General features: G+C 34.8%; 1 protein-coding gene and 1 long non-coding RNA gene across 7 annotated transcripts; both read left to right on the forward strand.

Annotated features, from left to right (window-relative positions):
- The first annotated feature begins 9,980 nt into the window (after window positions 1–9,980).
- Stxbp5 (syntaxin binding protein 5) lies at window positions 9,981–190,424 on the forward strand. Of its 6 annotated transcripts, none has more exons than XM_046427358.2 (28): window positions 9,981–10,380; window positions 11,663–11,760; window positions 49,689–49,770; window positions 54,030–54,130; window positions 64,704–64,838; window positions 66,377–66,440; window positions 67,954–68,037; window positions 74,909–75,032; window positions 86,800–86,878; window positions 112,587–112,741; window positions 113,463–113,535; window positions 116,380–116,527; window positions 116,782–116,849; window positions 117,125–117,165; window positions 118,183–118,403; window positions 118,883–119,061; window positions 125,947–126,072; window positions 127,818–127,969; window positions 137,591–137,656; window positions 142,104–142,163; window positions 142,265–142,312; window positions 154,377–154,427; window positions 157,664–157,903; window positions 161,271–161,640; window positions 161,939–162,104; window positions 178,808–178,919; window positions 188,005–188,225; window positions 189,797–190,424. In XM_046427358.2, the coding sequence occupies exons 1-28, from the start codon at window positions 10,234–10,236 to the stop codon at window positions 189,836–189,838; spliced, it is 3,453 nt and encodes a 1,150-aa protein (XP_046283314.1). In that variant the 5' UTR covers window positions 9,981–10,233; the 3' UTR covers window positions 189,839–190,424. The 6 variants fall into 6 exon arrangements, with proteins under 6 accessions (XP_046283314.1, XP_046283315.1, XP_058429596.1 ...); XM_046427359.2 differs by having other exon boundaries at window positions 137,594–137,656; XM_058573613.1 differs by lacking the exons at window positions 142,104–142,163; window positions 142,265–142,312 and adding an exon at window positions 129,176–129,259.
- LOC131423529 (uncharacterized) lies at window positions 105,955–107,696 on the forward strand. The gene is made up of 2 exons (XR_009225225.1): window positions 105,955–106,520; window positions 106,735–107,696. It is a non-coding gene; the product is annotated as an uncharacterized LOC131423529 (long non-coding RNA).
- Window positions 190,425–231,733: the final 41,309 nt, after the last annotated feature.

Consider the following 231,733-nt stretch of genomic DNA (forward strand, 5'->3'; position numbering starts at 1 on the left):
AGAACTTGGTAATGACTGAAAAATCTCTTAGATTTCCTGATGTAATGAAATTAATTTTCTGCATCAAGTTGAAAACAAAATAAAGGGTGTGTTTCAATTCAGAAATTAATTTTAGTATCTGAAAATAAAGTTTCACTTGTACATTGAACCATATGCCTGCTACTATAATAATAATGTCTCAAATGTGCTCTTTCGGGAATTTCTGTCCATCTCCCTAATGTGCTCCTGGATAATCATTTGGCTGCCACTAAAGCAGCAATCTGAGTTGTATGGCAGCCAAGAAAATCTCAGATCCTATGTTTGCTAATTGGACATAACAATTCATGCTCAGGGGCAGCAAGCAAAATGGACTTTAGTCTGCCAGAATTGTTTTGGCTTCCATTTTTTTTTTTTTTGCTTAGCCCCACTCCTCATTCCAAGTTCTCTGACCCTGAAAGCTACTTTCCTAGCTAGTAGCACTCAGATTCTTCACCCAGGCATAGGAAACACTCATTCTACTATATTCTGGAGATCAAGGAGGAGAGGGTTTGATGTTGAACAGAGCTGTATGCATAACTAAAACTTGATCACTTTAGAATTAATAAGAGAAAATAATAGAATTAATTCACAAGTGTGAGAAATAGAAAGTCCAGTGACCCATTTTCAGAATATAGTATTAGCCCTAAATGTAAAATTGGGATGTGAGTTCCAATAGTAGCCATTTTAACTATAGTCTTTCCCTTTGCCCTCCGATTTTAAAATTAGCCAATTGCATACTGAGCTCCTTCTATCGGAGCAAGGGGCATTGCTGAATTAGGGATAAAAATGGGCAGACTGCTTGACCAAGTGTGTTTGATTACCAGACTTTGTTCAGTAGCACACCCTCTGCAGAAGTAAAGTTGCCTTGAGGAGTATCTTTTGAGCATGTGCCTGATTTTTTGCAACACCTCAATATGTCTAATGCAAGGAATGGAAAGTCATAAACAGTAGACAATAATATTCTGATATATGATCTTTCCATTTGAAATATAAATTAGAGCTTAAAAATTAAATTATTGAAACAGATGTGTCAATGACACAACTCTAGGTTAAATTAATTAAAATTTAACAACCTTTAGCTCCTAAATTATTAAATGGAGTTATAAATGGTCACTTGTGAGTGATCTCTACAGTGGGTATTTGGACTTTTTAAAAATTTTTATTAGTTGTAGATGGCCATAACATCTTTATTTATTTTTATGTGGTGCTGAGGATCCAACCCAGTTCTTAACACATGCAAGGCAGGCACTCTACCATTGAGCTACAGCCCCAGCCCCGGGTATTTGGATTTTTAAAGGATGTTTGATGAAAAAAGGAAACAATTACATTGGACATTCAAATTATTCCTGATGATTTGCATTTTCCTCACTGTATAAAGTTTGAGCAGAGAAAATGACCATAAACAGGAAGTTACTTTAGTTCTTTAGAACTTTGAACATATCAAAGTTCTTTGATTTGAAGAGTACTTATATTACCCAAAAGAAAATTAGGGTTCAGAAACTAACAAAAACTTATGTTTCTATTATTTTTCAATAGGATTTTTTTTTTAAAAAATGGTATTTACTTCTTGACTTCATTTCTACAACAGGTCTGTTTTTTTCCCACTTTACAAAGAGATGTTTGTAAACTGAGTGGTTCAGTGACATGCTTAGAGGTTTTATCAGCTTATACTGGAAGCCAGAAGGAACTCCTGCATTCTAGCCCAGAGTCTATTAATTCATTCTATCTCAATCAACTGTTCTATGCCCCAGGGAAAGAGCAGAAAAGAAAACAAAGTCCCTTCACAAACATGTACAGTGTTTGAAGTGCCAGTTAGAGCTAAAGAGAAAAATAAGACAGGACAGAGGCACTGAGTGAGTACGGGAAGAACCTGTGTGTGACTTGAGGAAGAGGTAAAAATTATGCCAATCTTATGGGGAAAAAAATCAAAGAAGGCCACATTGATGAAGTAACATCTATGTCATCTTATTCTCTTATCAATTTGTAACAATTGGGCAGGGACATGAAGGAAAAGAAGAACTGGATCATGAAACTATCTCAGGGAAGAGAAGTAAAGGGCAGGGATTGGTGAAAACCAGCCTGCCACCTGTTCTTGTAAATGTTTACTGGAACACAATCATGCTCAGTTCACCCATTGCCTGGGGCTGCTTTTGCACCACATTGGCAGTGTTAAGGAGCAGACTGTCAGGATGTGTGTGACCCACAAAACTGAAAACATTTACTATCTGGCCCATTAAACAAAAAATCTGCTGACCCCTGGTTTATGCAAAGCCATAAGTCACAAGAGTGTTTGAAGTGTTCAAGGAGCAGCTGGAAGACAAGTGGGGCTGGGTTGAAGTAAATGAGGGAAGAGCAAGGGAGGTAAGACAGACAGGGGCAGGATCCTGTAGGGCCTTTATAAACCACCGTGAAGAACTTTGACCTTTACTTAGAGGGAGATAAGAAAACCCTGGAGGATGTTGACTACAGGAGTGACATAATGTGACTTATATTTTAAATTGGTCCCTTTGTTTATAATAAACTAGAGAGGGTTAGTTTGATATGAACTACAATAATACAGATGAAAAGTGATTCTGGTTTGGACTAAACAATGAAAGTGGAAGATGTGAGAATTTGTCAAGTTCTCAATCTATTGTAAAGAAAAAGTTGATAGGATTTGCCAGCGGACTTAATAGAGGGGTATGTGTGTGCATGAGAGATGTGGGTGGGGGAACAGGAGCAAGTGGTCAAAGTTCACTGGTGTGAGCCTGAACATCTGGGAGGTTACAATTGCTGTGAACAGATGTAAGAAAGGCCATGAGAGGTATAAGGTACCCTTGGCAGTTGGAAGTGAAGAATTTAAACATGAAATTTTATATGCCTTCTGAATATCCGAATGGAGACGTTAAAAAGGTTTTAAAAATGAGTTGGTCACTCAGTGGAGAGATTTGAAAGAGAGAAATAAATGTGTAAGTCATCCATGTTTAGATAATATTTGAGTCATGAGAACAGAATAAAATCACCTAAAGAAAGGCTATAGACATTAAAGAGATTGACTTGAATAGTTATTGCTTAATTTCAATATATATGACAGGTTTTGAGCTATGAACCTTATATTCTAATCTTAAAACACTTAGTGGGTATTTGCATCCCTATTTTTTGGTATTTGGGTGCTTTACCATTGTGCTACATTCCCAAACATATATATTTATTTATTTATATTTTGAGACAGTTCTTACTAGTTTACTGAGGATCTCACTAAGTTGTTATGGCTGGCCTCAGACTTGCAATCCTTCTGCCTCAGCCTCCTGAGTTGCTGGGATCATAGGAATATACCCCGTGCCCAGCTGTACTCCTATTTTTCACATGAAGAAATGATAACTTAAGGGTTAAGTGACCTGTCTGATTGTACTTTGCTAGGGACAGGAGTCAAGATGCCTGTCTCCTTATCTGAGCCCTCTGTTATTATATGACATAAGAAATGGAAATTTTAAAAAGTGGATACCAGATGGGCAGATATGAATAAAGAAGGAGTAGAATTACCCAAGTAGGTTGTCCATTGATACTAATATTGTCACCAGGTGGGTAGCTCTCCTCTAAGTTTCAACTACAGTGGGACATCTTTTTAAGGAAACCACTATATATTAAGCTATGATAATGCTCTCATGAAGCTTCCTTCTCAGTTTCCTGAATTTAACAAACTCTCTTATCATGAATAAGCAGAACATTTCTAGTTTCAGAACAGAATAAGAGGCAGTCACTTCCAAGGACAACATGCATCAATGATATGTACTGTATTTTAAGCAAAGTACATGTTACTATGTTTGGATGCTCTTATGGGGCACTGGACAGTCCTACATTAAATCAGGAAACTAACTTTATGACTGAAACTACACATTAATCATTTGAAACAGCACAGGGACAGCAGATGTTACTCATCAATAGCTGTGACCCATAGTGACACTAAAATCCTTACCAATGTTGCCTTTACTTTTACAAATATATTAGCTCCAAGCAAAAAAAAAAAAAGTTCTTTTTTTGGTTGACAGCTAGTCTCAAACTACTTTTTCACTGGCTTCTCAAAAGTGTAGTTATACCCAATCGCTATATAATAATGTGAAACAAAGAAAAGTCTAGTATCCTTCTTTTTTTTCCCTGAAGGCTAGGCTGAAAGGATCATTGCTTATTTTATCACTACAAAAATACAAGGAGGCTCAGAACTCCATGAATAGGAACTAACCCACATGAAAATGTGAAAACCTTCATGCACCTCAATTATGAAGCCATATCTTGAAGTTACACTCTCATTACAGTTATGAGGAAAGCAAAGAAGGGAAGTTGTACTTGGGGCTTGTTAAACAAGATCAAGTCTCGGGGGAAATATCTGGGTTGTTGTGCTAGTTTGAATGAAACCTAGAGGGAGTAGTTGGTGGCTTGGGATGAACATTAGGCAACCCAATGATTCCAGTGTTTGTCCTCCACCCTCCTCCACCCACCCATCCTTAGGTGCCACACCCATGGAATCTCATCCTCTGGGATGAAATACCATAATGAATGCACACTAATGGTTGAATGTTGTTTAGAGACTGTAAAGTGTTCAAGAGTAATAATTCTCATGAAATAAAAAGGTGACTTTGACATTGATTTTTTGCCTTTCCTTTTAGGAATTTTGTTTCCTTATCCCTATATTGCTCTTATTGAGTTTCAGTCCAATTGTATCATGTATCATGTTGGTATACTCACAACATTCAGCAAAGCCCCTGTCACACAGTAGGCACACATAAATTGCTTATGGAACAGAATGCAGAAAAAACATCAACACTAAGATTCAGATGCTAGATCCTAGAAATTGCACAAGCACCAAATGTATTCTTCTGTATCTCCCTTGCTTTATGGAATTTAGTGATTTCATGATCCCAGATATCCCAGGGGTTATTTTGCACTCTGAAATATTGATGGGTCAAACTGGAACTGAACTACTGAAGTGTAAGCAGATATTCCAATCAGAGATCTGTAGGTGCATTGTTGTTGGATGAACTGTGTAATGTTTGTGGAAACACTGTCAGGGAATCCATTCCAAGTTTAAAGCTAGGTGCCTGTTCCAGAGCTGAGGACTCCAGCCAATGTATCGAGACTATGCTTTTCCACCATCTGTATGAAACCTCTGAGAGGTAATTAGTGTTCTCAATGTTAGTACAATTCTCTGGGCTCTGATGGGTCCTTGGAGAGGCTTGTTCCTGCTCTCCTGATGTTAAGGCTTTTGTTTTGATCTTTTTGGATTTAATGTGGTAGTCTTAAGGGCTGACCAGAAAGTAAAGCAAGTTGGCATCTGAAAGTTCTATCAGGTGACTGAATATGTGACAACACTCTCTTCCCCAGAGCCTAAAAGAAAAGGATCTGTCACAGCAGCTGGTCTCAACTGACACTATCTCACTGTCAGGCCACTCTGAGGGGAAAAAGTGGTCAGTTTCTGTTGGTAAGCTCTCACTTCCTCACTGGCCTATTTTTTAGATAAAGGACACTACTTTGTATGCTGAATAGTGTTTAATTTAAAAAAAGGCGAGGGCTGGGCAACTCTCTCAGAACCACTTGACCTGTCCCAGGGAATTCTTTTGAGAAATACAAAAGTCTCCCCGACAGTTGTTCAAATTACCCTGATAATTACAATTTTATTTTATTTTTTAACTTTATGATGGTATGAAAGTGATAGGAACTCAGTAGAAGCCATTTTTGGAATTTTCAGTGTGGATCTGTTGCTCCAGGGCGGGGACCCCAGGTAGGTAGCTCTTCTCAGAGCCTGGGCCAGGACCTCCAGTACAGCTGCCAGTCAGCTGGGAGCAGCCCAGTCACCCAGACTGCGCACTGTTGCTAAAATGGGACGTTTGATGGGTTGGGGTGATAAACGCTTCTTCCATTTACACTATTTTCAATTCACGATAGTTTAATCCCACAGGACCCAATCATAAGTTGGGGAACTGCTATAGTATGAAAGATTTTTTTTCTGGTTGCTATTATTATTATTGCTTTTGGGGAGTGGGGTGGGCTATGGGATGAAGTGGAAGGAGGCAGCAAGGGTTGGGCTATGGAAGAAATGTGAACTTTTAAACTGTTATGCAAATTATTTCATTCACAATATATTAACTGAATAATTGCATCAAGTTCAATTTTAAAGGCTCTTGTAACAGAAAATCTAACCACATGGTAAATAAAAGTTTAGAAAAATGCTCAAAATGTTTACAACTCTATTTAAACCCTATAATACTTCATTGAAATTTAAAATGCTGACAACAAAGTTACTTATTAAATATTATTCTCACTGTAGAAATATCATTTAATGTGCATAGGTCAGAAGAGTGAAGGATCACTAACATCTGGTTGATCTGTTTTTCTAGAAAGGCCAGAGCTTGACAAAGATCACAATGTAGTAGATCCTGCTTGTTTTCCCAGACAAGGCTTGTTTATTTAGCTGATGTTTGTTGAGTCCACTAAAGTATAAAATGGTCAAGGGAAATTACCCAAGAGTCATAGATGTGAAAATTAAATTACAATACCACTCTCTGAAGTATTCAGGCCCAAACTGGGGGTATCATCTTTGCCGCTTTTCTTTCTCTGATAGCACTTCATGTTAACAAATCCTTTGGTTCTCCCATTAAAATGCAATCTAGAATATTACTGACTGCTTTACATCACTGCAACTTTTAACCATCCTAGTAAGACTACCTACCAACTCTTCCGTGGATTATTGCAAAAGCCTCTTGACTTTAGGTTATTAACAATAGAAGGTAACAAATGGCAGGTGAAAAATGGTGACAGTAACCCTACATTCTTTACTTCCAGGGGTAGGTTCAGTCTTAATTACTGTCAAGAATTTTTTATTGCAAAACCAGGAACCCACTTAAAGTAATTTACAAAAAAAAAAGAAAGAAAGAAAGAAAATATATCCAGATCACATATGGAACTGTTGAGTCAGGAATGGAGATGCTATTTTCCATTTCCCTGGAGTCATTCCCTGGTGGTCACTGCTATTTGTTCTCCGTGCATATGCTCCATCCTTCCATGTTCCATCTAAGATTGGGTACTCTTAGCTTGTGTACATGAAGCAAAACACGCCACCTACCCCTGACTCTACATGACTTCCTCCTAGTTGAGTTCAATTAGCAACCTTATAATTCAATTCCAAATACCCAGAAGAAGATGATCTCTGGGCTTTGTTTATTTCAGATGCCTGCCTCTCATGCTATAATTTGGAACCAGAATATAGCATCACCTGATTAAAACACAGTTGCCCAGGTGCATCAGTCCAGCAGGGTCTAAGGGAACAAAGCCTAGGATTTTTCCATTACACCACAATGCCTCTTGGCAAGAAGATATCATTTCTTCAAAGAGTTTTATAATCCAATGATGACAAGTTCCTCAACAGATGTATTTTAAACATAGGTGGAAAGGCAGATCATAAAATTCTGAGGAGATATGATCTCCCTGTTTTGCAGTTTTCCCATGGAGTATTTGTACTTTTTTTTTTTTAAGAGAGAGAGAGAGAGAGAGAGAGAGAGAGAGAATTTTTTAATATTTATTTTTTTTTAGTTTTCGGTGGACACAACATCTTTATTTTTTATTTTTTTATGTAGTGCTGAGGATCAAACCCAGCGCCCCACACATGCCAGGTGAGCGCGCTACAGCTTGAGCCACATCCCCAGCCCCAGTATTTGTACTTTTTTTAAAAAAAGTTCACCAGGTCATTTTGATGCTTCCTTCCCCTGTTGCCTTCCAATAGCAATTCTCTCTCCTGTTTTCCTGATCAACTCCTGCTTTTCTACCATAGGCTGGGTGTTCCCTTTGGAAACCTTCTCTGGCCAGCTAAATGGCCCTCTTCAGTCTTCCTGTCTGTAACTCCACTGCTTCACTAATCACGTTGTTTTAAAATTACTTATTTATGTCCCCTTGAGATTGTGGTGAGCCTGTTGTTAAGAGTTAGTATTGCATTTTTTATTTGTTTGTTGTACTTTAGAACCTAGCACAATGAGTCAAACTGGACAATATATGTTTAAGGAACGAGGAACTAAATTGATACACCAAAAGTTCAGAGCCACTTGGAAAGTTTTTGAAAGTCTTCACATTTGATTTATTGTTCTTTTCCCCCAGGGTGAATTAACTGCCTACTTCAATAAATATTAAATACAAAACAAAACAAAAAAAAAATTACAGGTTCCAAGCGGAAGGCGTGAGCCTTGGGATGTGGAAGCTTCCCCTGGAACTACATTTCCCGAAGTCCGTAAGCCCCAGTCCTGATTGGTTTGCTGACTGTTCTTGAGGCCGGTCACATCTGCCAATACTTGAGACGAGATTGTCCTCAACCGGCAGGAGGCGGCCAATCACAGGGAGAGGGCGGCTGCTTCTGATTTTGGTTTGGAACAAACCCTAGAATAGTTCTTCGGTAGCATTTTGCGGAGCGTAGGGGAGGTGAGGTGTCTTTAGCCCGGAGATTATCTTCCGCATCTCCACCATCCGAATCAGAACTCGTCTTTAATATTTCCTTCCTTCTTAATTTGTTGTCCACACCCCTCCTAATCCAGCACCTCTGCGTCCCAGCCACCTTTTCCTTGTTGAACGCACTTTGGGGGAAAATCTCTCCCCATCCCCCGCAAGAATCTCTCTTCACCTGTGCAAACTTGCGCCGGATATGTGTTTCTAAGCACCCAAGGGAGACTGGGGTCAAAAAGTCCATCTCCCTCTTGTGACCCGACCCTTCTGAAGAGCGAAGACTCAGATCGGATTGCAGGGCGGACCGAGGGTTCTGAACCCGAGTGGCAGCGTCGCGTTCACTGCTATGGGCGCTCCCGCCCCCATCCCCACACCCCCGGGTCCCCACGACTGAATCGGGGTGGTGTGTCACAGCGTGGCTAGAGCCCTTCCTCTTCGGCAGCCTATTCTGTCTAGCAATGACCTACCACTGCCAGAATCATCTTATCCACTCTAACAGCTTCGGGGAAGAGCCTGGGTTTCCGAACCCAACGGGTGTCTCTCCTTTCCTAGGACATTTCTAAGTCTGTCATTGCTTTGCCCCTGACATAATCGTTGCCTAGACGCCCCCTTTTAAAGAAACTCCAATCCAAGTCAATCCAGAACAAAGTCCACAATAAGGCAACAACAATAAAGAGTGCAGCCAGCCGCCGGGGGCGGGCACCCCGGGAAAGGGGGAAAGCACAACCCCGGGCTTCAGGACCGAATTTGAAGCCAAGGCTTCCTGCTGGTTTTTGGTCCTCAACGTTATTACTATGCCGGCTGCAGAAGAAGCAGCTGCATACTCTGGCAACACGACCGGGGAGGGAGAAATTCAACCAGCGTCTGGGATTTTCGCAGAGGATAATTTAAGCCCCAGTTTCTTGCCGCTGGGGGCCTGGGCACCAGCCGCGGGCGGGGAGCAGGCTGCGGCGCGCATGCGCACACCCCACAGCCCCAGCTCCGCGGAGGCCCAGCTGCTGCCACCGTCGCGGCGGGCGCTGTAACCGCGGCTGCCGCCGCTGCTTGGGCGGGCGTTGGTGCCTTGTGCCGAGGCGTCCAGTCAGGCCAGAGGGAGCGGCCGGGCGGGAAGAGCCGGCGGCGTTGGCGGCGGCGCCAGAGGAAGGCGGCCGGGCTCCTGAGGTGCGAGGGCGGGCCGGTCCGGCGGCGGTGGAGCGCGGCAGCCGCCCCGGGCGCCGTGCGTGCGATGCTGGGCGGGCTGCGGCGCTGAGCGGCGGGAGGCCGAGCGGCTTTTGCGGACCGCGGAAGAGCAGCAGGAGGACGCGCCGAGGGACCGGGGTCCGGGGCGGGCGAGGATCCGCGGGGTCGCGGGCCATGGACGTGGCGGCGGCGACGCGAGCGAGCCTGGGCGGCGGCGCGGCGCAGAGCCCGCCCGCGGCCAGGTGAGGCTGGGCTGAGCGGGCTCGGGCGCCCGACCTCCGCTGCTGCCGCCGGGCCGCGGAGCGAGGCGGCAGCGGCGGCGCCACATCAGCCGCGGCGGCCTCGGAGGAAGAGGGGTCGCCACCCGGTGTTGTTGTGACCGCCTCTCGCTCGTCGCCGCAGTATTTCCTGTTCGGATTATCTTTTGCTTCCCCCAGCTGCCTCCTCCTCCTCCTCCTCCGCTCACCCACTCCTCCGGGTCCTGGGTCGCTGCTGCCCTCGGCTTTGGCCCGTCACCCCAGCCCGGGGACCCCTGGTGCCTCCGCTCCTGGGCTGCGGGGGAGCCCAGCAGAGACCATGAGGAAATTCAAGAAGGTGCTGGACGGCCTGACCGCCGGCTCCTCCTCGGCCTCGCAGCAGCAGCAACAGCAGCAGCACCCGCCAGGGAACCGGGAGCCTGAGATCCAGGAAACGCTCCAGTCCGAGCACTTTCAGCTCTGTAAGGTGAGCAGAGCGCGCAACCCTGCTACGCCGTCATCGGAAAACTGGGGTCGTTTTAGGGGGCGATTCTGGATTTACACAGTATTGCAAGAGAAACGAGCACCAATAATAATTGTAGTTCTCATAAAGAGCTCGTTTCTCCCCTAGCAAACGTTTCCTTGGTAGGTTATTTTGAAGACTGATATCCTACTTTCCCTTGGTGTTTTTCTTTTCTAACAAGAAGCAATAATCATTTCAAGGCTCTTCAAACATATGATCTTCCCTTTAATTCATATCCTGACACTGCTAGCAATAATCTGGAAGCTTTTATATTATAACATTTTGATGAAATTCATCAATTTCTGGATTTTCTTTAAAAACAGTGTCTATCTAGTGAATATTGTTTATCAGAAAGTCAAACCTGTTCAACCAGGTCTTTGCTCATCACTTTTTTCTTACAACGTGTCTCAGTGGCCTACTGTATGAAATCGCATGGTTCTTTATCATTATGTTAGGTTTAAAAGTTAGTACTGAGATTTTTGCCTGCTAATGGCAAGATAATTGCTATAGCGTTTTGTAATTCAGAAAGAATGATGCAGCGAATTAATTCACCAGCTGTTCAGTGAGAAATACAAACGTGGTGTTTTGTTATTAATGTCAGCCTTCCTCATAAATATCCATGTGTTCATACGTCAGAGTTTCTTAAAAGTCTGTATACACATAACTTTTTGCCTTAATACTCTAAAATTATTATGGACTTGATAGTAAATTGCAAAAACATTTGTTGTATTCATATCCATTCTGTTACAATTGCAAAATGTTTGGTATGGCTTGATAATTGCTTTACCCAATACCTTGACCAAAATAATGAATTATATGACAACTTTTCCTTGAAGTACTTGCATTTAGCATTCAAGTAATGTTAAATGATGAGACAATTATTCTTGAAACAAAGCATGAGTCACATTTTAAAATCAATTAACAGAATTTTTGACTACTGAAAACGTTAGTAATTTGGTGTCAGACATAGTAGTATAGAACATTAATAGGAAATTTTTTTTCTGTAGAATGCCAGTAGTATGGAAAAGCAAAAACTGAAGTATTACTCTGCAATAAATTTTTGTTTATTTCAGGTTCTGTGTTAATAACTAACATAGAGTTCACTTTTTTTTTTTTTTAAAGTAGCACCTATGTGTGTATGTTTTGCATCAGGTATACTTCTAAATTCTAATGCCTGTATTGACATTTCTATTTTTAAATATCCTTTGCTACCTTGGTTGCTGTGATGACACTTGCCCAACCCTAGACTGTTCGCCATGGATTTCCCTATCAACCTTCAGCCCTGGCCTTTGATCCTGTACAGAAGATCCTGGCAGTGGGAACTCAGACTGGTGCTTTAAGGCTGTATCCTTTGTCTAATTTTTTTTTTTTTAATGGTTGCTTTGTGTTCAGCAGTCCTTTTGTGTTGCTAATTAGTTCCAAAACTTTAAAAATTTTCCTGGGTAATTCCAAAGACATAGTGTAATTGGGCATATATTTTGAGGAATTATGTGGTGTCGGCTTTTCCTTAGGGGAAAATATATAAATATATTTATGTGTGTATATACATATGTATATGTATACATATGTGTATATACTCATTCAGATTGTATGTTGATGAGGCAGTTCTCAGCTGTAAAATATGTATTGGAATAGAGGTCTAAAGATTTTTTTGTAATAACTATTTTCTTTGCAAGGAGCTAGAAATTTCTAAGGGGAAATATATTTGTTAATGCCTAGTAGTCTACTGAGTGGAGTTTGTTAAGGATGAGATTTAAAGACAATAGTATGGTGCTCATTTTATTTGATATTAAAAAATATACATGGTAAAGTTTGAAATTTTTGTTACTATTTATATGTATATTATGTAAATTTATTGTTCTATTGGATTAGAGGTTGGATTTGAATTTGTTTCCCATATGTCCATCTAGAAAATCATTAACAGAAGACAAATGTAGCAAATTAGTTTTCTATAAAAAATTATGAAGGGTTAATATTTCTAGAAGTTTTACAGCATTTTCTTGTAAGATACACAGGAATTGTACTCTCTTGATGATGTTTTCCCTTTTATAGTCTTCATTTTTTTTAAAAGCTGTTGGGATAAGAGTACATTAACATGTTGAATAAAATAATTATTTTTCCTGGATATGGTATAGTAATTTTGTGATAAGCAGTTTTTCAAATACTTCAAAAGATTTTTTTCCAAGATCACTTTTTTAGTCTGAACAATAGAAACTTTCTTACTTCCTCTTTTATACTGTTTAACTTTAAATATAATTTGTGTTTGCTTTTAATATGGCATTTAACCATACTCAACCTAAATATTCTTATTTTTAAACTAAAACATAACATTTTAAAAAGAAGCAGCTTTGTTTATTCATCTGTAGGATATCTGCTTCCTACATATTACTGAGGTAGTATGTTGTAATAGAAAAAAAAATCACAAGACATTACTATTGTCAAAAAAAAAAAAAAAAAGAAAAAGAAAAAGAAATGGGGCTATGGGAAGAATTTTACCTAATTACATTTCAGCTTTTTCAGAATTTGAGTTAAACAAATAGACTTATAATCTTTTAAAATATTTGAAAGAGGTACTGCATAGTGTCAGGATATGCCTCAAGTTTCATTTCTGATTTAGTATAGGATTTTCATAATGCTAATAAAAAATTTCAGATGGGTTTTTGAATTGTGCTACTAAGTGAAGTCCACAACACATAGTAAATACTAGTAGCACAATCATATATATATTTTAAATGGTAAAATCTGACCAGGCCCATCTGAAATCCATGAATATCTAGGACAGTATTATCTAAACTACTTTTGCCCAGATGTCTAAATAGTTGAGGCTAGAGTATTTGTTGACTTAAATTGTTTAGATATTTTTATTTCTGAATCCAATTATTAAGATTTTCTAATTTAGGATTTCTGTTTTAGTCTTGTGGAGATGGGAATAGTTAATTTTGTCAGCTTTCAATGAAACTCTGTAGTGTCAAGTCTAGGTAATTGTTCCAGAAGGACTTTTTGGAACTAAAAGCAGATTTTCCCTTTCCAACAAAAGAATTTCATTACTCAACTAAAATTAAAGTTAAATTAAATCTTTTATTTTGGGATTATTTTGTTTTTATTTTAAGTGAATTCAGTTTTTACTGTTTTCTGAGTGTGGTCTCAACAATTGCATAGCATATAATTTTTGTTCTTGTAATAGCCAATCTGGCCCTTTATAATTTAATTATAAGTTCAACAAACAAGGCTATTTTTACAAAACCAAGTATTTGTCTTAGCCAATATGTTTAACTCTAATACATTTGAACAATTAAAAAGTGGACACAAAGGTATAGTTAAAATGTTGGGCCTAGTGCTGATTGCCAGTTAAAAAGCAAGAATCGGGTGTCTAAAATTATCACTTGTATATGTCCTTTGGTGTCCATAATTTTTAAATATTATATGAGTAAAAGTGAGCCTGCAATTATAGTTTATAATTATACTCTAATTTGTTTCTTAGAACCCTTACTATATTTAGAATGAAGTCTAGAAAACTCTTCATCAAACCTGTCTCTGCTTTTCTTTTCTTTTCCTTTCTGTCTTTTCTTTACTTTTTTTTTTTAATGAGATTTGTATAAACATCCCAGAGTGATAAATTGGCTTGTCTACCAGCAATACCACATACTCATTCCTTCTGTTCAGTTTAAGTAACTAATGAGCTTATATAGAAAATGATTTTTTCTGTTTTGTCTCATTTTCTACATATGTGTTTTAAGATATGTTATTTTGTTTTGTTTTGTTTTTATTTTTGAAACTAGATACCTAAATTGGATACATTCTAATTTTGAAGCTCCATATAGGTTTAGCTTGCATATTTAAGTTCATTTATTGATATTGCCTTTGTATTTTTCCTATTGCAAATGATTTCTTTTGATATTTGTCTCCATTTTATTCTCATATTAGACTTTTGTAACAAGTCTAAAATGTACTTGCCCTAAAAAGTGTCTTAAGAAGAGAAATTCACTTATAAATAAAGTATTTTCCTAAACTTCACAGTAAAAAAGCATGAGATGTTTTTTGAAGTAGAACTGGTCAATTAGAAGTCTAATTTGACTGATAGTATATTTTCTTAAATGTTGGATGACTTACTAAGCTGATCTGCCTACTTTGATTTCAAAACAAAATAATAATAATAAAAAACCCAAACAAGTAGATGAAAAAGTTACCTCTAATTTTATAGCTAGGATTAGTGAAAATTTGAGTCCTCGGAGAATATCTTACCAGTGATGATGCAAAATGATTTGGTGTATTTACTGAGTTAATGTATAGCAGATGACTGATATTATAAAAATTCTTAATGCTCAACCTTCTTGGTTTCTAGAAAGATTATGAGATTACAGTGTATTTATTGATGAGATGGAGAAAAGCATAATTTTATAAATTTTGTATATAAAGTAATATGATAATGATGCTATTTAATTCTCTTAATTCTTTTTGCTATGAAGAAATACAGACAATTTTATTTTTTTGAGTAATCTAGGAATCAGAACTTGGGATAAAATAACTATTTTGCATATGGATAAGTAAAAGGAAAAATGGGTCATAATTGAAAAATGAAGGTATTTTAATGATATTGCCATTGTCTTCATCCAGTCTTTTGGTTTACTAGTATATTTTCATAACCCTAATATAATCATGAGCTACCCTGATTTTATTTTTAGGATAAATTTCATCTAAAAACAATGAGGGCATTCTATATGTTAAAATTTTAGGGACCAAGCTGGGTATGGTGGTGCATGCCTGTAGGAAGGCTGAGGCAGGAAGATCCCAAGTTCAAAGCCAGACTCAGTACAAAGCAAGGCACTAAGCAGCTCAATAAGACCCTGTCTCTAAATAAAATACAAAAAGTAGTACTGGGAGTGTATTCAGTGGCTGAGAGCTCCTGAGTTCAATCCCTGGTACCGTTAAAAAAAAAAAAAGAAAAAGAAATTTAGAGACCAAACAGAAAAATGGAATTTTAGATTGATTAAATTTGTGTAAAATTTGAGATTTAAAAAAATTATCAAAACTATTATCAAAGAACCTCCTTTATCTTTTTGATATGTGGAAAATACAGTGTAATAGGCAGTCTTTACTTTGAAGAGGCTTGATTCTCTTTTCAATTGCAGTGAAATGTTGCTGGATACATGTTTGCAAAGTGATTTTTTTTTTTTTAATCTTAGAGTTCTGTTTAACAAGCATTTATTTATTAATTGTCAAACAACATTAGTTTACAAATTGTGGCCTGAATTTTGGTTCTTTTCACTAGGAAATCTTGTGTCCTTGAATTAATTTTTTTCTTGCTATAAAAATGAACTTGCTATATTTGATGATTTATTAAAAAATTCTGATTTCAACTAACTATATATTGTTCTGGGGGAGTAATGCAAAAGAAATGAAGGTGTGAGCCTTACCCTCAAGAGGTTTCCCGTCTTAACCAGGGGAGAATTATCTAGGGGCTTACTGACATTACACAAATGTAGATTACTAGAATTTGTTGCATTTGATTAATATTTTTGCATGTAATTAAGGATTCAGAATGGCAGGGAATAAGCAGTAGGAGAATTATTTTAGGCAAGCAAACCGTTGGAAAAGAGAATCATCATAGTAGTTTGAAGGATTAAAAAAAACTGTTTGAAATAATGATCCTAATTAGGTTGGAGGAGAAATAAGCCAGTTGTCAAGGACCTTGAATGTTAACTTAAGGTATCTGCATGCTATTCAGTTAGGAATTGTAGTTATGTAAGGTGATTTAATAGGAAGAAAGATTTTTTTTTTCATAATTAATGGGGCAGTTGTGTCATAGATGAAAAGAATAGAGCAAGTAAAATCTCATAGGTAACTAACTACTAATTTTATATGTAATAAAAAGGACCCAGAACAAATGTGGAAGAATGGGAATTGGAGGACTTAATGACTCGTTGGTATAAAATCTTAGGGAGTGACTAAGGATAAGATTTTGCACATAAAGCATCAAAGCTATTATAAAACACAAATGGAAAACTTGGCAAAGAGGTGGCAGAGAAATGTTGTTTGAGATTATGTCATCTTTTGCTTTTGTTGCAATGCCATTTTGAAAAGGCAGCCTAGACTTCTTATTTTAGACAAGAATTTGATAATACTTTTATGATTGATTTCATTTTGGGCTTGTCCTTGGCAATTTCCTGAATTTCGTTATTAAATTTATATTAAAGTTACTATTAGCTTTTTGGCTTTGGCAATTAATTCTCTGTCAGTGTTTCTCAGTAGTAGTAGCATTTTGGGCAGTTTAATTCTGTGGAGTTTGTCCAGTATGTTACAGGATATTTAGTATTCCTGGCTCCCACCTATTATATGTCCCCGTTGCCTTCCATGCAATGTTGCAACCCCAAGGCTCCCACACACTTACAGGTGGGATTGGATGAGTCACTGCACTTAAGCCTAAGTTCTTCATTTATTTAAAAGTCGTAAATAACCCCTACCTCTCTTGTGAGACTATTGTCAGGGTTAAACATAATAAATATATGTGTGTAGCTTTTAAGACCATTCAGGGACATTTTGATGAATGTTCCATATATGATTGTTATTATTATGGAAATTTTTTTCTGTGGTTTTAACTTTCAGGTCCTTCGTTCATAGGTGCCAGATGCTGTTTAAGAAGGCCTCCACTTCATTTATTTTTGTAGCTGATGCAGTCTTTGAAGAAAAGATCTTGAAAATTACTGTTTTCTCTTTGAGTTTGCCTTTTAAATGGTCATGTTATTCTCAAAGACAAGTTTGCAAAATTGCTATTTAGATGTTGTAAGATAAAATATTTAAAGTTTCTTATACAGGGTATGAAATAAATTAATGACTAGTAAGATAGTATTAGATTACTTGCAGCTTATTTTATTGTATTTTTACACAACATAATTATACTACTGAAAAAAAGGTTAAAAAGAGTTACAATCACATGGAGTTCTAGCTGTAGAGGAGAAACAAGGAACTTCAAATACTTTTACTTCTCAACTCTTCTCCCTGAAAGAAAACTGCATAAAAGGAAGAATGAGTGCTAAATTAGCATTTTGTCATAAGTCAGCTTATTTCTATTGAGTATTCTGTTTTCCATTTGTTATTTACTATAATTCATTTGAAAATTATAATTTGGTTTTGCTATCCTAAAGAAAAAAAGTAAAGAAATATTGGAAGCATTACCTTATTATTAGATTTATGTTCTAATTTTCAGACTAACTTCTTTGTGAAGGACTTGAGAATTCTTTGACCTATGTCTATATAATCTTTTGATTGAATGTTCTGAATACCTGTAAAAAAGGAGGTAGTGTTGACTTCATCCCATTGTAACTCCTTACTTTCTATCTATTGACTGCTTGCTACTTGTTCAGTAGATGCACAAATGTAATCCTTTGTGTGCAAAAGAGATCAGGAAGGAGCATATGAATGAATAAAAACGGTCATTTTTCCTTGAAAGGGCAGCTCATATTGAGTACTAAGATGGTAGATTGTACCATTTTCTTTGTGTGATAGTCTCATTATGACATAAGAAATTGGGGCATTTTTTACTACCATTAACAAAGTTTACTTTCGTTTCTTGAGTGTTAATGACTGATATGTAAATTTAAAATGATTTTACTTAAAAATGATAAAGAATTTCAGATGGTCTTATTAACTTTTACATAAGATTTAGTATGGAAACTATCTTGAATTGCTGGTATTTGAGTGCTAATTTGGTAATTCTGTAGTACTTTAGAAGAGTAATAGCTGGGAATAAGTGGACTGTAGGGTTGAATATCACTAAATAAAAGATAATCTCTTGTTATTATGCCATTAATTTGGCTTCAAAGAGGCATGCTATTTACAAGAAGAAATTTAACACGTATAGGTTTTGATTTGTTTTATAATGTTTAAATGAGAATTTTCTGAATTGATTTGACATATATACTTAGTATTTGGCAATTGCAGATTAACAAAATAGTTTTTTGATGTTTAGAAACATAATAAAATGATATAAAGAGAGCATTTCATTATATATTTACTTTTTGACTTGAGTACCTTTTATTAAGATGGATTTTAAACATAGTCTAGAACTACCAACTTCTTGGAAAGCAAAACAAAGTGATTTAAAAGTTTATAAAATCATAATCCTAAAAGACTAAGAAAAGGTACTTGATACATATCTCTTCCCTTAGTCATGTGCAACATAAATTATTCTAAGAAGAAATTGATACTTTCTGATGTACTTAGACTTTTTCCTGTAAAGACATTCAGATTTCTGTTATATAATTATTTTGTAAGTTGAATTATTTTGTAAATTGAATCTGTTTCTTATTTTTATTTGCAGCAATAAAAGAAATTAGTGATCTTCCATATATCTAAGTTTTCATTTTTAGTGGTTTTGAATAATTTATACATATGGCTGTCATCCACTTTCAGATTTTGCAATTCCAGTTGCTTTACTATCTCATTCTTGTATTTCATTTTAAAAACTTTTTGGACACTAACTCTTTTTACCATGTAACTTTTCTTTTTTTTTGTGGCTATGGGTGGAAGGTAACTTGATAGAAGGAGGTAGGGAACAGAACTGTTGATAAGAGTTTACTGCTTAGTACTCCGTATTCCACAGTGAGCCTTGTGTTTAGTGATTCCTTAAGTCCAGAATACTCTTCCCCCTATTTAAATATTTTTTTTGTTTAAAGACTAGTGTCTCTGTGAGATATATATATATATATATATATATATATATAAAATTCATTCTGCCTCCAACCCATTTAACCATCTTTTTCTTAGTTCAGCATCTAAAAATCTAAATTTCTACATTACCATTTAATATGAGAGTAGTATCACCATATAGACATTAAGTGTGTAAAAATAGATGTCTTGAAAATTGCAGCTGTCGTATTGGGTGGTATTTTTCTTTAAAATAAACCATCAAGAACATTATTACATGTGAGAAGATGCAGTGCAGTCCTAAAATCGCAGATCAGCAAAGTTAGCCAGTATTCTCTGCTTTATCAGGAATCTAGAAGTTAGTATTCACTGTATGCATTATATAATCAAGAAAGAGAAACATACAGATCCTAATGGATCAACTTAATATGTGCTGTAATAAGGATTATATAGAAGATGAGTGTGTGTGTGTGTGCATGTGTGTGCGCGTGCACGCATGGGCACACAAAAGTAATGAATATCTAAACGTTTAGTTTAGGAATTAGTAAACATTTTCTGTAAATTTTAAATTATTGTATGCCTTGTGATCTCTGATACCTACTCTGTTCTGCTGAGATAGCACAAAAGCAACCACAGATAATATGTAAAGGAATGAGTAGGTGTGTTTCAATTAAACTTTATTTACTAAATTGGGCGATGAGCTAGATTTGGCCTATAGCCAAAGTGTGCTAAGCCTTTGCTTAAATAATAAAGGCTGCCTTTTTAAAGTGTATGCAAAGAGGACTGTTCTAGAAAGAATTACTATTGACATATTTATATATAAGTTTTATAAATTGCACTTGTTATGCCAATTAAAATTTAATGTTTTACCCAGAAAAAGCATTTTTAAAAATTATCAATAATTCTTAATGATGTGTCATAACTGTATATCCTAAATTATTTTCATAAATGTTTTTTATCCTCTGATTCTGTTGAATTATAACTAGTATAATAATAAAGGTACTTAATTAGGCATTCTTTGTGAGTAGTTCAGTAATCAGTTCTGTTGTTGAAGTCTTTATCTTGAGACCTTTACTTCATAATTTTAATTAAAATACTGCATTTGTAGCTTTTTCTTAGTGTTTTAATTAGTATCATATACATCTGTACAGATACATTTAGATTGATACCTTTAAAGAGAAAAGTGAGTAAAAGCAATTTACTTAAGTATTGTGATTTCTTAGAGGTGTAAAAACATTGAATGCATATCACTTTCATTTGTATAAGAGAACAACCTGAAAAATGAGTAATGTATTTAAAAAAAATCATAAGACTCCCAGAAGCACATTCAGGTGTTTGGTTACCTTCTTTAGAATCAGATATGGTACATACTTCTTTTGGAAAGGATATGTATGGTACTTTAATTGGAAAATGAAAATACACCTTCTTTTGGAAAAGTTTTTATAATTTTCCTCTGTTTGCATCGTTCTCCAGTAGCAGTAAATATATACTTTATTCAGTAAGTAAAATTACTTGCTTTATTTTCTTTAATCAGTATTAATCCTTGTGTATATACATGATGAATGTACATATATATTTGTCACATATATGACAAATAAAATGGTACCTGCTGAGCATATTTTTTTTATATTTACTACTGCTATGATTTTAGCATGAATGCTAGATTACTTTAAAATAGGGGTGAATGTAAAGATTTTTTAATAAAAATACCAGCAATTTTGATTTTATATACTAATCATTTGAAAAATAAGGTTTGCTCAATGAACGGCATTATTTGCAAAATGTATGGCTAGTCTTAGAAATTATATAGTTATTATTTTAAATACTAAGTTGTTAGTAATTGGAGATACTTTTATAATAGTTTTTGGTCTTGTTTCTCTTTTAGATAAGTGCAATCTAGCACTCTTGAAACTTTTCCCAGTGCGGTTGTCTGTTGAAGAGTGATTAATCCTACCCTTTCTTGAAAGTACATAATCTTTTCTTGTAATAGCAGTACCTCTGCTTTTTCATAGCAGTACTCTGCCAAAGGTGACAATAAATCTGGTAGCATCAGCTATTGCAGTACTTTCTGCTAAATTGCTTTCTTCTTGTGTATTTTTTTTTCATTTTTGTCTTTTGAAAAGGAGGAAAAGTGTTGAAACACATTTTTCCATCTATTCATGTTTGTGCTATATTTTTCATGAGTTATGTATTTTTTTAAAATTCACTTTGCCATATTGGAGAAAAGAATTTAGCCATTAGACTCCTGAGAATGGATACTAGGATAAATTATTTCTTTTTCTTATATATGAGAATGTATATTCCTTCCTGTTCATTTAACCCAGATCCCTATTATTTATGATGCATTTTATAGTAGACTGAGTTCATGTAAAAATTTAAAAGTATACATGATAATAAATATAATTCATTTTGACCTCTTCAGAGGCAATTCTAATTCCAAAACAGTGAATAATAAGAGTGAGTATATCCAACCACTCCAATTTGTTAATACATTGTTTTTAAAAGTTCTTACCAAAATTAATAATGGGAGAGATAACTGGAGGCCTATTTCAACCCATTTAATACTATAATAACAGTATAGATACTGTAGTTACTTTGTTTTGGTATTTGTTTGATTCACATTAAGAATCAAAGAAGAAAGATAACTAATTTTTTCAAATACCATTGGACAGTTACTGTAAAATGTTATAATTGCGTTTTGAGTTAAGGAGGTTTTAAATGTTGACTTTTCCTCTTTTATGATTATTTTTTAGCATTTGTTAATTTTTTGCTTAAGAAACAGTGCATTTTATAGCTTCCCTCGTAAGACAGAGCAGAATGTTAGAATTATGACTCAGCAGTAAAAATTAAGTATCCACCCTTATTATCATGAGGGCATGGCTATTTTCACTAATTTTTATTCCTAATATATTAATTTGTAGACTAGATATAGTGGCACATATAATTCCAGCAGCTTGAGAGGCTGAGACAGGAGGATCACAAGTTCAAAGCCAGCCTCAGTCACTTAGCAAGGCACTAAGCAACATAGTGAGACCTTAAAAAGGAATAGAGATATGGCTCAGTTGTTAAATGTCCCTGAGTTCAGTCCCTGGTACCAAAAAAATTAAAAAAGGAGTTGTAAATTGGCCATTTTTAAGAGCAGTTTTAAGCTTATAGTTCCCATGTATTCCCCATTCACATTCATTTCCTCTGGCATTATTAACATCTGCTACCGAAATAGCACATTTGTGATGGTGGAGGAACCTACATTGATATATTGTTTTTATCCAAAGTCCATAGTTTACATCAGGGTTAACTATTGATGTTATACATCTAAAGGGTTTTGAAAGATGTATGATATTTATTTATTAATGTTATATTCTCAAGAATAGTTTCAGTGCTCTAAAAATTCTCTGTGTACTACCCATTCATCTTATCGTTTCCACTAACTTTGGCAACCAGTGACCCTTTTACCGTCTTCATAGTTTAGCCATTTCTAGAATGTCATATAGTTGGAATCATACAGTATGTCCTTTTCAATTTGGCTTCTTTCACTTAGTAATATGTCTTTAAGTTTCTTCCATTTTCTATTCATAGCTTGATAGCTCATTGCTTTTTAACATTGAATAATATTACATTGCTTTGATGTGCCACTTTTAATTTATCCGTTTATTATTGGAAGGACATCTTGTTAGCTTCCATGTTTTGCAGTTATGAATAAAACTTCTGCTGTAAACATCCATGTCTGTGCAGGTTTTTATGTGAGTGTAATTTTTTTTTTTTTACTTTCTTTGGATAAATACCAAGAGCATGGTTAATGGTAAGAGTATGTGTGAGTTTTATAAGAAAACTCCTGAACTGTTTTCTAAAGTGACTGTCTGTGGTTTTATATGTTTATTTGCTACTTCTGTATCTTCTCTTTTTCTTTCCTCTTTCTTTCTATGCTGAGGATTGAAACTAGGACCTCATGCATACTAGGCAAGTGTTCTACCACTGAGCTACACCCGCAGCCCTTTATTTTGAGACAGATTCTTACTCATTTGCCTTCAAATTTATGTTCCTCTTGTCTCAGCCTCCTGAGGTTGCAGGCCTCAAGCAGATGGGGTTATAGACATCTGCCTGGCTACCTGTACATATCTTCTTAGGTGAGGTATCTCTGAAGGTCTTTGACCTATTTTTTTAAATTAAGTTGTTTTCTTATTGTTGAGTTCTAAAAATCTTTTGTATACTTTGTACAACGATTGTGTATTAGATATGTATTTTCATTTTCAATAATGCTTTTGGAGAGTGGAAGTTTTTAATTTTAATGAAGTTCATCTTATCACTTCTTTATTTTGTGTATTGAGTCTTTGGTGTCACATCTGAGAATTCATCACCAAACCCAAGGTCATCCAGATTTTCTGCTTTGTTATCTTCTAGGAGATTTTAGGTTTGCCTTTTACATCTAGGTCCATGATCCATTTTGAGTTAATTTTTGTGAGTGGTGAAAGATTTGTGTTTAGATTTATTTAGCATGTGTGTGTGTGTGTGTGTGTGTGTAGTTAGTTGTTCCAGCACAGTTGGTTTAAAAGAACATCTTTTCACCATTGTATTGCTTTACTACTTTCTCAAAGATTATTAGACTCTATTTATGTGGGTTTGTTCCAATTCATTTATCTATCTGCTCTTTCACCAATTCTACACCACCATGATTACTGTAGTGTTGTGCTAAGTCTTAAAGTTGAATAGTGTCAGTCCACTTTTGATCTTCTCATTTTTGGGTCTTTGGGCTCCCCATATAAGCTTTAGAATAAAGTTTCTCATCATTGAATGTTATTGGTTGATTTTTTTGTAAATGTTCTTTTAAAGTTGAGTTTTTCATCTTCCCCTGTATTCCTAGATTTCTAGAAGTTTTTTTTTTTTTTTTTTTTTTTTAAATGAGGGTTGGACTTTGTCAAATGGTTTTTCTTCATCTATTGATATAAGCATGTGAGTTTTGGTTTTGCAGTGCTGGGGATGGTACTAGGGCCCTCACACATGCTAAGCAAAAGCTCTACCACTGAGTTTCATTCCCAGCCCTTAAAAAAATTAATATATATTTTATTTCTGAGATATGGTCTTGCTAAGTTGCCCGGGTAGTCCTTTAACTTGAAATCTCCCTGTCTTAGTCTCCTGACGTGCATACCACTATACCTGGCTTGTGTTGAAACACAGTAGTTGACTTTTAAGTGTTAAACCAGTATTGCATACCTGGTATGGATCCCATTTGGTCGTGCTATGTGATTTCTTTTCATATATTGTGAGATACAGTTTGCTGAAATTTTGTTGATAATTTTTGCATTTGTGTTTATGAATGATATTGGTTTATAGTCTTTTTGTAATGTCTCTGTCTGGTTTTGGTATTAGATAGTCCGGCTGGCCTCATAAAATAAGTTCTGAAAGAAATTATAGACTTAAAATTCACCATTGAGCCCATCCCAAAGGCAATGTCATATTGTATGGGATAAAACTAAGAGCATTTACTGTAAAATCATAAAAAGAAAAGGATATCCACTGTTACTACTTCTATACTGCTTCAGAGGTATTGTGAGTACCAATTCTTCTCTCCCATTCCTTCTTTCATTGCTATCATTTATTTTACTTCTACATAAACATACATAGTGCATATATATATAAGCATATATTTAATTGTATTGCTATTATTATTTTGAACAAATTTCTTATCTGTTATATTGGTTAATAGTAAGAAATACCAGTTTTTATTTTGCCTCTACTCTTTCTCTGATGCTCTTCTTTTCTTTATTTGGATATGAACTTATGACCTATATGATTTTCTTTCTCTCTAAAGAACTTTAAAAAATATTTCTTGTAAGACAGTTCAGCAGATAACAAATTTCATTAATTTTTATTTGAGCAAGTCTTTATTACTACTTTACTTTTGAAGATTATTTTGTAGAGTACAGAGTGCCAGTTTGAAGAGTTTCTTTTCCCCCCCTCTCTACACTTTAAATATTCACTTCTCTGTCTTCTTGCTGACATGGTTTCTGAGAAGAAGTGAAAAGTCATTTTTATCTTTGCTCAATTATAGGTGAGATATTTTCCCCCTTGGGTTCTTTGAAGATTTCTTCTTTAGTTTTGAGTTTCTGTAGTTTGAAAATGAAATGTCTAGGTCTGCTCTCCCCTCTCCCCCACATTAATTCTACTTGGTGTTTTCTGAGGTTCTTGGATCTGTAATTTAGTGTCTGATGTTGAGAAAACTCTTATTTTTGCATCAAATATTTCTTCTTTTTTCTTTCTAGTAGTCCTATTGTATTTAAGTTATATTGTTTGTAGTTGTCTCACAGTTCTTGGATATTCTGTTAGGTTTTTTCTCTTTGTCTTTCAGTTTGGGTAAGTTCTGTTGATGTATCTTCAAGCTCAAGGATTGTTTCCTCAGCTGTATCCAGTCTACTGCTAAGAACATCAAAGACTACATGTAGTGTGTTTGATTGCTAGCATTTTCTATAATTTCCTTTTCTTTATTTCTTAGTATAGTAGTTATGCTTCTTTTTTTTAATAGTTTTTTTTTAGTTGTAGTTGGTCATAATACCTTTATTTTGTTTATTTATTTTTATGTGGTGCTGAGGATGGAACCCAGCACCTCACACATGCTAGGTGAGCGCTGTACCGCTGACTAAGCCACAACTTCAGCCCCTTATGTTTTTTTTTTTTTGTACTTATTTTTTTTTTAGCAGTTTTCCTTGAATTTGCAATATAAATTTATAACTTTTATTGGTGCATATGACTATATATAATAGTGACATTCTTTGTGACATATTTGTATATGCACATGACTTGATCAGTTGCATTCTCTAGTATCTCCTCTTTTCCTCTCATCCATCCTCACCTGATTCTCTTTCTCATCTCTGCTGGTCTTGTCTTTTCATGAAGTCCCTTTTAAAATATTTTTGTCTCTAGCCTCCACAAATGAGAGAGAACATAAGACCCTTGACTCTCTGATTCTAGCTTTTTTCACTCCTCATGATGCTTTCTAGTTCCATCCATTTTCCTGCAGACGATATAATTTTGTTCTTTATGATTGATTAAAACTCCATTGTGTATATATACCACATTTTCTTTATCCATTCTACTGATGAAGAATATCTTCTTGTTCCATAACTTGGTTCTTATGAATGTGCTGCTATAAACATGGGTTTGTATGTTTCACTATAGTGTGCTGACTTTAATTCTTTTAGAAAAATACTGGGGAATATTATAGTTGGGTCACATGGCAGTAACATTCCTCATCCTTTGAGGGACCGTAATTTTCGATCCCACCAGTATAAAGTGTTCCTTTTCCCCCACATTCTCTCAAACATTTATTATTTCTTATATTCTTGATGATTGCCATTCTAACTAGAATGGGATGAAATTTCAGTGCAGTTATGATTTGCATTTCCCTGTTTGCTAAAGATATTGAAAATTTTCTAATGTATTGGATATTTGAATTTCTTCTTTTGAGAAATGTTTATTCATTTGCCCATTTATAGATTGGGTTATTAGGTTTTTTTTTTTTTTTTTTTAGTTCTTAGTACATTCTGAATCTTAATCCTGTGTAGGGACAGTGGCTGATAAAGAAATTTTCCCATTCTGTAGGCTCTCTCTTCACACTCTTATTCCCTTTGCTATACAGAAGGTTTTTAACTTGATGTTATCCCATTTATTAATTCTTGAAATTATTTCCTGAGCTTTAGGACCCCTATTGAGGAAGCTGTTTCTTATGCCTATATGTTGAACTGTTTTCTTTGTGTTTCTTTATACTAGTAGCAGTTTTTTTGGTCTAGTTCCTAGGTCTTTAGTCCACTTCAAGTTGACTTTTGTAGAATGTGAGAGATAGGGATCTACTTGCATTTTTCTATATATAGATATCCAGTTTCCCAACACCATTCATTAAAAAGGCCATATTTACCCAACACATGTTTTTGGTGTCTTTGTCAAAGATTAGATGATTGTATATGTGTGGGTTTGTTTCTAATTTCTGTTCTATTCCATTGATATACGTGTCTGTTCTTATGCCCATACCATACTGTTTTTGTATAATTTGAAATTGGGTATTGTGATACCTCAAGCATTCCTCTTTATTTAATTATTTGTTTATTCTAATGTGTTATGTATGACAGCAGAATGCATTTCAAGTCATAGTACACATATAGAACACAATTTTTCATGTCTCTAGTTGTACACAAAGTAGAGTCACACCATTTGTGTCTTCATACATGTACTTTGGGTAATGATGTCCATCTCATTCCACCACCTTTCCTACCCCCATGCCTCCTCCCTTCCCCTCCTTCCCGTTGCCCTATCTAAAGTTCCTCCATTCCTCCCATGTTCCCCCCGTCATTCCCAATATGAGTCAGCAGCCTCATATCAGAGAACATTCGGCATTTGGTTTTTTGGGATTGGCTTACTTCACTTAGCATAATATTCTTCAACTTAATCCATTTACCTGCAAATACCATGATTTGTTCTCTTTTAGTGCTGAGTAATATTTCATTGTGTGTATATACCACATTTTCCCTATCCATCTACTGAAGGGCGTCTGGGTTGGTTCCACAATTTAGCTATTGTGAATTGTGCTGCTATAAATATTGATGTAGCTGAGTCCTGTAGTATGCTTTTTTAAAGTTCTTTGGGTATAAACTGAGGAGTGGGATAGCTGGGTCAAATGGTGGTTCCATTCTAAGTTTTCCAAGTAATCTCCATATAAGCATTACTCTTATTCAGAATTGATTTTACTATTCTGGTCTTTTATTGCATATGGATTTTAGGATGATCTTTTTTTAGTTCTGTGAAGAATAACGTTGGTATTTTGATGGGGATTGAATTGAATTGAGTCTGACTTTGGTAATAGGGCAGTTTTAACAACATTAATTCTATATGTTCATGAACATGGGAGTCTTTCTTTTTCTTTTATCACTTTTTCTTAATTTTCATTGTAGACATCTTTTAGTTAGATATATTCCTAGGTATTTTTTTTATTTGAGATATTGTGCTTTGAATTATTTTACTGATTTCTTTTTCAGCAGATTTGTTATCAGTATACAGAAAAGCTATTGATTTTGTATACTGCTACTTTAATAAGTTTATCAGCTAGAGTAGTCTTCTGATGGAAATCTTTTGGGTCTTCTAACTTTAGGGTTATGTCATCTGCAAACAGTGATAATTTGACTTCTTTTCCTGTTTGTATACAATTTATTTCCTACTCTTATTTGATTGCTCTGTTCAGAATTTGAAGTACTGTTTTAAATGTAGGTGGTAAGAGTGGATATCCTTATCTTGTGATTTTACAGAAAATGCTTTCAGTTTTTATTCACATTCAATATGGTGTTGGCTTTGAGTTTGTCATATATAGACTTTATGGTGGTAAGTTTCTTCTATCCCTAGTTCCTCTAGTATTTTTAACAGAAATGAGTGCTGAATTTTACCAGAGACTTTTCCTGCATCTATTGAGATGATCATGCCATTTTTATTCTTAATTCTATGTATGTGATGAAATATATTTATTAACTTATGAATGTTGAAACATTCTTGCCTCCCTTGAATAAAACCAATTTGATTGTTATATACAATTTTCTTAATGTGTTCTGAATATAGTTTGCTAATCTTTTATTAATGATTTTTGCATCTGTGGTCATCAAGTCCATTGGTCTTGTAGTTTTCTTTTCTTGATGCATCCTTATCTGGTTTTGGTATCAGAGTGAACTTGGCTTCATAGAATGCATTGGAAGTGTCTCCCTTTCCCCTTCTGTTTCATGAAATAATTTGAGGAGAATTGTTAGTATTTCTTTAAAGTTCTGGTAGAATTTATCTGAGAATCCATCTGGTCCTGTGCTTTTCTTTATTGAGAGACTTTTTATTACTCCTCTGATCTCATTGCTTCTTGTTGTTCTGTTTAGATTTTGTGTATCCTCTTGATTCAATTTTGACAGGTCTTATGTGTCTATAAATTTGTCTGTATCTTCTAGATTTTCCAATTTATTGGAATAAAATTTTCAAAACAACTCCTAGTTGATTCTTTGGATATTAGTCATGTCTGTTGTGATTTCTCCGTTTTTACCTATAATTATTATTAACTTGGATCTTTTCTCTGTTTCTTTTGGTTAGTCTTATGAGTTTTATTTATCTCTGTCTCTCTTTAAAAGGACCAACTCTTTGTCACTTCAATCCTTTGTAGTTTTTAATTCTCTACTAATTACCTTCATTTCATATCTTAATTATTTTCTTCCTCCTACTGGCTTTAAGTTTGTTTGTTCTTGTTTTTCTAGGAACTTGAGATGCACCATTAGGTTCATTTGAGATCTTTCTTTTGTTGTTGTTGTTATTGGGGGATGTTTTATAATTTTTAATGTGAGAACTCAATAGCTACAAATTTTCCTGTTAGAATTGTCTTCATAGTATCCAAGAGATTCTCATTTGATAGTGATAATTATAAAATTTCTCCCCTCATGTCTTCTGTAGTCTAGTCATTGTTCAAGAGTGTGTTGGTCTAACTCCATGTGCCAGTATAATTTCTGTAGTTATTTTGCTGGGATTTCTAATTTCATTCCATTATGAACTGATAAGATAAAATTATATTGATTTTTCTTAATTTGGTATGTGTGTATGAGTGTGTGTATATATTTGCTACAACTTGCATTGTGACCTACAGTATGCTCTGTTTTGGAGAAAATTTCATGAGCTTCTGAGATGAAAATACATTCAGCTATGGTTGGATGAAGTATTCTGTCCATGTCTGTTGGATCCAATTGACTTATGGCATTTTTTAGATTGGAACTAAGTATCTGTTGTTTTTGAATCTATATGACCTGTGTATTGGTGATAGAGAAGTATTGAAATCACCTAGTATTATTGTGTTGAAATCCTTCTGAACCTTTATGTTGAGTAGTGTTTGTTTTGTGGAATTAGGTGCACTTTTTTTTGAGGCATGTGTATTTAATATTCTTACATCTCCTTGTTTTATTCCCTTTACTAGTATGGAGTTACTTTCTCAGTCTTATTAGTTTTTTTGGCTATGCACTTTTCCTGTTCATTATTGGGCTCAGTTTGCACGGAATATCATTTTTAATTCTTTCACTTTCAGTCAGTGAATGTTTTTGCTTTTGAGGTTTGTCTTTTGCAAGCAATGTATACTTGGGCCATAGTTTTTAATCCAATGAGGTAGTCTGTTTTTTGACTGAAGAGTTGAGAACATTTACTTTCAGTGTTATTATAGAGCTTTATTTTTCCCTACAATTTTAATTCATTTGTAATGTTTATTTCTTTTTTTTATTGGTTGTTCAAAACATTACAAAGCTCTTGATATATCATATTTCATACATTAGATTCAAGTTGGTTATGAACTCCCAATTTTACCCCAAATACAGATTGCAGAATCACATCGGTTACACATCCACATTTTTACATAATGCCCTATTAGTAACTGTTGTATTCTGCTACCTTTCCTATCCTCTACTATCCCCCCTCCCCTCCCCTCCCATCTTCTCTCTCTACCCCATCTACTGTAATTCATTTGTCTCCTTGTTTATTTTCCCATTCCCCTCACAACCTCTTATATGTAATTTTGTATAACAATGAGGGTCTCCCTCCATTACCATGCAATTTCCCTTTTCTCTCCCTTTCCCTCCCACCTCATGTCTCTGTTTAATGTTAATCTTTTCTTCCTGCTCTTCCTCCCTGCTCTGTTCTTAGTTGCTCTCATTATATCAAAGAAGACATTTGGTATTTGTTTTTTAGGAATTGGCTAGCTTCACTAAGCATAATCTGCTCTAGTGCCATCCATTTCCCTGCAAATTCCATGATTTTGTCATTTTTTTGTGCTGCGTAATACTCCATGGTGTATAAATGCCACATTTTTTTATCCATTCATCTATTGAAGGGCATCTGGGTTGGTTCCACAGTCTAGCAATTGTGAATTGTGCTGCTATGAACATCGATGTGGCAGTATCCCTGTAGTACGCTCTTTTAAGGTCTTCAGGGAATAGTCCGAGAAGGGCAATAGCTGGGTCAAATGGTGGTTTCATTCCCAGCTTTCCCAGGAATCTCCATACTGCTTTCCAAATTGGCCGCACCAGTCTGCAGTCCCACCAGCAATGAACAAGAGTACCCTTTTCCCCACATCCTCTCCAGCACTTGTTGTTGTTTGACTTCATAATGGCTGCCAATCTTACTGGAGTGAGATGGTATCTTAGGGTGGTTTTGATTTGCATTTCTCTGACTGCTAGAGATGGTGAGCATTTTTTCATGTACTTTTTGATTGATTGTATGTCCTCCTCTGAGAAGTGTCTGTTCAGGTCCTTGGCCCATTTGTTGATTGGGTTATTTGTTCTCTTATTGTCTAATTTTTTGAGTTCTTTGTATACTCTGGATATTAGGGCTCTATCTGAAGTGTGAGGAGTAAAAATTTATTCCCATGATGTAGGCTCCCTATTTACCTCTCTTATTGTTTCTCTTGCTGAGAAAAAAACTTTTCAGTTTAAGTAAGTCCCATTTGTTGATTCTTGTTATTACCTCTTGTGCTATGGGTGTCCTATTAAGGAATTTGTAGCCCGATCCCACAATATGTAGATCGGAGCCAACTTTTTCTTCTATCAGACGCAGAGTCTCTGATCTGATATCTAGCTCCTTGATCCACTTGAATTAACTTTTGTGCATGGCGAGAGGAGGGGATTCAGTTTTATTTTGTTGCATATGGATTTCCAGTTTTCCCAACACCATTTGTTGAAGATGCTATCCTTCCTACATTGCATGCTTTTAGCTCCTTTATCAAATATAAGATAGTTGTAGCTTTGTGAATTAGTCTCTGTGTCCTCTATTCTGTACCATTGGTTCACCCGCCTGTTTTGGTACCAGTACCATGCTGTTTTTGTTACTATTGCTCTGTAATATAGTTTGAAATCTGGTATCGCTATACCGCCTGATTCACACTTCCTGCTTAGAATTGCTTTTGCTATTCTGGGTCTTTTTTTTTTTCCATATGAATTTCATGATTGCTTTCTCTATTTCTACAAGAAATGCCGTTGGGATTTTGATTGGCATTGCATTAAACCTATAGAGAACTTTTGGTAATATCGCCATTTTGATGATGTTAGTTCTGCCTATCCATGAAAAGGGTATATTTTTCCATCTTCTAAGATCTTCTACTTCTCTTTTTAGGGTTGTGTAGTTTTCATTGTATAAATCTTTCACCTCTTTTGTTAGGTTGATTCCCAAGTATTTTATTTTTTTTGAGGATATTGTGAATGGAGTGTTTTTCCTCATTTCCGTTTCAGAAGTTTTGTCACTGATATACAGAAATGCCTTTGATTTATGCGTGTTGATTTTATATCCTGCCACTTTGCTGAATTCATTTATTCGTTCTAGTAGTTTCTTTGTAGACCCTTTTGTGTCTGTTAGATATAGTATCATATCGTCTGCAAATAGTGATAATTTAAGTTCTTCTTTTCCTATTTTTATGCTTTAAATTTCTTTCGTCTAATTGCTCTGGCCAGTGTTTCAAGAACTATATTGAATAGAAGTGGTGATAGAGGGCATCCCTGTCTTGTTCCAGATTTTAGAGGGAATGCCTTCAATTTTTCTCCATTCAGAATGCTGCTAGCCTGAGGCTTAGCATAGATAGCTTTTACAATGTCTAGGTAAGTTCCTGTTATCCCTAGTTTTTCTAATGTTTTGAACATAAAGGGATGCTGTACTTTGTCGAATGCTTTTTCTGCGTCTATCGAGATGATCATATGGTTCTTATCTTTAAGTCTATTGATGTGGTGAATAACATTTATTGATTTCCGTATATTGAACCAGCCTTGCATCCCAGGGATGAATCCTACTTGATCATGGTGCACAATTTTTTTGATAAGTTTTTGTATCCGAGTGGCCAGAATTTTATTGAGGATTTTTGCATCTAGGTTCATTAGAGATATTGGTCTGTAGTGTTCTTTCTTTGAAGTGTCTTTGTCTGGTTTCGGAATCAGGGTGATGTTGGCCTCATAGAATGAATTTGGCAGAGCTCCCTCTTTTTCTATTTCCTGAAATAACTTGAAAAGTATTGGTATTAATTCTTCTTTAAAGGTTTTGTAAAACTCCGCTGTATACCCATCCGGTCCTGGGCTTTTCTTGGTTGGTAGTATTTTGATTGCTTCTTCTATTTCATCCATTGATATTGGTCTGTTTAAGTTGTGAGTATCCTCCTGACTCAGTCTGGGCAAATCATGTGACTTAAGAAATTTATCGATGTCTTCACTATCTTCTATTTTATTGGAATATAGGTTTTCAAAATAATTTCTAATTGTCTTCTGTATTTCTGTAGCATCTGTTGTGATATTGCCTTTTTCATCCCATATGTTAGTAATTTGAGTTCTCTCTCTTCTTCTCTTCGTTAGCATGGCTAAGGGTCTGTCGATCTTATTTATTTTTTCAAAGAACCAACTTTTAGTTTTGTTAATTTTTTCAATAGTTTCTTTTGTTTCAATTTCATTGATTTCCGCTCTGATTTTAATTATTTCTTGCCTTCTGCTACATTTGCTGTTGTTTTGCTCTTCCTTTTCTAGGGCTTTGAGATGAAGTGTGAGCTCATTTATTTGTTGGTTTTTCCTTTTTTTGAGGAATGACCTCCAAGCGATGAATTTCCCTCTTAAAACTGCTTTCATTGTGTCCCATAGATTCCGATATGTTGTGTCTGTATTTTCATTTATCTCTAAGAATTTTTTGATTTCTTCCTTTATGTCTTCTGTAACCCATTGATCATTCAGTAACATATTGTTCATTTTCCATGTGATGTAGGATTTTTCCTTCCTTCTTTTATCATTGATTTCCAGTTTCATTCCATTATGATCAGATAAAATGCATGGTATTATCTCCACCCCTGTATATTTACTGAGGGTTGCCCTATGGCATAATATATGGTCTATTTTTGAGGAGGATCCATGTGCTGCTGAGAAAAAAGTATATCCGCTTGATGATGGTTGATATATTCTATATATGTCAGTTAAGTCTAGGTTGTTGATTGTGATATTGAGTTCTATAGTTTCTTTATTCAGCTTTTGTTTGGAGGATCTGTCCAATTGTGAGAGAGGTGTGTTGAAGTCACCCATAATTATTGTGTTGTGGTCTATTTGATTCTTGAACTTGAGGAGAATTTGTTTTATGAACGTTGCAGCACCATTATTTGGTGCATAAATATTGATAATTGTTATGTCTTGTTGGTGAATGGTTCCTTTTAACAGTATATAATGTCCTTCCTTATCCCTTTTGATTAATTTAGTCTTGAAGTCAATTTTATTCGATATGAGGATGGCCACCCCTGCTTGCTTACGAGGACCGTGTGCGTGGTATATTTTTTCCCAACCTTTCACCTTCAGCCTGTGTATGTCTTTTCCAATCAGATGTGTCTCCTGGAGGCAGCATATTGTTGGATTTGTTTTTTTAATCCATGTTACCAGCCTATGTCGCTTTATTGGAGACTTTAAGCCATTAATGTTTAGAGTTACTATTGATATATGGTTTGTGCTTCCAGCCATGTTTGATTATTTATCTTCTTCTTTTTTTTTTTTTTTTTTAATTTAGTTTGTTTCTCCATGGTTAGCTTTCCCCCCGCCCTCTGTCTTTATAGAGGCACTTCCCACTGATGGTTTTGGTTATTGTTTTTCATTTCTTCCTCGTGTAGTGTTTTGCTCAAGATGCTTTGTAATGCTGGTTTTCTGGCTGCAAATTCTTTTAGCTTTTGTTTATCATGAAAGATTTTTATTTCGTTATCGTACCTGAAGCTTAATTTTGCTGGATACAGAATTCTTGGTTGGCATCCATTGTCTTTCAGTGTTTGAAATACGTTGTTCCAGGATCTTCTCGCTTTCAGCGTCTGTGATGAAAAATCCGTTGTTAACCTTATTGGTTTACCCCTGAATGTAATCTGCCTCCTTTCTCTTGTAGCTTTTAGTATTTTCTCTTTGTTCTCTATATTGGATATCTTCATAACAATGTGTCTTGGCGTTGGTCTACTGTGATTTTGTGTGCTCGTTGTCCTGTATGCATCTACAATTTGTATATCCGTTTCCTTTTTTATTTCTGGAAAGTTTTCTGTAATTATTTCTTTCAGCAGGTTACTCATTCCCTTGGTTTGAATCTCTGTACCTTCTTCTATCCCGATGACTCGTAGGTTTGGTTTCTTTATGTTATCCCATATCTCTTGGATGTTTTTCTCGTGGTTTTTAACCAGCCTTTCTGAGTTGGCTAGGCTCTTTTCAAGATGATATATTTTGTCTTCATTATCTGATGTTCTGGCTTCTACTTGCTCCACTCTGTTAGTGATACTCTCAATTGAGTTTTTAATTTGGTTTATTGTTTCCTTCATTTCTAGAATTATTGTTTGGTTTTTTTTATAATCTCAATCTCCTGATAAAGATGCTTAACTTCTTCTTTTATCTGTTTATGTAATTCATTTTCAAAGTGTTCTTTCACTGTTTGGATTTGCTGTCTCGTATCTTCTTTAAGGTTCCATTCCATCTGTCTAAGGTATTCCTTGAGTTCTTTATATGACCATTTTTCTGCTGACTCTAGGTCCTCCTGAATATTTAGGCTGTCCTTCATTGTTTGTACTCCTTTTCTTCCTTGCTTTTTTATGCTGCTCATGTTACTTCTTGTTCTGTTTGACTGCTGAGTTACTGTTTACTCTTATAAATTTATTTGATGCTTGGGAGGAAAGATATTAGAAGGGAAGGGAAGAAGTCACTAAAGAGAATGAGAGTAGGCAGGTAGAATTCAAGGAAGGGGGAATAAGAAAATTGAAAAGAAATGAAAAGACAAAAGAAAAAAATAGAAAAGAAAGAAAGAAAGAAAAAAATTTTTTTAAAAAATAATGATAATAAAAAAGATTAAAATTTAAAATAATAATAATAATAAAATAAAAAAATTCAAAACATTAAAAAAAGTTAAAGAACAACAACAACAAAAAAATGAAAATGAAAGAAAAGAAAAAAAAATAAATGCAGTCATAGAGTTCGATTAACTTCTCTTCCAGTAGGTGGAGCTGTGCCCACTGGGCCAAGCTTCTCCTCTCAATAGGTGGGAACCACTCACTGTGCAGCAGCTCTTCCTCCCAGACTGGGCGGGTCTCCAATCCTGAGTGCCCAGGGCCTTGTCTTGTGTTTCCTCAAGCCAGGCCCCGCTCACCTGTTAAGCTCACCACAATACTGGCTACACGCCAGGTCTGCTGCTCCTGGGAGCCCTGTTTTCATGAACGCCTGGGCACACTCTCCCTGTTTGCCTCCCTCAGACCCTAAGTTTGTATAGCTTGGGGCTGAGAACCCCCAGCGAATTTGCTTGCCCTCCGGTAGCCACGCCCCCGGTAGCTGGTGCAAGAGACCTCAGTTGTCAGCACTGGTGGGAGCGGTAGCCGGGAGTTCCGCGCCGCGAGTCCCGCGCCACTCCTGATTCCCTCGGTCTGGCTATCGCGCTCACAGGAGAGCTAGGAGGGGCCCTTACGGGAGAGCTGGGAGGGGCCCTTAAGGTTTCCCTGCTGTGTGGAGAGAGATGGCTAGGGGATTACACACCTGTCGCGCAGGTTTCAATGAAGTTATCTCCTCCGCCCATGAAGTCAGTTCTCTGCCATGGTGGTATCCCATGCAAATGGTGGCCTTTCGTTCCCTTTGCAGGGTGACCAATGCAACAGGTGGGTCCTGACTGTCTCTCCCAATCCCCGTTTCAATCCTGTGGCCACTGCCTATGAAGGCTCTGTTGGCTTTTACCTCTGTAAGTTCAGAAGGGCCAACCAGTTATTTCAGCGGGATCGTTAGTGCTGAGTCACGAGAAGCAGGCGAATCGGAGCTTGAATGCAGCCGATCCGGGCTCAGTGTGTGTTCTGAGGGGCCCAGACTGTTCGCCCCAGATCCACGTCAGCTTAGCATTGCCTAGTGATCCTGAGCAAACAGCATTTAGACAGTTTACGACTCCCTATGCCCGTGCAGCTGAAGAGGTCAGAGACTCGATCTCTCCGCGCCCGCCACCATGTTGGATCCTCACCCATTTGTAATGTTTAATCCAATCCTAATTCTCATTTTCTTAGCTACTTGTCTAATGAAATTCATTCATTCAGAAGCTTGAAAGTTTGTTTTTAAATTTTTGTGTGTGTAGTATTCCTTTGTGTATTTTTTGTAATGCTGGCTTAGTAGTCATGGATTCTTCTAGTTTATGCTTTTCTTAGAAGATTGTTATTTCTCCTTTGATTGTGAAGAATAGCTTTGCTAGCTGTAGCAATCTTGGTTGGCAATTATTTTCTTTCAGGGCTTGGAATACATTGTGCCAAGCCCTCCTGACTTTTAGAGTCTTCACTCAGAAATCATAAGTTATTCTGATTGTCATGCCTGTAAATGTGACCTGAAGCTTTCTCCTGAAGCTTTTCAAATTCCATTCATGTTCTGTATATTAGGCATTTTAATTATAATGTGTCATGGAAAAGTTCTTGTTTGATATTTCATATTTGGGGTTCTGAATGCCTCCTATATCTAGATGTCTGTGTCATTCACAAGGGTTTGAAAATGTTTTTGAAATTATTTCACTGAAATGATTATCCATGACCTTAGCTTGTGTCTTGGATCTCTCTTCAGTGCCAATGATTCTTGTGCTTGACCGCTTAATATTGTCCCAGATTTCTTGTATATTCTTATCATGGTAATTTAGTTCCTTTTCTTATTGTTGACTGAGTTTTCAAATTCATATACCTTGTCTTCAGTGCCTAAAATTCTGTCTTCCATGTGATCAAATCTTTTGGTGAGATTTTCAACTGAATTTTTCTTTATTTATTGAGTCTTTATTTTCAGGATTTCTGTTTGGTTCTTTTTTAGAATCTCTCTCTTTATTGAAATACTCTATCATATTCTTCATTTTCTCCCTTCGTTCATTCCTTAGATCTTCTTTTAGTTCATTAGTGATTTTTACCCATCAACTTTCTGAATTCTTTATCAGGTATTTCTGTTACATTCATGTCTATGGGGTCAGCTGTTGGAACATTGGGGATATCTTATTCCCTTTTTTCTCATGATGAACTTCTCTGATTTTGTCACAATGGCTGATATGATTGATTATCTCTTCTACTATTATACAAGGGACTTTTCAGTGAGCTGCTTTCTTTTTACCAAGTGTTCCAGGCTGAACATATATCAAAGTGCCAGTACTCTCATTCAACATAATCCTGCTGCTGTGTCCAGTTTAGAGCACCATTTTGAAAAAAGAGTCATAATCACCAGTAACTAGGACCATTTCAGAACAAAGCCATAAGCTAATAAAACCTTAGTGAAAATGTTCTCCACAGTTCACTAATCCAAGTAGAAGAGGAGAATAGTGTTCTAGAATAGATTCAGAAATTAAGTATTAAGACATTATTCATCTGGCATTTTAAGCAGGAATTTTAAAATGACTTTTAAAATCTTTGATCAACTGTTCTCTTACTTCTTAGATTCTGGACTGTGGAAAAGTAAATATTTGCTGCTTAGTTCCACTCCACCATCTAGAGACATGTCTCTTAGTTAATAATGAAATTCCACTTCTCTTTTTGATTCTTTCTTAGAATTTTTGTCTGTGCTTATATTGCTCATCTATTCTTTCTGTCTCTTGACTGTGTTTTTCTATAAAGAAGTCTTCACAAGTGTTTCTCAGTCCCTCCTCTTTATCCCACTTTAAATGGATTAGATAGAATGACATTTGAGGGGGCTGGAGTTGCATTCCTTCCTTCCACCTCAAAGACTTGGGCCAACTGGAATTGGGTATTTTTCTTCCTGCAGGTTTGTTAGGCTTAGGTAAAACCCCAGAGGGAGACTTGATAAAATTATGTCTTCTAATGCAGACCTATTCTATGCTATTCTATTCACTTTTCTCTTCTCCTATGCTAAAAGCAGGAGAGGATTTTTCTCCCGATATTCACTATGATAACTTGCTTTATCTCCTAGAGGTAAAACTCATAAAATTGTCTGGACTGGGAGAGCTGAGGCTGTAGATCAGTGGTAAAGTGCTTGCCTTGCATGTGTGAGGCACTGGGTTCAATCCTCAGCACCACATAAAAATAAATAAAGATACTATGTGTTCATCTACAACTGAATAAATATTTTTAAAAAAAACAGTGTATGGACTGGGTCCTTCTGGAGTTGTGATTTTTCAGCCATGTCTGCTCTGAGCCTCTAGCAATTTATCAATTACAGTGCTACTTTCCTTACCCTGGCACTGCTTTCCACAAAAATTTCTGCTTCTGGGTTTCTGCTTCCCGTAAATTGCGATTCTCTGTTAACCTGTTGGTTCTTCCAACTGTGATGAAGTGGTTTGTTTTGTGACCTCATTTTGCATATAGCTCTAAGAAGAGTTGTTGATTGTACAGTTTGTTCAGCTTTTTACTTCTTCTTAGGACAGTAATGGCTTCTAAGCTCCTTACCTGCTAGAAGTCTATGTTAATTTTTATTGGTGAAAAAATACATAATATGCAAATAATGTTTTTTTCTTTTTCTTCTTCTCTTTTGTGGTACTAGAGATTGAACCCAGTGGCACTCCACAGTGAGAAACATCCTTGGCCATTAAAAAATTTTTTTTTCTTTTTTAAATTTTGAGACAGTCTTATTAATTGCCTAGGTTGGCCTCAAACTGGTGATTCTCCTGCCTTGTCCTCTCTGGTAGCTAGAATAACAGGCCTGTGCCACCACTCTTGATATTATGGTTTAGAACTAAAAATGTCCCCCAAAGAGCTCATGCGTTAGGCAATGTAGCAGTGTTCAGAGGTGAAAAGTTTTGAGTTAGTAGAACTGTAACCTCATCAGTGGATTAATCCATTTGATGGATTAGTAATTTGAATGGACTACTCAGTGGTAACTGTAGGTAGGTGCAGTATGACAGGAGAAAGTAGGCCACTGGATGTGTGGCCTTCAACTATATCTGTCCATAGGTACTTCCTCTGTTTGTTTCCTGACTGACATGAACTAAACAGCTTTCTTCCATCATGCCCTTCCACCATTATATTTTACCTCATCTCAGTCCCATAGCAATGGAGTTGGCTGACTGTGGAATAAAACTCTGATGGAAACCATGAGCCCCAAATAAACTTTTCTGACTTTTAATTTGCCGTGGTTAGGTTTATGGTTACAGGATGAAAAGTTGACTGACATACCCACCTCAAGAAGAGGTTTTAAAACTGATGTTTTTCAAGTAGATGAAAGTATACAATAGGGGTATGATATCTAAATGTTATTTCACAAAGGCTTTGTGTGGCAAGTATTTCAATATAGAAAATGAAATGATCTTCACTTTATTAATCTTTGGCAAACACTAAACCATTGTTTTGAGCATGTTTCTGTTTTGGCAGTTAGTGGGAATCTATTAGAAATTTGAGAATTAAGAGTTTTAAGGAGATGTTAAGGAAATTCATGATTATTTTCTTTGAAGAAAGAAAATCAGAAATTTTATGCATCTCACAGGTGTGTGTGTGTATGTATATGTGTATTAAAGAATGGAGTGCCTCATACATTATAATCATTTGTGGAGCTGAAAGGAAAAACAATACAAAACTGCCAAACATGTAGTTGGATTTCTTCTGTAGAGATTCTGATTCATTGGGTCTGCATAGGGTATGATATCTGCAATTTTTTGTTTTTAAATCTCTATAAATACTTGTAATATAGAACCAGAGCTGAGTAATGCTGGTTTAAGTGTTTTAGTTTGGGTAGTATTATTCCTAGTGAGGCAATTGGTAGATATACATACATTCATTATTGTGTGTATAGAAAGGATGTTATTTGAAAGCAGTTACATCATCTTGAAACCTGTGGTGAGTGAGGAAATATGCTGATGATTTGCTTTGATTCTGTACTGCCTTTGGAGATAGAATTGTGAAACTGTGGTGTGTGGAATATTTGTAAAGAAACAGAGATCCAGGATTGTGTTTTGGTGTTTTCCCTTCCTAGCAATTTATCACTGGCCTGAGAACCAGGAGCAAATGACCATGTAGTCTTATTATGAGGTTGAAAAGTCTAGTCTTTATTTTTTTTATTTTTTATTAATTTTCAAAAATTGATATATGGCAGCAGAATGCTTTACAATTCATACAGCACATATAGAGCACAGTTTTTCATATCTCTGGTTGTATACAAAGTATATTCACACCAATTTGTGTCTTCATACATTTACTTGGATAATCATGACCATCACATTCCCCCATCATTTCTAACCTCCTGCCCCCTCTCTTCCCCTCACACCCCTCTGGCCTATCTAGAGTTCTTCTATTCCTCCATGCTCACCCTCCCTACCCCACTATGAATCAGCTCCCTTATGGGGGGATTGGCTAACTTCACTTAGCATTATCTTCCCAAATCCATCCATTTACCTGCAGATGCCATGATTTTATTCTCTTTTATTGCTGAGTAATATTTCATTGTGTATTTATGACACATTTTTTTTATCTATTCATCTATTGAAGGGCATCTAGGTTGGTTCCACAGTTTAGCTATTGTGAGTTGAGCTGCTATAAACATTGATGTGCCTGTGTCCCTGTAGTATACTGTTTTTAAGTCCTTTGGGTATAGGATGAGGAGAGGGACAGCTGGGTCAAATGGTGGTTTCATTCCCAATTTTCCAAGAAATCTCCATACTGCTTTCCATATTGGCTGCACCACTGTGCATTCCACCAGCAGGGTATGAGTGTACCTTTTCCTCCAAATCCTCGCCAATGCTTATTGTTGTTTGTATTCATAATAGCTGCCATTCTGACTGGAGTGAGATGAAATGTTAGTGTGGTTTTGATTTGCATTTCTCTAATTGCTAGTGATGTTGAACATTTTTTCATGTATTTCTTGATTGGTTGTACATCATCTTCTGAGAAGTGTCTCTTTATTGATCGGGTTATTTGGTTTTTTTGGTGTTTAGCTTTTTGGTTCTTTATATACCCTAGAGATTAGTGCTCTATCTGATGTGGGAGGGGTAAAAATTTGCTCCCAAGATGTAGGCTCTCTATTCACCTCACAGATTATTTCTTTGCTGAGAAGAAGCTTTTTAGTTTGAATCTATCTCATTTATTGATTCTTGATTTTAATTCATGTACCACAGGAGTCTTATTAAAGAAGTTGGGGTCTAATCCCACATGATGGAGATTAGGGCCTACTTTTTCTTCTCTTAGACACAGTGTCTCTGGTTTTATTCCTAGGTTCTTGATCCATTTTGAGTTGAGTTTTGTACATGGTGAGAGAGAGGGGTTTAATTCCATTTTGTTGCATATGGATTTCCAGTTTTCCCAGCACCATTTGTTGAAGAGGATATCTTTTCTCCAGTGCATGTTCTTGGCTCCTTTGTCTAATATAAGATAATTGTAATTCTGTGGGTTAGTCTCTGTGTCCTCTATACTGTTCCATTGGTCTACCAGTCTGTTTTGGTACCAATACCATGCTGTTTTTGTTACTGTTGCTCTGTAGTATAGTTTAAGTTCTGGTATAGTGATGACACCTGCTTTACTCTTCCTGCTAAGGATTGCTTTAGCTATTCTGTTATTTTTCCAGATGAATTTCATGACTGCTTTTTCTATTTCTAGAGCAATTAGATACATGGAAGAAATCAATTAGCACTATTTGCTGATAATATGATTCTATACCTGATGACCCAAAAACTTCCACCAGCAAACTTCTAGAACTAGTAAATGAATTCAGCAAAGTATCAGGATATAAAATCAACACCCATAAATCAAAGGCATTTTTATATATCAGTGAAAAATCCTCAGAAAGGGAATGGAGGAAAACTAGCCCATTTACAATACCTCAAAAAAAAGAAAGAAAGAAAAGAAAAAGAAAAGAAAAACCTTGGGAATCAACTTAACAAAAGAGGTGAAAATCTATACAATGAAAACTACAGATCCCTAAAGAAAGAAACAAAGACGACCTTAGAAGATGGAAAGATCTACCTTGCTCTTGGATAGGCAGAATTAATATTGTCAAAATGACAATACTACCGAAAGCACTGTACAGATTTAATGCAATTCCGATCAAAATCCCAATGGCATTCCTCATAGAAATAGAAAAGTCTAGTCTTAAATTTGTAGGTGATCATAATATTGATTAGATGAAGAAGGCAGATGTTACCAGTTGAGAAAACTATACCACATACAGATTGTTTTGTTTTTACATATCACTTTATGTCTTTTCATTTTTTTCTAGCTACCTGCTGTTTATTGTTTTATTTTTTTAACTGGTTATATTATTTTAATAAGATAATATATGATATATTACCCTTTTGTCAATTTTATTTATTTTTCATAACTGTGGAATTATAGATGAAGTCAAACTTTCAGATGCTAAGTGATTTATGTCCACACAAAATAAATGAGAACATTAGTCCTGTTCTAAAGGACATCATCCTCTTTTCACTTAACAAATGATTTTATAGTATTCTTTGATTATATTACAGTGATATTTCTATTTTTACTTTCTAATTTAAAAATAATCCCGTGGCTAAATTTAAGACTTATGCCATTAAAAGTAATATCTCTCTCTCTCTCTCTCTCTCTCTCTCTCTCTCTCTCTCTCTCTCCCCCTCTCCCCCTCTCCCCCTCTCCCCCTGTCTATATATATGTGTACACACACACACACACACACACACATATTTTTTTTTCACTGACCTTTTATTTACAGAGTAGTAAGGGTGTTCAGAGTAGCAACACCTTGAAGGCTTACTAGAATATTTAAACAGGCATAAAGCATCCTATTTGCTAAAAGTGTAAAAATGTACTGAAAGGAACAGTAACACAGGTAACTGTTGTTTCTGATGGATTAAAATTGTGCTCTTGGGTTTGTCCTCTGTTGTAACAGGAGGGAACAATTTGCCCTTAAAAATCCTTGGTTTCGAAACAGAATATCTTTTCTAAGTTACCCTCACAGAATAATACTGTAGAATAATTTATTACTCACTTGAGAGTTCATGGAAAGTATAGTCATCCTTATGCTTCAGACTTTACAGGGTAAAAATGTGTATTTTCAGAAACTGCATAGAAGTTCTCTGGTTGATTTTTATTTTAATATACTAGAATCTTCTCTTCCTAGGTTGAAAAAAATTGAATATGTCACTTCAGTAGAGATTAGGATAATGCCATTGCTTTCATTTCCTCTTTTTTAGTTGACAGGAACTGATGAAAAGATATTCTTGAATATCTTTAAATCTTTATAAATCTTAATAATTTACTAAGTATATACTATACCACTCTTGATATTATTACATTCTGCAGAAAAGTAGAGGTTGTCAAAATATGTATGTCATCCATTTTCATAACACATAGTGGTAGTGACAGCAGTGAAAATTTGCCCAGGAGCTGTACTTTCAGAACCTATTACTGCCTGGTCCCTTTGCCTGCTTCCTTTTAGTACTCTTTGATTCTACCTTGCTGACAGTACAGTATAAATCCCAGAAGCTAGGATGAGCAATAAGAGGAACTAGTACTATGACTGTAATAGCAATCCAACAAATGATTGGAAGGTAAAATGAATGGGCTAGAAAAATAGACTAGATAGAAGCATGTGTTTAGAAAAGATCATTCATTCATAAATATTTATTGAGTCTTTTCTAGGCTTTTGGGGTATAAAGAGAGCTCATTACCATGTTCCTATTACTTGAGATTGTCCTAGAAGCTCACTAGCCTATAGGCTGGATCTTAGTGGGTAAGCTATTCAGTCTTTCACCATTAAGTATGATGTTATCTTAGCTGTGACTTTTTCATAGATGTCCTTTGTTACATTGAAGAAGTTTTCTTCTATTCCTGGTTCTATTGAGTGGTTTATCATGAAAAATGATTGATTTTTGTCTATAAATTTTTATGCCCATTGAAATGACAATGTGATTTTTGTCCTTTATTCTACTAACATAGTATATTTCATTAATCCTGCAAGCTTTTTTCTCTCCCCCACCATCTCTCTCTCTAACGTATTGTATTATCTTTAGTAAGATGATGTTTGATATACTAAACTTTTTTTTATGCAGGGAATTGAATCCAGGACTTCATAAATACTAAGTATGTATTCCACCACTGAACTAAACCCAAGACTCCATTTGTTTGTTTGCTGCTTTATTGCTCTCACATGGCTCTAGTCTCTAAATATTTAGACATGAAGCATATGCAAGAAGGTAGTTTGGGGCTGGTGCTGTGGCTCATCGGTAGAGCACTCGTCTCCCATGTTTGAGGCCCTAGGTTTGATCCTCAGCACCACATAAATAAAATAAAGGTATTGTGTCCACCTACAAGTAAAAAAAAAAAAAAAGAAAGATGGTAGTTTCAAAATTAGAACTAAAATTGAAATATAGAATTTCATTTTACTTACCCTAATGGGACACATTGATTTGTTATTAAAATTAATATTTAATATTAGACCCTGAGCTAATATGAAAAATGAGTGTATTGTATTTTTTGATTGGAATATTGTGTACCATTCATATGAGCTTCACAGTATAATAATGAAATACATAAGCCGTTTACCTTAGAAAAAGTTTATTTAGCTCATGATTCTAAATTTTCCAGTCCAAGTTCAGATGGCCACATTTCCATGGGCCTCTCTGCTGGATGGCAATAGCAGGGAGTATGTGACTGATCAGACCTCTCATAAGCCAGAAAGCAAAAGAAAGACTGAGAGACAAAGGTCCCACTGTCCCTTTAAGGGCATGACCCCAGCTACCTAAGGATAACCACTTACTTGGTTTACTTGTTACTAAAAGTTACATTTGGTCCAACTTAGAACAATCTGAGTTTTTTAGCTACTCATATGTAAAATATGGATAATAAATCTCTTCTATGTTCATTCTCCCAGTTTTAAGACAACTTACAGTAAGGTAGGAAGTGACAAATTTACATGTGAAATTCAGCTCTTAACATACATTTTTGTATGATAAAGCTTGGTGATTTACACAGTATGTTCTGAAATTAGATTATCTGGGGTCAGTTATCTTAACTAACATACAAATTACCTTGGGCAGTTTACTTATTGTACCTGACTCTTCTTAATTATTAAAAACAACTTGTCACAGAAGTTCCGTTGGTAATACATCCATAGTTATTGACACCTAGCGAATGTTTCATAAATCTCAATGATGATAATGGATGATGGATATAAGAATATCCTAGTTCCTCCTTTATCACTCCCTTCCTAACCAGTCACCCAGCCAACATCATAACAGCAACAACAATAGTCAATTTAGGCAATTGGATACATGTTTGTTTTTAAATTGATGTATAGTTCTATAAGTAAACAAGCTTTTTGTTTCTGCTCATCAATGTTGTATACTTCTTCCTGATAGTTCCTACTTAATTTCTAGTTTCATTGTGCGTTTTACTTCTATAATTATTTCCCCCTATTGTTTATGTGTCTCAATTAACTAACCTTAACATTCAAAGTCTCTGCTCCCAGTATATTTTAACTTTGGCTTCTGCATCTCCTCTTCATAAGTGTGACTGTTATCAATGGTGCTTTTTTGGACAAGGACCATGAATGTAACTGTGCAAGAAGTATCTGCCATATGACATGGGTCAGATAAATTAACTGGTTCTTCCCAGAAACAAAGATGACTAACAAGATTAGGTAGATATCATAGCTCTGGATAGGCAAGCAGTAGAAAAATTGAGGACACAAAGTTATCTTACGATGATGGTACCATTTTGAAAAAATTATATTGGAATTCAGAGTTATAAGGTGAGACAGTGTACTAAGATAAGATTTATTGTTAGCTTTGCCTTATAGTTGATTCATACATGTATAAAAAGTATATATCAGAATAATATTTCTCCATTTAACAAATATATTTATACCATTACTCAATATGTACTCGTCTTTTGATTCATCTTCATTTTAATGTAAAAAATTTTGCTTTTTCATTTAATTGTAAAGAATGTAGCCATGATATATGGGAATAATATACCAAGCAGATCTTTTTTTATAGTTTTTGGCCATTTTCCAATAAGAATTTTAACTCTCAGTGATGTTAGTATTAGGAAGAACCACATGTACCAGAAGCAGTAATCACCATAGGTGTGAAAGGATGTGAATGTTTGTTTCTGTGGCATGCTGTTTGGTGATCTGATATTCAAAATTGACATTTTCTTATAATGGCACCTTCACTGTAAAATAACATTTAGTTTTAGGTTATATAAAGAACTTGTTATTTAATATTTGTTATTTCAATAAATAACAAATTAGTTTGCTATTAGATTAATGAGTCTCATCTTTACTTCACAGATTACAACGTTGAAAGTTACAATAATTCTCATTATATTACAGCAGATAATGGCAGAACTGGCATATGAACTGACTTGAAATTAGAGATCTTCCATTCTCACTGTGTCTCAGATGTTCCTGCGGCACCTAAAATAAATAAATAAGCAAATTAACTAAATAACTGACCTACCCACCCAGGCATCTTCTCTGGCTATACGTTTGCAGTGGTTCTAGAATTCTAACATGATAACAAGATTGTGAACTCTGTACTCTATAGTTTGTGTTTTTCCATGCTAAAATTTCCCATCATTACTGTAGATGATTGAGAAGGAATAACATTTTTTATGAATGCTGAACTTGAATTTCACAGCCAATATCTTTTAAGATATGTTTAAACAATTAAGCTAGAAATAATTTTTTTCCACTTATACAGGATGATTTTTTTCTATATTTTTATCGATGCACTATAGTTCTACATAATGGTGGGATTTATTGTTACATATTCATACATGCATTCAACATAACCACATAATACGGCCAATATCATCCCTGAGTATTTTCCCTTTCCTTACACTTCTCCTGCTCCATGATTCCTTTCCTCTACTCTACTGATCTCCCTTCAGTTTTTGTGAGATCCCTGCTCCACTTTTTTTTTTTCCTTTTCCTCTCTAGCTTTCACATATGCAAGAAACATATGGCACTTGAACACCTTAGTTTGGCTTATTTCCCTTTCTGTAAAGCTCTCAATTTCCGTCCATTTTCCTGCAAATGACACTTTCATTTTTCTTTATGACTAAAAAGAACATTGTGTATATATTCCACATTTTCTTTTATCTATTCATCCACTAATGGACACCAAGTCTGGATCCAAATAAACTGGAAATCTTAAATCTGGGTAGTTAGAGCTGTTTTATTCAAGAGAAACAACTCTGAATCCATACTCCAAGGAAAGGTCATGGGCTAACATCAGAAGATTAGTAAAGTGATATATATTTTGTGATAATATTAAGATGAATATATTTTTTATGATTCTCCATAGTAGCTCACAATTTTTACATTAGTTTTCCTGGTCTGCTCAGAAAAAATTTAACTAGATTCATGTAAAAAGAATTTTAAAATATAGTCATTGATGCAAAAATAATTTAGCTGAAAAGATTAGAATTAGTCTCACTGTAATGATCTGTCTTGTCACTTGAGAAAAGAAATGTGTGAACAGGCATGTAGACATTTCTCTTGACTTTTGATGTGATTTGCATAGTGCCAATACTAGCAATTTGAAATCTGGTTTCTGTAGTTGCATTTGTACTGGTGTGTCAAACACTATTACAATTATCAATACTGCTAATAACAGTAATTCTAGGTTTTGAGTATAAGCTAAGCATACTCAAATCAGTCTGTAAAGTTATGAAATAGAAGTTAATTGTATAAAATAGAAAAAAACCCTACTGAAAATAAATATTACCTAGGAAAATGTCTAGAAATTAAATGGGAGAAGCACAAATTGAACCTATGCTACAATTTAATTTTTTATTAAGCCCTAGCTTAATAAAATGTCTGTATTCCTGGATTTGAGTTTATAGAGAGAGTTATAATTTTATTAAATCCCACCAAAGTTTTTTATTTTGGTTACTATTAGTATTTATTAAGTAGTGAAAATTGGATTAGTGTATTAACATGTTAAAATGATCAAGATTATGAAGGTGAAATGTATTTAACTGCACACAGGGGATTCTATTGAGTGTACAGCCTTTTTTGTTCCATTTTAGTGATTAGCATACCTATTATGAATGTAGGGCTAGGGGTACATCTCAGTGGTAGAGTTTGTCCTTAACATGACAGTGACCCTAGGTTTGAGCTCCAGCACTGGGGGGAAAAAAGTGAACACCTTGGAACCATGTTGCATATTCACATTCCTTTTCTTTTACTTTGTAGTTGTGTGACTTGGGTCAAGTTATGTAATTTCTCTGTACTTCAGTTTCCTTATCATAGGGAATATTAATATATTCTTCCATGGGTTATGAGGATTAAAATATTTAATATTATGAAACATGTTTATAATAATGGGTGGCACATAAAAAATGTTATATAAATGTTTTCTGTTATATGAAAATTTTAAAAGGAAAAAAAAAGATTTTGGGCCAGAGTAAAATATTTTAACTATTTATTGTTTTTCCATATTGCTGAATTTAATACTTCATTTTTTTTCTAGAAGGATCTATTTTCTTATTTCTTTCAGAACTGTAATCTCTGAGACTTCTGATTATCGACAGAAACTAATTAATGTGTAGTAAACCTAACTCTAAATCTCCACCTCAGTAAGTGCCCTATATTATTAAATATCAGGTTATCAAAATACTTATTAGTTTGTTATAACTTATCAATTTCTCTAAAGAAAAAAGGCCACATATATCAAAAACTCCTTAATGGAATTTATGATAGCTTTGGTCGTCCGGGAGTAGAATGTTATTGCCAACATGACAGTGGAGCTGCTGTAATTCAGCTCCAGTTCCTGATTAATGAGGTCAGTGAATTATCTTAATCATTCCTTTTTATATTTGAAATTGAGCTACATCTGGTCTTTCAGTTTTTTTGTATGCATTCACATTTAAATATTTGAACAAAAATTAATTTATTGTGGGTTGGAGGTAACTGTAATTTAGTTTTAGTCATCATTGTGGAGAGTTGCATGATATATTTCTCAAAATAGAGTTGCAAACAGAATGGAATAAGGTTAAAAATTTTTTTGGTACTAGATGCTGCATTTAATTTTATTTCAGGGATATTTAAAGTTGTATAACAAAGTCTATATTAAAAATTAATAAAATAAGAATCCTGTTATAAGTAACAGAATTCCTTTAATGGATTACTTTGACCTTTTGTTTCTTTCTTTTCTTTTTTTTTTTTTTTTTTGTGGTGTTGGGGATTGAACCCAGAGCCTCGCACATGCTAGGCAGTGTTCTCCTGATCTGCATCCCCAGCCCTAATGAATTGCTTAGAAATACTACCAGGAAGAAGCCAATTTTCATTTTAAAGTGGATATTGCTTCAAGTTGTGCTGCTTATTTGTTGAAGTAATTGATAATCCCCTTCTTTTTGAATTTACTATATAGAAAGAGATAGAGTAAACAACATTTTATTAGCTCAGAAAACACTGTGCTTGCAGATTTTAGAACAACATGAGCAGCTCTGAGAATAGATCTTCACTGTAAGTGGCAACAGGCAAGGAAAGATGTTCGTAGAAGGAAAGAAGAGAAATTTCTCCGGAAAGGGCTCTGATGAACTCCTTAGATTTGAGGATAGTTTGTGAACATTGTTTTTCCCCCAAATCCTTAAGATACATTGAATAAATTTGTAATGTATAGGAAAATACATATCTAAACACCTCTGGATTTTGATGAATATTCATGTCAGAATTTAAGAAAGGTTTTCATGGAAGTAAAATTCTAAAGATGACAAAAAATTAAGTAAAACTATCATACTAATAATTTGTAATTGTGTAATTTTTTTAGGGTCTGAGTGTTATAGATAAGACAATGCTTTCTAGTAAAAGGAGAGTGTGTACTTTATGTATGTCAGATAGCTTTCCAATTGTCATATTATAGCAGTAGGACCTACATAAAAGAGTTACCCCTCAGAATTTAGAAGGTGGAAAGGCCTGGGAGATATGGTTTGAAGTATATCTTATTTTGACAGCTATTTTAATCATTCCGAATTGGATGAAAAACTCTTATTTTAAATGGGGAGACTTTAAGATTTCTCATAATAACATAAAGGATTGGGATTGCAAATCTTTTGAAATTAATATAAAAGGATCTAACTCTTCCTTGACTTACATAGCCCAATCTTAGAAACAGGTCAGGGGCAATGTGGGGTTTTAAGACATACACACTTACAAGGAGAAACCTGGGACTGGTTGGTACACCAAACTCTGATAGAAGAACAAAGACCCAGAGCTAGTATAGCAGATTTTTTATATAGGTTTTATCATCAAAAGGTTATTTGTGGGAATGTTTCTGCAAAGCAGACAGACTTGAATGTCGCGGCTCTTGTGGTTATCTTGTTATGCTCAGAATTCTCTTTCACTGATGACAGGTGTCTGAGCTCAAAGTTAAGACTGATGTAGTTCTGTGCCTTTGCACAGAGCTTCCTCAGGCAGGGCATCACTATAGCAACTAGGCAATCTTATCCTGCAACTTTGTGCAAAAATTCCCAGCACAAGCACAGCCATAGCCACAGCCACAAGGCAGTCAGAGACCATGATATAAGTCACCACTTTCTGCATCTCCCCCTTTTTTATTTTTTAAACGTAAACTATGCATGTCGACTCTGAAGTACTGGAACTAGAACTTGTCCGACAAGCTTGTAGCTGACCACGAGAAAACAACACAGAATAAAGAGCAAGGAAACAAGTCCTAAGAGATACCATGCAGTATGTTTTAGCATGTTTTAATAATTGAAACCATTCAAATCATCTAACAGCTTTTTGTGTAAAACTGGTGGAGGATAACACAGGAATCTTACTTTTTTGCATGACTTGGATGTAACGGTGTAGTTGTAAAAGATATAAATTCACATTGTTATGATTCCAAATTCACAATAGATGCATCTTTATCTTTTCCCAATCCCATTAGGAGATATAGTATGGAACAGATGTTAGTTACACAAATAAACTAATAAACGACACGGCATCATAATTGTTGTATGACCTTAAGACTTTGTATCTGACCAGGACTACTACAGTAGCCTCTAAGGCATTCACCTTAGCTTCAAGTTTATTATCAATTGTCTTTTGATCCTGGAGGTCTCTTGAAATATTTTGTGCCAAAGCATTGGTGATGGGGAGTGCTATCTACCCCATTTCCTTTTTTTTTTTAATTAAATATAATCTACTACTTGTCCTTTGTCTTGGTCTTATTCTTCCCTCTGAGTAAGGGAACCCTTACTGCTGTAAGCGGAAATGGGCAATGACATGTCTGGCTCTTTCAGGCTGAGAGGGGGCAACATGGGGCAAGCAGTTTGGGTTTCCCTTTTAGGAATGTTTTGGGTCAGTTGAAGGGTCTGTGGTAAAAGTCTGGTTTGGAAAGAACAGGTTGTAAAGTCATCTGGTAGGTGAGAAACACGAAGACATGAGCATTGGAATGAGATTAATACAAAATAAATGAATATGACCATGAAAATAAGGACTAGCATTTTTTTTTACAAGAGTAAAAACATTTTTAGTTTGTATAATAGCTATGAACCAAGAAACATAATTTTTGCAATTCCAGACCTTTACTTAGCTATATATTATATTTCCTCCTTATTTTAAAATCACAGTAATCCTTATAAAAATGCCTATTTCTTTAATTTACTTCAAATGAACTTGAGTGGTTATCCTAACATGGAATAAGGTGAGAGGCAGAGTTTTTTAACTCAAGTGAGGTGGCCTCTTGATAAATCTTAGGTAAGGTGTTTTATTTCTGAAACTGATCCTTATTTCTTCCTGAAATATTATTTTACAACATTTTCATATATCATTTCCTGGGCATATATGAATCAGTTAACATAATTTCACATTAAACTGAAACATGAATCAAACAGGCTAAGAGAGCTTTTAACCCCATTTGTGGAAAAGTGGCAAAATTTCTTCATATCCCATATTGTCAACCTTTAAATAAACCAGTCTCTCCTTATTGTCTTCCAAAAATGTATTAAAGTGCCCATCCCAAAGTAAAGAGTAACACAAAATTTTACAACTTATGACAGATTGTTTTTATCTAATTACAGAACATCAAATGACATAAATAAAAATTTAAGTTTGCAAAAGACCAGTGTTACAGACAACTTTAGATGTAGAACAACAGCATGGTAAAGTGTTCTCCTAAACCTTCTATTTAAAGACTTGTATTCTTGGGGGACATGAATACATCTAATATAAAAGAAACCAGTAGTAGCTTCACAATTACACCAGTCTACTTATATTAACCAAGTTTAACTTTTAAGAAAAATTTAGAATCCATAGTGTAGTATAATAACCTAAAGTGATAGTTGTTTGTAAGTAGAGTTATACAAACCTTAATCCCTTTAACATTTGTTACCCTAAATAATAAAACCCAACAAACAAGAAATTATCTTTTTTCCCATAAATTTTTTATTTATATATGACAGCAGAATGCATTACAATTCTTATTACACATATAGAGCACAATTTTTCATATTTGGTTGTATACAAAGTATATTCACAACAATTCGTGTCCTTATACATGTACTTTGGATAATAATGATAATGACATTCCACCATCATTTATAACCCCACGCCCCCTCCCTCCCTTTCCAGCAACTCTACCCTATCTAGAGTTTATCTATTCCTCCCATGTTCCCTTCTCCCTATCCCATTATGAATCAGCCTCTTTATATCAGAGAAAACATTTGACATTTTATATTATATTTTGCTGTTAGTCCAGAAAATATTTATTGTAGTCACCAACTAATTTATATTCCAATCTCTAATTTTAAATAGCTAAGTCTTAATCATGTATCCTACTACATACTACTACTACACTTTTGTTTCATAAGATATTAAGTTAAACTTGAAGTTATTGAGGTTCAATCATTAAATGACATCCACACACATGTATGTATACTCCAACATCTGCTGTTTAGAATTTGGTGAGGTAAATGTTTCTTAGAAGCAAATGTTTTGAAGTTTAAGAATGAGATATTTTTTAGAAAATGTTTGGTTGCATTAATGTTTATAAGATGTATTTATGTATAAAATATACCTTTTTTTTTTTTTTTTAAGGGAGCTCTTGTGAGTGTCTTGGCTGATGACACCTTACACTTATGGAATTTACGTCAGAAAAGGCCTGCCATACTACATTCACTTAAATTTTGTCGGGAAAGGTGAGTATACTCTCATTAAGTATATAGGACATTTGCTATTCTGTTTTGATGCATTTTCTTTGAATTTTACTTTTTGATCTTTTTTGTGATGAGCTTTATGAATAATCTAAAAACTAATTAATAAACTTAAAAGGATATACAATGAAAGAAAGATTGCTTCCTTTCCAGATCTGTCTTCCTTCCTAGAAACAAGCATATAAATTTCTTTTGTGTCCCTCTAAAAATACTTACTCTGTATAAAAACAAAAACCTGTCTGTGACTCTTTTTTTTTTTTCATGACAGAGAAGCCATTACAGTATTCCTTTAGCTTGTTTTGTTTATAACATTATCCAATAGATCCACTTATACTACCACATTTAAATCTTTTGTAGTCTGATTTTTAGTTGTCTGTTGACCTTTATTTTATTTTTGATTTATTTATATGTGGTGCTGAGAGTCAAACCCAGTGCCTCACACATGCCGTGCAAGCGCTCTACCCCTGAAACACAACCCCAACCCAATTTTGTAATCATTTTTTATAACTATGTACTATTCTGTTGTATAGATAATTTATTTATTCAGTTTTCATCAGTGGACATCAGATGATCATTTCCAGTTGAGTTTGCTTTATTTTGATATTATGTTAAACATATTTCTTTATTCATATGTACAAATATATCAGCTAAATTTTTAGAAGAATACGAGTTTGGTCAAAGAAATTTGTTCTAATATAACTTATGAACTTTGGGCATTGATTAAAGGACTTTTTTCATGAGCAAGCACACATGAAGACAACTTTGAGGCAGTGAAGCCAAAGTTCGGGTATTTGTGGTCAGATTTCGTTTCTGTTCTTACTAACAGTCAATGAAAGTGGTTGCATGTTTAAGCTCTTTATTGCTAGCATTCAAATGCAATCTGGGCCTACATGACAGCACACACTGGTTAATTCAATCAAATACCTATTCAATTTAAAAGGGAAAATAGTTAGATGGAAATACAGTAAAATGTGGAATTTCTAAAACATGTTTGGAGGACTTTCGATTAATCAATTTTATAGGTCAGATTTTATAGGTGTTCCCTGCCTCTTTATGCTTTTGGAAATTTAGGAAGTCAGGGAAATATGACCTATAAAATTATAAGTGATAAACCAAATGTATATCATCCTAATGTCTGATACAAATTGAATCCATTTACTGTTTTACAACTGCCAAAGATAACTTTTCCAACCAACTATCTTTCATCTTTCCAACTATATATTTTGAAATTTATAATATATGTATTAATGGCTACAATAATTGTCAATATGTTTCTAGTACTTTTCTGAAAAACTACACAAAAATAATAAAATGCTGTCCAGTGACAATAAGAACAAGACAATTTGACTTGTAAGTTTGTTAAAAGATGATGTAATCTAGCTTCTAATTTTTATAGATGAATATTGGATGAAATTGGATGATAGCATATATTCCATGGAGATTTTTAAAATTTAATATTTATATAATGTTCTCTACAGAATGTTTAAAATGAACTCTAAACAACATTAAATGATTAGATTTATTATGAGGGAAACTCAGAAAAATAAAATAAAAATAAAAGACTTTTTTCAACCCAGGTTTTTAAAGCATTGTTCCACATGTGTTCTTATAGAACTTTTAAAGTTTGCATTTTTTATACTTCATTGTAAATTCATATGGAACTTACTTTGGCATGAAATAGAGCAAGGATATAGTTCTTCCCCTTTAGCATATGAGACATAGTTTTTTAATGTGGTGGGTTTTTTATGTTTATGAATGTGATACTTATGTAGTTGTAGTTGGCATTAAAGGTATATTCTTTTTATCTTTTCCTTCCTGTTTTAAATTTTTTTCTTTGGTTAAGGATCAGACTATGTTCCTGGTTTGGTAAAATATAAGTTAGTCCATGAGGTCAATCTATGAATATGGGCTTCTGCCCCCATTGGCCCTGTAAATTAGGCAAGCTAAAGAGACTTCTGAGAATTGACCCAGTTCAGATTTTTCCAGTTAACACCAGAACATGTCTACATTATGTGGGGGTGGTGGTGGCAGGAGGTCAGGTCAGTAGCAGTTTGCTGTTGGTTTACATCTTGTTTTGTAAGATAAATCATCTGAGTTATTTGAATCATGTCTCTACTTGTAGGAGAAAGTCAAAAGGGAAAGGGAAGTATTAGAAGGAGAGAATGGTGTGGTATGGGAAGAAGAGCAAGCAAAAAATCAAGGTTCCGTTGTTTTCTACTCGCTGGGAGTCAGGCCAACTTCTCAAATTATGGGCAGAATCCGTTAATCTGTTTACCAGTGGTATCTCAGGGCAAGTTCTATACCAGCCTCAAATGGAGTGGAGCATGTGGGATGGGGTGGGGCATCTTGGTCCTAGTATACATCCTCTTGTCAATGTCATACTAACTGCTGGAAATGGAACCAGCTTCTAGCAGAGTAGTCACCTGGTATGGTTTTGCACCCTACCTCTAAGACATTCAGGTGCTATCTCAAGATACTTTTCATTGTCACAGTCTGGGAACAGGAAACTGATGCTGTTAGCATCTAGTGGGTAAAGACCAGGGATTCTGCTATACTTGCTGCACTGCCACGGATAGTGGCCACAACAAATAATTATTTGGTTCTAAATACAATTAGTATAAAAGTGATGTATTTGGTTAGTGTTGTGCTATAGAAGTTCTCTTAAGCTGTTGTTCATTGGAGAGATTCTACCAGGAGCTAGAATTGCAGCAAAAGAATATCTCTGATTCCTTGTTTATTAGAGACATGTCCATATTTCTCACTGGGCACAGGAATGGCACAGTATCTTGTCCAAGTTCATAAATATACTCACTGCAGGTTATCATGCTAAATATCAGGGGAAGGATCAAACCTCAAGGAGACCCACACTCAGGAGTTGATGATGGTCAGAAATTGAGTGCTTCTTACTAGTATACTACTTGTAAAGATGATCTGCAAGAAATTCCAATAAACAAGGATGGGGAATAGTAAGCCATTCTGTAGGGTGTCTGTAGGCATAGCTTAGCAAACAAAAGCTGCCTTTTCATGAAGTGCAGGAAAGTGGCTCTTGTTCTCAGTGGATGAAGCCCTATGGTGTCCACCACTTCCCTTTGGGGTTAAGTTGCTATTAGCCAGGGCAAAACTCTGTTGTGGTTTATAATGGTCCTAAAAGTTAGAAATGAAACGAGCTAATGAATTTCCCAATTTTGAGCCCTGTAATTTGGTCACTTAATTTGAACAGGAAGCTGGTTCCTGTTCAAAGTTCAGCTCCCCTTTGGTCTTCATGAAGGCAGTAGTAAACAAGAGACTGTAGGAGGAATAACTGATTTTTAAATAACTCCTCTGGGTGAAATTGTCTATAAGGCTACAAATTTGTATAGTAGTGGATGAACTTAAAATGCCAAGGAATGGGCCCTGGTACTTCATTGACAAACATTGTTAAATTTTCTCAAGATGATGATTTCTTCACATGGCTGAAAGAATAAAGTTAGTGTTCAGAGGAGTCTAGTTTTCCTCAATACTTGGCTGCAAGTGGGAAGGGGAAGGGTAGAAAAAGCTTTCCCTCAGCTCTTCAAACTTGTCTATAGTAGCAGTACTTATTTTGCCCCTTAGCCTGAGCTCTGTGGCATGCAGGGCTTTGAGTAATGCCCTGGTATCTATACTCTGATGGAAGCCTTGTGTCAGAGCAAGTGGAGAACAAGGGGAGAATCCTGTCACCCCTGCCCATCCTTCCTTTCTTCATTTGTGGGAATCCATTTTACTTTTTTATACCAGTGCTTTATATTCAGTATTTAGATTCTTTTTCAGTTAGGATATATTCTGTGCTGTGCTATGTCAATATCTCACAATCTCAGTGGTTTAATACAATGATTTATTTTGCTTACTCTTTATGTCCTTTCTGGCTTGCTGGAACACTGTTCTCATTGTTGTCTTTGCTCTGGAATCCTAGCTGAGGACAGCCAGTTTTTAACATGTTAAGAGTTACCATAGTAAAGGGGAAAAAAGAATGTGCTAAAGCACTAGTTTCTTCTTGGAGATGTTCATCTTTTCCTTTCTCATTTCAAGAAGCATATCACATGGCTATCCCTGATTTCAGCAATATCCACAGGAAAAGAGAAGACTAGATTATTGTTGAATGGTTATAATGACTATCACACTGCTTATTTTTGTCGTTGACATAGAAGCACAATAAAAATAACTTAGTTAATTTCCCCTCATTCCAGAATGGATTTGGGCTAACTAAGTTAAATTACTGTGTTTCATTCTTATGCCATTTTGCATAGTTACTTTTAATGGTAGATAAGGTAGAAAAAATCTTATTATAAAAGGTTATTTCATAAGATTCTGAATAATTGTTAACTTAAAATTGAGTGTTTTACTCATTGTCTTATTTTCATATGTAGTCAGATTTTATTTTGGTAGAAATATCTATAAATATAATAGAAATTATATGTAATTATTTAAATTTGGATTTTTTTGTCACAGGGATATTTTTGTTCCAGTTTTGATTTTTTTTAATTGTGGTAAAGTACACATCAAATTTACCATTCTAAGTTTTAAGCATATATTTCAGTAGTGTGAAGTATATTTACATTACTGTGCAATCCCATAATATGGATATATTTTGATAGATTTTATTTTTATGATGTTTAAGGAAAAATATAGGAATTGAAGTCTCAACTCTTGGTTGAACTATATTAACTTGAGTAAGTTAACTTTACTACTTTAAGTGATGGTTTCCAATTTGCAGAAAAATTTCCTCTAAGACTCAGAAGCTTTACCATTTTATTTCTCTTACCACATTAGGATAGTTTTATTTACGTCTTCCTATTTCTTCTGTAGGTAATGGAATGACTATTATGTACAGCTTGGTGCTGGCTGCTGAGCATATATTTGACACTATAAACAAGACAAATTTGGGTCTTGCCTTTGAAATCTTGGTCAAAACTAAGATATTTTGAGCTTCTTAACATGCCCAGTAAAATGACATTTGTTCAATTTGTTCATGCTAAATAAATGATCAATTTCAACTTTCTTAGAATGATTTGATTTGAGTAATAACACAGACTTATGAATGCCCTCCTCGGTTAACAGCCAACTAATTGTCCTTGATTAGCAGTCAGCTAATTCTATCACAGACTGGGAGGATTAAATAATAAATTTATTTCCCCACCATTCTAGAGGTACTAGATTTGTTTCTTCTGAGGCCTCTTGCCTTAGCTTATAGGCAGTCTTTCCCTGTCTCCTTATGTGGTCTTGTGTGTGTGTGTGTGTGTGTGTATCTTAGTCTTTTCTTTTTAGGAGAACACCAGTCATATTGGATTAGGGCTCACTTATATGACTTTATTTTACCTTAATTATCTCTTTATGGGTACTATCTCTAAATACGTAACATTCTCAATTACTGGGGATGGGACTTTAGTATTTGAATTTGTGTATATGCACAATTTAGTTCTGAAAGAAAAATAGGCTAAAACCAACCAGAATAAAAGATAGAAACATTTTTTTTTAAATCTGCCAACAGAAGAAAACATAAACATTTTGAAAGTTGATGAAAGGCACAAAAGTTTAAATTTCCTCAATTTTCATGTAATTTTTTGTGTTGATTGCCAGGCTCAGTTCCTATTAAGGATCCACTAGTCATATAATTTTTACTAAATGAACTTAATTTGCCAATATCTGTAGCATCTAAATCCTCATTGCCTGAAAAGGATGTCTTAGTGGAGAACTTTGGAGATCTGGCCTTTTTTGCCCCATCCCCTGCTATGGATCAAATTCTGCTCCCAAAAAGATATGTTGAAGTCTTAACCCCTGGTACTTGTGAACTCGACTTTGTTTGGAATTTAAGATCTTTTCAGATGTAATCACATTAATAAAAGGTTATTAGGGTGGGCACTAATCTGACTGTTCCCTTTTAACAAGAGATGAAGACACATACCATAAGCTGTGTACACAGAGAGAACATCCTATAACCTCAGAGGTAAAAGACTGGAGTAATGAATTTATAAACCAAGTGAGGACAGGGATAGTTGGCAATTTCAGAAGCTAGTAAACAGGCATGTAACAGATTCTCCACTAGAGCCTTCAGGTAGATCGTGGCTCTGCTGACACCCTGTCTTTGGACATCTAGCTTCTAGAACTGTGGGAGAATGAATTTCTGTTTTTATTTTTTTCCCCATTTCCGGTAATTAGTTTTAGGCAACTCTAGAAAACTAATATATCCTCTTCTCCCTGCTTGATCTTGGTCTACCTCATTATTATGCCTTGTTGGGTTTATATGTATATATAATTTTGGTTGAAACTGGGAATTTGATAAATAAAGTTACTTCTGGTAGTTGCAGAATCAGAATATGTTCCATTTGGCTTGCATTTTTTTTCCCCCTTTAAAGGACATTTAATTAGGAAGAAGACATGGATTGATATTACAACTCTCTGCTGGTCTTTTTTCATCACTATAAGTTAGTATGACCAATATTCTTAACCTTGTTAAATTTTTGCACAAGTTTTAAAATATCAATATAAAGCATTTTAAGATTGAGGACTAGGTTATACATGTAGACTTTCCTATTTAGTACTTGTTATTGTTTGATACTTACATCTCTTTATTATATAGTTCTTTATTGTTGATAATATCCTTTCACATAAAATTTATTCTCTGTGGTCATAAAAACTTTCCTACTGATATTTTATAGAATGATTTTTCCCTGTAAGTTTATTAAACACCCAAACAGCTAAGTCTTATACATTTCTAAAAGCTTTTTGTTAATAATACTCTGATTTACAGTTTATATATGACTCTTTCATTTGATGACAGATAATATATTTTAAGTTTAGAGAATAAATAAACATGCATGTATTCTAAAGAAAGGAAAATGCAATATTACATTAAGTATATTAATAATCAGGATTTTCTTATAATTGAAATATCAGTGAAGCATTCATGTTCAAAGTCTTTTTTGTTTGTTTTGGTACCAGAGATTGAACCCAGGGGTGCTTAGCAACTGAGCCACATCCCCAGTCTTTTTAAAATTTTTCATTTTGATACAGGGTTTCACAGCTTAGGGCATGCCAAAGTTGCTGAGTATTTGAACTTGTGTTCCTCCTGCCTTTGCCTCCTGACCTGCTGGAATTACAAGTGTGTACCACCACACCAGGCTCAGAGTTCTTTTAAGAAAATATAGCCATTTGACAAATGGAATAATCCATTCAGATACCAAACAACAGTGGGATAATTAGTTTTATAAGTTACTTTAGGAACTGGCTGAACTGCTTTGCATCAGATTTTTCTTAGTAGCATAAATAAATCAATGTAGAAAGAAAACTCATTGATCATTATTTTATTATAATATTGTATAAATACTGTATTTTGTATATTTATAAAGCTTGTAATTTACTCAGTATATTCATGAACAGGGCAAAACTAAGATAGCTATAAAAGAGAAGTTGGCCAAATACCAATCCTAAAAAACAAAACAAAACAGAACCTATAAAGGTCTTAAGAAGATTTTGATTTAATTCACTGCACACAGAAAAGCAAGCAGAAAACTAATCACAGTATTGGAACAAATTAAAGACCTAGAATTACAATTTCTGTGGTAATTATATCATATTGTCAAAATAATTTTCTTTGAAAGCAGTTTAATGGAAAGTTTACAAGCATTAGAAGTGAGAGTGATTTTGATGGATCAAAATTAAAGACTAGAACATAGGCATGGAGTGATACCGAGGGCTGTTAGGAAGACAGAGGGTTTACTATATTTGGTCTGATTCTAATCCAGAAAGAGAATTAGTTATTGATATGGAAATGTTGAATCATTTAAAGAATTGTGCATATAAAGAACCATTTATTCAGACAAAATTTAAAAAGGAGGAAAAAAAAAACCCTTTTGTTTAATATTCAGAGGAAAGACAGTTACAATTTGATGACCCTGAAACTGTAAAAGGAAAGCTATACCTCCCTAGAATAATTATCTATGATAACTAAGAAATTCAGACAAAGAGAAGGGCCAGGGACTGATCTAGTTGCACAAGCTCCTTAAAATGTATTAACAGTATAAAAAAATTATATGGAAAAGGAGATATGTAACCAAAGGTGAATATAATAACAATTTAATTCTATTCATGAATAGAATAAACTAAGTCCTATTAAAAAATAAATAAAAGAATGAATAAGTGAAAATACTTTCTTATGTTTGGGACAAAAAAGTGAAGTAGATTAATAATAGGTAGTGTTACAGCACATGCAATTCTTCTACCTGTACTAATGCATTATTAGCCCAGTCAAATTGTAACTTAGATTGCTGAAAGGACCGACTCCTGTACCATTATTGTCTGGCTTAGAAGAAATATAAATGGAAGTAGAGTTTCAAATTTGAAAATTTAAAAAAACATTATGTATTGGAAGCTAAATTAAGTTTAGTTCACCAAATGTTAGATACCTCCTGTATACTAGGGATTATGCTAAGTTTGGGATAAGAAAAATGATAAATGGCTTGAACAGTTTACATTAAATCAGAGTCCCAGACATACACAATATGAATGAATGCTATTTTAGAGGTTTATTGTAAAACATACAATTAAAAAATAATCAATGTTCTTTTTTCAGTTTCCTTTTTTACACAAAATTCAGTCTTCAGGAAGATACCAACTAAAACCACAACTACACATCAGAAGTGACTAAAATATTGGCTAGATTGTGTAATGCCAATGAATTTCTCATAACCTGCCGGTGAGAAATTTAAGTATTAAAATCACTCTGGAAAATTTTTTGGCAGTATTCACATATTCCATGACCCAATAATTCTACTCTTACACATATACCCAGGCAGAATTCTAAGGTGAGTCCCAAGGTACCTGTCTGTGGCATACACATACCTATTCCTCATAATTTAAACACTCATTCAGCTGGGTGAAAAAGCATTTTGCTGATAAGTTCCAAAATTAGTAAGCCTGATTTAATCAGGTAATCCTTCAAAACGTCCTGGATTCTTCTCAGTAAAAGTTTCAGAGGGTAAGAAGGATTCATTGGGTGCTAGATATTTTCTTGCTGGCCTTGAAGATAGAGAGGATCACATAGTAAGGAATACAAAATAACCTCTAGGAGGTGAGAATGTACTCCCTGGCAGCAAGAAGATGAAGTTTCAGTCCTATAAGTAAGAAGCTGGATTTTACTAGCAACCAGAATGAATTTAGGAGTAGATTCATTCTTTCTCAGCACTTCCACAGAGGGATACAGGAATACAACTTGGCTGTACTTGGATTTCAGCCTTGTAAGTCCCTGAGCAGAGAACCCTAGGCATGCAGTATCTGGACATCTGACTAACAGCAACTGTGGAATAATATACGAGTGTTGTTTTAAACCACTAATTTTGTGGTAATTTATTATAGAGCAGTAAAAAAGTAATACAAATTTGGTATCTAAAAATCACTGCAACACATAAGAATATGTCATGTCAAATGTTTTGTTAATTTCATTCTAATATGAACATCATAAAGTGTATTTAAATGAAGATGGCACTAGGCAGTAATCTTATGGAACTACTGTTATGTCTTTGTTCACTGACAACTTTGCCACCTTTGATAGAACTCAGAAAATAGACCACTTACCTAATACTTCCTGTCCCCCATTATTGTTTCAGATGTTAGACTAACTATCCAGTTAAACCTGTGTTTTAAAAGTTTAAGAATAACCATTAAAAGAACAGAAAATATAAAACATTAGAACCAACAGAGGAGGGGAAAAAAGAATGAAGAAAATGAATCAGTAATGGTTATCAAAACATAAATGATGAGAATAAAAAGATGGAAGAAATAAGGTCAACGATATCAGTAGTCAAGATCATTGTTAATATGCCAAATTTGTCTACTAAAATTTTGAGATTTTCGGATTGGACTCAATCTGAAAATCAGCAGAATGTAACCTTAAATTGTACTATATAAACTTAAAAGCATAATTACACAAAGGGAAATGGAAAGAAATAGAGGGTAAAATGCAGATCATGAAAAAAAATATATGTAAGGTTGGTATGGAGAAAATATTAGTTTCACTGAAGGATGAAAGAAATTCTAAACAAATGTAGAACTTCATAGGAAGGAATAAAAAAGCTTTAAATATCACTTCTACCCAAATCAATCTATAAATTCAGTAGAATTCCGATCATATATATGTTCTTCATAGTTTATCTTATCTAATTCATAGTATTACTATTCATGGTCTAACAGTGATTATTATCATTGTATATTATTGCGTATTATCATCATTGTTTATTTTCACCAGAGGTATTGGAATTAAAGCTTATAGGTTAAAGGTTACACAATGAGTGATGTAGCCAGATTTGAGACGTGCTAACTTCAAAACTCCTCTTTTTTTCAAACATTCCACGCTATCTGTTTAGTATATGACCTTGTGTAAGTTGATTTAACATTATTAAGTATTAATCACAATGAGTAGATATGTCTAATGGTTGTATATCATTTTTGCTTCCCTTGAATCGCTACATCATAATTAACTCGTTAATGCAGTCAGTAAAACTTGGCAGGCATTTTTCTTATTTCCTTTTACATATATTTTCTCTTGCAGGGTTACATTTTGCCATCTGCCTTTCCAGAGTAAGTGGCTCTATGTGGGTACTGAACGAGGTAATATACATATTGTCAATGTGGAGTCCTTCACACTCTCAGGCTACGTCATTATGTGGAATAAAGCCATTGAACTGTGAGTTTGAGCAAATGTTCAATATATAAAGTATCAGTATCCTATTCGATAATATCATTTTAAAATAGCCAATCAGTAAATCCATATGAAACTAAGTATGTGTCAGATGTCTTGATATCTAATTAGGATTTGTTAGTCTTTTGTAAATATTATCCTTTTGGCATGGCAGTTTATAAATTTAAATGCTTTATATGTTTAAATAGATTAATATACACCATTACATGTACATATATTCAAATATGTATAAACTGCAAAACAAGTTTAATGAGATTATCTTAATTATTAATAAGTTAAAGAACATGATTTTTTAAAATTCTTTAATCTTTTTAATTTTTCTTTTAAATGTTTGTCATGATTCACAGATAGGCTCACAGAATTTAGATGATCTTGATCTACAGTACTTCTTTGATATGATTTAATAATCAATAAGTATAATGCAGATATTTGCTGAAGTGAATGTATTACAGTTAATTATGAGATTAATTATACTTAATTTTGATTCAGTGATGATTTTTTTAAATTTACCAATATTAACAAAAACTTGTCCCTAAGGATCTTTCATGCTAACTTTTCACTCTTACAGATTTTTTTTGTGTCTTATCTTTCTACACATTTTTTTTTGTGTTGTTTGGATAGGCAAATAAATGTTTAAAGATATTAACAAGATGTTTTTTCAGTGTTTCCTTTTATTTTTAAACAAATACTCTTGTTTTGCATCCTACAATATTTGTCTTTTTGATACAAGGATAATTTTGTGACATGTCTCTAAATGTGTCTGGGTAGCTATAATAGTGTATTAAGACTGGCTTTCCCTCCTATGGCAGGAATGTCATTAGCATATATCAGTTTCTTGGTAAGATGGGTTTTTGAGTCTGTTTTTTGACTTGATCATGACATCTAGTGGGTAGGCCTTGTTTGGGCGTCTACAATTTCATAGACTTTCATAAAGTGGAGTGGTTTCTTAGCCTATAGAATTTATGAACAAGGGGTATACTTTTTCCTAATGTATCAGCATTTCAGGCATATTCTTATCTAGATGACTTCTTTTTCTCTGATAGGTGACATTACTTTGTCAATTTTTAAAAATGTAATAGAATTTTTCCTGTTCTGGTAAGAATTTTGGAACTTGGCAAGATGCCCAAATTGGAGAGTACTAGTAAAATAAAATATTAATGTTTTAAATGCTGTACTGTTTAAAAATATTAACTTTAAGGTTTCTATAAGGAAAATAGGTTTACTTTGCTGAAATCTTTGACTAAATTGAAAATTCTTTTCTACATAAAAAGTGTATTTAATTGTAAATTTAGTTGACATGTGTCAACTTGAATGTAACTTTTGGTGTATTTGCCCTGGTTCCTAATGTGATTCTTATTAAGAACTATATAGCTGTTATTGAATACTTTCTGAAATGCCTTCTTCTTTTATAAGTAATTATTTATTTATTTATTTATTTATTCTTGTAATGAATATGTATCCATTTTGAAATTTTTTAATTGAGAAACATATCTATCTTAACTTTTCTTTTTTTTTTTTCTTAGATCATCTAAATCTCACCCAGGGCCTGTTGTCCATATAAGTGATAATCCAATGGATGAGGGAAAGGTAGAATCTTATCTTAAAATTTTTGTTTTATTTAAATGCATGATTTTTGTGTTTTTAAACATGCAAACTATTCTAGGACCACATGCTGAAAAGTTGAGATTGCTAATAAAGATTGTATATTGTATGCACTTAACGGTTTGTTTTTCAAGTAATACAAGTAAAAGAATCAGAGTGATTTGTAATTTGAAAAAGCAAAGATACACTAAAGCATAAGTAAAATTTAATTATTAATTGCAAATAATAAGCGTAATTTAAATACTTTCAATGATTTCAGTAATTTAATAAATTTAAATTATTAATTTATATTTGGCTTAATCAAAATATTTTCCCTGATTTTCTGATAAATTGGACAAAAAGTTTGGTCTGGGGTTCCTTTTAACATTTTAGTTATGTAGTTTTTATAGTGCTTTTCATTTATTGCCTTATGTTAGAGTTATCTCTATATCTCATTTCCCTTAAATTTTCTTTATAATTCCAGTTACTAAGGGAGAGGCTTTTTGAAATGTTCTTTAAGTTTTGTATAATTTGAGATTTTTTGAAATGTTATTTAATTTTTAAGTGTGGTAAAGGATGAAGCTGAAAAGGTAAGAAATAGATATGCCATTACAGTACGTTGTGTTATAGAATTTGAACTTTACCTTAAAAATAATAATAAGGCCATTAAAAAGCTTTAAGTGGAAGCATACATAACCCTGTTGATTTGCATTTTTTAACTGTACTCTAGCTCCAATATGGAATGGGTTAAAATAGAGTCGAGGAGAACAGAAAGGATATCTGTATATCTTGAACCATGATGAAGATACTGGGGATGGAAGGACATAATTTAGGAAGATAAGAGAATGTAATCTTAAATTTACTTGTTTTTTTATTACATGTTGAGGGAGGAACTAGAGTTAAAGATGATCCTTGTGTTTCTGGCTGGAACATCTGAATAAATGTGGTGATAAGGAATAGTGAAAGAGACCTGACAACAGTGAATGCCAGAGAAACTGAGAAGAGAAGGATGTAATTAATTCATGTTGAATATGTTTACTTAGAGGTTCTAATAAAGATAAGCAATGATATCATCATTGGAAAGATGTACCTAAGTCTCATGAAGAGTTTCTAGGCTGTTTATGATTTAGAACTAATCAATATATTGATTTAGTGAGATTGCCTGAGAAAGTGCAGAATTTGAAAAGTTTATTATTTCTAAAGCACATACAAATGTTAATTTTTATTAGTAATTAACTTTAAGGTTAATTTATTAGTGAAAATGTGTGCATAGGATGTACTTTTTTCTTTTTCAAAATGTATGTTGAGTCCCTTATCAAAGGCATATAAATATGCAATTCAGTGTTCTTATTTGCCATCTATGTGATTAGTAACTGGCAGTGACAGCATTTAGTTATATTATAATTTATACTTGAAAGATATGAATGATAATAGTTACGTTTTATATAATAGAATATAATAAACATTTTATATAATAGAAAATCATCCCTAGATAAAGCGGCTTTTTCTTTTATTATAGCTTTTGATTGGCTTTGAATCTGGAACAGTAGTCTTATGGGACCTCAAATCAAAGAAAGCTGACTATAGATACACATATGATGAGGTAACAACATTACTTTTGCTAATAAAAGCTGTTTTCATTTCTCTAATTCAAAACACCTTCTCTAAGAACTTGTTGCTTTTAGTTTAGATAACCCATGTAATTGCACTAAAATGTAGGTTGTTCTCCCATTATTAATTTATTCAAATAATTCAAAAGATACAAAATTGTCCACTCCTCATATTTGGTGACCTAATTCCTTTACAGGTAGTTACCATGCTATCAATTTCTCATGTATTCTTCCTGAGAGTTTATGTATATTTAAAAGTAAATTCATAAATATGTTCTATTTTTTCTTTTGTATCGATAAGTGTTATATAGTTTGCTTGCTTTATAGTCCAAATAAGGCAAATAATAGATGCTCAAAAACTGAAGGATAAAAAACAGAATAAAGATTGTGATTGAATTATAAGCCTTTTAAATTAAGTCTTTTTTAATCTATAGGCCTTTTTACTCACTCCTCACCTTCTTTCCTTATGTGGCTCCTCCTTTTGGTCACTTATTTTTTGACAATTTAGTCTCCCAGATATTCTATTTTTCTGTTTGCATCCTCATTGTCTTTAACATCTTTTTTAAAAATATCTTTATTTTGTTTATTTTTTTTTATGTGGTGCTTAGCATTGAACCCTGTGCCTGTCTCACGTGTGACAGGCAACCGCTCTGCCACTGAGCCCCAACCCCAGCCCCAACATCCTTTTTTTTTTAAGACATTTTTTTCTTCCCCTCAAATTACCTATAAATTGGATGGCTTATGAGGCTTGATCAAATTCAGGTTCATTTTTCATTTTTAGCAAGACTGATGATGCTGATACTCTTCCATCAGCTGGATCCCCATCTGTTAGTGATATTGGCAGTCTGTGGTGCTAAAGACCTAGATCTTCTAATGCATAAGTGGTTGCAAATGCATTTCTTCTCTGTAGTAAAAGAGAAACTTCCTCTTATGCTGGTTGGTTCTATAATAATACTGTTTATATAGCAGAAGTAGAATAAATGCTGAATTCATAATCTTTATTTTGGTACATGTTAAGCATTCCTAATCTGAAAGTCCAAAATCTGAATTATTCCAAAATGCTTTTTGAGCACCATTCAAAATATTGAGTATTTGGGGGGTTGGGATTAAGGATATTTAGTAGGTGAAATCTATGCAAATATTCCAGAATCAAAAAAACTTTGAAATCTGAAACACTTCTGTTTCAGTCATTTCAAATAATCAACCTGTATTTGCTCCAAAGAGATTATTTTCTAGGAATCTCAGTGATAAAGCAGTTTAATTTTATTTCATTTTCACTGTGTGCTTAATGATTGAGCCATATAATGTATGTTAGTCCATTAAAGTTATTATTTATATTGCTTTTCAAATTGTGCCAGTGAACCTGTGTCTTGGTGATAACCATATATTCCCCTGGGTCTTGGTAATAATCCTATATTCTTGGATAGCTTCCTTGCTATCTAATTTTAAAAAGATTTTTACTGATCTTTTTTATCCTCAACCAAACTTAAAATAAGATTTTTTTTCTTTTCTTTCTTTCTTTTTTTTTTCTTTTCTTTTTCTTGGTACTGGGGATTGAACTCAGGGCACTCAACCACTAAATCATATCCCCAGTCCTATTTTTTTTTTTTTTTAATTGAGAGACAGGTTCTCATTGAGTTGCTTAGTGCTTTGCCATTGCTAAGGCTGGCTTTGAGCTTGTGATGCTCCTGTCTCAGCCTCCCAAGTTGCTGGGATTACAGGCATGCACCATTATGCCTAGCAAAGTAAGATATTTTGCCATGGAATTATGGCAGAGTTTTTTGTTTTTTGATTGTGTGTGTGTGTGTGTGTTTTGGTGTCAAACAGTAGCTGGCATCATGATTTGGATACTGGGATATTTATGGTTTTCCATTCCTGTGAATAAAGCTATTGCTAGGAAATGTGTAAGTGGTTTTATCTCTTTAAGATAAAATGTGAGTTACGCTTTCATACTGAAACATTGTTACTCAAGGACAGACTGAATTGGGTAATTACAGCAATACTTTGAATACTTTGTAAATGCTTGCATATTAAGCATAATATATCTGACCAAAAGTAATTTCCTTTTTAGTCATAACATCATACTGTTTGTTTCTCATGAATCAAGATCTTCAAATTAAAAATTTTTTTGAATAAAGTTTTTATTATTTCTCTAAAAGTTTCTTGTAGAATTGAAAGCATATTTTTTAAAACTTATTTATTTTTTATTAGTTCTAATCAATTATACATGATAGCAGAAAGCTTTGTGATTTATTGTACACAAATGGAGCAGAATTTTCCACTCCTCTGGTTGCACATGAAATAGAGTCACACCATTTGTGCAATCACATATGTACCTAGGGTAATGATGTCCATCACATTCCATCATAGTTCCTACCCCATGCCCTCCCCTTCCCTTGGCCCCATCCAAAGTTCTCCACCCATCTCATGCTTCCTAATGCCATTATGGATTAGCATCCATTTATCAGAGAAAACATATGGTCCCTAGTTTTGGGGATTGGCTTATTTTGCTTAGCATGATATTCTCCAGCTCCATCCACTTACCTGAAAATGCCATAATTTTATTCTCTGAAAACATATTTTTAAAACTGACTTTTTTGGTTTTGGATTTTATAAATTTAAATAGTAATCTTGTCTTAATCTATTATTGAGCCACGGGAATTAGATTTACCTTTTTATCTTAAGCAAAGAAACTGGACACTGTACGTGCAACCATAGTTTTCAGTAGTGTCACAGCAGGTAGTATATAGGACAGGATTCTGTAGACAAAGGAAATCAGCAAGGTACCAGACAGCAAAGAGATGTCTAGAGAGTTTTAGAAGTTGGCAGAAGGCTTGCCATACCTAATCTTCATTTTATTATTGATTAGTGCATAAGTGTAAGGTTTCGAAAAAATCCATTGGAAAGGAATATGTGGGTAAAATAAAAGTTTTCTTATGTTTTAAAATCTCTATAAGAAGTCATTATTATTCAAATTAAATATAATTACAATGCAGTATAGCTGGGCATAGTGGTATATGCCTGTTATGCCAGTGATGCAGGAGACTGACACAAGAGGATTACAGGTTCCAGGAAAACCTCAGCAATTTAGACCCTTTCTCAAAGTAAAAATAAAAAGGGTTGGGAATGAAGCTCACTGGTAGAACACTCTTGTATTCAGTCCTCAGTAACACACACACACACACACACACACACACACACACATATGCTAATGCATGATAAGAGTTTATGACATATGTAGAATTAAAACATGGACAATAGTGTGAAGGTCAAAAGACAATACTGTTGTAAGATTATTATACTGTATTTGACATAGTATAATATTGTATAATGGTTGACCAAGGCAAGTTAAACATATCCATTTTTAATCCTAAAGGAAATAACAAAAGCAGCAATACTAGCAACTCAAAAGCTAAGCTGAAGAGAAATGAAATTTTAAAAATATTCAAAGTAAGGCAAAAGAAGAGGGAAAATATTAAAAAAAATAGGTGATAAGAACAGTGAACAAATTGTAAGATGGTTGATTAAAGCCCAGCTATATCAGTTTTCATATTAATGGTTTAAATACCCCAATTAAAAGATAGATATTGTCTAGATTGCATAAGAAAAAGCAAGACTACATACTAACTATATACTCTATAAAAAATCCATTTTTAAAGACACGGGTGTTAGAAAGAAAGGAAGAAAAATTAATGTTAGCACAAATTTAAAAAAAAAAGGATGGAAGGGCTAATTATTAACAGACTAAGATAGAAACCTTCACTAAAATGGGCCATATTTAATGCCATAAAATCAAATATTAAATTATAGCAAATATTATTTTCTTGATAAGATTAAATTAGAAATTAATTATTAAAAGATATGGGAAAAATCTATAAGTACATGAAAGTGAAACAACATACTTCGAAATAACCTACAAGTCAAAGGAGAAAACTCAAGGGAAATTAGAAAGTACTTTGAACTGAAAAAAAAAAAAATGTTGAAGTCTGCGGATGCCACTGTAGAATTCAATGCATATATTAGAAAACCAGAAAGTTTTCTAATTCGTGACCTCAGTTTCTACCACAAGGAAAAAAAAAAAAAACCTAGAAGAAAAAGAGAAAATTTAATTCAAAGTAAGCCCTCAAAATTGAAATAATAAAGAGGAAAAAAATCAATGAAATAAAAAACAATAGAGAAAATTGAGTAAAAAGCTAAATATTTGTGAGAATCAATGAAATTGATAAACATGTAGTGAGAATAATGAGGAAAATAAAAAATACAGATTGCCCATACTAGACATAAGAAAGAAAATATCACTAATTTTTACAGAAATATAGAGGGACTCAAAAAAAATTCAGTCATGGGCTGGGGACATAGCTCAGTTGGTAGAGTGCTTGCCTCGCATGCACAAGGCACTGAATTCAAAAAAAGTAATAAAATCAATATCATTCATAAAATTAATCTTATATAACATTGAACAGAACATAAATATTGGGGAAGAGTTTAGAAAGTATTTTGTTAAAATTTAAAATTTTTGACAGTCAATAATAATGAACAATTCTATATATAATAATTTCTAAAATGTCTAAACTACCCCTGGAAACACCTGCACTGAAATTCAAATACAAAACATTTTAACATGAACCAAGAGCAATGATATAATAGCATGAACTTATGGAAGTAAAGTCAGTTGCTCAGTTTACTGAAGAACAGTTAAGAACTATTAAGAATGAAAAGGTATCCTCTTGAGATATAAAGTAATTTAAAGAGGATTTGGGGAAGTGATTTTTTAAAAAATTTACAAACTAATAATAATAATAATAAGAAGAAGAAGACAAAAATGGAAGGGTAGTCTGCTCTAGTTATATAAAAATAGTTTCCAGATAGAGGCTCAGTAGTGTAAAAGTTTCTGGCCAGAAGATGAGTTTCTTCAGATTAAAACTTGTCTCAGCAATTACTGTGAGAATTAGAGAATGTGTCTTGAAGTTCATTCTGAAATTTATTTATTACTTTTATTTTCAAATCTACATTTTGCTACTTTGTATTTTATTTACTTTAAAAAAATTATAATCTCTCAATGTAACTACTTTTTGCAATGGGATATTCATTGTAATAACTTATTTATATTTAGTGGTGATTTATTCTGAAAAACTATAGGAATACATTTTGTTTTCCTAAACTTGTCCATAGTATATATGTCATTGTCAGATATTCCTTAAGAAGTAAAATAATTGAGTAACAAAAACAGCATGGTATTGGCACCAAAACACACTGGTAGACCACTGGTACAGAATAGAGGACACAGAGTCTAACCCACAAAACTACAATTATCTTATATTAGACAAAGGTGCCAAGAACATGCACTGGAGAAAAGATAGCCTCTTCAACAAATGGTGCTGGGAAAACTGGAAATCCATATGCAACAAAATGGAATTAAACCCCTATCTCTCACCATGCACAAAACTCAACTCAAAATGGATCAAGGACTTAGGAATACAACCAGACACCCTGCATCTAACAAAAGAAAATGTAGACCCTAATCACCATTATGTGGAATTAGACCCCAACTTCCTTAATAAGACTCCTGTGGTGCAAGAATTAAAATCAAGAATCAATAAATGGAATGGACTCAGACTAAAAAACTTCTTCTCAGCAAAAGAAACAATCTGTGAGGTGAATAGAGAGCCTACATCTTGGGAGCAAATCTTTACCCTTCACACATCAGATAGAGCACTAATCTCTAGGATATATAAAGAACTCAAAAAGTTAAATACCACAAAAACAAATAACCCAATCAACAAATGGGCCAAAGACCCAAAGAGACACTTCTCAGAAGATGATGTACAATCAGTCAACAAATATATGAAAAAATGTTCATCATCACTAGCAGTTAAAGAAATGCAAAACAAAACCACTCTAAGATTTCATCTCACTCCAGTCAGAATGGCAGCTCTTATGAATACAAACAACAATAAGTGTTGGCGAGGATATGGGGAAAAAGGTACGCTCATACACTGCTGGTGGAATGCACAGTGGTGCAGCCAATATGGAAAGCAGTATGGAGATTCCTTGGAAAATTGGGAATGAAACCACCATTTGACCCAGCTGACCCTCTCCTCAGCTTGTACCCAAAAGGACTTAAAAACAGGGACACAGGCACATCAATGTTTATAGCAGCTCAACTCACAATAGCTAAACTGTGGAACCAACCTAGATACCCTTCAATAGATGAATGGATAAAAAAAAATGTGTCATATATACACAATGGAATATTACTCAGCAATAAAAGAGAATAAAATCATGGCATTTGCAGGTAAATAGATGGAGTTAGAGAAGATAATGCTAAGTGAAGTTAGCCATTCCCAAAAAATCAAATGCCAAATGTTCTCTTTGATATAAGGAGGCTAATTCATAGTGGCATATGGAGCGGCGGGAGATGGGAAGAATAGAAGAACTCTAGATAGGGCAGAGGGGTTGGAGGGGAAGGGAGGGGGCATGGGGTTATTAATGATGGTGGAATGTGATGATCATTATTATCCAAAGTACAGATATGAAGACACGACTTGGTGTAAATATGCTATGTATACAACCAGAGATATGAAAAATTGTACTATATATGTGTAATGAGAATTGTAATGCATTCTGCTGTCATATATAAATAAAAAAGGTAAAATAATTGAAAGGAATTAAAACATTGTCAATATGAAATAAAATCTCTGTGTGTTTCAAGAATGCTAAATTTTGGGAAAGTAAAGTTAACATTGATTTCAGCTTGGAAAATATAAAAAGAATTTAAAATAAAAAATCATTATAAAACTATTTATGATAGGTTTGATATTTAAATAATTTTGAAAAATGAAATTCTTTTTCCTTCTTCTTTAGGCTATTCACTCTGTTGCTTGGCATCATGAAGGAAAACAATTTATTTGCAGTCATTCAGATGGTACCTTGACCATCTGGAATGTGAGGTCCCCTGCTAAGCCTGTACAGACAATCACACCACATGGTAAGAATACCTTGATTTTAAATACTTCTTGAATTATAACATAAACTCTTTGTTTTTTGAGTTTGCTTTTGTGTTTGTTCAGTTTTTAATGAATATTGTATTTATTTAATATGATATTTCATCTTTTGAATATCATTTCTTTAGTAATCCAAAAAGCAAATGGTCTTTTGAGTGAGGTAGGACTCTAAGCTTTTGTCATCTTAAAGCTATCACTTGCAAGTTGTCAGTGTTATATGAAACAATGTGCTTGAAACAGGCGTACCTCTATAGGATGAATTTTATACATTAAACTTGGGATTTGAGTGTTCCCAATTTATCCCAGATTTAACGATTGACTGGGAAGACTCTCAGGACTCAGCATATAGTCATATTGCAATTGTGATTTATTACTGCAAAAGAACATAGAGCAAAATTGGCAAAGGGAAAAGGCACTTGTATAAAATATGGAGAAAAGTAAGTTCAATCTTCCAAGAGCCCTCTCCCCATGGAGTTATGTTGGACATACTTCATCATTCTAGCAGTGAGTTGTTGTTACCACATGTGAGAAATATTATCTATCAAATAAGCTCACCTGAGCCTGTGTGTTTTTATTGTTCGTCATATAGGCTTTAGCATGTACCAAAATTCCAGATTCCCAGAAGGAAAGTAGAGGTTCAGCATAAACTACTTTCTTTGTTCAACAGTGAGGCACAGTGATCCAACCTTATCAGTCAGATAATAATGGGAGCTGCCTCAAAAGGCAAAGTCCCAGACATCAACCAAAAGGTAAATTTGCAAGTAGATTTTTCTAGGGATAGCAGTCTCTGGCCTGCTATATTAACTTTTTTTTTCTGTATATATAGTATTTTAAAAACTGCTGTGAAAATTGTATTAGGTTATTTATTAAAGCTGAATTAAGAAGTCCTCTTTTAATTTTGAATCCATATTTTTTGGATCGATCTGAATTCTCCATCCCTAATCCAAGAGAATTCTTCCTGAGAAATTTAGAGAAATCACATTTAAAGAAACTATTATAAACTGATAATAATAAAAGATAATCTTTATAGCTATTGCTAATATTTCATTTCTTGCTTTAAATATAAATAATCACTTTCTAAATATTCTGAGTTATTGCTATATTGATATTAAAGAAACAATAAAATTAAAAAACAAGTTTTATCTGTCTGTGGCAGTATGGGTTTTTAGGCTTCTGTTCCTGTGAGAATAGCAATTCTTGACATCAAGATATACTTTACTATTGCTCTGTAATAAGAGTCCTCTGCTGGAAAAACACTTACTTTAAAAAATTTGCAGCAGGGCTATTTACAAGTGAATCTAGAATATATCCGTTATGATAGTAGATTTTAGTTTTTCTTAGTGTATTTTTCTTCTTTCTTTCATTAATGCCTAGGTTCCTAATCTTGTTGATACTCTTGAAAATTCCCGTAAGTCTTAGAATCCTCTAACCCCACTGGGAAATCTAGAAAATTTAGAAAACCCAAAAAGTAGAGATAAGGGCAGTTAGCTCAAACACCTTTCCTTTCAAATTCAGAAGAAAATACAACTAGTATCAAAGATAGTAGAAATATATAATGATGCTATTGCATCTTGAAGTTTATCTGTTTTTTCTTTTAAAGAATAGTACTAGGACTGGAGGTGTCGTTCAGAAGTAGAGCACTTAACCTAGCATTTGCAAACCCAAGGTTCAATCCCCAGCATTGCAATATTGCAATAAAAAGAAAGCGCTAAGTGCATTTTCTTTTTGAAACCATAGTTGCTATAGTGCCCAGTCACCCCTAATTATTCTATGGTGTGTGTGTGTGTGCGCGTGCATGCCCACACACACACATACACACAAACATATATATACATGTATATATATATATATATATTTTTTTTTTTTCCTAATAAAACTTTCTCCTCTCAACAAGTTTTGTCTTTTATCAGAAAATACTGCGTGTTAATTAGATTTGGTTGCAATGTTTCTTCAGTCTTTAAAATCTGGAACAGTTATTGAGCCCTTTTTTTTGTTTTTAACTTTCATATCAGGTAAATTATAAAAATTATTAAGCACTTATTTTGTACATAAATGTGCTTCAGTATTGCCTGATGTTTTCTCATGATTAGATTCAGGTTGCACTTTTTTAGCAGCATATCCTAGAGAGATTATAATGTATTATTATTTTTAATTTTTTATGATTTTTTTAGTATTTCTTACATGACAGTAGTGGAGTACATTACATTCATAATTTTTTTGCATTAAAATTCTTAATACACCTTTATACCACAGTTTATCAAATCTCTGTTTGTACATATGTTATGTTGACACCAAATTTACATCTTCATACATGAATTTGGTATAATGATGACCGTCTCCTTCCACTGTCCTTATTATTTTTACATCTTCTCAAGTAAAACCTTTTGTGCGTGTGCTCTTGGGAATGGAACACAGGGCCTACCTCATTCTAGCTAAGCACTTTACCACTGAGTTCCACCTCTAGCCCCCAAACTTATTTTTTCTTTCTCTCATATTGGCAGTATCTTTTGATTCCTTGATTAGGAATATGTGTGCTGTGTCTCTACTATAAACTTATTCTTTTTCCCTTTGAAATTAAGTATTTTTAATTTATATTATCAATAAGTATGTTGATATGAATTACTTTCTTTGAGATTATGTGCATACTGCTACTCATCAGACTTTTCCCTCTAATTTTGGTATCTATTGATGTTTCCTACCTCAATTATTACTCTAATATTGCCAAGTAATAACTTTTTTTAATCTAATCTTGTTTTTGTTTTTCATACTACGAACAGGTCTTTAAGAGCAAACTTTATAAATCATATAAATCAGTCTCTACAATGTTTGTAGTGTGTTAGAAAAGGATCATTAGCTAAAATTATTTTTAAACCAGTAAGATAAAGAATATTTGACTTACTATCTTTTCTCAGAATTAGAATCCAAACAAAATGTAAATATGGCTTTTGTTGTCCAATATAGTAGTCTAAATGTAGGTGGTCAGAATTTTATTTTATTTATTTATTTACTTATATAAAATAGTGTTTGATTTCTATGCATATTTCTGTTATGCTTTGTTTTTTTACAATGTTTCTGAAGTGACTATGCTCTATTCTGTTGGAAGAATGGCCTTTTAGTTGCATAGCCAAAGACTTTTAATATTTTCTGATTCCTTAAGGTGTTATATTATTTTGTCAAGTAATATTATTATTTTTTTAAAGTATTCGGTAAATATTTTGACAATGACCTTTTGAAATAGCCATAAGTTAGAAAGATAATGTCACAACTAAGGTGATTTTTTAAAAAAATTTATAAAAGCCAAACTACAATAAGGTATGAATTTGTCATACTGTTAAAATTGTTAACAAAATGTATTCACTCCCAGTTAATAGAATTTTTTGAGTTTAAAAGCTAAGGAAATTTTTATTTTATTATATTTTAAAATAATTTCTAAGTGTTAACAGCAAGACTGAGTATAATTGTAGTTTTTATTTTCTATGGAACAGACTTGATAAACTGGAGACCCTGAAGCAGGAATACCCAAATAGTAGTGTCTGGATTTTAGGTGTAACAGAGGCCTTTATGTGCTACACATAATTTGTACAAACTTTTATATGTACAAATTGGATTCAAAAATAGTTCTCCCTTTTCCTAGGGGAATGCAGTAAATGTACCATGGTGAATAAATATAACTTTTATAATCCCAAAAAGATAAAATAGTGTTATTTTATTTTATACAAATAATTCATACTTTTAAAATATGAATTCTAAGAGTTCTAATCTTTTTTATTACTTACTTATTAACTTATTGTTGGTGGTATATAACTTACTAAAGCAGTTTTGTGTTCACAACTGAGTTCCATGGCAAAGTCGTGTCCATTTTGATATAGTAAAGTACAGAGATATGATTTATATATCTTGTTGTGGTATGTGTATCTATTCTTTACATATGATATTTGTGATACATAATTTTCAGAATAACAACTATCTGTTGATGAATTGAAATTTAGTTCTTTTGGGGCTGGGGTTGTGGCTCAGTGGTAGAGCACTCACCTAGCATGTGAGAGGCACTGGGTTCAATCCTCAGTTCCACATAAAAATAAATAAATAAAATAAAGGTGAAAATATATATATATATATATATATATATATATATATATATATATATATATATATATTAACTTTAGTTAAAATATAGTTCTTTTTTTCTCATTGTTGTCTTCTATTATGGTCTCTTGATCTTAATTTTAGCCAAACAGCTATGGCAAATTACTTTGAATCTACTAGACTTTTAAAATTTTGTACATTTTTGGTGTTTTAAATTTAAACCTACCTAATAGTTATTCAAGTATCTTAGTCTTGGAAAACATTTATAGTATTACCTTGATAGTCAGGAACCAATTGAACTCCTACTAGTATTTTACTTTAATGTTTATTGTTACAGGGTTTCATACTTAAAATAGGTCAAGATAGCCTTGAAGAATGTGTTCACAAGATTTATTGTTACATTAGCCTAAAGGGATTTTAACTCCAAAAGACACATATGTGGTTATAGCCTTTTAGTTCCATAGTTTTTGGTTCTGTGAAGTTGGTTAATGTTTCTGAACCTCATTATTCTTATATATAAATAGAGATAATAATGAAAGTTAATATGGCCTCTTCACGTGGTTGTGAGAATTATATATGTTCATTCAATAAATATTTATTGGTTCCACTGTATAAGTACTATTTTAGGTATGAATCATATAAGCAATATGTAAGTAAAAGTACCTGGAAATTATTAGGTGCTATAAATGTGTGATTCTAGTAAATACAAATCTGGAAGGATAGATTAGTTTTCAAAAATATAGTTCACAAATACTGTTTATTTTTTTCTTATTGATGAGTTATTTGGTCTAAGAAGTATGTAATTGTCAAAGAAGTTTTAGAAATGCTAAATTAAATTTTTCTTCACTATAAAACACAATAGGTGATTTTTTGACTCCTTAAACAAAATGTGATAGCTCTCTTTAATCCAGTTTCCATGATATCAAAAAACATTTCCTTGGCAACTAGAAAACCTGAAACCTATTCTAACCTTGTTACATATGAAATACATTGTGGAGATAATTTCTATTCTCTGGGATTTAGTTTCATTATATGTTTAATGGCAGGATTGAACAAGATGAATTTTCTTTAACTTTTTTTTCTTAGTTGCTGATGGACCTTTGTTTTATTTATTTATGTATATGTGGTGCTGAATCCAGCCTTGCACATGCTAGGCAAGTGCTCTATCACTGAGCCACAACCCCAACCCCTGAATAAGATGAATTTTAAGGTTTAAAATTTTATGAATATGTAAAAAGTAAGCAGAAGTTAATTTATGTAGATTCTGCAAAGTCATTTCATCTTGATGAACTGTGGATTCTGTATTTCTGTAGGGGAAGTGAAAGGAAAGTGACCACAACACTCTGAGCAACCAAGAGATCTTTTTGCAGCAGTGCAACAGAGGAGAAAAGAGAGAAAGAGAGAGGGGGGTGGGGGAGGAGAGCATGCACTCAAGGGAGACCAAGAGATCAAGAGAGAGAGACAGAGCAAGAGAACAAGAGAGCAAGAGAGAGAGAGGCCCAGCAGGAGGGAGTTTTTATAGCCCAAATCTAATGGGGCCTCTGTGTCTGCAAGCAGCCTTGTTGGCACAAGGGGGGGTTGAGTGTTCAGCCTTGAGTGGGGGTTGAATGTTCAGCTTTGACTCAAACAGGTGATAAAGGACCAGACAGAGGGAGGTTTGAGTGCCTGAGCCATCCTGCAGCTAACATTTGTTCAGCCTGCCCTGCAGATAACATAGTTCAGCGTATTCTGCACCTAACAGGTAGACTCTGCTTTTTTCTTTTGGTCTGTTTTTCTCCTGTGACAGATAGGCTTTCGTTATTCATTATTTACGAGGAATAACTTGATGGCTCATATTCTTAACCTTGAAGTTGTGACCTTGTTATGTGTTTTGTTGGGCCAGTGCCCCACATGACAGCCCTGGGGATGATATGTAGCAGAATGAGATTTTCTGATTGTCAACTTTGCCAGAATCAGATGATTCCCTAAGGAAATGGAGATCCTAAGCAGTCAAAATCAATAGATGTCTAAAGTAGAAAATGACATTTTAAATTTAGTTTCTAGCGCTTATTCATCAGTACAATCAATCTACTTATCAACAAGTAAACCAAGATTGGGGAACTTTTATTCTATTAAGAGTCACTAAAGAAAAAATAGAATCAAAGTTTAAGAAAAATTCAAGTTAGGATGAAATATACACAGAATTCTGTTCATCTACTTTTAGGGTTCATCTGAAGCATAAAATAAATCCATACTTTAGTTCTTTATAGAATTTAAAATTTTCTCCAGAAAGGACTTACCACATTCCTTAGCATCCTTAAGTTAGGCTTTTATTTAAAGGCAAAGGATATAATATAGCAAGAGAAAAGAATGCAGATAAGCATTCTGAAACATCCCCTATAAGCATGCTCCCCATGGCACTTACTGACACACAACAGTTATGCTGAGTATCCAGGTACATCCACCAAAATCTGGCTTCTGGATAGTTCCAGGAGAAACTCAGTAAGGCCTTTTAATTGATACATCCAATTTGCCTGTCAGTGCCCTGAGGGTTAACAAGGAAGTTTTAGAACTTGAACACTTCATCAAAAATCCCACCATCCTTAAATCTTGGCTAAGAATCAAAAACCAGATATTCAGATATATCCAGTCCCCAGCTTTAAATCAACTCTGTCTCCATATATATTAAGAGAAGTTCACCCTTCTGTCCCTGTTCTCAGACTAATATTATTAACATCAACAGTGTGATTTTCTAGTTTGTCATTGTATTTTTTTGAAAATCATTATTCGATAGAAATGTAATGTGAACCACATAGATTAATTTTAATTTATTAGTAATCATATTAAAAACACTAAAATGAAAGTTAAAATTGATATTATTTATTTTAACTTTTATTTAACCCCCGTATGCAAAAGTATTATTTTGTCATGAAATCCAGCATACAAAATTGAGATATTTCACAGTGTTTTTTTGTATTAGGCCTTTGAAATATAGAATACATTCTACAGTCACAGCACATTTTGACTTGGACTAGCCATATTTCAAGTGCCCAACAACAGAATGTGACTGTTGGCTACCATTTTGGACAGCTGCTCTACACTGAAAAAGCAAAACTACAATATAACAACTGTGTCAGTTAGAAAATATCCTGTGTTCTAATTGGCAATATGAAAAACTTAGTAATTGTTTTTGTCATTGATCTTCATTCTTTTTTTTAAATCAATCTTTATTCATTTAAGAAACATTTTATTGAGTATCTCCTATGCATTAGAGATTAAATGCTGGGAGTAGATTGCCCTTAAAGAGTTCATAGTCAAGTGAATGAAAATGATCTATAAACTTATAACTATAACTATTGTGATAAGTGCTGATGAGGTTGTATACAATAAGATGTGAAAACAAAGAAATAGTGGTGTTGTTTTGGGTGAAGGGTATAGAAACAGTTCACAAATTCAGGACATAGGAGTGGGGTCTTAAGGAAAGGGGTTGGGGTGTTATTCGATAGAAAACAATAGGACAAGGTTGTTTTAGTGAAAAAATACATAGTCACAAAGATGTAATCATAAGCAGTGTTTTTGGAAAACTGTTAGGGTTTAAAATTTGTTTGAGTTAAAAGCAGGAAATGAAAAAAAATGTATAGAGGCAAGATTATACATCGAAGTATGCTAAAATGTTTGAACTTCATGATGGAAGCCTAGTAAATGAGTTTACAGTGAGGAATACACAATTAGCATCTTGGAAAATATCACTTTAATGGTAGTGCATCAGGTGACCTGAAGGCAGAAGAGGTTGCACAATAACTAAATGCTTACATTAATAAACAGTTAATACTGAAGATTTCAGTTGTGACAGAGGAAATGGGAAGAAATGGAAATTCATGACTGAAATTCTGGAATTAGTAGAGCTCAGACTAGTTCATGTGGCAGAATATCCATTGTGGTTGGTAAGTGGGCATAGGAAAAGGACATTTATAAAACGAAAAGAAATTGTATGTGGATGGCATAAAGGTTTATGTGATTTATTAAGTTAGATTTTATAATTAGTCAGATCTTTTCAGGGACTTGTTAAGGCAGTTCTCAGGTAGAAGAAACACCTTATTGCTCCGCTGGTGTACAGCACTTAAGTAAAATGACACCTGGTGAATGAAATCTGGTGATTTTCTAAATATTCTTCTATTTATCTATGACTTATAAAATCATATCTAATGCCTTATTACTTGGTTTACAAAATAGTTAGTGTGAGAATACAGATGAATAATTTAATCTTTCTGGACCAGGAGCAGTAATCAGTAACATGTTTTTTAAAACATCTTAGTTGGAAAAGTATCAGAATATGCCAATCTAAAATACTCACTGGTTTCCAAGCAATATTAGCAAAGAATGATAACTAGAAAAACAGCCAAATGTTTTTTAAATTTATGGAGATGATGAAATTACTAGAATTTTTAACTGGAGGAAAAAAGGTTAACTTTAAAGGAACAACAATAAAACTAGCTTTCAAATGTATTACAAGTCTAAATGCTAGAACACAAAGGATCAACATGAAGACTGAGCAAGAAAAAATAATTTTATACCTAGCCAGGTTTTATGCAAGGTATGCAAATACCGTCTTGCAAGAGTTCAATAAATATACCCTTTAATGACCTTCTTAAAAATTGTTCTAGCTACTAAAACACTGAATATTGAAATAAGTTAGTGACTTATTTATGAATAAAAACAAAATTTTATATAATATAATAATTTTGAAAACAAATGTAAAATTGGGTCTGTGATACCAAATAATAATAAGTGGTAATAAATAATGACAATTATTATTAATTTATTATTATTATTTAGGTACTAGGAATTTAACCTAGGGATACTTTAACACTGAGCTACATCCTTAGCTCTTTTTAATTTTTATTTAGAGATATCATCTTTGCTTAGGGTCTTACTATAAGTTGCTGGGGTGACCTTGAACTTTTGATCCTTCTGTCTCCACTTCCTGAGTCTTTGGAATTATAGACATGTGCCACTCACAGTGCCTGGGCTTATGAGTCCAAATTATACCAGTCTGACACTTCTATTAGAGCTTTGTAATTTTTTTTAGACTTTTATTTATACCTTTATTTTTTCTTATTTTTTTCTCCTACCTCAATAGTCAAGTTTTCCTTCTACATTCCTTTCCAGTCCTTACATCTTATCTACCACTAATCACTTCTTGGTTCTGAAAATTGAGCTTCCTCTTGGACATTCAGGGTCCACTGAACCATCATTTCTTCAGAAGGAAGGAAAGTGATGATCCTAGGATCTTAAATTAAGACAAGATTATATGTTTTACCAACAGATTATAGACATATTTATAAAAGCCATATAGTACAGCTAACATTTCCTAACAATGGGAAAACAATGAAGTCTCAATAAGTAGTGCTTGCAGGTACATAGTTATGTCAAAACTCATTATGTACTTAAATTTATGCATTTCCTTGTAGATGTATTAAAACTCAAAACTATTTTAGTTTTTCAGTCTCTTCACTTGTTGTAGGTTTATTCATATTGTCTATTTCTTTTTGAGTCAATTTTAATAATTTTGTCTTTCTACACATTTATTCATCTCCTCTAAGGCATCTCATTTGTTGACATGCAGTTGTTCATAGATTTCTTTACAGTTCTTTATCTGATCCTATGATTTGAGTTTTCTGCCTCTTTTTTTGGTCAGTGTAGCTAAAGGTTTTTTATTTCTTTTATTTTATTTCAAAGTAGTTCCTGATTTATCTTTTTCTTCTTCCTGTTTTTTTTTTTTGTTTGTTTGTTTGTTTGTTTTTCTTTTTGTGGTATTGTATTGGCCCAGGGTACTTTACCACTGAACTATTTTCCAGATCTTTTTTTTTTTTTTTTTTTAGTTGTAGTACTTTTATTGTATTTATTTTTATGTGGTGCTGAGAATCGAACCCAGTGCCTTGCACATGCTAGGTGAGTGCTCTACTGCTGAGCCACAACCCTAGCCCCTTCCCAACCCTTTTTATTTTGAGACAGGCCCTAACTTGCAGAGGCTGTCCTTAAATTTAGAGTCCTTCTGACTCAGCCTCTCAAGTTTCCAGGATTACTAACATATGTTATAGCACCTAGTATGATTTTTTCTTTTGATGTTTGTCTTTAGCCCATTGTTTATTTAGCAATATGTTGTTTACTTTTCACATATTTTTTAGAATCTCTATTATTTTTCCTGCTAATGATTTCTAATTTCATTCTGTTTTTGTTGAAGAACTTATTTTGTGTATGTTTATCTTTTAAATTTGATTGAGATTTATTTTATGGCCTAATATACAGTTCGTCCTGAAAATGTTTTGCATGTACTTGGGAAAATTATATTCTGTTTCTGTTAGGTGAAATGTTCTCTAAATGTTTGTTGGCTCTAAGTTGTTTTAAGTTGTTCAGATTTTGTTTCTTTGTTCATCTCCTGTTTGGTTGTCTATACACTATTGTAAGTAAGATGGTTGAGGTTTCCAACTATTATTATTATGTCTATTTTCCCTCTTATTTTTTAGGCATTTAATTTTCATATATTTTGATGCCATTATTTTTGGTGCATATTTGTTCATAATTGTTATATCTTTCTGGTATCTTGGCCCTTGGCAAAATATTCTCTTAGATTGTTGATGGAAGTATAAACAGGCACATTTCTGGAATACAGTTTTACCCAGATATCCTTTTTCTAGGAATTTATCCCAAGGAAATAATCATTAATTTATTTGCTCATTGAATGTTTATTGAGTACCCACTATATGTCAAAGGGTTTGTGCCACTAGAGACACAACAGGGAAAATATACACTAAAAATTTTTGCTTACCCAGAATTTACATTCTGGTTTGTTAGACAAACTACAACAACAAAAATAAATAAAAATAAAGGAGTGAAATATAAGGTATTTTAGAATAAGTGTTATAGAGGAAAAAATAAAAGTATGAAAGCAAATAAGAAGTGTTTGGGTAGGAGTATGTGTCAGAGATTCCCAAGGCAATTCCCATGTTTGGTGATTTGCCAAAAGTATAATAGTGTTGAGAGTAATTATTACTAAAAAAAGGGATAAAATAGATTTTTGTTTTATTTCTTTATTTTTTTGAGTTTTCTGTGGTTTCTACAATGAATATCTAGAAATAGATAACTAAAATCTCAAACATTTTGCAAATATCAAAAATCAAAATCAAAATTATTTTACAAAATTAGTTATTGACATTTTATAGAGCTTTGTGTGTTTTAGTAGCTTTTATACATTATAATGAATGGATTTTACTTAGGAGGATGAATATAAATGAATTTGTTAAAATAGGATTTAATTTTATAGCCTGTTACACCTGGATAAAAATGTGATATAGATTCATTTTTTAAAAATTTTGTATTCATTTAGCAAACTGAAGTTCTCTTTTGCTTATCTATAATGAAGAACATTGAGAAGACTATCATTTTTTCATAGTAGAATTTTATTACATAAATGTTATTTTACTTATTTTCAGCAGTGAATTTCAAACTGAATTTTGCCTGATCATTTAAAAGTATCGTATTTTATATTAAATATATCTTTCAAAATAATTTTGAAATGTTTCATGGTGAATTTCATTACATTTCACTTTCATTTCATAAATTGTCAATGCAAGAATTTAGAGTAATGTAGAATTTTAGAATTAAATGTAGGAAAATATATTTTAGGAAAACAGTTAAAGGATGGGAAGAAACCAGAACCATGCAAACCTATCCTCAAGGTGGAGTTCAAAACGACGAGATCTGGGTAAGATTTTACTTCATTACTAATATTCATTGTATCACTTAAATACCATAAAAGTCTATTTTGTCATTATTTTCAAAAGCTTTTTTGGAAGGGTCTAGCCCAGTCTTAGATTTTTATACCTTCTTTATTTAATAAAAGAATTAAAATTAATGACTGTAGGATAATATTCTTTGTGTTCTATATTTAGTAGTCTTACCATGTATCTTAGAAAATTTGAATTACTTTTCTTGTCCAATGTCATATATTCTCTTACATTATTCTTTGGAATAGTATTGTTTATTTGCCAGTAAAAATTGTGAAATAAGCAATGTGTAAAAAATACTCAAAATTTAACCTGTCTGTATTGTGTTAATTATGAAAGTTATGTAGTCTTCAGAAATTAAATCTAATAAGAATATTTGACAATTATGAAAATAAAGAGTTTAATATTAAAGGAAGTTTATCAGTTATATTTGTTGACACTATATGAGTTTGATATGAGAAGTAGGTGATTTTTATAATTTAAATACACAGAAATCTGTATCAAATATTATATTTAAAAATATAAAGGAAAAAAAATCTTCTAAAATCTATAGAATTCTATATCTTTAACTCCCAGAGGAATACTTTCATTTATGTTCTAGTGTGGTTTTATTTACTATATCTGTATAAGAGAGTAAATTTATTTATTATACTATAGGGGTTCTCAAATTATGGTCCCTGGACCAAGAGCATTAGCTGAGAAATTGTTAGAAATGCATATTTTCAGATTTCACACCTCTCCCCAACCTACTGAACAGAAACTGGAGCATGGAGGCAGGGGCAGCAATCCCTTTTAACTAGAGTTCTACTGCAGGACAACCTAGTGCCATTAACGTTTAGAACTGCTGGTGTATCTGGTGTATTTTTGGTTTATCCGTTTATAAAAACTGGTATTAGAATTGTCACATTCCTTTTTTTAATCTTTCCCCTTACTCTAATTCAACTTTGTTCTCTTCTCTTTTGAGAAAAGGACCTAGGCTAAACACACACACACATACACAGGGAAGATTGGGATTATGTTTTCGTTCATCCTCTCTGGCTATCCCCTGAGATCCAACATATATTCTATGTTCAGACAATAGATTGAATGAACTCTAAGAGACTTAGCACCTATTTAATTGCCTTTGGCATCTCTATTATGTGACATTTGGTATAGAATTATTTGTCTTCTTCGGCTTCAGTTTCCTCATTTATATCATACATGTATAATAGGTTTGTTGGTCAAAAGATGGTTGTGATGAATTAAATGAGATACCTATGTATGTAAAACATTTCATATATTGCCTGATATACAATAAATTCTTTAAATAGTTGAGAAACCACTTTTTATTAGGATACTTTCTGCCACCAGTTTATTTTTATTTGTCACGTGTATCTTACGACAAACAAAATATGAAAAGCATGGTAATAAAAAATAAATAAAAAGAAGAGGAAGGAGGAGGCAAACCAAAAAAAATCTATATTTGTGATGCATCAGAAAAACTAACAGTGTTTATTGTCTTCTGAATTCTTATTCATTCATTTTAACAAATATTGATTGACAGCAAAGATTTTTCCCTCTCTGCTCTACCTGTTCCAATCTCATTTCTGTATATTTACAAATTCTAGGTTTCTTCAGATGGCAGCAATCCTTTTCCTTTTATGGGATTAGAAGTGAAATTTTTTGAAAATGTTTTGTAGGCATTTGTACATATTAGATTAATGGGTTCACCCTCTTGTAATATCTTCTCCACTTTCTCAAGTTCTTTTTTTCACCTGGGATAAGAAATACAGTAAATTAAATTGTTTCTTCTTTTCTTTTACTACATCACCTTTTTCCTTGAAATAGTTTTCCAGATTCTAATGTTGAAATTGCAACTACTCTTTCTCAGCTAAAGCAGGATTACCCTTCATTAAGCCAGCTAGGCATCACTCTCACCTTTTTCTCCTATTCCTAGCAAGTGTCTTAGGCAAATGCTAACAAAATGTGTTCTATCAGTTTCTGTTGGCAAGTTACCAAATTTTATAAACTAGCCATCCTTAACACCTCACTTCCACATTTTCTTCTGTTTGCCTAGAAATCATTCTAGCAGGACGGGTTCTGTCTCCTCCTTTATAGCTCAGCATAAATGTTATTACCTTAAGGATATTTTGACCTCACTGCTAGACTAGGTCCTTTAGTATTGCATGCCTATCAAAGCATGCAATATTTTCTTTTCTAGAGCTTATACATATCATTAATAATGAAGTTATTTTTTGAGTATATGTCTGCCTCATTATAAATTGAGTTTGATAAAACTATAAGACTTACCCATCATCTCACCTCTAGTTGTCTAGGTTCTAACATAACATTGCCAAATTGGAAGAATTAGAATGTTAATTTAGGTAGGTTTATATAAAGTATAGTGGTGATGCGTTAGCTGTAAATGATAAATGCATTGACAGTGGTGAACTGTGACAGAAATAGAATCAAGATGTTATATAGCTTTTATTTTCTAATGAAGTCATTCAATAAAATATGCATTAGATCTAGAGAGACTAGATTTTCCCTTACATAGGGAATAGTGACAATATAATTAACAATGAGTTTAAAAGAAGTTTTATTTATGATATGGAACTAATTCTTTATGTGGCCAGGTCTTAACAAAAAATCAAATGTTAAGTCAATTCTGTTGAAGTCATTTCTTTGAGAAAGCAATGTGGCCTAAGTGTAGAATGCCTTGGTGAATAACCATCCATCAGCAGAGCTATGGAAAGTATGCTTTCTGAAGCCAGATCACCTGAGTCTGAGTACTGCCTCACTGTTCACATAGTGTGCAATATGGTACAAACCAACTTAAGCTTTCTGTGGCTGTTTCTGGAAAGTGGTAATAATAATACTAACCAACTCCTAGAATTGTCATGAAGTTTAGATAAAGGTATAAAACCGTCATAACATGCTCTTTACACATTAGTTGTCTCATGTATCAGATGTTTCAAAACAGCGTTTGATTACCTCTGACAAACATCTGAAATGCAGTTATTCTTTTATTTTGCTGACAAAAACAGAGGTACAAGTGCCAAGGTTGACTAGACTTCATAATAACTACAGAAATATATTATTCCCTAGATTGAGAACCATCTTAACTGAGAAACACTGATTTACTGCAGTGATTTACCAAAACAAAAAACAAAAAACAAAAAAAAACAGACATCAGATAATGGTGATCCATTAGTGTGTTGTGAGAATAATTTCATTGGTTATGACCATGAGTTTTTAATTGAGACAGTAAAATAAGAAGTAACAGTTTACTGCACATCAAGGGTAATTGTTCATGAAATTTTTGTGCAATTTTTATATCTGTATACTGGATTGTGAAATAAACTTCACTTCTTATTATAGGTCATAATGAAAATATTTGAAAGCCATGATTTACTAGAAATAATTGAGGTTTTGATATTTATTTTTATTTGTTCTTTTTAGCTATACATGACAGTAGAATCTATTTTGATATATTCTTTTTCTTTTTTTTTTTCAGTTATAGACAGACACAATGCCTTATTTTATTTGTTTGTTTTTATTTGGTGCCAAGGATCGAATCCAGTGCCTCACACTGCAAGGCAAATATTCCACCAACTGAGCCACAACCACAGCCCCTATTTTGATATATTTATATAAGCATGGAATGTATCTTATTCTAATTAAGATACCAGTCTTTGGATTTACAGGATGTTGAGATACACTGTGGTGTATTCATATGTGTAAGGAAGGACCTTATATATTACAGATAACACCTCAATAGGAAAGTTATGTCACATTCATTCCACTCTCTTTCCTATTCCTATCCTCCCCTTCCTTCCCTCTACTCCCCTTTGTCCAATCCATTGAATTTCCATTCTTCCTTTCATCCCTTGTTGTGGGCTACTATCCACATATCGGAGAGAACTTTTGATCTTTGGTGTTTGGAACTGGCTTATTTCACTTAGCATGAGAGTCTCCGGATCCATTCAGTTATTGGTGAATGTCATAAAGTCATATTTTATGGCTGAGTAATATTCCATTGTGTATATATACCACAATTTCTTTGTCCATTCATCTGTTGATGCACATCTAGGTTAGTTTCATAGCTTAGCTATTATGGATTGTGCTGCTACAAAGATTGATATAGTTGCATCACTGCAGTTTTCTGATTTTAACTCCTTTGGATGTATATTGCAGAGTAGGATAACTGGGTCAACTGGTGGTTCCATTTCTCATGTTTTGAGGAATCTCCTTACTGCTTTCCAGACTGCCCTAATTTGCAGTCCCACGAACAGTGTATGAGTGCACCCTTTTCCCCACCTCCTCACCAACATTTCATTGCTTGTATTCCTGATAATTGCCATTCTGACTGGAGTGAGATGAAATCTCAGTGTAGTTTTAATTTGCATTTCTCTAATTGATAAAAGATATTGAACATTTTTTCATATATTTGTTGACCTTTCATAGTTCTTCTTTTTTTTTTTTTTTAATTTTTTATTGTGGGTTGTTCAAAACATTACAAATTTCTTGACATATCATATTCCACACTTTGATTCTAGTGGGTTATGAACTCCCACCTTCACCCCATACACAGATTGCAGATTCACATCAGTTACACATCCATTGATTTACAAATTGCCATACTAGTGTCTGTTGTACTCCGCTGCCTTTCCCATCATCCACCCTCCCCCGTCCCCACCTCTCCCCTCCCCTCCCCTCCTCTCTCTCTACCCCCTCCACTGTATAACCCTGAGTGTCTCCTTCCATTACTGTGCAATTTACCTTCTCTCTCCCTTTCCCTCCCACCTCTCATCCCTGTTAAATGTTAATCTTCTTCTCCTGTTCTTCGTCCCTACTCTGTTCTTAGTTACTTTCCTTATATCAAAGAAGACATTTGGCATTTGTTTTTTAGGGATTGGCTAGCTTCACTTAGCATAATCTGCTCTAATGCCATCCATTTCCCTGTAAATTCTATGATTTTGTCATTTTTTAATGCGGAGTAATACTCCATTGTGTATAAATGCCACATTTTTTTTATCCATTCGTCTATTGAAGGGCATCTAGGTTGGTTCCACAGTCTTGCTATTGTGAACTGTGCTGCTATGAACATCGATGTAGCAGTGTCCCTGTAGCATGCTCTTTTTAGGTCTTTAGGGAATAGACCAAGAAGGGGAATAGCTGGGTCAAATGGTGGCTCCATTCCCAGCTTTCCAAGAAATCTCCATACTGCTTTCCAAATTGGCTGCACCAATCTGCAGTCCCACCAGCAATGTACAAGTGTACCCTTTTCCCCACATCCTCGCCAGCACTTGTTGTTGTTTGACTTCCTAATGGCTGCCAATCTTACTGGAGTGAGATGGTATCTTAGGGTGGTTTTGATTTGCATTTCTCTGACAGCTAGAGATGTTGAGCATTTTTTCATGTACTTGTTGATTGACTGTATGTCCTCCTTTGTGAAGTGTCTGTTCAGGTCCTTGGCCCATTTGTTGATTGGGTTGTTTGTTCTCTTATTGTCTAATTTTTTGAGTTCTTTGTATACTCTGGATATTAGGGCTCTATCTGAAGTGTGAGGAGTAAAGATTTGTTCCCAGGATGTAGGCTCCCTATTTACCTCTCTTATTGTTTCTTTTGCTGAGAAAAAACTTCTTAGTTTGAGTAAGTCCCATTTGTTGATTCTAGTTATTAACTTTTGTGCTATGGGTGTCCTATTGAGGAATTTGGAGCCCGACCCCACCGACTGTAGATCGTAGCCAACTTTTTCTTCTATCAGACGGCGCGTCTCTGATTTGATATCAAGTTCCTTGATCCATTTTGAATTCACTTTTGTGCATGGCGAGAGAAAGGGATTCAGTTTCATTTTGTTGCATATGGATTTCCAGTTTTCCCAGCACCATTTGTTGAAGATGCTATCCTTCCTCCATTGCATGCTTTTAGCCCCTTTATCAAATATAAGATAGTTGTAGTTTTGTGGATTGGTTTCTGTGTCCTCTATTCTGTACCATTGGTCCACACGCCTGTTTTGGTACCAGTACCATGCTGTTTTTGTTACTATTGCTCTGTAGTATAGTTTGAAGTCTGGTATCGCTATACCGCCTGATTCACACTTCTTGCTTAGCATTGTTTTTGCTATTCTGGGTCTTTTATTTTTCCATATGAATTTCATGATTGCTTTCTCTATTTCTACAAGAAATGCCATTGGGATTTTGATTGGCATTGCATTAAACCTATAGAGAACTTTTGGTAATATCGCCATTTTGATGATGTTAGTTCTGCCTATCCATGAACAGGGTATATTTTTCCATCTTCTAAGATCTTCTTCTATTTCTCTCTTTAGGGTTCTGTAGTTTTCATTGTATAAGTCTTTCACCTCTTTTGTTAGGTTGATTCCCAAGTATTTTATTTTTTTTGAAGATATTTTGAATGGAGTGGTTGTCCTCATTTCCATTTCAGAGGATTTGTCGCTGATATACAGGAATGCCTTTGATTTATGCGTGTTGATTTTAAATCCTGCCACTTTGCTGAATTCATTTATTAGCTCTAATAGTTTCTTTGTAGAGCCTTTTGGGTCTGCTAGATATAGAATCATATCATCTGCAAATAGTGATAATTTAATTTCTTCTTTTCCTATTTTTATGCCTTTAATTTCTTTCGTCTGTCTAATTGCTCTGGCCAGTGTTTCGAGAACTATGTTGAAGAGAAGTGGAGAGAGAGGCCATCCCTGTCTTGTTCCAGATTTTAGAGGGAATGCCTTCAGTTTTTCTCCATTCAGAATAATGCTAGCCTGAGGCTTAGCATAGATTGCTTTTACAATATTGAGGTATGTTCCTGTTATCCCTAGTTTTTCTAGAGTTTTGAACAAAAAGGGATGCTGTACTTTGTCGAATGCTTTTTCCGCATCTATCGAGATGATCATATGGTTCTTATTTTTAAGTCTATTGATGTGGTGAATAACATTTATTGATTTCCGTATATTGAACCAGCCTTGCATCCCAGGGATGAATCCTACTTGATCATGGTGTACAATTTTTTTGATATGTTTTTGTATCCGATTTGCCAGAATTTTATTGAGGATTTTTGCATCTAGGTTCATTAGAGATATTGGTCTGTAGTTTTCTTTCTTTGAAGTGTCTTTGTCTGGTTTAGGTATCAGGGTGATGTTGGCCTCATAGAATGAATTTGGAAGTTCTCCCTCCTTTTCTATTTCCTGAAGTAGCTTGAAAAGTATTGGTATTAGTTCTTCTTTAAAGGTTTTGTAAAATTCTGCTGTATACCCATCGGGACCTGGGCTTTTCTTAGTTGGTAGTCTTTTTATGGTTTCTTCTATCTCCTCAATTGATATTGGTCTGTTTAGGTTTTCTATATCCTCCTGACTCAATCTGGGCAGATCATATGACTTAAGAAATTTATCTATGCCTTCACTATCTTCTAATTTATTGGAGTATAAGGATTCAAAATAGTTTTTGATTATCTTCTGTATTTCTGAAGTGTCTGTTGTGATATTGCCTTTTTCATCCCGTATGCTAGTAATTTGAGTTCTCTCTCTTCTTCTCTTCACTAGCATCGCTAAGGGTCTGTCGATTTTGTTTATTTTTTCAAAGAACCAACTTTTAGTTTTGTCAATTTTTTCAATTGTTTCTTTTGTTTCGATTTCATTAATTTCAGCTCTGATTTTAATTATTTCTTGCCTTCTACTTCTTTTGCTGTTGTTTTGCTCTTCTTTTTCAAGGATTTTGAGATGAAGTATGAGATCATTTATTTGTTGGTTTTTTCTTTTTTTAAGGAATGAACTCCAAGCAATGAATTTTCCTCTTAGAACTGCTTTCAATGTGTCCCATAGATTCCGATATGTTGTGTCTGTGTTTTCATTTATCTCTAAGAATTTTTTAATTTCCTCCTTGATGTCTTCTATAACCCATTGATCATTCAGTAACCTATTGTTCATTCTCCAATTGATGTATGCTTTTTCCTTCCTTCTTTTATCGTTGATTTTCAGTTTCATTCCATTATGATCAGATAAGATGCATGGTATTATCTCTACTCCTTTATATTGTCTAAGAGTTGCCCTGTGACATAATATATGATCTATTTTTGAGAAGGATCCATGTGCTGCTGAGAAAAAAGTGTAACTGCTTGATGTTGGGTGGTATACTCTATATATGTCAATTAGGTCTAGGTTATTAATAGTGTTATTGAGTTCTATAGTTTCCTTATTCAACTTTTGTTTGGAAGATCTGTCCAGTGGCGAGAGAGGTGTGTTGAAGTCTCCCATGATTATGGTGTGGTGGTCTATTAGACTCTTGAACTTGAGAAGAGTTTGTTTGACGAACATAGCTGCACCATTGTTTGGGGCATAAATATTTATGATTGTTATGTCTTGTTGGTGTATGGTTCCCTTAAGCAGTATGTAGTGTCCCTCTTTATCTCTTTTGATTAACTTTGGCTTGAAATCTATTTTATTTGATATGAGTATGGACACGCCTGCTTGTTTCCGAAGTCCATATGAGTGATATGATTTTTCCCAACCTTTCACCTTCAGCCTATGTATGTCTTTTCCTATCAAATGCGTCTCCTGTAGGCAGCATATTGTTGGGTCTTGTTTTGTGATCCATTCTACTAGCCTGTGTCTCTTAATTGGTGAGTTTAAGCCATTAACATTTAGGGTTATTATTGAGATATGGGTTGTTCTTCCAGCCATATTTGTTTATTTCTGTTACTAAACATTGTTTGTTTTCCTCTTTGATTATTTCCCCCCCCCCTTTACTGTCCTACCTCCCACTGTTGGTTTTCATTGTTATTTTCCATTTCCTCTTCCTGTAATACTTTGGCGAGGATGTTTTGAAGAGATGGTTTTCTAGCTGCGAATTCTTTAAACTTTTGTTTATCGTGGAAGGTTTTAATTTCATTCTCCATCCTGAAGCTTAATTTCGCTGGATACACAATTCTTGGTTGGAACCCATTTTCTTTCAGTGTTTGAAATATGTTATTCCAGGATCTTCTAGCTTTCAGAGTCTGTGTTGAAAGATCAGCTGTTATCCTGATTGGCTTGCCCCTAAATGTAATCTGCTTCCTTTCTCTTGTAGCTTTTAAAATTCTCTCCTTATTCTGTATGTTGGGCATCTTCATTATAATGTGTCTAGGTGTGGATCTCTTATGATTTTGCACATTCGGCGTCCTGTAGGCTTCTAGGATTTGGATTCTGTCTCATTCTTCAAGTCTGGGAAGTTTTCTTGTATTATTTCATTGAATAGACTGCTCATTCCTTTGGTTTGGAGCTCTGTACCTTCCTGTATCCCAATGACTCTTAAGTTTGGTCTCTTAATGTTATCCCATATTTCTTGGATGTTCTGCTCATGGTTTCTTAACAGTCTTGCTGAGCTGTCTATGTTCTTTTCCAGTTGAAATACTTTGTCTTCATTGTCTGATGTTCTATCTTCTAAGTGTTCTACTCTGTTGGTAGTATTCTCCATTGAGTTTTTAAGTTGGTTTATTGCTTCCTGCATTTCTAGGATTTCTGATTGCTTGTTTTTTATAACCTCTATCTCCCTGTATAGTTGATCCTTTGCTTCCTGGATTTGTTTGCGTAATTCGTTGTCAAAGTGATCTTTCATTGTCTGATTTTGCTGTTTAATGTCTTCCTTGATACTCCAGATCATCTGAAGCATGTATATCCTGAATTCTTTATCTGACATTCCATCTGCTGCAGCTGTTACCTCTTCTAAAGTTGCGTTGACCTGCATTGCTTGTGGTCCTTTCTTTCCTTGTCTTTTCATACTGCTTGCGTATCTTTCCTGCAGGTGCGGGCGGCGGCTCTGCTCTCTCCTTATTCCAATTGGGGTGTCGTGGCTACCACGCCGGCAGGTCACTGGGCCTGTTCTGGGAGCTGGTGGCGGCTCTGTTCTGCCCCTACTCCAATTGGGGTGACGTGTCTGTCGTACCAGCAGGCCACTGGGCCTGTCCCGCTGGTCGGTCGCAGATCTGCCCACCTTTCGGGCACGGGTGGAGGCTCTGCTTTGCCCCTACTCCAATTGGGGTGTCGTGACTACCCCGCCTGCAGGACGCTGGGTCTGTTCCTGGCAAGGGAGGTGACTCTGCTCTGTCACTACTCCAATTAGGGTGGTGTTTGTACCACGCCGGCAGGCTCCTGGGCCTGATCCGCAGGTCTGTTGTAGGTCTGCCTACCTTGAAGGCGCGGGCGGCGGATCTGCCCTGCCCCTCCTACCACGCCTGCGGACCCCTGGGCCTGATCTGCAGGTTGATCACTGGTCTGCTCACCCTGCGGGCACGGGTGGCGGTTCCACTCCGCCCCCACTCCAATTGGGGTCACGTGACCACCACACCGGCAGGGCCTGATCCGGGCGTGGGAGAAGGATCTGCTCTGCCCCTACTCGAGTTGGGGTGACGTGTGTACCACACTGGCAGGCCACTGGGCCTGACCCGCCAGGCTGTCACAGGTCTGTTTACCTTGCAAGCGCGAAGGGCGGCTCTGCCCTGCCCCTCCTACCACGCCCATGTACTACTGGGTCGTGGGTCTGCCCACCTGGCGGGTGTGGGTGGCGGCTCCGCTCCGCCCCCTCTCCAATTGGGGTCACGCGGTCACCACGCTGGCGAGCTGCTGGGCCTGCTCCGGGGGCTGGCGGCGGCCCGGCTCCTTCCCTCTGGCTCGAGGACAAATTGAGGAGACTCGGGTGACTGAGCCTCACCCCCCTTACCAGGAGACCAACTGCTTATGTCACCGCATGTATTGATGAAGATCTCTCCTCCACCGCTTTCTGCTGACTTCAGATCTCTGCCATGTTGGTATCCTATGCGAATGGCAGCATTTCGTTCCCCTTGCCGGGCAACCCAAGCAATGGGTGAGTCCTGACCAGCCCTCAGCAGGACCCGGACCGAGACACAGTTTCCGCGGGCTCCTAGCCCCTGTCCAGGGAAGTTCCGGGAGCCGGAACTCGGCCGCTCCGTGCTCGGTGTAAGCTCCTATAAGTGTAAGCTCCAAGAAGCAGTCCCCGCGGGCTCAGTTCCGGGAGCTGGAATTCGGCTTCTTGGTGCTTGGTGTTTGCTCTGATAGTAGCAGGGTCCAAGAAGCAGCCTCCGCAGGCTCCGTAGCCCTGAGCCAGGGCGGTTCCGGGACGGTTCCGGGAGCCGGAACTCGGCCGCCCCGCGCTCCGTGTTCACTCCGATAAGATCAGATTTTAAGAAGCACCCAGGCGCTGAACCCTAGCAATCTGTCTGCGAGCCACAGGCGAATTCCAGCCTGAAATTACCTGTTCTATGGCTGAATGAGCTGCGGTCAGTCAAAAACAGGTGTGGTGACGTCAGTTTACCAACATGGTGGCTGCTGGACTCCTCTGTGGTCTGACCGGTGTGGAGAACCGAGATGGACCGCTTCCTTCCCCCGTCTCGAACCCAGAATTCAGCCCTGAGTGCGGTGCTTGCGCGTCTGGCAGAAGCTGCAGCGCTGTAACCCTGCGTCTCTATCCCAGCGCGCGCTGCAGACTCTAGCCGCGGGGCGATTTGCTGAATAAGCAGTGTTACCCTCCGTGCGACAAACCTCTCGCGTTTGAGTCCCCATAGCCGATCCTCATGCGATGGAAATCCTTCCTCCAGGTTCCGGCGCACCCCACTATTGCTGGAAATTCTTAACAAGATATCCTTTAGCCGTCCTGACTTGTCATACTCCCACACAGTGAAGCAGCACACGGGGGTAATGCACTCCCCTCGCCGCCATCTTCCCTCATAGTTCTTCTTTTGAGGAGTGTTGTTTAGTTACTTTGCCCATTTATTTATTGGGTTATTGGACTGTCAGACTTGATTCAAATCCAGTTCTGTCACTTATTAACTGTATTATCTTTAGCAAGTTGCTTTACTTCAGTGAACCTTTTTCTTTATGTGCACAGGAGTAAAAGAAATAATGTGTTTGGAACATGATAGGTATTTGATGAATTCTAATTCCTTCCCTTTCTTACCTCTTCGCTTTGTTTTCACTAGTGGACTACATAAGATGTTGTAGACAGGGCCACATTTTGAACAAGAAGCAAGTTGGTGGGTTCATATTGTCAAATGGATATTCAGATGAACTCCTCAGAGTTTTGTGCTACAGAGCATTAGAAGAGTTAGTTTCTCTTCAGATAGGACCTCCATTCAATCACTACCTTTAGGGAAAGCATCTTTGTCATAGAACCTTAAAGCTAATGTTATCACAGTTAAATATAACAATTTAGTCACTTGGAAAATTACAGTGAAGAAATTAACTTGCTCCCTTTTGTTATGGTACATGCTATGGCAAATATGCACTAAGGTCAACCTTTTATATTGTAGAGCCAAAAAAGGACGATTTTTAGGTTTTAAAGGCTATATGACCTTTGTTGGCAACTACTCAGCTGCTCAACTCCACCTTTCTAGAAAGACTCAGAGCAGCAATAGACTTAAAAAAATGAATGAAATGTAGTTGTGTTCCAATAAAACTATATTTATTGACACTGAAGTTTGAATTTTATGTATTTCATGTGTCGTGAAATATTCTTTTGTGTGCTTTATCCTCCAACTATTTGAAAATGTTGAAAATGTAGAAACCATTCTTGGTTTGCAAGCCATATGTAAATTGGTGGCCACTTGTAGTTTTGCTGACCTCAGACATATGTGCACATTGTTGCTACACATACATGCTTATGATATATTTAAATTTATGCACAAGAAACAGTACTTTGTTTTTTGTTTGTTTGTTTGCTTGTTTTCAGTTCCTTTTTTTCCCATATGGTACTTGTGTTTGCTTTCAAGTGGTTTGGAAAGTGAGATGGTTTCTTAAATTTTAGTTTTAATGGAAACCTAAATGTATAGGTGAGTTACCTATATAGAATGTGAAAAAACAGAGTATAATAAAAATCCAGTGTACATCGTTATTATTCTGATTCTGAAAATTTCTAAAAGTCTATTTTAGTATGATTCTGAAACAGTATCACTGAGTTTCTCTTACTGTTTGCAAGGCCTGATGCCAAGTTAGAGAATTTTGACACTCTGGAACCAAAAAGCAAAGTCCCTTGTACACAAATGTGCTTATTTCCCCAGAACACAGGCTTTCTTTTTTATATTTTTTTCCTTTTCAACTGGAGTTTGTTCTTTAATTACTATACCTTTTAACACTTAAGCTGCATTTAACTGTGGGTCAGTTACTGTTCTAAGTGCTTTACACATGCTGATTCCTTGAATTCTAGCAATAGCTCTGTGAAGCAGATAATACCAGTATCCTTCTCTTAAAGATGAGAAAACTGAAGCAGAGAGCGTAAGTAATTTGCCAAACATTATACAGCAAACAAATGGCACAACTTGACTTATAAGACTGTATTCTTACTCATACTGTACTTCTTTTTTAAAATCCATTAAGTCCCAAGTTTTGACTTCTGTGAATATAATAAATATTCAAATATTATTTCAAAAATTATTGTAAGTGGTGCATTTGTTGCTCAAGTTAAGTTTTTGTAGATGTTAAACATCTGGGACAATGCTCTGTGTTCACATTAACCATTATTCTACAAAATCATACTCCTCCCCACAGACACACTTAAATTGCCTGCTAAAACTGCAGATGGTGGAATTGTTCACTTCATTTACAGAAGTATTGACTATTAAGAACAGTGTACTGGGGCTACAGATTTGGTAATACAGATTCGTTTATATTTTCTTTCTTTTATTATCCATGGAGTCTCTGCTCTGTGTTACCAATGCTTTGCATGAACATTTGTTCTATAGTTACTCTCTGTCCTCCATCCCAATTCTTGCTGAGCCATAGCAACAAGGAGATAAACTCATTTTGATGGCATGCTCATTTCCAGAAACAAAAGTAGATCCCTCTTGCAATTTTATGCCCTTAATGGAGACAAAAATCACCTCCTATATCTTGAACTGAAGCCTCTTATGTAAAAGGTTTAGCTTTCTTTCTTTGTAGAAAATGGAACCAAAAAGCAAAAGTCCCTTGTACACAAAGGTGCTTATACACAAAGGTACTGTATGCCAGGCATTCTGCTGTATGTTGAGTGCATTATCTTTCATAAACCGTATAACAGCACTGTTAAATGGTACTTTCATCATCTCCATTTAGGGATATGTATACTGAGTTTAGAGAGGTGAAGTAACTTGAACTAAAAAGTGCTAAGGCTGGAGTTTGAGTCCAGATTGACTCAGAGGTAGCATGGGTTAGGGATTGAATCATCCTAATGACTGACAAGTCATTCAGTTTGTCAAATCCTGGATTGTCTTTTAAATTTGTTACTCTATCAGATCATCATCCTAAATTTAATTATAGTCATACTAAATACAGCTAATCACATAATGTGAACTGAAAATGAGAGATCTTTCTTTGCCTCTAACATGTCAGGTAACGTCATGTAACTAGTTCAGTTACTCAGGGTTTGAGAGTTTCTTGTCACTTCAGGCCATACATTTAAGTTTATGATATGATAACCTTTGCAGTCATTGCATTTAGTCTTATGCTTATTTGGGTCCATCCAAACTAGGATGGACTGATTAGGTAGAGCTCTCACTATCCAATCATTTTATGTCAGAACATTCCTGCTTTAGCACAGTAACTTTTGGGGGACACCTTATATCCAAACCAAAATAACCTCTTTGAATCTTTAAACTTTTCATATTTGAAATGCCTCCTTAGTTAACCTTCCCACCTGTTTCTTCTCACTTTTACTGTGTCAACTAAAAGGTTTTGATCTTAAGTTGGTTGATTTTTATCATTTTCTTCAGGGATTGACATACTATAATCCATTCCAGATTTCCCTATAACATCTTCATTCTTTCAAAACAAGGACATTTTATTCCAGCATTACTTCCCAAACATCATACCTAACTAGGAGAAGTTTCATGTACTTTCTTGCTTTTCTGGAGGGAGTGGGGGGGATACTGGGGATTGAACTTAGAGGCATTCAACCACTGAGCCACATCCCCAGTTCTATTTTGTATTTAATTTAGAGACAGGGTCTCACTGAGTTGCTTAGCATCTTGCCATTACTGAGGATAGCTTTGAACTGTGATCCTCCTTTCTCAGCCTCCTGAGTCACTGGGTTACAGGTATGTACCACCGCGCTCAGCTGCTTTCTTACTTTTAAGATACCATTCGACTTACATTTCCTTGGCACAATTGTGAAGTCCTCTCTCTGCACCATATAATAAAGTAGAAAATAGCTTTGCATGTAGTAAATGGTCAAATGAAGAGAACAGGCCACCTCATAGAGTGATATTCAGAACTTCTGCTACTTTTTCTTAATCATTTTTGTTTTTAGGGGAACTCTTATAATTTTTTGGTGTAATCCCACATCACTAGAAAACTGTATCTAATAGATTGTTAGATATAATACCTTGTGTAGAAGTTATATAAGTGTATGCCCAAGATCAGATTTTTAAAAATTTTTTATTCTAATTTGTTATATATGACAGAATGCATTACAATTCATATTATACATATAGAGCACAATTTTTCATATCCCTGGTTGTATACAAAGTATATTCACTCCATTCATGTCTTCATACGTGTACTTAGGGTAATGATGTCCATCTCATTCCACTATCTTTTTTACCCCTTGCCCCCTCCCTCCCCTTTGCCCTATCTAGAGTTCATCTAATCTTCCCATGCTCCTCCTCCCAACCCCAGTATGAATCAGTCTCCTTATATCAGAGAAAACATTCAGCATTTGGTTTTTTGGGATTGGCTAACTTCACTTAGCATTATATTCTCCATCTCTATCCATTTACCTGCAAATGTCATCATTTTATTCTCTTTTATTGATGAGTAATATTCCATTGTGTATATATACACCACATTTTCTTTACCTATTCATCTAGTGAAGGGCATCTAGATTTGTTCTACAGTTTAGCTATTATTAATTGTGCTTCAATAAACATTGATGTGGCTGTGTCCCTGTACTTTGCTGTTTTTAAGTCCTTTGTTTATAGACCAAGGAGTGTGATAGCAGGATCAAATGGTAGTTCCATTCCCAATTTTCCAAGGAATCTCCATACTGCTTTCTATATTGGCTGTATCATTTTGCAGTGCCACCAGCAATGTGTGAGCGTGCCTTTTTCCCCACATCCTAGCTAACACCTTTGTTGTTTGTCTTCATAATACCTGCCATTCTGACTGGAGATGAAATCTTAGAGTAGTTTTGATTTGCATTTCTCTGATTGCCAGAGATGTTGAACATTTTTTTAATATATTTGTTGACTGACAGTATGTCACCTTCTGAGAAGTATCTGTTCAGTTCCTTGGTCCCTTGTTGATTGGGTTATTTGTTTTATTGGTGTTTAGCTTTTTGAGTTCTTTATATCCTGGAGATTAGTGCTGTATCTGATGTGCATGTGGTAAAATTTTGCTCCCAAGCTTTAGGCTCTCTATTCACCTCACTGATTATTTCTTTTGCTGAGAAGAAGCTTTTTAGTTTGAATCCATCCCATTTATTAATTTTTGCTTTTAATTCTTGCACTATAGGAGTCTTACTAAGGAAGTGGGGGCCTAATGTGATATGATGGGGATTTGGGCCTACATTTTCTTCTATTAGACCCAGGGTCTCTAGTTTAATTCCTAGGTCCTTGATCCACTTTAAGTTTTGTGCATGGTTAGAGACAGGGGTTTAATCTCAAAGATTAGATTTTTTACTTCTAACAATTTCACGTGCTAAGATCCCACCTGTATTTTTTAAGGTGTTTCCTATATTGCCTTTTTAAGGATAAAGGAATTTTATCTTTACTATTGTTATGGTTTAGATGTGAGGTGTCCCACAAAAGCTCATGTGTGAGACAATGCAAGAAGGTTCAGAGAAGAAATGATATGGTTATGAGAGCCTCCACCCGATCAGTGAATTAATCACCTGAGAGGATTAATTGAACATAACTGAAGGCAGGCAGGGTGTGGCTGGAGGAGGTGGGATATTGGAGGTGTGGCTTTGGGGTGTGTATTTGTATCTGGGGAGTGAAGTCTCTGCTTCCTGATCATCTTGTGAGCCACTTCTCTCCACCACACTATTCCACCATGTTGTTCAGCCTCACTTCAGCTCCAAAGAATGGAGCTGGCTGTCCATGGCCTGAGACCTCTGAAACTGTGAGCATGCAAATAAACTTTTCCTCCCCTAAAATTGCTCTTGTTGAGTCTTTCAGTCACAACAGTGGAAAAGCTGACTAAAACAACTATTAAATTAAAACTGCTCTTATGTATTTAAATAAATCTAATCATATACAAGTCTATTTGGATATCTTAAATACTACAACTACATTGTGTACTCCAAAATGACTGCTCTTCCTGGAAAGTCAGCATGGTGTGAAAATACAGGTTCAAGTTCACTTTGTATCTGCATGCAAAGCAGCAGTGCTTCATAGGAACTTTACAAATTTACTTTTTGCAGGCAAACACTCAGCTCAGCATTTATGTTTTCGTATATTACCCACACATTTGTTTATGCCTCTGTGTCTAGAAACTACTAATTAATTTAACATAATAGAATAGTGGTTAATAGTCACTTGGTAATAATTCTTTTATTTCTGAAATCCTAAAATAGAATTAACCCCTTCTACAGTTGTCCAATTTGTAAATTTATCAAAAGAGACAGCTTTACTTAAGCATAATTTTTATTTTCAAAATTGTCATTTTTTTCATAAGTTCTTCAAATGTCTTTTGCTTATGTTACCTCTGTTTATTCATCCTACTTTTCCTAGTACTGAATTTCATTCTGAGCTTTCCTATAATCTTTTCTTTTAGAGCTGTGCCTTCATGATCTGTATTGATTCTCTAGCATATTGTTAAAACTCTATTGTTCAAAGAACAGTTTTCCCTTCATTATTCATCTTATTCACATATTTTCCATCTTTCTCCAAAAAAGTGTTCCCTTTTGGTCTGTACATAGACTGAATAACTTAGTAAATACTCACTAATTGTCCTTTACTTTTACCTGACTGTGGTATATGTTAATATAAGTTTATATGATTTAGATTGTGTCTTTCTAGAGGCAGAGATCAAATCCATATAAAACAGTGTCTACACTAAATGATTTTGGAAACTGTATTCTTATAAATGAGCTCCGAAATTATATTCGTAACACTGTGAAGACCATATATATAGTCCATTTAATCAGAAAAAAATTTTATATGACAAAGACTACATTACAGCTTTTACTTTTATGTTTCCTAAACAGTACCTAATTGTTAACACAATTAAACTATTGATACAAAAAGAACCCAAAGTAATGGACTGATATTAATTAATGTTGTATTCCTATGAATTAGAAGATACGAATGACTCACTGAATTAGTATCTCCAAAGGATACATTGTATTATATGATGTGAATATTAATTCAAGTTGCTAATAATGCAATCAGTGTTATTAAAAGTTTTTAAAAGTATTGGGAGGCTGACACACTCAATAAGTTTTCCACAATTCTTATTTTTATTTGAAAGCCTAGATTTTATCACTAGAAACAAATGTCAGTTTGGGGGTTTATTTTTAATGACAGACTCAACTTATTCATTTTTGAGAAAATGTCAGTTACCCACGCCTAAATAATGACTGTCTAACAAATCATTTTTTTTCAAGGAAAAATAATAGTAGTTAGTTCATTGGATTCAGCCAAATCATTGCACAAGTGCCATTCTCTAAATATGTTTAACTGCATATACAAAAGTGTAGTCACACTAATCAGTGGCATTTTAAAGTGTTTATTAAGGGGAGCCTCTTTAATCTGTGGCAGTGCAGAATACAATGCCTAGTTTAGTTAGGTACCTCTGCTTTGATTCTTGTTGACATGCCAGTATTTTTTATCTACCTTCTATTACTTTTGGCCATAATTACCGGTCAAGAAATGTCTTACTCTTGTAATGAAAATGTTTTGACCTCACAGACTTCTGGGAAATATCCTGGCAATCTGTAGAGATCTCATGGACCTTTTAAGCATTGCTGTAGCATACTGCAGAGCAATAAGAGGCTATGCAAAATTAAATATATTGAGATTCCAATATTTTTATTCCTAAAAGGATATGAATTAGGGCCCATTGCTATTAACAATTTAATTTAGCACAATAGAAATTATATTGACAAAACATTTAATATAAGATTATATTAAAATTTTAACATTTTATTCAAATGCTATATATGTTAATCCATTCTACCAAAGTTATTTTAATATTACTTTAAAATTAGTCTTTAAATGAATAGGAACTTGCCTAAACATATCAGGTTCCTTTTTTTTTTCCCCCAAAACCAAAATTCTTTTATCTGTGTTATTGAAAGAATATTAGGGTTGATAACTAGGAAACATGCTTTGAAAATATAGCTACAGTATTCTACATGAACTTCCTAAAATTGATAGAGGTGCAGAGCTGAACTAGAAAGATACTGAAATATCATCATCACACAAGTACAATATTAGGTACTTTTTTGAAAATGTATTTTGTACTGAGCACTCTAATAAATATAGCATTTAATCTTCACAGTCTTTGAAGTGCTTATCAGTTAAGAGAAAGCTGATGGACTGACCATTAAAACAAGTTGTTCAGCTAGGCCTGGTGGTGCACACCTGTAATCCCAGCTGCTCGGGAGACTGAGGCAGGAAGATTGCAAGTTCAAAGCCAGCCTCAGAATCTTAGTGAGGCCCTAAGTAAGTCATTGAGACTCTGTCTCTAAATAAAATAAAAAAAGGGTTTGGGGATGTGGCTCAGTGGTTGAGCGCCCCGATTCACTCCCCAGTATTGGGGGGAGGGGAAATAAGACACAAAGTAATAGAGTTGGGATTTGAACACAGTTGTATTCTCCATGCCACACTCCATTTTCATAATGGTTTCTTCTGCTAACCTGTTATTGCCCCCTTTCAGCTCAAAACAGACCTTGAAGAATACTTGTCATAACTAAGCAGTACTCTATTTTTGTCAAAGAATTGTCCTTGGGACCAGCCTACCGACCCAGGTGTTCCCAGCTAAAAAGGTATATTAAAAAGATATATAGTTTCAGAGTGAACTCCACAGAGCATGAAGGGACTATGGGGCCTTACAGTAAGATCCTCAGTAACATTTTAATCACCCATACCCCTTCATAGGGATGGTTAAATCAGGTCATATTAGATTATTAGAAAGCTTAGTTTTTGTATCCTAGACTAGTGGTGCTCGAAGTGTGGCCTTTGAACAGCTCCTATCTTCTAACTGGTCTGAGATAAAATACATATAGAAATCAAGATTGAAAGTGTAGAAACTTGCATGTTGTGTAAAATTGTTGCAACATTTACGTGTACATTCAGTTTGTGTGTGTGTGTGTGTTTGTATTTATTTGTTTTACAAAGGCATTGATTTGTGATGAACTGAAAATTTTAAGTAGTTCTTGACTATAGAGTTTGCAAAGTCATGTTCAAAAGTATAACATTACATGATTAGGAGAGTATTTTTAATTCATCTCCTGATGTTTTAAATTTTATTTTATTCTTCTTGGCTCTTAGAATCAGTGTTTTTTTAAGTCTGTTTTTTTTTATTATTGCATTTTGATTTGATAACTCAAAGCCTAGTAAAAAGAATGTATTAATATTTTTTAGTATGCTTCACAAGTTTGGTTTTTATTTAGACCATGTGTGTTAGTCAGTTTTCCATCACTGTAACATCATACTTGAGTTATTGGCTCATGTTTTTGGAGGTTTCAGTCTGGTCAATTGGCATGTTGGGCCTGTGGTAAAATAGCACATCATGGTGGAAGTGTATGGCAGAGGAAACTGCGCACCCAATGGCAGCCTGGAAGCAGAGAGAGAGAGAGAGAGAGAGAGAGAGAGAGAGAGAGAGAGAGAGATACCAAGTTCAAATATTCCCTTTAAAGGCAAGCCCCCTGTAGCCTCACTTCTTCCCAGTAGGCCCCACCTCTTAAAAACTCTACCACCTCCCTATAATGCCTCCCTATAAGGCTTGGGAACCAAGCCTTTCAACACTCTTTGGAGTCACTTATCTAAACCATAGCATCATGTCTGTACATGAGTCTACTACATATGATTAGCTTAATCTAAATTTTTAGTTTTTGTGAAAAAATAGACAATTTAATACTGAATACAAGGGCATGGATCTCCATTAGAACATTCAAATTAAATGTTGATAATTTTCATTAGAAATTTGAAGTAATGAGACTCTTAAAATTTGATATAGAACTTAAAAAATAAAGTGGTTACTCATTTAATAAATATGTGTGTCTTTGGGTATTGTGATAAGCACTGGGATTAGAGTGGTAAAGTTTAGGTATTAGTTACCAGTTAGCTTACAAGAGCTAAGGTTCATAAAATTGCACTCATTCAACATATAAATATTTCTCTGAAAGAGAATTGTATCTTTCCGTCTGAAAGAAATTGTTGAAGATTTGGAAGAGTAGTAATGTAAACAATGAGTGATGTAGACAGTGGCATATGATATTAACAACTTAGAGCTTAATCTCTAACTTTTAATATACATAGAGATAGTGAATAATACATGTAGGGATAGTGATTATACAGAGTATAAAAACTACCTTGGACAGTATTTCTCAAATCTAGCACTATGTTGGAATCACCTGAGATTCTGGGCCCCAGGTTGAAGTATTTCTAGTTCACTAAGTCTAATGGTGCTATGACCAGCTCAGCTATAGGATTAGTGGTATTTCAGATGTGTGTGTGACAAACATTCTACTATTTTGGCCACCTAGCCAGAGCTACAAAGGTAAAATCTACAAAAGGAAAGTAGATAAAACAATGGCAATTCATTGGGTAAATACAGAGAAGAGTTTGGTGGAAGGTGCTTAGAAACATGGAGGAGTAGACTCCCTCCTCAGTGTGGGTTGATTAGGTTAGGCTTTTGTGAGGAAATATTGATTAAACTGATTTTTAAGGAGGAATAGGGATTAATCGAATATAAAACAAGGAAAATGCTAATTGAACATTTTATCCAAATGCTATATAAAGGCCAGAACTAAGGTCATTGTGGAGATGGGAAGGAGGAGATCAACTCTGGAGATCCTAATTGATAGAGTAAATGGAATGTATTTATAAGATCTGGAGTCCATCATTCATTACCCATGTGTGCCTTGCTCACTGCTGCAGTCACACTAGTCTTTTAGTACCTCAGATACACCCTGCTTATTCCTGACTTGGGGTCTTTGCAGCAGCCGCTCTTTTTGCTTTGTACCTTCTTCTACCTCCCAACCCAAGCTCTTTGGCTGCCTTCTGTTCATTTGTCACTAGCTCACCAGTCATCACTTAAAGGGCCTCTTCTGATCTCATGGTTTTACTCTGATTTCTCTGGCTCTACCCTTGCATTCAGCCTACCACTGTCCTTGTTTTATTTTCTTTGAAATACTTATCACAGTATGCTGATGTCTGCCTGGACTAGACATGAGAGCACTTGTTTATTCCCAGGAACACAGGCACTCAAGAAATATTGAGTGAATGCATAAACACTATTATGGAATTGGATTAGGTGTATTACTTATGAATGATTTTTTGGATTGAGATGGTTTCTTTAGGCAAGGAACACTCATAGAGAAACCCAGCTTCAACCAAAATGATTCTCAAGGCCAGACTAAGGTTAACCAGAAGCTAAAAGCATTTGTATTCCATGAAATGCCTAGCCTCTTTAAAAAAACAGCTGGAATTACAAAACTTTCAAAGTGACATCTTTCCAACCTAGATGTCTTCCAAAATAAGAGTCTTAGTTAACATCCAATATTATGAAAAAGGATTCTACACCTAAAGTAATAGAATAAAAATTACATTACATCTATACCTTCTTATAACCTCAAAAGGCTTACCTTTTAAATACATCCTACTGTCATGTATATCTAAAAACAACAAATTTTTTTTTTAAAAAGGCTTTCCTTTTTATTTTAAAAAAGAACATCAAATATTCTCCAAGTTTACTCTTCAAGTTTGGGTCATTATAATGAAAAAAAATGATGTATGGGTTTTGTACATTGGGTAGCTATTTCTTCAATCAGACATACAATTTTAAAGAAACAGCACTTAGCAAAAGTTTAAAAATAGTAAAAACAGGGTATTTATTGCTGGGTTTGGCAAATTTATTCAAAAGAAAATTACCTTGGTAACACGTCAGTTGACATCCTTAGTCTATATCTTTTATTCATCTACATTTAGAAAAAAAATATAGGCAGCTTGCAGAACCATAGGGGAAAAAAATAATTCACCTTCTGAGGATAAACCTAACTAATTGCCATAGCACTATTTAAGAATGTATAAAGTGGTCACTTAACCCAGTTTGATCTCCATGAGTGCTTTTTGGACATTTTATATAATTCAGTTGATATCCCTATGTTCATAGTTCTGGTAATAATAATACTGGTTTACTTTTCATTGGTGAAATAAAATTTTTAAAATGGATAATTGTGTTTTTATATTTCACATAAAATACCTGACCCAGGCATCCCAATCTGTAAAAGTTTAACAAACATTAGTTCCCTGTTGAACTCCTCACCTTTTTCATGGTATTTTTATGTTGTTGTATATTGCTATTTGAAGGTATAGAAAAACTATATTCTTTTTGTTCATTATATGTGAAAAAAAGTGGAATGAAATTAAATATACATTCCTAATCATAGTCTTTATAATCGCAGTATGCTGAGAGGTTGAAACACTAAATATATAGATTTGGTTTTATTGAGAATGAAATGTAATGTTACTTCAACTTAGCTGACAAAATAAGAATACCAAAATTAATTTAGGGTTGAAAAATCTAAATGATAATACACTAAAGAATGATTAGTGAAACACACATTTCTGTTCATTCGTTTGAGAAAATAATCTAATTAGTACCTAGTATGTAGCAGGCACTGTTTTGGATACAGTAATGAACAATACACATAAAAACCCCTGCCTCGTGGAGGACACATTTTGATGAGAAAAACACTAAGCTAAATAGATAAATTAGTTCTTAGTGATAAATATTGTGGAAGAAATAAAGCCAGATGTATGAATTGTCAAGATCATTGTACGGTCAGTGTAGCTAATAAAAAAAAAAAAAAGAAAAAAAAAGCTAGGATGGAATGTAGGATGACAGTGTAGAATGACAGTGTTGCTTAAAAAACTGTGATATCACAAAAATTATGTTTTATATTTTTAAAAAGATTAAATTGCTAACTATAATAATCATTTCAGTTCTTCATCTTAAAATTTATATTTGCTTATAAAATACACATCTGTATAACTGTGAATTGATTTTACTGAAGTTTATTCTTATTTTAGATAAAAATAAACATGATTTAAAATTTTTTTCCCCTACACACCATGAAGGAAAATTTTCACAGTGGATGACTGTGATATTGACAATAATAAAGATAACTCTTACATGGGTTAGTGTGGGCCAAGCACTGTTCAGTTTAAGAATCACCTGAAGTTACTTATCTCTGTCTCCATTTTATACGTGTGGACACTAGATGCAAAGAACTTAACAAGCTGTCCAAGTTCACATAGAAAGTAGCTAGAGATGAGATTTAAATTAAGATGGTTTCTAGTTTCAGCACCTTAACATTATTATACACCGTTTTTGTTTTTTTTTTTTCCGGTTTTAATATCTTTTTTTTCATATGGTGGTGAGGATTGAACCCAGTGCCTCACATGTGCGAGACAAGCACTCTACCCTGAGCTACAGTCTTGGCCCACCATTATTATACACTTTTTTTTTTTTAATGTAAGGACTTTAAAAATTCAGTGAATGGGAAAGAAAAGGATAATATGAAAAATAGGCTAGGAGGAAGATTAACTTACTGGCCTTAGTGTAAGCATGAGCAATTTAAGAAGTCATAAACAGGAGATTTAAGAAAATCATCCATAGGCTGGATGCCGTGGTGCACACCTATAATCCCAAAGATTTAGGAGGCTGAGGCAGGAGGATTGCAAATTCAAAGCCAACCTTAGCAGTTTAACAAGGACCTAAGCAACTTAGAGAGACCTCATCTCAAAAATAAAAAGACCCGGAAATGTGGCTCAGTGGTTAAGTGTCCCTGGTTCAATCCCTGGTAACACCCCCCACCCCCCAAAAAAAGTCATTTAGTTTTAGTAATTACTAGCAGAGAGACAGAAAAGGAAAATTATAGATTTGTAAGGCTAATTAGACATAGCAAACTGGCAACTGATAGGATGAGTAATGGAAGCTAAGATTTGAAAGTATATCTGCCAAGGTTCCAGAAGAAAATTAAGACCTACAGGAAATTGAGTGACTCTTCTCAGTTCTCAGGGGTGTTTTGTAGCTAGTGATTTGATACATCTTTGAAAAGTAGATTTGTTGTCAAGGCAGTAAGATTCTCTTGTTAAGTAGACTTTGTTAGGGCTAGAAATAAAAGTATTATACTCAAAAGATTTGCCTGAAACCCAGAGGAAATTTTATGACAGTTTTGTATAGGGGATTTAAAAAAAAAAAAAAAAAAATATATATATATATATATATATATATATATATATATATATATATGTCACCCAGAGGAGGTTAGAAGAGTCAAATGTGGTCAGTGTTCAATTTTTATTGTAGTTTAATTTTCAGGAATTTACCTGGGCCTTAAACCTAGTCTAATTAAAACCACCACATGACTATTCAGTTTTATGACAAATAAAAGTTGTAGAATTTGAGATTTTTATATTTCACTAAATAAAATTTATGATGCAGCAAGAAAATAGTCCCCACCATGCTATTTGTAATTCTAACTATTATTTTATTTCCAGGGAGCCTTTTATTATTTTATCAGGAGGTTTGTCATATGATACTGTAGGAAGAAGACCTTGCTTAACAGTAATGCATGGGAAAAGTACTGCTGTGCTGGAGATGGACTATCCAATTGTTGACTTCCTGACACTCTGTGAAACACCATACCCAAATGGTAAACTTTGCATCATTAAAACTCATTACCCATGAATATTAATACTGAAAACAAAGACTTCTGTGTTGTTAAGTAGTTTCCTTATCCTATTTTGCTTAATTTTTTTCTGAGAAACAGATGCTGCCTTCATTACCTTGCAAATATTATTTCAGCAGTTTGTTTTAACAAACCTTATCAGCTCAGTATTATACATTAGTAAGGGCCTTTGAAAGTTACACTATCCATATTAAGAAACATTTTAAAATTCTGTAGAATATTAGTGTGTTGGATTAGTCAGAGTTCTTCAGAGAAGTAGAACCAATAGGAGATAAATAGAATTGTTCTTGTGGGTATTCATATTTAAATTTTGGTTTTATTGTCCATCCCTGGAAGTTGCTGTGAGCTTCTTGTTTTATTCATTTTAAAAGGGTGAAAGAATTTTCAAGTGTCTTTGGTGGTGTTGGGATTGAGCCCAGTGCCTGGCACATGCTAGACAAGGGGATTACCATTGGTCTATACTCTCAGCTCACAAAAGTGAAAGAATTTTGAATGGATTATTAAATAGATTTATCTCATCTAAAATATAAAATATAAGCTTTAAATTACATGCAATATCATATAATCAGAATATTAAAAAGTAAGAAACAATATAAAACACAAAAATAAGTAAATGCTTATTATCTAATTTGCTGTCCTCTTGTATATTTAAAACTTTTGTTCATGCATTGTTTTCCTATTCCAGATTTTCAAGAACCGTATGCTGTTGTTGTTCTTCTAGAAAAGGATTTAGTACTTATAGACCTTGCACAAAACGGGTAAGACAATTGTGTGAGCATTTCCATCAGTATGTGGTCAACAAAAGGTTGCTTTTATCGTAGGATTAGCTATTTTATTTCTTCAAAAACTCTACATTTCTCTCTATAACGTTGATCTGTATAAAAGTCCAGACTCACCTTTCTAATTGCCCTGCCAAATTTCTCTATTATATTTAATCTCATAGAATTTTCATTTCTTAATTCCAAAGTTTATTGGATTTCTTACATTTCATATGTTTCACTTCTTCAACCTGAAGTAACACAAAATTAACTTGCCCAAAATTGATTCCATCACAATTTATATATAGATAAATAATCTCTTTTAGTCTCCCTATCTCTGTTTCTCTCTGTTGCAATTGTGGGACATACCATTGTCAGATCCTTTCCAGCCTGTTCTCTTACTATCCTCAACACAGTTGCTTTATTTCTGGGGAAAACTGAGCTCTGTGTTAGATATATATCATACTTCACATCTTCTCTTATGTAACTCCCTGTAATGGACTGCTCCTCCTGTTCCACTGAACTTTCAAAATCAGCCGCCTTTTCTTTTTAAATATATTTCTATCCTCTCCTTACTAGATATATCATATCTGATCTTTAAGTCCCCCATCACAGTTTCTTTTTGACTTATTCTGGCATTTGCTGTGTTCTATTTTTTCATCTTAGATGGTCGTTTGTTTATTTTGGAAGCACATTGTATTATTTACTACTGCCTCTAAAGAAAGTATCATTAAGCATGGTTTTTTATTGAGTTTACTCATTGAATGTTTCAGTGTTTCTCTATCGAGGGTGAATTTGCTCCCCAGGAAATATTTAGCAATGTCTGTGGAGGCACTATTATTAGAAGGTGAGGTGCTACTGGTATATGGTGGGTAGAAGACAGGGATGCTGCAAAACATCCACAATACACAGGATAGTTTCCCACAATAAAGAATTACCTAGTCTAAAATGTGAATAGTATCGAGATTGGGAAGCCCTGAAATAGATGAACAGTATTATTTATCTGATTTTGTAGGAAGTTCTAATTTTACTTCAGCTTATTTCCTGCTACTTATAATAAATAGTAAGGTAACAATCATAAAGTACTTTTTTCTTTTTTGAAATAATAAGACCATTTGAAAACATTTTTTTTCCACATGACATTCCTAGAATAACTTCTTTTAATGTTGTTATAAAACATGGACCTGTGGCTCAGCTGAATAGCCAAGGCAATTTTTTCATATGTGTCACTCAGAATAGCAGGCATGAGTTTATGAAAAAGATAGGAAAAGGAGAAAGTGGAGTGAGTGGGTCCTCTCAGAGAGGAGGATGGCATGCCCTCCTGTCCTCTGGATTTATTGGGGGTTCCAAGGAAATTTCCAGAAAGTCATACCCAGGTTCACCTCTTGACTTTTGACTGGTAGCAAGATGTCATTTCTGCAGGATAACTGGAGCTCACTTTGGCCCATGCTGATCAGTTCTAATCGGATATTATGGTTAAGGGGAATTGAATTATCCTTTTCTCCCAGAGTTCTGGCATTTGGACTGTGAATCACAAAAGTCTCCCACTTCAGGGCAACTTGTGTTCTTTTGATCAGTATTTTGGGGCCTGAGTTCCTCCTGCAGAAAACAGGTTTTTTACTGAGGAATGTAACATATCCTATTGAATTAAGCCAGACAGGGCTGCAGGCAAATTATTTTTATTAAAAAAAAAAGGAAGTGTGTCAGGGTAAACAAGGTGAACCCAATTTATTGAATTATTCCCTTAACCTTATGTCCCCACTGCTTACAACTGCTGTTTCATATCAATATGATTTTCTTTTATTTTCCCTTCTTAGGTAACTTTTTAAAATAATTGAGACTTTGTACAGGTGATCTCTAATGGAATATAGTAAAGTCAAAGAAAATATTATGCAAGTAACCTGTGATGAGACATCTTATTTAGCAAAAGTACCAACTAAATGTATAGAAGAGTCTTGAGCTAAAGAAAGACCTGTGTTGTAAAGAGATGAAAGTTGCTTGACTGCACATTTTTGTTTGTGTTTTGTCTTCTTGCTGGGGGAGGGTTCATTTTGTAGTCTATAAAGGAATTTTCTGAAAATTCCTGTTTTAAAAACTTATTGTCAAGGATAGGCTGACTAGTAGCCTACTATTTACAAATCATTTTTTACATTTTAGATATTTTATCCAACTTCTGTTTTTTCCATATGTTTTTAAGTAACTCAATCTAAGGAATGTCTGTGTATGTTTTTACTTTCATGATTTTTAAAAGCATTTTTTTTTTTTGCTTCTTTGGTAAAATAATTTCATATATAGAAAGCATTTAAGATGGAATTATGTTTTAGTTTGTCACTGAAACAAGATAACATTCTGGATTTAATTTTGGACTAAGGATCACACTGATGGAGAGATTAAGAATTGAAAATTTATATTGGCTTTGCTGATGTAAGGATGAGATATCTGTTATGAAAGCCATATTGCTTAATGATTAAAGGTGCAATTTAAATTCTGCTTCAAATACTAATTGGCATGCCTTTGACACATTACTGTGTCTCAGGTTTTGTTCTTCAGAAAAATGTCTATATCCTAAGTTTGTACAAGAAGGAAATGAGACATATGTATATATAGCACCTAATATAGTGTATTACAAATGGTAATTACAAATAGCTGCAACTGTAACCTTTCTTTATGGTTATTTTTTAGCATCTTCTAACTATACAAAACCTCAACTTTTACATATTTGAATGAATAAAAATCAACTGAATCTCTACTAAAATGTATATTTTTAAAAATTCTCATTGTTGTGTTAATCATACATTAAAATTTATTAAATTAATATATTTTTTCTTTTTCCTGTTGTTAAAGATATCCTATATTTGAAAATCCCTACCCTTTGAGTATACATGAGTCTCCTGTTACATGTTGTGAATACTTTGCTGATTGTCCTGTGGACCTTATTCCTGCACTTTATTCTGTTGGAGCTAGACAGAAACGTCAAGGTTACAGCAAAAAGGTATTTAACATGAGTTTCATTATTTAATGTTCATTTTATATTTTTAAATTAATCACCTTGCAGTATTTGGTAACATTGGTATCCTTTCTGTAGAAGATCATTTTTGGAAGCAAAATATGTTTAGTGTTTTCATATATGCATTGTATAAGAAGATATATATAACATAATACATAGTATATATGTATGCAAACACACATATATGAAGATATGCAGTGTACTTGCAAGTTACTTTACACAGTGATCTTTGTTTGTAGGAATGGCCCATCAATGGAGGTAATTGGGGATTGGGTGCTCAGAGTTACCCAGAAATAATTATTACAGGGTAAGTAAAAATCTGTTTTCACCAGGTAAATCAATAATATCTAAATATAATTAAGACTACATGAATTTTAATTTATTGGGCAGGTAGAGCTTTACTTTATGTTATAACATAATAAAAAAATAAATTCTTAATCCAGAATCTACAAATTTACCCTGATTTTTTACCTTTTACTCACTCTGGTGCCTATATTATTAAAATAAAAACTTATAAATAAGAAGAAAAATATAACTTTTTGTTTTTCTTCATCACATTCTTGACTCATTTGCTTTTCATAGGCATGCTGATGGGTCAGTTAAGTTCTGGGATGCTTCTGCAAGTAAGTATTTTGAATGTTTATTATTGGCTATGTTATACCATCATTGCTTTTGTTCATACTATTTTATAATAATTGCATAATCAACATTTAATTTGAAATTTGTAGGCTATAACTTAAACTTACTGACTTATCAAGTATATGAATTTAGAATTTTTAAGAGTAAACATTTTAGTCATATTAGTAAATCAAGAATAATTCTTGATAGTTTTTTTTTTTCTTCAAAATATCTTCAAACCTTCTCTTACTAAATCAGAAATAGAAAAAATAGTAATATATTCCAAATAAGCAGATAATTTTAAAGCAGGTTTGATGGCTGATCCTAAATTTATAGTATAAAAAAATCTGTGTTGTCTTTGTGAAATATATCTAATGGTGGAAAAGTAGAAAAAAAGAAAAAAATGCCTTTAATGATTAATGTTTGCAAAATATACATGGCAAACATTCATGGGAATCCAGTTAATGCAGAGTTTCTTATATTTCATTATGTATGAGTGCCTGATAATACTGGTACCTTCTCTATAGAAAATATATAGCTATATAAAAAAATCATTTTAGGAAGCAGTATATGTTCTGTGTTATTTTCTTTGTGTTTATACATTTCTCCCAAAATATCTTTGTCACTCATTTTTCTCAGGTTAACTAAATCCCTATGATGGCAGATTAATTGATTGATTGATATATTTAGTTGTAAGTGGACACAATACCTTTAATTTATTTATTTTTATTTGGTGCTAAGGATCAAACCCATTGCCTCCATGTGCTAAGCAGGTGCTCTACCACTAAGCCACAACCCCAGCTGGATTTATTTTTTTTAATGAATACCATGAGTACGCCTTTTTTCATTCAGTGAGCAAATATGTACAGTGTCTAAATGTATGATAGACTACTATAATGTAGAGTGAAAAATGGAAAGTATGAGGTGGCAAGTACAAGCTATTTTCCTTACATAATATGATTAATTAAATGTTATATTTGATTATTTTGTGTTACAATGACTGTGTATTACCTTTTTTCTAGTAACTCTACAAGTATTATATAAACTAAAAACATCTAAAGTATTTGAAAAGTCAAGAAATAAAGATGACAGACCAAATACAGACATTGTAGATGAAGATCCATATGCCATTCAGATCATCTCCTGGTGCCCAGAAAGTAGAATGCTGTGCATAGCTGGAGTTTCAGCTCATGTCATTATTTATAGATTCAGCAAACAGGAAGTGATTACAGAAGTTATTCCGGTAATAGTTTATTAATTATTTTCAGTGTCAGGTGTCCAGTATTTTTAAAGTTGTGAATGATTTAGAAGATTCTGTGCAGGCTTGTAAAGAACCTGTGAAAACACCTCAGTGTTTGCATTGTCATCTCTGTGAAAAATACCATTTTCTTTGTGTATCTTTTAACTGAATACATAAACCCTTAAGTGCATTGTATGTTTCATTTAAGGAAAGCTATTATTAATATGATGTACTCTAATTTGATAATAACAGAGTTGTCATAAATTCTAAAATCATAACATATGTGTTTTTGTGTGTGCTCCCCACATATACACATTTAAAAAAAACTGAATCATAAATCTTTTCCTTTATCTTTGGACATCCTGCTAAACTTCTGCCTTTAAAAATATTCTTTGCATTCAATTTTAGGTGTGGTTGTACAAATTGTAATAAAATGAATATCAGTTATTAAGAGTAGGTAAACTGCCTTTCTTTTACAACAGATGCTTGAAGTTCGGTTGTTATATGAGATAAATGATGTGGAATCTCCAGAAAGTGAGCAGCCACCACCTTTGTCAACACCTGTAGGAGGTTCCAATCCTCAGCCCATTCCTCCACAGTCTCATCCATCTACCAGCAGCAGTTCATCTGATGGACTTCGTGATAATGTACCTTGTTTAAAGTAAGTTATAAAAACAATTGTAGAATTGTTTTGCATGTTCTTTTAATTTAGATAAATTGTAAGCATTAGAACTGCAGTAACATTGTCCTGTGGTAGAGTAAAATGGCAAGAGAATGACTTTTCCTGTGTTTTGCTTCTCCTCCTCCTCCACCTCCTCCTCCCCCTCCTCCTCCCCCTCCTCCTCCTCCTCCTCTTCCTTTTTCTTCTTCTCCCCCTCCTCCCCCTCCTCCTCCTCCTCCTCCTTCTCCTCCTCCACCTTTTCCTTCTTCTCCTCCTCCTCTTCCTTCTTCTCCTCCTCCTCCTTCTCCTCCTACTCCTCCTCCTCCTTCTCCTCCTCCTCCTCTTCCTTCTCCTCCTCCTCCTCCTCCTCCTTCTCCTCCTCCTCCTGCTAATTTTCTCTTCCTTCTTTCTGGTACATAGGCTCAGACTCCTTTTAGCTACAGTTTCGTGTAAGTTTAGCTAGTGTGAGACTTGGAATACACAATTCTACATTTTTCCTTTTTGTTATGTAATCACTACTGATTTAAACTTAAATTTGTATAAGTTCCATTAATGCCCCTTCTTTTAATATTGATGTTTTTCTCCAATTCTTTGCTAAATATAATTTTTATAAGCATATAAAGTTCTACTTGCATTTTGAACATTTTGTGACATATTTCTGTATTTCCTTAGCAGTTTTACTAACTACAGAGCTAATGATTTAACATAACATTTCCATATAAGTGTGCATTATCTACAAAATTAGAATACTAAAATTTGTACTTTATATTTTCTTATGTCTCTGTTTAAGTCTGCTGTCCATCACAATGACAAAATGTGAGATAATCAACTTAAAAGAAGGAAAGATTTATTTTGACTCTTGATTTCAGTCTATAGTTGCTTGGTCCTATAACTTTGGACCTCTGGTGAGGCAGAACATCATGGCAGGAACATAAGATAGAAAAAAGTTGTTCGCCTAATGGTGGCCAGGAAGCAAAAAAAGAGAGAGAGAGGAAAGAGTCTATGGTCCAGATATGCCCTTCAGAGGCACACCTCAACCTTGTTCAGCTAGACCCACACTTCCTAAAGTTTCCCACGTTCTGATAGCACCATAAGCTGAGGAATAAGACTTCAGCATATTTAGGGGGACATTTAAGATCCAAACCACCATAACCTCCAAATGTCTGTAAGCTTGTAGCTACAGGTCCAGGAGCCTGAACACACCAAATCATTTTCCATTCTGCAGAATGAGCACCATCAATGCATTGTTTCTCCATGATGAGATAGGTCAGAGGAAATAGGACTGACAAGACAAGCAGTACTATTAGATCAGTGTTACAAGATCCCTTACCTTGGCATCCTAATAAAAGTTAAAAAACAGTGGGTGAATCTTTATCTTATGTTCTTGTATTTTTCCAGTTTTTTTTAACTGACTTAAACAACAAGGAGAACAGTTAAAGTAGCAACCAAGAGCAATTGTTACAGTCCCTAGCCCACAAACCAAATCTGCAGTATCCAAATCAATGTAAAGATAATAATCAACTTAGTTCTGGAATTAATGGGTTTCTGTTACTGTTCATGGACCTAAAACTGTGGTATGACCATCTTTATTTTTTGAGAGGACATTTAATAGCTGTGATGAAAAGTGTTGCACAAACTATTAACTTTCTGTAATGATTTAGTAGAGTATCAATGTAGGAATGCCTTTAAGCTGGTTATTTCAAGGAAGCCTTGATAGTCACAAAGTATCATTTGCCAATCCATTAATATTTGGGAGGAGAAAAGAGTCTTTTTTTGTTATTTGCATTAACTGTTAACTTTTATATATGGATATACTTTGCCTGTCCTGGGAATGAATATACACACAATTATATAAAAACATTTTTCTTACTCCTAAAAAATTAATGTGACTATAATTTGAATTGGATTCTCCTTTTGAATATGATTATGGACTCTTAGTGCTTTTTTATGGACAGTTTGTTTTAACTTACTGAATTTGGTTAACTCCCTGTGACTTCATCACAGCTGGCTGGAGAGAGCTTCTTTCAAGTTTGTGTCTGAGTCTTCACACCACCTCAGCACTTGTGTGACCATCTGTGATTTCTGTCAAAAATATAGATAATCTAGGCATTTCTCAACATCTTTCTGCGCTCACACATGTGATCATCTTTAGGAAGCCCTGGATCCTTTTTGTAGAGAATAGAATAAAAGAATAAAATATGATTTCTAGAAATGTGTGCAACATTATGTATGACAAGCAGTGTATTATAATGTCCACTCAGTGACAAGAACTAGAAAGAATTTTTTTTAAAAAAGTAAAGCCTTTATAGTTTTCATTGGATGTTTGCATTACTCTGTAATGTAACCAGTGACTTTTTAACTTTGTCCCCAAGTCACTTTTCTAAAATTGATTAACCTGAAATTATTTCTTTATTTTACTTATTTACAAAAATAAGTTCAAAATGAATGTTGAAATTACCAACTGATAAAACTACTACACACATAGTAAAATATAGTATTATGTTTTTCTCTTAGACCTTCAAGCACATTTCTCAAATAATATGTAGTCTAATTACTTAGGTTTTAGTCCTTGTGATAATTTTTTCTTCTATTGTAGTTATTATACATTGTATGTAGTTCAATTATTTAAGTTTGTTTGTATTTTTGAGACTATTAATGTTTTAATTAAGAGTTCTTTTTGGAAGCAGCATTTGATATTAGATAAGAGTATCTTGAGATGAATGGAATGTCAAGCAACCAGTTTAAACTTTAAAAATAGATATAAGACAGTCAAAGTATAATTATTCATAATTCCTTATAGGAGTCTTACAATAATATTATTCTTTCCTAATCTATATTATTTAGCACATTAAAAAATAAAATATTTTCAGGTGGTGACTAAAAATATCACCTTAATTATTAATGAAGTAAATGATTACAGTTAGCACAAGACCCTGGTAAGCTTCCTGACTTCACCTGACCTACATACTGAAGCAGCCTTGTCTTCCCAGTCACTGCAGCCTTACACACACTGCCTTTGTAGAATCAACAGGAAAAAAATGCAGCCCCGGGGCAGACTTGCTCCCAAGTGGACAAGGTGCAAGGGTGAAAAAGTGGGCCTCATTAATTTTTTTTCTTATTTTACAGATTCATAATGCATTCCACCTCGCCAAGGGTAGAGTTAAAGACTGGGTAGAGAGGAATCTAGGAGTCCCACTGACACTCAAGAAAAAAATGCTAGCAGATGTAGAGAAGCATTGCTACTGATTTGACTCCATGTGTGTTTGTATCTAAGCTTTCTACATCTGATTTTTTTTGATAGTTAAATGAGTAAAAATTCTTATTGATTTAATATATGATGTTATTTATTTATATATCAAGCCATCAATTTTAATTATAATACTTAATATTCTAATAACCTGAATTTTTAAAACAGCAATTTAAATACATCAAAATGAAGCACATCATAAAGTAATGACTGTGCTTATACAGTTAGGTTATTTAAGTCCCTTATTTTGAATTTTCACTAGAACTTCAGAGTAACAATGTATGGGAACATCATAATCATTTGGACTGCATAACTCTATGTATTTTTTTAAAAATTATTTCCCAGTCTGGATAATAATTCAGGTATTCATTAACTTTATATCGTTTTAATCTGAAGTCCTAGAGGCATTCTGGATTCTCCTTTTGAATATGATTATGGACTCTTAGTGCTTTTTTATGGGCAGTTTGTTTTAACTTACTGAATTTGGTTAACTTCCTCTGACTTCGTCACAGCTGGCTGGAGGGAGCTTCTTTCAAGTTTGTGTCTGAGTCTTCACAACACCACCTCAGCACTTGTTTGTTATATTTCCAGAAGTTAGAAATATAACAAAAATTGTTGTTAAAATATTGCCAGGTACAGTGGCACATATCTGTAATCCCACCAGCTCCGGAGGCTAAGGCAAGAGGATCTCGAGTTCAAAGCCAACCTCAGCAACAGCAATGTACTAAGAAACTTAGTGAGACCCTATCTCTAAATAAAATACAAAATTGGGCTAGGGATGTGACTCAGTGGTTGAGTGCCCCTAAGTTCAATCCCAGTACCCTCTCATAAATAAATAAATATATATATATATATATATATATATATATATATATATATAAAATATAATACTGAGGTCTTATATAAAATGCCTTTACATAATTGGTATTTTTTAGGAAACATTTTTATTAGTATATTCTTAATCATACTGAATAATGGTTTTTGTTACATTGTTTTCATAAATGCAAATAACATTCTTTGATCATATTTACCTCTCATTGCCGTCTCCTCCCTCTGATCACCTTTCTGGTTATACTAGCTTCCCTGATACATTGATGTTATCTATTTTTTCCTTTAGATTCCAAATATGAGGGGAAGAATAAAAAAAAAAATTGCCTCTAGTCTGGCTTATTTCAGTTAGCATTGTAATCTCCAGTTCCATCCATTTTCCTGCAAATGACATAGTTTTGTTCTTCAACATTTTAAAAGTCATTATTTGTTACTTTTGCCAATAACATTTAGTTTGTATTTAGGTATTTTATGTTTTCATTTAGGTATTTTATGTGTCATTTTACAATGAGCATTTTGAAACTGTGAGATCTCAACACCATTTTAACATTTTAAATATATTTGTACAAATAATAGAGGATTTTTTAATAAAGGTTCAACAGCTTGTCTTTTACAAGTAAACAAATATACTAATAATGTTAAAATTATAACTCGCCTGTGCACCATCGTAGACATCAAATATAACAATCAATTTTCTATTTTAAAAATATATTATGACGTTTCTAATAAGGGGGAGGATTTTGCATCAGTTTTGAATTCTTTTTTTTTTTTTAAGAACTTTTTGTTTCTCTTAACTAAAATGAAAATTCTGTGAGTTATGTGTCCTCATCACTTAAAAGTCTTAAATGTGCCTTTACATGCATTTCAAAAATTAATCCTAGAAGGCCTGTTTCTGCTCATGAGAACCTAATCTGAGGTGTGCAGTTTATCTGCTGGAATGGAAGCACTTTTCAAGTTTATCTTCTATTCCTAGTTCATTTAAGGAAAAACCAGCCCACTCCAACTCTGTGTCTGTGGCTATATCAAAGCTGTCTCTGAGTAGAGAGGAAATGCCTCAGTTATTACTTCTCACTTGAGAGCAACAGCTGTAGCTAATCAGTGGCTATTTCTCTGAAAAGAATTAGAAATTCCATATAAACCAGAGTATAGTTCTTACTGCATTGCTAGCAAACCTTGCACAACAAAAAAGTGACTGTAGCTCAGTTCATCTTAGAGTACCATCAACAATTCACATTTTCCCTGAAGTCTGGACAGCCTATCTTAGCTAATAAACGTCATCAGAAGATGAGGTTTCAAAGTATGTTTTTCAATTCCACCTGAAGTTTGCTGATACAGGTATGACAGGTGTTGTGTCAAAATATTTAGTCCTCAAAAAGTCTCATGTTCTTAACAACCTTTTCTTCACATGCTTATCACAAAAGTTTAACCAACATAAGTTTAACATGAACTTATTATTGGTGAGATTTGGGAATACATTTAGTGGCCTGCTGAATGTTTCACTTGTAAGGTTCCTACCTTCGCCTCAAACTTAAAAACTCCATAGTACCCTAAAACTACCTTTTCATCTTGATATCTGTATTTATTTATTTTTGATCATAGAATCATTGACTTCTTTTCCTCTTTTGCCCTTCCTCTAATCAGTCTTCAGTTCATTCATGTGTTCAGTAAATATTAAATACTTCTTTTGTACCAGAGTATTAAAAATAGCTGCAAGTTTTCTGTTTTCCTGAAACTTAAAAACCTTGTTCTTATTTAAAAGTATATTTCAGCTATCTTTTTTAGAATTGTTTCACATCAGAAAAATCAGTTTCCTAATTAGTATCTCTGTTCCACTCCACCGTGCATATGTCTAACAGTTTAATCTTCCTGAAATATTTTATAAGCTAACATTGGCTTTTAACTCTTTAGTAATGAAAATACTTTATGTAATTTGACCTTCCACAAAATGCTTTTATAAGCACTCAGTTTCTTTAGACCATGATTATGTAGTACTCTTCGCACTTTCTAGATGAGAAGCAGCTGATAAGTTTAAGAGCCAGGACTCAAAACTTTTCAACAACATCAAACCTTTACCACTTACGACCCTCTGAAGTCTAACCCTTATCTCTCTTACAGTACTGTTTTCTAAATTACTGCACACATCTACCAGTGTGACCAAATTTACACTTATTAATCTTTAAATATGAGTTTTGTCGTTCTTTATCTTGTAGGCATATGCTTTGCAAGAATAATATTAGCACTAATCAGCAAAATCTGTGCAATCAGAAAGTACTATCACCTCACAGTCAAAGAATTTGGGGGTTTTTTTGTAGTAAAAATATTCACACAAATAAATAGATGACATTTGCTTTTAACTTGTTCTTATATGTTTTTGCCAGTTTTCATTTAGGGAAAACATTTAAGTTTTAGGTCGGCCTTTTGAATTTATAGTTTTTCCCTATTAACTTCTGCATTGCCGCTTCTCCTCATCCATGTCCCCACCCTTCCTTGAAACTCTTCTCTCCCTCCCTCTCTTTCCTGCCTCCCCCTCCTTTTCTCTCTTTCGCCTTGATCCCTGCCATCCTCCCTAACTTTATGTGTGGAGTTTACATATAATTTCTAATTTTTGTTATTTATGTACATGTTTAGTCTCTCCAACTGGATTAAATGCTTCTATAGGACAGGAGTCTCATTTTTACATTTAAAAATTAGTATAGTTTCATATGTAGTTGTTTTTGTATGACTATTTATATATGGCTTTAGAATTATGTAGGGTAGTAAGTTAATTGAAAATGTGCTTAAAAGATAATATGTTTTCCCTTTTTTTCCAGAGTTAAAAACTCACCACTTAAACAGTCACCAGGTTATCAGACAGAACTAGTTATTCAGTTGGTATGGGTGGGTGGAGAACCACCACAACAAATAACCAGCCTGGCAGTCAATTCTTCCTATGGACTGTAAGTATAAGATATGCTTTTCTCAGTCTTTCCATAGTACTCCATACACCATTTTATTTTTAAAAATAGAAAGGGCTATCTTTGTTTTATTGTCACTTAAAATGTTGTTATATAACTTTAATTTCAAACTAAGCTTAATGTTTATTTGGAGCATAATTTTGTTCTGGATAATTTACCCTGGGTATATATACACTGCTTCCTATATAAAGTAAATATCTCATGGACCAATGAATTATTTGAGATATAGCTTTAAGGTCAATAAATCATCTCCTTTATATGCTCCTAAAAATAATAATTTTATGAACTGACAAAATTGTGTTATAAACTGATTTTATAAATATTAACCATAGCTATGTCATTTGCTCTTTCTACTTCCAAAATTAAGTTTCATAAATTCAAAAGGCATTGGAATAGCTTAATAAATTGTTCATCTATACTACACATGTGTTTGTTTTATTTACCAATTCATGCTTTCAAGTATTAATTAGTGTGAATTATTATATGTAATTTTTATTACAATATGCTAGGTTTATAAAGCATATGTTATTTTTCATTTGTTTCAAAACACTGTAGTATAAGAAACTTGTAACTAACTATTCAGTCCCAAAACTGTTTATCACATGCAGGTTACTGTCTTTTTCCTATGTGTATCCCTAGGGTCTTATTCATCTTTTTTGATCTTAGTAGCTACCACCATCTTTTCTATTTCTTATAATTGTACATTCAACTAAATTAGCTATAGTCTGAGTTAGTATTCTGTGGTATCTTGTATTTGTTGCCATAAATGTAAGAGCACAAACCTCCTTCTTTTAAATCTTTATTGCCCACAACCAAAGAGTGAACAAACAAGGAATAAAAAAAGAATAGCAAGTTTCAAAGGAAGTTGCAAATTGATTGATTACACATCTCCCTGCACTAATAGTTATGTTTTGTTTGGCACTTTCTGTGTATTTTTAAATTTTGAATTAGTTGCCAAGCCTGTATAATTTGTAAATCCATATTTAAAACTTCAACTGAGAAGTCTAATTATCTGGCCACTGTGTACACTCACGCACAACATTAGTCAATTGACTCAAGTTGGAGTTTTTTTTTCTTTAGGTGCATCATATAGTCTTCAGTCACCATGGATTTACCCATCCTCTTATGCTACTTATGTAACTATGACAGCTTTCAACTTCTGACTTAAGATATCTTAAAAAAAATAATGATCCTTTATACATAGTTGATTGGTTTGTAGTTATTGACATAATTGAGAAAGCATTTTGAACACCCTGAGAGGGAGTCTTCTAAGACTTAATGCTATTTGTTTTTTATTCTTGACTACAGAGAATTACCAAAACTTTTTACCCACTGTGAAGTCCCCTGCTTTCCTAGGAGAAGGAGATGTCTCCTCTAAGGGCTTCAGAATACTCTCAAGGCAAAAAAAAAAAAAATAGGTGTTAACATTGCCTCATATGGGAAGTTTGTATCTCTGAATAAATTTCAACTCTTGTGCCAGATATTTTTCATAAATGATGTTGATAATTGATCTAATGATATTGGATGATGAATGTCTACAGAAGATATGAACAATTTCAAGAGAAGGCACATGTAACCTGTATTTCTATACCCACAGCTTTCTTTTGTTTCAAAGAAGAATTTTCTGAAAGACCCATTATTCTTCCTTCTTCAGCCTTATAGACCACAGTACGTTTTATTGTAAGTAATTTTTTGTGCTAAAATGTTTACTCTTTTTCTATTTCCAGGGTGGTTTTTGGCAACTGTAATGGCATTGCTATGATTGACTACCTCCAGAAAGCAGTACTGCTCAATCTGGGCACCATAGAATTATATGGCTCTAATGATCCTTATCGGAGAGAACCTCGATCTCCTCGTAAATCTCGACAACCTTCAGGAGGTAAAAGAAAAAAAGAAAAAAGTCCTAGCTTTAGGATTTGTGTAAATGTTGGCTTACTTTTGTAAATAGAACCACTTCTCTGAGGTATGTAGTTTATCTGATTTAGATTATCTGTATAAAAAGACATCAGTGCTACTTTTGTTTTGTATTGTCATTAGGTTTTGCTTTTGCTTTTAATGTGCTAGGATTTTATTTATTTATTTATTTTATTTAATGTTGCAAAAGAATTACCGACTTCTTCCACTAGATTATAATAACAGAAATATTTGTCTCATTATTGTAGGAAAAAAATTAATTTTGAAATTTTGTCCCTTTTGTTGTTTGGTCTCTGTTTGAGTAGTAATTTATTGTTTTACTTATTTAATTGAAAGGAATCCTTTTCATGTGAAAAAAAAAAAATAGATGGATTCAAAAGTGATTTGAATTCTAAAAAACAGAAAATTCTCAAATAATCTTGATTTAGTACAAGTCCAGATTTGTTTAGAATTCTTTATAGCATTTTTTTGTGCTTTGTAGATTTTTGACACTAATGTCTCATAGAACATATGTATAGTTAACTAGTCAGTATTTCTTGCTTTTTTTAACTTCATAACACACAGTAAATGGCATTCAATATATGGTACACAGGATATACTGTTGAGACTTTCAGCAATAATTGGCCTGTGGGCTTCAGATTATTCTAGGCCTGTCTACAAGACCAGGGATTGAGAAGAATTCTTTTTGAGGCATGTTTACTCATTTGCAGAATACCTCTATGCATTGGAGTACAATTTGAGAAATTCTGGTCTTTACTTCCTAACTCAATCTTGAATTCAAATTCTCCCTGAGCTAGTGGTATAACTCCAGGTAGAACACTTGCCTAGGCTTAATCTCCATCAACATAAAAATTTAAAAATAAAATAATAAATAAAGCTCTCCCTGATTTTTTTTATTTGTTCTCATTACATGATTCAGCTAAAATTGCCAATTTTACTGTGTATAAAAAAGGGGCAGAGGTGAGGGATATAGACTTTCTATCATTTTAGCTTGATGGTTGAATTTCTCTTTTTAAGTTTTGTGTTTTGTTTTTTTTTTTTTATTCCACGTTTCTGAGTGCAATCATTTTGTCATGTAAAATCTTCAGCAGAGATTGCTGTTTAAACCATGCCATTCTAGTATCTCTGTCTCCTTTTTTTTCCCCCTTCCCTTTTTTCTTGCTTCATTAAGGTATGCTGATTGTGACTTCTTGCATGTGCGGTGTTTCTAGCTTATATTCTGAGTCTGTGAAAAAGCTCCGTTCTTCTTTTTTAAGTAAGTTATTTGTCTTGGCATGTCTGTTCTTTGTAAAATCGTTTTTGTTTGTTTTAAATTCATTTATTTTTAAGAGTCTCTTAAAACATTTTTTATCAAAAGCACTGTATTTATTACTTAGTTCACTTCAATAAAATATGAAAACAGCTATTTAAATGCTATGTTTAAATCCAATGGACAAAACAGAGAAAATAATATTAAATGTTACAAGGTTAGAACATTGCCATCACAGAAGTTTTTCTGGAAGATAAAAACTTTAATTTATAAATTATAATTCTTTAATTTATAAATTATAATTCTTTATAAATCTCAGATAAAAATTTTACTAGTCCTAAAATTAATTTCTTTTGTTCTTTAGACCCTATAGTAGTTTAGATAAAATTACTGATAATTAACCCTAAATTGATTTAAGAATAACACTTTCACCCTGCAATTAAATATTGTTAAATTTTACAACATTCTGCTTTATTCTCTAGTAAACTCCATAATATTACTTATTATTTGCTTTATTTCAAATTCAATTTGGTGTTAGGAATAGGAAAACTATTTGAGTTTTTCCTTATTAATTTTAAGACATTTACCCATTTTTATTGTACCCCATTTTATCCATAATTAGGGTTTTTTAATAAAGACTTAAAGAATTATTTCAAAATAAGATTTAAATAACATTATAAGATATTTGTACCCCTAATTCCAAAAGGTTTTTATTTATTTTTCAAATAAAGTTAACTATAGAGTAATTTGTACTAATATTCTTTGCACTGATATTAGAAAAATAACATTCTTATTAAATGTAGCTTAATATTTCTTGAGGTTTAGCCAAAGTGGCATCAAATTGTTTTTCAATCTATTTTTTTTAATTTTGTGATAGTCATTTATTTATTTTTGGCACTGGGATTGAACCCAGGGACACTTTACCACTGAACCCATCCCCAACCCTTATAATTTTTTAAATTTTATTTTAAAACAGAATCTCTTATTATTTGCAGAGGCTGGCCTTTAACTTGCAATCTTCTGGCTCACTCTTCCAGGTAGTTAGGATTACAAGCACCACAGCTACCCTTCAATCTATTTTTAATAGATCTGGTTGAAGACACTTTTTGTTGCTAATATGTACTGCTGTATTTTCATTAGGAATCTAGTGTCAGTGAATTTATTTTATAAGACAAAACATTACTACTTAAGTTTGAATGTGTTATAGCTATAATACAATACAGTTGAACTACTGACTAAAATATCAACTGTGTTTTCATGGTAGAAATTATAAAACAGACATAGGAAAAATTTATATATTTCAGTTACTTATATGTCTGCTAAAATTCTGATTCTACTAAAACTGGAAAATAGGTTTATATTTGTCTTCTTTAATTGCTCACTTTACCATTCAGAAACTGAAGGACACTAGGGAAATTTTCCTTCTGAATATGTTTCTTTAGTCCAAATCAAATCTATTTAATAAGGTGGAAGTGATAGACACTTGGGGAGAAGTGTTTGGTCTTACTCTCTGAAGTCAATTATCTTAGAAACAAAAATCTGTATCTGTATTTTGCAAATAACTTTTTCAAAATCTGTAGGTAGAAGTCTCTAAAACTAAAGGGTTTTTGTTGTTTTGTTTTTGTTAGTTGCAATTATTTTCAAGTCTTCAGTATTTTTAATAAGATAGAATAGGAGAAATAGCTATAGTGCCCAGTACTACTGCTTAAAAATTCTCTCTCTCTCTCTCTCTCTCTCTCTCTCTCTCTCTCTCTCTCTCTCTCTGTGTGTGTGTGTGTGTATGTGTGTGTTTGTATGAGAGAGAGAGAGAATGAAAAAATACACAGTGGTCCCACTTATCTGCCAATGACACATTCCAAAATCCCTGAAGGATACCTCAAACCATGGGTTGTTCATCTGTGATGAAGTTCAATTTAGAAATTAGGCATGGAAAGAGATTATCAATAACTAATACTTAAAGAAATGACTCTAACAATATACTGGATTGTTATGTGTATATGCTTTCGTTCAAAATACCTTATTGTATTTTCTCATCCTTTTTCTTGTGATAATATATACTTAAACACTTTGTGGCTTTTCTTTGGCAAATTGGAATCACTATTCTTGCAAATTATTTGGCCACAAGTATAGTGACACTGAGGTAGCAAATATGATAGCAGAGAGAGCTGTGAAGTGACTGACTAGCAGATAGCATATATATTATTCTGGCATAATGATTCACAAAAATCTGGGCAGGACAGTGTAATATTTCATTATGCTCCTCTAACAGCACCTCTTTTAAAATTTATGAGGTATTTTAGAATTTTTCATGTAATTTTTCAGATTTCAATTGACCACAAGTAACTGATACCCTAGAAAGTGGGTAAAGAGGGACTTCTGTTATGTGTATGTATACATGAAATAAGGGACACATCCAATAATGTATAAAATATTGGACAGATTAGTAAGTTTTGTCTCAAATTATAAGACTGATTTCCAAATAATGGGAAATATAACAAAACATTGTTCAAATAAAAACATGGTGATGGAAAGATTAGAACTATGATTTAGGGATGACTTTAAATGGTGATTAAAAAAAATGAACTGGCCATAATTTTCCTGTGTTCATATATGAATACCTCACCAGTGAATCTCCACATCATGTACAACCCAAGAATGGGATCCTAATTAGAATAAATTATACTCCATGTATATATAATATGTCAAAAAATATATTCTACTGTCATGTATATCTAAAAAGAACAAATAAAATGATAAATAAGAACTGAAGTAAACTTAAAAAAAAAAGGTTGAACTAAATAACTTTGTTTCACAGCTCCCTGCTAAAATAAATTATACTTTTTTGAAAATATGAACACTAACAGAAATTAAAGCCTAATCTACTTTATGTAAGTAAGACAGACTAAGCAATACTAAAAGGATATCAAGGAAAATCATGAATTTGAAATATACCCTCAACTGTGTATATTTTTATAAATCAGTTAATTTGATTTACAAATATATCAGAATGCTAGCATAAGCTGCTATGTAACTGACACCTTGTATACATATTAAAAGTAGAGGTGATCAATAAAAATCAGCAGACATTCACTAAAAGTAAGTTGTAGCAAAATCACTTTTTTTTAAATCTGGTAAATTACATTAATGGCTATGGCAGCTTGTCGACATAATAGTTCCTGAAGTTAAGTATTTGATAAGAAATTCTGTGATACGTTTATGAATCAAACAGGTGGTAAATACCTTGTACACAATTCCAAGACTGATTATACCATGAGTCAGCAAAATACTATCTGCAGGACAAATCTGACACACTGCCTGAGATTTTAAATATAGTTTTATTGGAACAGAGCCATGTTAATTTATGTGTTATCTGTGGCTATTTGGGCTACAGCATTAGAGCTGAGTAGTTTCAATAGAGATTTTAGATTGAAAAGCCTAAACTATTTACTGTCTGCATATTTATAGAAAATGCTTGCCATCGCCCTCAGGTTAAATAATCTACTGGGTCAGTTTGTGGTCTAACATTAACTTTGTTGTGTGTGTGTGTGTGTGTGTGTGTGTGTGTGTCTCAGATAATAAATACATTATGTTGAATAATACTTGATAATTGAATTTTATAAATAGTAAGTCAAGGTTCCTATCTGAACATTTGAAAGAGATGTGCTTACTACTATTTAAAGGGTAACTCTTGAATTTGATGGCAGAATGGATTCAAAAAGTTATTTATAGGTAGAAACAGTAAACTTAAACCAAAGAAATGAAATTTATCAGTAAATAAATATTAAGAACATTGTGTAATATATTAAAATTGATTGTATATGTACAGAACAGAGAAAACTAGCTGAAGGATAAATAGTTGAAGATTTTTTTTTAGTTTAGTTAGGCAAAGCTGAATGTAAATCTGAGTCCTCGTTTTAAGTGTAAGATACTAGAAAAGATACTTCTGAGGCTCTGTGTCCTCAGTTGTAAAATAGAGATGAATCACTGTCTTATAAATTTAATATAATGAAGTGGCATAGATCATGTATCTAATCTTGTGACTGTAACATTGTTCACGCTCAAGTGGTTGTTTTACATCTACTGAATACAACTTAATGTGTGCCAATGTGACAAAACTACTGAATACACTAAAATGAGACTGTAGAATATTTAAAATTAATACTTCGAGTCTTAGTATCTAAGTTTTCATCCCTATGTTAGATACCTTAAACACTCAGTGCTTCAGCTTTTTCTTATGTAAAATGAGGGTAACACTCTCTTCCTTATTGATTTCTGGAAGGGTTAAATGAGTTAAGAACTTAGAAAAGAATCTGCCATGTAGTAAGTGATCAGCCAGTGCTGGATATGAACAGCTAGCTAAGGGGGCTGCTGTACATTTTGAAAACTACTAGTAGGAATGTTTGTTAAAAGCATCCTGTCAGTAACAGAGTAGTTGATTTAAATTATATACTGTGAAATTCTTTTACATGTATTCACTCAATTATTTAATGACATTTGAGTACCTACCATGTACCATGCACCATTATAGAAAATAAAACAAACAAAATCCTCTGTCCTCGAGGAACTCGCATCCTAGTGAAAAATGCAGCAATAAGAAGATAAGTAGTATGTAGTAGGTTACATAATAATGCCAAGGGGAAAATAAATAAAGGAATGGAGATTTGAAATAGATGAGGGTATTAAATTTAAGATGAGTTACTGGGTAACTTTGGAATGAAGATTTAAAATGTACAGCAAATAGAAATTGCTCTGAAGTTGTATATATGTGGAATTCAAAGGACAATGTGGACTTGGTATGTAGAAGTAGAGAGAGTAAGAGTGATGGGAAAGTAGGTGAAGGGGGACAGAAAATAACATCAGAGAAATAAGAGGATATCATACACCATGGGATTGTTTACATAAACTGGCCATATACAGTTGGACTTTGACTTTTATTCTTAGTGAGATAGAAGGCATTGAATGGGGTTTTTAACTGATTTAATGGTCATTGTAATACATTTTATATTTAAATTAAGTCTGAGTTTTATCTGGTTACCTCAGATTAAAAATTCCTTTATTTATTACAATGACCATTAAATACAGCTTCCTAAATGTTTCTTCTTGGATGATTTTAAGAATGATAACCATATCATATGGTACATTTTGTAGTATTTCATATGATTTATATAGTACATATAGTGTATTATTGACAAAAATTTTCTGTATTATTTTTGAATATTAATTCCTAGGTACATTGTAGTCACTACAGAGTATATTATCACTACTGTTTAGATACCTGCTATCTTAAGTGTTCTTTCAAAAAAAAGATTAGATAAGCAAACTATTTTATCAAATATTAAGTGAAATCTATTACATGTTGTGGGAGGCCGGCTAGCATGTGACCCTGTTTATCTCCTCTTCTGATTGGTGTGGCATCCTCCCTCACTCTGTGATCTGGTTGCCTATTTAACCCAGACAGTAGCCCAATCTTTAGGTTCCAGCAACTGTGTCTTCGTGCATGGGCGTGCCTTCCCCATGAGTTGAGCTATGCTCACCTGATCCTTTGTAATATTACCCCTTGCCCTGTTTAGGATAGAATTTTCCATGGAAACACCCTTTGTGTGTCCCCTTCTCTTCCTCTGCACTTGGGTGTGACCTTCCTAGATGTCAGTCACCCTGCTGACAGCAGACATCATGAAGCTAGACTCAGCCCCTTGAAACTTGATCCCTTGCCTCATTTGAATGGTTTCTCCTCAATAAAAAGGGTCAGCTCATGCGGGCTGTCTCTTTCTGCGGACACTTAAGGTCAGAGGAGCCATCACAGGAACTCCAAAGAAAAAGGTATTTCCGTTCTCTCCTGTGGTTATTTCGTGCACCCCAGTTCCCCTGGAGTGACCCCTGAGTGTTTTAGTCGTGAGGATCCTGGCAACATGTATCATTTTAAAACTGTAAGAACTAGGGTTTCCCCCCCCCCCAAAAAAAAATAAAACTATTAGTTTGAAAAGACTGTTTTTAAAAAAGAAAAAAAAAATGTACTACCGATTCATTGATTCTCATTCCAGAACTTGAGTACCTAATGAAAACAAATAATATATAATTCAGACTGGAAAACACTTGTTATAAACCCAATTCAGAACTTGGTATTCTATGAAAATGTTGCCCTAAACATTTTTTTAAGAGACCATAGAGATTATAACCTCACGTCTTTTACCAAAGTAATGTGAAATATACGAGTTATACATATCCATGGGTTGATGTGACACCCAACTTCTGTGGCCTAATGAAGCCCCTTTTCTCTTGCCCAGCTCCTCCAAACTCCTGATATGTTTTCATATATAAGTAATTTTTAAACGATTTGCTGGAATTTTTTTTCATTTCAGTCATGAGACAAGTTCGTACTTCTTTTTTATCTTGTATTTTACCATACCTTTTAGTTCTTATCTTTTTTATTATTATTTTTATTTATATATGACAGTGGAATGCATTACAGTTCTTATTATACATATAGAGCACAATTTTTCATATCTCTGGTTATATACAAAGTATGTTCACACCAATTCGTGTCTTCATACATGTTCTTTGGATAATAATGTCCATCACATTCCACCATCATTTCTAACCCCCTGCCCCCTCTCTTCCCGTCTAACCCCTCTGCCCTATGTAGAGTTTGTCTATTCTTCCCATGCTCCTTCTCCCTACCCCACTATGAATCAGCCTCCTTATATCAAAGAAAACATTTGGCATTTGGTTTTTTGGGTTTGGCTAACTTCACTTAGCATTATCTTCTCTAACTCCATCCATTTACCTGCAAATGCCATGATTTTATTCTCTTTTATTGCCGAGTAATATTCCATTGTGTATTTATTCCACATTTTTGTTATCCATTCATCTATTGAAGGGCATCTAGGTTGGTTCCACAGTTTAGCTATTGTGAATTGTGCTGCTATAATCATCGATGTGGCTGTGTCCCTGTAGTATGCTGTTTTTAATCCTTTGGGTATAGACCAAGGAAGATAGCTGGGTCAAATGGTGGTTCCATATCCAATTTCCAAGAAATCTCCATACTGCTTTCCATATTGGTTGTACCAATTTGCAGTCCCACCAGCAGTGTATGAGTGTACCTTTTTCCACACATCCTCACCAGCACTATTGTTGTCTTCATAATAGCTGCCGTTCTGACTGGAGTAAAATGAAATCTTAAAGTAGTTTTGATTTGCATTTGTCTAATTGCTAGTGATGATGAACATTTTTTCATTTACAATAGCCTCAACAAAAAATACTTGGGAATCCACTTAATGAAAGAGGTGAAGATCTATATAACAAAAATTACAGAACCCTAAAATAAAGAAATCTAAGAGACCTTAGAAGATGGAAAGATCTACCTTGCTCTTGGATAGGCAGATTAATATAATCAAAATGACCATACTTCCAAAAGTACTATACAGATTTAATGCAATTCCGATCAAAATCCCAATCACATTTCTCATAGAAGTAGAAAAAGCAATCATGAAATTCATCTGGAAAACTAAGAGACCTAGAATAGCTAAAGCAAACCTTATCAGGAAGAGTGAAGCAGGCAGCATGAGTATACTCGACCTTAAACTATACTACAGAGCAATAGTAACAAAAATGGTATGGTATTGGTACCAAAATAGACCGGTAGACTAAGGGTACAGAATAGTTCTTGTCTATAGCATAAAATACCTTGCTAAACTTTCTACTAAGAATTTAAGCCATTCTATAAAATAGATGACCTGTAAAGTTTATATATATCTGAAAAGAAAGTATTTTGTTAAAGGTTTTTAAAAGCTGATGTTACAGTTTTTAAGAGATTTTCTCTTCAAGATAAGTAATGTGCAATATTTTTAATATAGCAAATTTAGAGATATATTTTCTTATCATTCAGAAATATTTAAATAAAGTGTTTAAGATATACCTAGTGGAAACCATATTTAGGTTTGAGGGTCCTTACGATGTAAAAATTATCAAACTTATTTGATATGTATATATTCTCCCTTGAGGAATTAAAAAAGAATTATATTATATGCTCCCACATCTCAGATTTTAAAGAAAGCCTTGCATTATGTCTACTGTCCTTTAAGAATATCAGATTATCTCAATTGGAAACTCTGTTTACAAAAAAAAAACTATATTTTTATTTGTTTAATTGAAGGCTATTATATTATTTTGAGATAAGTTATATCAAAATGTTTCTATCTGAAACTTTATAAGCATAGTATCACTACTGATAATCTGTTAATCGTACTACCAAGTTCTTTTCAATAGATAGTGAAATCTATCCTATAAATAGATGACAAACCTACTTATATAAATTTGTGGTGTGATTTCTTTTTTTAGCAGGTCTATGTGATATTAATGAAGGGATTGTAGTCCCAGAGGATCGCTGCAAATCTCCAACTTCTGGTAATTTGTCTTTTTATTGTATTAATAATTATGATTTTATATAAAGTAAGACAATATATCAGTGTATTGTTTTATAGATAAATATTTAAAAATATACCTAAAAGATACTAGTCATGTATTCTAAAAATCATAACTATTCTTTGCATTCTGATTAAGTAAAAAGAAATACAAATACTACCATATAATATCCATAGTTTTTACCTTCTATTATACTTTTAGAGAAAGATAAGATATATATATTTGGTGCCTCTAGGCACTTTTGGCATTATTTTGAAGAACAGAGAATAATCAATGAAAAATTAATAATGTAATATGCTTCTCTGGATTCCTTGAATAATATCCATTTAAATGTAATGAAAAGTGTTGTTGTTTTTGTTGTTGTTGTTGGGTGTGCGTGTTTTGCTTTTTGTTTTTCTTGTTTTTGCAGTGCTGAGGATCAAACCCAAGGTCTTGTACATGCTAGACAAGCACTCTGTCAATTGAGCTACATGCCCATTCCTAAATATTATCAAAGACTTTTGATACTTAAAATTAGTGATGACTGTGAATGATTAGAATAATTGTAAACTAGATTTGATTTTGTTTTTGACCAACGTAACTTCTGAACTATTTACAGTTTTATTAAAGCAGTTCACATTTCTTATCTACAAATGGGTCTTTATGTGACCTTTGTGTATATTAATATTTCTAAGGAACATTATTTTTAGTATATTTTGAGGTCCCTTAAGATTAAAGATATCTTGAATTTGTTATTTTATTTTAGTGTATTGAAACTGCTAATCTTTGATAAAGTTGACTTCTTAATTTTAACTGCTCAGTGATTTAATTATTCTGGGTGGAAATTTTCATTGGTGTTCTACTGGAAAGATTGATCTTAATATAAGTAACTGTTTTCAGACAAGTTTTTATCCTTCTGTAACTGGTTCTATTACATTGGATATAATTGTAAGAATGGGAAATATTGAGAAGGATATCTTACTTTACTCCCCCACATTTCAGTTTAGCTCTTTATTAGATCTAAGACTGTAAAAACTTTATTTCATTTTTATAATTACATTTTCCTGATTTTGCACAAGTTGATCATTTATTTTTTAAAATTAAAATGTGTTCATACATTTTTATTCCTTAAACTGTGTATTTATATTTACTCATTAAACTGATAAAACATATACATCCGTAGGAATCACATTGGTACCCAATATTAAGTCTTAACCTTAGTAGAATAAAGTTAAGATGAATACTATGAAGTGGGTAATTGTTTCTATCTCATAGAGTTTTTTTTTTTAATTTGGAAATTAGAAGTATAATATTTTCATCACTGCTCTTCTTCATTCAACTACATGCAGCATAGTTCTAATTTTCTCACCTTCTCCAAAGCCTGTGTAAATACCATTGTCACAATATTAAAGATATAAATCAAAAGTGGATAATTTGGATATGTAACATATAAATAATGTGTTACATTTAAATATATTAAACAATCATCAAAATTGTGTGGTCAAAATTCAGCTCAAATAAATTAATATTCCTTTTTGTCCTAAGCCACACTTTCAAACAGTAGGTACATCTAGCAGTCTAGAATAACCAAACAAGGAATAATTATAGATTAATGTGTAAGGAAATTTAAGTATATAAATGTAAAAAGTGCATAAAAGTAAAAAGTCTCTAACTTCTCTTTTCCTCTAACCAGAGAAATTCAAACGTGGTTTGGTCCATGTGAAAAGACTATAATTTTAACATGTAGAAATTCATATGACCTTAAATATTTAAATATTGTGTAGTTTGAAATGCAACCTTAAAAAATCATTGATAAGTAATGAATGCTTACCCTTAGATATAGAAGCCTTAATTTATTTATTTTAATCTTTGGTTGTGTTCTAAAATATATAAGAATGGATTATATTCATTCCTACATATAAGGAAAGATTGGTTTTCAAAAAGTTAATCTTTCATCGGCAGTAATTGAGCCTGAAACATGTTTCAGATATCAGTTATAGAATTCTATACAATAGAATAGAAACCAGAATGAGATTCGGCCAAGCCATTTTTTTGACACTATATTTTCCCTTGTTACAGACTATCTCTACTGGCCCATGAGGTCAATCAAAAGAGCTACTAGAATGTCATGGTATTAGAAACATGAAAATTAAGCTGGGCATGGTCAGCAAATTGGGAGGCAAAGGCAAGAGGATCCCAAGTTCAGGGCTAGCCTCAGCAACTTAATGAGATTCTGTCTCTAGAAAAAAATAAATTAAAAGGGCTGGGATGTGGCTCAGTGGTAAAAATTCCCTAGGTTCAATCCCTCATACTGAAAACGGAAAAAAAAACAATACTGAGCTGAAAATTAGAAATTAAATTACCAGTCTCAAATACTTTTCACAGTGAGATAAGATATAAATGAATAAAATAGTTAAATGATGTTTTATAAATTGTTAAAACCAATATTAATTTTAAGGTATTTATAGAAAAGGAAGAAATGTATAAAAGGTTTGTAAGTTAAAATAAGTCTTTCATAAATACTCAGAGAAGGACGAGTATGGTGGAAATGTAGAGTAGCCATAGTGCATTTTATCAAAAACAATGGGTTTACTTAAAATTAAATCATATAAATGAAGAAAGACATTTTTAAGGCTTTTAAATCCCATAATCAGGGTTTGTGATTTTAAGTGTTTAGTTAATCAGTATGAAAACTCTCTTCATAACATCATGAGAAAGTATAAGTAAAAAATATAGTTTACTTTTTCATTTTTAAAAAATAAACAGTGGTCTCTCTGAAATAGAAAATTAATTCTGCTTAAGAAACATATACACCCTGAGCAAATAAAGGTAATGGACTTAATTTGTTCTTTATTTCAAAGAATTCAGATTGTTTCACTTAGCACGTTAGTATTGATAGATTTTTTTTCTTTGAAATGTATTAACCTGTGTGTAGATGTTAACGTGTGCAGGGGAATGTGTGTGTGTGTGTGTGTGTGTGTGTATACATAAATCACATTATCTTTTTTTTTTTTTAATGTTAGGTTATTTTCAACTGAAGGGCCACATGTACCATGATATGAAATGGTGCCTTGAGAAGTTTTTGTGTGCCACAGAAAAAACAAGCTGTAGATATTGTTGTGTGTTTGTATTTAATTATAATAAATTTGTTCAAGTAGGATATAGTGAATACCATTTTGGAACTTTAATAAGCTATCATAGGGTTATGACATTCAGTAGTAGGCATTTTTACTTAAGGAAAAAATTAAATCTGCTTGTCTTATTTATATTTCAAGCCTATGTTGCCTGTTTATGTTTTTAAAAATCAAACATTTTAATTATCATATATAGTTGTTATCCTGCTATTACATGTGAATTATTTGTATCAAATAAAACTAGTATTAATAGTACATTGTTTGTAAATTCATGTTGCTATTTGGTATAAGAGATAAGAGATGACAATATTATTTTAAAATATAAGTAATATACCATGACACTTATACGCTTTAAATATGAATGATATGTATGTGAAAAACAGCTATTCCTATTTCTGTTCCTAACAATGACACTGAGCTCAATGTTACTTGTGGTATTTTTTTATAAGGAATATACGAGGATTTAGAAATGCTATTTACCAAAAATAATGTTTACAACTCTTATAGAAGTCATTGGGTCCTGCCAGTATTAGCAGGTTTACATGGGCAGAGAATGTCAAGGATATTTGCCACCTGGCCAAAGGAGGGAAGTATGTTTTGGAAAAGAGGAATGGCAGATGTCAAATTTTGGCCTAATTCATTACGATTCACAACTTTTACTGGGAATGATTTTAAGCCACAGAAGGATACCTATATATTTACCTTTAATTGTTTTCCATTCATTCAGCAAATATTTACTTAGAGATACCTAATTGAAAAACACTCCATTGATGACAAAGGGGTTGCAAAAGTGAGTCAGATATGGGCCTTGTTTTTAAAACTTCACTTCAGTGAAGGTCTTATGTTTGTAAATTTAAAATATAAGATGTTAAATGATTAATATCATATAAAAATGTGTAGATAAAGAATTATGGGAATTCAGAAAAGGGAAAGTGATTTAAAACTGGGGAAATTGTGAAAATTTTAATTGGTGAGGTATCATTTGAGATGTGCCTATTAAAAAATACGTCTGTAAAAGTGATACTTTCTTTATATATTCTTTAAAATCAAGATTTTTGCCAAATTGTTGTTACTGAATGAAAAATGATTATAGAGTTAATATTTACATATACACGGCCTACCATGAAACATTTTGCACTACTGATTGCTGTAGTGTATTATCAGACTAGTTAACTGTATAAATGTCCTCCTTCTGTGATAATGGACATAAAAGCTTGTTTTAGAGATGGCTAGGTTTTTTCATTTGTGCTTTTCTCTTGTGCAACTCAGTGTTTGTGACTATGTGCCTGTTCCTTCCATTGTCTTTATTTGTGTAGGTTCTTCATCACCACACAATTCAGATGAAGAACAAAAAATGAATAATTTTATAGAAAAGGGTATAGTATCTTTATTTTAAGTCTTTTCTTTTACTTAAGTTTAATTCATTTAGTTTAATTTGAGTAGATTTTGACATTTTATATCAAAATATTATTTTCAGTGAAGACCAAAAGCAGAAAGTTTTCCAAGATGGTAGCCAGTGATATAGGTAGGAAATAGAAATTTCTATTTTGTTTCTAATCCTTGCTATATGCAATGCTAACCCAGCAGCTGAAAATTATCCAATACATTGCATTTTGTATATATTAATTGTTATTCCTATTCAAAATAATAATCTCTTGGGCTGTGTGTCTTCTAAACTCATTTGGGCAATAATTATTTTTAAAAAATCAGTTAAATTGGGGCTACAGTTCTTTCTCTCACAGTGTGAATTATTCTGATAATTTTTATTTTTGCTTTATTTTAAAATAAAGCAGGGTTCAATTTATGCCATAAGTAGCATGATTTTATACTCTTGAGTTAAGTTTTGAAGTAGTTTTTCCTCATGGTTTCATTGGTATTTTGTTCTGCCTTTATAACATCTCCCTCACATTTTCAAGTCCCTAAATTTCAAGGAAATTGTTTCTAAAGATTGACTCTTTTAGCCTATAATCTTAAATGAGAATTTTCTAGTGCCCCTCTACCCTTCCCCCACTACAAGTAAAAGTATTTGTATTACCCCTTTTGATTGTTTTTGTAGATATACTTTGAAATAAATTACTCAGTCTAAAGTTCTCAAAATTTTCAACTGAGGGGAAAAAATATACCATGAAATTTAGGAGGACATAGTAAAATTAGAGGTTTTTGGTCACAAAAATTTTAATGTTTTCTGGAGAGTTTTAAAGTCCTCAAAAACAGTTGTAGAAATAGGTCATAAATTTGATCTTTGATTTTAAATAAAGGTATTATACAATTATTATATATTTTCCCCCACCAAGATCTCTACTAATATTCTTTGGATTTAGTTAAATTAGAGGAATTTCTAGGCAGCTGTAATAGCTTTGCTTTTCCTCAACTGATAATGTTTACTACATGTTTAAATTTTAAAAATTCTTAGAGATAACACCCATGTTATCTGCATGTTATAAATTGAACCCTGTTTAGTCATAGTAACGGTGGCTGACTATTAGCCCTCTGGTCATTTTCTAAATAAGGTGGTTTATTCTTGGGCAAAGGGGAATAAATTATTTACCTCTTCGTACTTTTCATGAATCTGTTGGTAATAGATAATTCACTTTAATTATGTGCTAGCACTGTTGCATAATACCTTTTAACAGATTTCCTTTTTAGGAAATTCTATCTTAAGAATGCATTAGAGGATGTTTTATTATTACATAATGTAAAAATTTAAAAAGGTTTTTCTAGAGACATTTTACTAAATAATTTTTAGAATTAAATTACCTATGGATTTTATCTTACATGAATGGAACTTTGGTGCATAATTGAATTTGTTCAGTTTCTCTGTCTGGTTTTTAGTTCTGGAGGTTATATTTACTTTTTTTTAAGTATATAAACCAGATTCCCATTTTTTCCTGTGTTTTAACTTGGAATATTTGAGTTTTGCCTATTTGAAAGACTTCAGTAACAAATTTGTTACAGCTGAGAACATTAAGGGAAGAATAGTTTTTTGATAGCATTCTTGGTTTCTTTTCACATTATTTGTGAGTTTTCTTTTTATCATGCAGGTTTCTGTAACTATACGTTTTGGGAAACATGTTACCTTATTTCAAAATTAGGTTAGTGAACAGGTATGCTAACAATGCTATATCCCTAATTTTATATAATTTTATTTGTTTTCAGTTGGAATCTTTAAGGTTTTTTTTTAAATCTCATAAGTTGGTATTTAATAGGAAAGCTGATACCTCAAATTTTTCTTTTTTTGAATCAATGCTGTTTCTACTTTTTTGTAATAAGAATTAGCATAAAATATGCTGTTGAAACATGGTTGGGGAAACATTGGAAGAAAATTCATAGCTATTCTGAGGCCCTGTCTCAAGACTGGAATTTTCTTTGTGATACTATGTTGTCAAAAGTACTATGAATGCTTGAACATTCTGAACTCCCTATTTCTCCATCACCCAGTCCCATATTTGCTAAAAAGTACCCTGAACCTCATAAAAGTATCCCCTCTCTCTACCTCAATATGCAAACACTTAACTTATAGTTTTACTATTTAGTAATTATACAATGACTTCATAAAGGAGAGCATAAGAATTAGACCTAAAAATGCCAAATTGAACATTGGTAAAAAGAGCCACCTTGTATGGCTTTGTCCCTTATTTTCAGCTGTTCTTTGAAAGTAACTGTCACTGGTACCAGAGAGAGAGATTTTGTGTGTGGCATTAGTGGTGCAGAATGCCATTACACTTCCATAGTTTAACTCAGGTTGGATATTCAGCTCCTTCTCTTTTCCCACTGCCAGTGGATAGATGAGGAAAATAGTTTTTTGTTTTTGTTTTATGTACCTAGTCATTGTAATTTTTTCTGGCATTGTACCAGCCCTTTTAAAATAATATTTATCATTTAAGCACTCAGTAATTTCAGCGAGCAATTTATTGTTACTTTCTTATTTTACAAACAAAGGAACTAAATATACGTTATGTGTCTATTTGACAGCTGGGAAATGACAAAGCAGAATTTACACCTAAGCAGTCTAACTCCCTAGACTGTCCTCTTCAACAGTCCCTTATAGTACCTGTTAATATAATTTAAGGCTCCAAGAATTCAAAAATAAATCTATTATGTGTTTCATAATTAGATAACCTGGTATGGCCCTGCTCTGTCTACATGGTAAGCTGGAGAAAAGATGGTTCATAGTAAGTTCTTTGCTAGCATCAGATCTTGGATCCACTTCGGTATCCATTACCCATTCATAATATACAATGCTTAGAAGTTTGCCTTCCTCAGAAGACCAAACTTAAGACAGATAACTAGAGAAAACTGTGAAATACCCTAACCCATCTACCCAAGGCCTGGCAATCATAGATTGTTTTCTGATTGATGCTAAATTAGGTGAATGAGTCTGACAATGACTTCCTTTTGCTAGCTTGAGGAGAGCAGCCTATAAAGGGATAATAAATTTAGTCCTTTGAGTTTTATAGCAAAAGCATAGATGATAATATAATTATATCATCAACAAGAAAAGTTACATAGATAGTAATTTATTTTGCCTATTTATACCTTACAATTAATTTTTGTTAGTAAAATCTAAATTACCACTATGGTTAGCGATTTCCATAAATCACTGAAAAAGTAAAACTGCTTATGAATTTTTACCTGTTCTTTTGTATCTTATAAAAAGTGAAAGTGAAATTCTGCAAAGCTTTTTATTTTGTTAATATCAAAATAGTTCTAAATTGTTTACTTTTATTAAAAAAATTAATCAAATTTTTCGTGATGTTGTTATGAATAAAATATGGTCTAGATTTTAGCATCATTTGGTACATTTGAAATACATGATTAATTTTCTGAATATTACTAACTCTATTTTATTATAATTTGTTTCATGTTGAAAGCAGATTTCTAGTTGAATTCCATAGTCTTATAATCTGGCCCATGTTCCTTTTATTACTAATTTTCATGTAGAAGGAATGATTACTGAATCACCTGATTACATGATGCTATGAGGGGGAAAATAATACTAGAAAGTAATAAATAAGGATTCCAAATTATAATGACTTAAGTTTTAAGCCAAAACAAATAGATATAATAGCTCCATTTAATGGGCGCCTCCAAAGTTCTAGACTCTGTACTAGATAATTTTTCATACTTGTTAATACAGGGATGATTATACCCACAAGGCCCCTTTATCTCTCCAATTCTGAGAGCATAATTATTTAGGTAATGATTAATTTCGTAGCAAAAACTAAAGTAATATTTTAAGTCAGTTTAAATGAAGGTATTGTTCCTTAGTCTGAATGTTGTTAGTTCTCTTTACATGAGCCTCTATGATGTTTTTTTTAAATTAAAGTGTTCTAATTCAGCTAACACCTTTTTTTTATTAGTTTACTCTCAATCACTAACTTATTAAATCACAGTTTTAAAGCATTTCTAATCCCTTTAATTTTCAAGAAAGCAAACTGAGTCTGAGAGAAATGAAGTGGCATATCCAAAATAATTTTGATATGTAATTTTGATATTACTTCTGGTAATGACCTACCTACTCAGAACTCCATTGTGAGTACTTTAACTCTTGTTCTATGAGAGCATGTCCCTTCAGTCATATTTCATACTGCATACTCAAGCCTCTGGTTTTTGTTTCTTATATAGTCACTTTTCTGGCACTCTCTTCCTAATTTTTTTTATATTTATAAGTTGAAAAATAAACTCAGAGCGACCCATTTAGAATGTATTGGTACATTAATTACTATTTTAGATTATCCAATTAATTCATCATAAAACTCAGAATAGTGCTGATATTTTAACATTATATTTCCCAGTATTATACCAAAATGTGGCTGCCAAATTTATAGAAATTCACCTTTATATTCAGTCCACAAAATAGCTATTAAAAGAATAGAAGCTCATCGTGAAAGAGAAAATGAATAAAGTGTGCAGTGATACTGTTTTTACAGGTAACTTTAATACTTCTGAATTTGAAAGAAAATTATTACCCTTAATTGGTCAAGAAATACATTTTGTAGGCAGGTCTTTAATAAAAGTATCATACAAATCAAAGTTCCTCTAATGACTCCTTTTTCTTTTTCAGGATGACTAAAATCTGAAGAGTATTGGCATATTTGTATTCAGATTTTAATTATTTCTGAACATATTTTCTGTTAAATTTCTTAATAAATTATGCTCAATTCTTTTTGTTTCATATTATGATATTTACTATGTATGCACTTATCTGTAGATCTATCTTACATGATAAGAATGTACAGTTACCTTTCTACAACTTATTTACTGTTTGCTTTCTAACAAAATTAATGAATTAATATTAGTGATAAAATAAATTTTTATCTGCTATCATTTAGCCAAACTATAAATGTGGCAGTTTATTTTCTGTCATTATTTTGTTACTGTTTTAGGACTACCATTGCAAAATCCCACAGACTGGGTGACTTAAACACCAGAAATTTATTTTCTCACAGTTTGGGGAGCTAGAAGTCCAAGATCAAGGTATCATCAGGCTTGGTTTCTCCTGAGACATTTCTCCTTAACTTATAGTCAGCAGCCTTCTCATTGTATTCTCACGTGGTGCCTGTGCCCCTGGTGTCTGTTATATACCCGGATTTCCTTTCTTAAGGACATTCATCAAATTGGATTAGGGCTCAATTTAGCAATTTTATTTTAACTTGATGACATCTTTACAGACCCAGCCTCTAAATACAGTCACATTCTGAGGGATCAGGAGAGCTTCTACATAAGAATTTGAGGGGGATACAATTCAGCCCTTATACTTGGAATGTTAGTACTTAATATATTAAAGAGTTACATAATATTTTTTATTCTGTAGAACATTCTCTGTGAGGTGTTACAAAGAGATTAAATATGGTATACAGTAGATATTAAATTATAGGAAAGAAATTGACAAAGCTCCAGGAGTACAAGAATGAAAAGTAATGTTAATAGCTTATTTTTTACCAAACAGGTATTGTTACCTCTTTAAATTTTTTTCTCCTTTTCATAAAGTGTATATGTCTTTCAGTATTTCTGAAAAATCATCTTTTTGATTAGCAAACTTCTATTTAATTTGTACTTATTTTTCTTTATTTCATGTATGAAGAAAGGTAGCTTCTTTCCATAGACATAAAGGTGTCAGTGACCATTTTTCTTCATTTATTTATTCATTTATTCCTTGCAGTGTTTATGGAACATACATAAAGTGCTAGGCATGTACATAGGTGCAACGTTTTGCAATGAATTCTATTTCTGAACTCATTGAATTTATCTTCTATTATGGGAAATAGACACTGATATTATTAGTTCTATTATCTATTAAAATAATGTGAGGCAAGTGGTAAGATGACTTCTACCTCTTGATGTCCTTTTCCCACACAACTCCCTTGCCATCCTACAAGCTTATTTTTAGGCCTTTTGATATCCTGATTGTTTAATTGGATACATATGCACCACAGCATTATCCCTTTGAAAAGAATATCATTGGATCTCTGCTTTGGTGAAAAGAGTGATGTTATTTTATTCTAATAAGTAAATATCTCATATCAAAAGTCAGTTTGCTTTTTTGATAGCTTCATCATTCTGTCAAAATAATCTCTCTCTTTTTACCTTTTGTAGTTGTTAAGCTATGTACCATTTTAAAAAGTAGAAGTTTTTCTTTATTTTGAGAAATCTTTAGAAAAATAAAATGTGGACACAATGAATAGAAAAACAAGGAAAATTATGAAATATCTGTTAAATTTCAAAGAAACAATGAGAATCACCACAACTAAGAAAGCTTACAAAGATTTCCCTAATTGCAAAGGACAAGAAGCATCAACTATAATGATACTGTCATTTATAGTATAATCAGTCAAGCAGTCCCCTTGCCTGGGGATTTGCTTCTTTTGGATATTATATATCATACATCTTTCTTTTTTTTATGGGTTGGATATGGTTTCAGTATGTCCCCAAATGGTTCATGTGTTGGAAATTTGGTCCCCAGTGTGGCAGTGTTCAACAGTTTGGGACCTTTAAATGGTAAAAGTAATGCAAAGTAAAAAAGAAATTTCAAAGCATTGTTAGGGATCTCCCTCCAAAGAGACCAAAATGGTTTGTTGGGACCATAGGTAGTTCCCTCAAAATTGGGTTGTTAACAAAAATGTGAGAAGGACCTGTGAATCTCTTGAATCACCATGTGATCATTCTCTCACATCTGCTACAAAGACCCTCACTAGAGGCCAAATCAATGAATCTGCCTCATCTTGGATTTTCAGCTTTCAAAAATGTGAGCTAACTAAACCACTTTACTTTATAAAGTACCCAGGCTCTGGTATTGTATTATTACAACAAAAAAGCTGATGGATGCGGTATTGAAACTTGCATTACAGTCATGATATTGTTTGTGATCAAATATAACTTTATAATTTCTGATGTAAAAATGCAACTCTTTACTCAACCAAACAACTTGATCTTCTCATTCAGGTTTATAAGAAAAGTCAGAGAGTCAAAGTAACAACTGCTTAAACATATCTCTTGACATCAATTTTCTTCTGGTTGAAGAACTTCTTTGCTGTGATTCCCATTGTTTCTATGGATAAAAACTTAGAAAAAGGACTAGTTTATATTTTCCTGTGAAAAAGAATTTCAAAGCAAGGAAGATACTGAGGTTCAGGGGTGAGAGTTGAAGAATATACCGTGGAAGGAAAGAAAAACAGATAACTTGTCTTCTAAGAATTCATTTAAATCTTAAGCATTTAATTTGAAAGTTGCAGTGGAACATGAGCAGTTTCAAAGCATGTACAGAAGTTTCTTGACAAATGAAGTGAAATCAGCTGTCAGGGTAACTGGATTGGCATATGTTCCTGAGCATCATAAAACTGAATGAAGTCTGCAACTTCCTCATCATGACATTATACCCAAGTGTGGGAATGAGCCATGAAGGCTGACCAGAAGAGGATCTATCTTTTATGGATTTGCTATCAGGAAGGTTGACCAAACAGCCTTGAAAATAAGTATATTCCCCAGAAGTCACAAAAATTGAAAGATGCAAACTTTTAGCCTGAAGTTCAATTTAGTCCTTAAGTTTAGAAAAGCTTTTCTACAGAAAACAGCCAAAAACTGATCAAAATATATGAATCTGTCATTTTCAAATATTGAAAAACAGGCATTCTAGAACATTATCCTTAAGAAAAAAAGAGAAGTAAGCACCACAGTCTTCCCAGCTGTCTGGCACAGAACATCTGCTATTGCAGAACAGGGTGCATAGAGCCAAGGTAGAGTTGAAATTTGACCAGCTAAGGAGGCAGATTGGCTATTCTAGGCTACTGTTGTGACTAGAATTTGTAGGGCAGATAAAACAGGAACAGTTCAGATGAGAATTTTTAGAAATCTGTGTACCAGATTCTGGGAAATGTAAATGTGTGTTTGGAAAGTACTGATTTAAGCCAGTGATCTTAAGTCTTCATCATAAGAAGAAAATTAAACTCCAAGTTAGTAAAAGAAATGAAGCTGTTTCTTCAAATATTTATTAGTGGTCATCTGTATCTATACAGAGGCAGATATCAGAAGATTGCTCAGCTGATTCAGATGATTCTTTCTTCTCGTTGGGATGTTGGGTGTTATTTTGTGTGTTCTTCTGCATTGCTAGAATCTTTATAATGAGAATTATTTTTATAAAATCTTTTAAAATCTAGTTTTAATGTTAATAATGCCATGTCTAGCTTACAGCTACTGCCTGGGGTTTTTCACACTAAGTACTTGTGAGATGAAGGAAAAATAAGAACATTCAGTTTAAGTTAAAAAATCACATATGGGTAGGTGATAATACTACAGCAGATCCATTCACAATAAGACTGTGTTAGATACTGCACAGTTCTGCCTGTCAATTAGCAAGCATTTAGTTAAATGCCTTATCACTCAAGGAAAACCTTTACAAACACATTTATAGCAGAAGTTTTAACTCCAGGAATTTAAATTCCCTCCCATTCTGTCTCCCCTTCCTTCATGTCTTCCTTCCTCCTATTTCCTTATCTCCTTCATCCCTCAAGGCATCCATGCAAAATAGGGAAGTTATATTCAGAGGTAGGGAATAATCATTCTGGCTTCATATTTTTCACCTACACTCCTTCATATGTATGTGTATGTGTGTTGTAGAACAAGCTGAACTGATTTATGGTGGGAAAAAGTGTTTATTTTGAAGGGCAAGAGTAGGGATTAAGAGGGAAGCACCATGTATGACTTTGGAGATGATGGTCATGCCCTAAGAATTTGAATTATACAGGTATATACATTGTCAAAACAGTGAACATACTTTAAGATACATAATTTATATAAATTTTACCTCAAAACAAAAATGTTGTCAACAAAAAAAATGTTTAGAAAAATACTGTCAACAAGAATCTTTTTAATGCAAAAGAACGGAGTGCATTTTTTCACCATTAGCATAGACTATCTGAACATAGTGTAAAAGTAGTGTGTATACTGTGAAGTGTTTTTTGCTTGTTTGTTTATTTGTTTGTTTTTTGACCATTAATTCTATCAGAGTCTAGCTAGCTCACAGTCTCAGATAAATGTTTCAGGCTAAGATTAAAAGATTAATGCACTGTACCTTGTGCTTGCCTCAGTGAGTAGTACTTACTATACTCCTTTGAAGTTGTCTCTTCTAATTGACTCAGCCCCTGGTGAGGAAGAAGCATATCCCTACCCTCTGTCACATTGTTTTCCTGGAACAATAAATATTGAATAAGTGAATTAATAATGGGACTGTCTTAGTCCACATCTTGATATAACAAAGATTGTTCTCAACTCATCAAAACAATTCAATTTTTAAATTATTACTTGATAGCTGGAATTAACACAGACTAACAAAGATGAATTCTCTAATGTATTTTTACCATTTCAAGTTCTATATTCAGGGAAATTGCTTAAATTTATATCCAAATAGTAATGTGGCTTAAATTTCTGTCATTTGAGCACTGCTTGAGTTAGTGGCTGGGTTGTGGATCTGTAATTGCAAAGTACTTCAGGAGGAAATAATGAATATGCTACATGATTAAAAGTTGTTTGTGACATTCATAATAAAATATATTCTAAAATTCTCTTAGTGTGGTTTTAACTTCTCAGTATCTAAGTGAAATGTTGAAATGAGAGCACCTATTATTTAAAGATGATTATTTGTATTCAGTATGTTTATACAATAAAGAAATTAAGTATACTGCTAGGCACAATTTTAATCTGTTGGGAGGCATCCATGTAAAGTTTCTAGTAGAAATCCTAACAAAGGTCAAAAGTATATACTTATAAAATTCAATTTTTTTGAATTTTTTTTTTTGGTCAGGAATCTGTCTGGTTAATGAAAACATCAACAGAAACATTTCTAATGGTGAAATATTCACTTAACATATTCTAATATATTTAAAGAGGGATAAACTTGTTACTCATAAATTACCCAGGTTAAATCACTTGGCTATGTTTAGCCATATATCAAATTTAGTTTTTGAAATTTGAAAGGTTGAACTCAGAGTGATACATTTCATTCTGTACTTTTTGTCCTAAAGGTTTTGTTTTGGTTTGGTTTTTTTCCCCCGTTTTTTTGTTATCTTTACTTTGAGCATTACCATAGAATTAAAATGAAGGGATACTAGTTTATTTGCAAGCACAGTAATAGCTTATTTTTATAGTGTTTTGCAGTTTATGAAAAATCCATACTCATTTTATTAATAATATATAATAACTAACATTTATTAAATCATTCTGTGTGCCAGATATTATGTTCAGTTGCTTACATCATGTCATATAATTCTCACACTATCCTCATTTTATAGAAGAGGAAATTCGAGGTTTAGAGAAACAAAGTAATTGGTCTAGTGCTACAGACCTAGTTATTGGTTGAATTGGATTTGAACTCAGCCAGCTGATTCCAAACCCAGTTCTAACTACCACACTTCCACATTTTTATAAGATAGATATTAAAACTTGTACAAGAAATGTTTTTCTTGGCTCACTGTATGTACATTACTGGACTTCTGGAATTTGTCTTGGTTCCTAGCCTGAAGTTGCTTATAGTCTAGGAACTTGGCCTCTCAAACCATAGAAATGCCTCTCAACCCCAAATCCAGAAGTTCAGAATCAGAATGTGCATATCAGGAAGATTCCTAAGTGGTGGATATGCACATTCAACTCTGAAAGGCTCAGAACAGTTTACACAGGTGGCATCATATCATTTGATTCTAAAATCTTTGTGCCAGATTGATTTTCTACTTCAGCTGCCCTACACATTGTATAGATAATAACACTCTATGTATATTGGACCTGTTATATTTGATAGAAACCTCTGAATTCTTTCAGTGTTCAATATTACCTTTTTGAGAACTGTTGTAGGGTGTTTCTCTTTAAAATTATATTGTATATCAAATACAATTTGAAATAACATCAAATATTTTAAATTATATTGTATGTCAAGATGTGAGATTAATTAACCATAGATTTTATTTGGCTATTATAACTTTATATTACATCTTTTCTTAGCTGAAATGTACTAAGTTGTTGAAAATGGCATGACTGATGAATAAGTTTGACCCATTGTTGTTTGTTAAAGGATACTAACTAGATTATGAAATTTAGAAGTAAAAAGGTGATGTCACACCCCACCCCATTCCTTTCCAGTCTGCCTAATGCCGCTTTCCTAACATTGGATTTGTCATTTTTTTAGATGTGGAAGTTATGTACTATGACTGGATTTCTCTTTGTTTACATGGCGCCCTTATGGACTAGCAGGGTCTGTGCTTTAAATATCTCCTAACAGTCCAAAGTTTAACCCAATATGTGCATTCATGTATTAACAAACACATGCTTTTTCAAAATTTCACATAGGGAGCACTATTTTGTTACGCATGCACTACCACTAACATGATAGATATAATGTTGGACAACTCCTAACTTTTAAACTCCTTCCCAGATTAAGATAATAACTGATTTTGAGGATGGAAAGTGAATTCCAGTAAGTTTATGCATTAACTTTTAGTTTTTATCTTACTACATAAAAATACCTGTAGTTTACATTTAATAACATTACTTGGGTTTTTTTTTTGGGGGGGGGGTTTCGCTGAAATATGAATGGAAGTATTTATTTATATCAAGTAATATTGAATCGTATTTTAAGATATAATCAAACTTTGATTTGATTGTCCTATATTCCAGAAATTAACTTAAAAAAAATGAGCTCAATAGCTGTGAAGATGAGGAACTGAAAAGATTTTCTGTTACCAAAGATTTGTCTTATGCTTCTATTGTCCTTATCTGCAACATCTTCCTTCTGAGAAATGACTTTTCTACTCTTAGAAAAGTCTGACCTATTCCCATAAACCTAAGTAATAACTGAATGTTAAAATTTAAAAGGATTCCTTGAAGTAAGACTTTCAAGGACACAAATGTATTATGTCAAGTAAGTACAAACTTTTAAAAGTTGAAAGTAAGATTTACTTTCCACTCCTAATATTATTAATCTTATTTTAATTATTGTAGCATCTAGACTTAATAACAAAAGTATTCACTTCTGTCTTGAAAATCAGTTGGCATTAATTAAAGAACAAATATTTTTCAGATTTTTTAAAGTGCATTTTATTTTTCAGCAAAGATGTCAAGGAAGTTAAGCTTACCTACTGACCTGAAACCTGATTTAGGTAAGTAAAATAAATATCTGAAGAAATTGAACTCTCTATTATAGAAAAAGGGAAGAGAAGATTTAAAACTATGATTGAGATTTTTCAATGGAAATAAAGTTTATAATGGCTATTTGAGAATTAAGCATCTTTTGGAACAGTCTTCAGAAAACTCTGCAAATTATAACACAATTATAGTACAAATTCAAGCTAATCTGGATAGTGTATTTCCTCATTCCCTCATACTTTGTATTAAAGAGAAAAAAACTAAAACAATAGTGTGCAATTTCAGGTTAATTTTTATTAAACATAATTATATTCTATTTGCCTTTATTGCATATGGCATTGTTTTGATTCGGGAATATGAATTTTTGTTGCATACAGCTCTCTGTTGGGAGGAGACAGTGATATATACAAGTAGAATGTTCTCAGTGTCTGGGAGGTAGCATGAAAGCAAAGATTTTGTGACATCACTTCTATTAGCTAGAACTGGATAGAGGTATTAATGATAAATTTAATCTGATTTTAGATATGCCAGAAAGATCATATTTGTGTACTTTTCTGGCATCTGAAGACTGAACTTAGCTGCTCAAAAATAACTGTAACCTTTGAGTTAAGATGATATTGGTGATAAAACTGTGCATAGTTGTCTAATAGAACATTTTAGACTTGAACAGGGGCACAGATCCTGATTCAACCATTTACTAGCTTTGTCATCATGGGCAAGCCATTTAACTTCTGTGTGCTTTACTTGTTTGTTAAATTGTGATGATAATACTTTTCAAGTATTATGACAGTAACTGACATGTTAAGCTGTACTTAATTTTAACATTTTTCATTTCTGTTCTGCTTACTTAAATTATTAAAATTAAGCATGCTATTCTATTTGTTTAGCTTCCCAATTGCTGAAATTGAAATCACAGACTCACAATACCTAACTTAATAGGAGAAAGTGGAAGTTGTAATTCATGAACTACTAAAAATTATGATGTGTTTTTGAACAGTTTTAGGTAGAAAATTAAATAACCAACTGATACCTACCAGGTGTAAATCTTATTCCTAGTCATTACATCCTCTCATATTGACTTAGCCTTAGTTTCTTTGGTAATTAATTGTGTAGATAACTCATGTAATAAAAGTATAATTATAGTTTATGATGTTATGTAGTCAAATTAATCCTTTAAATTCAAACACTATTCCTTTGGCCTATGAGTTAACATTTAAAGTTTAGGTTTTGTAAATTGCCTGTGTGATTTTAGTAAATATCAGTAAGAGTTTTTTCACAGATTAGTTTACATTGAAATTAATATTATCAGATTTTCTTGTATCATTATTTTCCATTGTTATCACTAGGTCACAGCTAAAACTATGTATCTAGTTACCTTTTATGTGTATGCTTTATTTAAGTACAAATATATTTATCATTAGAAAATAAACAAAATTTATATCATTATACTAAATCATAAGTAAATAAATATTTGGAATCAATATATGGCAAACTCATTTGATAATGAGCTATTTATTTATGGAGAGTTGTTTCATTAGATAGTTTATCAATTGTATGTTTGTATTTCAAAATACTTGAGGCTGGGTATTTTATAAAGAGGTTTATTTAGCTCAAGTTTCAGAGATTCAAGAGCATGGTACCAGTATCTTCTTGGCTCTGGTGTGGGCCTTCTGGTTATATCACAACATGTTAGATGGCATCATGGTAGAAGTGTGTGTGTGGAAAGAGAGATCATATGGTAAAGCAGGAAGCCAGACAGATTTGATGCAATACTTGTTCTTTTTGTTGTTGTTTTCTTTTTAGCTATACATGAATGCATTTTGACATATTATACATACATGGATTATAACTTCCCATTCTTGTGGTTGTGCATGATGTGGAGTTACACTGGTTGTGTATTCATATAAAAGCATTGGAAAGTTATGTCTGATTCATTCTACTATCTTTCCTATTTCAATCCTCCCTCCCTTCCCTCATTCCCCTTTGTCTAATCCAATGAACTTCTATTCTTTCCTCTCTCTGCCCCCTTATTGTGTGTAATGGGCCACAAATCAGAGAGAACATTGTACCCTTGTTTTGGGGGGGGACTGGCTTATTTGACTTAGGATGATAGTCTCCAGTTTCATCCATTTACTGGCAAAATCCATAATTTCTTTCTTCTTTATGGCTGAGTAATATTTCATTGTGTGTGTGTGTGTGTGTGTGTACACATCACATTTTATTTAACAATTCATCTTTTGAAGGGCACCTAGGTTGGTTCCAAAGCTTAGCTATTATGAATTGAGCTACTATAAACATTGATGTAGCTGTCACTATCATATGCTGATTTTAAGTCCTTTGGGTATATACCCAGAGTGGGATAACTGGGTCAAATGATGGTTCCATTTCAAGTTTTCTGAGAAATCTCCATACAGCTTTCCAGAGTTGTTGCACCAATTTATAATCCCACCAGCAATGTATGAGTGTGCCTTTTTTCCCCACATCCTCACCAACATTTGTTGTTATTTATATTCTTGATAATCGCCATTCTGAGTGGAGTGAGATTGAATCTCATTGTAGGCTTTAGATTGGCCACAGAGAAAGGAACTGAAATTGAGGGAAGATTTATTTGTATAATTTTCAAATATTCCTGTCATTACAGATAAAACTAAGTAAAAGGAATATGCCTGATATTAAGTATATTTCAGATATCAGTTATGCATTTTGAAGAAAAATGCCTTAGATGAATGTTGATTACAGTTTATATGGCTTTCAAGAAAAATGGAAGCTAAATTTTTATTTATTAAAAGCACTCATATGGTGAGACTAAAAAAACATAATAGGCTCACCTCAGGGTACTTCTAAATATATTTTTCTAATATCTAGAAAATTGAAAAGACCTTCACTTTTCTGGTTCTACCAAATCATGAATTGTTAACAAAGGAAGAAACAGCATCTTGAGAACAGAAGGGGGTAAGAACTAAGCTTATAAAAGCAACCAGCGTGCCAGACATCACATTCAGAAATTCACTGGGATTCACCCAGCTCAGTTCTGAAAACTGTGGATTTACTTATTTATATTTTACATTTACACAAAAGGGAAATTTTACAAACATAAAAAGTAAATTATTTTCCTTTTGGTTTAAAGGAAATAATAGTAAATATGCCATAGTTTTGGTTTTTTGAAGGTTTAACTATTTGACCAAATTTATAACAGAAAAGTGTGATATTTTATAATAAGCAATCGCAACAATATTTTAAATCATTTCAGATGTAAAAGATAATTCCTTCAGCAGATCACGGAGTTCAAGTGTCACAAGCATAGACAAAGAATCCCGAGAAGCAATCTCTGCTCTTCATTTCTGTGAAACTTTTACTCGAAAGGCGGACTCGTCCCCTTCCCCAAGTCTGTGGGTTGGAACAACACTAGGAACAGTGCTTGTCATTGCACTGAACCTTCCCCCAGGAGCAGAGCAAAGACTTCTTCAGCCCGTGATTGTTTCTCCAAGTGGTATGTATGTTTTTAAGCTGCACTTAGAATTATAGTATAAGTATGATTTGCTATGATTTAATTAGAGCTTTTGCCCTACCTTATTGAATTGGTCTAAGAATTCTAAAATGTAAAGTAAATGAGGAGAGTGATAGTTTTATGTTTTTAATGAAGGAATACATGGAACAAGATTTCAAATACCAATGGAACAAGATTTCAAATACCATTATATAGCTGTTCTACATTTTTTAAAATTCTACAGCCATGTATTAAGTACATAATAAAATGAAAAAAAAATTGTCATTACAGTAAGATATTCCTAAAGCCTTAAAATTTTATTCTACAGGCAAAAGGTACTATGTATTTGGAGAAGAAAACTGAACTTGGCTGTTTTTAATCTCTAAACATGAAATCTGAACTATGGCTTATTTTAAGTGCTTCTGCTTAGGAGAACAGGAGTACCATTAATAGGAGTGTCATGAGAAGAATGTAGTGGTTTGTTTAATGATGTCATTTGATTTTACATAGTGAGACACAATGGGAAGAAAGTCCAGTAAACATAGAAGTGTATTTCCAAGAGAAGCGAGGACAGGAGTTGAGACAGGTGTGGGACTGGCCACAGGGAAAGTAGCTACAAATTAGAAAAATATTCTTCAAAGAATTAGGAAAAAGTGACTTAATAACAGACTTTTTTTTAAAAAAATTGATCTTTGTATATTAAAAATTAGTTTTGGGTTTTATCAAATATGTCTATAGTTTATTATATCTAGAAATAACTGAGAAATCTGGTTTCTCTATTCATTTAATGATCACCCTAATAGAGACTACCATGACTTGCTGGTTTATGTATCTCATTTCTATAGCAGATTTTATAGTTCTTGGAATTTAGAATTAAAATGTAATTATTATTTTAATCTTCATCCAAACTGTATTTACACTGAATAAGTAATTTGATTTATTTATTCAATAAATATTTGAATATATAATGTACACATACTTGTAGATTGAAGAAAACAGTTTAGATAATATTGGCATTTCTACTAATCACTAGTAAATGACAAATATTTATGTAAGAACAAAAAAGTCTTGAAAGATGGAAATCAAAATGTTGACAGGAATTAACTGGTTCATCGAACTTAGGATAATTTTTACTTTTCTCTTTTTACTAATTTGTAGTTAATAAATTTTCTACAACAAACATATATCTGTTTCTGTTTCCAGTAAGCAAAAATGAAGGAGAAGGATTCAACATAGATCATTTACTATTAACTACACAAAAGTATTCAAAATATTCCCCGAATTGCAATAAAATCAAATTATTTATAAAGTTTCTTTGATACAAAATAATATGCATTTGCAAAAATAAAACTAAAAGTTTCTTTTTTTATATTTTTTATGTTTTTATTAGTGTGTTATAATTATACATAATAGTGGGGTTGGTTGTCACATATTTCTGTATGAACATAACATAATTTGCTCCCATTCATTCTCCATTACTTCCCTTTTGCTTTATTTTTAGTGATGCCGTTTTCAAAATATATTAGTGATGCTTATATCATCTGTATTAGAACTGTGAAAGAGCTATTTTTTAAGCAGATGGGTTTCCGTGATTATGAATCTAAATTATCTACTTTGCCCCTTTTTTTTCTTTTCTTTAAGAGGAAAGTCCATTACTCTGCTGTGAAATGTGCTAAACTCTCACCAACTATAGGACCATTCAAATGTTATTTAGGGCCATTTCTGGAAGATCTACGTACTAGAACCATGTGTGTGCTAAAAACAGCTCCCAAATTAACATGGATAATTCACCTAACCTCATTAAGGCTTTAAAGCTGGAAGAACTCTTGGGGTGAACAAGAGTAAAATAAGAGGTCTTGTGGGGGTGGGGAGTTAGCTTTAGAATATGCTTTTAGGTAATAGTGATTAAAGCTATAAGAGTATAACTGCTGTTTCTCATATTTTTCTACCAACCTATTTAAAATAACCAGCTAAATTATCTACTTATCAAACCTAGACTGGAAGCTGTATTTACTAGATATAGCAAATAAAAATATAGAATGCCCAAATTTTAATTCCAAAAACAAATACCTTTTTAATATAAGTACATCCTGTATTTAGAAAGATACCTAGTATTAGGAACATACTTTATTAAAGTTTTTATTTATCTGAAATTCAAGTTTAACTTCCTGCTGGCAGCCCTACTGTAGAGCAAACATATATTTGTAAAAAAAAAAAGAAAGAAAAAATATATTTTCTCCTAAGAAAAAATTTGAGAGAACCTCTCATTTTCTTTTATTCTTAGTCTCTTTCTCTTAAAATTGGTAGAAAATAATATATGGGAAAAAATTTTGCAGACTAGAAAATATTATGTTAATATAAAGTAATGATATATGAAAATCATTTTTTAAAAGTTAGAAAAATTAAATCAGTTCTACATCCTCCATCTATTGGACTTTTATGTTCATTTAATGTACTTAGAAATGAGCATAAAGCACATGTGTACATTTTTCAGGAGGATGCCACTAATTAAAGCAAATCAGTCAGTGTAACCCCAAAATCAAGACTATAAACTGACAAAAATAAAACTTTGAATGTATCTGATACTTACTGGTGAATAACTTAAAAAGGTATTATGATTTATATATAATGTTTAGAAATATATGGAATAATCATTTTCATTATTATTAGAAATGAAAGGGAAACCACATGTATACTTTTAAATTTTCTAGTAGCCACTTTAAAAAAAACTAAAAAAACAGGTAAAATTAATTTTAGTAACATTTATAAAGCCCAGTGTATCAAAAATACCATCATTTCAGCATATAATCTATATTTTTAAATTATTGAAATATTTTCTATTTTTTTTCTTTTGGTACTAAAGTCGTCGTGTCTAGCATCTGTTTTATTCTCATTGCACAGCACAATTATCTACCACAGTTTCGATAGTTCCAGTGTTCTGAAGCCATATGTGGCTAGTAGCTGCCATACTGACAACGTAGCTCTAGAAGCCATATGCTATCAATATGTTCTCATATGCATTGGTAGTGCACTTACCTGAGTATAAAAAGGAGACCATAGTTCCAGATACTCAGCATACCATTGTTTATTAATCTATAGGTTAGACATATGTTTACAAAGTCTATCATGTTTAATTGTAAATTATCAGCAGCATTTATCTATCTGGGATATGTAGTATTGATATCTTTTTCCAAACTAACAAGTTCAAGCATAAATATAATGCTTGAAATTTGTATCCTATCAGTGACCCAGTGCATAATTTTAATGTAACATTCATTCAGCATACTCTTGAATGTCTACTTGGTGTCAGAGTTAGAATAAGCATATTTAATAAAATATTTCAATTATTTACTAAACTTATTAATTTTAGGTACTATATTGAGACTTAAAGGTGCAGTCCTGCGAATGGCATTTCTGGATACCACAGGCTGCTTATTGCCACCTGCATATGAACCCTGGAAAGAACATAATGTTCCTGAAGAAAAGGATGAAAAAGAAAAATTGAAAAAACGGCGACCTGTCTCAGTATCTCCCTCCTCTTCTCAGGAAATTAGTGAAAACCAATATGCAGTGATATGTTCTGAAAAGCAAGCAAAAGTAATCTCACTGCCAACCCAGAACTGTGCTTATAAGCAAAACATTACAGAAACCTCCTTTGTGCTTCGTGGAGATATTGTAGCATTGAATAACAGCATCTGCCTTGCATGTTTCTGTGCTAATGGCCATATTATGACTTTCAGGTAAGAAAGAGTTTTTAAAGACACATACAGTATTTCTTTCCCCAAATCATGTTTCAGAATTATATTTAGTTTAAAAGAAATGCTTTTTTATTTATAGTCTCATACACTGTCACTATTTTCTTTCGGTTAATAGTGAACCAAGTATAGGAGGAAAACAGATCATTCTTTATTCCCACTAAGGGTTATAAACTAAATCGTAAGATTTTACAAGTCCCTGCCATTTTTAACTTCTGTATTGCTCTTTTCACGACTTAAAACCTGCCGTATTTATTGTTAATAAGTTTTTAATTTTTTCAAGTTTGCCAAGTTTAAGGCCTCTGTTGGATGTGTATTACTTGCCTCTCACCAATATGCGGATAGCCAGAACATTTTGCTTCACCAACAATGGACAAGCATTATATCTTGTTTCACCTACAGAAATTCAGAGACTTACATATAGTCAAGAGACCTGTGAAAATCTTCAGGTAAATAATAAAAATTTTACTGTGATTTCTTCAGAGGTAAATTATTCTGTAAAGGCCCTTATGCTGTCTGTTCCTTTCTCTCATGGGAGTGTACAAATGAGCCTACTTGAGAAAGTTCAAAACCTTTTTATTAGACTTTCAGAGCACTACTTTGAAACACCTATGATAAAAGCATCTTTATACAGAGAATTCATCTTATTGATCCATATTTATCTTTTCAGGGATAGAAAAGAAATATGAAAAACTATATATATTTTATACCCATTGCCCACATGCACATATATCCTTTTTAAACAAGTAGTTCAGTGTGAAAATAATTATATATTTTAGGGCAAATTGTGTGATTCCTTTTTATATATTCTGTATACAGAAGGATATTTATACCTAAAAGAAAAGTATCCGTTTTTCTCTGAGTGATTTCACTGATCTCTTTATGAGAGGCTGTGAACAAATGCATTAAATAAGAAACTGTTTTGGGGGGTTTTTTTAGTATCAGTGTACCTTGTTAGCTTGCATATGTATTAGAAATAATTATTATAGTTCCATGTTCTAAAACAAAAGTCTTGAAATATTGAGTTAAAATATTTCTTGATATTTGAAATTTAGGGGAAACTACTATCTAATAGGACTTTATATAAATGCCTTTGTAATTAGCTGAATTTTACTCAAAAGGAAATTTGAGTTTGCTACTTACTATTTTTAGAATATGACTGAATTCAAGTTCACCCTTGAATATTAAATAAGTTATATGATTTAAAATATGTATTTAATGTCTTTGAGCTTCATCTTTAAAATTAGGATAAAAATAATATGTATCCAAGACAGTAGGTATGGATTATAGGAGATAATACACATAAAATACTTATCATACAGCCTGGTATAGAGTGTGCTTAATAAATGTTATATGATGTTTTTTTTTTTCAGTATGTTTTGCTTATTGAGAACTTTATACTGAATGATATTATTGTAAACCTTGAGAGTAAAAGAAAATTATAGCTTACATTTTAGATTTAAATTCCCATTTACATTGGGTAGAAGTTGTTTTTCAAAGATTCCTAAGCTTTGAAGTAAAATTTTGCTTTTAATGAGAAGGGTAAACACTCAAGATTTTCCTTTTAGTGTTTTCTTTCACCAGTAAAACATTATTGTATTAAGAAGTAATACAAACAATTGAGTACATTCTCAATTCATTTCAATCTGAGTTGTGGTATGAACTATACAAAATTCTAAACTTATTACTTTTCTGAGATAATTTATTTTCTCTTTTAGTCAGTTTTTTGTTTGTTTGTTTGTTTGTTTTTAATGAAAGTTAGTAGCAGCCATAGTAAACTTATGTGTTTAAGGAAATTATTTTAGGACTCTCTTCAAGGAATTTACAATAGAATTTTTGGATAATATTAACATTTTATTTACTTCTGAATTTTCTTTTTTTTTTTTTTTTTTTTTTAAATATTTATTTATTTTTTTAGTTTTCAGTGGACACAACATCCTTGTTTGTATGTGGTGCTGAGGATCGAACCCGGGCCGCACGCATGCCAGGCGAGCGTGCTACCGCTTGAGCCACATCCCCAGCCCTACTTCTGAATTTTCAATAAGACTTGTTAAATGAAAACTTCTATGAATTTTATAAACACTATTTATTGGTTTCCTGAATGTCCTTTTATATTGTACATTCGTTTTACTTTACCCAAAAAGCATAAAAATAAATGCAGATGTTTGCCAATATTAATGGAGTTTCCTGCCTAGAGAGAGTAAACAGCCTTACTGAAACAATCTTGCCTGACACAATTCATGAAATGATAGTTTTCAACATCCTAGACATCTGGCAAGGAAGAAAAACAGTTCCTGAAAGACAGGAAACAAAGGTAGTATCCCTTTGTGTTAGTGCCTTCATGGAGTTTCTGGGACATGGCATGGAGAAAAGGTATTGAGGCAAAGCCTGACAGACTTCCCAATTTAAGGAGGCAGAACTAAGAGTTTGGGAATACCAAATAAGTTAGAGTGGAAAGAGCTGAAGACAGAGAGAACCCTGGAGATCTTCAGGGAGTGCTTTGGAGTCCTCCAGGAGTATTCAGTAGAGTACTGTTCAGTCACTGTACATGTGACTGAATTCTCTGACCTGGAAAAAACCACCTGAAAGGAATAAAGGATTAGCAGAAACCATGCCTGATCCCAGGTCCAGGAACAGGGCTTATTACCAATAGCCAGACTGGAAAAACTTACATGGGTATGTTATTTTCCTGAGTGCTTATTAACAAATTGCCACAAACTTAGTAGCCAAAAACAGTGGAAATTTATTTACTCACAAGTCTGGCCAGAAGTACGGTCAATTTCTCTGAGCCAAAGTCAAGGTGCTGGCAGGGCCTTACTACCTCCAGAGCCTCTAGAGGAAAATCCATCCCTGGCTTCTTATAGCTTCTATTAGCTACGGCTGTTCCTTGATTTATGGCCACATCTTTCCAATCTCTGCTTCTATTCACTCTGCCTTCTTTTTTCTGTGTGTGTCACAGTTTTCTCTGTGTTTCCCTCTTAAAATGATACTTGTAATTGGATTTGCAACCCATCCAGATAATCAAGGATAAATTCCCCAGGACAAGACTTTATCATATCTGTACAGACCCTTTTTCTGTACAAGGTAACACTTCTGGTTTCTAGGGATTAGAACCTGATATCTTTGAGTAGCCATTATTCATCCAGTGTTCCAGATCTGCCTAATAAATCATAAAAAGCAAGACCCAAAAGACTCAAAATTACTCCTAATATACCAGAGGGAAGCAGAAGAAAACTTAAGAGGAAAGCAAAAATATCCAGTACCCAACAAGGTAAAAAATCTCAAGATCTCTGATCCAGTTAGATTACCAAGTCTGCAAGGAGATAGAAAAACATGACTCACATGAGGACATTCACCGATATTCATCATAGACATAGATGTTAGAATCAGCACAGAAGAATGTTAAAACATGTATTTATAACTGTCTAGATATTTTTAAAACTTAGAAACATGGACGATACAAAAGACCAATGTCAAACTTCTGGAAATGAGAAACCAGTATTTGAGAGGAAAAATATGGCAAATGGCATTAACAGCAGATTAAACATGGCAGAAAAAATATTGGTGAACATCAAAGCACAATAATAAAAAAAATAACTTGAGTATTTAAACATGGGGCAAATTTATAGCACTAAAAGGCCTACTTAATAAAAGGAGATCTCAAAGCAGTGACCTCAGTTTCCACTTTAAGAAACTGAAAAATCAAGAACTTAAGTACATAGATTAAAATAATATCCAATTGGAAATCAGTGAAACAGAAAATAGGAACAAAATTATCACTGAAATCATGATCTTTGAGAAGAACAACACAACAAAATTGATCTCAAGTGGGACTGATTACAAAGAAAATTTACTTATCAATAGTGGGAATAAGAAAAGTTTTATTACTATGTAGTCTATGAATATTACCTGAGTAATGAAATATGATGAACAACTTTATGTCAATACATTCAAAAACTTTGAGAAATGGACAAATTCCTTAAGACACAAATTATCAAAGTTCACTCAAGAAAAAATAATCTAATTAATACTGTATTTGTCAACTAAAGAAATAGAGATTAGTAACCTTGGACCAGGAAAATTCTAGGCCTACCTAAATAGCTTCACTGTTGAGCTCTTTCAACATTTCAGGAAGAAATAATGCCATTTCTACATAACTTCCAAAAATTAGTTTAACACCAAATCTAGACAAGGTCATAACAAGAACACTACACTTAAATCAATATTTCTCACAGATATCAATGTGAAATTCTAAAAATGTTAGCAAATTCAACAATATTTCTTTTTTTTTTTAATTTTTTATTGTTGGCTGCTCAAAACATTACATAGTTCTTGATATATCATATTTCACAATTTGATTCAAGTGGGTTATGAGCTCCCATTTTTACCCCATGTACAGATTGCAGAATCACATCAGTTACACATCCATTGATTTACATATTGCCATACTAGTGTCTGTTGTATTCTGCTGCCTTTCCTATCCTCTACTATCCCCCCTCCCCTCCCCTCCCCTCCCCTCCCCTCCCTTCCCCTCCCCTCTTCTCTCTCTGCTCCCTCTACTGACATTCGTTTGTCCCCCTTATATTATTTTTCCCCTTCCCCTCACTTCCTCTTGTATGTACTTTTGTATAACTCTGAGGGTCTCCTTCCATTTCCATGCATTTCCCCTTCTCTCTCCCTTTCCCTCCCACCTCTCATCCCTGTTTAATGTTAATCTTCTTCTCATGCTCTTTGACCCTACTCTGTTCTTAGTTACTCTCCTTATATCAAAGAAGACATTTGGCATTTGTTTTTTAGGGATTGGCTAGCTTCACTTAGCATAATCTGCTCTAATGCCATCCATTTCCCTGTAAATTCTATGATTTTGTCATTTTTTAATGCAGAGTAATACTCCATTGTGTATAAATGCCACATTTTTTTTATCCATTCATCCATTGAAGGGCATCTAGGTTGGTTCCACAGTCTTGCTATTGTGAACTGTGCTGCTATGAACATCGATGTAGCAGTGTCCCTGTAGCATGCTCTTTTTAGGTCTTTAGGGAATAGACCGAGAAGGGGAATAGCTGGGTCAAATGGTGGCTCCATTCCCAGCTTTCCAAGAAATCTCCATACTGCTTTCCAAATTGGCTGCACCAATTTGCAGTCCCACCAGCAATGTACAAGTGTACCCTTTTCCCCACATCCTCGCCAGCATTTGTTGTTGTTTGACTTCATAATGGCTGCCAATCTAACTGGAGTGAGATGGTATCTTAGGGTGGTTTTGATTTGCATTTCTCTGACAGCTAGAGATGGTGAGCATTTTTTCATGTACTTGTTGATTGATTGTATGTCCTCCTCTGAGAAGTGTCTGTTCAGGTCCTTGGCCCATTTGTTGATTGGGTTGTTTGTTCTCTTATTGTCTAATTTTTTGAGTTCTTTGTATACTCTGGATATTAGGGCTCTATCTGAAGTGTGAGGAGTAAAGATTTGTTCCCAGGATGTAGGCTCTCTATTTACCTCTCTTATTGTATCTTTTGCTGAGAAAAACCTTTTTAGTTTGAGTAAGTCCCATTTGTTGATTCTAGTTATTAACTTTTGTGCTATGGGTGTCCTATTGAGGAATTTGGAGCCCGACCCCACAGTATGTAGATCGTAGCCAACTTTTTCTTCTATCAGACGGCGTGTCTCTGATTTGATATCAAGCTCCTTGATCCATTTTGAATTAACTTTTGTGCATGGCGAGAGAAAGGGATTCAGTTTCATTTTGTTGCATATGGATTTCCAGTTTTCCCAGCACCATTTGTTGAAGATGCTATCCTTCCTCCATTGCATGCTTTTAGCCCCTTTATCAAATATAAGGTAGTTGTAGTTTTGTGGATTGGTTTCTGTGTCCTCTATTCTGCACCATTGGTCCACCCGCCTGTTTTGGTACCAGTACCATGCTGTTTTTGTTACTATTGCTCTGTAGTATAGTTTGAAGTCTGGTATCGCTATACCGCCTGTTTCACACTTCCTGCTTAGCATTGTTTTTGCTATTCTGGGTCTTTTGTTTTTCTATATGAATTTCATGATTGCTTTCTCTATTTCTACCAGAAATGCCGTTGGGATTTTGATTGGCATTGCATTAAACCTATAGAGAACTTTTGGTAATATCGCCATTTTGATGATGTTAGTTCTGCCTATCCATGAAAAGGGTATATTTTTCCATCTTCTAAGATCTTCTTCTATTTTTCTCTTTAGGGTTCTGTAGTTTTCATTGTATAAGTCTTTCACCTCTTTTGTTAGGTTGATTCCCAAGTATTTTATTTTTTTTGAAGATATTTTGAATGGAGTGGTTGTCCTCATTTCCATTTCAGAGGATTTGTCGCTGATATACAGGAATGCCTTTGATTTATGCGTGTTGATTTTATATCCTGCCACTTTGCTGAATTCATTTATTAGCTCTAATAGTTTCTTTGTAGAACCTTTTGGGTCTGCTAGGTATAGAATCATGTCATCTGCAAATAGTGATAATTTAAGTTCTTCTTTTCCTATTTTGATGCCTTTAATTTCTTCCGTCTGTCTAATTGCTCTGGCCAGTGTTTCGAGAACTATGTTGAACAGAAGTGGTGAGAGAGGGCATCCCTGTCTTGTTCCAGATTTTAGAGGGAATGCCTTCAATTTTTCTCCATTCAGAATGATGCTAGCCTGAGGCTTAGCATAGATTGCTTTTACAATATTGAGGTATGTTCCTGTTATCCCTAGTTTTTCTAGAGTTTTGAACATAAAGGGATGCTGTACTTTGTCGAATGCTTTTTCCGCATCTATCGAGATGATCATATGATTCTTATTTTTAAGTCTATTGATGTGGTGAATAACATTTATTGATTTCCGTATATTGAACCAGCCTTGCATCCCAGGGATGAATCCTACTTGATCATGGTGCACAATTTTTTTGATAAGTTTTTGTATCCGAGTGGCCAGAATTTTATTGAGGATTTTTGCATCTAGGTTCATTAGAGATATTGGTCTGTAGTTTTCTTTCTTTGAAGTGTCTTTGTCTGGTTTAGGTATCAGGGTGATGTTGGCCTCGTAGAATGAATTTGGAAGTTCTCCCTCTTTTTCTATTTCCCGAAGTAGCTTGAAAAGTATTGGTATTAGTTCCTCTTTAAAGGTTTTGTAAAACTCTGCTGTATACCCATCCGGTCCTGGGCTTTTCTTAGTTGGTAGTCTTTTGATGGTTTCTTCTATTTCCTCAATTGATATTGGTCTGTTTAGGTTGTCTATATCCTCCTGACTCAATCTGGGCAGATCATATGACTTAAGAAATTTATCGATGCCTTCACTATCTTCTAATTTATTGGAGTATAAGGATTCAAAATAGTTTTTGATTATCTTCTGTATTTCTGAAGTGTCTGTTGTGATATTGCCTCTTTCATCCCGTATGTTAGTAATTTGAGTTCTCTCTCTTCTTCTCTTCGATAGCATGGCTAAGGGTCTGTCGATTTTGTTTATTTTTTCAAAGAACCAACTTTTAGTTTTGTCAATTTTTTCAATTGTTTCTTTTGTTTCGATTTCATTAATTTCAGCTCTGATTTTAATTATTTCTTGCCTTCTACTTCTTTTGCTGTTGTTTTGCTCTTCTTTTTCTAGGATTTTGAGATGAAGTATGAGATCATTTATTTGTTGGTTTTTTCTTTTTTTAAGGAATGAACTCCAAGCAATGAATTTTCCTCTTAGAACTGCTTTCAGTGTGTCCCTTAGATTCCAATATGTTGTGTCTGTGTTTTCATTAATCTCTAAGAATTTTTTAATTTCCTCCTTGATGTCTTCTATAACCCATTGATCATTCAGTAACCTATTGTTCATTCTCCAAGTGATGTATTCTTTTCCCTTCCTTCTTTTATCGTTGATTTTCAGTTCCATTCCATTATGATCAGATAGGATGCATGGTATTATCTCTACTCCTTTATATTGTCTAAGAGTTTCCCTGTGACATAATATATGATCTATTTTTGAGAAGGATCCATGTGCTGCTGAGAAAAAAGTGTAACTGCTTGATGTTGGGTGGTATATTCTATATATGTCAATTAAGTCTAGGTTATTAATTGTGTTATTGAGTTCTATAGTTTCCTTATTCAACTTTTGTTTGGAAGATCTGTCCAGTGGTGATAGAGGTGTGTTGAAGTCTCCCATGATTATTGTATGGTGGTCAATTAGACTCTTGAACTTGAGAAGAGTTTGTTTGATGAACATAGCTGCACCATTGTTTGGGGCATATATATTTATGATTGTTATGTCTTGTTGATGTATGGTTCCCTTGAGCAGTATGTAGTGTCCCTCTTTATCCCTTTTGATTAACTTTGGCTTGAAATCTATTTTATTTGATATGAGTATGGATACTCCTGCTTGTTTCCGAAGTCCATATGAGTGATATGATTTTTCCCAACCTTTCAGCCTATGTATGTCTTTTCCTATCAAATGTGTCTCCTGTAGGCAGCATATTGTTGGGTCTTGTTTTGTGATCCATTCTACTAGCCTGTGTCTCTTGATTGGTGAGTTTAAGCCATTAACATTTAGGGTTATTATTGAGATATGGGTTGTTCTTCCAGCCATATTTGTTTATTTATGTTACTAAACATGGTTTGTTTTCCTCTTTGATTATTTTCCCCCCCTTTAGTGTCCTACCTCCCACTGTTGGTTTTCATTGTTATTTTCCATTTCCTCTTCCTGTAATGTTTTGCCAAGGATGTTTTGAAGAGATGGTTTTCTAGCTGCAAATTCTTTTAACTTTTGTTTATCGTGGAAGGTTTTAATTTCATCTTCCATCCTGAAGCTTAATTTCGCTGGAAACACAATTCTTGGTTGGAACCCATTTTCTTTCAGTGTTTGAAATATGTTATTCCAGGATCTTCTAGCTTTCAGAGTCTGTGTTGAAAGATAAGCTGTTGTCCTGATTGGCTTACCCCTAAATGTGATCTGCTTCCTTTCTCTTGTAGCTTTTAAAATTCTCTCCTTATTCTGTATGTTGGGCATCTTCATTATAATGTGTCTAGGTGTGGGTCTCTTATGATTTTGCACATTCGGCGTCCTGTAGGCTTCTAGGATTTGGGGTTCTGTCTCATTCTTCAAGTCTGGGAAGTTTTCTCGTATTATTTCATTGAATAGATTGCTCATTCCTTTGGTTTGAAACTCTGTCCCTTCCTGTATCCCAATGACTCTTAAATTTGGTCTCTTGATGTTATCCCATATTTCTTGGATGTTCTGCTCATGGTTTCTTAACAGTCTTGCTGAGCTGTCTATGTTCTTTTCAAGTTGAAATACTTTATCTTCATTGTCTGATGTTCTGTCTTCTAAGTGTTCTACTCTGCTGGTAGTATTCTCAATTGAGTTTTTAAGTTGGCTTATTGCTTCCTGCATTTCTAGGATTTCTGTTTGTTTGTTTTTTATAACCTCTATTTCCCTGTATAGTTGATCTTTTGCTTCTTGGATTTGTTTATGTAATTCATTGTTGAAGTGATCTTTCATTGTCTGATTTTGCTGTCTGATGTCTTCCTTGAGACTCCAGATCATCTGAAGCATGTATATCCTGAATTCTTTATCTGACATTCCATCTGCTGCAGCTATTACCTCTTCTAACGTTGAGTTGACCTGCAATGCTTGTGGTCCTTTCTTTCCTTGTCTCTTCATACTGTTCGCGTTCCTTTCTACTTGGTGAAACTGTTGTGCTATTGAATTTTCCCCCTATATATTTATATTGCTCTTGTATAGTTGCAAACTCTCCCTCGCAGGCGCGGGCAGCGGCTCTGTCCCTCTGCGGGCCGCTAGGCTTGTTCTGTCGGTGGTCACAGTTCTGTCTACTTTGCAGGCGCAGGCAGTGGCACTGCCCCTCTGCAGGCCTCTGGGGCTGTACTGCCAGTGGGTCGCAGGTCCGCCTACCTTGCAGGCGCCGGGGGGGGGGGGCGGCTCTACCCTTCCTCAGGCCACTGGGCCTGTTCTGTGTCTCGGTTGCAGGTCTGGCCTGTTCTGATGATGGTCACAGTTCCGTCTACCTTGCAGGCCCGGGGGGGAGGGGGCGGCTCTGCCTCTGAGCAGGCCGCTGCTCCTCTTCTGCCGGTGGGTCGCAGGCCCGCCTACCTTGCAGGAGTGATTGGAAGCTCTGTCCCGCCGCGGGCCACTGGGCCTTTTCTGTCGGTGGTCACAGTTCCCCTACCTGGCAGGCGCGGGGGGTGTGGGGCGGCTCTGCCCCTCACCAGGCCGCTGGGCCTGCTCTGTGCATGGTCACAGTTCCCTCTACTTTGCCGGCACAGGGGGAGGGGGCGGCTCAGCCTCTCAGCAGGCCACTGCTCCTCTTCTGCCGGTGCGTCGCAGGCCCGCCTACCTTGCAGGAGTGATTGGAAGCTCTGTCCCGCCGCGGGCCACTGAGCCTTTTCTGTCGGTGGTCACCGTTCCACCTACCTGGGAGGCGCGGGGGTGGGGGGCGGCTCTGCCTGCTCTGTGCGTGGTCACAGTTCCCTCTGCCTTGCCGGTGCAGGGGGAGGGGGCGGCTCTGCCTCTCAGCAGGCCGCTGCTCCTCTTCTGCTGGTGGGTCGCAGGCCCGCCTACCTTGCAGGAGTGATTGGAAGCTCTGTCCCGCCGCGGGCCACTGGGCCTTTTCTGTCCGTGGTCACAGTTCCACCTACCTGGCAGGCGCGGGGGGAGGGGGGCAGCTCTGCCCCTCAGCAGGCCGCTGGGCCTGCTCTGTGCGTGGTCACAGTTCCCTCTACCTTGCCGGTGCAGGGGGAGGGGGCGGCTCAGCCTCTCAGCAGGCCGCTGCTCCTCTTCTGCTGGAGGGTCGCAGGCCCGCCTACCTTGCAGGAGTGATTGGAAGCTCTGTCCCGCCGCGGGCCACTGGGCCTTTTCTGTCCGTGGTCACAGTTCCCCTACCTGGCAGGCGCGGGGGGTGGGGGGCGGCTCTGCCCCTCAGCAGGCCGCTGGGCCTGCTCTGTGTGTGGTCACAGTTCCCTCTACCTTGCCGGTGCAGGGGGAGGGGGCAGCTCTGCCTCTCAGCAGGCCGCTGGTCCTCTTCTGCCGTTGGGTCGCAGGCCCGCCTACCTTGCAGGAGTGATTGGAAACTCTGTCCCGCCGCGGGCCACTGGGCCTTTTCTGTCGGTGGTCACCGTTCCACCTACCTGGCAGGCGCGGGGGGTGGGGGGGCGGCTCTGCCCCTCAGCAGGCCGCTGGGCCTGCTCTGTGCGTGGTCACAGTTCCCTCCAACAATGTTTCAAAAAGAAAATACATTACGAGCCAGTGAGGGTTTTTCCAGGAAAACAGCTGATTTAACATTCACAAATTCACCAATGTAATTCATCATATCAAAAAGTTAAAAAGAAAGAAAGAAAGAAAGAAAGCAATTGAAATAACCCAGCATTCAATCCTGACAAAAATCTCAGCATCCATGGAATAAAAAGAGATTTTGAGAACATCTAAGAAAAACCCACATCCAACATAATACTTAGTGATGAACTAAAATTACAAGGGGATGTTCACTCTCAGCACTGATATTCAATATTATATTTAAGGTTCTAATCTGAACATTTGGGCAAGTAACAGAAGGCAGGGTGTGAGGGTTGGAATATCCCCATTGGAAAGAAAAAGTGTAACTGTCTTTACTGATAGATGATGTGATCATCTAATTAAAAAATCTATTAAGATCTACCCAGAAAGCTGCTAGAATTGATAACTGAGTTTTACAGGAGTGCACAATGTGAGATCAGTTATATAAAAATGGTTTTATTTCTGTGTACTAGTAGTGAATATTTGAACATTATTGCTTAAAAGGCAATATTACTTTCAGTAACTACAAAAATGTGAAATGCTTAGAGATAAATTCAACACATAATGTGAAAGACCTCCAGCTAAACTACAAATATTAATGAAAGAAAAATTTTAAAAACGTAATGGAAATATGCACCTCATTCATGGATTCTGACTCATGAACTCAATAAGAGGTTGATTCTTCTAGAATTGATCTATATTTTCAAGACAATCCAATCAGAATCCTAGTTGGATTTTTTTGTAAGAAATTTAAAAGTTTAACCTGAAATTCATATGTAAATGCAAGAGAAAAATAGGCAAGATAACTCAAAAAAGAAAAAATTGAATAGCTAATAACAGCCTTATTTTAAGAATTATTATAAAGCTGCAGTAATCCAAAGAACATGATATGGGCATCAAGATAGACATATTAGGTCAAAGGATCAGAATGGACTATCCAGATATAAGCCTGTGTATGTGTGTGTATACTATATGGTCAACTAATTTTTGAAAAAGGCAGTGCAGTGGAAAAAGATTGCCTCTTCAATAAATGATTCTGAAACTATTGAATACTGAAATGCAAAAACAAAAATGAGCTTTCATTCATATCTCATACTATACACAAAAAATTTGCTCAAATGGGCTGTGGACCTACATGTATACCCCCAAATTATAAAATTTCTACAAGAAACACAAGAGAAAATATTTGTTACCTTGGTTTAGGCAAATATTTCTTAGCTACAACACCAAAAGCACTGTCTATAAATGAACAATTGGATAAATTCAACAAACTTTAAAATGCCTACTCTTCAGAAGACCCTTAGTTGAAATTAAAAGACAAGCCACAGACTACAATTTGGTTAAGCACGTATCTAGTAAAATCTTATATCTAGAATAGATAAGGTACTAAATCTAATCTCAACTGACAGCAAAGAAACAACCCAATTAAAAATATGGTCAAATTATTCAAAAAAACGTTTCACCACAAAAAAGATGCTCAGCATCATTCATCATTAGGGAACTGCAAATTATAATTCCATAGAAACACCATTAAATACTTGTTAAAAATGGTAAAATTTAAAAGAGTACCATGTCAAGTTTTAGGCAAAGATACAGAGGATATAGAATTCTCATACAGTAGTGGTAGAAATATAATACAGAACAACGACTTTGAAAAGTTGAACAATTTCTTAAAATGTTAAATTTTTGTAAACCAGACACCCAGTCATTCTAATCCTAGTTGTTCAGGGTTTGTTTGTTTGTATGTTTTCTAAACTGTTGATATAATCAACATTTATGAATCTCAGAATAATTATGCTGAGTGAAAGAAGCAAAGTAAAAGGGTACATATTGTGTGTAAAACTCAAGAAAATGCAAATATATTGTGAAGAAAGCAGGTCAGCAGTTACTTGAGGATAGAAAATAGAGATGTGAGAAGAGTTTTCAAAAAGGACCATAAGTAAATTTGGATGTGGCAGATATATTCATAATCTTGATTATAGTAGTGATTTCATGGGCATATACATAAGGTGGCTTTCCAAATTGTGCACTTTAAATATGTACAATTTTGTACTTCAATTTTGCTTCAAAAAACTCTAAAAAATAATAAATTGAGGAATTTTTATTATCATTGAAAGGCAGTTAGCCAAAATACATGTTTATAGACTGAAATGCTTTAGTTTCTTTATGTAGCATTATTTTAATCATACTCTAAAGCAAAAACACAAAGCAGCTTACAATCTTATTTTTCCAAAGAGACTATTTTGATTCCTTAAATAAAACTTACCATAATCATAGAGATAAAGGGCTGGGGTTGTGGCTCAGTGGTAGAGTGCTTTTGTTGCACACGTGAGGCCCTGGGTTTGATCCTCAGCACTGTATTTAAAAAACAAACAAACAAACAAAAACATAGAAGTAAAACATAATTTAATTAAACAAGTAGTAAGTAACTTAGTAAGTACCTCAAGATAATGTTTATAAGTAAAACCTCAAGTACTCACTATAAAAAACTGATTCCAGTTGAACTATTAACTTTTCTTAAACGTATGATACTTTTGGAATGAAGTATATAGCTGCACTTATCTCTGGCATTCTTATTTTTTAGATTCAATAGTCTTACAACATAGGTTTTTCTTAAAATTATTAAAATTGATGTTATTTAGTGTATTAGAAAAAAGTGTACAATGATACTCAAAGCCCAAACTTTGATTCATTTATGAAATTAATCCTAAATTTTACTACCCAAGCTTGTTAGCTCACATATAAGAGAGGTAAGTTCCAAGAGTGAAAAATCAGATAAGTGTATTTGTTTCTGTGTATTTACATTTTAGATTAGTTTAAAAGTCCTAGATGTAGTTTACTATGCATAGACTTGGAAGATAGCCAAAGAAAATACAAGTTTATTTTAGATTTTACCAACATTTACTACTCATTAATAATTCTAAATAATAAAATTAATCACAGTTAAAAATCTTTATTTAAGTACATGGAAAACGCATATTATTTAGTGTTTTCCCCAAATTCATACACTATGGATAATGTAGCCTCATACATTTAATTTCAAACTTCATTTAAAGATATCTGATTTTAATGTTAACCTATTGAAAAATGACATGTATATTTTCTAAAAATTTATTTCTTACAAAAAAGAAATTCTTTCTGTAAAAAAGGATATTTTTGTATTTATGTCATTAATATCTGTTTTGGGCATCTATGTGTTTATTATCTTTAATCCTATTAATATTTCTGAGTGACAGGTATCATTTCCCTTTTGAAAATCAAAGAAACCTTTGTCTAAGAGACTGATTTTCCTAAGTTTCCTCTGCTAATAAAAGGCAAAGAATCCAACTCACATCTGTTTTCAAAGTTTATGTTCATTCTACATGGAATACAGTGACTCTCTACAATTGTAATTTTTTTCCCTTGTATTTCCTACTCTACATTTATATAATTGCAAGCTCATTAAATACAAAATAAGTTAGGAAATATAAGTCATAATTTTAAAGTAAGGTTAAATAAATGTAAGCACATTTATATTTATAAATATCATATTTATATTTATAAATATCACATTTATATTTATAAATATCATATTACTCTTGGTTTAACATGTTAGACTCTCAAATAATAGTTGTATTGCCATTATTGTTGCTATAGTTATATCAGCACAATAGAATTAAATAATTTTTAAGACCAATAAAATCTGTAAAAGGATCTATCAAAAGTATAAATATAAATTAGGATCTGTAAAATACAATTTAAGAAGGTTGGAAATATGCCTAAAATTAATTTTATGTTGATAGAGTCTAACATAATTCCATGTGATAATAGGTTCAATATATCTGTGGTAGTTTTAACAAGTTTGAATTATTAAATTTATGATGTTTTTATTCCAATTCTGCTGTACTTTAAAAATCCAAAGGAAACAATTATTTTTTCCTTTTCGGATTTGGATTTTTTTTAGATATACATGACAGTAGAATATATTGACATATTATACAAACATGGAATGTATCTTATTCTAATTAGGATCCCATTCTTATGGTTGTACCTGATGTGGTCATGTATTCATATATGAACATAGGAAAATTATATCCAGTTGATTCTCCTGTCTTTCCTATTCGCATCGCCCCTCCATTCCCTTCATTCCCCTTAGGATAATCCAATAAATTTCTATTCTACCCACCCCTACTTTATTGTGTGTTACCATCCGCATATCAGAGAAAACATTTTGACTTTGGTTTTGGAGAGTTGGCTTTTTTGAATTAGCATAATTGTATCCAGTTTCATCCATTTATTGGCAAATACCATTATTTCATTCTACTTTATGGCTGAGTAATACTACATTGTGTACATATCCCACATTTTTTTTATCTGTTCATCTGTTGAAGGGCACCTAGGATGGTTGCCCTTCCATAGCTTAGATGATGTGAGTTGAGCTGCGTCTAATTAGTATGCTAATTTTAAGTCCCTTGGGTATATACTGAGGAGTGGAATAATTGGGTCAATTATTGGGTCAAACAGTGGTTTCATTCCAAGTTTTCTGAGGGATCTCCATATTGCTTCCCAGGGTGGTTGCACCAATTTGCAGTCCCACCAGCAATGTATGAGGGTACCTTTTTCCCCACATCCTCATCGACATTTATTGTTACTTGTATTTTTTATAATTTCCATCCTGACTAGAGTAAGATTGAATCTCAGTGTGGTTTTAATTTGCATTTCTCTAATTGCTACACATAGTGAGCATTTTTTCATATATTTTTTGACTGTATTTCTTCTTCTGTGAAATGTCTGTTCAGTTCCAAAGGAAACAAAATTAAAATGGAAGGCCTTAAGTCCACTTAACTATTATAAATGAAACTTGTGCCATGTAGTATTAATAATTATCTCTTCCTATTTGCCATCTGGCTTGAGAGACAACATTAACATGAATATGTCTGAAAGTAAAACTTTTGTACATCCTATTTTAGCCTAGCCCTAAGGAAGTAACCATGAAAATTCATACTTTTACTCCAACTATAATGTAATACTAGAGTACAGCAAAACTCCTACCTGGAGCCATTGTGTGTGTACTTGGCCTTTATATAGTAACTGCTTCTCTTTAATAGAGAAAAATATAATCCCAAAACTCAATATATTTTTAATTTACTTTTATAGCTGCCTTATAAATAATGTTGTACCATCCATTTCTAATAGAAGCTCTTCTTCCTTCTTCATGTATTCTCAGCAAAATCAGTAGCATGTCAGCAATCTTTCCTTTCTCTAAACTGGCTTTTACCATTAATGTTCCCTGAAGAATATTGACAGTAATTTCAGGAAAATCTGACAATGTAAAAGGAACCCTTCTCATGTCCCTAACAGAATTGTATACAATTCCAGTTATATATTAGCATAATTATTTTCCTGTATTTGTTCATGAAAAAGGAAACTGATATATAAAAGTTACTGATTTTCTAACTCAGCTCAAGGTTGTAATTCTAATTCTATATTTTGTTATTATTACACTGAAATTCTTGACCTGCTAGTAGAAAGTATAATTCTTTCTAATGTAAGAAAGCCAAATTATAAATTCTCGATCTCGATAAGAATTACATGAAAATTTTGTCTTGAAGATTAAAATCTCCATTCAGTATAAGCAGAAATATCATCTTTGCCTGAAGGGCAAATAAGGTAATCCAGTAAAAGGAGCAAATAGCAGTTAGTCTTAGTAAATTGAATCTTAGAAACTTACTGTTGAATAATTCAGTATGTACTTTGGTTGTTCGAAATATTCTGCTTAATTGTTTGTGAATCTCAAAAGTTAATGTTCTAAAGTTACATTGGAGAGTTTACAGTGATGCTTTTAATACAGTTTAGTTTCCCTGAAGCTTTAACAATTACATTTGTTTTGATTTTAAAGGAGATGTTGGGTGAACTCTTCACTCCTGTAGAAACACCTGAAGCACCAAACAGGGGATTCTTTAAAGGCTTGTTTGGAGGTGGTGCACAGTCCCTTGATAGAGAAGAACTATGTAAGTTGATTTATTTAATTTGGATGATATATCTTCATAGTACAGAAACATTCAAGTCATGTATTTTTTTACATGTGTAAAATTATGTTCACTCTTTCCCGCTTTGTCAGAATAATATATTCATATTTTTAAAGAGTAAATAAAATTATTTATTTATTTTATGTCCCAAATCAAGAAAATATGTTTCTCAGGGAACCAAAATCAGAATAGTTTCAAGTGGCTAAAAAGAAGTATTCACAAATTGCATGAATAATTTAAAGAGTATTTATTTATACTAAATGTGATCATCATTATTTTATTTCTGTGATTGCCTTTAGTTCATAACTGTGTCAGTCAGATTTTCATGTCTGTGTAAAATACCTGAGAAAAGCAACTTAAAAGGAGGAAAGAGATTTCTTTTATAAAAGCTCACAGTTTCAGAGGTTTCAGTCTATAGTCGGTTATTTGGAGCCTGTGGTAAGGTTAAGAACATCATGGTAGAGAGTGTGTGATATTGCAGAGCTCCTCACTGCATACAGCAGCTAACCAGAGAGAGAGGAGGGGCCAGGATCCCAATTTCCCGTTCAAAGGCACATCCCCAGTAATCCAACTTCCCTTCACTGTGATCTACCTCCTGAAGGTTCCACCAGCTCCTAACTGTGGCATGAGCTGGAACCAAACTTTTAACACAGGAGCCATTGGGGGACACTTAAGATCCAGACTATAACAGCCAACCTCTGACTTCCAAAGACTTATATCTACCTCACAATGCAAAATGCTTTCAGTTCCCAAATTATCAACTATTCTGCATTACTCAAAACTCTAAGTCCAAAGTCTCCTCTGAGACTCAAGGGAAATTCTTAGCTATGAGCCCCTGTATAAATCAAAAAGAAAGTTACATATTTCCAAGATGCAACGACACAAGGGAAACAGTCCCATTTCAAAAGAAAAGAATAGAAAAATAGTAAGAATGGGACCAAAGCAAGACCAAAATCCAGCATGCAAAGCATAGCTCCATGTCTGGCATGCCATGGTGGCATGATGTGAGCTCTTAAAATGCTTGGGCAGCCCTGCTCCTATAGCCTTGCTGGCTGTAGCCACAAAGCCTTTCTCTTTTGCTGGCTCTACTTGCCTGTAGCTTCCCTCATTGGGTATTCCACCATTCCTAGCTTCTGTCACTTCCTTGGATCTCCATTGCAGCTTCAGCTTCTCTCTCACAGATTCACTCATTGCCCTGTCAAGGTATGCTTTCAGAAACTTATAACTGCCACACACACTGCCCGATTGCCCAGGGTTTAGTTTGGTTTAGTTTTTTGTTTGTTTGTGTGGGTTTGTTTTTGTGGGTTTGTTTTTTCTTTGTATGTTTTTTTTTTTTTTTTCTTAATCTCAGTAGAAACCTCCATGACTCCATAACTCTTGGATTCTACATGTCTGCAAAACAAGCATCAGTGGACAGTGCCAGGGTACGCCAGCAACTGGAGCAGAATCCAGGCCTATATGGACCAAGTCTACATTGGTCTCTGAGTCCCTAGACAGCTGAACACAGACAAAAAAATTCACTAAGTGGTCTTGTGCTAGCAAATCTTATGCCCTCAGAGCTGTTTTCTCAAACAAAAGCCTTTGAACCTACAGTGAGTAGGGTCTTGCTTGTTCCTGAATTGCCTTCAAGGCATCTTTCCTTTTGTCTCAATGCACAGTACTTGGCTTCCTTTTAAAGTTTCTAATCTTTAATACCCTCACCTTCCTTGACCTTAAATTTAAACATATATTCTGGCCAAACTGCAAATTTTTTAATGCTTTTTCTTGTGCCCTGTGCTCCCAATTGTAATGTAAATTTGTCTAAAAGCAGCCAACATTATCTATGGCACTGACTGAATGCTGTGCTGCCTTGAAATTTTCTCTACCAGATTAAATAGTCTGTCGCCTTTAAACTCAGCCTCACTAGACTCAAGGCATGGACAAAATGTAGGGGAAAAAAAATTGCCAAAATATAACACAAGTGGCCTCTAATCCAATTCCCAAGAGTGTCCTCATTTCTATCACACACCTCATCAGTACGGCCTTTACTCTCTGCATTTCTGTCAGCATTCTGTTCTACCTAGGCCCCACCAATATCATCCATTAAGCTCCACTTCCAGCATTATAGACTTTCTCTAGCCCACTTCTTCAAACTTTTCCAAATTCTAGCAGGAAGTATAGTACCCATGAGAAAGCATGAGAATCCAGAGTGCTGAACCTATCCGGGAATACTCTGCTTATTTGAAATAGGAAGCTGAGATACGTAACTGTGTTAGGGCTTGCAGGATAGTCTCCCAGGCTGGCAAGGACAGGAACCCTGAAATAACTCTTCCTCTTTGCAAGGATCCCAAAGGGCTACAATTTAAGAGTAAGGGTGAATTGGGAACAAACTAGCCTTTGTCTACACAAACTTCAGCACAGCTTCAAATTATTTGAGTGACTTGGAAAACTTTAAGTGTTCATTAAGATTTTCCCAGACTGCTGGATTCCTCAGAACCTAGAAAATGGGTGAGGAAGGTGGGATGAGTTTCTTTGAAAGAGGTAACATATTCTAAATCTTTAAATATAGGTTTTTAAGTATATAGTCATATAGTCATAGATAACCAGGAACATTGAAAAGTAAAACAGAAAAAGCAGAATTAGGATTGTAGCACTTAAAATACTGAAATTTGCAGACACAAACTATGCAGTAATTATTCATGCATGTTGAATATCCCTTAACCGAAATGCTTGGTAGCAGAAGTGTTTCAATCCTTAGAATTTTGGAGTCTTTGAATTTTTGCATAGACTTTTACCAGTTTCAATCTGAAAATATGGAATGCTACAAAATCTGAAATTTTTTGAGCATCATGTTAGCTCTCAAAAAGTTTTGGATTCTGGACAGTTGGATTAGGGTTGGTCAACTTATATCATGTTCATGATGATAAATAAAAATTTCATAGATAGGGAAAAAAAACTAAAATGAAGTACTGGAACTAAAGATGAAAAAAACAAAATGGTGATCACTGAATAGGCATAAGTTGCAAATTAGACAACTTATGAAGAGAGAATTCATAACTTAAAGAAGAAACCATCCAAAATGTGTCACAAAAAAAACAAAAACATGTAGAGTATAGAGGAGAGCCCCCAAAATAGAACTTGCAGTGAGTAAATCTAATACATATTTAAACCTCAAGAAGGAAATATAAAAAGAATCAATATGTAAAGACATGTCTAAATTTTTTTTAAATTGAGAAATGATGCTGATGCACAAATTTAAGAGGTCTAATGAATTTCAGTTGTTTTTTATAAACTCATCAACTAGATAGACTTATATAATACATTAAACATAAGAAGAAAAATCTTTAAACTGGATAGAGAAAAATGATGTGTCTTTTAACATGTTATAGACTGATACATGACTTAACAGATAATAAGGTGCTCTTTTATATGTTGATAGAAGATAATATTTAATCTATGATTCTATACACAAAGAAAATAGCCTTCAAGAATGAGACATTTTTAGGCAAATGAACAAGAAGTAAGACTTGCCACCACATGCAAGGGAATTCTAAAAGGTGTGCTTGAGATAAAAAGAAAATTATTCTCATTGGAATGTCATAGGTGTAGAAAATAATGATTTGGGGAAAATTGATGTATAAGAATATAAGTATAATTAGTAATTATAATTTCTAGAGTAACTTCTAAAATCTAGACTAATGGCCTATAGCTTCCAGGTGAATAGTAGGAAAAACCACAGTTTTTCCAAAAGAAAGCAAGAAAGGAAAGAACACAAAACAAGTGGGATAAGTACAAAGCACATAAAGGATGACAGATTTAACTTAAATGAAAATAATGGTAGCAAATATAGGTAAAATAAATGTTTCATTTAAAAGACAAGGAAAATTTTTTAAATGAAAGAAATATTCATTGCATGTAAAAAACACCTTTAAAACCTAAGGATACAAAGGTTGAAACTTTAAAAGATGGAAAAGCCTCAGTACAAATGAAGAGCCAGCTTGGTATAAGTCTATTAATGTCACAAAAACTAGACATTAAAACAGTATTTGAATACAACTAATATTTTCTCTTTAAAGTCAAGAAAAACAAATATTGAGATGACTATTAGAAAAGACAATTTCCCAATCAATCAGTATACCCATTGACTGATTTAACAGGCAGACAAAAACCATTTTGCATTTGGTATTTATACAAAGTAGCACTTACGAGTAAAATTCGTATCCCTAAGTATATACTAAGTATTAGAAAAAGAAAACATTAAAGTGATTAAACTGAGCATCCATCTCAAAAAGTTAGAAAAATAGAAAGGTAAAGTAAAAAAGATTAAGGTTATCAATGAAATGGTAAATAAATACACAGCAAAAATATATATGTACCAAAACAGTCTTAGTTTGGGATGCTATAACAAAATATTATAGACCAGATGGCTTATAAACAATAGAAATTTATTTCTCATAGTCCTGAAGGTTAGAAATCTAAGAGCAGATTTTCAGTAGAGTCAAGTTCTTGGTGAGAGTCTGTTATGGTTTAGATATTAGGTATCCCTAAAAGGCCATTTGTGAGATGTTGCAAAAAAGTTTAAAGGTGAAATAACTGGGTTAAGAAAGGTTTGACCTAATCAGTTGTTTAATTCTCTAATGGGGATCGGCTGGGTGGTAACTGTAGGCAAATAGGATATGGCTGGAAGAGGTAGGTCATGGGGGTTGCATGCCTTTGGAGTACACATTTTGTTCCTGGTGATGGGAGCTCGCTCTCTCTGCTTCCTGGGTGCAACATCCTGACCTACTTTTCTCTGCCATACTCTTCTACCAGGTTGTTCTGCCTCACCTTAGTCCCCAAGAAATGGAGTTGGCTTTCTAAGGACTGAGACCTCTGACAACATGAGCACCAAATAAACTTCATCCTCTAAAATTGTTCTTGTCACTTCTTTTGATCACAGCAATGAAAAGGCTGACTAAAATAGAGTCCTCTTGGTGGTTTTCAGATAGCCATCTTCTTTCAGTATCCTCACATGGGAGAAAAGAGGCAAGTTAGCTCTCTGGCCCTTATAAGGCCCTAATCCCATTCATGAGACCTCCACTCTCATAACCTAATTACCTCTGAAAAGCCCCATGCCCAACATCACATTGGCGATTAAATATCAACATAGGCACTTTGGAGGCACACACCACTTAGTCTATAACAAAAGCTAAAAATGTTGATTCTTCTGGTGAAACCAAGCAAGAATAAAGAAAGGAAAAGTGATCACTGTAGGGATGGAGAAAACAGCTATCACTGAAGTTATTATTACCATTTTCAAATGAAATTGACCAAATTATACTATGTGCATATATGAATATATCACAGTGAACTCCACTTTTATGTATAACTATAATGCACCGATTAAAAGAAATAATAAATAGAGGGAAGAACAGTATAGTAGAGTAGAGGAAGGAAGATCAGGGGAAGAGAAGGGAAAATAAACAAAAAGTACTGGGGATTGAATCGGAGCAAATTATATTATATGCATTTATGAATATTTCAAAATGAACTCCACTATAATATATAACTACAATGCATTAAAAATATTTTAAGTAAAAATTTAAAATGAGGAAATGAAACATAATTTTATTTAAAAATTTTTTAAATATTTGGTGAAGTAAATAAATTCCTAAAAAAAAAAAAAAAAACAAGATGGACAAAAAAACAATAAAAAAATAGCAATATACTTATTTGATATTGAAACTGTTATTTCAGACTTCCACAAGTAAACTCTGGGTACAAACTGGGCTCCATTAGTAAATTTTATCAAATATTTAGGGGAAAAAACCTACTTCCACACTGTCTTTTTCAAACAGATCAAAAAAGAATGTACACTTATCAACTCATTTTAACACGACCCTTCTAGTAAAAACCTAAACACTCTGAGAAAGGAACAAATAAAGGCAACTGTCACCTTTGGATATATATATATAAAATTCAAAATTTCATATTAATATAACAAATCCAATATTAACCAATGAGGATAATATATCAAGCACAAGAATTCAAAGTTGATTTGTCCTTTTAAAAAGAAAAGATCAATCAGTAATTTACCACATTAAGGACAATTAGGCAAGAAAATGAAGTGTGGAAGGCATGCATACTGGAAAAAGTAAAACTCTTTATTTGCAAATAGAGTCTTGCATGAAGTAGATCCTAAGAAATCCACCAAAAAAATTACAGCTATCAAAAAAGTCCAGCAAGATTAAAAGATATAAGATCTGTATAAAACAACTGCATTTCTATATGCTAGCAACAAATAATCAAAGAAATTAAGAAAATAATTCTGTTTGCAATATAAACCCCTTGAAAATAATTTAACAAAAGGAGTAAAAGACATGTACACTGAAAACTTCGAAATATAAAGAAAGTTAGACATAAATAAATGAACTAGCATCTCATGTTCATGGATTGGAAGACTTAAGACTATTAAGATATCAGTACTGCCCAAATTGATCTATACACTTAACAATACCCATTCAAATCACACTGAGTTTTTGCATAAAGCAAGATATTCCTAAGACTCATTAAAATGCAAGGAATACAGGGACTGGGGTTGTGGCTCAGTGGTAGAGCAAACGCCTCTCATGTGTGAGACCCTTGGTTCAATCCTCAGCACCACATAAAAATAAATAAACAAAATATATTGTGCCCATGTATAACTAAAAAATTTTTTTTAAAAAATACAAGGAATACAGATAGCCATACAAAAACTAATATCCCCCAAAAAAGAAGACTAAGGTGAGGTAGAGCAACATGGTAGAACAGTATGGCAGAGAAAAGTAGGTCATATTGTAACTTGATGTTTTAACCTCAAAGGTTAAAACATCAAGTTACAATATGACCCAACAGTTCTACTTCTGGGCACATACCAAGAGGATTTACACATTCTGATTTCAAAATTTACCACAAAGATTTAGTCATCAATATAGAGGGATACTGGCATAAAGATAGATATATATGGGCTGGGGATGTGGCTCAAGCGGTAGCGTACTCGCCTGGCATGCACGGGGCGCTGGGTTCGATCCTCAGCACCACATAAAAATAAAATAAAGATGTTGTGTCCACCAAAAACTAAAAAAAATAAATATTAAAAGATAGATATATAGATCGTGGACTAGAATTGAGAGTCCAGAAGTAAACCTGTAATATTTATAGTCAATTGGTTTTCTGCAAGGATGTCAAGAAAATTCAAATGATATTGGAACAAATGGATATCCACATACAAAAATAAATAAATAAATGAAGTTGGACCCAATTTCACAGCATATAAAAAATAAACTCAAAAAGGGTAAAAGACCTCAGTCTAAGCTAAAATACAAAACCCTCAGAAGGAAACATAGGTAAAAATTTTTGTGATCTTTGATTAGGCAGTGGTTTCTCAGATATGATACCTAAATCACAAGCAGCCAAAGAATAAAGTAGATAAATTAGAATTTGTCAAAATTTTAAACAGTGCTTCAAAACAATATATCAAGAAAACAGTGAAAAGATAGTCCAAAGAAAGTTAAATATTTGCAAGTAGTATATCTGCTATCTGATAAGATCTAGTATCCAGAATATATAAAGAACACTTACAACTCAATAATAAAAAGACAAATAGCCCAATTTCAAAATGGGGAAAATATGGAATAGATATTTCTCCCAAGAAAATGTACAGCTGATCAATTAGCAGAGGAAAAGATGCCCAGTATCATTTGTTATTTGAGAAATCCAAATCAAACCACAATGAAATATCACTTCATACTTACAAGGTTGGCTCTCAAAGACATACGTACAGATGTTAGCAAGGATATGGAGAACATGAAATGCTTGTACATTGCAGATAGGTATGAGAAATGGTCCATGTTCTTCAGAAAATTGTCTTACAGTTCCCTCAAAGGTTAAAACATCAAGTTACAATATGACCCAACATTTCTACTTCTGGGCACATACCCAAGAGAATTATAAACATTCACACAAAAGTTTCTGTAAATGTTCATGATAGCATTATTCATAATAACCAAAAAGTGGAAACAGCCCAAATGTCTATTAATTAATGGATGGATATTCAAAATGTATACATACAATAATATGTTCTTCATACATAAAGGGAAAAAAGTACTGTTATATGCTACAACATAGATGAACCTTAACGTTATTCTCAGTGAAATAAACTAGCCATGAAAGGTTACATACTGTATGAATCCATCACATGAAATGTTCAGCATAGGCAAATGTATAGAGACAAGACTATATTAGTAATTGACAAGGACTGGAAGAAGAGTGCAAAGTGACTACTAACAGGTGTGGGGGCTTCTTTGGGAGTGATGAAAGGCTCTGAAATTAGATAGAAGTGATGGTTGTACAGCCTTGTGAATAAACTAAAAACCACTGAATTGTTAACCTTTAAAGGTAAACTGAAAGAAGAGGGAATGAATCTGGAATAACTCTTGTAAGAATTTAAGACTTTAATAGGTATTAGATATTCAGGGTCTGGATTCTGAAGGGAAGAGAAACAATGATCCTTTGAAGGAAAAAATTGATCTGTTTTGTAAAGACAGAGTAAATGGAGATAACAAATGTATGATATCTACAAATTTTGGAGACTAAAATAGAATACTGATTAAATTCATTTTTCTTCTGAGACTAAACATAGTCTTTAGGAATTATGGGGTAAAACTAAATCAAATTTGTATATTTAAATCTATACATTTGAATGTAAAATCTTTAAGTTAATAATCTCTAATTTTCTGAACTCTTAAGAATAATATTTGATTGTATAAATTGGTGTCAGTATGCTTACTACTCGTTTCAACAGATAATTACCACCCTTTTTTTGCACAAGTCATGCTGTATGAACTAATATATCAATATGGGTATTTATTAATGTGCCTAGTATTTTGCATGTTTGGAAGAAGTATCTAGAACTGATTTAATACATTATAATAAAAGAAAAACATTAATGATAGTTATATATATAAATATTCCAGTTATATTGTCATTCAAATGAAAATTTGTGGTAGGATTTTATTAATAGAAATCTTCAGCTTTTGAATTAACTCTTTCATTTATCAAATCCTTTTAGTTGGAGAGTCATCCTCAGGAAAAGCTTCACGGAGTCTTGCACAGCATATCCCTGGCCCTGGTGGCATTGAAGGTGTGAAAGGGGCAGCCTCTGGAGTTGTTGGTGAATTGGCACGAGCCAGGTTGGCACTGGATGAAAGAGGGCAGAAGCTTGGTGACTTAGAAGAAAGAACAGCAGCTATGTTATCAAGTGCAGATTCATTTTCTAAACATGCTCATGAGGTATGTCTGTCCAACATATATTTCAACAAACCCTAGACAAAGCAAGTATGAACATTATTATATTTATATAGCTGTGTATTTCTGTATACATGAATTTGCTTATATCCTTTGTACAAGCACAAATCCCTGATTTTTGCCACCAGAGGGAACCTTTACAAGAATATGTCTCAGTAACCTTTGATTTCTTACTGAAGTTTATAAATTTGGAAGATCTGCTCACCTTCAGGATCTATAAACAATGCCAACATCTTTGCAACTATTTCTTAGCAAATGCATAACAATGCTAATTTTCCTTAATACCTCAGAGTATACTCTCACCTTGTCCTAGAGAAGGAAATAATTCGCCTCATTGATTCTGCCTGGTAAATCTAAATAATTAAAATGGATAACATTTTGATGCAAATAAACAATACTAAGTTTATCTTGAAACCAATTAATATGGAAGGGTAACCAGATTCATTTTGCATTGAACTCATTTTGAAGTACTTTTAAGTCATGGTAGAGCTCAGAAACAGATGCTAAAAAGTAGGGGATCTCAAAATGACCTCTGATAAACATGTTTTTGTGGACTAACATAGTGCTTCTTAAAAACTGAACTTAAAATAAGACTTTATGTAAAATACACATTTTTTTTTCACTTTTGCACTTCTGCCGTTCCATGCTTTGACATGGGGTACTTCCCCATATTTAATTCTTAGATTGTCCCTTGATATTTTGAGTTTGTTGTCTGAAGGAACCATATCAAAATTATTTTTTTTACTTGTGCACCTAAATCTTTAATAATAACTCTCCCTTAAATGTTTCAACCAAAAGTCATCTCCTCTTTGCTCAAGAGAGCTGAAATCTAGAATGCATGAAAGAGGTAACATGACCTGGGAAATACTTGTTCAGGACCTCAAACAGATTGAGAGGTCCTTTGTGGGAGTACTTGTACATGTGCCCACATGCATCACAGATGTAGGTTAGTAGCCTTCAATCCAGGACTAGATTTTTGTTGTCAGAGCTCTACCATCTAACTGAATGATCCCTAAGGCACATAGCATTTTTGATGATTTCATAATATATCCACACTCTAAATAGTTAGCAAAAAGCTCAAATTCATAGCTTTTTTCTTCTGCTAGATGTTCTTCAGTCATATTAAGAGTCTAAGGAAGATAGTACATTGAGGTGGTTACAGTCATGGCTTCTTGAATCAGACAGCCTGAACTCAAATCCCAGGTTCACCATTATGTTGACATGAGTAGCCCCTAGAAGCCTCAGGTTCTTCATTTATTAAGTGAGAAGAAAAGTAATTTGTAGTTTTATTAGCTTAGTCACCAAATTAGGGTCACCTCTCTTAAGAAATTTGAGGACCTTCCCAGCTAGTTCTTAATGGTTGTAGTCACTTTTTTCCTCTAAATAGAACAGTTCTTAACACTTTCAATGAAATGATTTGAAGTAAGCAATATAGTAACACTAGAGAATGTTTCAGAATAACACAATGTTTTTGAAAAATATAGAAACCAGTTATAAATACCATTGTTCTGGCATTTTAAAAATGTTTCTCTCCCCCCCACTTTCTTCCTCTTTAGATGATGTTGAAATACAAAGATAAAAAGTGGTACCAGTTCTGACACCCAGAATCCAATTAAGTCCAACTTCAGCCAGAAGGAAAAAAATTTCCTTTTTTATTTCACTGATTTAAGAAAGTTAACATTCAACGGATGTTCATCGCTGAATACTTTCTAGCACAATCATGCACTGTTTTACCTCAGTCAATTGGCATTAACTGAGGGGCGTTCACACACACACTCAAAATGGAATATATGGTGTGTGCAGGCTGTGAGTTTACAATTTGGATACTAACCAGGTCACGTGTGACAGATGAAGAAACAAAAGGGGAAGCTGAGGAGACATGGCAGGGACTATTCCTTGGATCATTCCTGTATTAAACTTTTATATGCCAAAAGATTTCATGCTGTTGTGTCTGCCATCAGTGTTTGACCTGTTTTGGGGAGAGGCAATAAGTCCAAAGTTCTGAAGCTGAAGTAGTTTGTGTCATCGGACTGGATTATAAACAGTTGTATTGGACTTTCCCTCCCTTAAATTGACTGGTCATCAGTATCATTAGTGAAAAAGAAACAAAACTATTTCCCTTTCTTTAGACTAAGCTGAATGGTGGGCTTTAAATAATAAAATCATACACATAGTTGACTTGTGTATGGGCTACTCTTGGATTCTTGTTATTATATACTTGTGTTTAGTTCATATTTTGTCAAAAGCAAAACAAGGTGATACATCACTTTTCATTGAAAAGAGAAGTGTAGAGCATGACTGAATTGCTCATCATTCTGGGAGTTTCCATGTAGTGGCTATGCAGTGTGGAAAGTGAGAAAAACCTCCATTGTGGGGAGGAGAATACTTCAATGTCCTTTGTCCTAGTTCTCATTAATTCAGCTAAAGGTGGATCTGACCAAAGTAGTTACTGGTTAAATTTGTAGAAAAGTTGAAATTGGCTAAGTTTTTAATTTTGCTTGAATTTTTATAAAATGTTTAACCAAATGTACCTTTGCATTATTTAATTAAAATTGCTTTAAAAAAAAAAGTTTCATTATTTCAGTAAAATGCTCAGCTCCCCTTTTAAAATGCCCTTTATTTGCTAACAGTTCCAATACACTCAGGTGATGAGCCAATTAAATCTTAATGCACATGCTATCGCATGGAAAACTATAAGCATCTGTTGTCAATAAGTATCTATATAAGAGTCTAGTCTGATGACCTACAAAATATTTGCTGTATAAATATAATAAAAAATCTGTACATATCCTTTCAAGGTTTTAAAAAGCCAAAGAAAAGGAAAATACTTACACTTTGGTAACAAAATTATTTCTGTAATGGAATACAATGCAAATTAAGATAGCTGTGGACAATGAATGACTGGTTCATAGAATAGCATTACAGACAGGAAAGTAATCACTCCATAGATCTGGAATCAAGCAATCTAATAATACAGGCTAATCTGAGATCATAATTGATTATTGTTAGAGCAGCAAAGGAAGATCAAAATAGAAGCATTAAAATTAATGTTAATGAAATTTTAATATTGTCTTCTATAAAAATTGTTTTAAGTAATTTTATTTTTCATTAAGATATTATCTGAGCACAAATTGACTGCAAACATGATTGTTTTTCTATTCCATATGATCATTAAAGCTATATGTAGAACATTTTTTTCATGCACTCTGTTATGCATATATTCTTCCTTACTCTTTTCACTAAGAAAACTTTTGTTTACATTTTATAATGTGCACTGCAGGATGTAAAAGTTTACATCAAAGTTTACTTTAAATATTATTGGGTAGGACCTAAATATATGTGATATGTGATACAGATGATAAATCAAGTCAAAAGAAATATTTTTAAAATACAGTCATTTTCAAAAGTTTTTGGATTTGTAGAAAGTACTGATGAATAACGTACTTCTGTTTAGTTCGTATCAGCTGTGTTTGAACATTGAGCAGTTTACAAATTACTTATTTGTATATTATCTAATAGTAGATTCATTGTTCCATGATATGTCACAGGAAATATTAGATTATTTTTATAGGTATAGTTTGGTGGTGAATGCCATCAGTAAAATCAGCAGTAATAGATTTAAGAAAGTTAAGAAGTATTAAGTAAATTAATATATTGATTGATTGTCCATCCATTTGGAAGGTCATGTTAGCTTTATTTATTTTATTTGCTGTGCTATTTTTTGTTATTTTAATATCAACTTTATTTTTACTGTCATTTTTCTTGTATATAAAATGAACCAAACTTGTAATTATTTCCAAATTAGAAAAGTAGATAGACTAACCTGAGATGGATTTTATAAGAAAATCTTAAATCAGTGTTTTGAGTTTTTTATTTTATTTTTAAAATTAATCTACAAATCATGTGCAACAAACTAGAGACTCACTTAGCATTAAAAAGCTTAAACTACTTTTTTAGCATAGGAAATAAACTTCTGAGTTAACACTTGATTCAGTCTGTAGATAAGAGTCTGTATTAATAACTAACCCAGGGAATTATTGTAATTTGAGAGATATTTTTTTAATGCAAAAAGTAGTAGTCACCAGCAAGCCAGGATTTCAGGAAAACTAACCAAAATAGAAAAAAGAAAGAAAAAGAAAAGAATAAAATTTAAAAAAGGAGGTCAAAATAGAAAATATCAGAAAGATTAAAGATTTTTGTGTGCTTTATCCATGTCAGTGTTTTTTGTTGCATTTTGTTGCACTAAAATCATTGAAGTATTCATCAGTTAGCCTTTGTCAGTAGAAAGTGGTTTCCCCTTTATGTGTGCCACATACCCAGTTTGTTTCACTTTGCAAAACTAAAATCCATATACATTGCTTAGAAAGTTATTTAAAATCTTATACTCTTAACAAATTGGAATTTTGCATTAATACCTTTGGTTTGCATTTCAATCATATGAAGTGTTTCCAAAAACGTATTATAAATTCAAATAAGCTAATTACTAACTTCTTAATTTTTTAATTTTTTATGGATGTGAAACAATGCTGCTGTTTGTTATTGTGTGTAAATATGTTACAATTTAATTCAGCATAATACTTTAAAGAAAGAAACATTTATTTTACTTACAACTTCTTGTAGGTTCTTCTGAAGTTATTTCATGTAGAGATATGTGTCTTAAACAAGTCTGAAAGTGTTATATACTTTTAGGTTACAGGTGATACTGCAGAAACAGCTGAGGAAAGGAATATGTGGAAGACACCACAGAGTTCAGAGTTTTAACTTGAGTTCTATTTTCTAGAGTTTTACCTTGAGTTTTATATTCCATATATGTTTTGCTTGAGGCATTTATCATGTGACAATGGAAAAGCTATATCCAAAGGTAAATTTTTTGTGGCAAAGATTTATTTTACATTTTAACTTTGGAGATTTTGTTTATTTGTTTCTGCAAAATAAAGAGCACTGAACTTTAAACTTGAATTTTTCTGCACTTTTTTAGGTAAGGAAAACTTTTATTATCATTTAATCCATTTCTCAGTTTAAATCAAGTGATACATTGTATTAAAAAATACCAAAATCATGAATATGCTGCTAGATTTACCTTAAACAAACTGATCAGTTTTAAAACCTTATTTAATAGGGTTTTATATAGTTAAAGATAAAAAGAAGTAAAATTATTTCCTATTTGTTTCAGTGTTCTTGGTCTTAAATGATTCCAACACTTTCAGATTTGTTTTACAATCATACAGTAACATGTTATATTTATACATACTGCTAGAGAATATACTTTTGGTTTTAAAATGAAATTTTTATAAATGTACTCTTTAATTTTAAAAACGGTGAACTTGTTAAGTTTTAAGTCAAAGTACTTAAAAAGTATGTATATTATCCATACAAAAAGTTATGTTTTACGCTTATAATAAGAAATATTGATATCTCATATCGAGATACAATTAATTTTAAAAATCATACATCATTTAAAGTCTTCACATGTCAGGAAAGATATTATTGGTATAGTTAAAAATACAAAACAAAAAATCTATTGAGCATTTTCAAATGTTATTTTTATTTTGGGGGAAAATGCCCACAACAGTAATTTCAAGGTCTTTCTCAATAGCTACAGCTTGCTGTTGGATGCCTACTTTACCTATTGTTTTAAAATATAACTATAGATATATATATATATATATTTAAAATAGTTTTCCAGGTATTTTCTTCTACCTTTTTTAAAAATAAATTTCCAAAAAATGAAAACAGAGTTTATGTATTTTTGTCAATGAAGGTTTTTATTTTGTAGTTTATAGAATTTATTCCTTATCAGTTTGATACTTGATCAATATTCCTAGGCTTTTTAACTGCTATATCTTAAATGTTCTTTTTTTCTTTTCTTTTCTTTTCTTTTTCCTCTTAGGGTGTTCTCTTTGATTGAAGTTTATGCCCACAAAAAGTAGTTGTTTTTTGTTTTTTTTCATTTAAAAATGAATGTGAAGATATGTTTACAGTTTTTGTTAATTGCTCTTCTCATCATTCTGATCAATTTCTTGTAAAGTGCTATAGGAATTATTTTTCCTGTGAATATTAATGATTTAATGATCTTACTGCTGCCTCAGAAATTCCAAAGGTTCTGTGGACAGAAAATGGTTGTTACAACCAAAACCAAAAGAAAACTAACTAACCTTTCTCAGCTGAATTAAATGATTTTCATAACTTCCCAATTATTAGGGTTCTGACATTGCTTCCTTTAGTCACTAATACAGTCTTAAATTTTATTAGTCATAATTCATTTATAAATTGAATACACGACTACTTGTAAGTGCTCTTTTTTTATTTTTTCTCTTTACATGAAGGAAAAAAAAAAAAAACATGAATGTCAGTTTTGCCAGTACTTTGCAATGAGGCTTACAGTTTAATTTGAAATTTTATAGTGTGTGTAAATACATCAGTATTACTTTATTGTAGGTCGTTTGAGGCATTTAAAAAGGGAGGTACATTAATGGCAATGGAATTATATTTATTTTAATTTGTTTTTTTAAAATACTTTGCTATTTTGTGTTGTTCAACTGAAAACAATGTAAGGAGTTGAAACGGACTCAATATATCAGTGGAAAGCAATGCAAAGAAGATAAATCATGTTTTAATTTCTTTCATTTATTTTTTTGTAAATAAACAGTACTGTGATACTTTAGGTGTGACCTCTGCTCAACATGGTAGTTAGAAGCAGAAAACCTTTTGCTTTCTAAGTTATACTATGGGTTCATTGTAAATGCATTGCCAAAAGACAATATAAGAGAGAGCAAGATTTAGTTTCTAACATTGTCCACGTCAAGGGCAAGCATGCTTGGTATAGAGCTCTAGCTTGTATATCTTAAGCTGTACATGCAGGTGTTTTTCAGTTGCTACACTTTTTTTTTTCTTTTTTAATCTTGCTCAGTCCCAGTAACTATCTCAAAGGTAATTGCTGGAATATGCATTTGAAACAAGTTTTTTAAAAAATCTGTGTACTGTATCATTAAAAAAAAAAAACTGCAAACACTAAAAAATGTGTTAAAACTTTGTAGTTATTTTGCATTTCTGTACTTTATCAGCAAAAAAAACTGTCATTACATCAAAACTTTAAAATTAGGTATTGAAATATTTTTGTAAATAAATACCATTAAGCTGGTATTTTAAAAAAAATGTATTATAAATTGTTTCTGGAAAATGTTCATATATATGTATGTCTCTTTATGCTGAAGGGCTCTGATAGGGCAAAATAAAATATTCTAACCTCTCATGAAACAAACAAGCCCTTTTTCTGGGAAATTTGTTTTAATATTTTTCTGCATTGTGGAATTAACCCATCAGTTTAAATTAATAAAATAGTAACACAGATTTCCACCTCTCTGAAGGGAAAATCAAGTTAAACAGGTAATTTAAGCAGGCCAGCTATATTTTTCGTAACTGTCTAAATCTTTTGGTTTAAGTCACCTCCCTCTGAGGTGGGTGGAAAGGACAAGGATGGAATAGGAGTCAAAGGACACAGGAACTAGATCTAGATGTGTGCTTCTTGGCCTTCAGTGTGTACATGTTTCACCTGGGGATCTTGTTAAAATGCAAATTTGGATTAAGTCTTTGGAATTTCCCTTGAGTAGCAAGGCTATAACTTCCATAATTGGCATTTTGCTAGGTGATATATTGGTATCAGTGTTCAACTTCTTGTACCAAAAACGAATACCAGGAATGAATCTAGAATAACGTAACTGAAAGAAAATCAAGCTATTTATTTGTTGTCGTTTCCATTGCATTTTAGAATAAAGTATATGCTAGTTTTCTTATTTGACTTTGAATGTGTGTGTATATATATAATTTATATATTTTATCATTGTAATAATAATTATGATACATACATGCACACATACATTCCTACTGTGGTGCTTATCTGTACCACATGGTGGCAGTAATGTCTCACCATAGGAGCCATTAACAAAACCACTACAGGCTTTACAAAGGTTAATTTTCATAATGGATACGTTTTATGTAGAAAATTATTAAACAATCAGATATGAAATGATATCTTCTATTTTTATACAGTAATGTAAATCAATTGATAGCATGATCTGGTTTATTATCAAAAGAAATATTTGTATTTTTCCAGAAATATATAGGCATAAAGTGATAAAATTTTGAAAACTAAAGATTGTTTTACTGTCTGGTTATGCCTTTTTTAAAGTTATCATTACTTTGAGTGTGTCCTGTGTAAATAGTACAGAGTCCTCCAGTGCTTTAGAAATATACTTGTCATTCTCTTCATAGACTTTTATAGGAAAATCCTGATTTTCCTCCATTACTTTAAGATAATGTTTGCACTTTCCTACTTTTTTCAGTTTTTATACAAAAGTATTTTGTCAAAGTTACCTTAATGAAAGTTTGCAAAATGTTTATTGTTTAGACTAAAACATCCAATCACTTTTTTTCAAATTTTGTTCCTCTTTTTAACATCAATACCCAACTATGTGTTCTAATCACTGAAAATGTATGGAAACTTTCTAATCATTGGTTTTAGTCACTTATATTTGGTACTATTTAAAAAAAAATCCCATAGCTTTTTTTATAAATAACTACTTTCAAAAGCAACATAGAAGATGCACATTTAATAAACACAAAGTTTTATACAAGATGGAATGAATATGCATTACTAGCAAAGGAAAGAAGTCTAAGAACTTAATCTAAATATCAAGCTGCAGTTATTATTAACGAATGTTCTTGTTCTCCCAAACAGGAGACCACCCCCTGCCTTGAGCATCTCTCTGACAGCTCTTCTCTTAATCTCTTCCCCATGTCCCTCTTAGTTCTCTCCATTCAGTTCTGTCCCTGTCCCCATGCCTCACTGCAAGTCTCTTTACTCTTCTGTTTTATTTTAACCAAGCATTTTCTGCTCACTGAGGGAGGGGGAAAAGTGAATTCTTATGTTTTCTCCCCTAAATATTGGGTGGATTTGTAAACAATTTTTATAAACACAATAATGCCATCCCTACTCCTGGGTAACCCTTGATGTTCAAAATCTCAGCAAAAACAATTTAGCACACTGAAGAACTGTGGCAGCAGTGATTTTAAAACATAGGAGCTCCGGAAAGGTGTGATGAGAAAGTGTAACCCTCCATGATCCTTTAACAATGATGTGACTACAGATGCCATTAGACTAAGCCATGGTTCTCAAGCTCCAGCCTCAAAATCTCCTGTAAACAATTCTTATTAAATGTGCATTGCTGGACTATGCCCTCAGCGTGTCTGGTACAGTGAGCCTGGAGGGTGCTGAAGGGTTTTATTGAGTTCCAAGGTAGTTCTGACTCTGCTAATCCAAGGACTATTGTGATTTAGAGCCCCACCCAAGGAACAATTCCCTCTCTCACATAGATCTTTTGGATGTTTCCTTTACTGTTCTGGAGCATCATAGGTAAAATGTTTACCAGTACATCTAATTTTTAAAAATCAGTGTCTGAACTAATATGCCAGATATATGAAATGAATGCAATTGATAATGTTTAAAGTATTTCAACATGTAAACGCTGAGATTACACACTAGAAGAACAAAAACAAGTCTCCACAAATTTCCAGAGCATTCCTTTTAGGGCAACCCCTTCTGATCTATCTTCCCTTTCAGCACTCATCCCTGCACCCCATGCCCTCTGACATTTGAACCATTGGGCCAGAAGGTAACACCTGCAGTAGGACCCAACCTTTTTTGGACCTGTTCCCATTCAAAGGGATTCTTACAAACATGCTCATAAATGCTGTGCCCTCATATATACCTGAAAGTGTAGAAGTTTAGACTATATAAATGTTAGTTTGGATTTTGAGTGCATTTTGCATTAATTCCTCTTAAAAATTCGTATTCTCTTTTTAACTCATGTCTTCTAATTAACTAGTGGATGCAGGAGCCCAGACTTATCTTTGTAAATCTATGTCTAAATCAATACATGACGATATACCAGACTATTCCTCCTAACAAAAACTCCTCTTATTGAATAACTTGTCAGGCGCAGTGGCACACACCTGTAATCCCAGCTGCTTGGGAGGCTGAGACAGGAGGATTGCAAATTCAAAACCAGCCTCAGCAACAGTGAGGGGCTAAGCAACTCAGTGAGACCCTGTCTCTAAATAAAGTACAAAATAGGGTTAGGGATGTGGCTCAGTGGTTGAGTATCCCTCAGTTCAATCTCCAGTCCAAAAAAAAAAAAAAAGAAAGAATGAATAGAACAACCAATTCATTCAATGAAAATTACATAGATTCTCATAGATAATAAAAAAAATTTATTATACAATCTTGCTAACAGTGTACTAGAAACTTCCATATTTTCCTGAATGTTGGTTAGTAGGCAAAATCAATTCACCTAGAGTTTCATTTAAGTGCATTAAAAGTGGGCATTGTATAGAGCTCATTTCAGATGCCAGCCTTATGTGCTCAGGCTGTGTGACAAGACCAGTATGCTGCCCCTAAATTTACCTGAAATGCTAATGACTTTTTCTAAGTCATCAAACTCTATTTTACTGAGTCTTTACCCCGCTCACATGGTACTTGTATGGATATAAATAATCTCTGAAAATCATTAGAAAAGCAATTAGCATACAAACACAAGGCCTTATGATCTTAAAAATATTAGTCCCTTGGAAAGTCTGTGAATCAGAAATACATTTGAATATAGAAATAGTCACAATCAGCAAATCAGTATTATTGATAATTATTGACAATCCTATTATCAGAATTAAAATCATTGATATATATTGTCTTAATTAGTGAAGATAATGAATTAAAATGTGTCTGAATTTAATAAGCACCTTTGATTCCAACTGAATTTCATCTCTGTTGTTTTTTACTCCAGGGAACCAATTCAGCTTGCATTTACTGCTGACTATCATTAGGATGTAAGATCTTATTAAAATCATTATATGATTGCCTTTCAGAATAGAACTGTAACCAAATCCTAGTGGCTGGAAATTCAAGTTGCTGGGGTTTTGTTTGTTTGTTTGTGTTTTTTTGTTAAATAAATACATTCAAATTCATAAATGTTAATTTTTATCTCTGGTATAAATAGTAAATACTCTTCATTGTTTGGGCATAGCATAGTTAACATTTTTCACAGATCATATAAATTTCATATAAATTTTCTATAAAAATAAAAATTATCTAAACTTAGAAATTAGGATTTCCTCTTCTTCCATGGAGTCTCTAAAAGACTTTGTTTTTATTTAGCAGGAAAAAGAGAACTTGGCGTCAGGTCAAGACCCAAAGCTCTTAGTGCTACTTTCCAACAGTGTGACCTGAAGTTACTAAATCTTTGTAAGTAGTACTTGTTTCCCTCAAATGTCACATGGGAATAAAAACAGTGCCAACTTTTTAAGTTTGTTGAAGGACTCCATGTAAGAGTATGAGTAACAGAATAGCCAAGGAGCCTCTGCCCTCCTGTCAAAGACAGAGGATTGTATTCAAGTCTGGGTTCTAAAGTGAAACCTGTGATTCCCTGTTCCACCATATATATGGCCATGAGCAAGTTACTAAACTTTATGCCTGTGTTTTCTAATTGGTAAAACATTTAGTAGTGATTATTGTTTATGTCAAATGCTCAGTATCTGATGCATGGAGCATTTTCATAAAGTAAGATTCTACTGATAGACACACCCTTATGATACCGCTAACAAGGAAAAACAATGGTAATTATAAGATACACCTAAATCTTCAAAATGTTAAACTATGAAAATGGGCATGTAAAAATGAATAGAGCAGTAAGCACTCAATAAATGGTTTAGTGCTATTTGGAATACTAGAAAATAATACTCTGTCCCTCTATTTGTAATCATATGCAGTTCTAGATTCTGCTCTCCAAGGGGAGCAAAACAGAAAGACTCAAATTTTCTCTTTAAAGTAGTTTCCTAGGCACAGGTCTGTTTTTTTGTTTTGTTTTTTTCCTTGTGATGCTACTGAAGCTAGGACTCAAAGGCTTCATCTCGGGTAAGGTAGGAGGTTTCATAAAATAATACCAGTGAAAAACAATTTTCAAAGAATTGTATTCTTTATTCAGTTCTCTCAGAAGATGTTAAAAGGAATCCAACTAACAACTCGGGAAACAGTTCTCACAACCCCTCTCCTATTGTTAATCATCAAATACTGGAGTATTAGCTGGAGACTTTCAAGTGCCAAAACCCTTAGAGAGCTCTCTCCCACTCCTCCCTTAGCCTGGGGCTCCCAGATGGGCTTTAAGAAAGATGCAGGCTCTCTCCTGCATTAGATAAGGTGCTGCCTTTGTCACTTTGGGCTTGTAGGCACTTGGCAGAGCTTTCTGGGACCCTCTGCTGAGTTGTGCTATCACAATGTGGGGACCTGTCTGCATTCCAGAGGGGAGTGGAGCTTCAGACCCTCAAGCTTCTCATCAACATTTCTCTGCCCTCCTTGGAACTAATTCTTGAAGCTTCGCAGTCTGAGAACCCTGTCCTCTTTTTCCAACCCAGTCTGCACCCAGTCTGGTTGGACAGGAGAAAATCATCCACATGCCTCCTATGTAGGCTATGTTTAAACCCAAGCTGCCATTCACTAGGAAACCCTTTGTATCTCAAAGCTATTGTCTGTAGCGTGAATTTAAAACTCCATTTTGAGGACTGGGCTTGTAGCTCAGTGGTAGAATAGTTGCCTAACATAGCTAGTGCCCTAGATCCAATCCCCAGCATCATTAAATAAATAAATAAGATTCCATTTGGAAATCCAATTGCCAGATTATCTTTATTCAAGAAGTGTTTGTTGGACATCAAGATGTGTCTCTCTGTTTTAAATATAGGAAATAGAAAAGTGAACAAGATCAAGACCCTTCCCTGGAACTCATATTCAGGGACAGGGATGTTTTTCTGTACATTTCTTCAGTAATAATACTAACTTGAGGATAAAGATGGTGAAGTGCCCAAGCTACCTGAGCAAGGGGAAACAAAGATATTTTTGTGTTGGGTGAAGAATTGCACCATGTAAAACATAAAATATTGTCCCATCAGAAGTATTGATTAAACGCCCAGTCTTCTTTCTTCCTCAACACCCATCTCTCATCATTTCCCCCTCATGAATGGGTCTCTCTCTCTCTCTTTTTTTTTCCTTTGCTGCTCAGAGCCTGCCTCTTCTCCTGTATCTTCTGGTATAATTCTAGCTGATACTCCCATCTGCTTGACTTTTTCAGTCCACCCCCATTGCAAGGCATTCTCCCATCCCAGCTCCAATTAAGCTGTTTGTTTCCCATGTACAATTTCAAGGTCCAATAGTGAAGTTCAGTGCTTTACTTTGCACCACAGTTGCTTAACTGTCACCTTCTGTATCTATTATATTGATGTTATATGCCATTCGATGTTGATCTCTTACAATTAGATCCTCCCCTAATAACATATGCTGTCAATCTTCTGTGTTTTTGTTCATACCTGGAATATATTATTCTTAGCCTAGAAAAATCTCATTAATTCTTTATGGTCAAGGTACAAGGTCATTTACTCTTAAGAGCCTTCCATGCCCCAAAGGAATAATGAATTGCTCTCTCCCCTTTGCTATACCAACCATTTCTTCATACTGCTTCTATAGTCCTTATCACAATAAGGCCTAACTTGTGATTCATGCACTCATCTCCTCGATGGACTCAATCTCCTTGAGAAAAGCAACTGCCTTACCTGTCTTTTTAGTACCAGCCCCAGCATCATACCTGTCAGGCAGGAGGTGTTCTTTATACTTGTTAATAAATTTACAAAATTCAAGAGCTTTCCTATATTTTTTCCATATTTACACACATGAATAAGCTTTCATAACACCTACATGCACATATATCTTTATTCATATTTTACTATCTTTCAACCTGACATGTGTTTTGAAATTTCTCCATAAACATAAAATTATCTTTTATTTTAGACTGGCTAATAGTCCATTTGAAGACTCTCGTAGTTCTGACAGTCTTTTTTTTAAAACTTTTTTTTTAGTTGTTGATAGACCTTTATTTTATTTATTTACATGTGGTGTTGAGACTTGAACCCAGTGCCTCACACATGCTAGGCAAGTGCGCTACCCCTGAGCCACAGCCCCAGTCCAGTTCTGACAGTCTTTTTCAGAGTCTTGTTCTGTTTTATGATCAGAGTCTTGTTTTGTTTTATGATTGTTAGTTAATTTCTCAGACAGGAACATTTCTAGATGAGAAACTTAAAGATAGATAATCTGAAGGAGAATCATCTTAGTCTTTTGTCTTCCCCCACCCATTAGACTGTGGACCAGTATCCGATGAAAAGGCCTGAGATCCTCATTTGAAACTATATTATAAGGAAAAATAGAAAATATAATAATGTAACTAATAAGAATCAGATTTTAGGCACTGGGTTAAAAATATAAATAGGTCTGGTCATGCGCAGTGGCACATGCCTATAATCCCAGCAGCTTGGGAGGCTGAGACAGGAGGATCGCGAGTTTGAAGCCAGCCTCAGCAATTTAGCGAGGCATTAAGCAACTCAGTGAGACCCTGTCTCTAAATAAAATAGAAAATAGGGCTGAGGATGTGGCTCAGTGGTTGAGTGCCCCTGAGTTCAACTCCCAGTACCGTGTGTGTGTGTGTGTGTGTGTGTGTGTGTGTGTATCTTGTCTTTAACAATCTATAACTTCCCAAGCAACGTAACTCGGGTGTGTTTGCTGGGTTGATGGAGGGAATAACATAAGGTAAATTTGGCTGACTAGAAGAATTTTTCATAATCCTAGGTGCCTAGAAATTTAGTTTGTCACAGGTTCCTAAGAAAATTATGCTTTATCTGTACATGAAAGATTGAGCCTTTTATTTGTGATTACACTTGATACTAAGCTAATTTTTTTAACAGTGCCATTACAAAGGATGCAAGAGGGAAAAAATCACTGTGCACCACATAAGCATAGAATTCAAAGCCACAGAGTTGGAAAACACCCATATCAAGAGAACACATAAAGCAATGTGCTCAACTCGGAGGTAGATATTGGCAGAACTGAGGTTAGAGTTGCTTAGTGTAAATCCAAATTCCACAAAGAGCTACACCAACATGCACCCATGGAGGCAGCATGCCTTGCTTTATCAGCACCGGGTGCTTGCTGAGAGCCATAGCCAAGTAGGAATGACGCATGGCAATTTCCTTGTCAACCTACCCAATGTTGCTTAGAGGGAGGACTCTCCATTGTGGAAATGGGCTTGCCTTGGACCCAGGTCATTTGCAGTGACATTGCATGAATGTTTGAGAAAGGTGACCCTGCTCAAGGACCAGGGTGGATCCGGGTTTAGGGCGGTTCCAGGTTTAGGGTGGATCCTGCTGGGAATAGGGCGTATCCTGCTGCCTCAGGTGCCCGCTCCTTGAGTTCCCGTTGAGTTCTCACGGGGTTCTGAAGTATTTGGCATGCAGAGCCTGGTGGAGGAAAAATTTTCCCAGAATGTGCGTGTAGAGTGCCAGTGACAGTTCGGGAATAAAGAGTTGCTGTTTGAATCTACAAGGCGATGTGGTGGCTCAGTTATTTTGTGCCCAGCCAGACTGCGGCAGGTGCTGAACACTGTCACGTGTCCTTCAAAGTTGCCTGGGCCCTACCCACAAGTGCCTCTTCCTGCCCCAGTCCCCCTTTCTTCCAACCACCCAAAATTCCTTTCCCTTTCAAAACTGGACAGGCTGCTCTCTTTTCACCAGAAACCCCCTTTCTTCCTCATCTCTTAGATCCCTGAGAAGCCTCTCCGAATTTCAGTGTCTGAACATCCCATCGTAAAGTGACCTCACCCTCTTCCCACCCAAATCAAGTCATCTTGGATTGCAGAAACTTTTATTCAAGTTCTTCAAACACGTATCACAATCAAAATCAAAAGCATCATCTTTATTCATTGGCTAGTTTATCTGTCCATTGTAGGAGAACCTGCATCCGCTGACAGCAGGAGTCTTAAATATGTTGTTCCCCTGCTCTGTTCCTAAACCCAGTGGGAGCCAGAATCACAGGCAATTAATCATTAGTTATTGAATGAACCCAGGTCTCCTGAGACTTGGGCCAGTTTAGTTGGAATAGAGGAAACAGCATTAGCCATACAGTGAGACGGAGGTTGGCGTTTTAGCAAGTCACAAATAATATGACCCTTAATGCCCTCATTTCTGGAACAGGGCAGATGATGCCTCTTATGGAGCTGTTGAGAAGAAAGAGTAAATAATGCATGTTAAAGTACTTTATAACTAGAAGCCTCTCCCTCCACAAATAAGTGACCCTGAGAAAACTAGTATCTGTGTCTCATTTTCTCATCTATGAAATTATAGAGTTGAATTAATAGCCCTAATTGATCTTATAAAATTTTAAATTCTATCATATTTGTTGGAGAAAGCTGAAAGACTCTCCCTTTTATGTGTCACCATAAGCAGTATCTACTTTCCTTATTAGACACTCTTATTGGTACTTCTGGTAAATTCCTATTTTGAATTAGAAATTATGCGTTCATTAATGTGGTAACAATGCCTTCAATGAATAGGAAAGAGACTAAAATGTATCTTAAACTATATTCAAAATATTTACAACTGGTAGGGGAGGGTCATCATCCTGTCACAACAGACCCAATCAGATAAAAAACCACTCATCACAAAGAGCTGCTCCAAGATGCACCCAAGTAAGCAGCCCACCCTGCTTCATCCATGCAGGGCACCAGGCACTGTCACAAATCCTTCACTGTTGCAGTGACAGAGGACCTCCATTGTCCCTTTCCCCCAGTGAACAGGAATCCAGAACTCCAGGAATTCTAGGGTTCATCTTCCCACCCGTGCCTTGGGATGCCCTGACGTCGCTTGTTTGTCCACGGATCAGCCCCTTCTTTGCTGGCTACTTCCCACACCACCTGTTCTCCAGGGCCTTAGGCATTCAAATTCTGGCCCTAGAGACAGCATTTGCCATGTGTAGTTCCAGCCAGCCGCGCTGGATGGCTGTGCATGCAGGAGACCACCTCCAGAGTCGAGTTTTGCTGTCAGGGGGAGAGGAAAGTTCTGCTCCTGATGTCCCCTCAGGCCTGGGCAGGTTTCTGCCAAGCAGCCTCTATGTGTCCAGGAATGACACGAGTCACTCCTCCCCATGTCTGGCTTACCTGCACTTCTTAAATCCCCAGGGCTACAAGTGCCATTGTCTATAGTGATCCCTGTGGGTGGTGCCTGCTCTCCGGCTTCCCTGAGTCCTGATGAGAATATGCAGGTGGGTAGGTCCAGGGAGATTCTAGGATCAAACTCGCATTTGTCAGAAATCTTATGTCCTCTTCAGTTGAAGGGAGGTTCAATGCTGCCTTTTGAGTGCGGCGATTGCACCTCGCTTCTCTTGCCATTACGTGAATGGGGTGCAGGGAGGGCAGCTGGGCAATGCCACCTCTTGGCCTCTTTCTAGAGGGCTGGTGCAGCTCATCCCACTGTGGAAACTGCTTGTTTTCAAAGTCGAGGTCAAAGGCAAACTTTCACCCTTTTTCCCTCTCTCCGCTCTCATGCTGTCTCTAGCCCCTCATTTCCTCGTCCCCTCACTTTCTAGTCCTTAGGTTAATTCCCAGAATGATGGAAATGGGAATTCCTTTTCCTTCAGGGAAAAACTCCCAAATAACAGGGGTGGACTCTTGCCCCAGTGGTCACAGGAATCCAGAATAGCCTCCCTCTTTTTTAATTTCTTGAGGGCTAAGCTGTAAGATGTTTTACCCAATGGCATAATTATAGAAGCAAGAGTAAATCTCTGTGGAACGGAGTACACAGAAGCCTTAGAAAACAAAAGGAAAAAATAAGGAAATGTTAATCGAGAGTGATCATGAAAAGTGGATATGTTTATTCATTCTTTACAGAGTGCTGAACTGCCCTGAAAATGCCTTTCCAAACTACGCCCACGCTCAGAAACACTGTCTCCTAAATCGTGAGGGTCTGAACAAGAGTCAGTTCGGATTATGGTCAAGAAGGGTGATGAGCCTAGGAAACAGCCACGGTAAACAGGGCGCAGTGATGTGTAGGAAAACCAAGACAGGGGACACAGAGGTGAGGAGCAGGCTCGTGGCCAAAAGAAAAGATGACGCTAGGTCTGTGGGGCGCTGTGGCCCTACAGGACAGGGACACGCTGGCACTAAGGTGCAGGCATTTGTACACGAGAATATTCTGGACTCCTGTCACTCTTGCTTGTGCTGCTTCTCTCTCACTATGGCTTTGTTTTATTTTCTCTCCCCATTGAAGATATTCTGGGTGGGAGCTGAGTTTTGTTTCATTTTAGCCATTTTTTTTTTGTTCTTACTTAAATGCTTATAAATTTTCAAGCCACCAGGTGAAGATGCCTAAAGAAAAGAGGACACACAGATCAGAAGATACGGTGCACGGCATGTCAACCTTGATGTAAAGGATGGCAGCGCTCAGTGCTTCCCCAAAGAGCCATGTTGAAACGCAATCCTGACTCTGGACTTTTTACATATCACGGCAATATCATTATTTATACTCATGAGCCTGAGCGTAAAATATATACGAGGCAATATACCTTCAACAGAAGCAAAGAAAGATCTCTGTGGGCTCTCTCTTTACATTCTTGTTTCCTTTGCTCTGAAGCTTTTCAGTTTGATGTCAAACTTTTGGCTGGTTCCTAATCTTATCTGACTACCTGTGGTGACTCTAAGAATTCTGTCTGCTCTCTGCCTTTGCAGAGCCTGTGGCTACCTTAACCTTAACCTTGTAGAGTCATATATATGTACACACACACACACACACACACATAATCATGTAAAGTATGATGTATAGTTTGAGTGTTATAGATGTCAGAAATTAAGACTAGAATAAAAGAACCTGTGATTACACAGCTTATAACTACCAGGCAACCCACAGGTATTCAGCAAACTACCACTGATGAAATTGGTGTCGCCTGTGAGTTTACTGTTATTTCAATATTTCTGACATTGTGGAAAGACACAAACATGCCTACTCTATGTGAATGGCATGTTTCTCTCTTGATGGCTGCTTTTTTATTTTGTTGATAATTTCCTGAGAATAGAAGTTTTTTTTTTTTTAAAGAGAGAGAGAGAGAAAGAGAGAGAGAGAGAATTTTTAAATATTTATTTTTCAGTTTTCGGTGGACACAACATCTTTATTTTATTTTTGTGTGGTGCTGAGGATCGAACCCAGCGCCCCATGCATGCCAGGCGAGCGCGTTACCGCTTGAGCCACATCCCCAGCCCAAGAATAGAAGATTTTAGCTGAATATAGGCTGACTTGTCTATTTTTGCTCTTGGTGCCTATACTTTCTGTATCATATAAAAAAAAAAATCATTGGCAAAAATGTCAAGAAAGTTTTTCCAAATGTTTTCTTCTAAAAGTTTTATAGTTTCAGATCTTATGTTTAAGTTTCTAATCAACTTTGATTTGATTTTTGTATATGCATCAAGATAAGGTTCAGTTTCATTCTTTGGCATTTGGATATTCATTGTTTCCCCAGTACCATTTATTGAACAGATTGTCTTCTCATCCTGTGTGTGTGTGTGTGTGTGTGTGTGTTCTTTGCAAACTATTCACTAAAACTTGCCTCCAGCTATTTTGGAAATTCTAGGTGTCTGTAAAATCCACTCTTTCTCTCCCCAATTATCCTTTGAAGTATGCAATCAAATCTCAAAAACAAGTCATGTAGCTTCCTTTAGAGTACCCACCAATTTTTGTTTTTCCCCCTGTCAATTTGATGACCTGTGAAACTGTCCCAAAAAAATGCACTGCAGGCCTCCTCCTGAGGCCAAAGCTTGGCGGTGACCTGTGCAGTCTCCCCAGTGCTGGCCCGCCTGGGGCCTGGGTAGAGGCGGGGCTGCTTCTCTAGCCCCCTCCATGCTGATAGGAGCCAAAAGCAGCCTGTGCTCAAAGCCTCAGGGAATCTTTGGGACAGTGGCTCCTTTCCTTTCTATTTCCAACACTGAAATGCAGGTTCCAGCACTGTCCTTGGGGGCTTTGATGAAGTAATTCTCTGAGTTAGACATCTCACTGGGCTCTTCCCTCTTCTCTTATCAGCCCCCAGTTCCCTTGTTCCAATGAAACCTTTTTTCCTGTTATTCACTTACCCCAGAATTCCATATTCAAACCTTTGCCATGAGGCTTGTGCTTCATTAAGAAACTATAACTCCATAAGTGCAAAAGTGCTAGGCTCTCAGTGGGCTCTGAAACCCAGAATGGAAGTGGGGTATCCTGGCTGCCTCCCACGGCTTCCAGGAGATGGGCAGTGCCATGCTGTTTAGACAGGTGTATTATCTTCTCCTTAAGTGGTTTTTGCATTAAAAGCAGATAATTGTAAGAGCTATCATCCCAACAAGCATTCCTCAGGGGAGTCCACCAGGGACACTCTGGATTACCCAAATACTGGGGCTAGATCATAGTCCTCATTCCAGAAGTCATTTTCCCAAGGACTGATGGAGAACTGTCTCCCCTCAGAAGACTCCTGTCACAACATCTCCTTGTACAGGCAATGCTTGGAGTTCAGAGCCGGGGGCTGTGGGGCTTTGCAGGTCTGCTCTGCTTCATGCATTACACCTGTAGGCTGGCAGTTCAGGCTCAATGAAGTCCACACTCCTCTCTTGGATTCCAAAATTACTCTCATGGGGTTCTGATGGGGCAAAAATCCAAGAGCTAGTAGTGATCAGGATAATCTCTTATTTGTTTTAAGATAAATTAGATGACATGTTCTAATCCTGATACTCAAATCCATTATCCACAAGTTTGCTTACATTTACGGAACATCATGGATTCAGCTCACTATTAACAATTGCCTTGGAACCCACGTGGTATCCCTTTGTCATTCCCTCATCTGACTTTGGAGCCCTGCATCTCCCACCCCCAGTCCCTGTAGCACTAGGGATTAAAATCAGAGGCATTCTACCACTGAGCTACACCCCCAGCCCATTTTTTTGTTTGTTTGTTTTGAGACAGGATCTTGCTAGGTTGCTGATGTTGGCCTTCAATTTTCCATCCTCCTGCCTCAGCCTCCAGTATCCTTGAGTTTGCAGGTGTGCCCAACAAGCCCTGTATCTTCCAACACATTTTGAAATTTTGCTCTCAGCTGTGGTAATTCTCCCGTCCTGCAGGGGTCACTCTGACTTTGCACCCTAGTCTGTGTCCTGATCTGACCTCTCTTTCTCGCATGGGTCACTCACTCCAACTTTATTACCTGCTTCAATTTCACTTTCCCAAATGAATTGCCACCATTTGAAATATATGAGTATGTTTAGCTTCCTCTGCACAATTACCTCTTCAATGCCTCTCCCTTCATGCTTCCCTGGGCCTATTACTCATCCTCCTACCTCCGTCCTGGCAGCAGCTCTGAGAGTTCTAACTTTCTCGTTTCCAGCCCACTGGGATCAACATTCTTTTTTTTCCTAAGATTATTCCTTCTGTACGGCTTTCCCTTTATTTTGATCTTCAGACTTCCATACTCACAAGACAAAAGGCAACAATTTCACCTTTGTTATGTGCCAGGTACTGTCCAACATCCTCATTTCACATGCTTATTATTTTACAGGACAGAAATCATTGAGTGGATAGGGAGGCAGCAGGATTAGGGAGAAAGGTTTAATGACGTGGCCTGTGTTGCATGGCTGCTAAGGGACAGGATTTAGATTTAAAAAATAGATCTAGATGCTTCCCAAACTCTAGTGGTTTTTCCATTGCACAACACTGCCTCCCAAACATCACTTATGTGAACAAAAGTGAAATTGGTGTGGCAGTATCCAGACTCTGGTGCATCTGAGTGTTATTTAAATCCTTTTGGAGACTTGCTACGGCCTTCTGGGCTTCAGGGAGGTGATCCTTTAGCAAACAATCTCTTGCCATCCAGAACTCTAGAAATGAAAAGAACCTGAGACCATTCAGACTCACTGTGTGCCAGGAATTCAGAAGCCCAGGTGGCTGGCAGGAGACTGGCTATCCTGAGAAGGGCAGGAGCCTTTTGAGAGCCTGGGAGGTCTCTGCTCAGCAGGAGAGCTTTTCACCCAATGTCCTACATCTTGAGCTAAAGTCCCTGGAGTAGAGATGAGCCAATAGTCCACCTTCTGAAAACGCTCTCAGGACTAACACATCCCTCCAGTCATCCCCTTCAACTGTTACCACACGACATCCAAGCTGGGTTTCCATTATCATGGTGATTCGATCCCCTCATTCCTCCATAGACACCTCACCCTAGGCACACCACCTTCTCAATCTCTCCCTCTGTGTCTCAGAAAACTCACAATCACGAGCACATTTCCCTATTCCTTGAATGGCTCACTTCCTTCACTTGGTCACTCTGTGTCCTGACGACACTTCTTGCTGTGACCATCTTCTACTTTCCCCCGTAGTGCCTATAGCAGGGATCAGAAAAGGAGCAGGCATCTGCTCAACCCTCCTTACTTCCTTGAAGAACCAAAGTCACAATCGGAAGAGAGCTCCCTCAGCTCCCCACCATCAGGTGGAGCTCCACATCCAGCTGCCCTCTGCCATGCCTTCTCTGGCAGCAGGAGACTGAGTCCCCTCCCCTTGTGCCTCCTCAACGGCTTTGTCCCCAACCTCCCCCTCTCCAATCTGCATCAGTTCATCCCTCTCTTCTGGATCCGTATCCTCAGCACACAGAGGAATTCACAGTCTTGTGCATTTAAAACAAACACCTCCTTGACCCCAGCCCACGCCTCTCCAGAAACACAACCATGTCAGAGCAAGATGACTGGAGCCCTGGGGACTCAGGAGCTCTACAGCATTGCTCCCTTAACTTGTCCAAAGCTCACTTCCACTCTCCTAACACTGCTCTAGTTTGGGAGCATCATCACTGATGACTTCTGTGTGGTCACATCCAGCAGAGGCCCACTGCTCTCAGTGACCTTCAAGGTACTTTCTCCTCTTGGCTCTGAAACATTGCCCTCTTCTGGGTTTCTTTTTTTTTTTTTTTGTGTGTGTGTGTGTGTGTGTGTCCTTTTATTAGCTCATTTTCCAGTCTATTTACACTCCCGGTCTTGGGAATCTCTTTAGGTCCATAATTTTGAGGACCATGAGCCCAAAGTTTACCTCTTCAGCTAAGAGCTCTCCCTGAATGACAGGATCCCAGTTGGAAGAGTCCATTTGATTATATATATATATATATATATATATATATATATATATATATATATATATAAACCTAACAAAACTTTAAAAATAAAGTCAGGTGTTTATTGTGGAGGTGACCTCATCCTCGATACAAAACTATCACAAAAGACTATACCAGAAACACACATTGCAGAAGACCACTGCATCCTTACACAAAAGTACACCTGTGAGGAGGTCTCCTGGCGGCTGCCACCAGTGTTAGACAGGTGCGGCCCTTGTTATTAATCCTTGTGTCCAAGAATACATGTTTCAAAATGACTTACATAACCCTTTGATTTTTACCTTTGAAAACCTCTGTCTTCCTTTGTCTCTTTACATGACAACATCACAAAGTCAACATATTCCAAACAGTTTTGACGCTTTGGAAACGAGGAGTGGTGGTTGCATAACATCTTGGTTGGACCTACTATAAAGGTCATTAAGTTGTCTCTTTTAAAACAGTTCATTTCATGTTATGTGCATATGACTTTGATAAGGAAAAAAAAAACAATTTTAAACCCAGAACTCCCTTTTCTGCCCCAAACTTGCCCTCCCCTCACTCTGTATTCCTCATCTTAATAATACAAACATCTTCCCTCACTTCCCAGATTTTCCTTATTTCCAAACTTCAAGCCATCGCGGTCACCCTACCTCTGAAGCTCCTCTTCCACTACCGCTGATCTCTGTTCCAGCGCTGCCATCTGCCCCTGGGGCTCTGATAGGTCTCCCTGCGTCCACTCTTGCCTTTTTTGCTACTTTAAAAATAAATCACAATGAGGTTCTCCTTCCATTTCCATGCAATTACCCTTCTCTCTCCCTTTCCCTCCCACCTCTCATCCCTGTTTAATGTTAATCTTCTTCTCATGCTCTTCCTCCCTACTCTGTTCTTAGTTGCTCTCCTTATATCAAAGAAGACATTGGGCATTTGTTTTTTAGGGATTGGCTAGCTTCACTTAGCATAATCTGCTCTAATGCCATCCATTTTCCTGTAAATTCTATGATTTTGTCATTTTTTAATGCAGAGTAATACTCCATTGTGTATAAATGCCACATTTTTTTTATCCATTCATCTATTGAAGGGCATCTAGGTTGGTTTCACAGTCTAGCTATTGTGAATTGTGCTGCTATGAACATCGATGTAGAAGTGTCCCTGTAGTATGCTCTTTTTAGGTCTTTAGGGAATAGACCGAGAAGGGGAATAGCTGGGTCAAATGGTGGTTCCATTCCCATCTTTCCAAGAAATCTCCATACTGCTTTCCAAAGAAAGGCAGCAGAATACAACAGACACTAGTATGGCAATATGTAAAACAGTGGATGTGTAACCGATGTGATTCTGCAATCTGTATATGGGGTAAAAATGGGAGTTCATAACCCACTTGAATCAAATGTGTGAAATACGATATGTCAAGAACTATGTAATGTTTTGAACAACCAACAATAAAAATTAAAAAAAAATTTAAAAAATTTAAAAAAATAAAAATAAAATAGGAAAAAAATGTAAATCAAACCATGTCACTTCCTGATTAAAGCCCGAATATGTTCCCACAGTACTTGAAATAAAAACCCATCCTGGCAATGGCCCACAGGACTCTACAGAGCCTGGCCCCTGTCCACTGCTTCTCTGCCACTTTGTCTTCCTTCATTTATGCTTGACTCACGCCACTCATCTTTCTTCCCTAGAAGAAACTTCCTGTCTGCTTTTTTGTTTGTTTGTTTTTTGTTTGTTTGTTTGTTTGTTTACTAGTATGTCTCTTTTTCTGGCTTGAAGGTAAGGGAGAGAGAAAGAGACTTACTGGTCTTGTTTAGTCCCATTGCACCAGTAACTAAAAAACACCAGACACACAGTAGGTACTAAATGTGTAAATAAATGAATTAGGTCCACAGTTCTTTCTGGCTTTGTTTTTTCATAACAGCTTCAAACTATTGTAGCCCTGCCTGAAAATTATACTTTTTCAGAATAAAGCAATCCATTTCCAGATGGGTTTTAGTTAAACCTAAAGTAATACACAGATAAAAATAAACATATTAGAGGAAATGTTAAATACATGTGCAGCAAAACCCCATCATTCTCTGCTTAACTGTGCTCAAACAGCAGAATCACTAGTAAAAGTAGTTGTTGCCTTTCGCCACTACATTTTGGGGAAGTTTGTTAAGTAGCAATGTGCAACCACTATAGCAGTAAATTGCTACAACCATTAGGTAAACTAACCTGGTAACACTATTTAAAGAAAAATCATAGCATCCTTCAAACCTGATATACCACTCCTTGGAATCTATCCCAGGAAAATAAAAGTAACCATATATAGGATATATGGTTAGGAATGTTCATTGCAACCTTTCTACCGAAGGGAGAAAAAAACCTAGGGAAAAAAGAAAAGTCCATTACCAGATAATATTAAAAATAGTATAATACATGTTAAAAAAAAGATTAGAGTGATACCAGTTGTCTTGGGGGAATCTCAACAAAGTAAAAGAGCAAGTAAAATGGAGGAAAGTATGTAAGACATCTTTTTTTTTTTTCCAATAAAGACTGAAGGAAAGGGCACCCCCCGTGTACATCTGCATGCTATATTTTATCAAATCTCAGATTGTAATACATATGGCAATATCAAAGATGTTAACATTTTTTTAAAAAAATTACATCTCAAACTTGATGTAAAGCAACATGTATACATAGACTATGGACTGAAAAACAGTAGAAAGAGATACAGCTGTTCATGCACACAGCTCAGAGGTATTGTGCTTGAAGTAAAAAGATGAGGGGGAAAAAGGCTGAATTTAAACATGCACACACAATAACAGTCCAATTCTACAAAATATGTGCATTTACAAAGACTTTAACTGAAGATGAGATCTTTTTCTCAGATTAACTTGTGGGAATGCGTATGAAAAACTGTCAAATTAAAAAAAAATCAAATTATAGGTGGTAATCACAATATGATTCTACTTGGGCAAAACCAAACAAAACACCTAGATGTGTTCATACCTCTGTGAGCATGGAGAAGTTTATGGAAAATTATACTCCAGATTGGGCATGATTACCATATTGTCCTACTTGTATCAGCATTATTACTTTATGATTAAAAAATTAAAATTAAAATGGACAAAAATTAAATGGCAACAAAATACATCAAGCTGTCACATAGCTGAAATGCATTGGGTACTTTCATTTATATTTTGAGTATCCTTGTCAATAGCCATCATTATCATCTCAAGTCCATATTAAAGGAGTAAGTTATCTGCTGATTCCTTGGTGATCAATAAACATTTAACCAGGCAGTCCTCATGGTTTATATGTCATTAGTCTATTGTCAACATTCTTGTCATTTTAATTACTCAGTTCACCTACCATTTATCATGCAAAGTGAAAGAGTATGTTCAGATTTAACATTGGAAAAAAAATAGTGTCATGTCACATTAAGAAGAAATTAGAGCTAAATCTGTCCCCAAATGAAATTTAATTTTCCCCCCTCTACATTGGGAGGTCACTAAAGACTACTTGAACTAGAGCCAATAGAACTGGTTGGTTCTCAGTTGTATGGCCTTCCAACCATGTGTGCCCACGAACGCATCATTTCTCTCTCTGAGGCTCAGTTGGTTCACTTATTAAAGGAGGAGGACACCACAGCCGTCCCTATTTCAGGAATCTGGATGAGGACTGAGAAAATGGGTGTAGGAACATGAAGGTTATAACTGGAACATGAGAATACTCCCTAGATTCCAGAAGTCTTATCAAGGACATAATGGAGAGAAAAGTAGTGAGAATCAGAGAAAAAGGTTTCCTTTGTCAGCCACAGTCTTAGTTAGGGTGACTGTGGCAATTCCAGGTCTATAAAATAAGAGGCCTGGTCTTTTCTAGTATTTTATTTCCAATGTAGAAAAGAGCCCAATTCTCAAAACTATAAATTTAGAAAATTCTTACAAATTTACAAATTTGTATTTCTTCAGGGGAAGAAAACCCTTAAGTTATTTAACCATCCTCATAAAGCTAAATATTATTTTAGTTGAATGTACTTCATACACAGGAAGGGACCCCAAACTATCATTTTGTACTAAATGATAATGAAAAATATTTCACAAGATCCGGATAACAAATGAAGACAGATGTGTCTATAATCCTCTTTCCATAAAAGTACACAATCTTCATTTATCTTCAGTGGTGACATCTATTCCTCTAAAAATATTTCCTTTATTAGATGCATTTTAGTGTCTGACTGTGCCTCTTCACGATTCTTACATCTATTATGAACTGTCGAGCCCTCAAATCTCTCAGCTGAGACACGTTATGCTGACTTCCTGCATTCCTGCTACTGATTGATGGGCTTCTTTCTAATGGAGCTGCCAAAAGAGCAAAATGCACAAATTGTACTTTGCCCCTATTATGACTGGGGTCCAATAGAACTCTTGTCAAATACTGTAATTCACATCTGCCTCTGCCCACTTGAATGCATGGTTTATTTTATACTAGTGTGTTTTAAAATAAATATAAATACAATATAATTGCCTTCAAGTTAACGTTTGAGTTTTATGTTTTATTGTGTTTCTAACTAATTCAACATCTTTCCTGTCAGTTTTTTATATATCACTCATCTGCACTAAAAAGTATGCCATTGTCAAAACAGATACCTCTGTTGGTTAGTTTTATGAATGAATTTGAGAAAATCATGGGATATCCAGATACTTGGTCAAACATCACTCAAGGTGTGTCTGAAAGGGGACTGGATGAGACGAACATTTTCATTAGCAGTCTGAGTAAAGCAGATTGTCCTTCCTAATGTTGGTGAGCTTCATCTAAATAATTGAATAGAATAGAAAAGGAAGCGCAGAACAGAGGGAACGTCTCCTGCCTGACCACTTGAGCTAGACCACCAATTTCCTCTTGCCCTTGGACAAGAACTTACACCATTGACTTTCCTGGCTCTTAGGTCTTTGGACTTGGATTGAACCATATGTCACCATCTCTGCATTCATTAATCTTCAGCTTGCTGATCGAAGATCTTGAGATTATGAGATTTCTCAGTCTCCACAATCATGTAGTCAATTCTATGATAAATTCATATATATATATATATATATATATATGTATATATATATATATATATATATATATATATACACATATATATGTAATTGTCTGTCTAGAGAACTGTAAAACAACTTCTTCTAACTCTCAAGGTCTTCCTTAAATTGATTCCACTCCAGTATCCAGTCTTATATCAAAATTATTATATTAACATTAACAAAATTGTTATATTAACAGTTAACATTATAGCATGCAAAGTCTTATACTAAGAGCTTTACATCCATCATCTCAATTAATGTAACAATATCATGAGGAAGTTTTATTTTTCCTTTTATAGATAAGGAGACTTAGATTGTGAGTAATTCTGAAAGTTGAGGCTGTGTATCTGACTCTTCAATCTATATTTTTAGTCTGAGTCTCTGTATCTTCACAACAAATGAGATAGTGTTGCTCTGTAGTGTGATTTAACATCTTCAGGTGATTCTAGTAGGTCTAACCACAGGTAATATTTGTGAATAAGGGTCTTAGGTTAGGTTTGTTAGAGTCTGTAAACAAGTCAAAATAACACCTGGCATTTTGCCAGGGGAATGTTAAAGCTCATAAACAAGTCTAGATGGTGCCTGGCAAAATGCCAGAGGGAGTGGTTTGAGAAGTAACAAAAGCGAGCCGTTAAGTGTGGAGATTCCTTATTGGTTGACTGATGTATCTAGTTTATGCTAATTAGATAAGCTCTGTGGAATGTATAAATACTGCTCCTGTCCTGCAATAAAGGGCTCCCACTCCTGCTGTATCAACGTACAGAACGTACAGAAGTTGTTCGTCACCCCCCCCCCCCCCCCCCCCCCCCCCCCGCTAGTTTGCTGCAGCCAGCCGGACTGCAGCATAGGTTAAACTAGTGGATCTCAAACTTTAGCCTAAATCGGAATCACCTTGAGGGCCTGTTTAAACACAGGCAGCTGTGCTCCCTCCTCAAAGTTTCTAATTCAGTAGCTTTGGGGTAGGGTCTAATAATCTGCATTGCTAACAAGCTCCTGTGTATTTTTCTGTTGCTGGTCCAGGGACCACATTTTGAGAATCAATGGGTTAGGCTATATTCCTTGTTTTCAATATTCTTCTTTTTATCTTCCTCTAATTCAAATTTCTACTTAGTCTTCAAGGCTACCTTCCTCTTAACACCTGCTTTCTTGGGTTCTTCACCTCCTTCCTCTTCTGTCTCCTGGAGCACCCAGTTACTGTGTATCAGCCAGGTCAACAGATCCTGCAGCTCAGGTGAACATCTGGGTAAGCACAAAACATTTGGTCTGTTTTCACCCTTTCCTGTGATTGCAGGACTTCCCATTCCCCTTTTCAAAATCTCAGCTGTTAAGTTTAAGAGCTGACCGGGATGCCTGGGTGTGTATATGTTCTCATATGCATACGGTCCAACCCCTCTGTCCTCTCTTCCCCATCTGTTCCGGTTCCCTTGATGAGGCTTATCGCAGGGCTGTCCAGGCAAGACTCTGGAAGCATCTCTGAAGATGTCAGGAGCTGCAGGCCTGTCAGAACCCCCAGGGCTGCCTGCTCCAGGCTGGCCCCATCTTCTAGTGGCACCTCAAACTCAGTACTTCTCAGAAGTTTGATCAAGACATCCCTCAGCTGTCATTCCCAGAAGCTGATTTCCATACTTTAAACGATGCGCCTCTTCCTGGGACCTGAATGTGAGTTCCAGGCATACTGCACTCCTACAAAGGATGCTGTGTTTCCTGAAATTGGACCCTGTTTTTAGGGTGTGACTGATTCTTCCCTTACTATGAGTTCTTAAGAAGCACTCTGGTCCTTCTTGCTGACAACCCCTGAAAGGGACACGCCACTAATTCTCCAAATACGAATAAATGTGTCTGAATCTGAACTCCCTGAAGTCAATAATTATTCTTTGAGTGTGTTTCTGCCGCTTACATTTGGTCCACAGCACCTAGGATAGCATTAAAATGCTGGCAAATACCTCATAACACATTGTCATCTGTTTCAGTTAACTTTTGCCTAGCTATGTCCAAAATACCCAACAAGAACAACTTAGAAGAGGAAAAGTTTATTGGGGCTCATGGTTTCAGAGGTCTCAGTCCATAGACAGCAGACGCCGTTGCTCTGTGCCGGAGGTGAGGCTGCAGCACATCGTGGGGGAAGGGCTAAGGGGAGGAAAGCTGCTCAGATCCTGCAGGAGCCAGCCAGCAGAGAGAGGATAGGCAAGGGGCCACAGGAAAGAAGCATCCTTCCAGGGCACGCCCCCCGGGATCCACCTCCCTGGGCTGCCACCCACTCAGCCCAGTCAAACTCTCAGTGAAAACATTTCACCTCTGAACATTCCTGCATTAACAGGAGCAGCGTGGGGACACCTCACATCCCAAACGGTAACACCCTCTGATGCCTTCCATAGCGCTTTCCCTGGTCATGAGCTTGAGGGGGTTCTTCCACCACCTGGAACCCTCTTCCATCCCCTTCTCCTCGCCCCCACGCCCACCCAGCACGGAGCCTGCATTGCGCCTGCGCAGGTGTTTCTTGGCGCCTCTGCTCCTGCGCCCAACAGAGGCTCCGAGGGCTCTCCAGGGCTCTCCAGCTTCCTGGACTAAACTTGGGGCTCGGGAACTTCTGGGTGCACTCAGGGTCTTCAGAGAGCATGTTCACTGTCACTTCTCCATGGCCTCGGGAAGCTGAGGAGCGTTTCCCTGCGAGGTCACCCGCCCCAGAGGCGGACCTTCTCTCTGGACCGGATGCTGGTCAACTCCGAGGTCTGTGCCCCTGGCCACCGGGTTCAAAAGCAGTTTTGTATCTTTTATTTTGTTTCGTAATTTAAGAAATTTTAAATAGTTTTGCACTAATCTTAATTCAATCTGGAATCTTTCCATGTATGCATAGGACATATGCATAATAGGTAAATATACATTCAACAGCCAAGAGCTTATGTCTTGGTATTCATATTGGCAGCAGATAGAAGACAGCAATCCTTTTTTAAAAACCGAATTGTGAATTTCTTCCCTTTACATGATCTTTTTGACACAAGGCTAATTATTTTGTTTCTGGGCTAAGGATTGTAGTCAGTAGATTCAAGTTATGGACTTTTCTGTTGTCTTTCCTATTTTATAATTTATTTGAAGAGCCTTGGATGTCTCTTCAAATTTTAGGCCTCTATTTTTTCTATAACTATTTTTAATTCACAGTTTTATTATTTGCAACATGACCCCAAATATCAGAAACACTTTCATCATGCTCAGCTTTCTGCGCCTGCGTTCTAAAACTTACTAAAGAAGACTTAAAAGCACAAACATCCCAGAGATTCTTTGTTTCTCTTTTACCCTCATTCCACTTGACTGTATCAGCGATGGGATGAAGATTGACAGCAGATCTCACTCATAAAACAGGCTGGAAATTCAGAAACCTAATTCTGGCTTTGACGTTTGCATATTTATAACTCCAGGGAAATTATTTAAACTTTTTCTCTGGTCCATGACACACTTGTCAAATCGTGTAGGATTTATGGAAAATGTCATGTTTGATCTATGATAGATGCTGAAAACTAAAGATGGGCTTTTCCCTTTAGGAGGATAAAATAATTAGCAAATTCGTTTCTTAGCTCAGTCCTTTCTAACCCATTAAGATGAAGAGAATCACTTTTGGGGCATTTAAAAAAAAATCAAATATATGAGTCACACCCCAAACTGCTGCATCTGATTTTTAAGAAGTTCTCTTGATGCACTGCTAGACTTTGGAACTGAGGCCAGACTTGAAAATTGCCTCTGCTCTGAATCCTTACCATTTCTCTCTAGGAGAAATGAGCCAAACTTTCATTATCCTGCCTAATTGTCACTCATGAGAAAGATGACCACATTTGCATTATCACAGATATGCCACATTCTGAGCCCTTGCAGCTCACAGTAAGATCTAGGCTGTCAGTGTGGCCTTGCGCATTCTCATGGAACCAGATATGAGGGTCTTCCTTAAACCCATGTGCAAGGATTCTCGGTTTAAAACAGAATTGTAAATAAATGGAGGAAGAAGGGTAGAGTCAGTCTTCACCATTGAATAGGTGTCTGTCCTGTATTTCAATACCCCCAAATTTAGGATGCAGTAAATTTTAACAAAATCATTACATCTCCCAAAGGGAGGATCTTTAAAAAGAAAGATGTTGGATATAGAAGGTGTCTTTGGGTATTAGGAAATAATGAGGGCCCTCAGTGATGTCACCACCACTTACAGAACTACTTGGATAACTTTCTGCCCAGAAAAGAGGAAAAAAAATACTCCCCAAGGGATATTTGCCCCCAGAAATAAATGTTTTGAAAACTTTTCTCCAGGAGGTGTGCCTATCCCCATCCCATCCTGTGCTGTGTATACTCTCTCTCTTTTTTTTTTCCCTTCTACTTCAAAATAATACTCTGTAAGTTTGGGGTTTAAAGGGCACCAGGATTTTGGACTCTTCAATTGAAATAAAATCATGGGTTAGAAAAACTTTTTGTAATAGGCCAGCTTACTGGGTCAACTCCTTCAGTCCTTTCAATCTCTCTTCCCAAATCAAGGGTTTATTTTGTAGAAATTGTGTTCTAGTAACTAGGTCAGTTAAGACTTGAGACTTGGTTTAAGGGTAAACCAGTTTCTTAGAGTATGGGAACCTTTATTGCAATGTTGACTTTCTTTGTTCTGTCCCTCAGATTATTTCCTAAATATCTGTAGAATTCACCCTTTCATCTTCTTTCCCCAAAGTTCTTGTTTTGCTTCAGATGCCCACCTGGTTAACTCCAATTGCTTGCTAATTTCTCATTTTTATTTCTGGCCACCTTGTAGATCACAGCTAAAGTGATCCAGTATCTTCTATACAAATCTAGCTAGGTTGGTCCTTCCTTAAAATCAATTAAAAGTCTCTATGATATGGTTTGAATATGGTGTCCCACCAACTCATATTGGAGTTTTATCCTCAAAGTCACATGCTAATGGTATCAAGAGGGTAAAATCTTAATTTAACTTGTGTTTAGAGGTGGGCCTTTGGGAAATAATCAGTTTGTATAAGGTAATTAGAGAAGAACCCCTTTGATTTTTTGCAAAGTGTCAAATAATATATTTATTAATCTTTTAATTTCTTTTTAAAAAATTTGCTCTTTTAAATATACATGCGGTCAAGTATATTTTGACATATTATACATGCATAGAGTATAACTTATTCTAATTAGGATCCCATTCTTGTAGATGATGTGGAGTTGCACTGGTGGTGTATTCATATATGAACATAGGAAAGTTATTCCAATTGATCCTACTGTCCTTCCTATTCCCATACTCCCTTCTTTCCCTTCATTCCCCTTTGTCTAATCCAATGAATTTCTCTTCTCTGCCCTGTCCCCTCATTGTGTGTTGATATCCTCATATCAGAGAGAATATTTGGCCTTTGGTTTTTGGGACTGGCTTATTTCACTTAGCATGATAGTCTCCAATTCCATCCATTTATCAGCAAATACCACAATTTCATTCTTTTTTATGGCTGAGTAATACTCCATTGTGTATAGATACCAAATTTTCTTTTCCATTCACCTATTGAAGGGCACATAGGTTGTCTCCATAGATTAGATAATGTGAATTGAACTGCTCTGAACATTTGATGTGGCTGTGTCACTGTAGTCTGCTGATTTTAAGTCCTTTGGGTGTATACCCAGGAGTGGGATAACTAGGTCAGATGGTGGTTCCATTCCAAGTTTTCTAAGGAATCTCCATACAGTTTTCCAGACAATGTGCAGTCTCACCAACAATGTATGAGTGTATCTTTTCCCTACATCCTTACCAACATTTAGTGTTACTTGTTATTTTATTTTTGCATGAGGGATTGAACTCAGGGGTACTTTACCACTAAGCTACATCCCCAGCTCTATTTTATATTTTATTTAGAAACAGGGTCTCCCAGTGTTGCTTAGGACCTCTCTAAGTTGCAGAGGCTGGCTTTTAACTTGCAATTCTCCTGCCTCAGACTCCCAAGCCACCAGGATTACAAGCCATGCCCAGTTTAGTGGTATTTCTCTAGTTGCTAGAGATGTTGAGCATTTTTTCATATCCTTGTTGACCATTCATATTTCTTCTTCTGTGAACTACCTGTTCAGTTCTTTTGCCTATTTATTGATTGGGATACTCAGTTTTTATTGATTGGGATTTTGTGTGTGTGTGTGTGTGTGTGTGTTAAGTTTTTTGAGTTCTTTATATATTCTGGAGATTAATGCTCTATCTGAGGTGCAGGTGGCAAAGATTTTCTCCATTGTGTGGGCTCTGTCTTCACATTATTGTTTCCTTTGCTGTGAAGCTCTTTAGTTTGATGCCATCCCATTTATTGAGTATTGATTATACTTCTTATGATTTAGGAGTCTTATTGAGGAAGTCAGTTCCTAAGCTGATAGGATGGAGAGTTGGGCTTACGTTTACTTCAGGTAAGTGCAGGGTTTCTGGTCTAATGCCTAAGTCTATGATCCACTTTGAGTTAAGTTTTGTGCGGGGTGTGAGATAGGGAGAACCCCCATAATTGAACCCTGGGGACTTCAGTAGCAAATATACATGCTCTGTCTCTTGCCACATGACATTTCCTGCCATCCCAGGACTCTCTCAGCAAGAAGACCATTACCAGATGAAGTCCTTTCACCTTGAGCCATCAGAACCATCAGCCAAAATAAACTTATTTTCTTTATACAGTAGTCCATCTCAGGTGTTTCATTATAGTAATAAAGGAGACCGAGCACATTGGTACACCCCTGTAATCCCAGCAGCTTAGGTGGTTGAGGCAGGAGGATTGTGAGTTCAAAGCCAGCCTTAGCAATTTAACAAGGCTCTAAGCAACTTAGCAAGACCCTCCCTCTAAATAAAAAATAAGAAAGGGTTGGGGATGTGGCTCAGTGGTTGAGGGCTGCTGGGTTCAATCCCCCATAACATACACACACACACACACACACACACACACACACACACAGGAACCTCCATTGTGCAACCTCCACAGTAAAGATCCCTGACATTTTATATTCATATACATTTAGGGAAAATCACGTAGCCTTGCTAATATTGGTAGTGTATTTTCACAGTGACAGTGAGCAGAATGAGGTCCTCAATTATCCAAAGAGGGCTTTGAAAAACTTCACCCCATCTCAGGAATGATGAGCATAGGATCCCTTTCATTCCATTTACTGCTCCTTGTTTTACCTCTGCCTGGAGCTGCACCCTCTTGTACCACAGGATAAGTGCACACTCAGCATCTGTGTGCTGTAGTTCTTGAAGGGCGTCTCATCCCCGGGTCAGTGGAGTGGATGGATTCACCGTGGGTGCGGGGCGTGGGCTGAGCTCAGTCTCCGCTCCTCCTTTCTGGTTTTCATGAGACTGATTTAACCCCCAGTTCCATTATCTGTCAGGCCTCTCAGGTTCTAGCTGCTTTAGTGAGGCTTGGAAGAAACAGTGACTGACTTGGGTTTGAGGCCGGGAACCTTTCCCACAGAGATGTTTTGAGGTCAACAGAATAATTCAGGATGGGATTGGAAGATACATCTTGGATCCTGAAAGGGTTCCATGTGAGGGAGCTGAAGAGGACCTGGAAGAAGAGCAAGTAGACCTTCCTTGGGTTTCTTCCTTTCACTCCAACTTTACACCAATGGAAAAGTTGATAGGAGAAAATGCTAAAATACAAATGGTATATTTGTTTGACTCCTATTTTTATTTTAGCCTTTTCTCTTATTTAAATAAAATAAAATTGCTTAAAATAATAAGACGTAATCTCAACCATACCATTAAGCTGATTTAAGTAGCTTAAAGTTACCAATAACTGCTCTGGGGACTAGAGATCACCAAATTGGGGGGATATTTTTAGGGAAAGTTTGTTTAGCCTGGAAAGAGGATGCTTCTTGTTCCTTCTGGTTTCTTTCTTATTGCCCTTGGGTTTTTTTTTAATTTTTTTTTTTTTATTTTTGAGTTGTAGTTGGACACAATACCTTGATTTTATTTTTATGTGGTGCTGAGGATTGAACCCAGGGCCTCACACATGCTAGGCGAGCGCTCTGCCGCTGAGCCGGAACCAGCCCTGTCCCTGTTTTAAAGGCCTCTGTGTTTGAATAGTGCAGGAAGTTTGACCCAGCTCAGTCCATGCTGAGCTAAAGCAAACTACTCCACTGGAATCAACTTGGCCTCTCCTGTTTTCCAGTTCACTCAGACAAAACATCTGGAGAGGTCAGAGTGTTTTGGAAGAGAATGGAAAGTGATCGGCAGCAGGCACCATAAATCCATTTTAAATTATTCTGGGAGAATAGTTGTCTCCAAACTTTACCCTAAATCTGCAAGCTATGGGGCACGTTGAAAGTTAAAGTCAATCATTTATATTTTTTGCACCTATAGACTGGGAACCTTTTCTTCTATGTTTAAGCAAAAACAAAAGCAAGTGAACAAAGAAAGCAATCTCTGTGATGTCCTAAATTTAATTATAAGAGCTGAGGATGGAGAGGAGGAAGGAGAAGAGAGAAGGGGAATGATTAGATAACAGCTTTGGGCCAAACCAACAAAAGACATGTCCTACATTTTGGATACATGTGGAGACCTTGGTTTAGAACTTCAGCAGGCTGACCACCAGGCACAACGGTCAGGCTTACAAACCCCGACCAATCCAGAAGCAATAAGAGTTTCTCCTTCTGGAGATCAATCCCCAAACCTTCCCCATTCCTTAGTGTTTGCCCCTCTTATCTACAGCAGATGTAGGTTGAATATGAAAAATCGTTGCTTTCCTTCCCCAAACTGTCATTGTAAGAATGCTACTAGATCCAGCAGACACATTTCCAACTGCCATCTAACCCTGCAGAAGTTGCAGAACTTCTCGCAGGGTCTACCTGGTCCTTTTCTATCATCTGTACTGGCTCAGTAGACCCTTTCGTGTCAGAGAACCCTCAGCCTCAAGAGCTTCAGTGTAAGAGTAGACCTCTTCCTGGCCCAGTATACCTAGCAGGAGGGGCGGGAGGTTAGGTCTTCCTCATCCCTCACAACCTTGCCACCGCAATCCTGTGAAGCCCTGGAGATCAAAAACAGTGGTCTCATCCTGTCTGTTTACTATGCTTGTAAGTGCATGAGAAGCTCAAGACTACAAGGTGACCCTTTGCTGAGTTTAATCCCCGGTAACCGTCCCCTGCCACCCGCCAAAGAAAAAGAATCCCATCACAAGCAGGACATTACGTATACACCTGCATATTACCTTAGTTCATGCGGCTATAACAAATACCGTAGCCTGGGTGGCTTCTAAACCACAGAATGTATTGCTCACACAGTTCTGGAGTTTGGAAAGTCCAAAATCAAGGCACCAGCAGATTCAATGTCAAGTGAAGGCCTGTTTCCTCCTACATGGTAGAAGGGCAAAGGATCTCTCTTGGTCATGTTTCAGAAGACCACTAGTCCTACTCATTTGAGCATGACCTAATCACCTCCTAATACTATATATATCACTTTGGGGTGAATGTTCAACATATGAATTTAGGGGGGACATTCAGACCACAGCATATACATACCATAACACATACACACACATGCACCTTACAAACATAAAATCAAACACCACACATATGTACCGCATACACACCACAATATTCACCCGTACCACACAAACATAGACCATTCCATACACACCACATCATACACCAAATCACCTGTTTTTTTCACTACTGTGACTGAATTTTAAAGGAGGAAAAGTTTTGAGGGCTCACTGTTTCAGAGACCTCAATCCATAGATAGCAAGCTCCATTCCTCAGGGCTCAAAGTGAGGCAGGACATCATGTTGGAAGAGAGTGGCAGAGGAAAACAGCTCACATGATGTTCAAGCAGAAGAGAGAGAGAGACTCCACTGGCCAAATACAAATGTATACCAAAGCCATGCTCCAATTCCAACCTCCTCCAGCCACACCCTACCACTTCAGGTACCACTCAGTTAATCCCTATCGGGTGATTAAATCACAGATTGAGTTAAGACTCTTAGAACCCAATCACTTCTCCTCTGAATGTTCTTGCATCGTCTCACATGTGAGCTTTTGGAGGACGCTCCACATCCAAACCATAACAGCACCACCATACATATACATACACCCTGCCAAGGCACCACACATACATACATCACGTATGCCAGCTCATGTGGCCTGCATATATACTACACACACACATACACTTGAAACAAAATAATTCATAAATCTCTACTTAATTCTATCACCTATCATGCCCTCTAATATTGCTTGTTTAATTCTCTTATTTTAAAAAAATACTAATCATAATATCACAAAACTCTAATAGGTAGTAATATACAGCTTGAAAATCATTTTCTAAATATGACCTCATCTATCATAACTCTGGTCCCTAAAACTGTTTTGTGGAACCCACTAGGACCCCAAACCACCATCAGCAACAACATACCCTTGTCAATGGCTTCTCAGAGTGATGTGACCCCTTTACTTTTATCTAACTGAATCCAGCTCTATCCTGAAACCTTGTGCTTCTGCCAGTGCCCTCAAGGGGTGACTGTTTTCTTTCCCACTGCCCTCGTTCCACTGACATCGGAGGGTGTTCTTGCTTCTCTTTGCTGTTTCCAGAACATTCTCGCTCTATCTTCCTTAAAAGCCCCAGCTTTGAACTTCACCCCTCCCCAGCATCCTTCTTTATCACCATCCTTCCCTTGAAGAGACTTCCTCTGGTACCTTTCCATTATAAGTATTAGTGAGGTCAGTAATATCTGTTAAATGACTAAATGAATTCACCTGTTCTTATTTTAACTTGGATGACCTCAGCCCGGGAGGGTACAACTCAAATGCCTCTACTTTTTAACCTGAAGATTTCCTTCTCTGAGACAGGCTGTCTGAGGCCAAGGCAGTATTTCCCAAACGAAGTTCATGTAAGAACCACCAGGGAGCTTTTTCAATTAATAGAATATACTCTGCATGTCCTTAGAACTCACCTAGGCCCAGCAGATGCTGGGAACTGCTTCAGCAAGTCAAATACCAGATGGCACTTGGTGGTCTGACCCTCTGAGCCTTTTAATTGCATTTCATTCTTCATGAGGATCAGGTCAGGAACTGTGCCTTTCAAGTTTGCAAGGGCCAGGCCTCCAGCTGATCAACCTCTGAAAAGGCAAACTGAGTTTTTCATGAACCAAGATAGATTTTTCTCTTGCTTTTTCATTCTGGACATCTTAGTATTGTTGTTATGAAGGTCAGTAACAATAAAAGCCACTGCCTATCAGGTACTTGGTGGGCTAGACACTGTGCCTGGCATTTTTCTATATTATTTAATTTAAACCTTCCAAAAATTATACATGGTAGGATATTATTATGCTTTCCTTAGAAATGACCAAGGCCTGTCACTCAATTAACAGCCTGATTACAGATGTGCTCAGCTTGAACAGAACATCAGGACACACCAGGGGCCGAGGGAAGGTGCTTAAGGCAAAGGACATGCACTGTAGTCTGCTGCCAGGTGGGACTTGGTCCATGCTCATGGAAGGCAGTGGGACCTTTCTTGACAGATTTCACATGCCCAAGTTCTCATCCCTGAAGATTTCTTTGAATAGTTTTGCTCTGACATCACCCTGTCATGTGCAGAAACCTCCCAGGACAGGATTGGTTTCTGCTGCTGGGAAGAAACATTCTAAAGTCCAACTTCAGACATTAATCTCGAAATTTCTCAAAGTGTCATTTCAGACGACTTGGGTAACTGTACCCATGAGACCTGTAGATGGGAAACTGTAAACATGTCTGTAATGAGTATTCTCAACACATTAGAAAATCACAACACCTGCCCTCAGCTGTGTTCTGTGTTCACCTCCTGCCAGATACACAGAGAGGAGGCCCACAGTGGACATTTTATGAGGCTTATTCTTCACTACCTAGATGTGTCCAGATGTCTTTCTCTTCATCTTCTCCCCAACATAGTTAACTAAAATTCAGACCAATACTTAGACTTTTGTTAAAGAATATGTTTACAATTTCATGTCTACAGGCTTTTACTAGCTTAGTAGTTTATTGACATCTGAAGGGGCTTTATTACATGACTCCTTGAGCTAAGTAATCTCTCTGGACTGCGTGTTTATGTCCCCCAATCCTCCCGCAAATTTAGAGGTTGAAACTACAGTCCCCAGCGTGATGATATTAGGAGACACAGCTTTTGGGAGGAATTAGGTTTAGATGAGGTCATGAAAATGGAGCTCTTAAGAGAAACCTTAGAAGAAAAGGAAGAGAGGTCAGAGCTCTTTCTGTCACTGTCATATGAGGATGCAAGGAGCAGATGGTCAGCTGCAAACCAGGAAGCTGGCCCTCACCAGACACCAGATCTGCAGGCTCCTTGTTCTTGGACTTCTAAGAACTGAGAGAAATATGTGTATGTTGTTTAAGATGCCCAAGCCTACTCTACTTTGTTATGGCAACCCAAACGAACAGAATCGCAGGCCTCAAAGGGAGTTTCTTGGCTTTTTTCTCTAACTAGATTCCTCACTGGTTATGATGATGATATTAAAGTTCAGAAAGGTGAACAAGGCTGCCTATGGCCTTGCCAATCTAAGTAGCAGAGGAAAATGGATCTCATGTACTCTCTGCTGTAGACCAGCATGGAGCAGCCAGACTGTTGAGGTCTTCAAGATGGTTTCACATTTCCCCGATGAGTAAACTTATATTTCTGCCTCTCAACTAAATAGGTACAGTTATTCAAGCCATCTGAAATGACAGTGGACCCTCATTGGGGAATCATGAGACTAGTTTCTAAAGTTGGGCTTTAAAATGTTTCTTCCCAGCAGTGTAGACTTGTCCCATCCTGGGAGGTTTCTGCATGGTGACAGGACAATGTCAGAGCAAAGCAATCCAAAGGGAAACTGTATTATATATTCATAACAAGCTTCTAGCAACACCAAAAGGTTTGTTATCATCCTGTCAGTCTCAACCAGCTTGTCAGCAGAACTTTGAAAACAATTGTAGCAGATATTTTGATTAATTATGCATATACCACATCTGGAGTCTATCGCCATCTTGCCCTCGAAGCTTTGGTGAGTGCTTTTATAAATGCTGCAGTATAAAGAAGCAGTTGGTCTAGAATTCTCCATTGTGTGAATAACTGACATAACCTGTGACCAGGTGATTTCAACTACCCTGATAGTGTTTGTGCTCTGTCTGAATGAACAGAAACAGCACCTTTGTTCAAGGAGAACTTCTTTCTTATGGAATCTACAAAAAAACCAAAAAAACTTGGGTAGAACACTCCACAGCCTGGGAAGGTTTTTAAATGTGTCTAACATTTAAAAGGAAAATTTCTGGGAGCACCCCAAAAGAGTGGGGTGATATCCAGTGGAGAAGCTGGATGGTTTGATAGGAGAGTCCTGCTAGGGAGAGTCCTCCACTTGTGTAGTGGGAAATGGTGGCACCTGGGAATGTTGCCTCTCATGAATGTCTGTGCAGGACATGCAGGCTCTGTTTGAACTTTCAGCCCGTAGGAAGTGACTGCATTGTCCCTCTCACTACTGCATGTTAGAGTAGCATCTCTGTATCTGTTCCTATAGCCAGTTCTAACACTGTGGAGTCAAATTCTCAAACCCTGGTTCTGGCAGTTTCTTGATTCATCATCTTTTCTATACCCCCCAAATATTGATAACCCCTACCTATAATTTATTCTGTACTCAAGAAATGATACAAAGACCAGGAACTTCTTACCTTAAAGTAAAACAAAAACAAGAACAAAAAAAAGGGAAATCCTCAGCATAACTCAAAGGCAAGGAAACATACCAACTTCCAGTCACATACAAAAAGAAAAACAAGTGCCAAATTCTCAGCAGAACTTTCTCCAGAGCTCTGTGACAAGTCTTTGTGGAAAGCAATGAGAGGGTGATCTGGAAAAACTTTATAGCAGAGTGAAAAGAGGTTGGTGTGGAAATCATCCCCAGAAAGAGAGAGTCTACTCTAAGGAAGAAAATACTAAAAAAGAAAAGGGAATCACAAGTATAGGAAGCAAGAAGAACAGAATAACCTCTATGTAGTAGGATTAAAACCGAGGCTATCAGGATGATCTCAAGTTTTTTAATGTAGAAGTAAATGATAAATATGGAGAAATGCATATAGATGTGCATGCATATGTATATGTATGTGCGCTCATGTATTTCATACATTCCTTTGAGAGATCCTAAAAGGGTCAATACACCGAGAGCAAAAAAACATATCTACTGGTTGAAAATATCTTTGTCCACTAGTAAGAACCAATATTTGAAGCAAAATGAATGCATCCAGGGTGGTCGTTGGGAAAGAACAAGAGATTCTAGTATATGTTGTGGCATCAAAAAATAAGAAAGGGCTCAGATAATGATGAAAACATGTAAAAAAAATAGGAGACAAGTTGAAGGTCAAATTTGGGACAATTTGGGCATCAAAATAAATAAGGATAGTAACAATTTTATGTCATTCAATAAGAAATCATGAGTTCATACTAATATAAATAAATGAAGAAATATGTGGGGGAAGCAGAAAGCTCTTGTTACCAACTAGTAAATGTAGAAGAAATGATGGAATTAGAAGTTCCCAGTTGACACCCTTCATAGTAAAAATGGAAATGGATTTAAGAAGCATCAGTGGATGTTAAAACTAGTAGGCCAAAATGTAATGAGAGACAACATTTACACAGTATTAAAGTATTTCCCTACAAATTACCTATTAATTAAGAATGAAATAATAATGACTTTACAGTGGAGAAAGCTGGCTGGCAGACACCATCTTTGCCAAGTTATCCAACCATTACTACTGAGATCTTCCTGACAAAAATACAAAATCAAGAGAAACAGCAGATAAACCCAAACTGGGAGAGAGATTCTACCAGATAACTGCCTTTACTCTTTGAAAACATTAAGGGAACAAAAGACCAAAAAATTTAAAGAGATGAGCAGTTATCAGAATTTATGAAAGAGATATGACAGTGAAACATAATATATGATCTCAATTTAGATCTTACAGTGGGAAATTTTAAAATTTCTCTTTACTTTTCTTCTATTTCTGCTATAAAGGGCATTAGAATAATTGACAACATGTGAAGACGTTCCCTTGTTTAGTTATCAATACCCATTCTGTGATTTTGATAATTGTACTGTTACTGTAGAATACAATATCCTCATTTTTTGGAAATATACACTGGTGATTTTGGAAGAAAAAGAACAAATATGGCAGAGTGCTTAAAACTTGGGAATGTTGGCAAAGGGTATATTTGTTGGTAGTATTCTTGCAACTTCTTTCTAAATTTAAAGCGATTTCAAATTAAAACTATAAAATTAATTAAGTCTTAAAATGATCTCACATGTAAAGTGCAGAAAAACACTGACAAGTTGTCAATGCTATGGCAAAGAAGTAAATAAAATGATTTCTTGTGAATTAAATAAGAAGCTAGA

Source organism: Marmota monax, unplaced genomic scaffold (assembly GCF_021218885.2).
Source record: "Marmota monax isolate L192 unplaced genomic scaffold, Marmota_monax_Labrador192_F-V1.1 WCK01_AAM20220418_F8-fsc00114, whole genome shotgun sequence".
Taxonomy (NCBI): Eukaryota; Metazoa; Chordata; class Mammalia; order Rodentia; family Sciuridae; genus Marmota; species Marmota monax.

Excerpts from the sequence above, each read along its gene's own strand:
- Stxbp5 (XM_046427358.2), top strand. The coding sequence starts at position 10,234 with ATGAGGAAATTCAAGAAGGTGCTGGACGGCCTGACCGCCGGCTCCTCC. Across the intron at positions 11,761-49,688 it reads CAGACTGGTGCTTTAAGGCT|CTTTGGTCGTCCGGGAGTAG; the intron begins GTATCCTTTGTC and ends AATTTATGATAG. Across the intron at positions 116,528-116,781 it reads GTCAAGGTTACAGCAAAAAG|GAATGGCCCATCAATGGAGG; the intron begins GTATTTAACATG and ends CTTTGTTTGTAG.